Genomic DNA, 288358 nt, shown 5'->3' with positions numbered 1-288358 from the left:
TTTGCCAGTTGGGATCCCAGGTGCAGACATGGCACCCCTTGGCACACCATGCTGTGGCAGGCGTCCCACATACGAAAGAGGAAGATGAGCATGTTTGTTAGCTCAGGGCCAGTCTTCCTCGGTGAAAAGAGGAGGATTGGCAGCAGTTAGCTCAGGGCTAATCTTCCTCAGGGGGGAAAAAAAAAGCCTATGTCTTTTGACAGGTCAATTCCAACTCCAGAAATTTATTATAAGTAAATAAGAACATGCACAAGGACTTAGGGCTAGCAATCTCCCTCTCCAATATTGCCTTATGAGATGGGACTCACCATGATTTGCCTCTTTTTTGACTTTGATAACTCTTGTCTTCCAATATTCTTTTCTCTTTGCTTTACTTACTTTGCCTTACACTCTACCTTTCACATTACAAAACAGATTGGCAACATAAGCCTGTTGTATTATTGCATGTTTTGATGAATTCTAATCTATACCCCAACTCTGATTAGGCTTGACTTATCAGAAAGGCCTTGAGTCCCTTCTACTAGCATGTCTTGGCTAAATGAGAAGCAAATCAGTTTAGGTACAAGAGCTCAATTAAACAAACTAGATGAAAGAAGATCTAAGATATGGCTAGCCAACACAGAGAAACCTAGAAATGACTGCAAAACAAACTAGGAAGTTCCTAGAGTATGATTTATCTATTATTTTCTCTCGAGAAAGAGAGAGATCCACATGCATGTGCTCATACAGATCCACAGGTCCTTATCCAGAAATCCTTAAGAGAAGACAGATTTTAGCATTTAAATTTTCTTTCAAATCCAAAAAGGTAATTCGAAAAAATCATATATTATTTAGCCTCCATGAGGAGTCTGAAAAAGCATTTCATAATAAAACATATCAATATATCTGCAGCAAAACTTACAAATATTTACATTGTATGAGATAAAATTACAAATAGCCTCAGGTTAAGTTCAGAAAACTTATAAAAACACTTGGTTTTCAGAGCTTTTTTTATTATTAGTAACGGTGATAGTCTATTTCCTTCTTGAATAAAACAACACACATACCTTGGAAGAGGGCATTTGCCACTTAACCTTTCATCCTCTATGTAGCGGTGCAGGACGTCTTGAGACCTCTTCAACAGCACAGAGAGTGCCATTCGTGAGATGTACCCTTCTTGAGGGGTGGTGACTTTATTACTGAAGGAAAACTGGAGTAATGTTTCAAAACACATTTTAGAAAATTCCTCTCTCAAACGAATATCAATCTCTGCTTCTGTAAAATTAACAATTTTTGATGGTTAATAAAAGGTTAAATTAATACACCTTAATGATAACAACTCTTAGCAAACTAGAAAAAGAAGGAGATTCTTCAACTGATGAAGGGCATCTATGAAAAACGTATAGCTAATAGCATATACATTGAAAGTTATGTTCCATACTCATACTTGGCTAGCAGTGTGCCTAGGTATGAAACTCCTTATTAAAAATCCTTTCCACTTATAACTCTCAAACCACTGCTTCAGTATCTTTTAGCATCCAATCTTGCTACTGAGAATTCCAAAGTCATTTGTTACAACTCTTTCGTGTTGAACTTTTTTTCTTTCTGAAATCTTTTAGAATCTTCTCTTTATCCCTAGTATTTTGATATTTCATGATTGCACGTCTTATTGTGGGTCTTTTTTCTTTCACCACTCTGGGTACTAAGTAACCATTTTAATCTGGAGATTTATTTCTTCAGTTTGTTTTTTTTGCAAATTCCTCTCGTAGCTTTTCTCTATTCTCTTTCTAGAAGACCTACTGTCAGATGTCAGACCTCTTATTTTTTCTTTCTTCTCATACTGTCTACTTTTTTGTCTTTGCTCTACCTTCTGAGTTATTTACTTAATGTTTCCGTCCAACCCTTCACTGTACTTGGTATTTCAGCCACCACATTTTTAGTTTCTATGAGCTCTTTCTTGTCCTGATTGTTCCTTTTAACAGCAGTTTTTCTTATTTCATGGATATAAAATCTTTCTGCTCTTTAAGCATCCTAACTATAATTGTGCTTTTTAAAAAAACATTTCCCATGGCTCTGCATTTTATCTTTTTCCTTCCAGTTTCTTTCACCCCCTCTTCGCTTTGGTCTTTCTCTTTCGTGTTGGAGGATTTCCTCAAATGTCTGTGAGCCCTGGCTGTCAGATCATACTTAAAGGCAGGAGACCAAAAATATCTGGAACCTCTGTGTTTATAGGTTGGTCTTGTTTAACAAAGAAGGCTTTGTATGTATATGTGTAAAGAAAACTCCAAGTTAAAGCTGGGAAGTTTGTGCTCCTATAACAAAGTCACTTCTTTATCTTAGTACATTTAATATTATGAACAGCAGGAGATATTATCAGAAAACTGCTAGAAAAAGTCTACATAGTAACTCAGTAGTCCTTATTTAGCTTAGGATATTTATATCTAATTATAAATACTATGCTTATGTGTATTTTGTAAAAATTTACCTTTAATTTTTTATATACTCTTAATAATAAAAAGTTGACTACATTTAGATACTGTAAGTGGACTTTAAAATTTTTTTCTGTGAGGTTCTCATGTTTGTTAAATCTGTACTTTACCAGATCAGTTTTTAAAAACTGTCTGGGCTTGGAAAAGGAACCAGTTTGTAAAGTAAGCAGCATGAGAGACCTCTAGTGGTCAAACCATGCAGATAAATGCTCTTTCAAGGGCTCAGCACAGCTTAGCAGAAGTCAATCACGGCTCTGGCAAAGTCGAGGGATGAAGGATATGCATGACACAAATTTACAATTTTTTTAATCATCTCACAGAAAAATCACATTATGATGCCGTAATTACATTTAATACTTGAGCACGGTTTTAGAAAAAGAGAAATAATAGCAACAAGCAACTTACGTATCATCTCCCAATAAGGTAGCATGATATACCAAAAGAAGCACGTAGTTCTTTTTAAGGATGAATTTTGACCTCCAGCCTTACGATTGTGGGCAATTTTTTCAACCTTTCGAAACCTATTCCCCCTTCTGTAATAGGATGGAACCTATCCTCACAGAAATGTTGTGAGGAATGAGATTAATATTCTAGCATAATACCCCGCACATGGTAGGTATTCACTAAATGTTAATACCCTTAACAAATGTTAAAGCATCTTGTTTTATTTTAGTGGAATAACTCTGCAAATTTATAGTCCTGAGAGGCTGGTATTAATATCTTCATTTTACAGATGACAAAACTGAGACTCAGAAGTTAACCAGCTACTAAGTGGCAGAACTCATACCCATGACCTCCCAATAACCCACGGCTTCACAAAACTGCTCCCTTGTGTCAGCCTGCAGTGACTTAGGCGGATTCCATAAGTGCCTTGCAATTTAATTCACAACGCATAACTCACCGACTTTACCAGTTTCCTCTTGTAAAGCTTAATGTTCTATATCACATTCTTAAAAATTACCTTACCATTCTCCCATTCACATTTACCACAATCACAGGAGTAAACATTCCCACAGCCAGCTTCTTCAAAAGCACTTCAATACTTACTAATATTTTTTTTAAAAATCACTGAAATAACCTACCTGTAAATGACGACGACTGAGAATGTATCGAGCCCTTATTAAGCATAGTCATTATCTGACCAACAAATTCCTTAGGAATAAAATTGGCATAAGGTAGTATCTCAGTGCTGATTAGCTGAACGACCTAAAACAAAAGAGGCAAAGTCAGATGCATTTGTTTTCTTGAAAGAGACTGACTCAAATGATAATTTCTAGATTAAAATGAAATTTTACTTGAAAAGAAAATCAGTGGAATCTTCTTTAATGGGAGGATGTAAACATTCTAATGTCAATATACAGGATGACTCGTCTGTCTCCCTCATCTCTTAGCAAACAGCTTTAGTACAAAACAGTCAACACTACAGTCCAGAGTCCAAACTGTTCACTACACAATAATTTTAATAAACGCTGATCTTCAACATGATAAATGCAAATAGTGCTCTAGAGAAAAAGTCAGCATATGAAATGTATCCATGTTAAGAATAAAATATCCAAAACAGAAGAAGAATAATTAAATCACCTTTTAAAACCATAAAAATGAGTTATAAGAGAAGGCAAAGTTATACTCATTTTTGTTAAATAGCTTACTTCTGTGTTATTTTGCCTTTTGAAGAAAAAGAAAAGTTTGAAGTGTACAAGAGTTTTAATACAGTAATAGGACAAAAGGCAATATTTTCTATCCGTATGATGATGCCTACGCTTTTTATGTACACTTTAAAGTAACTGATTTGATTTGATTTACTTAAAAGTTTCTCTATCCCACTTACAGGAAAAAAATAAAAGCCAACCCTCCCAACAAAAAAATCCACAACCAAAACCTACTTCTTTAAACTCCATTTATAATCAACAAAATATATTCTTTAAAAAACACGCATTATTTGCTTCAAGAATTCTAGAAGCCATATCTATAGCTGGCTAAAAACAGAAAAATCTAAGCAACTTATTAATTTGAACTACAAACATCTGATGTGTCAAACTGTAGAGTAAGCCCTTGAATACACGCTTTCACTGACTGACGCACTGATTTTACTGAATCAACTGCTTTTCTAAGTTATTAAATGGACACAACTAAGTATCTCGACAACATGCACACAGCACAAAGATAAAAAAGACAAGGCAGTCATTTTTAAATGTCAGTGATTTAAAAATTAACCTTTAACCTTTGCAAGAGTTTAACTCTTTCAGGTTCAAGCTTAACTTACTACTTTATTCTTCTAGCAATTTTATAGTTTCAACATTTCTATTATTCGGTTTCCACCTATGTCACAGGAAAATGCTTTAAATAGCTTCCTCACCTCAACATCAATACTTTCATTTCTTTGAAATTCTTGAATAGAGAGGTTATCCGGAGGTATGCTAAAAAAAGAATAAAATAAATAAATAGACTTGATTTTTAAAGGTAAAATATTCCCTGGAAATACAAACAAAAAAAAACAGTATTGGGAGTTTTAGTGATTTTTTAAAAAATTCTTTTTTTTAAAAAAAAAAAGAAAGATTCATGAAAAGATTCACACCTGAGCTAACAACTATTGCCAATCTGTTTTTTTTTTTTCCCTGCTTTATCTCCCCAAATCCCTCCAGTACATAGTTGTATATCTTAGTTGCAGATCCTTCTAGTTGTGGCATGTGGGACGCCGCCTCAACATGGCCCGATGAGTGGTGCCATGCCCGCGCCCAGGATCGGAACCGGCAAAACCCTGGGCCGCCGCAGCAGAGCACGCAAACTTAACCACTCAGCCACAGGGCCGACCCCTAAAAGTTTTTTTTTTTTTTTTTGAGGAAGATTAGCCCTGAGCTAACTGCTGCCAATCCTCCTCTTTTTGCTGAGGAAGGCTGGCCCTGAGCTAACATCCATGCCCATCTTCCTCTACTTCATATGTGGGATGCCTACCACAGCATGGCTTTTGCCAAGGGGTGCCATGTCTGCACCCAGGATCAGAACCGGCAAACCCTGGGCCGCCAGAAGTGGAACGTGTGCACTTAACCGCTGCACCACCTGGCCGGCCCCCAATGAATCTTTCAATGAAAGAAAAGTCTTCAAACTGATAGTATTCTTTGTAATTTTTGTCAGTTTTCTCTGTATGGTACATTAAAAATTTGTTTATTGAGATATAATTCATACACCATAAAATTCACCCTTTTAAAGTGTATAATTCAATGCTTTTTCGTATCTTCACAAAGTTGTGCAATGATTCTACCTCTAATTCTAGAATATTTTTATCATCCATTAGCAGTCACTCCTGATTCTCTCCTCCTCCCACCTCTGACAACCATTACTCTATTTCCTGTCTATACAGATTTGCCTGTTCTGGATATATCACATAAATGAGATCATATTATATATGGCCTTTTGTGGTTGGTTTCTCTCAGTGAACATAATGTTTTCAAGATTCATCTATGTTGTAGCATGCACCAGTATTTCATTCCTTTTTATGACTGAATATTCCACTGTATGGATAGGTCTTAATCATTCATCAGCTGATGAATATTTGGATTGTTTTCATTTTTTGGCTACTATGATAAAACTGCTATGAACATTAGTGAACAAGTTTTTGTATGAACATGTTTCATTTCAATTCTTTTGGGTAGTACTTAGCAATTTTTAACTTAAGGTCCACAGAACATTAATTGTATGAGTTTCCACTACTGCATGTGTCTTTTAGAGGACCAGTACCATGCTTTGGCACTCAAAGGTTGACTGAATGAATACCTAACAGATCTCAAGTGTACCAGATGACAGTCCTTGTGTTTTTCATTTTTGTGTTTTCCTTTATGCATTTAAACTATTTACTTATGGTAGTCCTCAATGACATCCAAAGCCTTTTGTCTCTTCTAGTTGATTTTGGTTTTATTTGTATTTTCTTTGTTATTGTACTGCCGTGCCAAATCAGCTTGCACCAAAAACAGTTGGGAAACATCACAGAGAAAGTATGGTGATTCATAAAGTCCTAGAGTATGTATTAATTAGGTTAAAAAACTTATAAATGTTCCAATATAAAAGACACTCAAATATTAGGATTACCTAGAAACCTAAGTCTTGCTATTCCAAACAACATTCTGAAATACTCTTCTTACTGTTCAAATACTACGATAGACTTCAGTTATAGAACATAGTATATATGCGGCATAAAACAAAATTTAAAATCTAACAGTTTGTGATTTCCAAAGTAATCAATTACTTGGAAAACAAAAACAAAGACAAAGTCTTGAGATGAAACTGTGAAAATGTGCATGATTTTTAATTTCTATTAGTGAGCACTGCATTTTTAGCAACAACTAACTAACGAAAGCTTTCAATTTGAGCCATAAAGTATTTCTGGACTATGAAATAAAAACTGAACTGGCTTTATCCATATAAGCTGTTCAGTTAAAAACACTGATTAAAACATTAAGTCAAAGTATACAAAATAATTGTGGACTTCTACAACTAATCTAATCAACTAATTTCATCTTCCAATTAAAGAAAATTATGCCTACTGAGGGGGAAGTGATCAGTTACGGTCAACAGAAAGTAGGTGGCAGAGTCAAGAGCAGGCCACAGGTCTCCTGACACTCAGTATAAGGTCTGTTTCTACTACTCCATGTAGTATAAGGCTTAACTCTGCAACTAAAATAACCACAACTTAGAACACTGATTCTGTGTTACTCGATAAGAGAATTTAGTACGTTTATTTTTTTAAGCCATTAAAAACAACTCCAGACATATGGGAGAAGAGCCAAGATGGCGCCGTGAGTAGTCCTCTTTGTCTCTCGCCCTTCGAGTCTACAATTGTTTGGACACTTATCGCTTGACAAAGGATATCCAGACAGCATCTCAGGACGTCTGAGACACCCACGCGACTATACATTGGAAGGCGGATGGACTTTCCTCCGGGAGGATGTGGAAATAGGTGAAAACTCTCCGACCCCGACGGGCAGCCTAGTACCCGCAAGCGGCTTTCTTCCAACGGACGCCCCCAGAGGATCCACACACATCTAGGGCAGGAGCGAGAACACAACAGAGGAGCGACGGTGGAAACAGGTGACCAGAACCCTACCTAAACCCCCTGCAATTACTCCTAAATGCAGAGGGAAACTTTGGAGTTGCACACCTGAGCCCGCGGGGAGAGTCTCTCCCCGCCATTGGCGGGGAGACCCAGCCTGGTGCTCGGGGCGCCCGGAGGGTCCCAGAGAGAGACACGGAGGACACGGAGATCTCCCAGCTGCCGTTGCCCGCCCCGTGGGACTAGGGATTGCCGGAGATCTCGGAGAGGACCGGGGCTGGGGGAATTTTCAAAGGACGGTTCTGCGACCCGGAGGGGAAGCGCCGGAGCTCCGCCCGGGCAGCAGACAAAACTCTCTGTCTGCCGTTAGCAGAGGGGCCACGCTGAGCATTCACGGCTCCGGCAGAGGCCCGGAGAGAATCCCAGAGGGTGGGGCGACCCCCAGCTGCCGTTGCCCGCCCCGTGGGGCTAGGGATTGCCGGAGATCTCGGAGAGGACCGGGGCGGGGGGAACTTTCAAAGGCCGGTCCGGCGACCCGGAGGGGAAGCGCCGGACCTCCGCCAGGCAGCAGACAAAACTCTCTGTCTGCCATTAGCAGAGGGGCCACGCCCAGCATTCAGGGCTCCCGGCAGAGGCCCGGAGAGAATCCCTGAGGGCGGGGCGACCCCCAGCTGCCGTTGCCCGCCCCGTGGGGCTAGGGATTGCCGGAGATCTCGGAGAGGACCGGGGCGGGGGGAACTTTCTAAGGCCGGTCCGGCGACCCGGAGGGGAAGCGCAGGACCTCCGCCAGGCAGCAGACAAAACTCTCTGTCTGCCATTAGCAGAGGGGCCACGCCCAGCATTCAGGGCTCCCGGCAGAGGCCCGGAGAGAAGCCCTGAGGGCGGGGCGACCCCCAGCTGCCGTTGCCCGCCCCGTGGGACTAGGGATTGCCGGAGATCTCGGAGAGGACCGGGGCGGGGGGAACTTTCAAAGGCCGGTTTTGCGACCCAGAGGGGAAGCGCCGGAGCTCCGCCAGGCAGCAGACAAAACTCTCTGTCTGCCGTTAGCAGAGGGGCCACGCTGAACATTCACGGCTCCAGGAGAGGCCCGGAGAGAATCCCAGAGGGCGGAGTGACCCCCAGCTGCCGTTGCCCGCCCCGTGGGGCTAGGGATTGCCAGAGATCTCGGAGAGGACCGGGGCGGGGGGAATTTTCAAAGGCTGGTTCTGCGACCCGGAGGGGAAGCGCCGGAGCTCCGCCCGGGCAGCAGACAAAACTCTCTGTCTGCCGTTAGCAGAGGGGCCACGCTGAGCATTCACGGCTCCGGGAGAGGCCCGGAGAGAATCCCAGAGGGCGGGGCGACCCCCAGCTGCCGTTGCCCACCCCGTGAGGCTAGGGATTGCCGGAGATCTCAGAGAGGACTGGGGCTGGAGAGAGTTCCAGAGACCCAGCTTAGTAGCCTAGGGGGAAACCCTACAGGCTCACAGCAGCCTTACGGAAAGCCTCTGCACAGCACCAGTAGAAGGCACCCAGCCGCCAGCCACAAGGCTGGAAGATCCCAGGGCAAAAGCAGCATAGCTAGGTGTACCAACCACAGACTGTAGAAGATGCCAATAGCTCTCCTGCGACCCATAGAGGACAAGTGAGATTTGGTGGGTGCCAACAGCAACGGAGCGACAAATATAAGTGATCCCACCCCTGGCCGCTGGAAAAGCCCATAACACCGTTGCAGACCCCAAGGAGAGAGCACATCTAGGTGGGCTGCAACAGTAGGCACCTGCAGCCTGAAGCCCCCCTGTGACGGCCCACACGGCAGAGGAGGGAATCCAAAGGGCCACTGTGGCTACGAAGAGGGGCCCAGGCCCAGGTAGCAACTACGGACAGGGTTCCTGGTTGGTGAAATATAAACAGCTGCTCCTCCCACCGCAGCAGCTGAAACAAGTGAAAGGAGCAACTAAACTCTATCTCCATGCGGAGGCACAAATCAACAACATCAAGCAATATGAAAAAATACATTAAATCTCCAGAACAGAAAGAAAGCAACAAATACACAGAAAACAATCCCAAAGAAAATGAGATATATAACCTAAATGACGATGACTTCAAAACAGCCATCATTAAGATTCTCAATGAGTTAAGAGAGAATTCTGACCGACAACTCAACGAGTTCAGGAGCTTTGTCACAAAAGAGTTTGATACGATAAAGAAGAACCAAACAGAAATATTGGAAATGAAGAACACAATAGAGGAGATTAAGAAAAATCTAGATGCTCTGAACAGTAGGGCCGATAATATGGAGGAAAGAATTAGCAATTTGGAAGATGGCAATATAGAATTGTTGCAGGCAGAGGAGGAGAGAGAAGCAAGACTTAAAAGAAATGAAGAAACTCTCCGAGAATTATCAGACACAATTAGGAGATGCAACGTAAGGATTATAGGTATACCAGAGGGAGAAGAGAAGGAGAAAGGGGCAGAAAACCTATTCAAAGAAATAATGGCTGAGAACTTCCCAAATCTGGTGAGGGAGATGGATCTTCAGGTGACAGAAGCCAATAGATCTCCAAACTTTATCAACGCAAGAAGACCAACTCCACGGCATATAGTAGTGAAGCTAGCAAAAGTCAACGACAAGGAGAAAATATTAAGGACAGCCAGGCAAAAGAAACTAACCTACAAAGGAACCCCCATCAGGCTATCAGCAGATTTCTCAGCAGAAACTTTACAGGCTAGAAGAGAGAGGAATGATATATTCAAAAATTTGAAGGACAAAAATCTACAGCCGAGAATTCTCTACCCAGCGAAAATATCCTTCAAATACGATGGAGAAATAAAAACCTTCCCAGATAAACAAAAATTAAGGGAGTTCATTGCCACAAAACCTCCTCTTCAGGAAATCCTCAGGAAAACCCTCATTCCTGAAAAATCCAAAAAAGGAAAGGGGCTACAAAACCAAGAGCAGAGGAGATAAGTAGAAGGACAACAACAGAGAGTAGCAGCTCTACATCAGAACAGATTAAACCATGGGACGAGAAACAAAGGAAACTGAAGAAAACCGGAAAACAAGACACAAAATGGGAGTGGTAGGCCCCCACGTCTCAATAATCACTCTAAATGTAAATGGATTGAACTCCCCAATCAAAAGACACAGAGTGGCAGGATGGATCAAAGAACAAGATCCAACAATATGCTGCCTCCAGGAAACACACCTCAGCCCCAAAGACAAACACAGACTCAGAGTGAAGGGATGGAGAACAATACTCCAAGCTAATAATGAACAAAAGAAAGCAGGTGTCACTATACTAATATCAGACAAGGTAGATTTCAAAGCAAAACAGATAAAGAAAGATAAAGAGGGACAGTATATAATGATAAAAGGGACTCTCCACCAAGAAGACATAACACTTATAAATATATACGCACCCAACACAGGAGCACCAAAATTTGTAAAGCAACTCTTAACAGAACTAAAAGAAGACATCAACAACAATACAATAATAGTAGGGGACCTCAACACACCATTAGCACCAATGGACAGAACATCCAGACAGAAAATCAACAAGGAAATAATAGAATTAAATGAAAAATTAGACCAGATGGACTTAATAGATATATATAGAACACTTCATCCAAAAACAGCAGGTTACACATTCTTCTCAAGTGCACATGGAACATTCTCAAGGACTGACCATATTTTGGGAACCAAAGCAAACATCAATAAATACAAGAGAGTTGAAATAATATCAAGCATCTTTTCTGATCATAACGCTATTAAACTAGAAATCAACTACAAGAAAAAAGCAGAGAAAGGTGCAAAAATGTGGAGACTAAACAACACGCTTCTCAACAAACAATGGATCATTGAAGAAATTAAAGAAGAAATCAAATATTATCTGGAGACAAATGAAAATGAGAACACGACATACCAAATCATTTGGGATGCAGCAAAAGCAGTCCTAAGAGGGAAATTCATCGCAATACAGGCTCACCTCACTAAACAAGAAAAAGCTCACGTAAGCAACCTCAAACGACACCTAACGGAACTAGAAAAAGAAGAACAAACAAAGCCCAGAGTCAGTAGAAGGAGGGAAATAATAAAAATAAGAGCAGAAATAAACGATATTGAAACAAAAAAGACAATAGAAAGGATCAATGAAACAAAGAGTTGGTTCTTCGAAAGAATTAACAAAATTGACAAACCCCTAGCCAGACTCACCAAGAAAAGAAGAGAGAAAGCGCAAATTAATAAAATCAGGAATGACAGAGGAGAAATCACAACAGATACCAATGAAATACAAGAGATCATAAGAGAATACTATGAAAAACTATATGCCAACAAATTGAACAACTTGGAAGAAATGGACAAATTCCTAGACTCCTACAATCTCCCCAAACTGAATCAGGAAGAAATGGAGAATCTGAATAGACCAATCACAAGTAAGGAAATAGAAACGGTAATCAAAAACCTCCCCAAAAACAAGAGTCCAGGACCAGACGGCTTCTCTGGAGAATTCTACCAAACATTTAAAGAAGACTTAATACCTATTCTCCTCAAACTGTTCCAGAAAATTGAGAAAGATGGAGAACTCCCTAACACATTCTATGAAGCCAACATCACTCTGATCCCCAAACCTGACAAGGACAACACAAAGAAGGAGAACTACAGGCCGATATCACTGATGAACATAGATGCAAAAATCCTCAACAAAATTTTGGCAAACCGATTACAGCAATACATCAAAAAGATTATACACCATGATCAAGTGGGATTTATACCAGGGACACAGGGATGGTTCAACATCCGCAAGTCAATCAACGTGATACACTACATCAACAAAATGAAAAACAAAAACCACATGATCATCTCAATAGACGCAGAGAAAGCATTCGACAAGATCCAACACCCATTTATGATAAAAACCCTCAGTAAAATGGGTATAGAAGGAAAGTACCTCAACATAATAAAGGCCATATATGATAGACCCACAGCCAACATCATACTCAATGGACAAAAGCTGAAAGCCATCCCTCTGAGGACAGGAACAAGACAAGGGTGCCCACTTTCACCACTCCTATTCAACATAGTACTGGAGGTGCTGGCCAGAGCAATTCGGCAGGAAAAAAAAATAAAAGGAATCCAAATAGGTAACGAAGAAGTAAAACTCGCGTTGTTTGCATACATAGAATCTTATACATAGAAAACCCCAAAGAATCCACAGAAAAACTATTAGAAATAATCAACAACTACAGCAAAGTAGCAGGGTATAAAATTAACGTGCATAAATCAGTAGCATTTCTATACACTAACAATAAACTAACAGAAAAAGAACTCAAGAACTCTATCCCATTCACAATCGCAACGAAAAGAATAAAATACCTTGGGATAAACTTAACCAAGGAAGTGAAGGATCTATACAATGAAAACTACAAGACTTTCTTGAAAGAAATAGGCGATGACATAAAGAGATGGAAAAACATTCCTTGCACATGGATTGGAAGAATAAACATAGTTAAAATGTCCATACTACCTAAAGCAATATACAGATTCAATGCTATCCCAATCAGAATCCCAAGAACATTCTTCACAGAAATTGAACAAACAATCCTAAAATTCATATGGGGGAACAAAAGACCACGAATTGCTAAAGCAATCCTGAGCAAGAAAAACAAAGCCGGCGGAATCACAATCCCCGATTTCAAAACATACTACAAAGCTACAGTGATCAAAACAGCATGGTACTGGTACAAAAACAGGTCCACAGATCAATGGAACAGAATTGAAAGCCCAGAGATAAAACCACACATCTATGGACAGCTAATCTTCGACAAAGGAGCAGAGGGCCTACAATGGAGAAAAGAAAGTCTCTTCAACAAATGGTGCTGGGAAAACTGGACAGCCACATGCAAAAGACTGAAAATCGACCATTCTTTTTCACCACACACCAAAATAAACTCAAAATGGATCAAAGACCTAAAGATTAGGCCTGAGACAATAAGTCTTTTGGAAGAGAATATAGGCAGTACACTCTTTGACATCAGTTTCAAAAGAATCTTTTCGGACACTGTAACTCCTCAGTTGAGGGAAACAATAGAAAGAATAAACAAATGGGACTTCATCAGACTAAAGAGCTTCTTCAAGGCAAGGGAAAACAGAATTGAAACAAAAAAACAGCTCACTAATTGGGAAAAAATATTTACAAGCCACTTATCCGACAAAGGGTTAATCTCCATAATATACAAAGAACTCACACTGCTTAACAACAAAAAAACAAACAACCCGATCAAAAAATGGGCAGTGGACATGAACAGACATTTCTCAAAAGAAGATATGAATATAGCCAATAGACACATGAAAAGATGTTCATCATCGCTAATCATCAGGGAAATGCAAATCAAAACTACACTAAGATATCACCTTACCCCCGTTAGATTGGCAAAAACATCCAAAACCAAGAACGACAAATGTTGGAGAGGTTGTGGAGAAAGAGGAACCCTCATACACTGTTGGTGGGAATGCAAACTGGTACAGCCACTATGGAAAACAGTATGGAGATTTCTCAAAAAGTTAAAAATAGAAATACCCTATGACCCAGCCATCCCATTACTGGGTATCTATCCTAAGAACCTGATATCAGATATCTCAAGAGTCCGTTGCACCCCTATGTTCATCGCAGCATTATTTACAATAGCCAAGACGTGGAACCAGCCTACATGCCCAGAAACTGATGATTGGATAAAGAAGATGTGGTATATATACACAATGGAATACTACTCAGCCATAAAAAAAGACGAAATTGGCCCATTCACAACAATGTGGATGGACCTCGAGGGCATTATGTTAAGCGAAATAAGTCAGTCAGAGAAAGACGAACTCTATATGACTCCACTCATAGGTGGAAATTAGTATATTGAGAAGGAGATCTGATCGGTGGTTGCCAGGGAAAAGGGGGGGTGGGGGGAGGGTACGGAGGGGGAAGTGGTGTACCCACAACATGACTAACAAAAATGTACAACTGAAATTTCACAAGCTTGTAATCCATCATAACATTAATAAAAAAAAAAAAATAAAAAAAAAATAAAAAAAAAATAAAAAAAAAAAGATAAAAACAACTCCAAATTTAGAGGTAAATATCCTGGTTCCAGTTACTTAGAGTTTTGGTTTTTAAATGTTTAGTTTAAAATATGGCTGTTTCATGGGAAGCGATATGGATAATGTTAGTTTCTCTTCAGGGAAAGAAATAACAATAATTAAGATAATAGTGGTAGTAAGTATTTAAAAAGCACTTGTGTTCCAGGCTCTATTCTAAGCATTCATTTATTTTAAGTGATTTAATCCTCACAATAACCCTATGAATTAGATAGCATCATTATTCCTATTAAACAGATGAGGAAAATGAGTCACTGAAAGGTAAAATAACTTGTCCGAAACAGCAGTTACAAAGTAGCACAGTTGGGATTTGAATCCAGGTATCTAGCTCTGGAGTCAGTGCCCTCAGCCACGATGCCAGCTGCCACTTCAACGACATGATTTTTCAACACACTCAGTGTACTCAAACCTTTAGTGTAAGTAGGGCTTGAGTCAGGCAAAAGAGTATAAAGAAATTATACCACAAATGCATTACTATAAAATTCCATAAAATATATCTATCATTAGGCCCTTGGTCCCACTGTCTATTTTCCTCTACAAGAAAAAGTACTTCAGAAAACTGAATTTAATAAAATAAGAACAAAGTTTGGAAAATGAAGAATCTTCAACAAGAAACTCAAGAATAAGTAAGATGGTAGAAAGACTCAGCCATAGGAAAAGAAATTCTTAGTGAAGTTTCACTCATTGCAATAAAACTGATCTATAAGCTTATTTAATTTATTAATAGAGCAATATGCAGATACAGATAATTGGGAAAGAAAAAGAAAAGTTTAAACTTCTAAATATATGTGCTTCATACAAATTAACATAGTGATTGGGGTGATAAAGTCCACAAAGGAACTCAAATTTTCAAGGTCATTTTAAAGATGAAAACAATTTGTTCAAATATGCTTTGTGAGGGCCTATAATTTTCCTACAAATACAAACAGTATGCTTGCATTGGTATCAATAAAATTTCTAGAGGAAAGAAATACATAAGAAAGCAAAACAAAATCTGACCATTTCTGAAAACAGAAATTAGGATCATTTGTCATTACCTTTGATTCTGAAATATCAGATAAGCTTTCATAGAGAAAAAAGTAAGTTAAATCTGTACTCTACAATTTTTCTTTACAGAATAACTAAACCACATTAGAAAGGCAGACAGAATCTCTTCAGTTAAATCATTCTGCTGCGGACTCATCTGATCATTATCAATGTGCCAGTGTAGGTTTTTTTTTGTCAAGCATATCAAATTCATAATTTAAATGGTTTCAAACTAATACTTGTAAATGGTTACATAGCACTGCATGGAATGTTTATAATTCTGTAGTTTTAAAAAATGATTAATGGAGATAAAAATAGAAAAACTGTTGTCACAGACTTTCACTACTATAGCACAAAGAAAAATTAGATTATAGGAAGACTGAAGACTGCTCAGTGCTGCCCAATGGAACTGTTTGTGATGAAGGAAATGTTCAATACTCTACACGCCAATATGGCAGCCACTAGCCACACATGGCAATGAGAATTCAAATGTGGCTAGTGAGACTGATGAACTGAATTTTTAAATTTACTTTATTAATTAAAAATTTAAATTAATTGTAGCTAGTGACTACTGTATTAGATAGTACAGCTCTAGATGGACCACAGCAGAATCCTCATTCCAAAAGTTCAGTCTCTGTTCCAACTATCCTACTCTCATTCAGTGAGGAACCAAAACAGCATCCTTAATATAAGCCCTCAGTCAGAGAGCATACAATGAAAATTCCACTCTTCTTTGCCAAACTTAAACATCTTAAAGAGCTGATCATTATCACCACTCATCTTATTTATTCTGGTAAAACACTGATTTTCTGAAATTGTTTTTCTCCTGTAATATCAAATGAGCACCAGATTTTTAAAAAATGGATCTTCTTAGCTTCAAGTTAAAACCATGCTCTCTTAATTATGGTGCATTCATATGGTCTTATACATAGATTCCTGTCTTACAACCAAAAACACTGTAGAGCAAAAATTTCCATTGCTCACAGATAATGTACCCCATGCATAAATGTCTAATCCAGTTGTGCTTTGTATACAATCTAGCAATCTTAATCATCAAATACTTTGTTAATGAACAATGAGAAATATTGTTTTTAGAGCAATTACAGGTATAATGTGCACTTCTTGAAAGATTGTCTTAATTATAAAAATGAATGAGCTGACCTTTTAGTAAAGAGAAAGTCTTCAAAAGTACTGGCGAGTTCTGGCCACATACTGTCAAATTTTCCAGAAGAAGCATGCTGCCGGGCAACAGGTAGCCCAATAGAAAGAACTTTGAGAAGAGAAGATACTGCTAGTTTCCATGTGCTTTCAGACGGGCAGGAATACTTCAAACTAAGAGGAACTCTAAGGGTCTGTGAAAATAAAGACAGTTCAAGATAAGTACTAATTAAAACATACACACACACAACTTTCATTACTTAAAAAAAACTCCAGCAGACAGAAAAAAATAATAGCATAGGTATTTTCATTTAAAGAAAGATGTTAAGAAAGGCCAATTCTTAGACATGGTCCTCAAATCCTACTGCCTAGAAAGATATACTTTTAAATCCTGTCTCCGTTTTATAAACAATGACCTTGAATAAGTAATAACCTTTTTGAACCTCAGTTTCTCAGCATAAAAATAAGAATGTTATCTAAAAAGTTAAGAGGAAGGGTAGGAAACTTGTAATTTTGCAGCTACTCTCAACTTAATGTTGTGGAACTAGACCATTCTGCCGTTAAGTTCTCCTAGTAGAAAATAATTTGACTGATGGGGTTCTCCCATCCTAGAGAGATCAATACTGCTTATATTTTTTCACTAATGGTTAGGTGAACGTAGCCTAAAGCATCATTGCTTTGAAGTCTTATGTTTCATCTCTAAAGTTCTTTGAATTTTACATTCTACTCCAACATTTTAATGTAGTTTTCTTCCTTTCCAATTATTTCAGAAAAACTGATTTTTCCCAAGAAGATAGTTTATTTTATCTTTAAGCCTTGAGGATATAGGAATACAGCATCTGACCTATGTATAGTAAGATGTTGAGACTGACTTTTTAACTGGCCAACTTTTGAGACAGGTTGCTGTTAACCATTAAAGAACTAATTTTGCTGGTTCAGAATGGATTCTGGTTATAGTTCCATCCAGACTAGACTGACCAAACTCCCACAGTGTGCTATCCCAGAGTACCATCAATAAACAGTCTTGGTATACTACCAGATAATTTGCATTAGAGTGAAAAGTCTGCTTTTAGATAAAAATTCTAGTCTGAAAAAGATAAAGAGTAAAAGAGAGAAATTTTCATATTTCAAGGTTATGGAGTGAATATAAAACCTAATTTCATCATCCTCCACACAAATTATTACTGAGTACTCACATAGTGGGCATATGAACCATTACGTGTTGGCATGAAATGGGCCTCCACCAACAGATAATTAGCCAACCTAGAATCTATTTATCCCTTCTCTCTCCCCACATTCAGCTGGAAATTAGGATAAGAGAAGGTCAGCTGATTAAGCCAATCGATCTACTCCATTTCCTTGGTCATAATCACTGGTTCAAGACTGGGCATGGGAGTAAAGCTGGTCCACTTAAGGTTAATTTTAGGAACTTAAGAAGAATAATGTGACAGAAGTGCAAGAGCGTGCACACATTTGTGCGCGCACACACACACCCCTCCTACTGGACATATAATCTCTTTATTGGCCTACAACTATGAGGAGATACATAGGTGGGTTGCAGTCAACCAGTGGAAAGCAGAACAGAGAAAAAAAACTTGGTTTTTGGTGATACTGCTGAATCACTAGGATCAACCAATCCTAAAGCATTCCCTCTGTGCTGAATTTTCCAACTAAGCATGGCAATAAATCCCCTTTATGGTTAAAGCTAGTCAGAGACTGAATGGATGTCACATGCAAACAGGAATACTAAATTATACAAACAAAGGGCTGCTGTGAGTTAACATTTTATAACTCAAGCTCAGATAAAAGGAAAGTATGGATTTACTACTACAATTAATATTTTACTGAAATGAAGGGTATGTTAAGCACAACAGATCTATTTCATTTATGCATTTTATTTTTTAAAATATTTAAGCAACTTATACAGGGATTGGCATATAGTGCACACTCTAACGTAAGTGTGAACTGGGAAATTCAGTTCCTGCTGTCACACAGCTCACAATTTTTGAGGATGGAAGGGCCCTGTCCAATTAACCACAATCCAGTGTAGTAAGTGGCATCAACAAAGTGTTTGGGAGTACAGAAAAGAGATTCTTTAATTCCTTTAACAATACAAACTGATTTGTGTCACTCCTCAATGTTCAACCCTTCAGGGTTAAAGAAAGACGTCTAATTCCTTATGACGGCTTCTAAGACCCACAGCTACTTTTTCAGACTTATTCCAGGACCTGTCACCTCCCTAAATGGAATTCCTCAACATTTCTTGAAAATACACCATGATCTTTTACAATGCTCAATTTATCTACCATACTTCCCTCTTGCTTTTTACCTAGAAAACTCTATGACTCCTTCTTCAAGTGTTACTTCTGCTAATCCTTGCCAAAATCTCCTGGTGGTTTAGGTGTTTCCTTGTCTGTGGGGAAACTAACTTTTTATTCAGCACTACTTGGCAAGTATCATTAAATGCTGTATCTCAATTGATTCCCTAAATAGTTAAGATGTGTAAGTGGTACTGGTCTTATCCTTCTTTTACAGAGCAGCGAGTAACACTACTCCAACACTACAGCAGTACACTACTCTAAGCCAGGTCTATCTGAATACAAACTGCCTCCACTCTGTGGTCTTCACTTAGCACTAACATGTTGTATTATTTGTTTGCCTTTCCACATTTCCTTTATTGAATTGTTAAATGTAAGAATTATCTTATTCATTTTTAATCTCTACTCTTTAGTTAGTACCTGGCTTAAAAGACGTGTTTAAAAATATTCTCACTAAACGAGGAGACAGAGGACAGCTGTGATGGGATGAGTGGTGAAGGGTAGAAAGAGGTAGGACAAAAGTCAAGGGAAGAAAGAGTTTTAAGAAGGCAAGGGCTGTGCCACGCTATAGGGGAGATAAAGAATTAGAAAAGGGCTCAGGATTTGAAGATTTGGTCTTCTGTAACTTTGAGTAAGTAGTTTCCGTAACACAAAATGGAAGCAAGCCAGCACGCAGTAGGTTAAGAGTGAGTGGTGACTAAACACAGGCTGTTTAAAGGGGTCTGGAATTAAAAGAAAGCTGAAAGAGGGTGGTAATTTGAGTAGGAAGTAAACTGAGAGAAAGTTCTTGTATAAAAGGCTTAATCATCTTTCCAGGATAAAGTATAAGAGGCTGAAAGGAAAATGAAAGAATCGTCAACAAAGAAAGGTGGGAAAAGGAAAGGACGAACACAAAGAGAGGGATGAGCCTCGGAACAACCGCCCTCCTCCCTGAGGGAAGACGGTTCACATTGGCCCGTATGTGTTCGATAACTAAAAGGCACATCCACATGCAGGGGGAAAAGTAAGGTTTAGGTGTGTCCTTCAAAATAGAGGAAAAAACAAGAAACAAGCTTTGGAGGAATGGGACACAGTCAACAAGAGATGAATTTTAAAAATGGTTGTGCATGCACTAAGGAACTGGCTTTAAAAAAAAGACAGTATGCATGATCAGTTAAATCAATGAGCTGCATTGTGAATTTCTCCCTGAATGCTCATCAACCTCAAAGTATGAGAAGCACTGTCCTAAGAAACAGGATCCTCATTGTCTTATGTGGCAAAATTTAAGAATTGTAAAAAATCTAATACGTATTTACTTTAAAATATTTTTTATTAAAAATACCTTCGCATACTTTAGAAAAACAGCTTCCTAAATACTATCCATGAATGTTGGAGAAAAGTCACTATAAATAATAATATAAATTATATTTTCCATTTTATCCCGATACAGTCACGCACCACTAACAATGTTTTGGTCAACGACAGACCACATACACGATGGTGGTCCCATAGGATTAGCACCATATGGCCTAGGTGTGCCGTAGGCTATACCGTCCAGGTTTGTGTAAGTGCACTCTATGATGTCCGCACAATGATGAAATCACCTAACGATGCATTTCTCAGAATTTATCCCCGTCATTAAGCAATGTATGACTGTATATGATAGTATCAAGAGTAATTTCAATAACACTATCATCATCAAACAAAAATATAGAAATTCAAAAAAAAAGATACCTTAATAATATTCTGGAGAACTTTCTCATTCACCACTGCTTTGTGACAGGCTGTCTTCTGGTATAAATCCACAACTACTTCTAAAGACCTTTCAGCAAACGGTACATAATTCAAGGCTACCCATTCCGCCTAGAAAGTAATATTTTCACATGGAGTTAAAAATAAATGAGATTAAATGAAATCATATTGTTTTCAAAGAGAAAGGTTCTTTGTCTTAAAGTTCAGTCCTTGGTTTTAGATCAGATTATATTACATGCAAAGTTTTCATAGAGATATGTACTCATGAAAGAATAATTTTCAGCCAGGCAAAAATTAAAACTATCGGAAAAAGCACAGAGAGCATTCTATCAAGAACTGGGAAAGATGTACTTTATTTGTTGCCAGTAGGTTAGGACAATTTTAGGAAATTTAACTCACCGGTGCAAATAGTTGGATCTATTGTGATTCCATTGTGTTGCAAGACAAATAGAATGAGAAAAGTTAATACACATTAAAACTACTTTTCGGACCACGTAAAATTATCATTTTTATGTTGAGTGAACAAAATCAGCGTGTGCATGCATTCAGAAATTTACTTTTCCCCAAGCCAGAATCAAGCTAAAATTCGCCAACTTTGGTTAGAAAAATCTTTTATGTAAAATCCAACTAAATTTCACACCAGTAGTAGACAACTTCTTATTTAGCATACACAGATTTCTTCATTTTGCACTGTAGGTAACTATTTTGGATCAGATTAGGCTTAGGGATTTCAGAGGCCGTTTTGGAGTGGGATGGGGCAGCCAAGAAGGGAACTTTGAAGAAAGACGTATTACAGAAAGGTCAAACTTTCTGGAGAACCACTTGAGAAAGGAAAGTCATAAACAAGGAAAAAAGGAATACAGAAAAGGTTTTCCAAATAGTGTTTCTTTTCAGCTTAAACATGTTAACATGTTTCATGTTAACAGACACATGAGAGTTTATTTGTGAATGAAAAATTTCTGAGATCATCAGAGTCCATCTTAAGTGGAACTATTTATAAGCCATGAAATCTTACTAAGTAGATATAATTTACAGTAAATTACCTGATTATATTTTGCATTTGCGATGTGCTTTGTTTCCAGCTGTCCATATTGTGGAGGTTTGCAGGAAAATTCTACAAATGCCAGTAGCTGGTCAAATATAGCTGGATACATTATCTGCATATTTTCTGGTCCTATACAGATGGCCTATAAAAGCAAAATATGAACAGTAGAATGCATAATCTGAAATCCATTATTTACTACGTATGCATTTGTTTAACCAAGGAATCTTAAAGACTGGCCTATTTTATGTAAGTATTACACAATCTTTTATAAGTCCTAAAGGGCATTTAAGTGCTTTTTTTTTTTTTTTTAGTGAAGAAGATTGGCCCTGAGATAGCCTCTGTGCCAATCTTCCTCTATTTTGTGTGTGGGATGCCTTCACAGCATGGCTTGATGAGCGGTATACAGGTCCACGCCTGGGATCTGAACCCACAAACCCTAGGCTGCCAAAGCAGAACGTGCAAACTTAACCACTATGCCACCAGGCCGGCCTCATTTAAGCTATTTTAAACTATTACTGAATAAAGTGTACACTAAATGTGTTAAAAAGTGTTTCTTAATAAAAAGTGTGATTTATCACTTAACAGACTGGAAAAAGGGCAAGCAGTGAAAGAGAGGTCCCAGGCTGTCCTGAGGTCCCACAATGTGATCATTTGTTCAGTAATGCAGACATCAGACATTCAGACTGCTTCACTGACCAAGATGATTCAGAGTTCTACTTAAGCAATGGTATCAGTTCATTGAAGTGACAGCTGACTTCTGAGCCATGCCAGGTTTACTTGAACAAAAAATCATGCACATTACAGTTGGGAAAATAAGTCATGTATGAAAATTTGTTTCTAAAAGAAATGTATATATTAATTTTTAACAGGGTAACGGATATTTGATGTCTAATGTATCTGAGTATATGGACTTGATTGAAAACAAAAAGTTAAAATTTTTAATAGAAATTAAACTTATTGCTATAAATAATTTGATAAAACAAAATAAAGTGTATACATATCCTGATATTGCAGATTGTAATTACTTCAAATATGTTGAAAGTACTTAAAATCTTAAAAACTTAAAATCTTATGTTTTTATTTTTTTCCAGCCACAAAGGTGTTTTCTCTTCTCACCCCTTCATATTTTCCTGTTCCAGTGTTTCTTTTTCTCTGTGGGAAAATATTTAATATTTATGGAGTGTCAAAAATATACTTGTGCTTTACAAAACAAAAAGCATGAGCACTCTACACTCAAGGAAGCCTCAAAATACTAAATCACAAGTCAAAGCATTTCAAATTCTTAAGGAATGTCTTTAAAAAGATGTGCAAAATTTATATTTTTATGCCATCCATGGTTTTTCTAACCTGCCAGATAAATAGATTAGCTTTGTTTTCCCTCAGAGAAGATGTAGCCATTTAGCTATAAGTGAAGTTTTAGATATAAGTATATATTAAGTATCTTGAGATATAAAGTAGATAAATAAGCAAAGTGTTGCACATACCTAAGTCAGATCACCCTCTAATTACAATGCAAAGAAGGAGAATAAAGATACCTAACACCATCTTTCAGTATTTGGTTATTTTTCTCAGAAATAGTAAATGGGGAACTTGAATGGCATTTAGCCTCAAAAAATTCTCTCCTGACTACTTCTATTAGTTTTACTTTCTTCTTTATCAACCTCTTGCTGAGTCTTAACTCTTAGAAGTAAACAAGCAGTAATTACTGTGCAAACGAGATAATTATCTTAAGTGGATTCTTCTATTTTCAATGACTGAAAAAGAAGAAAAAGTCTGTGGGGATATCTTAGAAAACTAAGTATCATACTTTCTCTGGAAATATCTTAGCACTGAATAATGACTTTGACTACACATTTTGATTTTCAGTGGTCCTTAATAATAATAAAAAAAAAACTAATAGTTTTATAGTTGACTTATAAAGTAATTCTGGGATCTTAAAATGCATAATATGGAATTGCTTTTTTTTTTTTTTTACAACAAACTCCATCTAAGAAAAAGTTATTACTGACTTTTCCTCAGTATTCTGAAGCGTGCATATCAGAATAACCTATAGTATGAACCTGGTAACAGATCTTAGTCTAAAAGCTGAGAATCAACAAGCAATCTGGACAGTATTTCTTATTAGTCCCTGAAAACTGTGTATGTGAAAACAAGAAACTGAACATCTAACCTCTGACATGGTTCAAGGTTTCTCTGATTAAGTCATTTAACAATAATTCATGTAGTGCCTACCATGTACCGAGGCCTTTGCCAGAGAACTTGATGATGGAGACAGTAACAGCTAACATTTACTGAATGGTTAACTGTGCCGGGCACAATGCCTTATAAATAGTACCCCAGTTAATGGGAAAAAATTGCAGATTTATTATTTTCATTTTATAGATGAGAAAGCTAAAGTACAGAGAATCAGAAACTTGCCCTAACAAGTAGAAGACAGAGCTTCATGGCACAACTCCAAGGGTACCATTCACACAAAATGCGATGCTGTCTCCTGGAGTACCACTCCAGCACCCTTGCTGATGGAGGCAGAGACAGGATCCGGCCATCTGACTTTAGGAGGTTTATCAATAAATAAGACAGATGCAATCTCCTGATCTCAGAACTCAGGGAAAGCAGATAATCAGTCTCAGGTCCCCCATGCATGCCAAAATATCTTGCCCCCGTACCCAAAAATCAATTAACATAAGTAACTAAGTCAATTTGGTTGGGAACTAGTGATTTGAAAACCAAGAGAAGACTGTAACCCTGGAGCCCTGAACAACATAAACAACATAATGGTGAAAACAGAAATTTCATGGAAATCTCAGAAATTCAAAGGAAAATCAGAGTTTTCCCTTCAGGAAGGAAAATATCTTTCAATCAAGAAAGTGTTTTGTAGGATAGCTTATAAGTTTACAGATAAAGTCTGAAAGACAGTAAATTTTGCTTGTGAAAAAACTCTCTGACACCTGTGGGGGAAAATATAAAAACGCTCTTCCTGATGATAAAATATGTTAATCTTTCTCTGCTAATTCTCTGAAATATTAAAGACACCATATGTTTGAATCATATTCAAGTGTTATAAAATATCATTTAGATAATCACATAAGTAATAAACAATAGCTACAGTGAAAATCTGTTATGCAAAATGATATCAATTTTGTATAAATGAACAACAGTAAAGCTTCCTGAGTTCCAGACTGAAGGTATATGTTGCTTTCAAAGCCATTAAAAGTTCACAATAAATTCCTAGTAATTGGGATGAATGATTCTATTTGCTTTCTTAATTGCTAAAGCAGAGTTTTTTAAAAATAAAATTACATACTTTTTTCCCTTGAAAAGAATTTTTGGTTTTTGTTGTTTCTTTGTTTATTATCCTCTACATATATAAAAACTTGAATTAACCAGCTGAATGAGCGTTCTAGATTAATGGCACCCCACAAGGCCTGTGCCTTTCTTTTCCGATAGAATAACTTTTCCACTCCCCTCTAGGGCAGTCTGTAAAGGAACTTACATGTCTGGTCAAACAAGGGGGAAAAATTATTGACAGGCTACCTTTTTTCCTCACTGAAAATAAAAACAGTTATTTTGATTTCAGTTGTGGAAAAGTGATACCCCTACAATAAATTTTTTTAAAGGCCAGATTCTCTTACATTTTAAGTTTCTACACAATTTGCTTCCCTGCACAAGGCAACGAGGGTTAAAGAGATCAAGCACGACTGCACAGCTAGACCTCGCCCACAGGCGATCAGACCATTAGGGGTGGTGGAAACCGTCATTTTTCCTAGGAAAGTTTTCATCATTCCAGTTGGATATAAGCAATCAGTTAATAAGAAAACATGATTTGCAGCACACAAGTGGCTACTGATAACACGTGTACGGGATCTAGCTCCAGTCCACTTTTATTAGAACGGCATTGCTACCATGCTGGAACCACTGGCTCTTCAGTTGGCATTTTTTGTTTAGCAATTTGGTTGTTGTAAATTGTGCTAACAATTACCTTGACAGTTTAAAGAAAAGAATTCTTTGATATGATCTGCTCTCGCTTGCTAATTGGGATTTGCTCAACAATTTTTAGATGTTTGTTTTAATTTTTTTGTAGTAACAAAATACATAGGTAAAAATATATCTTTTTAAAATTTATATGAGAAAAATTTTATGAATTTATTCTTTTTTTTAATATAGGCATCCAACAATTCCAGTGCTAAATTTAAGTACAGATAATCAAAATGCAATCCCATTGCATATTGATTTTCTAATTACAGAAGTACTTTACCTAAGTTGTCATTCCCAAAAGTATATCCTCTTATGAAGAGTTGCATGAACAAACCAAAAATACTGGCAAATAGAAACAAGAGGACGTGGGCAGTTTCTTAAAGATTCTCAAAACAAACCAGAATTACCTTTTCAAATATATCAGAAAAACCCAAGTTTTTAAAAGAACTGGATCTTTACAATCCTGAATTTATCCCAAAGTATGCATACATAAGAATCTTGATGATCCAGAATTTATCCCAAAAAATATACAGCAAAATAAAAAAAATTCCAGAGACCCGTACACATTACTGCTTAGACAGCCACTAAAATTCGATTACCTTTTGGAGAACATCTAAAGCTGTAAGTACAGCTTCCTGTAAACTTGTCAAAACTGCTTCAGTATAAGATGGTAGAATGAAAGGGGATGCATCTGAACTTATTGGGACTGAAACAGCACTGTGCAATATGACTCCCAACTTTTGTAAGTCATCCATGTTGAAACCAGTTTTTATGTGTTGGTAGAGAGCCGGAAATATCTGAATTAAAGCTGTAAGAAAAGGCTGGCTGGGAATGAAAGTTAGCTTATCAAAAGTAATAGGAGGCTTAGTGCTTTCAGATCCGATTCTATACCAGGTATTCCATGCAGCCCACCAGAGATTCAAATCTTCAAGCTCATCGGTAACTATGGGTGGCTCAGAGCTACTGTATCTTCCAAGTCTTTCTCCAATGGAGTCTGTTCTTACGAAGGGCCTGCTCAGGCTAGGGCCTGATATGGACCCTATAAGGACAGGCACAGGTACATTAACCGCAGGTGGTGTCTCAGGCTTATCTGAGTCTCTGACAGGGGACACAATCTGTAGAATTTCCTGGAAGCTTTTCAGCGCAGCCAGAGATACTTCATTGTTTTTGCTGAGTGCTGCTGACTGTATATGGTCAAGAAGAACATCCCATGCTCTTGAAAAATCTCCTGTATTAGGAAGAAGAAAAAAAAATCTATAACCATAAAAGTAATCAAATTTTCGCTTACTATTAGATAGTTTAAAGTCTATTTGCTTTATTTTTCTGCTTAAATTCCTACAGAACTAGAACAAATATGTTTAGGCACTACCAATGTGAATTAAAATCATTAAAACCCAAAAGTCCAGTAAAAATTTTTTTTTCAAGTATAGGAACAAAGGGCACCAAGAAGAGGATAGGATGATGAGTATATCAAACAATGTTTTGGTCTTAAAAACAAAACTCTGTAAATACAGGTATACATGTTTATACAACTTCCTAGTACTTCTGCCTAAGAAGAACAGAATAAAAACTAATGAGGGTGAAAACAAACTTTTCAGTAACATCTTTAGTCTATCCATCTACCTTTATTTATTTATTTTTTTTAAGGAAGATTAGCCCTGAGCTAACTACTGCCAATCCTCCTCCTTTTGCTGAGGAAGACTGGCCCTGAGCTAACATCCACGGCCATCTTCCTCTATTTTATACGTAGAACACCTACCACAGCATGGCTTGCCAAGTGGTGCCATGTCTGCACCCGGGATCCAAACTGGCGAACCCCGGGCCGCGGAGAAGCGGAACGTGTGCACTTAACCGCTGCACTACCGGGCCAGCACCTCCACCTACCTTTATTTAATGATGAAGTAAGATATTCTCATTCTTAAGCATATTGGAAATGTTATAACAGTATGACAGATGTTTTTTATAGTTCTAAATGTTTAAAATAAAGTATATGTAATACTCCATAAAATTTTAAGTTTATACTTTGGTTTTCATATTTAAATAATTTTATAGTTGCAGAATTTGCTTAAACACTTTTAGTGAGTTACCAGAAGAAAATGCACCACAAAGAATAGACTGTCCCTTTACATGAGTCTAAATTTATTTCTGCCACATTAAATTGAGTCTGCTGATCCACCGTCAGCAGAGCATGAGCTGAATGGTAGCTGATGATTCCACTGATCAATTCAATCTCTTGTTCTACTCCTGTGACCAGCTAACTATGTTCATAATGAAGCTCTCCGTAGCCAGGTGTAGTTTGTCTCTACAAAGCCCAGCAAATATCATCTTGTTCCTAAAGCAATCCGTCCCAAAGTCTTTGTTAACAGCATGGATTATTCCCCATATACTGGGATTGAAACAGTGCAAAAATCAGAGGAATTGGTATTTTCCAAATCAGGATAACATAAGTAGCCTATGAAATATGTAAATGTTTGAGCTTTAAAGACTTTCTCTCCACAAAGGCCACAAATGATTAGTTTTTGTTAAAGGTATAAACTCCCGGGCCTGAGGAAGCATTCGGTTAACAGGAAAGCTGGAAGCAGGTGTGGTATGAAACAGCAAGCTCTTCTCTGTCTATATGGGACCAACTGTAGAACACCTGCCCAGTTCATGCCTCTTCCAATCTACACTGCTCTTCATTAAAAATTTAGGTATAATTTACATACAACAAAAAACACAGATTTTTCCGTAAACTATTCAAAGAGTTTTGACAAATTACATTTAAAAACTATCAAAACAGCAAAACAAATACTTCTGCTTGTTGCCATCCCAGTTCAAAGGTCAGTGAAACATTACATTTGCCAAGCAGAATGGTGACCTAACCTGAGATTCAGAATATTCCACATCATTGGAAAAAGCCCCTGCCATTCCGCCATTAGCATGGTCTATGTCTAGAAGAAGTCCTCTTTCTAAAAGACTAGGTATAATTATCTATTGTACATGGTTATGTTAAAGTAAGAACCTTATTCTAAAATAATAATAAAAATCATTTCCTAGTGTTCAAATTATAAAGTTACCAAAATTACATGAACTGCCTTATGTTTCACTTACAAAAATCTAAATGTATGTCTATTAGTTCTTAATTTTTAAAATAAAGTTACTATCATGGAGGTATTTAAAAATGCTTATTTTATCAAAACTCAGCAAACATACAGTTAAGATTGGTGCATTTCATTCTATGTAAATTTTACATGAAAATAAAAAACTAAGATTTAAAAATATACATATATAAATATACAGAGAACTCTAAAGTGCACACGAAGGACTCATACAAAAATGTCTGTGGAGGGGCCAGCCCCGTGGTTAAGTTCACACGCTCCACTTCTGCAGCCCAGGGTTTCATAGGTTCCGAACATGGGCGGGGACATGGCACTGCTCATTAGGCCATGCTGAGGCGGCTTCCCACACGCCACAACTAGAAGGACCCACAACTAAAATATACAACTATGTACTGGGGGCATTTGGGGAGAAAAAGCAGAAAAAAAATGCCTATGGAAAGAGTAAAGATGCTTACACTTTAACATAAAGAGAAAAAGAAAAGCTAAATATAAAATACATTTCAAAAATAACATGTACAGCATGCTCATAGTTACGTACGAAAGTATTTCTGTTCACTTTTCTCTACCTCCCCTATCACCACCACCAGAACTGAAGGTATTACAACCTACACCAGGGTTTCTTAGTCTCAGTACCGTTGACTTTCGGGTTGGGTAATTCTTTGTTGTGGGGGTTATCGTATGCGTTGTAAGATGTGTAGCAGCATTCTTTGCTTCTAGCACATGTCCCTCCCTAGTTGTGACAACCCAAAATGTCTCTGGACATTACCTAATGTCCTGTGGGGAGGCAAAATTGGCCCTGGTTGAGAAGCACAGGTCTGCACCAACAACTTCCTAACTCATCTAGTATCCTGCCACCCTTCCTTGCTGCCAGGCCATTCCACACATCCCACCCAAAGTGATCTTTCTGAACTGCTTATCTGATCATGTCACATCAGGGATTAAACCCTTTTGGTGGTTTCCATTGCTCTTAGGATGAAGTCCTAACTTTTCAACGTGACCTCCAAAGTTCTGCGTGGCCTAGCCTCTCTACCTCTACAGCCTCATCTGGAAGCACACTCTTCTTTGTTTTCTTCATTCCAGACCTTCAAACATGCAAGGGTCCTCACTTTCCCCTTCTCCTCAATCTTCTCCCATCTCTTTCACTCATTCTCTTTGCCTATAAGGCTCTTCCCATTTCACCTTACCCTTGCCTGATGAACTATGACTTACCCTTCAGATCTCAGGTAGAATATCACTTTCTCAGGGAAGCCAATCTGGACCCCACTGACCCGGTCAAATATCTCTTATAAGCTCACAATGCACCACTTCTTTGTAGCATTTATCATTGTAGCAATTTTGCATTTATTTATGTAATTATAGTTTCTCCCTCACGCTCATGGTAGCAAGGACAGTGTGTTTTTTGCTCATCATTGTATCCCCTAGAGACTAGTTCACAGTAGGTACACATTACATATTTTTTCAATGAAACAAATAAAAACATGTATACTTCTGCACACACCACACATAAATACAGACTGGCAGTTAAGATGGATTATTCTTAGGAAATAGCATTGTATATGAATTTTAAAAGACTCTTCTGTATTTTCCAAATTTCCTTTAACATGAATTACTTGTATAATCAAAAAAAAAACACATATATATATACCTAAAGGTTGGAGTAAATATCTTCTAGTATTGAAGATTCTTGCTACTCCAGCCAATGTTAAAACCCATGTCTCAGCCCATTGCTTCTCTGCTGTGTCCCTTGAATGATGAATGAGAATATTGCCACCTCCAGACTCAATCTTTTCTTTGTCTGCAGTGGTGGAAGACTCTCGAACTCGATCCAGTAGATGAAAGAGAACCTGAATATTTATTAAAAAGCATATAAAAATTATTGATAACACAGCTTAAGTAATAGCCTAAGAAATAAGGAATTGTTATAAAAAAAATTATACCTAACAGTCTGATCAATCCCATACATCAGAGGAAATTGACCAATAGAGGTATCTTTATATGCTTAAGTTTATCCTTAAGGTCATGGAATATGAATAATTAAAATAAATTGAATAGAATATCATCTAAGACTTGTTGAGTTGAGGTGTCAATGGAGCATCTATGGGGTAATGTACAGAAGGGAGTGAAGACAGAGAGAGGGGTCCAGGAAAAAATATTATTATGGGAGACATCTGGATAGAGGTTACAACTGAAGCTTCAGCACTAGATGAGGGTGCTTGAAAAAAATCAAGCAGAAAGCGGTTGGGACTTGAGGAATGTTTACATTTAAAGGGTACATTCAGAGGAAGGAATAGAAGCAAAGAAAATAAAATAAAAATTGAATAGAAAAGCAGGTGCATGCTGTGAAACAGAAGCCAAGGGAAAAGAAATTTCAAGAAGAAAATAATCAACAGTATTAAATGCTACAAAAAAAAAATAGTAGAATAAGGATTGAGCATAGTGCAAAAGACTTGGCAATCAAAAGACTACCTGTAGCCTATGAACAATTTCTGTGGTTCTCAAAATAGAGCCAGCAGCATCAGCATCACCCAGGAGCTTCATAAACATGCAAATTCTCAGGCCCCAAGGGGGGTATCAGAAACTCCGGGGGTACAGCGGTGGTGGCTCAGCAATCTGTGCTTTAACAAGTATTCTAGGTGATTCTGTTACAAACCAATGGTTAAGAGACTCTGAAGTAAAATAATCTGGAAATCAACTTACAAGGGATAAGAAAATGCAGGGCAGGTGAGAAAGAAAAAAATCACAAGAATTAGGCAGCAAGCTTAACAATGAAGCTGTTTGAAAGGAAAACAGGAAGCAGAGAAAAATATCAGTTTGTTTTCTGAAACAGGAAGGGACACTCAAGCATGTTTCTGATGAGGAACAGTTAGGGGATGGAGTTGAAACAGAAGACACAGGGCACCAAGCCTTCTAATTATTTTTATTAAGGAACATATATTATCAATTTTTTAAAAAGACATTTTGGGGTCTTTTTTATTAAATTGAAAACATTGTTAAATACAATTAAAGTTCACTATGCTGTCTATTGTCAAACTTACTGATTTCAAAAATTCACAAAAGCAGTGAAAGAATTATAAATAGAATTTTTTTCAAATGGAAAAGATGGAACAAAAAAAGAGAGCCTTTTAGCAAAGAGGGGACCCTCAATAATAAGCTGCTGATTTTGTAAGAAAGTTTAAAAAAGATGACAAGAAAGAAAAATTGAAAAATGAAATTGTGTATTTAATGAAGAAACATGTAAAATTTACAATTGGAGGTTACTTCTGTTTGGTCAGAGTCTGCAAGTAAATTTCATTATTGTTGATATTCTTTTATTTATAAAATTCTCATTTGAGTATATTATATTTGAATTACATGTAGTGGTTGAGCAACTCCTGGTTTTACAACTTGGGAAAACGGGAAAAAAGAGAAAGGCTAAGGCAGAAATCAGAGACAGATTAAAAAATGAGGCTTTTAATATTTAATTTGTTCTGTGTGAGGAGCAATTTAAAATACGACAAAGCTAACATTTTCTGTTTTGTCAAATGCAGAAATGCAAGGAAATTCTTTAAAAACTAACAGGAACGATTTTAATTTAAAAAGTATATAAGCGTGTCTCAATTAAAAGCCGATACCCCAGGCTATTTCACAGTACCTTCCAAATAACAGTGTGCCACGTTGAATGCTGTAATAACGTTCCATGTGCACCAATTGTTGAAAACAGAGTCTGCCCCGCACTCTTCCTCACGGCAGGACGGGGGTCCACACACAGTTCACCCAGTTTTGCATAAAGACAGAGCCACAAGCAATCGAACGGTGGTGCAGGGTGGAAGGGCCGATTTAAAACCACTCCTTTCTCTTCCGCCTGCTTTTGCTGTGCTGCCTCTTCCTTATTTAATTCTTTTTCAATAATTTCTCCTCTTTGAAAAAAATAATCTGAAATATTCCACTAAAAAGCAAAGTAGAAAAATATCACCGTATTAACAGATTTTATTTCAAACACGTAAATAAATATGCAACACATGGTTGTTTTACCTTTCAGAATAAAACTTTTTTTAAAAAGTACTTCAAAAATCCCTAGTAGAATGGCTATGAAAACATCTCTTCCTCTGTTAAGTGTCTCTATCTGATTTCAGGAGAACTGGGGGGAACAATCTTGTGCTAAAATTAATATTTCAAAAAATTTTTATTATGAAAAATTTCAAGAACATACAGAAAAACGGAGAATCCATCATGAGATACACAGAACCTAGATATAACAATTGTTGACATTTTGTCATATTTACTTTCTGCCTATTTTATAACCGCTACTAGATAAAGGCTTTAAAAAACATAACCATGATACTATTATCACCCCAACAAAATTCTTAACAATTCCTTAATATCACTTAATATTTTGTCATTTATACGAGAGCAATTACTATCTCCAAACATATCTTCTGACTTCACTCTCAACCACAGTAATATATGTGAATTAAGGAGTATTATGTCAATGGTAAAAATGTAGAGAATCCAATACCTGTGAACATAGACATAAAATAAAGGGGGTGATATCCAGCAGTAATTCAATCAACAGTGAATTAACCAACGACTCTTTGGGAGCAATTCTATTCACAATATGCTTACGTTTTTCCCATGATCAAATTTTTATGTAAAATATTAAGTTATCTAGCTTGTGAGGGAAATTTAAGTCTGACTTTAAAAACTTCTAATATACATTTAAAATAGTCTAAATAATTGCCTTTAAATAAATTTATATTGGGTACAGCTCTCCATACGTTCACTTCATGTAATATTAGCAATACTCTAACTTAAATTTTATTACTTCTATATTCAAGATGAGTAAAATGAGCTTGAGGTCAATAATTTAACAATTAACAAGAGGCAGACAGAATTAAAATACATGTATACCTGTTTCCACAGTCTAGGGTCTTCTACTATCATATGCCATCTACTAATAGCTAATAATAACTCCTATTAGCAGTATTGACAAACTACAGGACTGTGAAATGGTAAAGCCTTTTACTGAAGCTTTATTTACATGAAAATGTTGCTACTAAAATAATATTGAAAACCAATTAACCTTCAAACTAGAGTCAACTGACTACTTCTGTGTACTATTACCTTTTTACTAAATCCTCTCATAACAAACCTTGTAAAAGCCAAATTTCAGCTCAATATATCAAAATTATTCCAAATAATCTGCTATTAATGAATTATTTTTTAAATGATGTCATTTAACCCTTCATGCAAGATGTAAGTTTAATACTTAAAAGACATTTAAACAACTCCTAAAGAGCCAAAAGCATATTTGCTTGGCATTCATGCTCAGCTGCATAACAGTGACTCCTAAATATTCTCATAAGAAAGGAGGCAATGACACTTACTAATAAACCTATGGAAGTTAAACTAATATTAAGTTCTTGGTTATGAAGTCCAAAGCTGCCGGCAACATCTACAACTATCTGCAGGCAAGTGCAAGGCATTGTTGGTAGAAAATCTGTCACAACCAACTGAAGACACTGGAATGCAGTTCGTATCAAGGATTCTCTGAAAAAACAAAAAGAAAAGAAATTCACACTTAACGCATTTAAAAGATGTGTAAGTAAAAAATACATACCTTACAATAATTTGAACCAAGCAAAATTTTACTTTAAAATTAGAACAAGAAAATCTTTCCTAACATAGATCCAATACTTCAACATTTACGTAAATGTAAAAAAAGATATGCTCACTTAAAAAATTAGCAAATAAAAATAAAGAACCTCTCAAGCATAAGAAATAAAAAACAGTAACTTTTAAAAGAGGAAAAGAAAATATTTATTAATGCCATATTATTTATATTTTCCACCAAGTAACCTAACAAAACTTAGACATTGAACGAGAACGGGAAATTGGCCACAGCTACTTTCTCACCACTGTACCCCAATAACTAGGATTGTGCCTAGCACATGTGAATACACACAATTTACTCAGTGAATGAAAATGAGTTTCTCATTCTTTCATATTTATATCTTATTTAAAATTCTACATCTAGTCTGTAAAAGAAAAGAATTGAATTTCAGATGAAGAGAATAAGAAGTATTTGCCTTTGGAGAGAAATTCTGGTGGTGAAAAATAATAATGAAAATGAATTATAATAGCTAACCCTTATTGAGTGTTTACTATGCCACATACTTTTAAGTGTTTTACAGATATTAATTAATTTCATCCTTATAACAATGCCCTATTTTATACATTGCATTGTAGGTTGGGAGAAGAAACCTCAACTTGATTTAAGCCATAGCTGATCTCCCTCTATTTTAATCATCTCAATATTTTGTAGTATTTAAGTAAATTTATTACTGCAAATATTTAAGAAAAATTAATTTTCCATAATAGTCACAAGAATCTCAATCATGTAAAATTCCTAGTCATCAAAAGAAGACAGTATGAGTCCTGCTACAGAATTACAGTATAACCAAATGTCTGCTAAATATATTGCAATGTCTTACCTTGAAATTTAAAAGTCCATACATTTCCCCCAAATTTACACTTCCATCTGTATTCCCTATTTAGTTCATAATACCCCCATCCACTAAGCTGCCTAAGTCAGAAATCTGGGAGTCATTCCTGATTCTATTTGCTATTTCTCCCTTTGCCCCAAGAGTCAATCTGTTAAGTAGCTCAAATCATCTCCTCCTCTCTATTTCTAGAAAGTACTGCAGACTCTCTCATTTCCCATCTGCCCATGCTGCTGCCACAGTGATACATATCAAATGCATATCAGATTACATCATTCCTCTGCTCAAAATCCTAAAATGCCTCCCAAATATATTGAGGATAAATTCAACTAGTTTGTAAAAGCACATAAGGGCCTTCATAATTTTGGCTCTGATCCACTCCAGACCCACTCCACTCTCACCGGAGTCCTATTCTTTTGCAGCAGAACAAACTACTCTCTTACTAGGACCCTACTATAGGGCTTGTTCCTTTTCCATAGGATTCTACTTTCAGAGCAGGAGCTATTTATCTGCGTAATCAGAATAACTAGTAAGCATAGTATTTGGAAGACACTAGGCACAGAATAAATGTTTAATAAATGAACAAACGAATGACAAAAGTCTCTTAAAAGCAATTTCTTGGACTTCTTAATATATGCAGAGAAGTCAAGTCCTAGATGTTAATTCACACCATACCAAATATTTAACAAAACAAAACCCAATCTTTAGATGTGTTACAAAATTCGTTAGACTGGTGCATTTATTTTATTCTAAGAACCTTGTATTCTTGTATAAATGTCAAATAAACAGCAATTTTTCCATCCTTCCAAAACAAGGGTGAGCCCTAATAATTCACTATGACCACTCGGAAGTAGGGTTAAGAAAAACTATTCTAGATCTTAGACTTAAGCAGGAAGGGCATGCACAAAAAATCACCACTACCGCAAGATTTGAGGATGAATTCTCTTTTTATGTTTTATCACCTTTTGGATATTCATTTGAAACACTTACCCTTGATCATTTCTGATTGCTCCCATGACTCCAAGCACTAATGGCCATCCAGGCCCAAGACTGTCTCCCTGACTCTGCAGAATCTGCAACACACATTCTAATTGCTTGAGTCGGATATCTGGATGATTAATACTGGACATCTCCTTTAACGGGTTCAATAAAAGCAACTGCAGCCTCTGAAAGGGGGCGAGAAACTAATTAGGAAAAGAGGCCCCAAAAGACAGGAAGGCTTTGCTGCTGCGTTTTAAGTTTAAATTCATCCCTACTCAGACTGTAATGGTACACAGAAACTTTTCTATTAAACACTAAATATGATTTCTCTAACAGTAATCAGAATAGATTTCTTTTGTCCTCTGTCTTTTTTAAAATAAGAGAAAATAAAAATTAATCTTTAACATGTTAGATTTCAAGATAAACGGAGAGTGACTTTATGTTAAAAGATATTACAGACCCATACAGAAATGAATCTCACTAAAGGAAATACATGCATATATATCTAGCTATATTTGCAGAGACGGAAACAACTCCCAATTTCTAAAATTACCTTTCACATATATTTAATGTATATAACATGTATTTAAATTTAAAATTCTCAATACTCCAAAAAAGTGAATAAGTATGATAGACGTTAACAAAGATGATATAAAACCATGAGATCAACATGTTGGAGAGTAAAAAAGCACTTTGTTCTATTCCTTTCAGCATCTGAAAGCACTTGCTTCATTTTCAACTTTCTTCTCTCTAAGGATTCATTTATTTGGTTCAGTGATTGAACAAACATTTATTAAGCTTACACACTGTGCAAGGTATTAAGCTGGAACACTGAGGATATAGACAAGAGTTTTCTTTTAAAAAACTTAACTTGTAATTGGAAAAAAATATGAAATCACAAAAAATTTAAGCTCTATAAAGAAATAGATCTTTTCTGTTCATCATTCTATTCCATTCTTTTTTTTTATTCTATTCTCTTTTCTCTTTTGAGAAAACGAGTTTTTTTACCTGGTTTTGTGAAAGTGGAGGATCATGGTTAAATGTTAATCCTGCTTTAATAAGTGAAGTTAAAGCTTCTGCTCCCCATTCTCTCATTCGAGAGTTTGGATGTTGGCAGACCTGCAGGTACACACATACGATGAACAAAAATTAAATATCTGATTTGTATACTTAACCTATGTATCATACATTAATTTCAGAAAATAAAAATTAAAACACTACAGTTTCTGTTCTTTCACATTTTGAAAATTTTATCAAATGTTCATCAACAAGCATTGAAGAAAAATATTATATCCAAAATGTAAGTAAGCTTACCTTCTGAATAAATGGCAAGAGGAAGCAATAGAGAGACAGAAGATAAAAGATGAAACTAAATAAGTCACAGACAAGAAAGCACTTCATAAAAGTAAATGATGTCACCAGAGTAAACAAAAGAAGCAAGCTGATATTAAGGTTCCTAATTAGGTCCACCCTCATAACCAAATACTGTGCTAAAATTTTTAAAACTTATTTTTTTGTCATTTGATGAGAATGTCCATAATAAAGAAATCTGCATACATCCTTTAATTAAATCATAAAAGTAATTCCAATAAAATGGAAAAATAAGAAAAACACAAGCACTTTTTTTCCTTATTAAGAATAATACCTTTCTCATGCTACTAAAATAATACAAAATGATCATGGTAACCTAAACTGCACAAAAACACGTATACTGACGGAAGCAGCTGTTATTAAGCAGCAGCTAATTATTAAGAATCATTCCATGGGCCAGCCCAGTGGTGCAGCAGTTAAGTGCACATGTTCCGCTTCTCAGCAGCCCCGGGTTTGCCGGTTCGGATCCTGGGTGTGGACATGGCACCGCTTGGCACGCCATGCTGGGATAGGTGTCCCACATATAAGGTAGAGGAAGATGAGCACAGATGTTAGCTCAGGGCCAGTCTTCCTCAGCAAAAAGAGGAGGATTGGCAGTAGTTAGCTCAGGGCTAATCTTCCTCAAAAAAAAAAAAAAAAAAAGAATCATTCCAACTTGAATACAAGAGAATTCAAATCCAGATACAATTCCCTGGCACTGTCTCTAATTAATGCTAGCAAAGAGGTTTTTCTCTTTGCAGAAGAGCTACCTCAACCACAGGAAAGGCATCAAGGAGCAGTGTTGACTAACTCTCAGCCCCACCTGCCTTTAAGTTTCAGAAGCAGCTGAAACTGAGGTGCTCAGGAGACTGTGAAATAAAAGAAAGGGGTCCCAAGCTAAAGGCTGAAGGAGACTTTACCCATTTTCAGCCATAAAAAGCAACCTATTCTTCTTCACCAAAGCGATTACTGTAAAACTTTAGTCCCTGATAGAATATACAGATATAAGCACAATGAAAAAAAAAAGTTAATGCTGATTTTTCATATAGTTATCCTGAGTCATTAGTTCACTGTGTATGTCTTTATTCTTAACAAAAATGTAAATACAATAATTAAGAAAAAGAGGTTACCTCAAGTAGATGGCCAGTTAGAGGTCTCCATAGAATTTCTATTCGGTGCATGTTAACTAGACCAGTTTCTAACAATTTGGCAACAGCAAAAAGAGATGGTTCCTAGAGAGAAAACATACTGCATTTTGACACTATAAGGAGAATTTGATACTTCAATGTAAATAAGACTGAGAATACTCTGAAGAGCATGACTATAATTTGTATGTGATTAGTTAGTATAAAGTCAGGAACAAATATAAAAAACTTTAGTTATCATGAGATAAGCTTTTCTGCCCACCCTCAAGTATCCAGAATAGCTCCTAACTGGAAAATTTGGTTAGGAAGAGAACGTTTTAGCAGGAAAAGAGTAAAACCTCAAAAATTATAACAGAAACAGAATGGCTAGTCTTCGGACCAGAAGGAAGAATTCTGGTATGGACTGAAGCGTGTTCCCCCAAAATTCGTACATTGAATCCCTAACTCCCAATGTGATGGTATCTAGAGATCTGGCCTAGAATGGGGTAACTAATGTTTAATGAAGTCATAACTGTGGTGCCCTGATATGGTAGGATTAGTGTCCTTATAAGAGGAGACACCAGAGAACTTGCCAGCACTCACTCACTCACTCACTCATTCATTCATTCATTTTGTCTGTCTCTCTCTCCCTCTGTCTCCCTCTCCCCTTGCCATGTGAGGACATGGAAAAAAGGCAGCCATCTTTTAAGCCAGGAACAGAGTCCTCACCAGAATCAACCATGCTGGCAGCCTGATCTTGGACTTTCAGTTTCCCCAACTGTTAGAAAATTAATTTCTATAGTTTTTTTTTTTTTTAAAGATTTTATTTTTCCTTTTTCTTGCCAAAGACCCCCGGGACATAGTTGTGTATTTTTAGTTGTGGGTCCTTTCAGCTGTGGCATGCGGGATGCCGCCTCAACATGGCTTGATGAGCGGTGCCATGTCCACACCCAGGATCCGAACCGGCGAAACCCTGGGCCGCTGAAGTGGAGCACGCGAACTTAACCGCTTGGCGGTGGGGCCGGCCCCTAATTTCTGTAGTTTAAGCCACCCAGTCTATGGTATTTGGTTGTGGTAGCCTGAGCTGACTAATATACATTCTTATTAGTGAAGTTTTCAAATGTCCAGGTTTTATGCGTGAATGTCAAGAAGTGTGAAAAAAACAGAAAGGAGATAGAGACCAGGAAAAAGAAGTATGAAGCCAAGAGTATGGCCGAGAGCAGGGCTGTCAGTTTAGACACTAACTGAAAAGTTGCAGAGAGAGAAGACAAACCCCTCTCCTCAGTTGCTGGCATTTCTACAACAGAAAGTGAGTCAGTGTACCTCATATACAGTTATATTATTGAGCACTTGTGTAGGCACCCTAAAAATCTTAGGGTAGAAAAATTAATCATTCTAGAGACAATACGATAGAGTGGTTAAGACTGATGCCTGTGAAGTTTTAAGTGCCTGGGATCTCATCTCAACTCTACCACGTAACAGCTATGTAACCTTGAGTAAGTTACTCAAATTTTTTTAAATTTGTAAAATGGAGATAATAATGAACAAAAATGACCTCATGTTAGAAAGTGCCCGGCACCTAAGTCCCCATAAACGTTGCCTAGTATTACTTCCTCGCCTTCTTCCTCCTTCTTATTCTAACAAGGATGTACAGAGGAATCATGTAGCATTTAAAAGAATGTATACGTGTCCAGGCCTCATACCCAAAGATTCTTATTCAGGAAGCCTAGAATGTGGCCCTGACATCTGTATTTCGTAAAAACTCCATAGCCAACTTTGATGCAACAAAAGTTAGATCCACAAGTGAAGTGGTTAAGAGTGGAGCTCTGGAATGAGACATTTGTTGTTAGTGTCATCGAGTGGATTCTGACTCCTAGTGACTCTGTGGACAGCAGAGTGGAACCTTACCCAGTGTTTTTGCGCCACCTTTTCACCTTCTGGTGCTCTATCACACAATGCTCCATTGCTACTCATAGGGTATATACATGGCCAATTTTTTCTGAAGTAGGTGGCCAGGTCCCTCTTGCTAGTCTGTCCCAGCCTGGAAGCTCTGCTGAAACCTGTCCACCATGGGTGACCCTGCCGGTGTTTGAAATCCCGGTGGTACAGCTTTCAGGGTCACAGCGACACCCAACCACCACAGTATGACAACCGATGGACAGACAGGTGGTGTGGTTCCCTGACTGGGAACTGAACCCGGGTCACAGCTGCCAGAGCGCCACACCTTAACCACTAGACCGCCAGGGCTGGCTGGAATGAGACACATGGGTTCAAATCCAAGGTCTACGAAATACTTAGTAGGTGACCCTAGGCAGGTTACTTAAGTTATTTTCATATTTTATCTGTAAAAAGGGGATGCTATTACTGAACCTTACAGAGTTGTTTTAAATAATTAAATAAAATAATACAAATTAGTGCCTGGCACATGGTAAACAACGAACAACAGCTGTTTTATTATTTTTGTCATTGTTATACTGAACTTGGTAATATGGCCACACAAGTATCATCATCATCACTGCCAACAAGAAAGCATTTTCAAGCTTTACCGTCAGCTACTTCCTCAACACACAGCACAAATTTGTACACTAAAAGCCAAAAACGAGATGACTGGTCACTTTAAAGCCACACCTAAAGAACACTGATGTACACATCTTTAATCCCTAGAATATTTAACTCACTCAGAACAGCTGACATTGATAAACTTTCTTTAATGTAGAAAAATATAAAAGTTTCTACTTATTTTAACATCTCTATATTTATAACAATTTTATAGAAAGTACAACTGAATAACAAACTGTTTTATGCTTCCATCTTAAGATATTATTTAATAAAATGTATACTTGAATACTTTTATAAACTTTCATTTCCATTCCATATTTACAACTTCACTTTACAAAATTAAATCCTAAAATGGAAGGTGTGAACCCATTCTCAGGGAAGTCAACTCCATTCCAATGTATCCATTTTCTCAACATCTGTTTCCTCCAAGCCTCCTTGAAGTAGTGCATCCGCTCCTATCACTCTCTTGAAATTATATTCTTCAAAGTTAACAATAAACCAATGATAACCAAATCTCTTATTCTCTCTCTCTTTTTTTTGTGTGTGAGGAAGATTGGCCCTGAGCGAACATCTGTACAAGTCTTCCTCTCTTTTGTATGTGCGATGCCACCACAGCGTGGCTTGATGAGCGGTATGTAGATCTATGCCTGGAATCTGAACTGGCAGACCCCAGGCCACCAAAGTGGACTGGATGAATTTAACCACTATGCCACAGTGCCAGTCCCCCTATTTTTTTCTTAATCCTCATTGATCTTGACTTTTCACAACATTTTTCTCTTTTGCTATCCATGAGTCTGTCCTTTCCTTTCCTATCACAATCTTACCATTCCTTCAATGTCCAACTCCAATCACACCAATTCACCTTGATTAATCTTTATTGATTTTAGTAGAAATATGTACTCAAATCATCTTATGTAACAAGGCACTAAGGATTCAGAGAATAAGTCTCATATCACTTAATATCTATACTATTTATTTAGACTCTTATACCACCTTAACTGCCACTTAACCATGAGCCAAGCGTTTACGTGCTCTTTGAAAGTAGAAATCTTATATTTCATAGCAGTGTCATGTACATAGTAAAAATCCTGTGCTTGTTGAGTGAATACATAAATTCTCAAGACATTACCATATAAACTTGCTTAAATTTCATTTAGGTAATCTATTAAAAATATTATAGTTTTGTGTTAAGAATTAATCTTTAAAATGCAGGATTATTGAAGATATCAAGAAACTGATTACTGCACTCTATTTTCTATTATCCTTGTCTTGATTTAGAGTAAACTATAATATATATTTTAAAACACCTGCATGTCCATGTAATTCTGTAGCAATATGCTACACTATACAAACTCTGCCCTAATAGGATCTTTTTGGTTAATTTTTAAATAAGTCACACGAGTCAAGATGAAAGCCACAGTAGACAGAATTATAATTAAGGTCTAGGCAGACAACATAATTTTGGATCCTACGGTTAGACGTTAAACAAGTTACTAAGCAGCATTCTCTGCTTTTTAATTATGTTCTGCATGTCTTCGCTTATTTGCAAATGGTCAAACTATATTTATTCATTTTAAAACATAGAAAACATTTTTTTAAAAATAATTTCCACAATCGAAATAAACCCAAATATTCCTGTGTTTTCCAAGTATAACAGAAAATGATATTTTGAGTATAGAAAGAAATGTTCTTGAATTTCAATATTCAAAAGAACTGTCCTAGTCAATCAGTCAATGAACAAAGCAAAAATTTAATGTTCAAGGTAGGGAAAACCATTACCTTCATACAGAAATGATTAGCTCCTTATTTTCTATCTCAGTGAAGGCCAGAGAAACTGAGACATATATTCCTTGATTTAAATCTTGTATCGCCCCAATCATAAATTGCAATTTTAAGTACTGTCATGACATTTTATGGAACTCATTTGTAAATGTGGTATTGCATTTTTCTTTATAACAATATTTTTTAAAAATATTCGGTATAAGAGAAATGGACACAATTTAAAATCATAATATATATTGGTACGTATCACAAGCCAAATCATGTCCTCTTCACTCCCCCTTCAACAAATAACAAGCATAAATGGTAAAAACTCAACAGAGTAGGGTTAGCCTATAAGCTGAGTATTAGTCCCACTGGCAAAACACTAAGACCATAATGAGCGGACACCTTCTTTAACCAAATGATGCATGATATTTACAACAGAGAGGGAGGATATCACACCTTATTATTTCCATAGGCCATATCCATTGCTTCTAGGGATAAGGAGCAAAGCGCATTTATTAAATGATGCAATGATACGTCATCAAGATACCTAAAATAAAAATGAAGGAATAAGACATTCTGATCTAAAATATACAGCCAATAATAATGTTTCCATCAATTTAAAAAACTGACTCTTACTGTGAGCTTTCAAACAGTCTTGAAAGTATATTGGAAATCACTGGTAAATCTGTCATCACTGCTGTTGTTAGAACCTAAGGGACGAATAAAATTACATGTAACATATGAACACTTTGAGAAGCACGAATTCACTAAGAATTACTAGAACTCACTGTACTGGGTCCTTCTACAGCTCTCCCAGGTTTCAAGGCACCACCACTACTAGGCTTTAATCCCAGAATCCACACAAGATGCTGTTTAAAAAAAATCAAAACAAAGAAACTTATAAAACGATAAAAATTCTAATAACTAAAATTAGAAATCAGTACTAACTTCTGACAACTAAAACCAAAATCAGTAATAGTTTTCTAATAACTAAATTTAAATCATTAATTAACATTCATATAAAATCCTTATTATACCAAGCATAGGCAGAACTTAGGCCATGAGGAGAAACATTCCATCACTTCATACAATATAAGCCATGTCTTTTTTCCTTCCCAACTTCTCCTCTTCCATACTTACTGTCTATTCCTTAGGTCTGCCCCAAGACCAATAGGCATCGCTTAGTTTAATTGTTAGCACTTAGATATAAAAACAACACTGACCTCTGACCCAGAGACTACAGCATACCTGTAGAGTTGCCAAGACAAGTTGCCATGATGTTCCAAGAACAGCTCCATGGCAGTGTGCCAAGTTAAGTAAAGTCCTCATACACTGGATATTTTTTGAAGTTAGCTATATTAAAAAAGAATATATTTGCAAGAACTGTTACGCATTCTTGAAAATTAAAAGCTTGTAAAGCAACATCACTGTATTCAAATACTTTTTTAAATAAGAGCCAAAAATATTAAGAAAATAGGTTTGGATGGTTTTGTACAGAACAAATTCATTTGCTTAAAAGTTGTGTTATCTTAGTCGGTTATGATAATGTGAACTGCATATATAGTTTCTTCTAGAGGTATGATCCAGGAAAAAGAAAGTAAATAAATGTAATGATAAATTTTGGCAAACACACTAAAAAAGGTACAAACGTTTCCTTAACAGTTAATTGGTAACCCAGAAAAGAACAAGTACTTTACCATTACTGTCCCTTGAGGCTGGACTGCTAGCGGCTGACCAACTGCCACAACTTGCTGGTGAGATTCACTTGATGGGCTTATCATCATAACACTTTGGCCCTGAATGGAATATGCTAGGATACAAAAGACAATCCAAATAATTAAAATATACTTTTCATCTTGCATTCAAAGTAATGTTATATTTTAAACAATAATCTGATTAAATGAAGCTCAACTATGACACTTATTTAGTTATCTATTACCTATATGCAAACATTTAAAAATCTCATGAGGTGCAAAAACCAAGACAATACATAAATATTAAGTAATTTTCTATCTACCTTTTAAAAATAATAAAGCTTCAGTAGATTTCTTCATAAGCAAAACAGAATTAGGACACTCAGCATTTTTTTTTTTGTGAGGAAGATTCACTCTGAGCTAACAGCCATTGCCAATCTTCCTCTTTTTTCTTTTGCTTGAGGAAGATTTGCTCTGAGCTAACATCTGTACCAATCCTCCTCTATTTTGTATGTGGGATGCCTCCACAGCGTGGCTGATGAGTAAAGTAGGTCCACACCCAGGATCCAAACCCACAAACCTGGGCCACCAATGCAGAGCACATGGAACTTTAACCACTCAGCCACAGGGCCAGCCTCAGGACACTCAGCATTTTAAATATGTATTCCCAGTAAACTTTTCCAGTTAAACTCAAAGACCTATATTCATATTTTCAGTCTGAAAACTGAATAACACATTGAAATATCTTAATGTTACATATAACAAATGTGAATGTTTTCAAAGTATTCAATGAGGGGAAAATATGTGAACGTCAACTTATTCTAAGTAGTTGCAAACATCACTGTTCTACTAGCTCCGTTAAAAATATTAACCACCACCATTTCAACAGTACGTTATAGTTGACAAAAGACTTCTTGATTTATCTTCTTTTATCCTCACAACTGTTGAGTAAAATTGGTATTATTTTCCTCCCATCCCCACTGTTTTAAAGAGATAGAAGAAACTGAGGATCAGGGGCATTAACTTCTCACAGAGGTCAGAGTCAGCGAGTGGAAAAGCAGAGGCTTAACTCAGAACTTCTACAATCTCTTCTCTACACCATGTGCCCCTACCAGATGAAGAGAACTGAAGTAAGCTCAAGCCTTACATTTGCTGGAAAGAGTGGCCGCAGTGGTGGCATTCAATACAGTGAGAGCGTAATGGGGAGGCAGGGAACCTTTGCATATCGCAGTTATGAAGGCATCTCTTGAAGTTACAAGGCCCAGTCGTCCACAGAGAGCAGCCATAGTCAGCTCAGCTTTTAATATATTCTCAGTGGCAGCTTCATCTGTACTGAAAAGATTAAGTATTTTATTTAATATAACTAATTTTTAATTACACTGCAAACATGATGTGGAAATACATATTCAGTGAAGTTTTAAGAACATCTATACAAAAATATTGTTAAAATCAATACATTTAAGAAGGAATTTTAACTAATTAATATCTGAAAATCTGAACTGGGTATAAGCAATGTACACTATATATATTCATTATTGAAGAAAATGGTTAAGAACTCAAAGATTTAACTTAAAATGCCAAAGAATTTTAAAATCAGTAAATTCTGTGATTCTGAGGAAAAATATCAAAGAAATTGAATAATATATTCACCATCATTGAAAAAGTAGTCGGGCTTCAAATGAAAAAGGCATTCTGTAATTTCAGGATTACATTTTCCATTAAAATACTGCGACAATTCTTGTGGAGAGAGGGGCAAGGATGGGATGGGGGAGGCGGATGGCAGAAAAAGAATAATGTTCTACACATATTAAAAACTATTATTAGAAAATAATTCTTAGGACAACTTTGTGTAAACTATTTTCATGTTTGGTTTTTTATAACTGCCACATGCAACATAAAACATACAAAGACTGAATACCTGGCATCGAGGAGGAGTGAGAGAGCAGCAAGCAGCCCACACCAGCAGGCATTCACCATTTCTTCCCAAACAGCTCTACTAACTTAAAGGACAAAACCATACGAAACTTAAGTTAACCATCTTTTTTTTTTTTTATATATACTATTACTTCCTATTCCCTTCCCCTTTACTGGTCCAAACTTTCGGTCTGTGTGACCAGCTGGCTCAGCCAGGAGACTGGTTACATACATTGGGAATCGAGCAAATAAGTAAATACATGGAGTAAAATGAGATAGGTTTCTCACTGTTGGAGAAGTGAATTACAAATACAGAAAGTTAAAAATAAATCTTGTGATATTAAACCAGAATTGGAGAAACTGGCATGACCTCCTGGTATTTAACATAGATAGGGAGATGTGTGCTTGTGCGTGTGTATATTTCCTATTTAAGGAGCAAGAAGCACACATAGTGCCCATGTGCTAGTTTCTAAATTCTGTTCTCCACTAAAAGGAACTCTGGCTCCTTGGAAAAATAACTGACTCCTCGCTGGGCAAGAAAAATCCAGGAAGAGCTTGGAACATTTTGCTGTATCAGATAATAGAGAAGTGTTCAGAAAATGTCAAAAGGACATAGGGATATGTTCAAAAAGATATAGGAGCCAGCTAGAAAGGGGTCCCACCAGCCATGTCACGGAAAATCTGAGTGTCAAATCGAATAATGATAATCATAGACTGTAGCCCTTTGAAAACACAGGAATCCATGAATCCAGATTAATATAAATGAATAAATGAAAAAAATAAATAAATGGAGAGAAGGGAAAGCTCTCTTCCATAGTAGAGGTCTCAAAGTATTTCTCCACAAAAAAGTTAACAATTAACTTTGCACTGAAGAAACCAGGCAGACATCATATTACTCAAATGATAAAAGTTAATATTACCACTAATGAGATATACTGATATTGTACGCCTCCTGATGTGTTGATACTCTAGGCATAGCACAGCATCATCTCTGTGGTAGCATTGACAAAAATGAATACATTGAATCTAATTATGAGGAAACAAGACAAACCCAAAGTGACTGGCCCGTACTCTTAAAAAATGTCAAGGTCTTACAAACAAGGAAAACTAAGGAACTGTTCCAGATTGAAGGAGAGTACAGAGATATGAACTAAATACAACATGTGATCCTGGACCATGAAGGACATCACTGTGGCAACTGGCCAAATTTCCACAGGGTCTGGGATTAGATGCTAAATTTCTGATGGCACTTGTGCTGTGGTTATACAGAAAACTGTCCTTATTTTTAGAAAATACACACTGAAGTATTAAGGGGGAATGGGGCATCATGCCTGCAACTTATTATCAAATAGTTCTGAAAAATACATATGACATGTATATGGAGAGAATGCTAAGGCAAATACGATAAAGTGTTAACAACTGGGAAATCAGGTGAAGGATACATGGGAACTCTTATTTTTGCAACTTCTCTGAAAATTTCAAATTATTTCAAAATAAAAATTGAAAATACAGACTCATAATAATTTACCTATTTCCGTATCCAGCTGGTCTGATGTTGACTGCAGTTCTTGCTGTTCTGATGACTGTGTTGGTGAAGAAGCTGCTTCAGTGGTAGTCTGACATTCTGTTTCAACCTCCCCTAACTCTCCTTCAATCATACTGGTGATTCCACGTACGAGGTCTAGCAAACAATGGAATGCCACAGACATGGCATAACCCTCTGGTATAGTCGGGGGCTCAACTTTGTCCAACATCTCTAGGCTGAAATTATGAAGAATTCAGAACATTAATGAAAGTCATAATGATGAAAATATCTATTTTCATAATTTGTAAACCATAGAAATTAAGATTAAAAGAATAGCAAAAGTAAATGGACATTACTGAGTTTGTTTCATTTGGAGGAGAGATCCTTTGATGGTATTCTAAGAAACTCATTAGAAAAATTAACGCCAGACCACTCTCATAACAAATTATTTTAATAATTTACTTTCTCCCTCTCCCCTCAATTGTGCCAATATTTTAATTAATTGTTGATATTAGAAAAATACAGACTTACATACAAAATAGAATAAGACTTAGATTATAAAACTTTTCAGACTCTGACTTGGGTGCTTTTAAAATAAGGTGCTACCAAATCGATCCTATAAAGAGGAAGATGCTTTCACATTGAAGAAAAGTATTACTGTGAGATATCCAGCTCACCCGTCATCTCAGATACAATCTACCATGAGGGTAAGACTAATACTTAGAGCATCAGTGTGTCAAGTTCAAATTTTAGAGCAGTTTCTATCCTGTAGTTAGAACAAAGCTTTTAGAAGGAAAGACAACAAATCTTTTGTCTTAAATCACAGCAGACGGGGAATTATGGTTTTAAATCCCTTAAAATTGAAATCTGTCATGATAATTCAGTGGTGACAGAACAATGCTATAAGGAAAGAATGGTGCTAGAACTGGATATTCATGTGAAAGAGTGATGTTGGACCCTATCTCACACCATATACAAAATTTAACTCAAAATGATCAATGACCTAAATATAAGAACTAAAATTACAAAATTTTTAGAAGAACACATAGGTAAAATTCTTCATGACCTCAGATTAGGCAACAGTTTATTAGATATGATGCCAAAAGTACAAGTAACAGAAGAAAAAATAGACAAAGGGGATTCATCAAAATTAAAAATTATTGTGCTACAAAGGAGACCATGAAGAAAATGAAAAGACAATCCACAGAATGGGACAACGTTTCTGCAAATCATATATAACAGAGTAGATGCATAATATTTAAGAACGCCTTCAACTAACTAATATAAAGACAACCCAATTAAAAAAGAGCAAAGAATCTGAATAGACATTTCTCCCACAATGATATATAAACGGATAATAAGCACATGAATGAGATGCTAAAAGTCATCAGTCATTAGAGAAATGCAAATTGAAACATAGTAAGATACCACATCACACGCACTAGGATAGCTATGATCAAAAGATGGACAATAGGGGACGGTCATGTGGCTGAGTGGTTAAGTTCGTGCACTCTGCTTTGGAAGCCTAGGGTTTCGCTGGTTCAGATCCTGGGCATGGACCTAGCACTGCTCATCAAGTCATGCTGAGGCGGCGTCCCACGTAGCACAACCAGAAGGACCTCCAACTAGGATATACAACTGTGGCCAGCCCGGTGGCACAGCGGTTAAGTTCACACAGTCCGCTTCTCGGTGGCCCGGGGTTTGCCAGTTCAGATCCCGGGTGCGGACATGGCACTGCTTGGCACGCCATGCAGTGGTATGCATCCCCCATATAACGTAGAGGAAGATGGGCATGGATGTTAGCTCAGGGCCAGGCTTCCTCAGCAAAAAAGAGGAGGACTGGCAGTAGTTAGCTCAGGGTTAATCTTCCTCAAAAAAAAAATTAAAAATCAAAAAATTTAAAAAAATAGAATACACAACTATGTACTGGGGGTTCTTTGGGGAGAAGGAAAAAAAAAAGGTGGACAATAACAAGTATTGCTGAGGACGTGGAGAAATTTGAACCTTCCTACATTGTTGGTGGGAATGTAAAATGGTAAGGTAGCTTAGGAATCAGTTTGACAGTTCTTCAGAAAGTTAAACATTGAGTAACTATATGACCCAGCAATTCCACTCCTAGGTACATATCCAAGAGAAATGAAAACATCTGTCTACACAGAAACTTATAGACAAATGCTCATAGCAGCACTATTTGTAATAGCCAAAAAGTAGAAACAACCCAAATGCCCAACAATTGATGAAGAGATAAACAAAATGTGGTATACCCATAAATTGGAATATTATTCAGCCACAAAAAGAAATGTAGTGCTGACACATGCTACAACATGGATGAACCTTCAAAACATTATGCTGTGTGAAAGAAGCCTGACACAAAAGAATATTTATTGTATGATTCCATTTATGTGAAATATCCTGAATAGGCAAATCAACAGAGACAGAAAGTGGATTAGTGGTTGCTAGGGGGTGGGGAAAGGGAGATTAGGCAATGACTGCTGATAGGTATGGGGTTTCTTTCTGGGGTGATGAAAAAGTTCTGGAATAAGATGGTGGTTATGGTAGCATAACTTTTGAATATAATAAAACCATGAATTGTACAGTGTAAAAAGGTGAATTTTATAGTATGCGAACTATATCTCAAAAACAAAATTGAAATCACTATACAATAGGAAAAGTTAATAAAAATAATTCGTCTCAAATTCTAAAAGTCCCTGAATCATTTTTAAGCCTAGAAAAGGAAGGTAATTTATAAAGAAATGTAAAACTCAGAATAAACAATAAAAACACCTATATATAACTATCATTTATGGAGCAATTACTCTCAGCCTGGAACTCTAAGGGTTTTTTAATGTGTATGATCTCATTTAACTCCTCACAAAACCCCTAAGAGATAGAGATGATGAAACTGAGGACTAAGGTGACACAGTTATTGAATTAGCAGTTTCTAATCCAAGTCTGACTCTAAACCCTATCAATTTAACCTCTAATATCTGCCAACTCTGAACATTTTAAAATTTAGGTATTCAATCAAAATATATTTATATTATTGATCAAGAAATCTAAGCTCAAGTGGGGAGGTAAAGAATGTTTATAGGTCTAAACTTTGCCAGGCCAATTAGCCTTACAGAGCCACATACTAAACCAATCAGTGCTAAGCATCTTGTTAGATAAAACCCTGTTCTCAAAGAAGAAACGGTCTATTGGATAATGCATCTAAAACGGATTTTAAAAATCCTAAACATCAGGGGCTGGCCCCATGGCCGAGTGGTTAAGTTCGTGTGCTCCGCTGCAGGCAGCCCAGCGTTTCCTTGGTTCGAATCCTGGGCACGGACATGGCACTGCTCATCAAACCATGCTGAGGCAGCATCCCACATGCCACAACTAGAAGGACCCACAATGAAGAATATACAACTATGTACCAGGGGGCTTTGGGGAGAAAAAGAAAAAAAATAAAATCTTCAAAAAAAAAAATCCTAAACATCAGAAACTCTAATTCTAAAATTCGACGGTACAGCCTTTTAAGCACTAGAATAGTTAAGAGAAAAAGGTAATTTATACTTATTTTTATTTTATACCTAAAACAAAGCTCAGTTTCTTATTTCACTGTTTCAGTGCTATTTTATTAGAATTACTACATAAATTCCACTTTTAGATAAAATGTATCCCATTTATTTAAATATTTTAAATTTAAGGTCACGTTGCAAAACCGTCACTAGGTCAACTTTGAAGGGAGCCATAGTGTAATAAATCTGAAAGAATATAATGTCTCCAATACTTATGTCAAAACTACTTCCGTCTATACATCACTTAAGTTTTCAAATTATTACATACTTAAGAAGTCAATAAAAGAACAGGATATACAATCAAGATTTATATGTATGCCTTCAAAGAAAATAGCGAAAATCATTTTATACTGACCCTTACAATGAACAGATGAATGAGGATGCAATTCAACGGGGAAGCTCCAACGTGAACACACTAACTCATGGACAAAAGAACACCCAGTATTTTCTGGCGATTTCTGGTTTCAGAAGCGAGTAATCTCAGTATGGACAGTGCTAAAAAAACATCTATCTATATGTTCCCTTAGAGATTTAGTCCTAACCTTGTCTTAAAGATAAGAAAATTAAGATCAAGTGAAATAAGGTGCTGTACTCAAAATCACAGTATTTAGTAGTAGGAGTTAAAATCTAAGTCTTTTAATTGATAAGGATTAAATTATCAATAAATAATTTGTTTTTAGACTTTTACTTTATTAGCAAAGGAGCAATTCTTACAGCTCGGCCAAGTATTTACTCTCTTATCATTTGTTTTAATTTTTCTTCCTCAAGCACACATCTTCACTCTCTCCCTTCAATTATGTCTTTGCTCAATCTTATTTCCTCAGAGATCCTTTCTGATCCATCTTCACTTTTGTCACTGTCTATCCCCTTAACTTAACTTTTCTTCAAAGAATCAATCACTACCCAAGGTGATATTATATGTTAGTGTTTTTATTTACTGACTACCTCACTCACTCAAACGTAAGCTCCAGAGCAAAGCAATTTTCTTCTGTGTTGGGGTCTTTTAAATGACTAAGAATAGCAATGAATTTTAGTTAAATCTTTCAGTCCTCTTTGACTCTATATTTACAATTTTAGGCAAAATAAAGCTGCACAGCAAAATATCATTATGATGACAAAATGCAGACTGACATACCACGTAAATTTATGATTTAAACTAAACTAGTCAGCAATCCAGAGACTTATTGTCTTGAGTCTTGATTTACTGTCACCAGAATGGTGTTTTAATTATACACACCAATTACTCAAAATATATTAGTTAAACGCCTTGCAGTAACTGTTACAACGTTAAACCTATGTAGTATTGACTGCGTTATCTCTGTAAGCACTACACTTCAGCAAGACAAGAAAAATCGACAATACACTGCTGAATGTGTATTTGTTAAGTTGAAACGGCTAGGCAATTAAAAAATAACACATAACACGTGGAATCCATTAAACAGTTTTAATTAATTAAAGTTTCATATTAAACCCCAATAATGTGCTTAGCTAAACACCTAAAACAACTTTTCTCACCTATAGAACCCTGAAAGGTAAATATATCACCACTCCCATTTTACAGGTAAGGAAACCAAGATTGAAAAAAGGCTAACCTGAGGGTAACTCAGTACTAGTAGCCCTAAGTCCAAGGGGTCTGAAGTCAAGCCTACATTTAAATCAAAAAGTCACATGGAACAGGTGAATAGGTCCTTAGGGAAAGAAACCACACTTTGTTTTACAATGCTGTTAACAGAATACAAATACTACAAAAGAAAATAAACAAAATCCAGTCCTAGATAAAATTCTCAAAATGTGACGGAAGAAAATTAGTTCTAAAATGTTAGAAATATTAGGTCTAAAATTTAAAATCTAATGCACTAAGAAACACTTTAGGATAAAATATCACCCCTAACAATACCATTCCTTACCAAATAATGCTACTAGTACTTACTACGTGGCTTTAGCACTGCCTTGTACTGTTATAGTCAGAATAGGTATCCAAGTTCCTCTATATTCAAACGCTGGTAGCAAAGTAACACCTCCGCCAATCCCCAACATTCCTGTGCTAGCCGGTGCTGAGATGGGGCCGCCCACGTTATTGTTTCCTATTAGATAAGGGGAAGAAAGCAAAGACATTAATTTACTATTTAATTCCAAATCAATAATATTCAAACACCTAGTCAATTAAAAAAAATTGTGCTATAGGAATGGATACTGCACAAATAAAATTTTATCAATCCTATTTTGGCTATTAGAGTCTTCCTATTTCCTCAAAACATCATTTCCTTTTACAAATAAAAGGTACTAATAAGTTAAATTACTGACAAACTTTGTAATATATCTTCCATTAGCCCATTTTTTACCAGAGGTGGGAATAAAGAATAAAAAGACCACCAACCAGACAGTAAAAAGTGGAAGAGAAAGAAAATAAAGGGAAACAAGACATACATTGATTTCCAAACAAACTTAAATCAGGTTCACCCGTTTTCTTAAAAGAGAGACTAGCAGAGCTCCTAAGGTGGTAACCAGACTCTTTAAAGAGAGGCACCAAATGAAGATTCTCCTAAAACGAAGATGAGCATCCAAACTTTTGTTCTTACGTGATTAGAGGAACTGAAAGTATATCAGAGAAGAAAACATATTCTGGAAAGAAATAAACACAGCTGCCTCAGTGAGATCAAATTATTCTTTAAGTGTAAGTCTTTACTATCAACAATTCAAATTTTTCTAGTCACAGGATTTCTATAAAATATCCTCTCAGAATAGTGAATATTGTAAGTCATGGCAGAATACAAAAACCAAAATCTGAGTAAGCCTTTACCAGCTTGGTTTGCAGCAGCAGTATTTCCTGTAGGAGGGACAAGAAACAACGACTGGATAAAAGATCCCAGCGCATTCACAATATCACGGAAAACCTTGGTGGAATGCTGTTTCATGTCATAGGACTGACAAAATGACCTGTAAAATAATCGTAAATGTTTCTGGGAAAAATATTTGAAGATACGAAAAGTTTTAAGCATTTTTTATAGCACATAATGTTGATAAATCAGTCTCGACACTATACTTCAAACCTCTTCATCGCACCTAAGGGATTTTCCCAATTCAGGAGAAAGGTTCAGACAGAGGTCAACGTTCTAAAATAAAGCTATCTTGGCCATATTAACTCAGTAAATTCAGACTGATGGCAATCACTAACCACACTTTTTGCCCATCTCCCAGTTGTTTTCCACACCCCCACCCCTCCATACATACAATATACAATTTTCTTTGTTTAGAAATCCACTAATATTGGGGAATAAATACTTAAACTCTTCCTGTTGGCACAAACACTAACCTAACCATTTAAAAAAATATTGCTGAGGTTTTACCTTAATAATTGAGGCTGCACACAAAGTCTGTGTATTGATTCCACAGCAACAGCTCGTAGCCACTGAGGTTTATCTGCATCCAGAAATTTCACCAGAAGTGATAGAAAGATCTCACATTCGGTTACCTAAAACACATAAGATTTTTTATAATACTTCTTTAAATCTAAGATAAGAACTATAAATTGCATTCTTGTTCTTAATGTAGTGCTATGGACAAATAAAATTTCAATTTAATTTCTTCCTGCTTTTTCTCCCCACATCTCCCCAGTACATAGTTGTCTATTTTAGTTGTGGGTCCTTGTAGTTGTGGCATGTGGGATACCACCTCAGCATAGCTTAATGAGTAGTGCCATGTCCACGCCCAGGATCCGAACCAGCGAAACCCTGGGCCGCTGAAGTGGAGCATGCAAACTTAACCACTCGGCCACGGGGCTGACCCCAAAATCTCTTAATTTTAAATAAACTAAAATTCTTAATAGTGAGTAGAGAAAAAGGAGAAGGGAAAATTAGTTATATATGGGAAAGCTAACAATAAAAATCATCAGTGTCTCTCTAAATACATCCCTGAAAACTCATACCAGCGATCTGGTAACGGGATCGATCTTTTAGCCTTATTCTTTAGAAAGCACTATGAACCAGCCTCGCTCCTGGAAGGCAGCATGTACCATGCAACCTGCTGATCAGGATGTGTGCTCTCTCCCTTCAGTAACACCACAACAGTTTTTCCATGTTCTTCTGCTGCTTAAGAAAGAAGCATTAAGCCAAAGGATGTTTAGCATTCGTTTTCTAGTAGGAAAACATGGAGGAACCTGTAGCAGCTGACAGGTATAAAGTCCTTACAACAAGGCCTAGTACATAGTTTTGCTTTAGTATTAGTTATTACTATTGTTATTAATATAAACCATCTCCTCTGCAAGATCTTTGTAAATAAGTAATAATGTTTAAAGCACATTCTCAACATTATTCATTAAATGTCTGATGACTTGAGTGAATGAACAAACAGAAAGTAACCAGTTTATTCAAAGGTCAAGGGATTGTTTCTGTTACATATTAGTCGAGGACAGAGCAGGTAAGAATTGAGCTGACACTGTAATTACTAGGCAAAACTGAGTCTTCCTTTCTACACCAGGTGCAGCAGGTTATCAGCTATTTTAGCTGGGGTTGCCCCAAAATGAGTGAACACAACATGGGGTAAGGAATTTCAGGAATCTAGTAACCTTCAGGATTTTAGCCCAAAGTCTTAGCAGTTGGTATTTTCTAACACCATTCAGTATCTTTAACTGGATGCTTAAAAGTAGGACATAATCATGACAATAAAGTAGGAGGATAAGTAAACATTACCCTTAGACTGCCCATGACTGAGGAAGTCATAAGAGAGGTTTGTCACTGTCCTAAATACAATATAGTTGAAAAGCACTAGATCAGAAATCATTGGCTCAGCTTCTTTATCCATCAACTTTGTGGACGACAACAAGCTAGGTAACCCTTCTTAGAAAGGATAAAAGTACCTACACCTTCTGCAGAAATCAAATGAGAAAAATATAAGATAAAAAATGTCCCTTAAATATGATAAAGTGCCATGCAAATACAGAGAGCATTACTATTTTTACTAAACAAAGTGATCCCTTTTTAGATAAAAAACTGAAAAAGAAAGAATCGTGCTAGTGTCACTAGGCAACAGTTGTATTTACTGAAGAGTGTCCGCATTGTAGGTCTTTTAAACTGTGCCCTAGCTGCTTCAGAGTCAAAGTGGAACATAAACGTGACGGTAGAACTGAAGGCTCATCAGGCAGGTTTTGAGGTGAGAAAATAAAGCTCTCAGAAACATCAAGTACATCACAGCCAAAGGAATATAAATGGTACAGAAACTTGCCTTGAACAGCGTATCATTGTCTCTTCTATGATAGAGTGACTAGAGTAAAATCAATCACTTAATTTGTACCACAGCCACTAAAATCTTGTGATTTAGGTAAAAGAGAACACCTCTCTCCTGAGGTCTGGAACTTTGCTCTCCCTTCCTCCCTCCTTGCCAAGTGTGAAAGTCTGATCAGAGAACTAGTGTTGAGGACGCTGAATTCTCAGGGCATCAATGTTCTTAAGGGCATCGGTAGAGGGTGCCTACTGTGAATCTGTTAAGCCTCTCCCCAAGAGGCTGCACTCATAGGGAAACAGGTATTAAGATTAGTATCTACTGCCTAAGTCCAATTTTTGTGGCATAAAGATACTTCATGAACTCCATTATACTAGCATGAAGGGAGATGAAAGTTTCTATATTCCTATAGTCCTACAATATTACAATATTTAAATGCAGGAGTCTATTTCTCAGGGGCTGGTTAGAGTTAACCACCTTATAGCTAAAGGATTTGTTAAGTGATAGGATCCTTTGCTAGAGAAATGTCTGTGAAGAAGTAAAAAATTGGGTAGGACAAGTCAGTTTAACCCCATTCATTCCTTTCTAAAAGCAGTAAGTCAAGGGCAGAAGATATGCTAGCCACTTATAACAAAGTTTCATAAACTCCTTAAAGATTATCTTCCTAAAAAAGTTATCTGGGCACGGAGCCTAAGCAATTCAGAGGGCAGAGAAGCACCTCGTTCAGATGGTAGAAAGGGGAAAGAACATATTATACTAGCCATATTATATCTCTACCTGAATGACTGGAGTATTCTAATTTCCGCTAGTCACTCTAGTGGAACTAAGAACTAAGCTATGAAGATCGGTTATCTTCACCTCTGAGCTACTTGATAGAACAAGATAAGCTGTGTGAATACTGGGGGGAAATACTGAGTCTAAAGTGCAGAGATTTCCAAAGTGTGGTCCCTGGAACCCTAGGGGTCCCTGAGACCATTTCAGGGGGTCTGCGAGGTCACAATTATTTTCATAATAAAACTAAGATATTACTTGCCATTTGCAATTTATTGACATTTGTACTGATGGTGTAAAAGCAATGGTGGGTTAAACAGCCAGTGCTTTAGCAGAATCAAGGCAGTAACACCAAACTATACTAGTGTCACTGTATTCTTCACTGCAACACACAATTTTAAGAAGTCTATTTCACTTAAGAACCACAATGAACAAGGGGCTGGCCCCGTGGCGGGGTGGTTAAGTTTGTGCGCTCCGCTTCGGAGGCCCAGGGTTTCACGAGTTCAGATGGTACGGTGCTGCTCATCAAGCTACACTGAGGTGGTGTCCCACACGCCACAACTAGAAGGACCCACAACTAAAAATATACAACTATGTACTGGGGGCGCTTTGGGGAGAAAAAGGAAAAATAAAACCTTTAAAAAAAAAAGAACCACAATGAACAAAAATAAAATGAACATACACAAAAAAACAAAATACAAATTATTGATCTTATAAAATCTGATCCATAAGTGCATGTCTTAATTTTCTGTGTGGCAGATGGGAAGTACACATAAAGCACTTTGCTCTGTATCAAAGTACAATGGCTGTCTGGAGGACAAGCACAGTTACAAACTGACCTAGACACATTTCTCCCTACAGAACATTTTAACTGAAAGAGTAAATGGCAAGCTATGACTATTTTAGACTTGTGTATACTGCAGACATTTTCTCTAAAATGAACAAAGTAAGCCCGGCGAAACAACTGACAGTATTTGTTGCTGATGATAAGATTCGAGCCTTCAATCAAAAAATGGAATTTTGGGAAAACTTGTACCTGACGCTGTGACCTTGACAGCTTCTTAGGAACAGAAGACTTTTCTGATAAATGGGTGGTAATATTAACATATAGGATTTTTGGTACTGTATGAAGTGTTAAGATTTGGAATATGTCCACAACTAAAACACATGATTTACAAAATCATGAATGAGTAAAAGATACAATAGAAACACAAGATGAATCTTAATGCAACCTAGTACGAAAAAATCATTAATATGGTTTCAGATTCTACACCTTTAAGAAAGTGTCACCAGTCCAGTTTGTTGTTATATCAAAGAAGAATATCCACCATCATCTGAAAAGGCCATTAGATAATTCTGCCTCTTCCAACTACCTATCTTTGTGAGGCCACATTTTCATATTCTTCAACCCAAACAACATATCACAACAGAATGAAAACAGAAGATACGAGAATCCAGCTACCTTCTATTAAACCAGTCATTAAAGAGATTTGCAAAAAATGTAAAACAATGCCTTTTTTTCCTTTGGAAAATATAGATTTTTTCCATAAAAATAAGTTTTTCTCACCCTACAGCTGCCACACCTCTCACTTTTGCCCTTGGAGACTGTAGAATGTCGGAATTTTCCCCAAACTAAGAAGTCCTAATGTAACAAATATAACACGGAAGAATTAATATCTTCTATACATCTGAAGAATACATCTTCGCAAACACAGTCCTACAGCTGCTTTATTTGGAAGTGAAGCTTTATCACTTGGTCATTACCCGCAACTGACGAGTGAAGTACACAAATAGGCCTTTTTCTTCTTTCTGGCAGTAACAGTCAATCTTTTCTGTAGCTGGCTGTGCTGTTATCTCGCCCCTCCACTCCCCCAAATCAAGGAGAATTAGGTCAAAATATGGAGAATGGTATAAGAGCGGTACAAGAAACTTGGTACCTGCAGCTTTGGAGAGGGAAAGGAATGAGACCTAAGACACACTGAAGTAGGGCCAACCTCGTGGCTGAGTGGTTAAGTTCGTGCACTCTGCTTCGGTGGCTCGGGGTTTGCCAGTTCAGATCCTGGGCAAAGACCTACACATCACTCATCAAGCAATGCTGTGGCAGCATCCCACATAGAAGAACTAGAAGGACCTACAACTAGGTACTGGGGCTTTGGGAAGAAAAAAAAAAGAGGAAGATTGGCAACAGATGTTAGCTCAAAGCCAATCTTCCTCAAAAAAAAAAAAAGAAAAAGAAAGAAAAAGAAAAGAAAGTGAAAGTGAAGTAGTAAAATGCAGGGGGTAAGAGCGTAGTTTTAGGGGTCTAAAAGAATTAGTTAACACCCCAGCTCTGCAGCTTATAAACCGTATGGTCTCCAGCAAATTACATAAATATCCTGAGCCTCATTTTCTCAGCTGTAAAAGAGAAATACAAATGCCTGCTTTACAATAGGGTTGTAGTAAAGTCTAAATGAATTCATAGATGTAAAGCACTTTGTACGGTGTCCAGAATACATGCACTCAGTAACAGCAATTTTACCCAAAACTGAAATTACTGAGGAATAAGGTATCTGTATCTCTGAAAAAGTCACGGAATAAAGTGCTAGATACTGGAAGTGGTGGATGGAAACTGAGTCTGTCTGCTCGGGCTGCCATAACAAAATGCCATAGACTGGGTGGCTTAAATAACAAATTTATTCCTCACAATTCTGGAGGCTGGAAGCCCAAGATCAGGGCACCAACACGGCTGGGTTCTAGTGAGAGCTCTTTTCCTGCCTTACAGACAGCTGCCTTATCACCGTGTTCTCACAGGGCAGAGAGACTAAGCTCTCCATGTCTCTTCTTTCAAGGTCACTAATTCCATCATGAGGGCCCTAGTCTCATGACCTCATCTAAACCTAATTACCTCCCAGAGGTCCCATCTCCAAATACCATCGTCTTGGGGGTTGACGCTTCAACGTATGAATTTTGAGGAGACACAATTCAGCATCAAGTTTTACAAAAATAAAAGTTAAGCTGGTAATTCTTGGTTTGGGGTCACAAACAAAATGTGAATTCTGCCTTTATGACGATGAAGATGCAAGCATGCTGCATTATTGTGAAGAGAAGAAAGACTTGGTTCTCCATGACTAACTAGTGGATGTGAAAAGAAAAAGGAGGAATGCCTTCTCTTCGTATAGCCTTATCTTAATTTAATGTAGATAAACCAGCATTTTAGAGAGAAAACAGGCAGAAGCCCTCCTAAAACAACTCTGAAAATATTTAGGGAATAAGTAGGCAACTGGTATATTTTGGCCAAGTCACAGGAAATAAACTTTTCCAGCTCTTGTTTATCTAGTTATCTTGTTTTTGGTGAGGAAGTTGGCCCTGAGTGAACAACTGTTGCCAATCTTCCTCTTTCTGCTTGAGGAAGACTGGCCCTGTGCTAACATCTGTGCCAATCTTCATCTATTTTGTATGTGGGAGACCGCCACAGCATGGCTTGATGAGCAGCGTGTACATCTGCACCCAGGATCTGAATCTGGGAACCCCAGGCTGCCAACGCAGAGCGCATGAACTTAACCACTATGCCACTGGGCCAGCCCTCCTTCACTTTTGAAGGAAAGTTTTGCTGATATGGTATTCCTGGTTGGCAGGGTTTTTTTCCTTTCAGTGCTTTCAATACATCATCCCATTCCCTTCTGGTCTGCAAGGTTTCTGCTGAAAAATCTGCTGACAATCTTATCAGAGTTCCCTTACACCTGACAAGTTGCTTTTCTTTTGCAGCTTTAAGATTCTCTCTCTGTGACTTTTGACATCTTGATTATAATGTGTCTTGAAGTAGGTCTCTTCGGATTAATCCTAGTTGCTATTCTTTGAGCTTCATGAATTTGCATGCCCATTTCCTTCTTCAAATTTGGGACATTTGTAGCTGCCACTTCTTCAAACAGGCTCTCTGCCCTTTTCTCTCCTTCTCTGAGATTCTGAAAGTGCACTGTGAAATAGTAAGAAACATACATATTTTGGTCTCTGCCTCCAGTGCCCAATACAGAGCTCCTAAAACCCTTGTAAGCAGGGATTCTAGAAGCAAGTTTTGTTCTAATTTTCTTTTTATTTTGAGGAAGATTAGCCCTGAGCTAACTACTGCCAGTCCTCCTCTTTTTGCTGAGGAAGCTTGGCCCTGAGCTAACATGCGTGCCCATCTTCCTCTACTTTATATGTAGGACGCCTACCCCAGCATGGCATGCCAGGCAGTGCCATGTCCGCACCCAGGATCCAAACCGGCGAACCCCAGGCAGCTGAGAAGCGGAATGTGCGAACTTAACCGCTGCGCCACTGGGCCAGCCCCGCAAGTTTTGTTCTAATATTTGATCTTTGACCCTGGTTCCCGACACAGATCTCTTAAAAACTCTGTAATTTCCTGAGTGATAAGAGCATCTGACACAGAGCTCCTAATGGAAGTTCCTGGATGACAGGAGCATCTTTTGTTTTAAAGAGGCAGTTGCAGTGAGCTCCAGGATAGGGGCTGGTTCCCAGAAAGACCAGGCCGTGATTAGAAGCTTGGTACTTTCAGCCCCTCCCCTGTTCCTTGGAGAAGGGACAGAGGCTGGAAACTGAGTTAATAACCTATCATGCCTACATGATGAAACCTCCATAGGAATCCCAAAGGTACAGAATTCATAGAGCTTGCAGGTTGGTGAGCACATCTACATGCCAGGAGAGTGGCACACCCCACCTTGGGAATAGCAGCTCCTGATCTTCGGACCATTCCAGACCTTGTCCCATGTATCTCTTCATCTGCTTGTTCATTGGTATCCTTTAAAATATACTTGTAATAATCAGCAATACTAGTACACTGTCTTCCTTAGTTCTGTGAACCACTCTAGCCAATTATCATACCCAAGGAGGGAGTCCTGGGAACCTCCAATTTATAGCCAAGTTAGACAGAAGTTGTGAGTAACCTGGGACCCACTACTTGTGATTGGCATCTGAAATGGGGAGCAGTCTTGAGGGACTGTGCCCTTAACCCATGGGGTCTGCACTAACTCTGGTTAGTGTCAGAACTGAATTGAAATGTAGGACATTCAGCAGTCAGAGAATTTGGTCAGTGTGGGGAAAAACTGCTGGCAGAAGTATTGTGAGTTTGAAAGTAAAACTGTGCATTTTTCATAGACACGCATATAGTGCTCTGCTTGATGATATCCCTTAAGTCCCTTAGGGTCTCTTTATTCTCTTATTTTTGCTCCTCTGACTTGATAATTTCAAAGGACTTGTCTTCAAGTTCACTGATTCTTTTTTCTGCTTGATCCAGTTTGTTCTTGATCCCCTCCAGTGAAGTTTTCATTTCAGTTATTGTACTCTTCAGCTCCAGAATTTGTTTGGCTCTTTTTTATACTTTCTATCTCTTTGTTGACAGCCTCATTTTATTCATAAACCATTTTCCTGATTTTGTTTAGTTGTCTGTGTTCTCTTATAGCTCACTGAACATCTTTAGGATGGTTATTTTTAATTCTTTGTCAGGTAACTCATTGATCTCTATTTCTTTAGGGTCAGTTTCTGGAGATTTATTTTGTTCCATTGACTTGGTCATGTTTCCCTGTTTCATTTCTTCATATGCCTTGTTACTTTTTGTTGAAATCTGGGCATTTGAAAAAACAGCCAACTCTTTCGGTCTTCATGGACTGGTTTTGTACAGGGAAAGATCTTTACCAATCCGCCTAGCTACAGATTTTGGGGACCTCTCAAACCTTTCCTGTCAATGTTTCTTCTCTGGGCTTGTGTGTGTGATTTCCCCGCTGAAGAGCTCTGCCTGTTTCTGTTCAGAAGCTCCCCCTAGTATCTGTCTGTGGTACTGCAATCTCTCTGGTGATGTAGCAAGGCCTTTGTTCTCAGCAGGCCCCCAGGCATCCAAGTATGCAGCGGCCTTTCCTGTCAGTGCCCCAAGAGTTACGCAAGACAGAAACCAGTCTCTTGGGCAGTACCCTGAAAAGTCAGAATGGTGGATGTATCTTTCACTCCTCCTTCCCACATGAAGAAAAGCCACAAGTTGGGCATCTTCTCCCAATCACACATGCTATGCCGTGCAGGGAGTGGGATGAGGTAAGGCAGGTAAGTGCAACGGGCTTTCCTATCCACTCTAATGAACCTCTTCCTGGCCGTGCACTTGTCTGGGTGCAGTAACCTCTTGACTAGTTTCTGAATTCTCACAAAGGCAATTTGGTCTGTATATTGTTATTAAGTCAGTGTCTTCACGGGGGATGGAAGGCCTGGAACTTCCTATTCCACCATCTTCTTGATGTAACTCTTGTTTACATTTTTTTAAAGTTTCTTTGAGGATTGGAACAGACTATAAATAAATACAATACAGAAAATGTTAACAGCTGACTTGTAAAAGCTTTCCATCTTTGGAGAAATTAAGCTACTTTTCATTTATTTTCAGCAAATGCCAACTGACCTTTCAAAACTCCTAAAAGTTAATCAATGTAAAGACTCACATAATTTTCCCCATTTTAACTGTATATAATAAGACAACAAAGTCTTGGTTTAACAATTAAATATAATTATTGGAAATTATATCAAATACCTCATATGTTGCAGGAAACACTGATTACAATTTTAAAATAAGTTAATCCTTACAGAGAAAGACGGAGCTATGAACTAAAGTTAGTTCACAAACTTATGTACCTTAATGTTTATTTACATATTATTAATTATGGTAGTACAAAAAAATCCAAGCCAACAATTATGGGCATACCAAAAGACTCAAACCTTTGGCACCAAACTCTGATAGCTTACAGTATCCCTAAATAGCAACACATCCTGAAATAATTTGATGTCCTATGGGTATTTCTAAGGAATATATTAAATACATCAATGTGTATTACAGATATATCTTGTACGGCTGGAAATAATTATAACCAAAGTGCTTAGAAAGATTATTTCTGAATTTATTTTGCAAAAATGGATTTGAATATGAAAAGAAAATCTGTGACAAGTGTATCATAAACCTAGAAAAAAACTTTATTTTAAAAAGCTCTCCATAGAATTTAGTATAAACTATCTACACTATTAGTTTGTGAGGCTGTTGGCTATCTCTAATATTTATCAAACTGACTGCTCACAGCAGGTGATCAATAACCAATTATTTTTGTTAATTAAATTAAGGATGTAAATGCTAAACAATTATACAATGCTGAATTTGACAACACAAAATTAAAAAGAAACATAATATACCATTTTCTCTCAAAAATATTATTAGAATGTTTAAGAGTAAACCATTACATTGATAGAATTATGATTGGGAAAATCACAACATATTCTGCATCTATTAATTTATGCAAAATAGATATAATATTGAACTGGAAGTCAACATAATTGATTTCTAATCCTAGAGTTTACCAAATCTTTAACTTCTTTGCTTTAATCTGTAAAATACATGAGATAGTATAAATAAAGGCAGAATAAATTGAAGATACTGTAATTTTAATTATCCCTCAAATGAGTTAATTAGCTAAAAAGCTAAACTCCCAAGCCACAGATCTTATGCTGCCTTCAGGGAACAGGCCATGACTCTCCTGGACACACATTAAAAATACTCTTTAAACAAAGAGAGACTCACGAAAGGATAGAATGAACCTTTAGAGTACCTGGGAGAATACCTATAGGTAATCAAAAACGAAAGTCTGCTGAACAGAAGTGAAAAAGCTAAATACACTGTACTAGATCATCTTCTAAAATCAGCACTGCATGCAATTACACACACAACATGTATGAAAAGTAGCACTTACCAAAAGACTGTAAAATTGCTTAATCAGAACCGATACTACTCTCAGCAAACGCATGCAGATAGGAAAATACGGTTTTTCTACAGGTGCTGGAGAAGATGAAGCACTGGAACCTTGTCTGAACTTTATATTTGGAGAAAAGAGCTTTATCACCAGAGGACATACCCTTTCTTTGAGGAGGAAACTAAACTCCTGGTGCTATTTACGAAGACAAAAAAAAACAAGAATTAACTTAGTTTGTACTTAATGCTTATAAAACACAGTCTCACTAGTAAATAAAACTTAATAATCAGTATGGATAATTCAGCTTTATTATAAGTTTATACAGTTTATTATTTTACAGTTCACACAATCCTGAAATTAGTATTGTTCTTTGAGAGAGTAAGATCAAAATGATAATCAATATTTCAAGAAGTTTTAAAAAGAACCTAAATTAAAAAGGAACATTTAACAATATTAGAATTAAGTGATGCTTATTACTAGGAATTTTAATTTTAGTAGGACACTAGCAATTAAAAACACAAAGAAGAGAAGAAAGAAAATAGATAAATTTAAACAGATAAAGCAATTAAAATAGGCAGCTTAGGAGAGAAAACTTGATTTATAAAATATGATAATTATATAATTCACTAATTTTATTTTGCAAAGATAAAAATCCCATTCATACATAGAAGATTTAAAAATTAACACTATTTTGTTCTACTTAGATTGCTTGAACAAAACACAGTGAGCTGATAAAAAGCACAATGATTAAGCATCATTATTTTAAAGTCTGAGGAACCTCACAAGGAACTTTCAACTGTTACTTACAGTCATGGTATATTATGCAGAAAACCTTCCTTAACCTTTTAATTCTCCCTATATTAGCCAAAGTAGTCTCATTTTACTGACAGTATAAGGCCCAGACTACATTTATTATCTAACCTCAAATATATCATCCAAATTTCACTGAGGCTGAGAACAAAGAAAGAATCATAAAATCATAAAATTTTATCATAAAATCATAAAAACCACCTAATCTAATCCTTTAATCTTACAGAAACGGAAAAATAATACACAGAGCAGTTTACATCTCAGAATCACAAAAATTTTTAAATGTATCTTTTAAAAAATCAGATTCATTAGAGAAAAAAAAGAAAATGCAGAAAAGTGAAAAGCTAAAAAAAAAAATCCTTGCCTAATCTCACCTCCTGGAGATAAGCTGGTGTCGCTGTTAACTCTGAACGTATATCTTTCCAGACTTTTATATGCATTCTAATGCACTTTTTAATTCTTTCCCTCAATAATGGGATCTTAAAAGTTAAGTGATTTGAAATTCTACTCTCATAATGACAGATTCTTTGACTGCCAACATGAAAAGCACATTTAAGTTCATTTTTATACTTTACTAAATAATTTTATGCATTGGTTAACTTATTAATATTACAGCAACTCTTAAAAATTTATCTGTTCACTTTTCCCCCCTTACAACTCAATTGACTACAATTAGGTTTCCTCCACAATCACCACCAAACACCCAAACTCCCCTGAAACGCCTCTCGTTCCACTCAGCATCATCTCTGGGGATGAAGCAAACACTGCCTTTCAGGTGTCATCTTACCAGTCTCTGAAGTACTTGGCTCATCCTGAAGCTTTCTTTGCTTTCGTCTTTTATTATGTCACACTCTCTCTCATTCATTCCTGTCTTTCTGGCCTCAGGTTCTTAGTCTCTTTTGTATGCTCAACCTTTCATGCTCACCTGTTTAATGCTGAGGTTCCTCAGAGCTCCAGAGTACCAGGCCCTGCTTCCTACGCTATGCTAGCCCCATAGGTAATCTCATTCACTCCCATATCTTCAATTAGCAACTATATGCCAGTGACGTTTAAATTTATAACTTCAGCTTAAAACCTTACTTCTGAGCTCAAGATGCATAAATTCAACTAACATTTTGCATGTACTCAGATACCTCAAAATGAGTATGTTCAAAACTGAATAATCTATCCTTCATAATAAAAATTCTGCCCATAGAGTATTCTATTTGAGCAAGTAGTTCACTACTCAAAGCTCAAAGTCATCTTTGATTAATAATGTATAATAAGTCATATAACTTGCTGATTTTATTTTGAAGAAGGCAAAAAGAATGCCTTTTCCCTCACTTACTGCAACATTTCTTTAATTTATTCAGCAGTTACTCACTGACCGCTTAATATGTACCAGACACTGTGCTAGAGAAAGAGATTCAGGGTCAGGCACAATTTTGTGCCTGCCCTATATCATAGAGTTTATTTTCTAGATGAGAAAACAGAACCTTTCTCACAGTCACTGCTCTAGAGTAGTCTTTTACTATTCTATCTATTCTCTCAATTACCTACGCTTCCTCCTTCAGGTAGAAGCTTCATACCCTTGATTCATCACCAACTCTCCACCAGGTTTGGAACCTATGTTATTCATTTCCATAGCCATTTTTTATATTTTTCCTTCCCAGCACTCATCACATCTTATTATTCAGTTAATATTTCTCTTCCCATTAGACGTCTAAGTGCCATAAGGGCAGGAATTTTATCAGTCTAATTTAACTTCTGTATCCTTGGCACTGAACACAAAGATCAGCACACTGTTAAGTGATGGGTAAATTGTGCTTGACTGAGTGAATAATGAGTAAAAGAAAACAAATATTTATCTCCCAAAGAAATGTTGTAAGAGTGAATTCTAAGATCTTACACAGAATAATTATTTTTTTCCCTCTGTATTACAGCAGGAAAAATAAAGTAGAGTAGAAATTTTGTGGGTTCAATAAATCTGGAAAACATTTTTCAAATCTTTTCCTACAAAATCAGAAAATGCAATCCAAACTATAGAAATTTCTAATTCAAAATGATTTACCAGTTCATTCATTCATTACTTATCGAACCCCTGCCACATGGCAGGCACTACATGCAGCAGGCACCTGCACAAGTGAACAAAGTTCCCGCCTCATAGAGCTTACTTTTCTGTGTGTCAGGAGATAATAAGCACTAGAAAGACAAAGAGGGGCAGGAGAGGTAAGGGTGCTGGCGTGAAGAAGCTGCCCTTTTAAACAAAGTGGTTGGGGAAGGTTGTCTGATAAGGTGATCATGGAGCAAAGACCTCAAAGGAGTAAGAGAGAGAGCTATACGGGAGAAAAGCATTCTAGGCCTAGGAGACAGTAAGCACAAAGGCCAGAAGCAGGGGTCATTTAAAGAACAGCAAAGAAGGACAGCATGACTAAAGACTGAGAGCAAGGGGAAGAGTGAAAAGAGACAAGATAAGGGAGTACTGGGGACCAGATCATGAAATGTACCAAAGATCATAACGAGGACTTCATCTTTGACTCTGGACAAAGAGGACATCTAGTGAAGCACTTTTACAAAAGACTGAAAAGGTCTGACTTGTTTTAAAAGGCCACTCTGAATGTGGTGTGACAAGCAACTGTAAGAGGATATGGCAGGTATAGATGCAAGGAGACCAGTAGGAAGGGAATGCAGTAACTCAGGGAACAGGTGATGGTGCCCTGGATTAGGATCACTGTGGTTCAAGTGGTACGAAGTGAACAGATCCTGGATATATTCTGAAGGTGATGGTTGGGGTATGGGTGTGAATGAAAAGGAGTAGATAAGGAGAGAAAATAATTTGAAATCTGGATCAACATGGGTTCACATCCCAACTGTGCCATTTACAAACCATGAAACCTTGGACAAATTGCCTAACACTCTGAAAGTCTTAGCTTCCTCCTGTGTACGGTAGGAATCAGTGGTACTTCTCAGGCATTTGTGAAGACTAAAGAGAATGTGAAATGCAAGGAATTTGGCACAATCATAGCACGTAGTAGGCAGTCAAAAAGTGGTAGCTACTATGACTATCATTTTATACAAGACCATTAGACAAGTTATATTTAAATACTTCTTATCCTATTAAAGTACAAGGAAGGGAATCATCAAGAAAGGTTAATATTGTTTATTATCACCAAAAGCATTTAACAGTTGCCTAATGAACACCAAAACTTATGAAGCATATAAAAATAATTTCAGTCTCAACTCCTAGGCTCAAGGATCTTGCTCTAACGTGGCACTTGATTCACACATTTTGTAGGCAAGAGGAAGGATAGAAAAGACGACTTAGGGAGGCAGCTTGGTAGGTGAAGGAGCTAGATTAGGTTAGTAGTTAACAGATCTAAATTCTAGTTCAAGATCTGCTAATAACTAAAGAACCTATGTAAATCACTGAATCAATTTTGGACTTTTGCTGCTTATAGCAAAATGAAAACCTTAAATTCTTTCTTACTTTTTTCCCTATTAACTTTCTGTTTTGAAAAATTTTGTATTACATGTTAAATTTATTAGGCATTTACTACTTCTTTTTTCCAATTAAATTATCCAAAAGCACACAGCTACATATAAACAAGTAAAAATTATTAACTATTTCTTTAAGCTTTTAAATATTACAAAAAGCTCACACACCGTATTTCCCTCATGCACCCACAGACTGGAAAATGCCTGCAGCAAGTCTCTAGGGATTCCCTTTAATGTTCAACTTGCAGAACGCTGGGATACTACAAAAATGCAAGATAATGTTTAACTGTTATATGCCTAAAGTCTCAGGCTGTAATTCTTTGTATCTTTTCATATGGAAAAAAATGTGTGTTGCTTTCTTAAAAAATAGCTGTGAAAAAAATAAAGATTAATTTTGTTGCAAAATACTACAAATGGCTTACTTGTAAAAAGACTTGTGGAAAATCATTCAGGACTGACTCAAGTAACTCGAGGCCAAATGTTCGAGTCATTTCTGTCATACCCACTAGCCAGTAAGGAGCATCAGCATTAACCAACTGACAAAGGTCCTGGGAAAATATAAGTCAAACAATAAATAAAAAATAAGTAAACTATTCACATGTTGGAATGAAATGTGCTTTTCAAAACTCAAAGTTCATAAAATTTTTTAAAATACTCTTTTCTTATATGGCTGTTTTCAATCCTCAGAAACTAAGCATTGATAATTCAAATTTTGACAAATTGTATGTTTGATTATTTAAGTAAACTACTAAAGACTCATACAACTATTGACAATACATAGAGTGCACAGATAAATGATTAATCTAACATTCTTTTAATGAGAAACCATCTAAAATAAACCTTTAATCAAAATTAATAAAAGTTTTTAGTGCAGATGAATCTTATTTTACTTAAAAGATTTATTTGGGGCCAGCCACATGACATAGTGGTTAAATTCGGGGTGCTCTGCTTTGGTGGCCCTGGTTCACAGGTTCAAATCCCAGGTATGGACCTGTACCACTGGTTGGCCATGCTGTGGCGGCACCTCACATATAAAATAGAGGAAGACTGGCACAGATGTTAGCTCAGGGCTAATCTTCCTCAAGCCAAAAAAAAAGAGGAAGACCGACAAGAGATGTTAGCTCAGGGTGAATCTTCCTCAGCAAAAAGAAAAAGATTTATTCATGACAAGTAATACAAAAATCAGATATTTGTATATCAGATTATATTAAGTAAACCAGAGGTTTAGTGTTTAAATTTTCTTTGTTAAAGGAATTTATTTTGTATAACTACTCATCCCTATTATACCTATTTTCTACTTCTGAGTTTAATTAACTTTATTTCCTTAAAGTGAAACATAACATTTTATCATGTTAATTAGTTATAGATCCTAACATTTTAAAACTTTTTCAAAATACTACTTTTCACACATTTTAAACAACTGACACAATAAAAAAATTAAGTCAGACATAAAATGCCAAAATCAAAAATTTACACAAAACTATATTCCATAATAAACATTATTTTTCTCAAATGAAATACCTGGAAAAGCATATATGCATCTTTAGCACAAGGTCTGAGAGTGCTGACAGATCTTCTGTTACTGTTTGCTTGGACCAGTACTGGTTGTTCTACAATATCTGCAATCAAAATAAGGTGGGTTTTAGGAGTTCGTACTGACCATTAATAAAGCATATATACTATTTAAAAGGCATGTTTAAAATAAATACTCGTTTATAGAATTAAAAACTTTATTTGAAAGTTCAGAACTACGCCTCCAAAACAAAGAATATAATGGGAATCTTTTTTTATACAAAATGCCATAAAAATCACTCTTTACTATTGTATATTCATTTTAACAAGCTTAGTATCTTTGCCCATACATTTGATTTTTCCAGCCTCCCATTGTCCAGCCCCTTTATTTCATGGGTTTGAAACTCACATGATCTTTGAATGCGCCTTTAAATACCAAATATGTGAGTTTATCATATGGTTAATTCCTATATCATCTCACCATCTTCAACAGAATTAACTGCTTGATCTACCACAACTACTATGTCAATGATAGGTATTGACTAGCTAAGAGTTAGCTAGAATGGTGCTTCTCAACTCAGCATTTCTCTGAATACATATCATTCTCAACAAAGATATCAACAAAGATATTCTCTGTAAATTATGACAGGCTGCTTTGAATAAATGTTGACAAAGACTACTTGAAAAGAAAGAGATTCCAAGTATTTTCCACCTTACTAGAAAGTATTTAATCAAATATTAGTCTTTAGAGACACACAGCTAAAATTACCAATCCAGGAATTACGTTGAGGTTATGAATATATAAGACAGTCCAACCAGATAACTGCCCTGTTTTATACTATTAAGTTTAATTCCTTAATATTTCAGACTGCTAGAATTCCACCTGCATTTCCACTAGGAAAAATATAGAAAAATCAATAAACCAAAGTCAGTGAAAATATTCTAATAAACCAACAGATTAAGAATCCCTGAAACTGAACATGAAAAATATGACCAATGGTTAATTTCAGGAAAAGTGAAGTAATTATTAGAGCGGCAACATTACCATTACTTACTAGTATTGCCATTTTTTACCAATATTACCAAGAGAACATCAAATAAAATGAAAGATGGTACCATATTAAGAGTTTAGGAAAAGAAAAACTACCTAAGGGGAAAAGTAGTTTAATCTTTTCTTTCTTGACTACATAAGACAGGCTGTTTGTAATGGTAACATGTTATAATCTTTTCAACTAATCATGGGGCAAAATTTACTTGTCATTCAATAAGCATAAATAAAAAAAAGTAATTTCTATAGTTAAAAGTTAGCAAATTATAAAACTTATATACAATATCTGCTCTCTGAAAGGACATGTTTCTAAGTTTTGGGGAAATTTTTTAAATCATAAAGAAAAAGATGTTTAAAAATTACAATAAACGTATTTGATGAAAATATGAATCTTAAATTATATAAATATTCTTGATTAACACATATTAATAGGCACAGAAAACAACTCACATGAGGGAAGCCCACCCTTGGGAATCTGCCCTAAAAGAAGTAATTCAAATGGAAAAAGTACATGTAGGAAGACACTCAAAACAGTACTAAAATATTGAACACAGCGGAAGTGTCCAATAGACTAGTTCATTAGATATAGAATAGCCACACAATATAATGCAACCATTAACATTTAAATTATGAAAATGAAATAATAACATGAAAAATTCATATAATGTTATGTTTGGCTAAAAATGCATATAATACAATTTGGTTTAAAATGTGAAATTATCATCTTCAATATGAAATTGTACATATATTAGAAATAAACATGGAAAATAAAGAGTTGACTTCTTAGGGTAATAAAATTGGGGAGATTTATTTTTTTGAATTGCCATTATCAATATGATAACGTTAAATATATTTTTTAACGCTGTCTAGTTTTTAGGTAGCCTAAGTTCACAGAGCAAAGGCTGAAATCAGTAAAAGAGAAATCACGGATGTAAGAACTACCTAGTGTCAGAAGGAGACAACTTTTATCACTTTACCTCTGTGTCGTTCATCTTCAGCAACCATCCTCTCAAAAACAACAGTAACAACTTGTCGCACTGTAGCAGCAGCTGTATTGTTTGTAATATTATCTTTTGTGAAGTGTAGTCGAAAACAAAGAACAATTGCCTAAAAAAACAATTTTCATTTGCTATGAAATAAGGCTTAAGAACATGGCTATTATCTTTATTTTATCTGATGTAACCTAAAATTAAATAATTTATGTTTGGCTCTTTCAATCACAGATACTAAGAGCCCCACTCTTTTATACAATAAAACTACAAAAAGCCTTGGATTCTGAAATAATTCAAACTTAGTAAATACAGAGCCACATAAGATTAGCTAAGGTAGGGGCCAGCTCTGCGGCCGAGTGGTTAAGTTCGCAGGCTCCACCTCGGAGGCCCAGGGTTTCGCGGGTTCCGATCCTGGGCAAGGACCTGGCACCGCTCATCAAGCCATGCTGAGGGGGCATCCGACATGACACAACTAGAGGGACCTGCAACTAAAATATACAGCTATGTACTGGGGGGCTTTGGGGGCAAGGGAACATTAAAAAAGTAAATAAAATCTTTAAAAAAAAACATTAGCTAAGGTAATGTGAAATACATCTTTCATAATAAGATTCTTTTAACATGTATATAATAATGTGTTTGTGCTTTTATTTCCCCAGAATGACTTGCTTTGCAAATAATAAGTACTCAAAGTTTGTTGTATCACTAATCATCAAGAGAAGGACTATATAAACCTGCTCAGCATATAAATAAATATTTTCTAAATCAACTTTAGTAAGGCGTAATTTATACACGTACAATAAACCGTATCCCTTTGAAGTATGTAATTTGATGAGTTCTGACAGTAATATTCACCCATAAATCCACTGCCACATCAAGATACAAGACATTCCATCACACTAAGTTTCCTTGTGCTCTTTTGCAGTCTATTTTTCCCTCCTCCCTTGCCCCCCAGCAACCACCCATATGCTTTTTTCATTACAGATTAGCTGGCATCTTCTACAAATAGAATCATTCAGTATGTACTCTTTTGTGTCTGGTTTCTTTCACTTGTAATATTTGTGAAATTCATCCATGTTGTTCTTTGTATCAGTAGTTTGTACTTTTTTATTTCTGAGTGGTATTCATGGTATGGGTACACCACATTTTGCTTATCCATTTACCTGCTGATAGACGCTGGGTTGTTTCCAGTTTTGGGATGTTCACAGCAGCAGTTCGGAGCTGCTACGAACATTCATACACAAGTCTCTGTGAGGACATGCATTTTCATTTACCTTGGGTAAATAAATACCTACAAGTGAAATGGTTGGATCATATGGTAGGTCGAGGTTAAACCTCTGAAGAAACTGCTAGTTTTCCAAATTGGCTTTACAATTTCACGCTCGGGCCAGCAGTATGTATGATTTCAGAACTATTCTATGTCCTCAACAACCATTGAAATGGTGAGTCTTTTTTAATTTTAGCTATTCTAATGGACATGTATTGATACCTCTTCATAGTTTTAATTTGCTCTTCCCTGATGACTAATGATGCTAAGCCACTTTGTCTGCAATTCATTAGCCATTTGAATATCTTATTTCGTGACGTGTCTGTTGAAATCATTTGTCCATTTTTTATTGAGTTGTCTTTCGAATGAATTCTAAGAGTTTTTTAATAAATTCTAGATAAAAGTCCTTTGTCAGATATTTGTGAATATTTTCCGCATTCTGTGGCTTCTTACATGGTTCATGGATTTTGTGCCTAAACTAAGAAATCTCCACCTACCCCAAAGTCACAAAGATTTTCTCCTATGTATTCTTCTATAAGTTTTACAGTTTTAAAAGAAGCCATTCTTGGAGAAAAACATAATGGTAGTTTAAATTCTATGCCTTATCATATTTAAAAAGTTTTAAAGGAAACAATTAAGCCTTTGATACCACTATTACTCTTTAAATTTCAACATAAAGGAGAGGAACTTGTTATGTAAAAGCTTTCATACAACTCAATTTTGTATTATCTTTATTCTTCATTTTTCATCTCAAAATATTACATTGCCACATTAACCAACATACTAAAATAACTCCTACATTTATTTATGAAACTATAATCACTTTTTATTGTTTTGGTAGGTCAAACGATAACCATTTATAAAGTTTTAAATATATACATCAGAACAGTAACTTGATTGCTAGAAACCAAGAGGAACTCCATACAACAAAAAATATAAATATAAAAATACATAAACTATTTTATAAACCAGGTGTGAGCCTAAAAAATAAGCTATTCGCAATTAAGTAAAATCTCATTATGACCTAAGAACATCAAATGAATTTACTGGAAAAGACAGACAGATACACCTTCTAGCGATAGTACACAGCTTTATGTGATAGTATGCTTTTCTACTTTATAACTCATCCATCCTTAAAGGCATGCAAATTATAATACAACTATTACTGCAAATTCAATAAATTCCTTAAACAATAAGCCATTAATTAAAGACTGTTCTTTATATTACTCTTTGTACTTTCTGTTCTTTAGAAACATTTCATAATTTTAAAAACTTTTTTAAAGAGTGAAATGAATAATAAAACAATTGTTATATGCTCAAAGAGGGCGGGAATGAGGAAGAAATGAGAAATAGCTATCAGGTATGCAGACTTACCTAGCATAAATACCAAAAGGACACTGTTCCAGCTACCTGAGGGGCAGGTTTAAACTATCTGGCTTACATATCAGATACACATGAAATTATTTTTAAAAGGGAGGAAGGGAGAGCTATTACAGGCAATATCCAAGGCAATTGTGGAGAACACTGATTAACTCAAAACACATTTATTTCTCTCACATTCCTCTTCCTCTACTCCTATTCTGCTACTTTTCCTTTTCCAATTCCTTTTCATAACTAAGCCTGTCAAGCTACACCCAAGCGGCTTCGCTTCATCACTCTAATCTGACTTTGACTTTAATGTGGGGAAAATAAAGCACCAAGGGCTTTTAACGTGCAAGGTCCGTTATCACAATAGCTACAGGGAAGTTACTTTCGGTTCAAACAGCAGCAAGCTTTTCTCCTTCAGCCAGTTTTTTCAAATACTGTCTCCAAGCACTTATGAACTTTGACAAACAGGTTTCCTACCTTAGAGAGTGCCTCATCATGAACTACTGTACTGGTTGTTAAAAGAACAAGAACCGTTTGAAGCAACTTAAGTTCTTCTAGACTATTTTCCATTAGCTGCCAAAGCATGTTAATTATATTTCCAGCTGCAGTCTGTAAAATAATTAAATTATTGTCAACAAATAAAACAGGTGTTTAGGTACCTACATAAGAAATGGTGCACAAATATTCTCTCACCTGGAGACAATTTCTTGATCACAAACCCATGTTTCTATATAAATCCAAACACATGTTTCTCAACCAATCTGAGACTTTCAACTAATTAATTTTCATCTCAAAAAAATAAATTTCTTTAAAAAATACTATTTGAATATATGTAAATAGCAGCATGCAGTTCTGCAATACCTAGTCAAAATCTAAGCTCACTTCTACGATAATATGGGCATATTCCATTTGGAAATTTATGAATATGGACATATGCAAATTAACTATGAGTCTGCTACTGTTTCTTATATATTATTCCAACTACAATGTTATAGAAAAAACAAAATGCAACTCAGATTAATAACACATTGACAAACTCAATTAAATCTGACATTGCTTAGAATGTTATACTAAAGGCAAAAGAATTTACCCCTTCTATTAAAGTACCTTATGGAGTACAAACTTAAGGTAACAGCATTACATTTGAAAGCAGGATGCAGATATAGTGACGAAATGTTTTTCCTTGTTTTACCATCATAAGGTTGATATCAACCATACACTTAGGTTAATGAACAACAAATTATCACTTCAGACACTCCAGGAAACAGTCATGATTTTCCCTCCTACCTTTTAAAAAAAATTATGAATTATATTCTTTTCAATGATACTGAAAATTTGCTTGGTTCTTAAAATTATCTATGTTACTGAACTGTGACTTCTTAGATTACAAATGACTTGACAAAATACATTTCACTTTTACTCATTATTTATGAGTGTTTAATATTAAGACAATTTGTTAATCTTTTAAAATTAAGCTATGTCCTTCAAGCACATTGCTATTCATAAAACTGTTTACGTTAAATATTAGGTATGCTTCATTCTCCCCTTCTGAAAAGTCCTGATTTGATTCTTAGGTGTACGGTTCAGATAAAATCTTCACATTACCTCAGATACGACTTCATGTGACATGAGTCTCTGAATGGCGGCCAAACACAGCTGAGTGATCTTCGGTTCCTTGGTGCCACAACCCATGAGAAAAGGCTGAACAACCTCTGAGCTGTTCTCTTTCAATGCTTTATTTAGAACACATAGAAAATAATTATTAAATCTAATCCATAAATACAAATACTTTTTTTATATAATAACCAGTAATGACAATCTTAATAAAAACCACTTTACGTAAACACCAAAGTAAAAATAAAGTACTAAGAGTTAAAATACTTTGGATAGACACTACAGCCTCTGTATCTAAACCACACCCCTTAACTACAGCTTTCCCATGCCTTTCTCCTGACACTCTGTCCTTTGGTTCTCCTCCATGTTCTGCTAGAAACTCCTTACGGACAACTTCTCAGAAGTTCTTTCCTGCCTCAGATAAGCACTCTATTTCTTCAATAGTGCAGAAGAAAAACATGAATAAGAATTCATACTCTAGAGCAGAAAAAGTAATTAAAAATAGTATACCTGTCATCCCCATGACACTTCCGAATGATATTCAGAAACTCCCTAGAATTTTATCATATGCCTTGAATTTACATAGCCCTAATTTCTTCTTCATCAAATAAACTCATTAAAAACAATACTACTCCTCTTATTACTGAAGCATTACTTTAAATTAATTGAATGCATGTGGTATAATTCCAAATCTTAATTTAACTCCTTCTTACCAAGCCAATTCTTTCAGAAGTTTTGAAGTGGCAACAAAAAATGTAAAAGGTTAGAAAATGCACAAACCTAATTATACATAATTAAATTTACAAAACACAATTAAATCAATACACACTGAATCGTTACACAAAGATGAATAAGACAGGTTTGTCATGCTCTGGAAATGTGAAAAAGTAACATGGAATTTTGAGTCAAGAGAACATTAAATTTATGTGTTTGGAATATGTTTTTTACTTCCATTAATTTTTTTTGAGGTTAAGCCTTGTAATAAAGACACACAAACCTGAGTTTTAACATGGTTTTCAAAAGAAATTATGAGAAAGTCATCCAGAACCACCATTAAAAGTGTAAAACCAGTGTTAACATCAGTTTTGTCATTTAAATCCCCACCTTTCTTCTCCCAAAGCTCCCTCATGGTATGGTAAATGAAGACTACAGTCTCCTATGGCATGCTCTGCAGACGCCCTCCGCCCACCCGCATACTTTCCAGACAGCGCAGCTAAGACACAAGAAAGCTGCCTGGCAAAGAACAGCATTTCCAAAACGGCTCCCTTGCCTTATTTCCTTGCTTTCTTGTGCATAAAGGTTTTGATTCAAACCCAGAGACATAAATTTCTGATAACAATGTCTCAAAACATTGATATAAATGATTAAAAGATAACAATAAAGCTCAAAAAATACTACTCTGAAGCAATAAATATCCTACCATATCTACTCCTGCCAAATTGCTGAATTGTGAGGCTACCTCTAATAGTGCTGAACATTCCTAATTAGTAAACGTTGTTCAGGTATATAAAAGTTTTCAACCGTAACAAGTTGCATTTATAACTTTTATGACATTAACATATGTTTCTCATTTGTATATCATGTAGATAATAATCTACATAATCATATAGAGTTTACAGGGCAGGATGTGGCCCAGGTGACACAGTAAGACGGTGGTAAAGCCAGAATTTGAAAACGTCTTCTAACTCCTGGTTCACTGTTCTTCCCAGAACATTATGCTGCCACTCTTCAAGGTTAAACAGCACTTGATGCAAACGGAAGTTAGAAGAGTTAAAAGCATCTAAGAGGAACCGATGACCTGGCGTTTAAAGCTGGCTGCCTGAAATCATCCGATAAACGAAGGAAAAGGATTCTGTCTTCATAGAAGGAAAAATAACGTACTTTCATAGAATCTCTGATGACAATGATTTTAAACACACCCCTAACATCACACAGACACAAAATCAGTGCCAATTAAACTATGATACAACGCTTTCTAATCACTTAAAAAAGGTTTCCTCACAATTTCATCCTCTAGGCCATTCAGAGCACTGGGGAGGCCTGAGTCCTCCAAAGAGTACTTCACCATGGCCTCCGAGATCACCTTCTAAGCCAATGACACCCAGGATGCACGTTCTGACGCTGGTGCTTTTCGACCTTACCATAAGATGTTAACAGAAAGTTTCTGTACAATAACCAGCGTGATATTTTAAATAGCAATTAAACTTATGTGATATCAACAATGCACGTAACTCAACTGATGTGATAATAATATGGGCTACTATGTACAAATTCACACACTCACCAAAAAAGACAGCTACAACACTCCCCGGCCCACAGTGATTCTAAGATGCTATCAATTGTAAGATGCACATCAATTTGGGAAACAATCAAATGTGAAAAAACAGTGTCTCTTAGAATGAATAAAATAATGTGAGTTATAATGAAATGTTGTATACATGTCAGTCACAGTTATTCAGATCTATCAAGCTGAGATAAACATAAGGTAGTAATAAAAACAATTTTTTAAAACTTTATTTTAATGCAACTCCAAAGAATCAAACATCTCTCTCATCTCCTTCCCACTTTTTTTCCTCCCAGTTTATATGAGAATATAACGGTCAAAAGGAAGTTTCTATGTTATCCAGAATATAAGATCAACAAAAAAAATAAATAAAACCTACTGATCTACTGTCTTTTGAAGCATAGCGTGAAAAACAAAAAATATATCCACTGTATCTAGATCACAACGCAGTAAGATAAAGATGATAAGAAAAAAGAAGTTACTGATTTTTTCCTTCTTTATAAGTGATGGTGGTCCTGGGAAGCAGAAATTAATCTCACTCTTCTAACTGAGATAGCTGCTCTCTCTTCATATACAATAATTTTAATGCCATGCTAGTAAAGTGTAGCTTTACATAAAAATCTTCCTATGGGTTTAGATTTTAGAAATCATATCAAGGAAAAACTGTACAGCAATATAAAGACATCTTGCTTTAACCATTTTTTTTGGTCATTCCAGGAAAAAAAGAGGAAAAGGTCTACTCCATTTAATCAAAAACTCTCTAGTTCAATTTCCATTAAAATACAAAGATGACTTTTAGGAGTAAGAAAAAAAGTTTATTTTCTACCTAAGTTCCTTAATAAGCATAACTCCTTTAAAAGAACAACACTGTGTTTGATGAATATATTTTATTTCCAAATGTGATAACTGTGAGATCAAATGATGCACTTTCACACACCTGGAAGAGGTCCCGCAGGTCCCCATATCCTAGGGGTTTCCTTGCTTTGAGCAGTTTCACTGCATAATTGCAGTTTTTATCCTGGAAAAAAAGAATTAAACTAGGATACCCCACCAGGAATCATATTAATAGGGGTGAGCAAAAGTTTTATTATAAATTGTAATGGTCATTAAATAACAAATTATAATTCTTGTGAAAGAAATAAAATATGATGTATACACAATTGCTATCCTCAAAACCCTTAAAATCTAGTTATGGGAAAGAAGGATACTCCTAACACAGTAAGAAAATTTTAATGGTTCAAAAGATCTGAAAATATTTTAAATGATTCAAGAATGGGAGGACAAATAAAAATATGGCAGTTCCATATTAAAAGTACATTTTAGGAAAATGAAGGATTATTCAACAAATGACGGCTGTACAATTGGTTAGTAATTTGGCAAAAGAAAAAAAAATCTAGGTCCTCACATCACCCCATATATTATTAAGAAAAAAATCAAACCACAGAAAAACTACTAGAAAATAAAAATGACTATCAAATATGTGGAAGAAGAAGGGCTTCCTAACTGGAGAGCAACAAAAGAAATTAGAAAAATTACATTATGTAAAAATGAAAAGCGTCTAGATAAAAAATTAAAAGGTAAATGACTGGCAGAAAATATGATATAAACATGATGAGAAATTAATTTTTCTATAATAAATAGCTCAAACAATTTGATAAGGAAACACAAAAACAAAAAAATGTAAAATAAAAAAGGAAATAATTTAATACATTCAGAGAAAAATGTTCAACACTAAAAAGAAATGTCAATTAAAATGAGAAGTCATTTGCCTGTTCAATTACTAAAAAGGTGTTTTTAAATAATAATCTGGCAAGGATGTTATAAAAATACACTCACATATTATTGGCAAAGGCATAAACTTTTACCTTTTCAGAAAGCAGTATAGTCACAAATTTCATGAACAAGTTCTTAGCCTTTGATTTAATAACTTCATTTCTAGAAATTTATCTTAAAAAAATAATTCTAAATACTGAAACATGTTTAACATAAAGGAATGGTTAAATAAACTCAGTCACTTGCTGAAATATTACAGAGCAACTGAAAAATTAGAAAAGATGGCATCAAAGAAAAATATTTATGATACAATAAAAGGCAGGATACAAGTCAAATTAAAATTTTAGAAATTAAAAACAAAAATCCAAGGGAAAAAGAATAAGAACATACTATATAGTAGAGAAACTATACGATCTCTCCAGCCCACTCGGTCAACTTGTGAACATCGCCTCGTATCTCCTAGCCTGGATTACAGCAAGTGCCTCCCAACAGACCTCTGCCTTACCGACAGTACACTGAAACAGATCTTCCGCACCGCTGCCAGAGTAATTTACATGAAAGTATTAGTATGAATGTGTCACTCACTTCCTTGATTCAAACTCTTCCCAACAAGTTGCTCAGAACGTTATACAAAGGCAATAGTTGGATAGTGTGTCCAAATAGACCAAGCTGTTTTATACCACATGTAATTAAGTAATCTCCTTTACTTTCCTGCTTCTACACCTTATTTGCCTGGCTAACTCCTTTCTGAGCTTCAAGTCTCAGCTTCAGATTTGCAGGCTGGGTGTGGTGCCTTCTCCATGTTCCCATAACAAGCCTGTCTATACTACCACCCTGGCACTTACCATACAGTAGTGGAATTCTCTGTTTAGGGTCTGTCTCCTTCATTACTCTGTTATCTGGCTGACGTGAACTAAATATGACAACACTCATGTACTCAAATAATCATAACATGTTAAATTAAAGAGAGGCAGAGAAACATACTGGAGGGAACACTAAGAGACTTACTTGCATATGGGAGCGACTCACTTATTAGCCTGCAGTTAATGAAGGCTGACTATTTCCCATGCAACATGCTAACTACTAGCAATATAAGGAAGAATAAGATATTGATCCTGACTTCAGGGAGTATGTCATCTGCAAGGGAAAATTTCTAGCAAAGGACTTCAAAAAGCAAACGGAAGAGCAGGTAAGCTAAACAGAATGAATGGCACAAACATACTTTTCAAGTATATTTCTTGTATTTCCGTACAGATTGCAGGTGAACACAGATTGTAGGTGAATTATATTACCCATCTTTGTATCTCCCCTAGTGATGCTTACATAATTATTTCCTTATTAAGACTACGTTGTATGATATATTCTATAGATGTTTGTAAAATATCAGAAGTATATGTATTCATAAGATAGAATACACTAAATGAAACCCGAGATTTTAATGTCCGAGAAAAATTCCAAAGTATATTTACTCGTTGCTACTTAGAGACCTTTTAATAATAAGACCACGTAGATATTAAAAAGATAAAGGAAAGTATGTGAGAAAAGGACACAAATCATACATAACAATTATCCATGTAAAAATTCTGTATGTATACTGACAGTAGCTGAAAGCAGCCATAGGTAGGTATAACTGTTATGGTTTTGAGAAGGGGTTAAAAATACAATTTTAAAAGATATCACAACTTCATTGATTTTCTTGTTTCAAATATTTATTCAAAAAACAGATTCTCTGTTTATGTAATTTTTGGATAACACAAGCCTTCTTAATCAATTTCAAGTATATTATAAGCTGGGATAATAAAAACAATGTGTCATATATGGTAGTCAAGTGTAAGATTACGGCATTTGGCCTGTAAATGAAAAACTTTATGTTGCTATCTCTCATTTGCAGAGTTTTATCTTTAAAGAAAAAGGAAATTTTGAGATAATGATCTGTATATTTGAATCATTGCTGACATTACCTGGCATAGCATTCCCACTTCTGTCAGCATTCATGACAGCAGTGAAAACAAAGAAAAATAAATATTAAAGGAGGATGCTTAAAAGAAGGGGAGATGTAAAGCAAGGATTTACTCTGCAATGTAAATAAACTTCCCTTAGAAAATAAATCTAAGAAAATGAAAGTTGGCTATAAATCTATGCTGTGTCATTAACCAGACTAGTTGATCCTGATTAAGGGTTCTGATTTTTTATAGCAACCTTTTACAATTTTCTGAACATTCAGAAATACCTGAGAATTCAATATCCCATTTCATTTGAGACTCCTCAATTATTTAATATCTTTAAGATCCATTAGAGTACAAAAGCGGTAAGCTACAGTCTCTAGCACTATGGAGAAGTAACCACTTCCCAGAAAATTTTTTAAAAAGTTAAAACTTTTCTCAGTATTAACTGTACTCTGAATTAATTGTTTAGAAACTACATATTGACTAATTTAAACTCTTTCCTTGTTCTCAAGAGTCCCTGATTTTCCAGATCACAGTGGCCTAAAATCTATAAATTTTTAGGTATAGCTGCTATAAATACTTAGTAAAAAATACTAGGCAAAAGTTTAAACTCTAATATAACTCCTCAAGTACATGGCTCTGGATACTGTAGATAGTAACTCATGTCCTATTAATTGTTATGTGCATAAAGATTTGCTCTAGTTTGATCTGAATAAAGCTAACTGAATTAAAATGAAATTAAAAGACCAACTATATATTAAGTTCACACTGACTGAGACAAAATTTTTCTTACTCATCCTTGAGAGTAACTAATTAGACACTTTACTTGGTATAGAACTCTATAACAGACAGTGATCCTCTGAAGAAATGAGTCTTTTAAAAAAATCTTCCATTGATGACAGGCCCAATGAAAACTTCTATTACTGGAGAATAATTAAGGACTTACCATGATATCAGCAAGGATAGTAGCAGAAGTAAATATTTGTAATGATATTCTAATACAATTGCCCTATGATGTCTCCAACTTAAAAATATCCAGGTCATAATTTATCTTTAAACATTAATCTCCTCATGGTAACTAATCCACCCAACATGCATCTCCCAAAACCCACTTGCCCCCACCTCAACCCAACTATACATAGCTTTGCCTTTACCTACCACTTTTACAATACCCCTCCTGCTCATCCACACAGAGCACTATTCAGTGCTGTGAATAATGGTATAAACTATTTGCGGTTTTGACGGAATGTTCCAAGCCAGAGAAGCTGTGAGAAACAGAAGCACCTTAGGAGAGCTAACCCCAAGGGCAAATTTCCAGCAAAGCTGGCAAGCCTACGGGATACCCTCTCTCCACTCCCATGAGGAAGCTGCCCCCAAAGTCTTCATTTCATGTTGTAACACTCTTTGAAGTTCCACCAATTAGGGATTTATTGCTATCCACTTCTAAAAATGTAGAGATTTATGAGAGTTAAAGAGATTCTTTACTATTTGGACCTTGTATAAATGAAGCTAACAGGACTGCTTTTCTCCTATAACTAGCTGAGAGCCACTGCACTACTGGCACCGGAAATGCAGATTGAAGGACCAGAGAAGTAAGCACTGGGTAGGTACAAACACTTGGGAGGGAGCAGGCAGTGTGGAAACCTTGCAGTACCATGGCAGCACACCGCAGCAGGAAGAACAGGGGCTCTGAATAGCTCTCAATTTGAATCTGGTTCCACCACCTATCATGTGAGCTGAGGCAAGTGACTTAATCTCTGTGCATCTCAGTTTGCTCTACTATAAAATAATATTTCCCCATAAGGTTGTCCTATGTAAGATAGAGTGGCACAACTGCCTCACACGTAACAGATTATCAAAAAATGCAAGTTTCCGTGTTTTCCACATTCATTATTGAGTCAAGAACAGAAAGGCACCAAAGAAAAGGAAGAAGCAGACTGAGTATCAAAAGGGTGCCAAAGAGAAACTCTTAAAAACTCCTCCTTTAAAACCAGGTTTAATCAAGAGAACGTAAGAAAACAATTTTTTCTTTTCTCCACCCCACTCTCATTCCTTCTTCATGACCATACTGTCTTAGTCCCAGGACTAAAAACTCATATAGTACTACTAAATGTATAATCCTATATTATGACTTGCTCATATTATATTAAAGATAAAATAGATCTTGGAAGGTAGACTGAGAACCAAGCTTCCATTCAATTCAATACAACAAATATTAATTGAATGCCTTTTACGGGAAAGATGTATCTTAGGTGATTGACAAGAGGCGGAAAAGAATGCAAAGAGAAGCAAGAAAAATTCTTGTCTTTCAAGAGTTAGTAGTTTTAAGTTTTCTGATTTCAGAGAATTTTATAGCATTCATCTCTGGGAAACTCAATTAGTTCGTAAGTTAGGGACTTGCACATGTTCTTTATCACTATAACATGTTAGGGCATAAGGAAGAGATGATACAGAAAACTGATTTTTTTTTTAACGATTCTACTTTTACTATTAGTCAAATTTTCATTAATTGTTGAATTTTTAATACAAAAAATTACCTGCCAAAATTTCGGTGTTTCGTGCAGCTATTGTTTTAACTTTTATTATTCCTGATTCAGCAGCCTGCAAGAATAAAAATAATTAGAACATAAAACTTACTATCAACATGAATTATCTAGGGGAAAAAAATCATATATGATAGATAAAATCTTGAGCAAAGTGAGTCACTATTATCCTTTTTATTTTCAAAACTTCAGATACTAACGCCTAGTAGTGACATATACTTTAAATGTAACAAAATGTGATTAATTTGATTATTTATATGCAATCTCTGTAATACAGCATGTTGCCTTAAGGTGCATCTGGACTACGCTAATCTCTCATGACTTTAAATATTTAGAAAACAAAAAATAAAAACAAAGCCTAACAAAAAAATTAGGTGTCTCTTCCTCATTTCACACGTCCCTCCCCACCATAAAAAAATTGTAAAACACTGAAAAATCAAGTAAAGTCATATATAGTATATATTGGAAGTCATATAGCATTTTACACAATGCCACAGAATTGTGCTGTCCAATTTGGTAGCCATAGGGTACATGTGGCTGTTTAGCACTTAATATGTTGTTAGTCCAAATTGAGCTGTGATCTAAGTATAAAATACACACTAGATTTTGAAGATTTAGTATGAAAAAAGGAATGTAAACTATCCCTTAAATATTTATATTGATCAAATGTTGAAATGATAATATTTTGAACATATTGGGTTAAATAATACATATTATTAAAATTAAATGCTTCTATTTCTTTTTACTTTTTTAATGCAATTTACAATTACACATATGGATTGCATCTGAGGCCCACGTTATATTTCTATTGGACAGTGTTGACATATAATATTGATATATAACTTCCATCATAGAAACTCAGAACATTTTTACTATCAAGAAACATGGCTATTTTATACTGGTCTCTACACCTCCAAAAATAATACATAAGTACTCATAAGTTATATGTCCAAGTTTTCCTATTAATTTGCTTGCTACTTGTTCATTTATTTTACCTCTTACCGCTTGCTAAAGGACAACTGGTAGCAGTCTCTAAAGGTTTAAACATAATTGTGGAAGAACATCAGTGGCCTATGGGTTCTTAGTTTGAGGACCAGTGGATTAATGCATAAAATAAATAACACGTTGTAGGCTATACTACATGTACTCAACTTTTGTCATTCTGTCAGCTTCCAAGCATGTGAAGCCCTTGCCTGTGTTTGGAGAATTCCCCACTTCATGAGTTTTGACGCAAGATAGAGCCTATCTTCCACTATTAAAAACTGAAAATGCCAGATACTTGCTTTCCCATATGCCCTGGCAGCCTACACTTAACCAATGAGACACACCTACCAGGGATTTTGAATATGTAGGCTAGTGGCATAGAAAAGCAGAGACAACAGAGAATTCTTTCTGACGACAGCAATAGCAGAGGCAACATCTAGTTTCCAAGGGCGTGACAGCAGCAGAACCAGTGGTGGCATGGGGTGGCCAGCACAACCAGTAGCACAATCTGAGGCAGCTCACTGTTCAGCAGACACAGCAGTAATGGCCTCACTGGCAGGAGTTTGGCTGTGGTGTAGCTGTCTGGCCTCCCTTTGTTCCTATACTTTTTCTAAGGCTGGCTCCATCCAGCCTTCTACCAATTCTGTGACCCACTCAGTATTCTATGAGTAAACTTCATTTCTGCTTCAATCAGCCACAGTCAGCTTTCACTGCTCACAACTAAGAAGCCTAATGGATACACTAGGACTTACTTCTACAACTTTAAGAAATGGAAATGTCTGTCCCAAATTAAGTGAACATGGCTACTAGCAAGAAAATACAGTCAAAATAAATTACTTCAAGGAAAGATGACAGATTGTCTGATTTTTGGGGGCAGTGCATATTAGAAATACCAGAGGCTTAAAAAAAAAAATCTTGGTGCCTAGGTTGCAACCCATTCCAGTTAAATCAGAATGATAGGGGCCATTCTCTTGGTTCTGTCCTGTTCCACTGGTAAGCAGGCTGCTTCCAATCTTGGCAACAAAAACAGCTGCAGCCATTCTACACCTCACAATTTTATATGATAGTATCTAGAAGGAGAGAAAGCTAGCTCTTGAGGAAGAAAGAGGAAACTTTCCTTTTCCAGGAGCATTCACTGGCATTATGTGACTTGGGGAGAAACGAAGGTGGGGGTGAGGAGAGTTCCAACTAGATTAAACCAATCAAGGTACCCTGGAGCAAGGAATGAGATTAATGCATCCAAATCCAACGGGTTGAAAACTAAGGAAGAGTGCAGCCTACCACTAAAGGAAGCAAGACGGAAAGGATGCTAGGAAGGGAATTAACAAACATCCACTACTAGAAGTGTGTAAAAATTTACCAAAAAAAAAATATATATAGGGGCCGGCCCCGTGGCCGAGTGGTTGAGTTCGCACACTCCGCTGCAGGCGGCCCAGTGTTTCGTTGGTTCGAATCCTGGGTGCGGACATGGCACCGCTCATCAGGCCACGCTGAGGCGGCATCCCACATGCCACAACTAGAAGGATCCACAACTAAGAATATACAACTATGTACTGGGGGGCTTTGGGGAGAAAAAGGAAAAAATAAAATCTTTAAAAAAAAAAAAAAATATATATATATATATATATATATATTAAATGCTGCTTCCCTTCACCAAAGTGCCTATGGTCTGCTTTTTTAAAAACATATATTTTTTACAACATCTATGAAAGTAGAGCCTCAAAATTAGAACAAAGTTACCAAAGGTCCAAATTAATTAGTCACAGGACATAGCATGAAACAAGAGCTAAAGAAGAAATGTGAAATTCAAGTTAATGGCAACTTACAGAGAATAATGTACTCATGAGACACCAGGAAGGTATGAAGCTGCCTAATGACTTATGACTTCAGATGTCAGGTAAAGTCAAAAGACCTAAAGTCAAGCCCACACTTGAGAACACTGACTAGATCTAGAACACTCCCTAGAGGACAATATGCTCATAAAACAATTACCACCTGGCAACCAATAAGATCTTCTCCTGTAATAGGCAATAAATCCACACTCCCAAAGCTTTGGAAAACATAAACTTACACGGCACCCTATTCAAAACCTCTGGACTAAAAAAAGAAACCAAAAAACCTCTGGCTTCTAGGAAACAAAAAATTTTTCTCTAACATAACCTATCAAACGAAAGACTGAAATGCAGACTACACGTAGCTAACTAAAAATATATATGTGGTATGCCTATGTATACGGTATCCTTTTTCTTTTTAAAAATTTAGTCTCCAACAAGAATCTATTAGCACCTCCTAGATACACAAATGCTTTGTACTATGGTGGACAGAAGGATAAACAAGACGCAAAACTGACCCTTAAGGAGCTGTTTAGAAAAGAAAAAAATACTAAAATAACTGTAACAGAAGGTAAAATATAAGAGCTATAAGAAAATAACTTCTAAAATAAGCCTAAAAGAAAGGTAATAAAGCAGAGGAACATTAACTTGAAAATCCTGGGCAGAAGCTGCAACTGTTTTTGCTTTAGCAACTAGCTAGTATACGGCACACAGTAAATATTCAAAAATTATTTCATGAACAAATGAATGAGGGAAGAAATTATCTGTAAAGTTGGTTAATCCATGCAACAAATGGATGAGCAACATTTAAAGTGGGATTGAAGGAAAGGTAGGATTTTAATTTAAAAGAAAGATGGGAGGAGGTGATTCCAGGCAGCAAAACAAACCTCAGAAAGCACAGCATAGAAGAAGGAAGCAGCAGGGTATATTTGGAGAATACTCAGCAGCAATAGTTTGGCTGAAGCATAAAGATAAAACGAAAAGTTGAGGGTGATCAAAGTGGAAAGGAAGGTTGGGAAGATCAAGAGGGTCTTAACGCTATGCTAAGGAGTTCCATAAAAACAGAGAAGCCACTGAGGGTTTCTGAGCTGGTTAAGTATACTAGTCTGATGGTAACATACAGAATGGTTTGTCTCTCATGCCATTAATGCCTATCAAAGGCCAGGCATAAGACTGAAACCTGCAACTAGAATAACAGCTGAGAAAATAGAAAAAAGGAGAGTTGTGTTAGAAATTACAGAGCTGGAAGGAACAGCTGACAATGAATAAAGAGAACTGAGGGTGAGAAGAGAGCCAAATATGACCAAGGTAAGCAACAGTGATAAACAGCCCTAACAGAACAAGTGAAGTGGTGGGAAAGGACAAGTTTTGAGGAAAATAAGTTCAATTACAAGAAGTTCTATCTGAAATGTGTGAAAGATATTCTGGTAGATGTGTTCGACAGCTGGAAATAGCTCAAGTTAGTGAAGCAGAGTTAGGAGCCAGCATTATGGTAAAGCCAGAAGCAATGGGAGAGGATGACAATGCTAAGGGGATGAGCATGGAGAAAGAAGAGGCTGAAGACAAAACTTGAGATGCATTTATATGTAAAGAAAAGGAGAAAGAATACTGAGATGGAGAGGAGAAATACAAAAGTAGACTGCCACAAAAGTCAAAATGAGAGAATTCCAAGATGGAAAGAATGACGAATAATAACAAATAATGAAGCAAGGCGGATGAATGAGAACAATGATAAAAATAAGTTAAGGATGTTTTAAAGGCATCTGCAGCATGCTATAACGGAAAGAAGAGGGGTTAGAAATGGATGTACATGGATTCACATCCCACTTCTTCCACTTTCCAGCTTTACTACCTTATGCAAGTGACCGAACCTCTCTAAACCATAGTTTCCTCATGTGTAAAACTGGAATGGCATGTTGCAATAGTCAATGAATGCAAAGTTCCTAGCCTAGTGGAGAGAGAATATTTTACTCAACCTTGAGTTAACTTCAGGAAGATAAAGGCAGTTTCTCATTCATTTCTGCATCTCCTGGCATGCTTTACACTTAGGAAACTAATAAATTTCTATTAAATTATAAGAGTAATAGCAAAACCCAATGTTTTGTACATGGCTGAAAATAAGCTACACTTACATAAAAGAAAAAAAGAAGAATTACACTTTTGAAGTATGTCTTCTTTTTTGGTTTATAAGCCAGGAACAATGTCTTTTATTGCTTCTATATCACACAAAACACAGTGCTAAGAAGATAATACATTCTTTTTGACTGAAATATGTTTTCATTCATCTTTGCCCTCTATCCATTGTCTACATGAAAATAAAAATACAATGGTCAGGGGCCAGCCTGGTACCGTAGAGTTTGGGTTCACGGACTCTGCTCTGGTGGCCCAGGATTCACAGGTTCAGATCCTGGGTATGGACCTACACACTGCTCATCAAGCCATGCTGTAGCAGTGTGCCACATACAAAATAGAGGAAGACTGGCACAGATGTTAGTTTAGGGACAATCTTCCTCACACACACAAAAATACAATGGTCAAAACTTAGTAAAAAATAAACTGTTAGGTTTTCTACTTTAACAAATTTCAATGGTCGTGGTACTAACTTTCATAAATATATAAAGTATGCTACAGATTAATCAAAAGCTTTTTAAAGGACTCTCACTATAAAATGCTCTTACGACACTGCAATAAGCTAGTAAAATTTTCTGAGAAGTCAGTGAAAAAGTTATTGCTTATACTACTCTTGAAGTTAACATCTAAAATATTTATCAGAAGAAAACGAATTTAATGAGAACTTAGAAAGCTAATGTACCTTTTCTGGAATAAAATCAACAGCAGCATAAAAAGAAAAAGCAGACTCAAAAACAAAGGCCAAAGTTATATAAATTTGCATTATGTAGGAAAGTAAGTCTTGACCAAAATGACTTATAACTCCTTACCACTCTTGTCATACTGTTCTGACCTGTGTTGGCAAGTTTTTTTGAATAAATTATTAAAACATTTCAGTATATAAAACATGGATTTATTTTATTATGCTTACGAAGGAAAAAACACAACTGGTTGTATCATGAGCAAATTTCTCCAACCAATGACAATGGGAAAAAACTATAGTATATTATAAAATACTGAACAAAAATAGCTCCCAATTAAGCACGTAAACATTATCCAGCCCTGACTCTTCATCGTCATAATGTCCTGAAAAGGAGCTTCTCCCTACCAGAAGAGCCAAATGACTTGGGCCTCAGTTCGCAAATAGCTGGTTAAAGGGAGAATCCTGCTGACGCTAAGTATAAGGCGTCCCTTTCACCAAGTCCCCCTCAGCCAGCTCATGCCTAAAAACACTGGACACTGAGGAACTCTACCACAGGAAACTTTGCTTTTTTAGGCAAAAACTCCTGCCAACCAACTTCTATCGGGCCTGAATGGGCAAGAGGAAACACAGTACACAGCCTTGGAAGACTATCGTACTTTGTTACGCACACCCTTACTGACTCCACTTTATTAAGAGACAGAGAGAGAGACCCATCCAAAACCCTAATTCTGACTACCACAGCTCACATGACTTTCATTCCCTCTCCTCTTCTACCACCCACTCCCTGGACTTCATCATCCTCCAGAGCAGCACTACTTGGCAATCTGAAATCCAATATCCCCACTATTATCCCAATCCCTGTCCATCTAGCTCTCCCACTCCCCAACTCCATTTGCTCTTTGATTAAACTGGTGCCCCTAGCCCCTTAGCCCCTCCATCTTCTTCTAACAGATCAAAGCTCTGTTGGATTTCCTTCTTTGGGAATCCAACCTACATCTCATGATCCATCATCATTTCAATCACTTTTCCTGCCAAGACTCTTAAGTGTTCCAAGTCAATATCTCCTCCACTTCTCCAAAGTGATCCAGTGCTCCCCTCAAACTTCCTACCCATCACTTCTTTCATCACTAACTACTCCTAGCAACAAGCTGGTTTCCTATCTCGCCAAGAAAACAGAGGCCACAGGCCAAACTGTCCACAACTTCCTATCTCTCCTGTCTCTCCCATATCCTTAATCTTAGCCTGCCCAGCTGCCTCTTTCCCTTTAATGCTGTTACTTCCCAAAGTTCTTTCTTTAGCCCTGATATGCTTACTCTATTCACTCTTTCTAACCCATCTTATCTAGTCCTGTGGCTTCTACTATCATGTACTAACTGATACTCCTAAATCTGAAATTCTAGACCTCTCTCTTAAGTACCAAACCATCATTTTCAAACACCTACTTACTGGTCAGTTCCATTTGGATGTCACACATAAATCTTAAACTTAATATATTCATGACTACTCTTTTTGGCACTAAAACATTTGCTTCTCCTATGATCCTTCTCTTAGTGATCCACCCAGTTTTCCAAGCCAAAAACCTGGGAGGCATGATAGATTTCTTTCTCTATATTATACAAAAGGTCACTATACCCTCGTAATTTTACCTGCTTAATGTCTTTTTAATCCATACTCTTTCAGCCATGTCTCCCACAATGCAAGCAACTTTCTGTCTACCTCTACTGCTACTGTAATGCAGGCAATCATCATTTTTAAAAATTTGCTCGCTTCGCCTCAATCTCAGTCCCTTCTAATTCTTCCCACCAATACTGTTACAGTAATACTACTAAATATAAACTGATCCTATGACTCTCTCTCTTCAAAAGCTTTAATGGCTCCCAATCACTTAAACATGAAATTTATTTTACATGGAATACAAACACGTGCTATTTCCTCTGCCTAGAATGACCTCACCTCCCACTTCTTCTGTTGGCTACCTTCTACTCATGCTACTACGACTCAGCTCAAGCATTAAACTCTCTCTGGCCACACTTCCAAGCTCAGTCAGATTCCCCTCATCTGTTTCCAGAGTAGGGCCTGCAAACAGGAAATAACCAAAAAGTGTTTATTCATTAAATACATAAAGTTTCAGACGTTACTGCCTCCAAAACCAGTGAATATCAATAATATAGAAGTGATTTTACAAAGCTTTAAAGTAATTTTTAGGACAAAGAAAAAATTTTTCACACAAATATTCCAGAACAAATTAGTCAGTACACTTGTGCTAAAAAAAGTTACACTGAGGGGCCAGCCTGGTGGCAGAGCAGTTAAGTTTGAGCACTCTGCTTCACCAGCCCAGGGTTCACCAGTTCAGACCATCAAGCCACTGCTGATCAGGCCAAGCTGTGGCGGCATCCCACATGGAAGAACCAGAAGGACCTACAACTAAGATACACAACTGTGTACTGGCGCTTTGGGGAGAAAGAAGAAAAAAGAGCAAGATCGGCAAGAGATGTTAGCTCAGGGACAATGTTTCCTCAAAAAAGCATACCTTTAAAAAAAAAAAGTTACACTGAAGCATGAATGTTTACATTTAAGGACTAAGAAAGAAAACAGGAAAAAAAAGAAGGAAGGCATTGCTGTTATTATTTAATTATTACCTTTATTATAAAATGACAGTGTAATTATAGCCACTATAAAAAACAACTTAACATGCGAAGCATAGATTTATAAATGAAAACAAGATGGGGAAAACTATGTAAAAAATCCAAAAAAGTAGATATCAGTAAATAAGGCACTATCCTTTATGAATACTCTTTTCTTCTGTTTTTCTAACGATTTGAAATCTTAAAAAAATCCAGCTTATCATTAATTTAAAAAAAATTACAGCCAAGCATACGGCCAAAAAAGTAGAAACCACTAAAAACTTAAAATAAAGACTAAATATAGAAGGTCTCCTTCATTCCACCTTGTTTAAAAAGTGCTGAGGCAGGAGACATTCCCTCCGAAGCATATATGCGATTAGCACTGCACTGTGTTAAGTTCCTGAGTAGTCTTATAGGAAAAATACTCCAAACGAGTATTTTTCAGGTAATAGCTGTGAAGATACTGGGAGAGTGTTAACTAGTACACCGATATATAGATGAAAAAGTTTCTTATGCTTAGAAAGGTTTTGCCTTAGGGTCTACCAAGCACAGCCCACCTCCTCCCCGCCCCCCCTCCCCCAAATAAATAAAACTGAAAACTTACCAGTTCTTCAAAGAACAAAAGCCAAAATTTGGCACTGCTATTAAATTGCCACGGAAAATTTAATTCAACCAAAATATTTCTTGAAAGTCAAGGCTCTCTCCTAAAAGATCATCACTATTAGGCTAATTACTTTATTATTGTTTTAAACTTGTGGCACAGTCAAGGTCATTTTTCAGTTCCTAAAGCAGGGCCCAAAGTATATGAAAAGTGCCATTGGGTAAGGAATCAAAGGTCTTACATTCAACAAATTCTTGTAAAGCGTGCACTATACAGGAAACTATGTACCAGAGACAATCAAATCCAGAATTAGTTTTGCCATTACCTCAAAGACTGGCTGCAATTACTAAACACCTCTTTAGCCAATGTTTAAGGAAAAAAAGCTCATGAGCTTTATTGAAAGTTCCTAGATCAGAAATGGACTGAGTTCTAGAGCCTCGTTTAAGTCACCTGTTTGGAACTCTGAATGCATTTTCCAACAGAAATAATGTAATAAATGGCAATTAAATTTCCAAGCTAGCCCACAAAGGCCTGTAATATAGAGGAATCATAGTTTTTATATGAATTATAAGAACTGGGAACTGTGAGTTCTATAAATTATTGTTAAAATTACAAAATAGGGGGCCAGCATAGTGGTTAAGTTCCTATGCTCAGCCTCAGTGACCCGGGATTTGTATGTTCAAATCCAGGGCGCAGATATACACACTGCTCATCAAGCCATGCTGTGGCACGTCCCACATACAAAATAGGGCAAGACTGGCACAGATGTTAGCTCAGGGACTATCTTCCTCACCAAAAATAAAAAAATAAAATAAAATAAAAATTACAAAATAGGATTTGACATTTTCTAAATGAGAGCATTTCTCTTACAACTAGAACAGACTAATTCATTAAAATTCTTTAAAACAGCTTAATTTCTTAAAATTACTTGTTTTAACTTTCAACAGGAGATGATATAGAGAAAATAATGAAAATCTATATCAAAACATACTAGTGAATATCTGACATAAAACATATAACAGTCATCTTTCAAAAAAAGACATATCTGGTTTCCATCTCTGGGTAATACTTGCTTACTTTATTAAAGAAATACTAGATGGAGTTTGTGGAAGACCGAGACCAAAGCACTTACAGAAAAGTTAGGGTTCCTTGGAAGCCTACAATCCAAACTTTATTGGGTAAGTTTAATTACAGAATCTTCATAATAATAAAGGCAAAACATTTAGGTAAGTATGAAAACATTTCAGAATTCCTTGGTGACCTTTTAGGGCAAATAGTAAAAAACTCCAGGTATACCAAACTACATTAAATAAGAATAGAAATAAAATAATTGCTTTTACAAAAATGCCACTGGAATATCTTATTTCAGAAATGAGAAAAGAAACTGAGTAGCGTTTTTAAAAAGTTTAAGACAACTAAAATGGCATCTTAAGAGAAAAAGCCAATAGGGATTAAACGTTAAAAAATTTCAATTCAGAAAATACTTGGAGAATTTTAATTTGTAGCTACCATTAAGCCTCTTTAATAATACCCTTTTTGAGCTGACGACTTTCCCACCATAATCTAATAAATCCACCCTTTAACCCTATTTTACATCTGAAAGAAAATTGAAGCTCAAAGAGGTTAGGTAACACGTATTGCTAGCACTTAAATCCAAGTGTACTCCATTCGACTCCGAGCCCAGGTCTCCCATTACAGGACTGCTCTTGACAAGGCTGAACATGGTACTGTGGGTCTTCAACGTCTGTCGTAAACTGGTGTCTCGGGGTAATTTATTAATCCTTCTTGGGATCGATACGGAGCTAAGCTGCATGACACACGGCAAGAAGCACAGCTGCTTCTGACTCAGTGATACACACTACAAACGCGAGGAGCGGAGAGGCTCCACAACGGTGGACATGAGCTTTCAGAAGCAACAAACCTAAGTCTGACCACTCTGGCTTGGCTAAGCCAGAAGAGCCGAGGGTTACAACACATCCAGGTGAAATCGCCGAATCGGCTCCCTCCGCGAACTTCATCCCTAATCGGAGGAGAGGGGAGCAGAGGAAATCAAAGCGCCTGAGGCCTCCCCAAAGGAAAGTGTAAAGGGCGCTTGCGGGACAGCCCGCCGGCTCGCGAATCGGGACAGGGGAGGGCGGAGGGAAAGGACCGGGGCGAAGGCCCGCGCGGACCGGCCCGGGCGGCCCCCGCGCCCTCGCCCGACGCCGCCGCGGCTCACCTCCTTGACGGGCGGGAACTTTTTCCTGCATTCCAGGGACAGGGCCCGCAGGTCGCTCTGCATGTTCTCCAGCAGCTTCTTCACCGCCTCGGGGCTGTTGGTGCCGGACATGATCCCCCGAACTGCGAGCCGACTTCCGAGCGGCGCAAACGGACTCCGGCACTGTCAGCGCCTCGGGGCCACTGGCTGCCTCCCGGCGGCCCCGGCCCTTCGGCAGCCCGCCCCTAGGGCTCCGCGGGGGCTCGGCCGGGCCTGGGCGGCGAACCCGGAGCGAGCCCGAGCGCCCCCCGCAGCCTCCTCGCAACTCCCCGGCTCCTCTCCGCGGCGCCCCCCGCAGCCGCCCCGCCCCGCTAGGCTCCGCCGGCGCTGGCCGAGGAGCCCACCAGTCGGGCAGGTCCCTCCCGCTGCCGCGGGGCCCGGCTGCCCCGGCCGTCACCGGCCAACCTGGCAGAACGCTTCAGCGCCGGCCCCCCGGGCAGCCCTGACTCGCCGACGCCATTAGCCGAATCGCCCACAATTCCGAGCGCGGCCGGGACACGTCAACCGCACTTCCGGGACCGCGGACACCGCCCCCGCAGCAGCCAACCAGGTGACGAGCCGCCGGCGGGGCGCGGCCGGGGGCGGGGTCACGCTGGGGGCGGGCCCAGTTCCGGGCGGGGCGCTTCCCCGGCTGCACTGCCGGCGGCCGCGTAGGGTTGGGGTGCTGGCGGATAGCCTCGTCCGGATTCGGTTTTTTCGGTGACAAGGGTCTGAACGGAGCCCCGGGTCCTCCTTGGCGTATCTCCTCGCGTATGTTTGTGTTAAATTGTATTTCGGTGTAAACACTTCGCTTCCTTTTGGATTTATCGTTTGTCTTGTCCCTCTTCGTTCCTGCCCCGTCGCGTCTCTGGGCCGGTAGCCCCAAATCAACGCCTACTTCCTGTTCATTTACTCCCCAGGACCTAAATTGCTGTTCCTCCAGAGAGTTGTACAAAGCGCCCTGGTGCACTTCCTGCGGAGTAGTCACTTATTTTCTTAATCTGTGAAATGAGCGATAAAACGTTCCAAACCCTCCGCTGGCTTTCCCCTTCACCCCGAATAAAAGCCGGACTCCCTCGGTTCCCCACCCGGCGCCGCGCGACCCGGCCCCCTCCCCGAGCCGCCGGCCCTGCTCCCCGCCAAAAGGAAAGCTTCAGAAGCGCTGGGGTTTGTTTTGTTTCCTGCTGTATCTCCAGCGCCTGCGACAGTGCTTAGCACACAGTAGATGATCAATAAATATTTGTGGGATGAAGGAATACCCTACCTAAAACAGAGTTGTGATGCTTAAACAAGGAACTGATGGGAAAGCCAAATACAGGTGACGAAAGATAAACAGAAAAATCATCTGGGCTTCTCCGAAGATCCAGGTCAGTATACTTTTATACAAGACTTTTCGCAGCTACTGAGGAGGGAGCAGAGAAAGGTGGAGGGAAAGGCTGAACGAGGGTAGAGGTAGGACATGAAGAAATAAACACCTTCAGACAGCTGAGCCGATAACACCTTTTCCGGATGGAAGACGGTGAACTGTGGGATTGTCAGTGGGCGGCAGTGTTTGACTGTAAAATAAGAAGGCCTTGAACCGCAAGTACTTTGTAAACTAAATATATATATTTTTTCATTTCAAGAAGCAGCAAAGCAAGGATGGTTGGAGGTGGCAGATGAGTAGGGAGCTCCGGAAACAGTAGTGTAGATCATCTGTGCCTATTTCACAACTTCTGGGAAATTTGACAGCTCCTACGGTATAAGCTTTATCTATTAAAAGCTGTGAATTTGGCAAAAAAAAAAAAGCTTAGGTGCAATATGTGGCAGACCTTATTCTTGGGGTCTCAGGGAGCATTTAAAAATGGTCCTCTAATAAATGGCCCAGTTATCTAGGATCAAACTCCCACCCAGTGCCTTTCCTATGTAGACGATTTTGCTTTTGAAATTTAATTTTTTTGCTATTAGTAACTTTGGCATGATTGATTCAAAATCATCAGAGTCTTTTACATCTCTGTTATGTATAGTTGAAGGAATGCGATTGGAATTCATTAATTGAAAACAATACTTATAACAATTTGAAAAACTAAAATTTTCTTAAGGTGTAACAATTACCTATATTTAGTATTCTGTAAATTTCTTTTAAAAAACAAAAATTAATAGTTTTCTGTCTACATATGCCCCGTGAGATTGTACTGCCCCAGAAACAATGCGTGACTTTATGCCAAAACTAAGCAAGTTAGCAGATGTAAAAATAATTTTTGATTCTACAGGTTAAGAAATCAGCTAAACTCAGGAGTTAGCATTCCGAAAAACAGAATCATTTCTCTTTTAATAGCAAAAACAAATTATTCAAATATATATTATCGTTCTCAAGTACCTCAAGAAGTACTTTCAAAAATTGTAGCACACCTCTAAGTGTTGATGTAATGTAAAATGGTCTTCTGTGGCTACAAAATCTGTCTTCACTGAAAATTACATTAACAAAGGCCTGATTAATTTAACCTTTTATTACCATAAGTAATGCTTTCACAGCGTTATCAAGTAGTGGTTAAACCTCACGTTCTGCAGTCAAAAAACCCTAAGTTGGAATCTCAGCCCTGTTAGTTACTCCCTGGGTGACTCTAGCAAATTACTTAACTTAATCTTCAGTTTCCACATCTTTAAAAGAAGAAAATACAAGTGCCTTCCTCATGCGGTGGTTCTAATGTCTAATTGAGATATTGCAGGAAAAGCACAATGCCTGGCACACAGTAAGGACTGAGTACATGTTTTAATTAGGGAGTAGAAAATGGTAGCTCTTTTGTGATCATTACACATGCTAAGTCTTTTATTAACTTATAAAAAGACTTAATTATCAGCAAGTTTTAACCTTCTAGTTGAAAATTAGGAAACTCGTGCCTTTTTCTGATCCTTTGTTATGAATCTTTTAGAAAACTTATCTATTTAAAAATGAGCATGTATTCATGTGTAACAAGAAAGCTTGTGTCATATTCTGAAATATCTGTCTCAATTTAGTGATGAAATACAAATATTACTCAATCTACTTTTCTATGTTCAATCCCTCAGATTTCACCATCATTCTTTATTGTCCTCTTGGACTTTTCTCTCCCACCTATTCCTTGTCTGTTAGTGTTTCCCAGAATCCTATGCTCTCTATTCTTCTTAATTTATTCTCCCCAAGTGATCTTATGCACACCGATGGTTTCACTTACTCCCGATCTATTGATAGATTGATATCACCCTGTATAACCTCCATATTGACAAATACCAATAGAATGTCTAGATTAACAGAAATACCACAACAGAGACACCACTTGGGTTTACTTATCTAAGGGATGCAGAAAGGAATGTAGTTGCAATATCAGCTAAGAATGAAAGCGCAAGCTTTTAAACCTTCCAAATTCTCAGACCTTCTGGAATACATAACATCAAACCTTCTGGAAATTTCACATCCCCTCCCAGTCCTAGGCTTATACACATAAAGCTAGACTAGTCCTGTAAGTAGCCTTCTCTAGAAACCACCTCACCTAAGCAATGTAGCCCATTAGTCTCCGAGTTCTACAAGGCACAACGTGATAGCTAAGGTACAGTATAGCAAATATTCAGACATGAACAGATTCTTTATTATCAGCCTCCCTGGGCTAACAATCTAGTCCAAGTACATTTCCTGAATTTAGTGCTATGGAAACAAAACTAGAAACTGTTACCTGGATATCTCTGAAAGTCATGATATCAAGCCCTTATACACAAGCTTATAAATCCAGAGCTCTTGTGTGAGATCCCGACATGAATATTCCACTGCCTGCTGGACATCTTTACCGAGAAGTCTCATTGGCACCTAACACTCCTCCCCAAAAAGAAGTTGGTCCTCTTCGTACATTATCTTTCTCCATGAAAGGCTCAACCATCCATCTGCTTGTCCAGACCGGGAAACTGAGAATCAAACTTGGCTCTTCCTGCTCCACATCCACTGCGTCTCAGCTGAGTCAAATTCTGTTCATTCATCCCCTTTCCTAACCTTCCACTTCACCGGCTTTTCTCCGTTCTCACTAGCTTGGTTCAGGCCATCATCATCACTCACTGGTTTAAAACAACAATTTCCAAAGTATAATCCTTACCTCCAGTCCATTTTCTATTTATTTCCTGGTCCTAGAGTCTTCTTTCTAAAATGAAAATATGAAGCCCTTTTACGATTTTCTGTTGTTTTAAGATTAAAGTCTAAACTCCTTTACATGGTGTGCTAGTTCGATCCTTTTAGATACCTCAAGCAGCAGAGGTTCAAAGAAAGAATACATGTGAAAATAAGAGAGAAAGGAATTCCAGGCACAAAGCCAGGCCCTATGGGAATAGGAAAGGTGTGGCTTCACAGAGCCTGCAGTGTAGTTTGGGAACTAGAAAGCGCTTTGGCCTCCATAACTGCTTGATTAATCTCAGCAGCAGATGTGTTCCGCTTCCTTCTCCCTCCTCTAATGCTTAAGTGTTACCGAGACACATCCACTCTATGTCTGCTAGTATTTCTCCTGCTTCTGCCAGCCAGTTGCCTCAGTCCCAATGCTCTGTCATTGAGGTTCGGCTTCCTCGTGTCTCCTGCTACCTCAAGGCTCTGCTGCTCTTCTTTCTCAGTCTATTTAGCTTCTGTCTCACTACCCTACCAACTATATACTTTCCTTTTATGCATCACATTCAAATTTCTGAAGAAAAAGAGCCTAAGTAGTTCAGCAAATCGAATACTATAGATGGTGTGTTCCGATTGTGCTATGCTTTTTGCTGGGCCACTTCCTAGGTCACTGAAGGGAATACAGATCAACTGTCCTTGGAGCAGGGGGACACCCCTGGCCCAAACAGCTGTGGTCAAGGGTGATTGGTTTTATGGGGTCAGGGTAAGGTGTTCCCATGGTACAGAACATAGGCATGTATGCTGAAGAAAACCTATCAGAGGTCTGTTAGTTGAATGAATTAATAAGAAATTTTATTTGCAAATGTATTTATAAATGCTTTTTTACCCACTTTTTATCAGTAATTATGTTTTAAGTAGTCTCACTCTATTATTTTTTCCTGTGTCATCATTAATTCTCTCACTCTGAATTACTTTTCCTGAAATTAATTCATTTTTACAATTTTCTTTTTTGACTTTTCTTTTAAAAGAATTTTACTTTTTACTTGTTTACTTTAAAAAGAATTTTACCAGAAATGGTTAGTTTTTAATGCCTCTTGGTACATGCTGTCTATGTATTTCTTAAAACATATTCTCAAAGAATCCCTTAAGCTTTAATTTTCAGAATTAAAAATTATAACTTACTGACTGGTCTAAATTACATACTGGCTGAAGAATACAGATGATTTCTTTACAGAATAAAGAAATGATTACAAAAGGCAAATTATGAGTAGAGAACCTATAATTTACTATTTCCAACACTGCGTTTCTAGATGTAAGGATAAGTTGCTTGTATCTTTCTTAAGGTTACTCTCCAAAATTATTTTTTAGGGGCCAGCATGGTGGCACAGCAGTTAAGTTCGCACATTCTGCGTTGGCAGCCTGGGGTTCGCCGGTTCGGATCCCGGGTGCGGACATGGTACCGCTCATCAAGCCATGCTGTGGTAGGCATCCCACGTAGAAAGTAGAGAAAGATGGGCACGGATGTTAGCTCAGGGCCAGTCTTCCTCTGCAAAAGGAGCAGGATTGGCAGCAGTTAGCTCAGGGCTAATCTTCCTCAAAAAAACAAAAAAAAATTATTTTTAAACTCATTATTTTCTGTCTTTGTTATAACTGCTTTCAGAGCACAAAAATGGTTCTTATGTGTGGCACATCAAAGTTTGGTTGGTGTTTTGTAGAATGGCAGTAACACTGAAGTGACTATAAAGGAACAGTTTTTTAACAAAACAGCCATCTTTACTACAAGACATCTCTTAGCTGGTCCTTCCCTAACTCCTTGTATCCTGGAGTGCAAATGGTGCAGAAATAGTTCTGCTCTGAAAAGACAGAAGCAACAGTCACCCCTGATCGATGGCCTCCACTCCCATAGCTCCCAGAATGTTTTCACCAGCGAAAGTAGGAGGGGACAGTATACAGGTTTGCCAGGGTCTTTCTGTGTTACTGAGGTAGAGATTGAAATACTCCACTGCAGCATTTTCATAGTCCAGAGGATTATGGACTCTTTCAGCCTGTGGTTGTGATGAATTCTGTGAAGATATTTAATATTAACAACAAATTATTCTAGAGGTGTTTTTTTCTAATAGTTCCATTATTTTGTACCACCTTAAGACCTTGTGCTTTATTCTTGCTTTCCACCTTTTCCTGAGACCAAGACCACGCTGGTCATCCTTTGCTCCTTTAAATCACCTGTCTCATTGCCTTGTCTCCCACTGGAAACCACGTTGATGGGGGCTTCAGGCCAGACTTGCCATTCGTAGTCTTCATTCCGAACTGCCCTCCTGGACTTCCTTCTCACACCTGACTCTGTCCTTCGACTCCAGCCTTACTGGCTGAATTGAGCTGGGTTCCCTGGGAGCAGGCCTTCAGGAGAGATTTGTATGCTGTGATTTATTATGGCCGTGTTCCCAGAAGAAACCAGTAAGAGTGGAGAAGGCAAGGAAGTAGAAGAGGCCGATCAGGCAAAAGCCCCAGGGAGGGCAGGGGAATTTGGGGAACCCCTTCGGCCAGGGAGTCCCTCACACACATCTCTCCCAGTTCCTCTGGCTCTTGTGTATGTGGGGCAAAGAAGCTACGGAAGCCCAGGGGACAGTCTTTTGGAGGCAAAAGCGTGCTGAAAAAAAGGGGACAGAGAAGACCGGACAGGCTACACAGAAATGATAAAAGGGATGGGGATCTGGACAGAATGCTGCCTACACTGGTGTTCCTGGGCCCCCTCGGTCGTTACCCCTCCTAGACCAGCTCCTCCCTGAGACCCTCTGCCTCCGCCTCCGCCTCTCACCAGGCGCCCTCTAGCCCAGTGGTTCTCCATTGGAGCTGATTTTTCCCACTCCTTGCCCTGGGACATTTGGCAATGTCTGGAGACATTTTTGATTGTCACAACTTGGGGTGGGGATACTAATGGCATCTCGTGGGTAGAGGCCAGGGCTGATGCTAAACATCTTACAGCATGCAGGGCACCCCTTCTCCCCAACAAAAAATTATCCAATCCAAAATGTTGGTAGCACTGAGGTAGAGAAACCCTGCATCTAGCATTAGTTCCGGCAGTTTGATCACTGTTTTGTTCTCTTTGAAACCCTGACTTGTAACCTGGTACCTCAGTTCTTTAGGAATATTCTTATGAATACCCAGGCGCCTCCTCAGACTGAGAGTTAGTGCCTGAGCCCAGCGCCATGTCCTGCCCACCTGCCTGGAACTCAGAATATTGCCTCCCTGTATGGAGGAGCTTTGTCTGCCCACGTGGCTGAACAACATGTTCCTCTGGCTGGATCTTCTTAAAGTCAGTTATCAACCCTGAATATTAATATTATCTGTTGTTTGTTAATCTGTTCTTCGATATCAAATGCTGCCTTCCTGTCTAGACTTCTTCCTGTGGCCTCTGGTTCTTCCCACTCCTCAACCTACTGCTCTTTCACCAAATGGGCACATATTGTTTCGTCCTCCCATTTTCCCTGGTTAGCCCTACCTCTTGCAATTACCATGTCTATGTCCAGCTGCTTGACTAGACACCTCAAAATGTACTTTAGAATTATAAGACCTGTCCCATAAAGCCAGGTATAGACGTAGGAAATCGTATTTGTTTAGCTCGATATTCCCTAACTGGAAAAATCAGGAGACGAGTGCACCACACAAAGCAGGCTGTAGACCAAGGTGGTCCTCTGAGTCCTCCTCTAAGTCTGAAGAGGGGCGATAGTTACCATTTATGGAGCAACTGTGTGGGAAGCTCTACACGACACGCATTTACTATCTCATTTAATTAACCTTGGCAAAAAATCCTGTGAGTTAAGAATTACTGCTTCTGAGGGCTGGCCCCGTGGCCGAGTGGTTAAGTTCACGAGCTCCGCTGCAGGCGGCCCAGTGTTTCGTTGGTTCGAATCCTGGGCGCGGACATGGCACTGCTCATCAAACCATGCTGAGGCAGCGTCCCACATGCCACAAGTAGCAGGACCCACAACGAAGAATATACAACTATGTACCGGGGAGCTTTGGGGAGAAAAAGGAAAAAAATTAAAATCTTTAAAAAAAAAAAAAAGAATTACTGCTTCTGTTTTACAGATGAGGAAACTCAGGCTCGTAGAGATTTAATTCACTTTCTAGAGGTCCTCTAGCTAGTAAGCAGTGAGTCAGGATTCCAACACAGGTTTTTGACTGTAAAACTTGTGCTCCTATGTCGCATTTCAGAAGTGACATGTGATCCCGTGAAAAATCTGATACAGTTTGAGGCCTGTCTCCTCCTTTGATGTATTTCCTGAACACCTTATTGATTGGAACCTTCCTTTCAGATTGATTATCTGTGTAGGAAGAAAGAGCTTTAGGGTTGTCCCAGCGCTAGTACATCTCCCTTTGGGCAATCACACACTGCATTTAATTGTGAGGTTATTTCTCTGTCTCCTTGCCATACCACAAGTTCTTCAGTGGAAAGGCCCGAGTGTTATTCATAGCTTATACATGGTTCATAGTTATACATGGGCAAATGTATATAGGTTTCAATAAGCATTTGTTTTACTTATATGGATCCTTGTCCTCAATCATAGAGGAACAAAGGTACTGAGAAAGTTATCAAGACAAGAATTCAGGGCCGGCCCGGTGGCGCAGCGGTTAAGTGCACATTTTGCTTCGGCAGCCCGGGGTTTGCCAGTTTGGATCCCGGGTGCGGACATGGCACCGCTTGGCAAGGCATGCTGTGGCAGCTGTGCCACATATAAAGTAGAGGAAGATTGGCACGGATGTTAGCTCAGGGCCAGGCTTCCTCAGCAAAAAGAGGAGGATTGGCAGCAGTTAGCTCAGGGCTAATCTTCCTTAAAAAAAAAAAAAAAGAATTCAAACAAAGGAAAACAAAATAAGGGACTAGGGGGTACACACTGAGCAAATCTTGTGGAAGTGAGGGCCACCATGTACCGGCCACCCTACATCTTTTTCCAAATAGCTGCTTCCTTCCTTCAAGGAATATTTGTTGAGTGAATGAGTGAGTGAGTGAGTGAGGAAATGAATGCTGCTACTGGGATGAGATTTCTTTCTTCACATTTTAAGACCTCAACTGTAAAAATACCTGGCCATTGTGAAAACAACCACGTGTGGCATATGATGTGTGTCAGAAGTAAATGTCTCAAAACTTTGAAATAAAACGAGTAACAACCAAGAATTCTTGTTGAGATCAATGAAGACAGTGTAGATTCTTGACCAAGACTTGGGTACTTTGTGTGCAGTAATAGACGAGTTCCGTGACTACAGTGATATCCCTGACATTTGATAAATCTTTTCTTTTATAAATTATTATATTACAAGATTAGTGACTTTACATTTTTAAAATTAGTGTTATGAAAATAAAAGTTACACCAGTAGCAGGAATACCAAAACAAACCAAAACACCCACCTTCCCACCATCTTATTAAATTGTTGGTCTTCATTTTTCTGTTTCCTTGTAGTTCCTGTCTATGTTCATACCTAATTTTTACCCATCATTAGCATCCATTTGAGTCTTTTTGACACAGTGTGCTGCTGCAGCATCATTATTAACGTGATTTGATTCTTCCAGGCTTCAAGTATGTGTCCCTAACTCTACTTTACCAACCATCCTCTTGGCAGAAGGTACCTGCAGCGTCACACCTTTGCTCACAGTGCCCCATCTTGCCTCTGCTTCTTCTCCCTCATTTTCCCCCTTTTCTGTTCCACCCTATTTCACAATGGCCTCTGTCCTTACATCTTGGCTTTCATGTCCATGACTGGCCTTAATCCTAACATCACTAGTCCCTCTGACACTGGCCCCACATTCTCTCTCCCCTTTTTCCCATTGGTGGCCTTTCCTCTGCCTCAAAGGTATCCCTCGCCTGTAGCTCTATTCATTTTCTACTTAGTATCTCCTCCACCAGTTGTCTTATCCTTGCCGCCAGAGTCCTCTCTGTCATTAGACCCCGACTCTCCCCATCTCTCCCTTTTCTTGTGCTCAGATTTGGGCTCCTCTCTCTCACCAGCACATTTGTTGGCTCTGGGCCTGGCCACCCCTCCCTTTCTTTGCTTTATCCTTACCTCTGGGCACCTCTCTTACAGCAGGGTGCTTTTTGCCCTGGATTCTATGTTTGTAATGGACTTTCAGTTACCCCCGCATGTTGCCTTTTCCCCTCTCCCGTGAAAGCACACTCAGATTTTTGTCCCCCTTCCCTTACTAGACCTTACTTGGTCTCTGGACTACATGTCCTCACCTGGCGACATGCTCTCTCAGGACATGAACATCTACCAGTCATGGCCCAACCCTTGAATCCCAGTGATTCATTGGTCTTTCATCCCCCACCACCAATCCTCTCTGCATCACCACCAGCAGCCTCTACTTGCACTGTAGCTCAATCTGAATCAATTCTCCATGTCCCATGGACGTCAACCCCAGGCAGTCCTTCCTGACTGGCCTCTTCTCTCCCAACCAGCTCAGACATCAAGGGCTCAAGCCTGCTCCTTTCAGCCTCACCAAGGAAGGGGAACATCCCCTCTGAGCTCAGATTTCATGTCTGGAAGAAGTCGGTAGAGACGGCTTTAGATATTACTACCATGGTCAAAGAATCCTGGGGAAAGACCCCCATCTTCCTCAACCACAATCAGGAGACATCCCAAGAGTTTGTGAGCTGGAAAACTCAAAAAAAAGTAAAAGAAGTTCTGAGTATGTGTAAGGTTCAGGGAACTGAGGAATGCCCCTTACCACAGAGATTCTGGGCTTACCGAGATCCAGGACAGCCATGTCTCCACAAACATCGGAGCTTCTTTAGGAAAAAAAAAAGATGTAAGCAATGAATTTAGGGATTTCAGCGGTCAAAGAGACCAGGGAAATTGTCAGGTCCTTGCTTCTCAACAACTATCAGGAGACTTTGTAAGAACTAGCGACCTTAGAAATTACTGTATGGTAGATAGGAATGTAGTCTGGCGGTCAAGATTTGGCCCAGGTTCATTTCCCAGTCGGAGAACCTCATCACCTGTCTGGTGGTTGTCACACTGTGGTACTGAGTGTTGCTGTGATGCTGAAACCTCTGCCACCAGGATTGCAGATACCAGCAGGGTCACCATAGTGGACAGTTTTCAGCAGAGCTTCCAGACTAGACAGAAGGACTTGGCCACTCACTTCCAAAAAAATTGGCCATGAAAGCCCTGTGAATAGCAGTGGAGCATTGTCTGAGGTAGTGCTGGAAGGAGAGAGGATGAAGCAAAACGACTGGGCAGGGTTCTCATCTACTGTCCGCAGGGTGCCTAGGAGTCAGAATTGACTTGATGGCACTAACAACGAGATAGTCATCTATATGGTCTAGGGGCTTCAACAGGCAAGGAATGCCCCATACCACATGTTGATTGCCCAAGATCCAGATCCAGGCTAGCCATGCTGTAAAGAGCAGCTTCCTGGTAAGCTTGGACAGAGAGCCCAAGAACCAGCCAGGCCTGTTTGATTGCATTGCCCCTAGCCTCAGGCAGCCTGACTTCTGGGTCTGTGAGTGGCATCCAGAGCGGGTCACAAAGATGTATCTCCTACAGAATTTTCTATTATCTTCATAAATTTACTTTACACATTTAGTCTTGAATATATTTAGGATCCACATCCAACTATCATGTTAGGAAGGAATATGACTGACTTTTCTTCAAATGGTTATCTATTTTCCCCAAAACCATCCATCAAAAAGTTGGTCTTCTCCCTGTTTCCATGGGGTAATAAGCCTCAAATATATATGGGTCTATCTCTAAACTCTCCATTCTGTTCCAGTGTGTATTTATCTGTTCCTGTACTCTGGTTTGTCTCCCTGGTTTTGTACTATGTCTTAATACCTACTCCTCCCCATGTGGCACTTCTTTTACAACTGAAAAAGTTAGGCAACTATGGACTGTTGTTCTTTCAAATAACTTCTGACTGTTGTAAGAACTACCAAAAAAAAAAAAAATACAGCTGGAATTTTATTGAGATTGCATAGAATTTATGGATTAATTTGGGGAGAATAGATATGTTTATAATAATGTTATCTCCTTAAACTTACAAAATATCTTTCCATTTATTCAAATATTTCTGTCTCTTAATAGAGTTTAGAATATTTTTTCATAGATAATCTGTATATTATTTGATAAATTAAGTTTTTTAGATACTCATATTTTTGTTTAAATTATATATTCTAGTTGATTATTACTCATATAGAGAAATGTCATTGATTTGTATCAATTTGTCTTGTATCTGGTACTCATTCTGAATACTCTGATTCATGCTAATAGTTTGCTTGTTGATTCTAAGTTTCCTAGACATATGATCATGTCATCTGGAAATAGTGAGAGCTTCATCTCCTTTTTCCAATTCTTACATTTCATTTCTTTTTCTTTTCTTATACAGCTTACTAGGTACTGCAGAACCAGGGAAAATAGTACCAATGAATGTGAGCAACCTTGTGTTTTCCTGATCTTAAAGAGAATACATCTAAATTTTTTCCATTAAGTAAAAAGTTTGCTGTAAGTTTTTGGTAATAAACCTTTATCAAGAAAAGGGAGTTTCCTTCTATTTCATGTTTGGTAAAGGTTTTATAAAAATCTTAGCATACATGGTAATCATTACAAAGTCTTCTGAGTTGATCATATGATAATCTGCTTTAGAATATTAGGGAGGAATTATATTGCTAGACCTCTCTGATATGGATTATGCTTACATTGTTAGAATAAACTTGATGATAATGATTTTTTCAAGTAAACTATTGGACTTTCCTAGTATAGGCATTTCCTTTTAATGTCATTAATCCATTTTTGAAAATGAGATGTTGGGAGTGAAGTCACTGGCCAATAAAAGTTCGAATGCATTTCACATCAACCCAAAACCCCAAATAAGTTTTCTAAAACATAAGAAAATTCATAAAAAGCCTGTAAGTAACAAACAGTACTGTAAAAATATAAAATGCTTAACACATCACTTCCTGATCACCATAAAATTAAGTGGAAGGTGATAGGTGGACATTGGCAAAGCTCAGCTGAGGTGTTGTCTTGGCCCTTCTGTTTTTCCTTCTGTTTCTAGCCTGGAAAGCAGATATAATAACTGAACTTTCAAGCAGCCACTTGGTGATTTTAAGGGTGGAAGCTTCATTCTAAGAATGGTGGAGAAGAAAGCCTGGCTCCTCTGTGGCTTTGTGGAGCAGCTTTATTAGCCTTTGACTGCCTGTTTCCCTGGACTTCCATTAGGTGGGAAATGAGCCCTTATATGTCGCTATGGATGTGCCTCTGTTTCGAGCAGCAACTGAACATAATTCCTAGCTGGTCCAGGTATCTTGTTATTCAGGCCCGCGAGCTCTTATTCCTGGAGGTATCAGGTACCTGGTCCCATCTTGTGTACTGCAGGAGGGCCCCAGCCCTGCCCTGGTTTTTATTCTTCCTGGTGAGTTCCAGCTGAGGGGTAGGGAAGGGAGGAAATGGGGATGAGCCTCCGGGGCAGAAGGTCCCTGGCTATTGACCACTCCCTTTTCTTGCCACTTCTTTGGGCAACTCTTCAGAAACTCTCTGCATCTTTAAAAGAAGCAGCACCAGAGGAAGACAGTTTCCTTACAGTGTAACACAGTCATCCCCCCTTACCCATGGGGATATGGTCCAAGACCCTGCAGTGGATGCCTGAAACCAGGATAGTCCCGAACCCAGAAATACTATGTTGTTTCCGATACATACATACCTATGATAAAGTTTAATTTATAAATTAGGCACAGTAGGAGATGAACAATAGCTAATAATAAAATAGTATAATTATAACAATATGCTGTAATAAAAGTATGTGAACGTGGTCTCTCTCTCTCTCTCTCAAAATCTCTTATTGTGCTGTACTCACCTGTCTTCTTCTTGTGCTGATGTGAGATGATACAGCGCCTACATGATGAGATGAAGCGAGGGGATGATGTGGCCTTGTGACCTAGTGTTAGGTGACTATTGACCTTCTAATCATACATCAGAAGGCGGAGCATCTGCTTCTGGACTGTGTGACCACGGCTAACTGAAACCGCGGAAAGCAAAACCAGAAACCGTGAATAAGGGGGGGATACTGCACACAGGTTCTGAGGATTAGAAAGGGAGAGCATGAGTTTGCAGCCCAATGTTGTAAAGGATGCCGGCATGGCCGCTCTCCCTCAGCTCACCCTCTGCACCATCAGCACTACCACTGACAGTTGCTATATTGAAAATTTGGCTGGAGCATCTTTGGAAAATAGCTCGTTTCATGTAGTGTCACAGAAAGCAGCACAATCTCTCTGGTAGGTAAAGATTCAAGGACTTATTTCACATCCTAAATCCTATTTGTATATCCGAGCAACTATTTTGCCATCTTTCTTTGAGGTCGTTACTCAAATGTGACTTTCTCACTAAAGCTTTCCCTGAGCATCCAGTTTTTTCCAGCTCCCCCATATCTCTTCCCGGCTTTATTTTTCCTTCAAAGCGTCTAACATATGGTATACATTTTATTTATTCTGTTCATCATCTGTCTCCTCCACCTGCATAGGGGTCCATTAGCACGGGGTGGGGGAGTGTTGATTTTTCTTCACTGCTGTAGCCCCTGTGCCTGGCAGATAACAAATGCTCAATAATTATTTATTGAATAAATGAATCCCGAAGTGTTACACAGGCATTTCCCTCTATCAAGGGTGGCTGCGATCCTTTAAATCAAAATCTAAATGCTGTTATTCAGAAGCACCTCCCAGTGCCCCAAGCCACCCCTGAACTCCCCAGGCTCATGAGTCCCCTGGGTGTAGGATCTGTTCCTTAGTTTGAGTGACGTATCAATCAGAGGTGGATGGCTTTTTTAAGGGGGTATTTGAGGAGTGCTTGGTAAAGGGGCTGTTTACAAAGGTTTGGGCAGGCTTCAAAGAATCCTTAAGGGAAGGTGAAACACCCTGGGCTAAAGTCCTCCGGAGCTGTTATCCCCCATCCTCTCTCCCCACCCACCTGAAGAGAAAAGGAGAAGGCCAGGTACTGGCACCTGGTGAGAGAAGTTGTAATGGTGGCCTGTGTAGACAGAGAAAACCCAGGTGAGCCTGCGGGCAGGGAGCTGGAGGAATAATGCCTTCCCTCACTCTCTTCCCTCCTTCTGTCCTCCTGCCAGTGCCTCCCATTTGGCCAAACCCAAGAGGAAGCCCGAAGGTATGGAAGCCATCCATGCAGTTCAATTTCCTAGAGTACCGAGAAGGGAGGAAAACAGTGGAGAGTGGATTTGAAAGAGAAAAAAGAAAATATTCAGCACAAGTGGTAATCATTCATGGTCAGTTGTATAATCTGTAACTTTTCTTTCTGTAAAATTCTTTCCTGCCACTGCCCAAGCCCCAAACAGATTCTAGAAGGCCAATTGCATGTGACCCTGATTATTTTTATCGGTAGTGTCTACTACCCATTAGCTTCTCTACCTGGATCTGCTACACCTCAGCGCACTCAGCACCTCTGTCTATGACCTATGGGATCCACCTGTTCTCAGCAGTGACCGTAGGTAGCATGCCCCCTTTGATTAAGATCATATTTTAACCACTGTCCACCCGTTTACTGAACACATGAGTACCTCATGTACTTTCTCCCTTCAGCCCCTATGTCAGAGGACACTGATGGCCAATGGCAGAGTTAGTAGTGTTCTGTATTCTTTGCTTAGTTAGCATGGTGAGGTCTCTGATACCATCTTCTAATTGAAGCAAAGCGTTGTCTTTCTAATGTTGACCTAGACTGCTACATACACTTGGGAAATTTTACGGCAATTAGGCATTCCCCAGGATTAAGTAATCAGTGTATCTCCCTCGCCACCTGTCCCTGCGGATTGTCATCGTATCAGATTGTTCCAGTTGCTACATAGGGTGATCTCTCCATCATAAGTGGTGTCTAGGTTTATGGTCACAATCTAGGAACATCCATATCAAGTAAGTCTCACCCTGCCCTAGATCATTAAAATACAGTCCCTCTGCTCAGGTGACAGATTGAAACCCCTGCCAAGGCATCAGAGTAAGATAGGCAGTTCTCCCCAGCTTTCCATCCCTGTCTCTTGTGGTCATTCCTCCCAAATCAAAGTATGGTAAAACTTGGTTCAGAAATTTGCCACGGTAAATAAGGCCATATTGGTATCCTGACACCTCCCAACTACCTGACCACCCGAGCAGGTAACCAACTTTCCTAGAATTTCATAGGTGTGTGTGTTAGGTAGAAAGGTGATCCCCAAAGATGTCCACATCCTAAACTGTGAAACTTATGAACATGCCACCTTACATAGCAGAAGGGACTTTACAGATGTGATTGGGCTGAGGACCGTCAGATGGGAAGAGTGGCCTGGATTACCCAGGTGGGCCCAGTGTCGTCACAGGGTCCTTATAAGAGAGATGCAGGAGGGTCGGAGTCACAGAAGGAGATGTGACAACAGAAGCATAAGTATGTGAGAGAGAAAACTTTGAAGATGTTGTGCTGCTGGACTTAAAGAAGGAGAAAGAGATCGTGAGCCGAGGAATGCAGATAAGCTTCAGAAGCTGGAAAGACAAGGCAGCAGATTCTCCTCTGGAGCCTCCAGGAGGAACACAGTTCTGCTAGGACCTTGATTTTCTAACTTTTATCTCCAGAACTTTAAGATAATAAATTTGGCTTGTTTTAAGCCACTAAATTTGTGGTAATTGTGTTACAGCAGCCATACGAAATTAATACTGGTGGCAGCCCACTTTGGGGCGATAAGTGATGGAATGACAGTGGTTCCAGGACAGCACAATGAATAACAGGTGAGGACAGGTCTTGTGGTCTCTCTTTCTTTTAACTGAACGTTGTATTTGGAATAATTTTAGATTTACAGAAAAACTATAAAGATAGTACAGGGAATTCCAGTATAGCCCCCACCCCAAGCAGTGGTTCCAGGGGCCAGGGATGGGAGGAGGGGATTGTCTAAAATGGGCATGTGGGAAGTTTTTGAGGTGAAATGTTACATATTATGATTGTAGTGATGGTTATAGAACTGTATACCTTTGTTAAAAGTAACTGAACATTTAAAAATTGGTTAATTTTTTTTTTCAAGGAAGACTGGCCCCGAGCTAACATCTGTGCCCATCTTCTTCCATTTTACGTGTGGGACGCCTGCCACAGCATGGCCTGATAAGCAGTACATAGGTCTGCACCCAGGATCCGAACCAGTGAACGCCGGGCCACCAAAGTGGAACATACGAATTCTGCTGCGCTACTGGGCTGGCCTCTAATTTTTTTCTTCTTTAATTTTTCCTTTTTCTCCCCAAAGCCCCCCGGTACATAGTTGTGTATTTTTTGTTGTGGGTCCTTCTAGTTGTGGAATGTGGGACGCCGCCTCAGCATGGCCTGACAAGTGGTGCCATGTCCGCCATGCCCAGGATCTGAACCAGTGAAACCCTGGGCCGCTGAAGAGGAGCATGCCAACTTAACCACTCGGCCATGGGGCCAGCCCTAAAAATTGGTTAATTTTTATATGTAAATTATAATTCAATGAAATTGATTTAAAAATAGAGTGGCCAAAAATCCCAAGATTTTATGTTTGTATTTATTTAATTAATTCCTGCTAAGTATATTATTTTTATAATTATGGTATTTTATTTTTATGCTCACCTCCTTAATTAAAAGGAGACTGTATAGTGAAAAATAATTTGTGGGAAAAGTAGAGGATACAGTTGAGAAATCTCTCAGAAAGTAGAACAAAAAATACAACATCCTACAAAAAAGACACGTATTACAACATGGTGAAACTTGAGGACATTATGCTCTGTGAAATAAGTCACTTACAAAAAGACAAACACTGTGTGATTCCACTATATGACGTACCTAAAGTAGTCCAATTTATAGAAACAGAAGGTCAGATAGTGGTTGCCGGGGGCTGGAGGGTGGCGGAAATGCAGAGTTGTCTTTTAATGGATGCAGAGGTTCAGTTTTGCAAGATGAAAAAGTTCTGGAGATCTGTTGCACAGCAATGTGAATATATTTAACACTATTAAAGTACACACTTAAAAATGGTTAAGACAGGGGCCAGCCCAGTGGCATAGTAGTTAAGTTTGCACGCTCTGCTTCAGTGGCCCAGGATTTGCAGGATTGGATCCCGGATGCAGACCTAGCACCGTTCGTCAAGCCATGCTGTGGTGGCATCCTACATAAAATAGAGCAAGATTGCCACAGATGTTACCTCAGCGACAATCTTCCTCAAGCAAAAAGAGGAAGATTGGCAACAGATGTTAGCTCAGGGACAATCTTCCTCACACACACACACAAAAAGGTTAAGATGGTCTGTTTTATCTTATGTACTTTTTATCACAGTTAAAAATAATTTTTTGGAGGGTGGCCAGCCCAGTGGCATAGTGGTTGGGTTTGTGCACTCCACTTCAGTGGCCTGGAGTTTTCAGGTTCGGATCTCAGGCATGGACCTACACCCTGCTCATCAAGCCATGCTGTGGTGCTGTCCCACATACAAAATAGAGGAAGACTGGCACGGATGTTAGCTCAGGGCCAATCTTCCTCACCACCAAAAAATAAGTAAATAAAAAAAAATAATAATAATATTTTTTAAATGAAGAAAACAGGAATATCCTTTACCCTAACAATTCCATTTGTAGAACTTTAAGAAGCTCAAGGTTGCCCAGCTGGTGAGGCTGATGTCTTGAGTATGTTTTTCCCTCCATCCCTGTCTCCCGTTGAGATTATCTGCTGAAGGTAAAGGTAGAAAATTTTGTTGTTTGGAAGTGTAAGGAGAGGCCAAATCTTTGTGGGAGAGCAAAATCAATAGTAATCTGTAGAAACTTATTCCAATGTGCCAGTTTTAACATGGCAATACCAATAGTCATTTTTACTGTGTACCAATTCTACAGCTTAAGATTTAAAAGATCCCACACATCAAATTAGAAGCACTTTAATGTAGGTCTTGGAAAGATGAGAATGACTGGATTGATTTATGCAGTGGACACTCCTGCCGCCTGCTGAGTAGAACTGACTGCAAGCAGACTATCTCCGGTTAACTGCACTCACTTAATGATACTTGAAATCTGTCAACTTTTCTAGTAGAAGAAGCCAGTTCTTCCTGTGCTTTGGGAAATTTCTCAGTTATTTCCTTTAAGAGGCATACACACAGAGAGACACGGAAAGAGGGATAGAGACAGACATAAACGGAGAGAGACGGAAAAAGAAACCTAGAGACAGAATAGACACAGAATACCTTGCATTGCTTTCCCCTCCCCTCTCTCCACTGCATTGCATTGTCATAGCTGCTCAAGGGCTGATTTGTTTCATTATACTGTAAGAAGACAGGGACAATGCTTTTCTGCTTCAAAATATAGTCACCAGCTTAAAATAGTGCCTGGTACTTAGAAGGTGCTGAGTAAATATTTGTTGAGTGAATGAGGCAGCCAGAGTTGGAGAGGGATTGAGAGAGAGGAAGAAGAGAGACAAGATCTATTCTTTCAAGGACTCTTCCCACCTCTGTGTTGGAGAGAGATTTCAGGAACACTAATATCACACTTGTATGTTCCAGGCATAGGAAATAGGAACCCAATTAAATTGGCACAGATAGTCATTGACCTAAGCATTTTACAAATATTCTTATATAGTCCTTATAATAATCCTACCAAATAAACACTATTTTATCCATTTTACGGATGAGGAGACCCAGCGGAAAGAGGTTAAGTTAAATTTCCCAGGACTAAATAGCTACTGAGTCGGCGGGCTAGGATTTGAACCCAGGAAGTTTGGCTCCACAGTTCACACTCCTAACCTGCACCATGGTGCCTCTTCAAAGGATGTGAAGAAGAGGAGAGAGCAGAGATAGAGGAGAAAAATAGCTTCAGGAGTGTTGTACCAATCTTTCCATGTGAGTCACCTGCCTGCTGGAACATGGTTAATTCGGAGATGATGTCACTCTAGCTAGAGAACCAACTTCATCAATCCAGTGCTTCTCACACTCTGTCCCTAGGGGAACTGATAGCAAAGGTGGGTAAAGCATACATGGAGTGGTTTAGAGGACCCAAGACAGTCTCAGGGGAGAAATTGCTTAGTAGTTTTCTATTATAGCTTGAAAATTCATTAAATCTTCTCACTTTCAACAACCTACAGATCATCCAGGTAGAAAATTCAATAAGGAAACATTGGACTTAAACTACATGTTAGGTCAGATGAACCTAACAGACACTTACAGAACATTCCATCCAATAGCAGCAGAACACATTCTTCTCAAGCGCACATGGAATAGTCTTCAGGATAGACTGTATGTTAGGCCACTAAGCAAGTCTTAATAAATTTAAGGAGCCTGAAATCATATCAAGTATCTTTTCTGATTACAATGGTATAAAACTAGAAATTAATTATAAGTAGAAAACTGGAAAATTCACAAATATATGGAGACTAAACAACAAGTTCCTGAACAACCAATTGATCAAGGAAGAGATCAAAGGGGAAATAAAAAAATATCTTAAGACAAATGAAAATGTAAACACAATATACTAAAACTTATGGGATGCAGCAAAAGCAGTTCTAAGAGGGATAAATGCCTTCATTAAGAAAATGAAAGACCTCAAATAAACAACCCAAGTTTACACTTGAAGGAGCTAAAAAAAAGAACAACTAAGCCCAAAGTTAGTAGAAGGATAGAAATAAAGATCAAAGTGGAAATAAATAAAATAGAGACCAAAAAAGATAACATAAAAGATCAATAGAACTAAGAGCTGGTTCTTTGAAAAGATAAACAAAATTGAAAAACCTTTAGCTAGACTCACCAAGAAAAAAGAGAAAGGACTCAAATAAAATCAAAACAAAAGAGGAGACATTACAACTGATACCACAGAACTACTAGAGATCATAAAAAGCTACTATGAACAGTTATACACCAACAAATTAGGAAAGCTTGAAGAAATAAATAAATTCCTAGAAACGTACAACCTACCAAGACTGAATCATGAATAAATAGAAAATCTGAACAGACCAATTACTAGTAAGGAGATTGAATTAGTGTATAACACAATTACAGAATTCAGTCCTTATCAGTAATAACTTTAAATGTAAATGGATTAAACTCTCCAATTACAATGACAGGGATTGGCAGGATGGATAAAAACACAATCTAACTATATGGTGTCTGCAGGAGACTCACTTGCCATGCAAAGACACAAACAGATTGAAAGTGAAAGGAATGAAAAAGATACTCCATGCAAACAGTAACCAAAAGAGAACAGGGGCGGCTATACTAATATCAGACAAAATAGACTTTAATTAAAAAAGGCTACAAGAGACAAGGAAGAACATTATATATTAGTAAAGGTTCAAAACAGCAAAGAGATATAACAATTATAAATATTTACACACCTAATAACAGATCATCAAAATATATGAAGCAGGGCCGGCCCGGTGGCCCAGAGGTTAAGTTCGCATGTTCCGCTTCTCAGTGGCCCAGGGTTTGCCGGTTCAGATCCCAGGTGTGGACATGGCAACACTTGGCAAGCCATGTTGTGGTAGGCATCCCACATATAAAGTAGAGGAAGATGGGCACGGATGTTAGCTCAGGGCCAGTCTTCCTCAGCAAAAAGACGAGGATTGGCAGCAAATGTTAGCTCAGGGCTAATCTTCCTCAAAAAAAAAATATATGTGAAGCATAGTGTTCTGTAACAGATCTCTAAAACTTTTTCAAATTGCAAAACTAAAATTCTATATCCATCAAGCAACAACTCATTGATATTTGAACTAACTTTGCATTTCTAGGATAAACCCCACTTGGTCATGATGTACTATTGTTTTCATAAATTCCTGGATTCCTATGCTAACTTTTTTATGTGTGTATGAGGATTTCTGTACCTATGTTTATTGAATTTGATAGGTTTTAGTATCAAGTTTCTGTGGGCTTCATGAAAAATATTGGAGAATGTTCCCTTTATTTTCTGGAAGAGTTTGTGAAAGATTAGAATTATTTCTTCCTTAAGTGTATGATAGATAGAATTCAGTAGTGAAACTTGAAGCGTTTTTTTTTTTTTTGTCAGAGGTGTTTTGTTTCTTTTTATCTAGGTATAACTTACAGTAAAATTAACACTGTTTTGGTGTACAGTACTATGAGTTCTGTGAACCTATGAATTAAATAAGTTTTCATTTCTCTCAGGTAAGTACCTAGAAGTGGGATTGTGAGGTTGTGTGGTTAGGGTATGTTTACCTTCATGAGAACCTGCCAGGGTGTTTTCCGAAGTGCCTATACCATTTTGCATTCCCACTAGTAACGTATGAGAGTTCCAGTTGCTCTGCATCCTCATAAAACTTGGTATTGTCAGTATTTTTTTTTAATTTTAGCCATTCCAGCAGTCTATACTGATATCACATTGTGGTTTTAATTTGCCTTTCTTTAATGACTTATGATGTTGAGCATCTTTTCATCGATTTATATGCCATCCATATGTCTTCTTTGGTGAAATGCCTGTTTAAATCTCTTGCTCATTTTTTTAAATTGGGTTGTTTGTTATCTTATTGTTGAGTTTTGAGAGTTATTTTTATGTTTTGAGTACAAGTCCTTTACCAGATATATCAGTTGCAAAGATTTCCTCTCAGTCTGTGGCTTGCTTTTTCATTCTTTAACAGCGTCTTTTGCAGAACAGAAGTTTTTCAATTTTTATAAAGTCTAATATCAATTTTTTTCATGTTGGTATCATGCTTTTAGTCTCATAACTATGATATCTTGGCCTAACCCATAGTCACCAAGATTTTTCTCCTGTTTTTTTTTTTCCATAGAAATTTATAGTTTTAGATTTTCACCTTTTGATCTGATTCATTTTGAGTTAATTTTTGCATGAGGTATGGGTTGGGTTTCACTATTTTGCATAGGGATGTTCACTTGTTCCAGCACGATTTGTTGAAATGACTATCTACTCTCCATTGAACTGCCCTTGCACGTATGTAAAAAATCACTTGGTCCTATGTGTGTGGGTCTGTTTCTGGGCTCTTTTCTCTTCCACTGATCTATGTGCCCATCTTTTCACCAATGCTACATTGATTACTGTAGTTTTACAGTAAGTTTTACAATCAGGTTGTGTGAATTCTCCAACTTTGTTCTTTTTCAAAATTTCTTAGGCTATTTCTTTTTATTGTCTACATAAATTTTGTAATCATCTTGTCAATTTCTACAAAAAGTTTGGCTTGGATTTTGAGTGAGATTGTGTAAATGATGTAGATCTCTGGATAACTGACAGCTTAACAATATTGAGTCTTCCAATCGGTAAACATGATATATTCCTTTATTTCATTGGGTCATAGATCGTCAGCATTTTCTGGTTTTCATCATGTAGATTTGGCACATTTTTGTGTGTGATTCATACCTGAATACCTCCTGTCTTTTGGTACTTTTACAAATGATATTTTAAAAAATAATTCCAATTGTTCACTGCTTATATAGAGAAACACACTGATGTTTTATACTGACCTTGAATCTTGCTAAATTAACTAATTACTTCTAGTACTGCTTTTTCAGATTCTTTGGGATTTCATATGTAGACAATTATGCTCTCTCTGAATATAGACAATATTATTTCTTCTCTTCCAATATATGTGCCCTTTTTTTTTTCTTTTTCATGACTTTATTACACTGGCTAGAACCTCCAGGATGTAGGCATGTTGAAAGAACACATCCTTGCTGACAAGGAGAACCCTGTGCACTAGTTACCAAAGCCAGGAGAGGACCCCAACAGCGTGGAGGGTAGCAAAGATCATCACTATGCCAATCACCGGGAATAAAAGTCCAAACATTTCCACCCACCACATCTTGGTATTGGAGTTGCCCAGGAAAACACAACACAGCCAAGCACTGGACGGAAGAACAGTTTTATTTACACAGAGAAAGATCAACTCCAATAGCGTCCGTCCATGAGTCCCTCATGGCCAGTGGGTCCCACGAGGCAGCCAACACAGAGCAGTTAGCCTGCACACACTATTCTTGTGCTATAGCAGAAAGACCCTTCCTCCACCTCCATGGGGTCTGAAATACTGAAGGGTGGGGGCGTGCCTGAGGGCCACTGACACACACGCTTAAGCAGAACAAAGGAGTACACATTGAGTCTGAAACAGGGGAAGATACTCCCACCAAGATGGTAAGCCCAGCACTGGCTGTATGGGCTCCTAATCTCTGGGTGAGGAGGTGTTCCAGGCCCAAGACCTGTTCTCCCGTGACAAGATGGGGGTCAAAAGACAGTGCACATTAGACTGCCTTTCCCAACTTTGCCTCATTGCTGATCTTATAGGGAAAGCATTCAGTCTTTGGTCATTAAGTATGATAATGGCTGTAGGTTTTTTGTAGATGTCCTCTGTAAAATTAAGGAAGTTCCCTTCTATTACTGGTTTGTTGAGAGTTTTAAACTCATGAATGTGTACTGAACTTTGTCAGATTCCTTTTCTGCATTTACTGAGATGGCAATATAATTTTTCTTTTTCAAGTGTGTTAATATGGTGAATTACATTGATTGGTTTTGTTTTGGTTTTTTTTGCTTTTAAAGATTGGCACCTGAGCTAACATCTGTTGCCAATCTTCTTTCTTTTTTCTTCTCCCCATGGCCCCCCTAGTACATGGTAATATATTCTAGTTGTAGGTCCTTCTGGTTGTGCTATGTGGGACACCGCCACAGCACGGCTTGATGAGCTGTGCCATGTCTGCACCCAGGATCCGAGCTGGCGAAACCCTGGGCTGCCAAAGCAGAGCGTGTGAACTTAACCACTTAGCCATGGGGCCGGTCCCTACATTGACTGTTTCTGAATGTTGGACCAGTCTTGTATTCCCAGAAGAAATCCCACTTGGTCATGATATATGATAATACATCTTTATCTATTGTTAGATTCAATTTGCTAATATTTTGTTGAGGATATTTGTGTCAATGTACATAAGAGATATTTCTGTGGTTTTCTTGTATTGTTACATAGTTTTCTATTTTTGATATCAAGGTAATGCTGGCCCTGTGAATTAGAATATTTTCTATTCTATTTTCTGAAAAAGTTTGTGTATAATTAGTATTATTTCTTCCTTAAGTGTTTGGTATAACTCACCAGTGGAGCTGTTTGGACCTGAGGTTTTCTTTGTTGGAAGACTTTTAGCTACAAATTCAATTCTTCTAGTAAAGGACTGTTCAAGTTATCCACTTCATCTTGAGTGAGCTCTTTTAGTTTTTCTCTTTCAAGAGATTTGTTCTTTTCATCTGAGTTTTCAAATTTATGCTATAAAGTTGTTTGTAATATGGTTGGCCCTCTGTGTCCTGCAGGTTCCTCATCCCTGGATTCAGCCAACCTCAGATCGAGTTCCATGTTTATGATTTGTGGTTGGTTAAATCTGCAGATGTGGAACCTGCAATGCAGGGGGCTGACTAAGGCCCTTGAGCATCTGTGGATTTTGGTATCCGTGGGGGTCCTGGAACCAATCACCCTTGGATACGGAGGGACAACTGTATTCCTTTATCCTTTTAATTTCTGCATATTCTGTAGTGATGTCACCACTCATTCCTGATATTAGTGATTTTTGTCTTCTATTTGTCTTTATTACTATGGTTGGAGGTTTATCAATTATTGTTCTTCTCAAAGAATCAGCTTTTGCTTTTATTTTCTCAATTGTTTTTCTGTTTTTTATTTTACTGATCTCTGCTCTTAGCACTATGTCCTTCCTTCTGCCTGCTTTGGATTTAATTTGCTCTTTTTTATGGTCTCTTAAAGTAGAAACTTGGATGACTTGATACTGGTCTTTTTTTTTTTTTTCCTGAGGAAGATTCACCCTGAGCTGACATCTGTGTCAGTCTCCTTCTATTTTATATGTGGGTCGCTGCCACTGCGTGGCTAATGAGTGGTGTAGGTCTGCACCTAGGATCTGAACCTGCGGACCTCGGCCACCAAAGCAGAGTGCGCAAAACTTAACCACTAAGCCACAGGGCCAGCTCTGAGACTGCTCTTCTTTTATAAGCACTTACTTATAAATTTCCCCTTTCCACTTATAAATTTCCCCTAAGCGCTTGTGTGAGCTTTATCACACACATTTTGGTAGGTTGTGCTTTTTCATTTCCATTCAATTCAAAATATTTTCTAATTTTTTTTCTTTTCTTTTTTTTGTGAGGAAGATTGGCCCTGAGCTAACATCTGTGTCAATCTTCCTCTATTTTATGTGGGATGCTGTCACAGTGTGGCTTAACAAGTGATGCTAGGTCCATGCCCGGGATCCGAACCTGTGAACCCCAGGCTGCCGAAGTAGAGTGTGCATACCCAACCACTATGCCACTGGGCTGGCCCTTCTAATTTCCCTTGTGACTGCCTCTTAGACCATTAGGTTATTTAGAAATGTGCTATAAAATTTCTAAATATTTAGGAATTTTTCTAGATTTTTAAATTCTATTATGTTCAAAAAACATACTGGGTATGATTTATAATTTTAAAAAGTGTCTTAAGGGGCCGACCTGGTGGCGCAGTGGTTAAGTTCACACATTCTGCTTCTCGGTGGCCCAGGGTTCACCGCTTTGGATCCCAGGTGCAGACATGGCACCATTTGGCAAAAGCCATGCTGTGGTAGGCACCCCACATATAAAGTAGAGGAAGATGGGCATGGATGTTAGCTCAGGGCCAGTCTTCCTCAGCAAAAAGAGGAGGATTGGCAGTAGTTAGCTCAGGGCTAATCTTCCTCAAAAAAGAAAAGTCTCAAGCTCGTTTTATGGCTCACAATGTGCTCTATCTTGGTGAATGTTCCATGTGCACTTGAAAGAATGTGTATTTGGCTGTGTTAGGTGGAGTGTTCTATAAATATCAGGTCAAGTCGGTTGATACTGTTATTCACATCTATATCCTTATTGATTTTCTGTCCACTTGTTCTATCAGTTACTGAGAGGGGGTGCTGATGTCACCCATTATGATAGTAGATTTGTACACCTTGCTGTTCATATAGTTACTCCAGTTTTCTTTCGGTTAGTGTTTGCACAGTGTATCTTTTCGTTTACATTTCACCGATGCATATGTGCGTCTATGTACATTTCACCTCTCTATTTGTATAACTAGTTTTTTCCTTTTTATTGCTGGGTAGAATTCCATAGTGTGGATATATCAGTTTGTTTAACCACTCACCTATTGAGAGATATTTGGTTGTTTCCAATTTTGGGCTATTATAAATAAAGCTATGAACAATCATGTTCAGGTTTTTATGAAGACAGAAGTTTTCATTTCTCTAGAATAAATGTCAAGAGTAATTGCTGGGTTGTTTGATAAATGTATGTATACATTTTAAAAAAAATGCCAGGGGCCGGTCCAGTGGCGCAGTGGGTAAGTGCACACCTTCCACTTTGGCAGCCCAGGGTTTGCCGGTTCGGATCCTGGGTGTGGACATGGCACCGCTGGTCAAGCCATGCTGTGCTAGGCGTCCCACGTGTAAAGTAGAGGAAGATGGGCATGGATGTTAGCTCAGGGCCAGTCTTCCTCAAAAAAAGAAAGAAAGAGAAAGAAAATACCAAATTATTTACTAGAGTGGCTGTTGTATTCTATATTCCTTCCAGCAATGTATGAGATCCAGTTTTTCCATATCCTCACCAGGGTTTGGAATTGCACTATGTTTTATTCTCCTGTGTTATATTCTTTTAGTTTTATAGTTTTATGCTTTGCATTTAAATCTATGATTCACTTTGAGTTAATTTCTGTATAAGGTGTGAGTTTTAGGTCGAGGCTTATTCTTTTGCTTATGGATATCCAGTTGCTCCGGCACATTGTTGGAAAGCACTATCGCACATTGGATAGCACTTCAGCACACATTGTTGAAAAGACTGTCCCCTCTCCATTGAATTGCTTTTGCAACTTTGTCAAATACCAGTTGGCTTATACTCGTGTGAAACTATTTTGGGGCTGTCTCTTCTGTTCCATTGATCTGTGTGTTTATCCCTCTGCCAGTACTACAGTCTTGAATGCCACAGCTATGTCTTGAAATCTGTTGGTTGTCTTTCTCTGTATGAATTGGTCACACTTTCCTTGTTCTTTCTATGACAAGTAATTTTGGATTCTGTCCGAAAAAATTCCACTGTGATACTGTGTAGATGGTGGGTTCTCTTAAAATCTTACGGAGGATGTTAAATTTTTTTCTTAACCTATCAACCCAGCTTAGGCTTAGACCAAAAGTTGTGTCTTGCTTTCTGTGGGCAGTGCTTCCAATGTCAGTTGTCTTTTCAAAGCCTTTTCAAAGCTGTTTTCTTTTTTGACTTTCCCACACATCCCTCACTCAGGATGTCCATGTCAGGGCCATGGTTTAAATCTTAGCTCAGGTCATAAAGCCTTTGCTATATTGTTTCGGGTCTGTCTTGCACATGTGTTTCTCAGGGCTTAGTATCAGGCTTGAGCATGATCTAAATGTGAAAGGTTGTGTTTTAAATTTGCCCTGTCCATGCACAACTCAGGGGTGAGCCTAAGTGTTACAGTGAATTGGGTAATCCCCTTCCTCAAGTCTCTCCTTTCCAGAATTCGTGTTACACTTCCTGGCCTGCAAGTTGCCCTCTTCTTGGTTCCTTTGGACAGGAAAGCAAGATTCTGTTGGAAGTTGGCCATCTACGTGACCACACATTTCTCCAGCTGAGTCTGCCCTTGGGGGCTTAGCTGAGACAAAAGAAACTCAGGGAATTCACCCCTGTATGGATTGCTTTTCCAACTTCCTTCCACAATCCATCTGTTTTTGTTTTCTTCTCAGAACCCTTAGGTAGTTGCTTTATGAATATTCTCAAGAGGTTTTAGTTGTAATTCACAAGAGATAAGCTGTAGGAGCGTAAGTGCCTTGGTAGAACCAAAACCTTCCTTTCATCTCTGTGGGAAGGTTTTTAGCTACAAATTCAATTTATTTGAGAAATAGCTTTTCAGAGTTTCTATTTTAGAGTTTCAATTATGATATTGTATTTTTGTTGTGTTCTTGGAAGAAATTGTCCATTTCATCTAAGTTATTAAATTTATTGTCAAAGTTGTTCAAAATATTCATTATCCTTTTAATCTTTATAATATCTATAATGTTCTTGCTTTCATTCCCGATATTGCTAATTTGTTCCACCAGAGTTATGGGCTGACTGACATTCCCCCCAAATTCATGTACTGAAGCTCTAACCCCCAGTACCTCAAAACTGACTGTGTTTGGAGAAAGGGCTTTTAAAGAGGCAATTAAGTGAAAATGAGAGCATTAGGGTGGGCCCTAATCCAAATGACTGGTGTCCTTTTAAGGAGATTGGAACACAGAGAGAGATGCCAGGGGTGCAGGAGTGACGACCACGCAAAGAGGCAGCAAGAAGTGGGCATCTGCAGCCAAGGGGAGGCCTCAGAGGAAACCAAGCCTGCCAGCGCCTTAGTCTCGGACTTCAAGCCTTCAGAACTGTGCGAAAATAAATGTCTGTTGTTTAAGCCCCTCAGTCTGTGGGATTTTGTTATGGAAGCCCTAGTGATGAATATTAGACTTTTCAAAAACCTACTTTTGCTTTGTTGATTTTCTCTATTTTCAGTTTCATTGATTTCTCCTCTTAATTACTTTATTTTACTTCCTTTGCATTTAATTTACTCTTCATTTACTAGCCTAAGGTAATGCTTAAATAATTTAAACTTTCTTTTCTGAAATAAGTATTTCAAGTCATAATTCTAAAATAAGCATTTTAATTCATAAACTTCCCTTTAACATCTGTTTTAGCTTTATCCTGCAGATGCTCATGTAGCTTTCTTCTTTGACACTTGTTAATTGTCTATGGCCATATGTTTTATTCCCACATATGATACAAACCCCACAGTACACTGTCATTCATTTTACTTTGAACAACCATTTGATTTTTCTTTAAGAAAGGAAAATTGTTTTCATATTGATCCACATAATCTAGTCACCATTTCCAGAGCTTTCGTTCCTTCCTGGAGACCTGACTCTGCATCTGGAAATTCTTCCAGCATTTCCCTCAGCATTCCTGCAGGATGGGTTACTGGTGGACAAATTCTGTTTTTTGTTCATCTCAAAATGTTTAATTTGCCTTCAGTTTTGAAAGATGTTTTCCTGTGTATTGATCCTAAATTTGACAATCCTCCCTTTAGCACCTAAAGATATCATTCCATTTTCTCCGGGCCTGTATTGTTTCTAAAGAAATGTAAGCTATCAGATCTTTACTTAGTAATGTGACTTTTTCCCTCCTCGGGCTGCTTTTGAGAATTTACATTTATCTCGGGTTCTCAGCAGTTTGACTGTTACGGTGTGCATGCGGTTTTCTTTTTCTTCTTCCTGCTTCAGGTATGCTGGCTCTTGGACCAGTTGGTATTTTTGATGAAATTTGGAAAACCTTCAGCCATATTTCTTCAATTATTTTTTTCTACTTCATTCTCTCTTTCTTCTCCCATTTGGTTCAGTCTCATAGGTCTTTGAGTCCCTGTTAATTAAGAAAAAAACCCTCTGTGTTTTATTTTATTTTTTGACTTAGTTTTAAGCTCTTCTGTTCTGCATTAATCTCATCCAATTTATTTTTCATTTATTCTTTAGTTTTAATATTTCCATTTGGTTCTTATAGTTTTCATATATTTCCTGAAATTCTCTATTTCTTACTCATTCTATCTTTTCCTGTAGATTCTTTAATGTATTTATTATAGTTATTTTAAAGTCCTTATTTACCAGTTTTAACATCTGCTTATCTCTGTATCTGTTTCCAGTGACCATGGGTTACATTTTTCTGTTTCTTTATATTTCTAGTAATTGTGAATGATACATGGTATTTTCTATTTTACAACATATGGAGGCAACACAGCAATGTCAATGCTCATCAAGGCAACTGAAATGAACATTTTCATGTATATCCTTGGAATGTATTTCTCATTTCTCTTTTTATGATAAACCAAATTTTCATGGCATGATTTCGATCTTGACCTTTTCCAAGAACTTGGTTTTTCTGTATTTGAAATTACCTTAAGAAAACAACAGTGGTGGCCAGCTGATGGTGTAATGGTTAAGTTTGCATGCTCCCCTTCGGTCGCCCAGTGTTCATGGGTTCAGATCCCAGGTGCAGACTTATATACCATTCACTCATCAAGCCACACTGTGGCAGCATCCCACATACAAAATAGAGGAAGATTGGCCCAGATGTTAGCTCAGTGACAATCTTCCTCAAGCAAAAAGAGGAAGATTGGTAACATGTTAGCTGAGGGCCAATCCTCCTCACCAAAAAAAAAAAAAAAAAAAAGAGAGAGAGAGAGAAAGAAAGAAAGAAAAGGAAACAACAGTAACAACAACATGACAGCTGTGGAAATACAGCCACAAATGGTTTACTACAGAAGCATGTCCCTGATCCCTGAAGTTAACAGTCTAGTTACAGGCAGTGTAGTCTATTAGTTTTCCTCAGGGTTATGGGCAACTTTAGAAGAGGGAGGCTCCAGAGAGTCTAAGAAAAGATGCCTTACAGAGACAGGGAAAATAAAACAGTAACCTTAAATTTTAGGGGTAAACCCCAACAACACATTTTAACAAACCAAGCCAAAACTGCAGAATATAAGCAAGCATCAGATCTGGACAGATACACCATGCCCTTGGAGACCCAATGTAGTTGTGGAAACAGACAGGAGCGACAGAAAGATGACCAGGTCAAAATTCAAGTTTCCAGAGGTACCAGCCAAGTCTAAGGGTACAGACAAATAGGTATAAAAACTTCAAGTAAACAGAAGGGCTGCAGAATCTGGAGTGTGTGGGTCCACTGACAGGAGAGAGAACATGGCTATCATCTTTGTTCTCTCTGCCTGGTGATAGGCTGTCTCACTTTGAGGGCAAAAGGGCTGGTAGGATTACACTAAACTCTGAAGTTAAATTCTGTGTTTGCTAATAATTGTGGTATGAAAGCAGCTTTCAGAGTCCCAACAATTTTACTTGCACCAAAGAAAACACATGGTCTTAGCACATTATTGTGAGCCTGATACATATTAAAATAACACAAAAACTCCTCTATCACTTATTTCTACAATATACATCAATTAGATGGATGGTCATGTACTTCAAAAGGCACATTTTAAACAAGTTAAGCAATTTAATCTTCCTTTTGGGTCTAATTATTGAGGATTTAAAAATCTTGTTAATGGATTATGTGTACAAGTAATTCTGGTTGAGCTATTTTATTTCTATAATTGGTGCCATTAAACAGCTCATTTTTCACATGCCTTTTTATGGAAGTGGGAAAATCCACGATGTTCCATGTCTACCTAGTTGTTAAAAGGGAATTTGTGGTGATCTGTCCACGAAAATATTTTCTTTATAGGTTAACTCACCCATGAAATAAAAAAAACCACAGACAAGCTCTCCTTTCCAACCAAACTTGACTATCTTCTCCTTTCTCAACATGTGGCTCCTTTGGTTTTCAAAATTAATTTACCCTGTTGGGAAACTAAGTCTTGTCCTTGGCCATCAACACAACTCTTTTGTCTCAAAAATGAGATCTTTTTAAAATGGGAATTCAAGTCTGAAAACTATGGAAATTTCACTCTCCAAGCTAGCAATCTGTACACTTATCTTTGTATATTCCAACCAAATGGTCAATATTTTTACTCTTTCAATGTGCTTGGGGGGTGTAGGGACACCTATTTAGGGACAGGAGTAACAACTCATCTAGGCTGATTGATGCCATCTACCTGCTTCAAATTGAGCACTGTCACGGGGATGGGGTCTCAAGGCAGTGTCTGTGTGAACACACTACCACCCCGCAGGTTGTCTGGAGCAATCACTAGGTAAGCGCTCATTAGCAGTGAATAACTGCCTTCTCAGAGGATGCAGGAAGACACGCTTGGCCGCTACATTTTCAGTCAATGCCAGGGCAAGAAGAATCTAGGTGTTACTTTTGGTAGTTGTTAATTCTCCTGGAAAACTCTGGACTCTTTTCAAGTAAAATGGACAATCTTAAGGGAAAGTAGGCTTCAGAATGTTGTATATGTGATACTGGGCAAAAGGAGGCAATCATCCTAGTCACAGAATGGTTACTTTGCCATGGAAACCAGATAAAATATGGGTTGGAAGATAGAATTCTTTACACAAAGAATGTCTTTAGAAAATATAAATGAAATGTTGCCAGCTCTTACATTTACTTTTGAATATTCCAAATTTCATAAGTGATACTGAGTTTAGAATGCTACTGTATTTTAAATTTATATTTACTTTTAATGCACATTCATAAGGCAAAGTTACTTTTAAAGCTTTTAAAATACATACTCAGTAATAGGGATAAAACAAAATCACAATAAATACAGTGATGCTTCTGATACTGAGCAAACGTCTTCATTTAATACTTATCACATTTAGGAACACACACTATGCCCTACACCACCTTAACATCCATGAACAAAATTCTTCCATCAGATAATTCAGTCTAATGGGGGAAGAGAGATGCGTAAATTATAGCCCAAGGTGGCAAATGATGTGTCAGGAAGATCAAACAAGTGTATGTTAGGATAGGTCTTGAAGGTGTGTAGGCGTTTGCCAGGTAGGAGATAAGGTAGGCCATGCAAGCAGAATCATATGTGGGAAAGCCCGGAGTTGTCAAATTGTCTCTGAGGGAAGTTGAGGAGGTGGATAAGGGCCAGTGCTCAACCTTTTCCCTAGCGAACCAGTGAATAACGTTGAATAGTGATAACTGCTCTCATTTGTAAAGAGAGAACAATCATTCGCACACTTGGGTACTTCATTTTTGATTTTTTTTAGGAAGATTAGCCCTGAGCTAACATCGGCTGCCAATCCTGCTCTTTTTGCTGAGGAAGACTGGCCCTGAGCTAACATCTGTGCCCATCTTCCTCTACTTTATACGTGGGACGCCTGCCACAGCATGGCTTGCCAGGGGGTGCCATGTCCACACCCGGGATCCGAACCGGCCAACCCCGGCCCACCGAAGCGGAACTGCACACTTAACCACTGCGCCACCGGGCCGGCCCAAGGGTACTTCTTCATTAGTAATAATCCCTGTTGCATCCCTCATAACGATCCAGACACAATTTAAACCTTGCAACCATACTCAGTGCCAGGAGGGGATGGCTCAGATGGATGGGGAGTTTGCTTTCTTCACAAATAACTATTGATAGCCCTCCACAAGTAAACCACACATTCTGAGAAAAATCATGTGCATGCTCAGCAAACATGCAGTTTTAAGAGTCTCACACTTCCTTCTGATCACTCTTTGCCCCAAGCCCGCCTAGATGGAAATTCTGGAGCTGCTCTCCTTTGTGGATTAGGGAAGCGAGAGTCAGAGAGGTGACAGGACTTGCAGAAAAGTGGGAGGCCCATAGCTCAGGTGATTGGACTGCTGAGCCTGTGCTCCAAACCACCCTTTCATCCAAGGAGCATCAGAGGACGACTTTGCGCACACAGAGGAAGAGAATGGCACTTTTTTTTTTTTAATGGAGATCGCTCTGGCAGCAGAATAGAGAATGGACTGGAGTAGGAGGGGACTGGTGGCCGGGAAGACATAATCCCGGTTAGGGGACCTGATTGTACATTTGTATTTTCAAAAAAGGGATGCTACATCATAGGCTGCTTTGACAGGCAGATATTTAATATTGGTTAAATTAAAATACCTATAACTGTTACTAAATGTATCCATATACAATAAAAGCCATAACCTCTGGAGTTTGGATTATCATCTTTAACTCAAATGATTTTAGATAATGATTAATGAAATTAGGGGAAAAAGGACAACATAATCTATGTCTTCTGAAGGCAGAGAAAGGTTCTAGATGTAAATGCTGTGAAGTTACGCTCATAAATAGCTTTAAAAATCATATTTGTTACTATGTAACCGGATTCTAGAATCCATGAAATTTTTTTTTTTTAAGGAAGATTAGCCCTGAGCCAACATCTGCCACCAATCCTCCTCTTTTTGCTGAGGAAGACCAGCCCCGAGCTAACATCCGGGCCCATCTTCTTCTATTTTATATGTGGGACGCCTACCACAGCATGGCTTGTCAAGCGGTGCCATGTCTGCACCCGGGATCCGAACTGGCGAACCCCAAGCCGCCAAAGCGGAAGGTGCGCACTTAACCTCTGCGCCACCGAGCCAGCCCCCCATGATGAAATTTTAATTTTCAAGCTTACCATTACACTAAGACTTCTGCTTCAAGTCTTTTATAGGAGCAAGGAGAAAATTTTAAAACAAAAAAACAATAATTTGACCTATCCTCATGGTTCTTCTGTTAAAAATCTAAACATATCCTTTAACAATAACTCTAAAAGCTGAATTTGGGCCTCTCACTGAGAAAGTCTTTTATCAGCATCGGTTGAACACTCTAGTTGTCCATAATAGAAAATACTACCTTACTTTGCAAAGCCTCGAAGTTTACGCCTCCACATCCATTGTCACTTAATCCTCGCAAGAAACTGGTAGCATTTTACGGTTGAGAAAACAAATTCAGAAGCTAGTGAATTTTTAGAGCTAGCTGTGGTGAAATGGTTCTACATACAGAATGTTTCCTACCACATGTCACTCTCTCTCAACGAACATACTATCCAAGTATCTATGATTATTGATCTTTACTGTTTGAATCTGCAGTGTGACCTCAACTAATACAAGGCTATGTGGTTCAAAATTGCACGTACTTTTGAGTTTTATAAATTGAAGAGTTTTATTTTACTAAAGTCACTCAATATTTAAGAGTCCTACAGGAATTCCTTCTCAAAAAAAATTGTACTATAAATAACTTCATATTTACACATTATTTTTTGGTTTTCTCAAATGAAGGCAATTCGAAAATAATTCCTATCTGTCTGTAGGTTGCTTTGTCTTAGGTAATTTTCTGGACTCCGATAATTTGCCACAGGAATTAGGGAGTCAGGGGCTTAACAATGACCCGGAAGTCTTGAGCTTCTTGTGGGAAATGGGTTAAAAGGTCATGATGAGATTAATTCTGATGGATTCAGAGAACTTTAAAATTGCCCACTTGATATAATGGAAAGATAGTCTCCCTATAAAGGAAATGAAATACTTTCACTATTTACAGGAAGGACTCAGGTCAAAGCAAGCAGGCCAGATGAAAGGGTGAAGGCACAATGCAGGGCCAGAGATAAGCAGAACACTTTAATACACGAGTCTAAGTTACTTCAAACGTAGCATATCTAAGAATCAATGAACGGAGGAATAAGGAGTTATGATGTCTGTTAACCTACAGTGTTCCTTTATTAAGTTTGAAAGAAAAGCAAATACTGTAAAAAAAAAAAAAAAGTTTTAATGAGAGACCTCTGTTTGAGATGTTACAAAGTTTAAGAATCCTGAAATATTTTAGCTAAGAATTAAAAAGCAGGGTGATATTTAAGGTTTAAAACCACCATTTGGGAAATGTTAAGAATTTGTCATTACTGAGAAAAATGTAAGAATACACCTTACAGGAAAAGACTGTTGGGTGTCTCCATATTTATTGTTTTACTCTTATGTACGTAGACTTCACTCCAGCTAGCGAGGGATGTGAAGGTCCCAGCAAATGAAACTTCTTTTCGCTTCACCAAACTATATAGAAAAAGCTACAAGTTCCTGATATGAGGGAAAATTTTGAGCAAAATGAGCACCAACTTCAACCATGATTTTCTACAGTAGAACAAAGTTAATTACCAAAACAATTTAAACATTTATAATATTTCATCTTGTGCATACTGAAAATGTGCAGTCTTATTTTTACAGCATTTCCCATTTAAAAGAACAATTTCCAAAGAGATAGCTGTATTTTTAGCTGCTCTGTATAATCACATGCAATAGACATTTCTAGGAAAAAAGTAACATCAAAACCCATTTTACTGATTTTCTCTCTATCCTTTGAGATTCTAGTCCAAAATATTAGGTCAACTCTTGATTTTCCTTGAATGGTTTATCCACTTTCTGCATTCCTGTAATAACTCAGTCTTTTCCTTTCACTACCCTGGCAATTTCCAGGCTCCCAACGGCAGAGCTGGGACACAATTAGACCATGGTATGATGTGGGGTCAGTATGTTTCCCAAAACATATATTTGCCAAAAATAATTTTTGTACTGTCTGTTTTATATTATCAATTTAAAAATTCTTTACCCCATCATTAGTACAAATAAGGCTTGATCAATTCTTGAAGTTTTACCATGTACATTTTATCTTTCCATTTCTGATGTTTAAAAATATATTCTATGTAGCTTATAAAAAACTTGAATATACTTAACCCATTTTTAAGAGAAAGTTTTGTTATCTGAGCTGTTTGGAAATTCTTTTGCTTAATATAGAGCACATATGAATTAAACACATGAAAAGCATACATATTGAATTGAAATGTCCCCCAACCTAGAATAATGCTTATAAGAAAAATTATATGTATTTCTCATGAGAAAACTCTGATAATGAAACAATACAGTATAACTCTGCAACTTAATATGTAAGTCAGCAAGGATACAAATACACCCTCCTTTTCCCTGTCTCCATCCTCTGGCACTTAAAAGAATTATTTGGGAGTTAACATAATTATACTTTCAAGAGAAGCTGTTTCAAAGAAAAACAAAAATTTATTGTAGAGTAAAAAATATGAACAAAGATTTCCACTCTTCTTCTTTGGCTCCAATAATGAAATTTGCTTTCCTTTCCTTCTTACTCCTTTGAGATTTTAGGGGACTTTTGGTTCCCTCCCCTAGGATACAAGAGTTCTCCACAGTCTACCTTAAAAACTCCTCTGGGGAGAAAGTGCTCATCCAGACTACACAGCAAAGATCAGAAGCATACCAAGTAGGGAGGGTGGGAGGCAGGCAGCAAGTTCTTTACAGCATTTCTGTAAAGAAGTGCATATCTTGAAAAGTCTAAGAGTTTGGCTGCTTTTTATGATCACCATGCACAGCGGCAGTGGTAGTGATGGTACTTTTCTCCTCTTGGGGAGAAGGCTCCCGCGGGCCTGCTCCCCTGCCCCCCACCTTTGGTAAGGCACTGAAGGAGACTCCCCTCATTTTCTCTTGGAGTCTCCTGGCTTATTTCTTGTAACATGTGCTCACCTTAATGAAATCACGTATGAAAAAGGACTGTCCTTACACTGTATCAATGGCTGTGGTACTTACTGATTTTCTTCACGCCCAAATCAACGTTTTGTGTGGTTTTATATCTAGTTGCCAGGAAAGCAAAGATAAATATAGGACTACTAAAAGAACACATTATAAAAGAAAGCAAGATATTTAGATAAAGCAGCAGGCTGCAGCTTTTTCACGAGATTAATTAAAATTAAATTATAGAGGAAGAAAAAAAGTCCTGAAAATCAGTGCTGCATTTGGGGAAATGTAGAGAGTACACTTGAGTTGGATAAACAAAGTAAGGAAAAAAATGCCACGTTACATTTAAAATTTAATTAACATTGTAATAAATGTACATCAGTTGAATGAAGTTAATTTTAAAAGGGAAAGGTTACGTCAATATTCCAGCAGGTATCTTTCTTAGTCAAGACTCAAACACTGAGCTGAAGATACCTTTGGAAGAAAAGTTATCAGACTTCAAGATGGCGGCTTTCTCTTTAGACTGAAGAAATCAGTAATGAGTCTATCACAGAATTTATAAAGCACCTTCCCATAAAGTACATGATCTCATTTGAGCTCTCAACAATGCTGTGAGGCAGACCCTGTTAACAGTGGAAGGTAGTACATAGATCTGAGGACCGAATATTGACCCCACCACACAGTCACTGTGTGAACTTGGGAATATTACTTAAGTGCTTTGTACCTTGGTTTCTCCATATGAAAAGTGAGGATGATGACTGTCCCTATGTCATAGCTATTGTGGGAGTGAATGAGATAATAAATACTTTAATACAGTACCTGGTCCATGGTAAGTGCTCAATAAATGCTGCTATATGTTTACTAGTTACAGGTGAAGAAACAGACTAGGAGGGATTAAGTCCAAAGTCACAGGATTACTAAGTAGCAAAACTACAAGCAGAATTCTAGACTGGATGTATTCCTACCACCTGTACTACCTGTAAATATCTACTTTTAATTAGAGTACAGATCTGACTTTTGCACTATTTTTACAGTCTTTTCTGTGCAGCTGAAAATGTCATCTGAGTTTGACAAATTCAATGGCATTATTAACATGATTTCCTATTTAAAAACACCAGTCTTTTAGTGGAAATGTAAGTTAATCACAGGCATTAAAAAGGAATGGTCTCTATGGACAATTAGGGTGGACACTACAACCTAGGGCTACAAAAGTTCATTTTGGTTTTTCTTTAAACCTCAGCACAATGGAATTCTATAGTCTGTTAGTTGGTAGACAGCAGAAATATACCCAGCTCTGTGAGGGCAGGGATGTCTGTTTACTGCTGCATCTCAAGACTAGCACAGTCATTAGCAGGTGCACAAACGTTTGTTTAATGAATGAATATTTAAATGAAAAATACCAACTTTAAAATATGTCCTTAACAGTAGGATTCACTTTGCTCTGATACACTTTCCTTTCTATTTTTAAATATATGATAACTAAAAAGTCTAGCATACAGTAACCTACCCATAAAATAGGGAATTTTTATCAAAAGATTCAGAGTAAGAAATAAAAGACTAAATAAGGCCTTGAATAGCTTTATTGAAATCTGTATAAATAAACATGCACATTTCAAATGTAAACTCAAGTGAACTCAAGTGCAGACAAAATTTTAACCTCTGTCATGCAGGAGGTTAGTTTACATTTAAAAAAAAAAAAAAAGGAAAAGAAAAGAAAAAAGAAAAAACCCAAAGCAGCTTTTAAAATACCAGGATGAGAAACCAGCTTTAATATCAAGGTATAAAGCAAAGCCATGATCAACATACCTCATTTATCCTGGTCAAATGCATTTTTTTCTTTTTACTTTTAAATGCTAACATAAATAAATAATTTACCAAAATGTGCACTCACAGAGTGAACTTTTATTTACAATACACAATTTATAATCTATTGTATTTGATTAGTTCAAGTGAAGAACATTATACTTTTTGCTTTAATAACAGTGGGACACAAAGCAATTTCTCAGGTAGTCGATACGGGAAATGTGCCCCAGCGTTTAGATTTCCTATTAAAGGCAGTATTGTATGCCAATTGACAATACATTCTTTCAACTAGATCAAAGGGAAAAAGCAGCAAATAAAAAATGTTTCAAATGTTCACACATATTTTTGGCATCCTGGATCCTTGAATGTGGTGAACTAAAATCAAATTCAAGGTTTGTATGCTTTATATACTGTACAGGTTCTGACTCTGGAACATGCAAATGCCAATTCTCTTATCATAAGTTACCTTCTGAGAAAAGCTGTAAGGCTATGGTGAATTCCATCAGGAACACACAAAGAAAGTTAAGAGACCTACCTTTAAAGCCAATTGTCCATTAATGATTTAAAGACCAATCTATGAAAAAAATTTCTCATCTAAGCTTGATGTAATTATTACTATGGATGCAGAATACTATTAAATGTCCTTATATTACAATAATTGGGAGCGCTAAAAGTTGCCAAATTACCAAAAAATGGGGTAGAGAAAAACAGACAGCAAAAATTTTAATTTTGGACCAACACCAGATTAAAGATATGCATTTTAAAGCAAGTCACAAAGAATTTGAATGGCTAAGAAATAGATCCCAATAGCAGAAAAAATACTTACATTTAACTGAAAAATGGCTTTAGATGGAGTGTGAAATCTAGAACCTGTTTCCACAGTAGCAGTAAAATGAACATTATAATCTGGATTTCTAATGATACTATAAAAGGAAACAACTTTTTCAAGATTGTTTCTTGTATCATGATTTGGTTTTTTAATAGGCCCACATTGATTACCAGGGATAGATTTGAAAATTTGGTTTTCCAAGAATGCTACTGCAGTATGTGTCATGTTCATACTGCAGCTAAATATCATAGTAGTATACGTGGCAGCCTAATGCACATGAACTAGATTATCCAAAAACTAAGTTCAGCCATAGTTTTCTTGCAGTATTATTAGAGCAAAATAAATGACCAACATCCACAAATTTAACATTTGTCATCAATTAACTCACATCCAAAAAATTAAAGAAAACATAATTCATCAAAACAGCAGCAAACTTAAAAGGGATTTATTTGTGATTTCCTATATATATTTAGCTTGTAAATACAAGACTGTAAATGTATTAAGAGACAATTTCTGTTAAAGTTTTCATTGTGTTTCACTTCAAGTACTGCACAAGTTAAAATCTGATAAAGGATTTACATTCGCTTATCTGAAACTCCCCATCTCAGATTTCTGTTTAATGTGGTGGGTAACTTCATCATTTCAATAGATACCACCAGCAGGAAAGTCTCTCTTTTATGGCTTCTAGGACTTTCATTAGTTAGTGTGCATACAGTTTTCGTTTTCTATATCATTGTCATTATCATTGCTATCTTCATCACTTTCTAATGGGATGCCTGTGGCAGCTGAAGCACCTTTAGTTTCTCGGTCAAGAGGAAAAAAGCCAGTTCCACTGAAAGTGTCTTGTCTCTGGTAGAAGAGTACATACGCTGCTTTGGACTGTTAAAACAAACAAAGGACGTTAAAATGGTCATGATTTTCAAAGATCACATTAAATTTACTACCAAGTTTGAGCTGGCAACCAATTTTGGTGATGGCATAAATCAAACAGAAAAACCATACATGGTCAAATGGAAGTTACCAAAATTGATTAAATATAAGATGACTTCTACACATACAAGAAGAATGGTCACTGGAATTAACATGTTTATTCTCTTCTAAGTTAGTTGGACAGATAAATAAATGCAACTCTATCACAGATTAACCTAGTTACTCCAACATGAAATAGAATTCTATGCCTTCTTCCCTCCTGTCTCTAAGGAAAAGGTACGCTTTCTCCTTTCTAATAATAATTGCTTCATTCCGTTTGCTCTGGAGCCCAACTTTCCCTACTATCTTAAGGATATCGTTCCATCAGTCATCACTGTGTATCTTGAATACACAGTGTCCTTATCTACTGGACTCTTTGGCATAAAAAATACTTAAGTGTTTTCTCATCATGAATCCCTCTCCATTCTCCCTCTCCTCTAGCTGCCACATACCTCTCTTCCTCTTCCTCACAGCCAGGCTGCTAGACACAGTCTAACAGTCCTGATTCGCTCCGAGGCACACTCCTTGATTCAGTGTGATATAACTGCTGCCCCAAACATTTTATGAAATAGCTTTCACTAGGGTCAATAACCTCCTATAAACAAATTAAATGGATGTCTTTTTGGTTCTTTTAGTCAGTCTCTCTAGCATTGAATGCTTTACTACTCCTCTTTCCTGCCTCAAACCATTTTTGGCTTTTGTGACACCACTTTCCCTTAGATCTTCTATCTCTAGGATTTCTTCTGACTTTTCTGTAGGTCATTAAATCCTGATCTTTAAAAAAAAATCATTCTCTGTCCTCAGCCCACCACTGTTTCTCAATCTGTATCTGCTTACCAGGTGAGTCCTTTAAACATAGGGCTTCCATTGCCACCTAAGACTACAACTTAAATTTGAACTTAGGCCAGTTCTCACCCCTGAACTCTAGGTCCTATTAGTCCACCTATCTATGGAAATTTCCACAGAGCTATCATACAGCTACCTCAAACTTCAACGGCAAATTTTCTTCCAATCTTGGTGAATGGCGAAGTGAGAGTCATCTTCAACTTCTCCCTCTCTGCATCTCTATATCCTTACTTACATCTCATCCTAATCAAGCTCTACTAATTCTATCCAGTAAATATCTCATAAATCCATTTTCCCCTTGTCTAAACACTTACTACCACTACTTTAAATTTAGAAGCTCTTATTGCTTAAATTACATGACAGCCTCCTTTCTGCTGGAGGCTGAAAAATGCTTTCTGCTTTTCTCAGTGCCTTCCAATCTGTCCTCTACAGAGTTCTCAGAGAGATGTTAAGATGTAATTCAATAAAATATTCTTCTATTGCTTAACAATCATCCAATGCTTCTCACAGCCTTTAAGAAAAGGTCTAAACAACGAAGAATGTCATCTTTCTTGATCTGAGTGCCAAATTTAACTCCAGCCTAATTTCTGCCCCAAATTCCTAACAAGTCTTTCCTTTCAGTAATACCAAGTTATTTGCTGTTGCCCTAAATGCCATGTTCTGTCATGCCTCCTTGCTTTTGTGGGTACTGTTCTCTTTGCTTAGTGCTTCTTTTGTCTAATTTATTCCCATGTGAACTTGCTGACTCAGGTCATACACCACTTTCTCCACGCAAACTTTCCTGCCCTGGTCCTGTGTTCTTAACCCCAAATCAGTTGAGACAGCTGTTGCCTTCCTATGTTGCCAAGATATTTAATAGCACTGATCATATATAATCATTACTTTACTTCTCTGGCATGTATAGATTGTAAGCCTGTTGAAATCAGAGAGAGCGGTCTTTTAGTCTTGTTTAGAATAGAGTCCTGTGTATAGAAGGTACTCAAATACTTGCTGACTAAACGAAGAATCATCATTAAGATGCAAAGTAACATCAAATTCATATACTGTATATAAATAATATATCGTGTATTTGAAGGCAAGATTAGGGCAGTGTTGTCAAACAGGCTTTGAAGGAGGACGTAGGCAATTTCAGGATGTTCTGGCTGAGAGATTAAAGGGGAGAGCAAAAGTGAAAAGGGAGGGATATGACTTGAAATTAGAAGTTTAAATATAAACTAGAAACGTAGTTAACTTAGGCATATGCACATTTTAAAAAATATTAAGTGTTCAAGTCTCTGTTATATGTTATAGCTTTAGGGAGATAAGCAACAGTACATAATTTACATATGTACGCATGCACATCTATCTATACATAGATAAAAATATAAAATATCTGTAGAGAAACAGTTCAACATTATTTCACATTTGTTCATTCAAGACAGATTAAAACTATACCAATAATTGGGCTCATAAGTTTATTACGTTGAACAATGTAAGTTGGAGACTTTCATTCATTTCTTTCCTTTTTTTCTCTTTTAAGGATTGGCCCCTGAGCTAACAACTGTTGCCAATCTTTTTTTTTTTTCTTTCTGCTTTTTCTCCCCAAATACCCCCAGTACATAGCTGTATATTTCAGGTGTGGGTCCTTCTAGTTGTGGCATGTGGGATGCCACCTCAGCATGGCCTAATGAGCGGTACCACGTCCGCGCCCAGGATCCGAACTGGTGAAACCCTGGGCCACCAAAGTGGAGCACGCAAACTTAACCACTTGGCCACGGGGCCGGCCCCGAAGGCTTTTAAATTTAAAGCATTATAAAATAAAAAAAAACCTAGTCTCTGCCCTTAAGGAATATATAATTTAAAGTGGGAAATAAAGTAAAGCAGTCAGTGCTTCCTTTATCAACAGAGAACCTCTATGGAGGAAATATCACATGAGCAAATATTGTATGTCTCATTCTTTGTAATACAGTGATTAACACGTAAAATTTACAGAAAGGCAAGATTTATAGAAAAACAAACATACTAGTCTTTCTTAATCAATCAGTGTCTGATAATAAAAATCTGCTCTGATGGGAGGCAAAACAAACACCAATATTTTGGCTCCAGCTGTGGCTGAAAAACTGATGCAAGTGTGAAGAGATGTAATTTCCTCATTTTCCTACTATTCAGAAAATATCATAGCAAGAAATGCATGGGGTTAATTTTTAAAATAATCTATAATTTGTTTTATCTAATTATATCATTTTGAGTTTAAATGTTTAACTGTTATAAAGGATAAGACTTTAATTTAAAAATCATAGGTTATGGTAAGGCCTTTAAAGGACTTTTTTCCTATTTTAGCATTCTGACTTTAAGTAGTCAATGTCTAGAAATGTCGCAGCCTATTTTCCAGAGAAAAATTTTATTTTCATGAGAAAACTCCAGTTTTCTGGTTGAAAACTACTAGAAAAAATTTCAAATTGCAATTCATGCTTCTGTTAGTAGGCAAATTTAGAAGACAAATTTCCACTGAGGGGACAATTTTACACTTTTTAAAATTCGAGCAAGTCTCTCTTAGTTACCAGAATAATTGCTGGAATGTAGACTGCGGTGCTCTCAGCTACCGGAACAATTGCTAGAATGTAGACCGCAGTGCTCTTTGAAAGAGCGGATCCCTTGATTTTCAGGAAATCAGTGGCATACTTACCACAATCTGGTCTTCAGATGCAGTTGAGACACTACTGTCATCAAAGTAGTACCATTTTCCATCATCTTTATTTTTTGCAAAAGCAGTATCTAATGAAAAAAACATAATCACTTCTGTGACTGAACTGATTTCCGGGGGCAACCCTCAAAACTTTAAAATCATTTATATAAGGAATAACTATTAAAATTACATGATAATCATCTATATAAGGCCTATATCTATTAGATATTCAACTGATTCCACTGATTAAAGGTTTTTAGAATAATTTCCTACAATCTAGATGCCTAAGATACTTTTCATGTAAGTTGAAATTTGTGACTTTTCCCTCTCAGGGACAAGCAGAACAAACTTGTTATTTTTTAATTCACAGAACAGCAATACTAATGACAGTAAACGGTAATGAACATTTATGTGCTGCTTGTTGTGTGCCAGGTACCGTGCTATGCACTTTACATGGATTATCTCATAAAGAAGGTATTATCACCATTATTCTTCCAATTTTAGAGAAAGGGAAAGTGGGGCACCCAGAGAAGGTTAATTTGTCCAACTGTACAGCTGTTAGGTAGGATTTAAACCCAAGTCTGTCTCAGATTCCAAAGTTTGAAATTTCAACCTTAATTTAAATTTTCTACGACAAATATTTTCCCAACAATATTATCTCATTAATTTGTAGTGGTTTTTACACCAGAATCTTTTTCAGTCTTTAACAAAAGTACAGAGCAAGAGAAAGGTAACAAGGATAATTAATCTGCACAATTCTTTTTCTTTTTTTTTTTTTAGGAAGATTAGCCCTGAGCTAACTACTGCCAATCCTCCTCTTTTTGCTGAGGAAGATTGGCCCTGAGCTAACATCCGTGCCCATCTTCCTCCACTTTATATGTGGGACACCTACCACAGCATTGCTTTTGCCAAGTGGTGCCATGTCTGCACCCAGGATCCAAACTGGCAAACCTGGGGCCACTGAGAAGCGGAACGTGCACACTTAACCACTGCGCCACTGGGTCAGCCCTGCACAATTCTTAAAGATTTGCTTTATCTTCAAGTTAAAAAAACCCGCCTCCTTTCCCATCTCATGCTTTGTAAAACTACCCAATAACTGAGGAAACAAAGTTGCACAATGTCCCCCAAACAATTATCTGCTGTCGCAGCTTCTAAAAAGTGACACTTTATAGGCTACACCTTCTAAATAGTTCTACCCCTCACAAAACAAAATGTCTCCTGGCTGGAGGCCTCTTGTGGGTTGTAAATTTGTCAATCTGAACTCAAGACCACTGCACTCACAAATTCAAAGAAACATTGTTAGACTGAATAAGAAGACAAGACCTACAGTAACATGGTTTATCAGAGACAAATCCAACAAAAAGAACACAGAGTTTGCAAATCAAATGATGATATCAAAAGAAAGCTAGACTAACGGTGTTTGTAATTCTGAGAAAAAGATGGGAGGGGAAAAAAGGCTGTCAAATCCTGATAAAAGGAACAATAGAGTAAGAAGAGCTATTTATTACAAACATAAATGAAACTAATAATGCAAAACAACTAATAAAAATGTTAGAGGAAACATAAATCAACACTTTAGTAGGAGTCCTGACAAATCTCACTGAAACAGAATGAACATCAAAACCAGAGACAGTAATGATCTGACTGCAATTGATAAGCTTAAACTATTAGAAAACACCGAACTCTATGTGTGAATGGAGAAAACATGTTTTTCAAGCACACAAACGTTTAAGAAACAGACTAGGTATTAAGCTACGAGGAAACCTTAATAAACTCGTAAAGATTAATGTAATATAGACAATGTCCCCAACTGTTATGTAATAAAATCAAAGTTAAGAACAAAAGGAGAGCTTTACAAAAATCATATATTTGGAAACACATATGACTAAATAACCTTGGGCTAATTAGAAAATCAAACGAAATTAAAAATATATATAGAATTGAAAGGCAATGAAAATACATTTCAAAATTTACGAGACAGAGATGAAGCAGTATTTAGAGGTAAATTTATAACTTTAATTATAGCTGTCAATAGAGAAAAAAGAGAAATGGAAAGCAAAAAGCTGACAAGCATTCAATCCAAGAAGTTGGAAAAAGAGCAACAGAGCAAACCCAAAGTAATAATAAGAAAAATACACTAAAGGCAAGAGAAGAAATAAAAAATATACCAAAGGGAAGAGAAGAAATCAATGCGATAGAATACATATATGTAATTACAAAAAGAAAAATTTAATAAAATGGAAAACTAATTCCTCAAACAAATTACTAATATAGACCTCTTGGAAGACCAGTTAAAAAGAAAAAAGAGAAAATAAAGAAAAAGACCAAAATACAGCAGAGGAGTATTATAAACAACTATTCTCAAATAAATTAGAAAATACAGATACATTTTTAGAAAAATAGAAAATGCCAGCACACATTTTGGAAAAAGAAAACTGAATAGACTTTAACAAGCACAACATAAATAGAAAAATGTATGGCTGTAAAGTCCAGATAGTTTTACAGGTAAATTCTACTAGACTTTCAGGAAAAGTTAATTCCTATAGTACACCAGGTACCTCAGGAAACACAGAAAGAGTAAGCCTGTTTTATTAGGCTAGACTGTAATTTTGATTCTAAAGTAAAAACAATATAAAAAAATTACAAGACCATTTCACTATGAATTAAATTGTAACATCTTAAAATTAGTTAACTGGGTACATAAAAAAATACTTCAAGATAAGTAGGATTTATCCCAGGAATGCAAAGACGCTTCAACAGAAAAATCTATCAACTAGAGATTGTAGACTGGTAGAACTGTCCTTAGGAGCTATCTGGCGTGCTTAAATACTCCATTACCCAGCAATCTCACTTCTGGGCATGTAGCTCAAAGAAATTCTCACAGACGGGACAGTAAACAGTAATGTCTATCAGTCATGTGGTGGTAGAAAGTTAAAGACAATTTGGACGTCCACAATGAAGTGAGCAGAGAGGGAAAATATGGCAGATGTAATCATGAGCGGCTAGGATCAAGAGACCAAAAGAGCACAAAGTAACATGCATATGTTTTTAGCATCAAGAGAAAAAAGATCTATGGCAGAGTATCAACAATGTAAATTAACAGTGATGCATGATTTATAAGAGCACATACATCAATGAACACCCTAGAAAGGGAATGGGAGGGAGAATGGTGCAGGACAAGAGCCCTGAACGGAATAGTGGTGATCCTGTGCTTTGAACTGAGGAGTATTAACTCAATCCTCTACTCCCGATGTAAAAATGTTCAAAAGCGGATTCATTCATTAATCAACATTTATTGAACAACTACTATTTGTAAGACACATCTCACATTTCCCCTTTAAGAAGTAATAAATATCTTAAGGAAAATGGAGTTACCAAACATCATGATTTTAGTAAAAAGGTAAACTGTCAACTTACAGTGTCCTCCTCCCATCCCTCCATAGTGGTTGGAAACAGCAATCAAATTATAGCGGCAAGGACCTGCATTTGGATTAATCAGGAATTCTGACATGTCCAAGTCACTGTTTAAAAAAAGAGATCAAGTTAGTTTTATCTTTTCTCTAAATGCAATGAATTCTATTCCCTTCTGTCAAGTGTTGTTTGACTTTCATTTATATATACACATCTCTCACTAAAGAAATTACTAAGAGTCAAATAACTTTATAAAACAAATCATATATATATCCCTGAGATTTGAATGTTTTGGCAAAAATTTTCTTACGGGTTGAGAATTTAAAAATTCTCCACTGATTGTTGTTAGTCATCACCATTTACCATCTGGGTCCTTTTTATTTTTATTTTTTGTAATTTTTAAAGTCATTTTTAGGAATGATTTATTTAAGGAAGAATAAAGGGATAGTGAAAAACAACTTTCTTAGAAATTTTATAATAATTTAAATATACCTCAACTCCAACATTTATTGTATTTTTTCCTGGTTTTGATGATGAATATACCCCAAATGGGCACGCTCTCTGAAATGCAACAGAATGTTTATAATCTGTCATGCATAAAACTGGAACATGACCATCGTATTGCTTATCATTATTTTTGGTTATTCTTTTTGTACTTGCATCATTAAAAAACAACGATTGTAAATTTCAAATACATCTCTAATAGGTTCTAGCTTATCACTACTTCTGGTTCTTCTTATATTTACATTGTCAAAATGCTATATTCTTGAAAACTTTGATGGCTCATAATTTTGTTCAAGAGAAAATTACCATTTTTTCCCATAATTGCAAAACATTTTCAATTTATAAATACCAATTAGAATAAGCAATCCAAAGAATGTTTTCATTATTACCTCATCTATTTCCTTCTAACCACCTTGGAATACATACCTGCCTTCAGCATTTGTCTACTTACTAACTGTATGAAGCAGACTGATGCACAAATATCATAAAATATGAAAGAAAACTATCAATGTTCTTTTAGCAAAATGGGAGAGTACCAAGTTCTTGTAAAATATTGTGTGAAGTCCTTCCTGGACTACATGAATGAGAATAGAATATCCCTTTCTGCCTTCTGAATTGTCAATTATGTTTAGTGAAAGCTTAAAAAAAAAAAAGAAAGGACTACAAAGATGCTGCCTCCAGACTTCTTTATACCTTGTTACAAATATGATGTTATACCCTGGACAATGCAGTAAGAAAACTGAAGGATGACACGATAGGTATGATTTATTATACTACTGCACCATTCTTCCAAGCAATTCCATTATTCCATTTTCATACTACTTTAATATTTTTTTAAAAGCATACTCAGGAATAACTGATAATTAATGGTGAAATAATTTCTAGGAAAAACAAAGTCACTAAGATCCCATAAAGTATCTTAGATTTATAAATAGGGTCAATGAACCCATAAGATATACGTAACACAGAATGAGTTTTATTTTATTTTATAATTTTTCTTATTTTTATTTTTTTTAAGATTTTCTTTTTCCTTTTTCTCCCCAAAGCCCCCTGGTACACAGCTGTATATTTTCAGTTGTGGGTCCTTCTAGCTGTGGCATGTGGGACGCCGCCTCAGCATGGCTTGATGAGTGGTGCCATGTCCGCGCCCAGGATTTGAACTGGCGAAACCCTGGGTCACCCCAGAGGAGTGCGCGAAGTTAACCACTTGGCCATGGGCCGGCCCCTATTTCATTTTTTTTAAAAGTACATTTTCTCTTTGTTCTTTGAAAAATCTCTAAGAAAAACAAAAACTGTTACTGATCCTTACAAATTGTTGGAACTACTCAAAAATATACTCAAAAACTGACACTGGGTCCAATGCTACCTGATGTTTAAAAAAAGTTAAGAGTTGCCCAATGTTTATGAAGTACAATCAAAACTTACTTGATAGGAAAGTCAACTAAAGTATCCAACTTGTCTCTCATGTATCTACTGTAAGAAAATCGCTTGAGATGTACCACAAGCACTGGAGGCAGGGACCACAAATCCAACTTCTTTGTGGCTTGCTGATGTTCTTTACAATTTGGACAATACCTAAACATAAAGAGAAATATTTAAAACTTGACAGAGGTAACGAAAATAATGGATAAAAAAAGTTTGGAGAGTTCCACATTTATTCAGTTAGCAATTAATATATGTATGCCTAATATGTACCAAACTGAAAGGAACTCCTATTATTATTTTTACCTTCAATACATTTTCCAAATAGATACAACTATTATAAATTAATATGTAAATAAATAATCAAAGAAATGATGAGGGCTAGATTATTTACATTTTAGTAGGCTAAAAAGACATATATGTATCACAAAACTGTGCTGAGATACAGGTATTAGAAAATCTCAAAAGTCCTGGGCTTTAATGGAATTAATAACACCACAAAACACATCATTACCATTTTCCTAAAAAAGCCTCTCTCAAAATGGCTACACAGCTAAAAATTGTTGGGAAAAAGTAACTAAAATTAATTATTCATAGTAAAATGGCTATTATGGAAAATAGAGTAATGAGATCAAAGCTTAACATAATATACTTTTAAAGACAATCTCATCCCTCTTAATAGACTATTATCATATAAAGAAATCCTTATTATTTAAAATGTCAAAGGGAATTTAGTTATCACTTTTTCAACTTGATGTAGCACATACCTAAGTATAAATCCTTGAAAAAATAATTAGAAACAATTATTTAACTTTGTCTCTTACCAGGGATCTTCAGCACCTAGCTTTTCTTTTGTTGTAAAAAGCTCAATGCAATCTTTTAATTTCACAAAGGGTTTTTTAGGAGGTTTATATTCCACACTTTCATGTTTTTCAAAATCCTAAAGAGAAGTATTTCTTGAGTTAAGAGAACAAATGAAACAAAACTTATTTTAGTGATACCATCTTACTATGAACAGTAATGAAAAACTCCTAAACTTTCTCAAAAGAATCATAAAGCTATTTCAGCTGAGATTTACACCACACTTGGAAAAACTCCTGTATATACACCTATATGGACGACTCAAAAGGATAAACAAAAAGCATGTTCCAAACCAGCAAGCCTTTTCTCTACTAGTACATAACCAATTTTCTTCTGGCAAAATAAACACATTCGGTAAAAGAAGGAGCGTGAGACGACAGTGTGATCAACATGGGAAGGACAAAGGAGGAATGAGTGAGGACTCACCTCAGCGGCATTTTCATCAAAGTATCTTTTTTTCAAATCTGGATCCCAATCCAAAGCAAGAAAAGATCTTTCTAAGGTGGAAAACATATTTTTTCTTTAAAATTTAATATGGCTTAATGTTAAAATTAATGTGTTTTAATATTAAGATATATACCAGAATAAACAAATAGCAGTCTCTTCTGCTTGCACTGGTGATCGTGGCAAATTGCTGTTTCTAAGCCATTAAAATATTTTAGGAGTTAAACAAAAAAGATATGAAACTTAAGCATAAGTCTAACCTCCATTTAAAAACACTGATGTGTTTTAGTATATTTAGAAATTAAGGCTTTTAAGATTTTTAGATAGATAAATGTTATTTTTCATGAGTATTGAATTTCATGGTTTTCATCTAAAAAAAAAAATAACATGCTTTGCTCAAATTCAGTGTTCAAGCCATTTTTCAGACACTTACCATCTAGCCTAAGCTGCCTATCATCAAATCTTATATGCCTGGTATCGTCTTTGATGTAGTTGATATCAGTATTGCCTAAGTTGTTGAACTGGAATGTAAACAATCGTTTCTTGTGTCCCGTGAGTTGACCTTTGCAAGTGTCCTCAGTACATAATCCATTTTCAGAGTCATTATCTCCTCCAACTGAATCTTCAGACTGACTGTTTTCATTCTCGGAGGGAAGTTCTTGATCCTGACTGGATTCATCATCTGGTTCGTCTGTTTCCATTTCACCTAATTTTAGATATTAGAAGTCTTTAAATAAACCCAATGCTACATTTAAAAATTATTAATACTAACATTACTTTTCTCTGGCTTGTAGACTGTTTTTAGTTCCTTAGTCTCCTCCTCTAACTTTTCTCTGAAGTAACAATCCAAGTGAGAAGTTTCTGTAATTTAACAGGGAAGCCTTACTTGGCGAGCCTTCTTCGTGTATGCCATTCGGGCCATTCCCATTAATATTTTGGTCCTTACAGCAGTGTAGGGATCCTTCAGTTTCTTCGGTTTCAGTAGATATTTTGACATATCGGCTTAAATAAAATCAGAAATCAAACAAGTTCAGTTCTACAAAGGTAAAAACTTAAGAAAAAGTTTCTCACTCTTTCAAGAAACAAAACTTTTTAATGCAATAACAGTGGTCATTCAGTAGACTCAAGGATAAATTCAAACTCAAGGGGCCGGCCCAGTGGCATAGTGGTTAAGTTTGCATGCTCTGCTTCCGTGGCCCGGGGTTTGTGGGTTCGGATCCTGGGTATGGACCTACACACGGCTCGTCAAGTCATGATGTGGCAGCACCCCACACACGAAACAGAGGAAGACTGGTATGGATGTTCGCTCAGGGACAATCTTCCTCACCAAACAAAAAATACATAAATAAATCAAACTCAAGATATAGTACCAGAAGTGCAATTGAATAATCATTTGTGTTTTGGTTGTCTTTATAGAAAGAAGTCAAATTGTTACTTACAGGGTTTTAACATCTTTCTTTTATACGTTACAAGTTCATGGCAAATAATTTCTCGGCTTAAAAAAATATTAGAAGAAGATGCTCATTTAGATGACCTATATATTATTGCTAAGATTACTTATAATTGTATAATGTGATCTTTATAGTTATGGGACTATAATGATTAAAATAGGTATGGAAAAAAGACTGTTAAATATGTCAGCTAGAAAGGATAAAAGAAGGAGATCAAATGGCATTCTTGATTATCTTATAATTCACATCAAGGTTTTTGGAAGACAAAATGAGTTGCCTTACAGTACTGTCAACGATGAACGTTTATCCTTATAAATAAAACTATTTAGTAGTATGAGTTCTTGAACAAACAGCGTGTATAAAGAAATGAAGTGCAGCTGGCCCTGTGGTGCAGTGGTTGAGTTTGGCATGCTCTGCTTGGGCGGCCTGGGTTTGTGGGTTCAGGTCCTGGGTGGGGACCTATACCACTTATCAGCCATGGTGTGGCAGTGACCAAGATATAAAGTGAAGGAAGGCTGGCCAGTTGTTAGCTCAGGGCTAATCTTCCTCAAGCGAAAAAAAGAAGAAGATTGGCAGCAGATGTTAGCTTAGGGCTAATCTTCCTCAGCAAAAAAAGGTAAAAAAAAGAAAAAAAGAAAAAAAAAGAATTGAAGCATCTGACATTTGTTATGATATGAGTGCATACATGATAAATTCCTATTTTCTCCCAACTGTAAACTTCTGGTGTAAAACAGCTAAAAGAATTCATTCTTCCTGGGTTTGAAATTACTGTTTTACATCATCAAGAAACTGGATTACACTATAATTTTTAATATTTTTACCTGTCTAAACAAAGTTGCCACAATACAGACTCACCTTATTATATTCTCATAGTACCTTGCATGTTTACTTTTATGAGGTATTTTTCAAATTTTGTTAATGCAGAATTGTCTGGCACTTACCACATTCTCAAAAGCAGGAGATTATAGAGTTTATCTTCAGTATTGTTCCGTGGTACAGCCATAAGAAAAGGCTGACCGAAAAGTGAAGAACCAGTATGGTGGGTGTAACTTGAGTGTCTAAATTTTTCTCTTAGGCAAACAGGAATAACCACATGCTCTGTATCTTCTGTCCTATTGATGTTAATTTCAAACCTACGAGGACAAAGCTGACCATAAACTCCAAAAATTTTTATTTCTTTTGAATTTTTTGTCAAGTGATATTCTATACAATGAAATTTATACTTACACATAAATATCATCCCGTTCCATAATACTAGTAAGGTTTTCATCCATAGCGAATATTCTGTGAAATCTATGATTGTATATATCAGTAACTATCATCTAAAAGAAAATAAATTTCTATTAAGCTGGTTTTACAACACTGAGAAACTAAACTCCAACTTATATACTTCAAACCCAGAAACATCTTACCTTATCTGCAGGTACTCCTGACAAGGCAGATAATGCAGTACAAAGATCAAGTATGTTTCCAATTTTGGGGACAACCACTTTGTACTAAAAAACAAAATTGTAATGAATTTATTATGTTGGAAAACATATTCAGTAGCTGAGACCGACCTCACGTTGCTTCCTCACATTCACTTGGCATTTGGCTCACAGTATCTGCCTCCAATCTGGTCATCGTCCCTGGTGACAATATCCATGTGGATGGTTTATCTTAGCCTTAGCTCCCTGGCTGCTCAATTCAAAGACCTGCACTTGCACTCCACTGTAGTTCACGTGGACCTTGTCATAACCTGCTGAACCTTTGACACCCTAAACTCTGAACAGGTTACTCTCTAACCACTGCTTACTTTTCCTGGAAACTCACTCCTTCCTATTCTTGGCTTGCATTGAGATCTCTAGTCTTTTTAACTCTCCGTTTTCTCCCAGTTTACTGCCTCCTGAGTGTCTTCATGCCCTTCCATCCAGACCCCACACGATACATCACTTCAACTACTCCACTGTAAAATCTTTAACCACGTTGTTATTCAGTTTTGTTCTTGTTATACTTTCTTAGAGCTGTTCAGATAGGCTGGAGAAAACTGCCTAACTTTAGAGACTGGTACCCTACAAATTCACTGTGCCCAACCTCAAGTGATCCTTCAACACCAGCCGGAAGTTATTTGTTTACTCTCTCAATAACTATTTAAAATCTCCATTCCTTAGGTTTCCTATTCACCACTTCTACCTTCACTATCAGTGGAGTACCTATTTCACCTAGAATACAGAGGCTACTAGATGGGAAAAATCTCTAACTTCCTGTCTCCCCTTCAAACTTGAGTCTAAAAGATCCTTTTTTCTTTCAACACATGGAAAGAGAATCAGGTGTCACTTTTCCCATTCAAGGCTAACCCTAGCATCTATGCTCTGATCCCATCCTCTTCTGCTTCCTCTAGAACCTAAACCCAGCAATTATCCTCTATTTCATTTTATCTTGACTCTTACGTGAGTACTGGAATATATATATATATGTATATATACACACACACACACACACACACAAGTCTCTCAAAAAACAAAACAGTCCCTCATTGCTTTCCTTCTAATAATTCTCCTCTAATTATCTTTCTCCTCTGCTTATAAAAAACAAGGTTAAAAGTAATGTCTATACTGACCATCCTAACTTCCGCACCTCCCATTCACTTATCTATCGACTCCTGGCTTTCGTCTGCACCTCTTTATTTAGCCTGTTGCCAAGGCTGTTAACACTATCAATCAAATCTTTACCAGTCCTTATTTTATTAAGCTCTCCGTAGCATGACTGCTCAACACTCTCCTCTAAAGCATTCCTTTCCCTACAACAATACTTCTTATTCTTTTCTACTGCCCAGGTCACACCTTCTTTTGAGGCTCTTTGCTAGTGTCCTTTAGAGTTTTATCCTTAACACTCTTCTCAATTCTCTATGTTCCCTTTAGACTAGGTGACAATATATCCTGGTCTGCTTTGGCAAGTCCTGGATTAGCCTGCTATCCTGATGTAATTATTAATAATGGTCCCTTTTATTTTTAAGAGTTCTGTTTTAGATGGTGAATTACAGGGTCACCTTAGCCTTCCATGATCTCATCCTTCTCAGACTTTCACTACCATTTTCAGAGAACTCACCACCCAACTTCTATCTCAAGCACAGACCTTTCTCTTCTAGTCTAGACACATAAACTCAATGTCCATTGGTATCTCTACCTAAGTTTTCCTCATGCATCTCAACATGTCCAATACTAAACACAGACTTAGGTCATGTTAGGCCAACATATCCAATACTAAAACACGTTTCTTCTTAAACCTTTCTTCCTATATACCTCATTAATACAAAGAGCATCACTATCTGCTCAGTTTTCCAATCCAATAAACTTGGCATCGTCTTTGAATACTCTTAAATATTTTCACCTCCTATATTCAACTGGTTCTTCTATCTAACTTCATCCTGACACTAATCTTAAGAGTTTGAGCCCTTGTCATTTGTCATCTGATCACTGCAAAAACCTCTTACCTGGTCTTAGTACATCCGATCTAAGCCTTTCCAATCCAATCTTTGCACTAGCCAGTCTTCTTTCTCAAATACAAATCTGGCCACAAATCTCTCTATTTATTAAGCTTCAATGGCTTCCCTAATCTTCAGGCTTAAGTGCAAATTCCTCTCATGGTATCAAAGTTTTCTGTGGTCTAGCTTCTAGTTTCCATATCATCCACTTGTAGTTTCCAGAAGTGGGCCATGTCCTCTTTTGCCTTCAACTCTTTGTACATGCCACTCTACTGGTCTATAATCCTTTAATTCCAGCTTTCACGTGCTTAAAACCTAATCATCCTTCAGGATTCAACACAGGCACCAGTGCCAGTTTGGGTAGGTTACTCCTTCTGTATGCTACTACAAGTACCCTGTCATAGCACTTTCCACACTGCAAACAAGCTTGTTGCGAACAAGGACCAGGATTACCTTTGTATTTCCAGCACCTTGCACAGTATGAGAGTCCAATACACAATACACGTCCAATACAATTACTAATAAATTTCTTTGACCTACATCAACTTCAATGATGGGAAAACTCATCAAGTAGGCTAACTCAGCTAACTCCCCTTCCTTTCCAGCTGGTTAAAGTATAGTGTTAATAAGGCTAACATTTTATATTTGAGTTGCTACTGCCTCCAGTTGGACAAGAAATCCCAATTCCTCTGGGATTGGGCTCTGACCTCCACAATTTTACAGCTTTGGTCAACAAAACTGACAAAATCCACATAGCTGAAAAGATAATTTAAAACCCAAATTGTGGTAGAACATTCAACATATGCCTTATGGGTTAATGTGTAACTTGAATGTAACCTGCCTCTGTATAATAGAGATTTCTTTATACTATCAGCATGAGAGAGTACTGTCTTCAGCACGGGGGAGTACTGTCTTGAACAAACATGCTGTTGGAGTATCTACATTTATTTTTTTCTTGTAATACATTTTTACTCATTGTTTTATACTCTTCTGTTATTCTATATTATACTCATTGGCATATATTTGCAAAGTTACAAACTTAGAGAGGTTAAGGGTGTAGTTTAGCATCACTATAGTCTCGCTCCATTGAAAAGAATGTTAACAATCCTATACTTATAAATATCTGAATAAATGAGCATCTAAAGGACGTGATTTTAGAAATGTGAACATATATTCCCCTGGCCAAAAATAAAAGCAGGTCTTTATTGGCCCTGCTCATGGATAAGGGCAAGTACAATGTCTTTCTTGCTCTCTATAGTACTCTTGACACTAATAGATGAAATACTGATGTGAGGGCATCAGGTTCGATCAGTTCATGAAGGAAACATAAAGGAGCAGGAAAATAGGTAAAATGTGCATAACTGAATCCAGTACATGACTATTCTCTACTATTCTAAAATACATATATAAATATATATACTTTTAATACCACCTTCTTTAAAAAATTATTTTGAGGTCATAATAGTTTATAACATTGTGAAATTTCAGGTTACATTATTATTTGTCAGTCACCATATACATTTGCCCCTGTGCCCCTTATGCCCACCTCCCAAACCCCCTTCTCCTCTGGTAACCACTAATCTGTTCTCTTTTTCTATACGTTAGTTTATCTTCCACACAAGTGAAATCATTTGATGTTTGTCTTTCTCTGTCTGGCTTATTTTGCTTAACACAATACCCTCAAGGTCCACCCATGCTGTTGCCAAGTGGCAAGTTTTTGTCTTTTTATGGCTGACTGTTATTCCACTGTATATGTATGTGTGTGTGTGTGTATATCTTCTTTATCCAGTCATCAGTTGATGGGCATTTGGGTTGCTTCCATGTCTTGGCTATTGTGAATAATGCTGCAATGAACAAAGGGGTGCATAAGTCTCTTTGAATTGCTGACTTCAAGTTCTTTGGATAAATATCCAGTAGTGGGATAGTTGGGTCATATGGTGTTTCTATTTTTAATTTTTTGAGAAATCTCCATACTGTTTTCCATAGTGGCTACACCAGTTTGCATTTCCACCAGTAGTCTATGAGGGTTCCCTTTTCTCCACATCCTCTCCAATGTTTATTTTTTGTCTTGGTAATTACAGCCATTCTGACGAGTATCAGGAGATATCTCATTGTACCTTTTTTTTTTTTAAAGATTTCATTTTTCCTTTTTCTCCCCAAAGCGCTCCCAGTATACAGTTGTATATTTTTAGTTGTGAGTCCTTCTAGTTGTTGCATGTGGGATGCTGCCTCAGCATGGCTGGATGAGCAATGTCATGTCCGTGCCCAGGATCTGAACCAGCAAAACCCTGGGCCACCAAAGCGGAGCATGCGAACTTAACCACTCAGCCACAGGGCTGGCCTCTCGTTGTAGTTTTGAGTTGTGTTTCTCTAATGATTAGTAATGCTGAATATCTTTTCATGTGCCTGTTGACCATTTGTACCTCTTTGGAAAAATGTCTCTTCATATACTCTTGCCCCCCTACCATTTTTTTTTTTTTGCTGAGGAAGATTAGCCCTGAGCTAACATCTGTGCCACTCTTCCTCTACTTTATATGTGGGTCACTGCCACAGCATGTCTGATGAGTGGTGTGGGTCCGTGCCTGGGATGCAAACCCACAAACCTGGGCTGCTGAAGCAGGGCGTGAACTTAACCACTGTGCCATGAGGTCTGCCCCTCCTCTGCTCACTTTTTGACTGGGTTGTTTTTTTTGTTGAGTTCTATGAGTTCTTTATATATTTTGGAGATTAATCCCTTGTCAGAAATATGATTCGCAAATATTTTCTCCCAGCTGGCGAGTTGTCTTTTTGTTTTGGTCCTGGTTTCCTTTGCCTTGCATAAGGTCTTCAGTATGATGAAGTCCCATTTGTTTATTTTTCTTTTGTTTCCCTTGGCTGAGTAGACATGGTATTTGAAAAGATGCTGCTGAGACTGATGTCAAAGAGTGTAATGCCTATATTTTCTTCCAGGAGTTTTATGGTTTCACACCTTACTTTCAAGTCTTTAATCCATTTTGAGTTAGTTTTTGTATATAATGAAAGATAACAGTCACTTTCATTCTTTTGAATGTGGCTGTCCAGTTTTCCCAACACCATTTACTGAAGAGAATTGTATGTTCTTGGCTTCTTTGTCCAAGATTAGCTGTCCATAGATGTATGGTTTTATTCTGGGCTTTCAATTCTGTTCCAGTGATCTGTGTGTCCATTTTTTTTTTTTTTTTTTTTAGATTTTTATTTTTTCCTTTTTCTCCCCAAAGCCCCCCAGTACACAGTTGTGTATTCTTCGTTGTGGGTTCTTCTAGTTGTGGCATGTGGGACGCTGCCTCAGCGTGGTCTGATGAGCAGTGCCATGTCCGCGCCCAGGATTCGAACTAACGAAACACTGGGCCGCCTGCAGCGGAGCGCGCGAACTTAACCACTCGGCCACGAGGCCAGCCCCACTGTGTGTCCATTTTTGTAGCAGTACTATGCTGTTTTGTTTACTATAGCTTTGTAGTATATTTTGAAGTCAGGGATTGTGATGTCCCCAGCTTCATTCTTTTTTCTCACGATTCCTTTAGCTATTTGGGGTTTTTTGTTGCATCATATGAATTTTAGGATTCTTTCTTCTATTTCCATGAAGAATGTCATTGGGATTCTGATTGGGATTGCACTGAATCTGTAGATTGCTTCAGGTAATAAGGACATTTTAACTATGTTTATTCTTCCAATTCACATGCATGGAAGATCTTTCCATTTCTTTACGTTATCATCAATTTCTTTCAGTGTCTTATAGTTTTCACTGTATAGGTCTTTCACCTCCTTGGTTAAATTTATTCCTAGATATTTTATTCTGTTTGTTGCAATTGTAAATGGGATTGTGTTCTTGAGTTAGTTTGTTATTAGAGTATAGAAATGCAACTGATTTTTGTAAGTTGATTTTATACCCTGAAACTTTGCTATAGTTGTTGATTATTTCTAATAGTTTTATGATGGATTCTTTAGGGTTTTCTATGTGTAGAATCATGTCGTCTGCAAACAGCAAGAGTTTCACTTCTTCCTAATTTGGACACCTTTTATTTCTTTTTCTTGCCTAATTGCTCTGGCCAAAACCTCCAGTACTCTGTTGAATAGAAGTGGCTAGAGTAGGCACCCTTGTCTTGTCCTTGTTCTCAGAGGGATGGCTTTCAGTTTTTCACCATTAAGTATGATGTTGGTTGTGGGTTTGTCATATATAGCCTTTATTATGTTGAGGTACTCTTCTTCTATACCCATTTTATTGAGAGTTTTTTTTATCACAAATGGATGTTGGATCTTGTCAAAAGCTTTCTCTGCTTCTACTGAGATGATCATGTGATTTTTATTTATCATTTTTTTAACATAGTCTATCATATTGATTTATTTGTGGATGCTGAACCATCCCTGCAGAAAGGGCTATATTTTTATAAATACTTCATATATTGTGCCCTTGTTGACAGTAAACCCAAATACTTCCACTATAGGAAGAAAGTTTGTACTAGAAACCAACCATACTGACTTTCAGGCTCCAGAACTGTGAGAAAATAAATCTCCACTGTTTAAGCTCCTCAGTCTATGGTATTTTGTTACAGCAGCCCAAGCAGACCAATACAACTATTATGCTCTAACAAACTGCACTATCAGGCTAGAACCCTAAGCCAAGGATCTTTAGTGAATGATCTTCTAAAGCGAGAACCATGTCTACCTTAGTTTACCAAACAGAGCTTTACACTCAATAGGTGCTCAATACACATTTCAATAAACAAAATTTTTGAACACTTCTGCATTAGCACCTACAAGTCATGAGGATTGGGAATCCATAGATTTACAAAGTCCCTATCTGCAAAGAACTCATGGTTTAGGGGAGAAAAGATAAAGTAAACCAAATGTCATGATAAAATGTGACAGGTACAATAATAGAATTTAGGGGAAAAGAAGGTAGAAGAGGAAGGAATCTCTTTTATTAGGACGTGTCAAGTGTCAGAAAAGGATTAATTGATTAATAAAGGGAAGAAAATATAATGCGTTCCTCTGCAAAATGTAAAGTAATCCAACTGTAATGCTAGGCAATGGAATCAGGCAGACAAGTGATATTAAGGCCTACCACAGGGCTCTGGGAATAGATAAGCAATATTTGATACTCCAAACTGTTAAAGATTAGAACATTACTGAAGCAAGTAGTTTTAGTCTAACTAAATTTTCATTTCTCTTCCGAGTTTTTAAGATGTCTAAAAACTACAGGTATTTAAATATACCATTATCTCATTGTATCATGAACCAAAATGTATAGTAAGTATTAGTTTTACTTCCAAAAGCCACTAGGAAAAAATTACAATTAACATTAAAGATAGTTCAAGTTAGGAAAATAATACCATGTTATTAATATTTGTGAGCTAATATTCATCCCAACATTGTAAAATCAAACAACGTCTCATTTTTCTTTGATGGGAAAAAGCCTTTGAGGATTTTGCTTTTAGATGACAAGCAGTAATACTGTGCACATCCCTCACCCTCCCTTTCAAGATTCTAAAAAGTAGTACTAATTCCCAAAGCATTTAGCTTATAAAATCTCTTACACAAATAAACACTATTATTGAATTGTGCTTCAGACAAGACTCAACACTAATTTTTAATAAAAATAACAAACGCAAAGAAAATAATCATTACTTACCTGCATAGGTTTGGTAAGTGGATCCATTCTAACTAAATAAACTTCCAAGGTACGTTCTTTTTTCATGGGCAATGGAAGTGTCAAGTAACAAAAAGGATCAAACGTCACTGAAATCTTAGCACATTCAGGACAAACTAAAGTTGATTTGAAAAGGCCATGAAATATATCTACTATGATAGAATCATTTCTTTTTAAATGGTTTTCCCAGGCTTCTTCAGCAACTACCTATAATGAAAGCAGACACATTTTATACAGAGATACCACATTATTATTAACAATGGTGACAATATTTTGTTAAATTTACCTTATCGGGCCTTCCATCAGCATCTTTTAATTGTATATATGGTTTTTTCCTAATTCTATTCAAATCTTCATGTAGTCCATCTAACAGGAAAGCTAATAGCTCCTGGCAGTCCTGCTGCTGGTATCCAGAGAACTGAGGTGCAAAACGTCCTACCTGTGTCTGTAAATTGTAAAAAAAAAAAAAAAGATTGATTTTAAAAAAATTTGTAGTCGATTCTCATTATTCACAGATTCCATGTTTGTGAATTCACCTACTTGCTAAAATTTATTTGTAACCCTGAAATCAACTTATGGCACTTTTGTAGTAATCCAGATATGATAATTACTAACTAAAAATATTTTTAAAATGATAACTAATCTGTAATATAGAAACAAATGTTAACCTGAGAAAAGAACAAGGAGAAAATATGGTAAAGTTTTGTAGGAAGGATTGGGAAACACTAAAGAGCATTATGATACAATAACATTTCTGAGTCACTAGAAAAAAATCACAGTTCTCATCTAGTTTCTGTCTATAAAAAGAGGATGAATCTCATAGAGATAATAGGAATATTCATGTTCATATATAATTTCCTAGTCTTTGCAGTACTAAGTATTTTTTTGTTGAGACAAAAGAAATGTGAAAGAAAAAAGTTAGACATCAAGAACCTATTTATACATAATTTTAAGAGAGTATCTGGCAAAATAAAACTAACTGGAATCATGGGTATGGGCCAAGAAATGGTTTCTCTCCAGGCCAGCCCGTGGCATTGTGGTTAATTCTGCACACTCTGCTTCAGTGGCCTGGGGTTCGCAGGTTTGGATCTTGAGTGCAGACCTAGCACCACTCGTCAAACCATGCTGTGGTGGCATCCCACATGAAAAATAAGAGGAAGATTGGCATAAATGTTAGGTCAGCAACAATCTTCCTCACCAAACAGAAAGAAAAAAAAAAGAAATGGTTTGTCTGAACTAGTTTGTCCAAAGTTTAGAAAACTGAAGAAGAAAAATACAGGAGTTGTTTGACTTGTTTTTTAGCTTTTAAGAACTAGTGTATGTTAATAAAATGTTACTTAGTAGATGTCCTATATATGAATGTCACTTGTTTGTACAAAAAAATTGCTGAAAACTGTATATTCTTTTTAAAAGTTTAAAATTTCTCATAAATCTAATCTATATAATTAGGCAAACTTTTTTAACAATATAAAACTAAATTTCAGCTCAATTCTTATTTAAATGACACTCTAAATTCTAAGAAGTAGCCACTTCACAAATAAGAACAAACTTAAAAGTTTTAAGAATTAAATTGAAAGTGTATTTAATATTTAGTGCTTGTTTTGCAGATAAGTTTCATTTTAATAATTTTTCAAACTTATAGTGACTCTCAAAATAAACTGAGCTCTTAAGAGTTTAATGACATGTCCAAATTTTGTCTTTACATTTCCATAAACTATTTTTGTAGGTTTCTCAGAGATGTGCTGTATTCTAAAACAACCTGCAAATGCTCAGTGCTGTCTCCCTATGGTCATTTGGTACCATACCCGTGTTTCTCAAGCTTCATTTCATTATTTCCCTCCCCATCCCCCAGAACCTTTAAAGACATTTTTAAACTAATGAAGTGTCCCATCTTCCATCCCGAAAATTTAATACCACAGATGTACTGTGCATCTATTTATGTGCTGTGTCCCTTTTGAAGGCCACAAACCATTGTTAACGGCTATGGTTTCACCCCTTCCCCAGAGAACCAACTTTTGCCCTCTTGCAGGTGACATAGCCTTCGTTGAAGATGTATTTACTATACTAACCTTAAAGGCTCTTGGTGTGACGTAGCTAAATTTTCCAGACCACATTTGCTTGATCAATTCAGCATAAGATTTAGCTATTTCACCTCTCATTCCTAAGGGATTGTCAAAATTCAGTTCTTCTTGATACTTATCATTTAGGAAATACTCAGTAAGTGGAGGTGTGTTGCTCAAACACTGCAAAGAATAAAACATATTTTCAAGTAAAAGTAACCATACAAGTTAAATATGTTAAAATGAAGAGAGAAACAAACTGACTTGCCATAATACATAGAGAAAAATTTAAATGATGGCCTCTTGCACCAATAAGTAACTGGTCAAATACACACTCAAATGATGTACTCAACTATTCATTTCCCAAATTTCAAATCAATTACTTACAATAAATGAAAATGCTAATATTTTTTGCTGTAAAATCTGAATTAATTTTAACCACAGCAAACTACCTGTTAACTGGGAGAGAAGCTCAGAGTTTTCTTTCCTTCTTTTACTTGATTGGTAGAAATTATGGACTGTCTACTCATCCCAGGCACCTGCAAATTAGCCTGAGTAGGTAAAAACTGAGACAGAGTGCAAGCAAGAAATTAACTTCAAAGAAGTATTTACTGCTTCCATTGTCAGTTCCTTATCATGAAAGAGCAGCCTTTTAAATTTTCTGTTGGGTCAACCATTTTTAGAAGGTACAGTACAGAGTAGTTGAGCCTGAGAAAACAAACTTTTGTTATGTGAACTCTGGCTAAATATGTTTTTACTTCTTTCAGCTCTTGTATGATATCATAACAATCCAATTTCCTTTATGGCAAGATTAAAACTATGAATAAGTTAATTCTCCAATTCTTTTCCATTTTGAATTAAATAATTTAGGATTTACAATAAAATAGATGGCAGAAGTACAGTTTTTCCACAATATTTATCTCAAGATGGAATAATTTTAAGTTGATAATACCAACTACTTCGATTTCATTAGGAACCCAATGTTGCTTTATCAATTAGACGTCTAGAGTCACTATGGGAACATGTAATGACTGACAGAGACTTATGGTCATGCAGGTAACTTTTTTGCTGCAGGAAGGTATCTGTCTGGAGTCAAGAGACACAGTGCTTTAAGTCAAGCTAGCTGCTTGAATGTCAAGTGGTAGAAAACCAGTCTTACAAGAGCTCAGATTTATAACAACGGTAATCAAAGTTTTTCAAATCTTGCTCACCACTCATTTGGATTAAGTTAAATATTCTTGGTAGCTACGAAAGGTTCAGCCTGTTGGGTTCGTGCCAATAACTTGGATGCTGTAAACTATAACCATATACCATGTACTAAAACTCCAAAATTAAGTATATTCAAGTTTTTGAAATATATTATGGTGTTCTATTTTGTGGTTTCAACTATAAATCAATTTATATTTACTCAAGTAATCATAATACCTATTTTGGAATTAATTCTCAGGCAATGAAAAAATATTGTTAAAAATGTTTGGGGTGGGCTACATAGTCTACAGAGTCACTTACATGCCATTTTCAGCAGTAAAACGTTTTATGTGAGCAAGAGGAGACAGGAAGGCTACAGCGCAGGAGACGACTAGGGAAGGGGGACTTTTCTACCTTTCTTCTTAACTCCTCTTCTATCTCAACCCTATAATCTTACATGCTTTCTGAGTTTCATGTTCTCTTTTCCTTTTGTATTACATGTCCTTTTGACTATAAATCCAGCATTGGAGGTAGGGCCAGGCAACCCCAAATACACACAACATGGCTACGCAAGGCATAGATGCCATCACTTAGTAGTATCATCTGATTTAATACAAACAAGATCAACATTCAACAGTCAGTGAGGCAAAGAGAAAGTCAGACGGCATTTCCAACATTTATCAATTAGTTTTCAAATCCTTATATTTGATCAGCTCAGAGTTATACTAAGGATATAATATTCCACTATCTGTAACACAATTATACAAAAAACCTAATTTATGGCTTTATCAAATACCTCAAAGAACCAAGTTGTGCAAACATGCATAATGTTTGAACTTTGTTTTTACTTAATTATTCATACGTATCCTTATCTTACAAAGAGCTTCCAAATATAATTGAAAATATTTTAGCTTTCCAATAGGATCCAGAGTGATCTTCATAAATTTTGTATCTAATCATGTCACTTCCTTGCTATAAATCCTTTCACAGCAATTTCCAATTAAAACTCCAAATCTTTAGAAGGGTCTGTCTTTTGCCCACCTTTGTAGTCTCATTCTTTGCCAATACCTTTTTTTAAATCCCTTCCAGCCTTATCTGATTACTTTGGGTTCCCTGACCTCCAGGCATTCTCTCACTCTCTAATTGCAACATTACTCCATCTACGTGAAACATACCATTATTGCCTTACTAACGTCTACTAAACCATCAAGATTCAGGTATCCCATCTGGAAAGCTTTCCTAGATTCCCTTAAAGTGTTTCCCCTGTTCGTTTCCATATTGCTTGGTGCTCACTTTTATTACAGTACTTATTTTATAATATAATGTTAACTCTAGTTTTTAGTTTATCTGTCTTGTCAAATGGACTGAGACCTCCACCTTCCTCCTCCAGCAGGAACCGAGGCATCCTTTACATTTACATCTCCAGCACTGAGCACCACGTCACTTGGCACTTGCATGTGCACAACATATGTATGCTTAATAAAAATATTTTTGCCTATATTTACTAATGTATTTATCCTCTTGGTTTTTGTATTCTTTACTTCAATGTTTCCACAGAATACTCAAAAATTTTTTTGAATGAAATATTACTAAGGCAAAAATATATTTCCTTGTAATGAATCATCTCAAAAGTTCCTTCGAGCACTTCCACCTGAATACTAAACCAAAAGGACAGAACCTATGAAAAGTCCCTCCCCCTTTTGTCTGACCTTCATTCAATCCACTATCTGCTTTATAGTGGGTCTCTGTCTAGATTTTAAAGTCCTTGACACAGAGACCAGAGCTTATTTTCAGTGACACATGCCAGTTTGAAGCTGGCACACTGCCTGTCAAGATATCATAACCAACATATTTTGAAATAAACCTTATATTTAAACTATCAAGTCCTAAATGGCCCCCACAAACATCCTATTTGTTGAATATAACGTTTTAAGAAACTCACAAACTATATTTTTCTAAAAATTTGTACAAACATATAAATACAGAAATTCAATAGCCAGTTTAATTGTTCTACTAATGCACAGATCATAATGATTTAAAAACTAAACTGTCAGACTTTTCTTCCTCATTTTGAAAATACCATACTTTTCTCCCTCATCTTGAAAATAATATTATTATTCTACGAGTCACTACATTTTTGAAATACTATAAAGACCAATTAAAATATTAAAAGTTCATGTATAACTGTTGGAATAAATTTCAAGGCATAATTGGAATAGAGTCAAACAACTGAAACATTTCCATGCCCCAGCTGATATCAGTATTCAATAACTACATCCTGGCAGAAGAAATAAGCCAGTTTCTTAAAGTTGGCCATAACAGAGTTTGATTGGTAATTTAGGAAACTCATTATTCAATCTCTTAACATGAGGCTATCTTAGAAACATGAACATCTTTGACAATTACACAAAAATTGGATACTTGGACTGTTTGCCATTAAATACAAAGTTTTAAAGAATAAAGATAATTTTCATTTGTTCTGTAATAAAAATCATAAACAGAATTGTGGAGCACCTCTCTCAAAGATTCTTCTACTTAAAAAAAAAGTCACTTTCTTATCTGATTGAGACTGTCCCAAAACAATTCCTTATTTAAGACATAAGAAATATATATTAAAATATATTAAATATGTAATATATTAAAAGTCCTACATATGTAGATAAAGGAAATTTTCTTTTTAACTTGTAAGATACTTTACTGAGTGATATAATATTGACTAGAAATAATACAACATGTGTTGTGCCCACGTGGATGTCTCTCTTAACTCTGAATGCCTTTTGAACTGTTAAATAAAACAAAACTCATCCTCCTTAACACACATGGTTTTTCTTAGTGGAAACTGAGAATATATATGAATGTATCATAAAAACAAAAAGGATTATATAAATAGCATTAGTATGTTATTTTTGTGGCTATTTATGAGTTTTACAACATTTTACCAGTCACATGCCATGTTGAGCTTCACCTCTGCGAATTCATTTGATTTTAATTGCCTGATATTGACAATTACTAACTCTTACAACTCATCACTGCAAAAATGAAGTCCAAATATGAAGTAATGTGACCGATCATAAAACATATATCTTAAGCCACAGTTTTTTTATATCATAATTGTGCCTAGAGTTCGTCCTAAAACTGGGGAGAATTTTGTCAACTACATATTAAAAATAAAGCAATAATCAGAATGAGGAAAAAGATCCTGTACCAGTAGTTTCAATTCTTAATGCAAAAGATGAGAAGAACTTACATTAATCAACAGGCAAATGTACTTGGTAACTAGGCGAAATATTTCCATATTGAAATAGTTTTTTATGATTTCTAGGCAAGTTAATAGTGTGCAAAACTAACAAGAACATTTGAAAATGTAAGGATTAAAAAAACTAAATTTCATATTTAGTATATGGTAGACTTTTGGCATTCATTAATTTAGCCTTCTTGATATAATGACCCGTTGGCTGATTGGAAGGTTCAGGGCCTAAGCTATTGTGAAAAATTGCTGACTCATAAGGGATGATGAGAATGTCTGGTGTATGTGCAAGCCAATCAATTTTTTTTTTGAGGAAGATTAGGCCTGAGCTAACTGCTACCAATCCTCCTCTTTTTGCTGAGGAAGACTGGCCCTGAGCTAACATCTGTGCCCATCTTCCTCTACTTTCTATGTGGGACGCCTACCACAGCATGGCTTGCCAAGTGGTGCCATGTCCGTACCCAGGATCTGAACCGGTGAACCCTGGGCTGCCGAAGTGGAAGGTGCGCCCTTAACCGCTGCACCACCGGGCTGGCCCCTAAGCCAATCATTTTGTGAATGGATGTGACTGCTAAATATCTGTTCCTCAAAGTGGCTTTGTGGTTCTCCATTTGTGCCTACATACGGATTTAAAGTGGAAACTGCAAGTAATAAGAGTATTCTTGAATGTGAATTCGAATTAGGAGTCTTAAGAAATATTCTTCAGTGTAATGTATTAAGACTGAGCCTTAGCATGTACTCCTCTTAGAATATTCTTCCCCTGTAAGAAATTTCTACTTATTCTTTAACACGCACCTCAGCATTTCTTACAAATGTTATATTTTCCTCAGCATCTCAAGGAAGAACTAATATTCCTTCCTCTGGGCTAACACTATACCCTTAACTCACAAAATGCACCACTTATCTTGAGAGCAGAGTCCATGTCTTATCACCTTTGTACCTCAGGATCTAGCACAATGCCTGACACATACCTCAATAAAGGTAGGTTGAATGAATTAAAACTTGCATGGTAGAAAGACTGGAAGCTGTCCTTAGAGAGATTGAGAGCAGTGACAAAACACTTGACCAAAGAGATCTGAATTGCATCTTGTTGTATAACTTAACCTATCTAAAAGTTCTACAACTTCAAAAATAAAAGTCCAAATAATGCGTAAAGAGGCTTCCCTAATGAAGAAAGATTAATGTGAATGCCTCAACAACTATCAGGATAAATGCATATAAATAAAAGATATGTGAAGGAAAAATATTTGGAAATAAATTTTTATGAAGACTCTTTTCCTCAAATCTTCAACCTGGAACCAGACATAAAAATTCTAAAGAGAATTCTTCTAAATAATCAAATGTCTCATGCAGTGGACATTCTGCTATTTGGTTCAACGTGTGTAGATCTTTAACCACTGCCACCATGAAGGACTATTTTTAAGAAGAATGCATATACCATTCAACTACTTTATAAAGTATTCATTCTCTATGAAAAATTCTCTAGTTATAAATTTCCATCCTCAACCCAATATCCTAAGATTTGTATATTATGTGAAGTATGATTTTCTTTTGTTATTTAAATACTTGGAAAGACTACAAGGCTTTGCACATAACGTGTCCTTAGAAACACATACAAATCCTACTGCTGTTACATTACTTTCAAAAGGTTCTTCTATTAAATTTGTTCTGATCAGTAAGACTGATGTTTCTAGAATTCTCTGAAAAAATGTAAGTGACTCACATAAGAGTCCCAATTTTGTATTTCACTATAAACTTCCACATGGTTTTTTAAAATTGATGAGGTGAAATGAAGTTCTACTAAATAAGCAAATCTCAAGTCTGTAATCAACATATTTTAGGAAATGAATAATTAATAGCCATCCCAATAACTTGTAATGAATCTGGAATTTCCCCAGTACCTGGAAAATAGTCAAAGTAATCCCCTTCAAAAAGAGAAAGTTGTCTTTTGTAATGCTGAATATGAACCACTCCCTTTCTGTTCAGGTGCTCCAGAAGCCCAATTTTCAAGTGATCATGTATGCTCACTATTTTAGTAAACCGGTAACTAGAACAGGAAAGAAAACAAACTTAATTTTTGATTACCTAAAGCCTCTGAGTTGCGCAACTCATTCTGTAACTGATCAAAATGTAACGCCACTCACAACCCTTTAAAAAAGTAGCTACACCTTCGAACTGACCAATATGAAAGATAAAACCCAATCTAAAATGAGGAAATTATTTTATTTTCTTATGATTTAAACAATAAAACCTGAAGTAATCCATACTTAAAATAACCTTAGGAAACCCTCAAGTATTTTTCCCTGGATTTTAAGAGTAGATGGATAAAGAATTTTCAGATTTGCCATGTTACTGTTATTGTTTTCCAATTTGTCATGACAACAGTACAAACATTCTGCAAAGGTACTATGTAATTCCGAAGCATTCTATTAATCTTAGCACACTGGCTCTAGTTCTGGGATGAAAGAGCGGGCGAGACAGGAAACTATGATGTAGACTTTCACAATGAAGAGCTACCAACGTAAGCCTGCCCCTTCAGCAAGTAGATTTAAAAAATGAGACGTTTTAAGACACTTGATGTTTTATTTTTTGTTACTTTTTTTTCTAGGGAAGGCAGATCTCATTACATTTGAGAGATCAATTTGGAAGCTTCTTCACATATTTTGGGAAAGCAAATACAACTATAGTTTTATTTTGCTTACATTGCCATTCTCCAAACTTTGTTTAAAGAACACATTTAGGTAAGTAAAATATAAGTGGATATAACTTTCCTTTTACTTATTTAGTTTTAAAAAAGTTTTAACTATGGTTTCCTTCCCTCTTCCAACTAGTCAGTGAAGACAACCAGCATACACTCTATTTAAAATATTGGGATTTTAATGAAGTAGTTTTAAAGGCAGTGTTTTTGAATTGGACAAAGATGTTCCACCATTTTAATGTATATCAATCTGGTCACTATGCTTAAGACATGAATAAAATTAAACTTCATTTAAAGTCCCTGTCCTCACACTTTCCTTCAAATTCCATGGAATCTCTTCTTCACACACTACTTGACTTCAATGAAGAATTATTATGAAAGCTCTGGGAAGTATGAGAAATAATGGGAAACATTTTGTTGGCTAGCAAAAAAATTCTAATGCTTCCTTTTTTCCTCATCTATAGGAAAATGGAGGCAGAATTCTAAGTTTGTCAAAAACACTACCCCGTTACTTGCAGTAAATCTGGTAACTAGAGATGTCAATGTTAAAGAAGCCGTGATTATGTAAAGACTATTGATTTTCACATTAAAAACTAAAAGCAGAAATTGGATAGAAGAGCCACTTGCAATATAGATTAATTTGAAAGCTTTCGCGATGATTACATCAACAACAATGCATTAAGTTTCAGGTAGGGGTATTTAAATAAGGTTTTAAAACCACTAGCCTATAACAGCAATTGTCTAATTGTTTTTTTCTTCCCTAACAGGCTATTTAATAAGTGATTTTATGTTTATATATTCACTTTATGGGAAGCATGTGAAAACCAATGGATCTAACAACTTTAATAAATGTTACTGTAAGTTATATTTATTTTAAAGAACTAAAAAGCTTATGAATTCAATATCTTCTCTCTTACCTCATTAATAACTCAAAACTGGCTCACAAATAAATGAATACCAATATTGTAGGCAAGCAAAATAGTCAAAGGATTTAAGAAAGAACAATGGTTCCTTATAATTTTATGTGTGTTCAGACCCTTGAACATAATATTCAGTAAAGAAAGATTTTTGAATAAAGAAGTATAAGAGTTGCTTGATTTGTTGATCTTTTAGTTCTCCTGCAAAGGCATACAGGAAAGGGCAGCAGAATTTTTCTTTAAATTTTAACTGATTTACTACATTCTTTTTTTTTTTTTTGGAGGACGATTAGCTCTGAGCTAACCTCTGCTGCCAATCCTCCTCTTTTTGCTGAGGAAGACTGGCCCTGAGCTAACATCCGTGCCCAACTTCTTGTATTTTATATGTGGGACGCCTACCACAGCATGGCTTGCCAAGAAGTGCCATGTCCACATTCGGGATCCGAACCGGTGAACCCCAGGCCGCTGAAGCAGTACATGCACACTTAACCGCTGTGCCACAGGGCTGGCCTTCATTTATTACATTCTTTAAGAGAAATCGCCAAGCATATACTGCTCTGTATCATCTCATTACACTAGGCCCATAACTGAATAAATATGTAAGCTGAGTTGAAACAAAAATTTAAAGACCATGTGCTAGCATGAACTATGAAGGTTAATCATAATCAAAAAGAACTTTAAATTTATCTAAATAACCACTCAACAAATATTTAAGAACAGATCCCTATTTCAAGAGTCCCTAGAAGTATAGAAATGTTCTAAAAGGATCTTTTCATATCATTCACATGATTGATTTCATATCATTCACGTGAATGATTTTTTCATATCATTCCTTGAATGACTTCTCATTCAAGGACCTATCTGCATGGTAGTGGTGGTATGCTCTGCCAAGCTGTGATTACCATGGCAGCCCAGCCCACGTGCTATCAAATTGGTTACACTGGTGGAACATAAGCTGCTGTATTTCTTAGACTTTATACATGTACACTGGTAGGTCTTTGAGTCTTCAGTTGCAAGAAATAAATATATATATATAACGTGCTATAATTCTTTTTAAAATTATTGTTCTTTTGGAGTTCAGACAGCTCCAGAAATATTAATTTGGTACAGGTTAAGTTCTAAAAATTTCTGGCAAATTTTTCTAATGAAGTGTTTCTCAAACCATGTGGAGGGAAGACTCAATGTTTAAAAAAATTTCCAAATTGGCACAGACTGATACTTTTGTAAAATATAATAAAATGAACCACTAGAAAAATGAAATAAAAATCAACTTGCAAAAAACAAAGCCCTACTTTTTATAATTAGATTTACTATAAAATTACACTGTCCAACTGCTATAAGTTTTGGATCACTTCTACTTAATTTCTATACTTATTTTATTGTTGACCAGCAGTCTCATCCATAGACACACTGTGAGAAACACTTCTAATGTACTTACAATGAATTCTGGCACTATACCAAACATTGGGGATATCAAAGAAAACCAATGATAGCCTTTACTTTCATGATTCTCACTATGTAATAGGTATTTGTCCAGAAGAAAGAGACAGAGGAGGGGTGTGTGGGAAAGGTAACTAGGGAAGAGGTAGCAGTGTACACAAAGAGGTTCCAAACTTAAGGAATTCCAAGAACCTTTAGTTTTGGCTACAGAGGTAGGTGGGGTCCAGTTTGGATTTTGTTCCTTGCGTGATGGGAAACAGGTTTTAAGCAAGGAGGTAATATAATCATATTTGTATTTTAAACCAATAACTCTGGAAGCAGTGTACTAAATGGACTGGAAGAGAATAAATGATGGAACAAAGAGACGAATTAGAGATATATTTCAAGAGTTCACATAAAAGATGCTCAAATATTGAAACAATGACAGGAGAGGAGAAAGATGTAAGTGATGTTTAAGAGGTAGGACAATGAACAGGACTTGGGTAAGTCTCAGGTTTTTGATTTGGGTTACTGGGTGTATGGCTGCATCTATAAAGGAGTATAAGAAGTAAAAGAATCAGGTTTCTGGGGAAACACGTTTAGTCTTAATAGACATGTTGAGTTGGAGTTATCTGTAATATTGTCTAGGCAGGAATGTCCATCTAATATTTATATATTGGAGGGAAACTCAGGAGACAGAATTATGGTTGAGACAGATTTGGAATCTGTCAATTGTAAGTGGATGTCAACTTCTCAAAGGTAAAGGGGCTACAAAGAACCTAGCAAACAGGAGATCAAGAGTGACCTTATGAAAAGTAATTTCTATGGGGTGGTATGATGGTCACGGTGATGACATAACATATTGATTCTCACATATTGCTTACTATGCGTCAAGCACTTTACCTTCATTTAACAGATAAAGAAACTAAGAAGTTTCTTATCCAAGATCATACGGGTTATAAGTGGCAGAACTAGGATTTGAATCCAAGCAGTCAGGTTCCAAAATCCATGCTTTTAACTACTGTGCTATGCTGCAGAGATGAGGACTACTGAACAAGAGATGAGAAAGCACAGAACATCCTTTTCAAGGTTAACGGTCTTCCTCACTCCATCTCCCCTCCACCCTGTTTAATAAACAGACTTAACCATGTATATATACTGAAAGAAACACAGCAAAGAGGTGAGGTTAAAGGCATACAACAAAGAGAAGACGATTCATGGAACGAGGCCCAGGGAAGGTGATAGTGGTCCCAGGAAAACGGTGGTATCAGTATGATGACAGAGACACTTTGGCATGGTATTGAATGAGTGTATAAGAGGAATCTCAAAGTATGCTGTATCTTACTATTAAGAATTTCCTTATAAACAATTAGTAACATTTTTGTGAAAAATTGGTTTTTAATTTCTTTTAGAAACAGTTACTGAAAGCTTTCTCCTAGCAAAGTCTGTAACGCTTAGAAAAGCCCTGGGCCATTACTGAAGAATTGTTCATAATTATATACCAAATCATTAAAAAAAATATACATTCATTCATACATATATATATATATAATGAATATAGTACGTATACTAGTATGTGTCAATGATTCAGTTTATATTCAAAGCAAAATCTCTCTAAATGAAGGCCAGAGACAGATTTTAATCATACATGAGACATGATTATAAAGCAGAGAGTGATTTTCCAGTAAATCCTTCAAATTCAAATGAACATCATCTTTGATGTAATTATTTTAGGAAGCTGTATGTTCCATTGATATTGTCATTGCTCAAAATATTTTAGGTACTGCTCTTTTTAGAGCTGGCTCACATATGAAAAAGCATCAATATCTAGCATATAGGAGGTGTCACTATGTGTTTACTGAGCATATGAACAATGTATTTTTTGCAAAGGTAAAACAGTTTTCTGATGTAGGGATTTCTGTAGTAGAAAAATGTGGGAACAAGCATGAGCTATAATGTTATAGTTGTATAGTAATTCATTGCTATTTTTATGACCAGGTGAACATAATCTAAGTCACAATGAATAATATACCCTACCAAATGAAATCAAGACCCAACTCAAACGTCACGTCCTTGGTGAAGCCTCATTTATTTCCCAATGGCTCTCTTCTCTTTGCTTCCATACCATTTGGCAGATCATGCTTTCTATCATATCACATATTATATATTATTTATTTATGTCTATCTTACTCACTACACCATGAACTTCTAGAGGACAGGCACTGTCTTTTTCAACTCTGTATCACCAACGTCTAGAACAATGCTTGGCACATAATAGAGACTCAGTGGATGTTTGTTGGATTAGCTTAGTAAATTAGTGCAATAAAAACAAAAAAACTAGTTTAGCTGCTCTTAATTCCATTGTCCCTTTCTCTTTCCAACCCTAGATGAACCCAATTATTTATTGTATAAACCCAGTCAACTATTTTATGCACATGTAGCTGAACATTGCTAGAGAAAATCTCAAGTGAATAAATTTATACCACTCTAACTTGATGATCTCCAACCTCAAATCTTAATACTGCAAAGCAATCTTACTCTTTCATTTGTAGCTAATGATCTGGTCTCGTATTTTGAGGATAATGGAAGTCATCACAAAATCTAGAAAAGACCTGCATCCATAATCCTTTTCTTTTTTCCTGTTGCAAGAGTAGTGTCTTTCCTCCACACAAATGTTGTATTGTAGGTCTTGATCCTGGGATCTCTTTTACCTACATGCCCTCATACAGATGCAATCATTTTCCTGATCTTAAATACCATCTACCAACAGCCATATTTCTATTTCCAACCTAGGCCTCTGGTCTGTGTTCCATACTTGAATATCCATTTGCCTATGGCGTGTCTACTTGGATGTTTCATGGGCGTGACAGATCATAATCTTCTCTCCACCTAAATCTACTCCTCCTACTTTGTCCCTCTTCCCATCACTCCAACTTAATTAAATGGTTATCATTATGATGTACAAGCCAGAAACCAGAGAAACACTTGTGATTTCCTTCACTTTTCATTAATTTGAGTGCCTTCAACATGCCAGACACTGTTCTAGTTAATGAGGCAACTGCAGGGACTCAAAGCCCTTGTGCTCATGGAGGGTGTGTGAGTATGTCCTGGAAGTAGGAGGCGGCAGACAGACAAAGAAAAAACCCAGATACACATGCAGTACCTCAGGTGATCATGACTGACGTATTAAATGTGGGGAAGGTGGTAACCATCGTACATAGTGGGTATAGGATATAGTGGGTAAGGATCTGACCGAAAACAGAGACTTGAAGGAAGCAGGAGAGCAAGGATATAAATATTTGGAGGAAGAACATTCCAAGTATAGGAAATTGCAAGTTCAGAGACCCTGAGGCAGGAACATTCTTGGCATGTGCGAGGGGGCTGGTGAGGAGGGAGCAAAGTGGACATGAAAGAGTGGCAGGAAATAAGATAGCAAGGGGCCAGATCATATAGGGCCTTACATTCTCTTTTAAGGACTTTAGCTTCTGTTGAGTGAAATGAAAAGGTATTTAGTATTATAGACTAAGAGTAATAGGAAATGCTTAGATTTAAAAAGGATCACTCTGGCTTTTCTTTTGAGGACAGACCATAGAGGTTAAGGGTATAAAAGCAGAGAAATCAGCTAGGAGATAGCTGGCAATAAATCAGATGAGGAGATGCTGGTAGCCTGGAACCTTCAATGCCTTTGTAATACATTAAAATCCAAATTCCCCCTACATGATCTGGCTTTTGTCTACTTCTTCAAACTCATTTTATACCACTCCCCTTCAAATATTATTCTACAGGTTACTCACCTTTTGGTTCCTCAAAGTTGCCCATCTTAGGGGCTTTTTGCACACATTGTTGCTCCATCTAACTTCAACTCTCATCTGCCTAACTAATACCTATTCTTTGGTCATAGCTCAAATGTTACTTCTGGAGAGTATGACACCCAATATAAGTCAGGTACTCTCCAAGCTCTTGTTATTTACTCATAGCATTCCATTTTTTCTCTTCATGACGCTTATCATAACTGATGATTTACTTAATGTTTATCTCCCCTACTAGACTATGCTCCATGGAAACAGATAATGTTTTGTTCACCATGGTATAATTAGCGCCTATCAGAGTGAAAAGTGCTTAGTAGTCCCTCAATAAATATTTGCTGAGTAAACTAAAGGTTGACCTCATAAGTATATCTTAATTGAAAAAAAAAATTACCCAGCTTGATCACCTACAATATTCTGAAGATAATGTTCTGAATAACTTCAGTTTTTTGAATATATCCATCAGTGATATTCAGAAGAATGAAAGAAATTCCAAAAGGAGTTCTTCAACTTTCTGAACACACTTACCATCAAATGAGTAAGTGTGTGCATAACCTCCTAGGGAAACTGTTTTGAGCAGTAATACTACTTTATGGGATCATCTTGTATTATGGGGCCATATATTTGGCCTAGACAAAAAAACATTTTTAATTGTTGTACAGCAATGTGAATATACTTAATGCCACTGAACTATACACTTAAAAATGGTAAATTTTGTTACGTATATTTGACAACAATAAAACACTTTTAAAGCATTTTTTACAAGGTGATTAGTAAAATTTTGAAAGATACATTATCTCAGAATGTCCTGAATAACAACCCAGTTTTAACCAATTTATTAATGTGTCTTAGGGGATAACAAGTCACTTAAACTTCTCTTGCCTCAATTCCCTCATCAGTGAAATGAGGCTGCTTATATATATATATATATATGCCCAATATATAAGCCCTATCTCAGAGATCTCTGCCAAGAGGAAATGAAGTGACAAGGATATGAAAAACAACCTGCACTATGCAAAGACGGGTACTGTTATTACCGGAGGCTACAGGTTTGTTACTCGGCCACTAACATTTTTTTTTTTTTTTTTAAGATTTTATTTTTTCCTTTTTCTCCCCAAAGCCCCCCGGTACATAGTTGTGTATTCTTCGTTGTGGGTTCTTCTAGTTGTCGGCCACTAACATTTTAATATGAGTTTATGAGAATTAGTGATTTATTTTAAATATTATTATTAATTGAGCAATGGTTTTCAGTTACCCACTCACTGACCCTCTTCCTGCCCAATACAGCACAGTTTATAAATCACTATAAAGAGGTGATTGATAACACTTAGCAATTGGTTCCCACATATATATATTACTAACAGCATATTAAACTAAGCATCCATTATTGGCAAAGTGACAACACTAACGAAGTCGATCATAGGCAAAAAGCAGCATCACAAACTAAAATATAAAGAAGATGATCTCAAGATACGTGACATTAAAAGAAAAAGACATCCAATAGATGAGGGCCTTTACGTAATAAATACAGCATAGCCTCAAATGACCAGAATTTAAATGTATACATTAAAACAAACAGGCAAAAGACAACAAAACAGGCTGCTCAAAGGGATTTAGTACGGCTTTCCTCTCTTTAAGGTTTTATCAGTCCAATATCCTATACTTTCTAGTGATACTATTCAATAATTCCAAATTTATAATTTAGAATATAAGCCTGACACACTTGAGAATCTTCCAATCATAAAGTGTTGAATGATATTAGTATATATTTAATAAAGGAGGAAAGCATATCTTAGAAAAAATTTTGACATCAAGAAAATGAACTGTTTGATTTTTAGGTAAGAGAAGTAAATTTGGAACCACTTTTTCTTTCCCTTTGTTTTTTTTGGAGGAGGGTAAATTTGTAGTTACCATTATAAATTACAGACTGACATTTCTTATGTTTTCCTTTCAATTACAAATAAAAATCCTTTGAACAATTATGAATATCAACATGAGATACTTCAGTCTGATTATATTAATAATTGCTGTTATAAGATGTGATCACTGGGGGCCGGCCTGGTGGCACAGTGGTTAAGTGCGCACATTCCACTCTGGCGGCCTGGGGTTCGCCAGTTCGGATCCCAGGTGCAGACATGGCACTGCTTGGCAAGTCATGCTGTGGCAGGCGTCCCACATACAAAGTACAGGAAGATGGGCACGGATTTTAGCTCAGGGCCAGTCTTCCTCAGCAAAAAGAGGAGGATTGGCAGCAGATGCTGGCTCAAGCCTAATCTTCCTCAAAAAAAAAAAAAAAAAAGATGTGATCACTGTAAGTAATCCTACCTAGTGACTATATTCAGTTGGTGTTGATCTTATATAGGCATAGTAATGTAAAACAATTCTGTATTAGAATCAGATGTACTTATTTACAATTCTTTGAAATAATCCCTCTAGTTCTCCATAATCTATACACATGTTATTTGCTATTATAGAATATCAGGGTTAGACAAAACACTTAAAAGTCTAAATTAATTCAGAAATGGAAGTATTAATCCTAGAGAAATTTGTATATTAATTTGGAAGAATGTGAAGAGCAGACAAATACAATTGTTCCCCTCATATGTGAGTTAAGAAAGGTGTGTTTTCATGACAAGAAATCACTATTAGCTAAGTTACATAAGTGCAAAGCATTATTTTAGGGATACCATTTCTCCCCCAGCTATGAAAACCAAATTCTTACACAGCTATGCTAAATACATACTCTTTCCCAAAATGACCTGCCTGAGAATTCAGTTCTCCTCTCCCACCCCTTACTCTTTCTAAAACGAAGTGATACTTCTCCTTCAAGTTCAAACAAAGGAAAAGTAAAAACACTGGGGTGCGTTGTGAAAGTGAATGGCTCTAATATAAGTAAGGTGGTTTCCATTTCTTTACCTTTATCAAAACGGAAAGAAGACCTGATTGAGCTGTCAGTTGATAGATGATTAAACATATTTTTGATGATAGTTTACCATGTAATTTTTGGTACATAATGCAGAAGGAACTCAAATAATTGAGTTTAATTTCCCGGATTAGATAAATATCTGCCCTAGGAAGATTCTGAATTTTTGCATTTTTAGTCAGCCACATTCTCAGTTTATCAGAAGACGTTATTTCTTCAAGATGCTAAACCATTTTTTATAATTCTTACGTCTCAGGGGTTAGGTGTTTCTTTTTTAGTGTGTGAGGATTGGCCCTGAGCTAACATCTGTTGCCAATCTTCCTCTTTTTGCTTGAGGAAGACTTTCGTTGAGCTAACATCTGTGCCAATCTTCCTCCATTTCAGGTGGGACGCTGCCACAGTGAAGCCTGATGAGCAGTGCTAGGTTCACGCCTGGGATCCAAACCTGTGAACCCTGGGCTGCTAAAGTGGAGCGTGTGAACTTCACCACCACACCACCGGGCTGGCCCCAGCTATTTCTTTTTTTGAGGGAAACTATATTCATCTGTTTAACTCTAAGTTTGGTTAATTCAAATAACATTAGAAAGCTTCATGTTAAACTGGGCTTCCAACAACTTGTGTTTCAGTAAATGCAAAAAGAATATCTCAAGGTGAGAGTAGAAGATTATATTTAAACATATTCAAAGCTATGAAGTCTAGAACATAGAAACAATAGCTTCAGTAATGACTTAACTGTTTTACAATATGAGAATCTAGTTTTTCTTAAAAGAATGTTATTTCTGTGTAGTAGTACTCATTCTCTTTAATTAAGTCTAAAAAAACCCATTAAACTTTCTATTTCACATTCTTCTGAATTTACTGAATAAATGTTTTCCTAACCCAACAGATCATAGAAAAAAGTTGACTTTAAAAATGCCTGGAATCCCAACTGATTTTATATTGTATGACATGAATAATGAACAGGTCCTTGATTGCTATTATTTTTTTCAATGACTTCTTAGAGTCTATTTAAGGAGCCCTATTACTTTCAAGTAAAGAGTTTGAAAACAACCATCTTACGCCATGCTGCTTTCCAGTGGAAAAGACCATATCACTCCCCTGCTTCAAATCCATCTGAAGAGCTGCTTCTTCCAGGAAGCCAATCATGAGCCTCCTACGCCTTGACAATGAAAAAGACAAGGGTTGGAGTGCTCCTGAATCTACTCAACTAATGCTAATTAAAATTACCTCCAATAATGCAAATTTTAAAAACTAGACATTCTTTCAATGGAATAAAGCATTTAGGACACTAGAAAACTATTTTGTTAACTTATTTGTATCACTGGGACATGGTGGTATATGCCTGTAATCATAACTACTCAGGAAGCTGAGGCCAAGGATAACCTGAACTCAAGAATTTTGAGTTCCCTGCAGACTTAATATTCATAAACAGTTCTATGTTATTATATCCCTTGGCTATCAGTTTGCCTAGGAAGCACCGAACTAAAAACAGTTCGGAAATGAAGCAGATGATAAATACCATTATTGCCTATACTAAGTGAAAAAGAATGGAAAGTACATTCAATTCTTTCTTCATTTACTAGGTCCAGTCAAAGTGGAATAAGACTTGTAGGAAAGAAGAACACATATAGGGGCTATGGAAGGTAGAACTTTTCCAAAGTCACTTCACTCAAATTCCTTGAATTTAAAAACAAGACAAAATAATATCAACCTAATATAAACCTATTTATTTATGATGTCCTGGTCACTATCCTAAGAGCTTTATATTCACCTACTCACTTAATCCCCACGAAACTCCTAAAATATGGGTACTATTATCTTCCTCATCTGATAAGGAAATGAGCCGCACAGCTAATAAGTAGCATATTTTCAATCCAGGCAGTGTAATGCCATAGTCTGTGCTCCTAACCTATATTATTAATTATTAACATGTTCCTTCTTTTTTCTAGCCAAAATATGGTTTTTAAACTGTTCCTTAGAGTTCTGGGATCCCTTGAGAATGCTTCGGGGACCACTAAGGAAAGTAAAAGAAAGCAGACAGGACTCTGGGCACTTCACCCAACCAAAGCAACTTCACTGCATCTGTTTAAATATTGAAGATACAATTAAACTTATCATACTAATAATTTTTTTTAAATTTTCATGGTAAAAAGCAAAAAGTTTGAAAAGCATGACATCTAGACTATAATCATCATAAGGTCAGAATCCATGTCTAAAATGTATCTCACATGTTTGACACTCACTAAATGGGAACTTAATAAATGAAACTATATGGCAGTACTATACTCATCAGAAAAATTTAATACTCAATCATGCCATTACAGCAGAGAAAATCTTGAATAACATAGTTAAAATGAATAATAACAACAATAATATTAAACCACACTTGGATTAGTGCTGTTTAGTTTTTAATCATGAGCAATCAAAAGATTTCATCATCTCAAGGCTACTGATGGGTTAAGCACAACCCATTCTCACAGTTAAAAACAGGTATGCTTTTCACATTCCTTTTTTTTAGATATGTCAATAATTATACTGCCCGATGTACTAAAATGCCCACTCATATTTTTTAGGAAACTGAATATTCTATAAATTGATACATTGAATTAATATAAGAAATTACATTAAAATTATCAGTAGAAATGTTACTTTATAACATTTTCTGAAGTTCATCGTCTTTAATTTCACAGAAGTTACAAGGCAACTTGAAAAAAAGCATAAGTGAGGAAACAGTACCTAAAAAAATTATTAAAAACAATCCTTCTATTAGTTATCTTTTACCCTATTCGTCTGTGGACCTAAGAACTTACACATGTGTTCATCAAACAGAAGAATAAAGGCTACCGACACCATTTGTATTCCCTCTTATAATGAATTTTCATCTTGAGAGCTAACATCTAAATCAGTTAAAAATCATAGACACTTTAAGATAATAAAACTGAAGTACTAGCTTTTCTAATTCTAGATTTGGATTAAAAGTCAAAAGTAGCAAAAATAAAAACTCATTTTTTCTCTTCCTCATCTTGACTGGAGGGTTTTATTTTAGAGAAAGTATAGTTTCCAACCAAAATACAGACATGAAATAATATCCACTGCTTAAAAATACTTTGCTGAAATTTTCATTAAAAAATTTTCTTACTTTATAATTATTACCAGAAAATAAACAAAGTATCATCCTAACAAACTTTACCCTTATGTCTATATCTCTGTGGAAATGGAGCATGTGAAGGTGAAATATACTAGAAGAGAGGGTCAGCATTAGATCTACCAATTTATTGTAATAAAGTTGTTTTGAACGGGAGCAAAGACTAATAAAATGAAGTTTCTGATACCTTAAACATATACAAGAAAGTTCAACAAATGCCAAATCTAGCTCAACATAGCTGATTAGACTATTTAATTCTAATACTCATTTCTGAGAAACTGCAGTTAATCTCATGCAGACAAAATACTAAATAGCCTATATCAAAGGCACAGAAAACCAGAATGTAATATTGCCTCCAAAGGAATTTAGTCTGAATTCAAGCCAGAGCCTCCCATGAATGATCAGCATCAACACTAATGCTTGTTCTCTTCTGACAGACTCAAATTTTTAATGCTGATGCTGTTAAAATATTTTCTTTTCTTTTTTTTTCTTTGAGGAAGATTAGCCCTGAGCTAACTGCTGCCAATCCTCCTCTTTTTGCTGAGGAAGACTGGCCCTGAGCTAACATCTGTGCTCATCTTCCTCTACTTTATAAGTGGGACACCTACCACAGCATGACTTGCCAAGCGGTGCCATGTCCGCACCTGGGATCCGATCCAAACTGGCAAACCCTTGGCCACCAAAGCAGAACGTGTGAACTTAACCACTGTGCCACCAGGCTGGCACTCTAAAATATTTTCTTAATCCTTATAAAAAAGCACCAAGATTGATTTTCTATACTAGAATATTAAAAAAAAAAACCTCTCAAGTTCTAACAAGTCTCTAGAACCAAAGTAATTTTGGCAATGCAAGGATAAGGAGTTATATAAGGATTAATGACTTGGTGATTTGAGCACAGGGTTTTCTGGTAGTCATGTAACCACTGTTCCTATAAAACATTTTCCAGAGATGGTACTAAAGATGATTTTCAGTGATCAGGTAGGAGAGTTCAACAGATATTCAAACAAAATTACAATTTGTCTGCCTGTCCCTATCTCTGACAGCTCAGCACCCATGCATTTCACTGTTATCTAAATAACTGTCAGGATAATAATGTTTCAGCTTGCTCTTCTGAGATGAATTCCCTTTCTTCTCTTCCAGAAAAATAAAGATAAAAAATTTAAGAATTTATTATTGTTGATTTAACTAGTGCTAGGATCCTGGAAAAAAATTTTGAACAACACAATTCACATTAAAGTATAAACAATATAACTCATCAAAGAGGGTTTAAAGAAAGAGTTTATTAACCACACAGTATCTGCTTGAGCATCCAGGCTATTTCCTGACTGGCTCAACTCCAAACAAAGAATCAGAAATCAACCAATTATGCCCCCTGTGCATTTCTAAAAGATTGCCAATGCCTGGTCTAGAGAGTAATGACAGTTAAATTCTAATTTTCTAAGAATGCTATAAAAACAGTAGTTAATTTAGGAGATAACCAGATTACTGACAATGTACAAAAGGATTTACTTAGAATTTTGAATGAATAAGAGTCTTCTACTTTGCTCATATAGTCAAAAAGACCTGTAATAATGTCCTTATCAATCCACATTCTATATTTAATCTATATTTTTGGAGGTTGCCTCCCGAGTATAGGAAATTCAGTATTAAACTGCAAATAGAGAACAGAAAATTGCAGATTTAAAAATAAAAATTCAGGGGCCGGCCCTGTGGCTGAGTGGTTAAGTTCGCATGCTCCGCTGTGGCAGCCCAGGGTTTTGCCGGTTCAGATCCTGGGTGTGGACATGGCACCGCTCATCAGGCCATACTGAGGCGGTGTCCCAGGTGCCACAACTAGAAGGACCCACGACTAAAATATACAACTATGTACTGGGGGGATTTGGGGAAAAAAAGCAGAAAGGCAAAAAAAAAAGAAGAAGACTGGCAACAGTTGTTAGCTCAGGTGCCAATCTTTAAAAAATAAATAAATAAAAACAAAAACAAAAAATTCAGAATTTGCAAAAAAAAGGACAACAAAAATTAAAATTCAAATATCAAAAATAGTCTACCATTATTTTGGGCTTTTTGAAAAACAGAATTTTATTTGTAAAAGGAGAATAAAATAACCAGCTCTAATTTTATACATAGTGACAGTGATAGGTAAAATTTATACAGATCTTGTTACTTTAAAATCAACCAAAGACATAAACATTTAACAAGTTAAGTTAGAAGAGGGTTTAGACAGAGCAGGAAGAAAAGGGAAGTTCCATGGAGAAACAAAGGGAAAAAAGGGGCAATGATTTCTTATATCCCCAAATTAAAAGATCTGTAAGGGAAAGCGATTTGCTAAAATATGAATAAAAAGGAAGGTTCCTAAAATTTTTTAAAATCTTAATTTCACATTAAGGTAAAAAAAAAAAAGATTTAAAAACAATGTTATCTAGAGTTAGAGGTCTGGTGACCATAAAATACTTATTCTCTAGTATTCCCACCAATGTCCAAAAAAAAGCAAGACACTTCTACTGAATATGAAAAGCGGAGATCTCACTGGGTTTTTTTTCTTCTCAGAGAGCCCAGGTTTTCTGTTTGGAATTATATTTTTTCATGAAGTAATATTTAATCTTCTATATGGTAATCAATCACATGCCACCTAATTGAGGAATATGATAATGGTATTCCACTACCAGCACTAGAATGAATGAATCAAATGTGTATGCTTAAATCTTCCATGAAAATGGAAAATCTCAAAACACATCTAACACTCATGTTCTGACATATAAAACTCAACTCTACTTTTCTTGTATTACTTATTTCCATGAAACATACGAGTTTCACTTTGTTTAGAAAGACCTACCTGAATAGCTGAGTTCATGAAACACGTATTTCCCAAGTTACTTAGGCCACAGAGGCCTGGCTGTTCATTGTTTCTTCCAGGTTCTGAATAATCATAGTTCTTATAAGCAGTATATGATGGGAGACAATAATTTGAGTTTTTCACACTGGAAGAAAACAAAAAATATTTTTTCATAATGCAGCCAATTATTACAATATAGTATAATGAACAGAGTACTTTAAACCTACTTGAGATGGATGATCGGTCATTAAATTTTTTATAAAGCACTTAACTCAGGTACTTTTTAAGACATGAACCTAAATCAAAATGACCCCCTTAATTAAGATACTCCTCATCCAATCAACAAAATCACCGCATCATATACCACACCAACCAGCACAAACCACTATTATAGCTTTCTACCCTTGATTAACTGGAGCAGCTTCACAGCTTGCTCCATTCTTCATTGCTCCATCAAATTTAAAACATTCAGATTTTAAACACCACCCGCAGCAATAAATCATGTCATTTATGTCCCTTTTACATCGTGCTGCTGTAACAGCGTGAGAACAGTAGAAAAAGTGAGAGTTCCGCTCTAGTTACAGGTGAGAGCAGAGATTGCCAAGGCCTCTGTGACATCACTGTTCTGATGCACTGAAGATTCTATTTATAGTTTCTATGTTAGACCATCAAAATCTAGTATTCAAATGTGGAAAAAAGCCTGGGGTGATCAGGGATGCAAAAAGGAAATGATTCTAAGCAAGTACATTTCAGTATTATTTGGCTTTTCTTCTAGTTTCTTAGAATAATGCAGTTTATTTAACTAGATGAATATAACCTCAGGATAATTTATACTACAGGTATAATAAATACTAATCTTAAAAAAACTATGTAATCTTCAACCTTAGAGAATCAGGGTAATTTTGGAAAGAACCAAGAAAAGTCAACCAATAAGTTAATTAATCCCTTTTTTACATGTAATAAAAAATAATTTTGTGAAAAAGGATGGATTCTCCCTTAATTTTTAATAGGTTATCTTATAAAATATTTATGATAGATACTTTGGATATAATTTAAAAGTATACTTTCAATCACCTTTTTTTTAATTCATTAGAACAAACCTGAATGAGAATTCAGGTCATTTGCTAGAAGCAAATGATAATGTAAATTTAAGAACACAGTGTTACAAATAAACAAGATGAATCAGTAACTGACAATCTCAGCTGGCTACGATTTATTCCTGGTATTATTTTTTAAAAATAGTTTTTACTTATAATTTCAAATACTTTCTATTGCAGTTTCTATACTCTCACTTTATTACTCCAACAGTTTAAGTGAACTACTGCCTGCTCTAACAGCGCCTTTAGTAAACAGATACCCCGCAACAAGCTAAACAGGTAAAACACACAAAAGCACACCAACCAAAAATTACACACACAATGCTAGCCCACCAATAATTTTGCATTTTTAAGAAAACACCCCCCTCCAACACAAACAACAAGATCAAATTCCAGACTCAAACGACAATCCACTCTGAGATTAAACAAAAATAGCAGGGCCCACAGAAATGCAACCTTCATCAATTCAAATTCAGAATTGCTAGACTTGTAGCTATTTACTTGTTTTAAACTTAAAAAAATAAATGCATAGAACAAAAAATAGAGTTAAAGCATCTTTTGGTTTTTGCAGATCACTAGCCTTATGATTCATATTTTACTTTATATACCCAGTAACCAATAAAGTGCAAGGCACCTATTAGCAATTCAACATATAGTCACTTGATGATTGATGATTGGCTTCTTGAATCTAACTTCGAGGATATGTAACAAAAAGCTGACTCCCGTTTTTCTTTTATTCCTATGTATAGGAAGTGCTAAAAATCAAGGTCTGCTATATATTACAAAAACCTAAGGCCTACATTTTCTACACATTAAAGAAAAAACATAGTCTGGCTATAAAATTATAATAAAATTTAAACAGAGTACAGTGGGAAGTATCCTAAATGCGTGCTCATGCCTACACACACACGTACGTGAAAAGACTAAAGCACATTTACATGCTTTTTACTTAAGTATATATTCAGACATCTGCCTCTCTCCACACATAACACAAATGGATGCCGGAAACTCCATTCTTTGTGGCAACAGGATGAAATGCGCTGGGATAGGGATTCCTATTTACTGAGAAATGAACAAAACACTTACTTGCAAAAGCAGTTTTTTGGTTTTGTCTTTTAAAATCTGAATCTTTAGTTAAAGAATATCTACATTTATTTTAAGTGATGGGGTAAGATTGCCAAAGACTGAGATAGTCTAGATCCTCACTGATAATAATGAAAACTGATGAATTTAAAATATTTTAATATTATCTTGATTAATCACTTATAATCCACATTTTATGTGCTTTCTAAATTAAATACTAAAGTCTGTCATGGAAAATACCAAAACCAACAGTTCTTGAAACACTTTGACAAAGTACACGGAAACCTAGGCCCTCAGGAGAGCCTCTTACCTTTCATGACTATTTCTGCTATTTTTTTCCTAAAGATTGTAAATTAGTCTTCATTCTATAAGGCTATGCTACTTTGAAAAATAAAAAAATCTGCCAGTAATCTTGATGGGAATTTTAATGCCATACTAGATAATTCTGTTTTATAAATATATCATCTTAAATGAAGATACATTAGAAAATGTACCATTATTTTTTGTAAAATTGAGCACTTACCTTTCTATAATAATTTCAGACTGACTTTTCAATTCGCACTTATATTTGACATTATAAACACTATAAATCTATAACTTAATCCTCATAACCAAAATTATGCTCACTTTGCAGTTAATGAAATGATGCTTTCAGCAAGTAACTTGTCAAGAGCCAGACAGCTACCTAGCTCTGGCAGTCTCCAAAATCCAGTTCTTTTGCATGGCTTAATCTCTTACAGTGAGTCATTTCCATTTCAAAGAAAATAACTTTAAATGAATTAACAGAAAAATAGACATGTGCTCTGATGTTGAATGCCAAGAGTTGAGAAAATAAATACATTATAAAAAGATTTTTTTCAAGGCAGTATTATATCAAAGCAAATGCAGTAAGACGAAAAAATGCAGGGACTAGAAAGAGAATTTGGCACTTATTAAAAATGTACTTAAATTATAATTGAGGCAAAGACAAACACTGTATGGACTAACATGTGAAAAACACTATACAAGGTAAAAAAACAATATTCCAGCAAATGATTCTTCATAGTATTAGTGTTTAACAAAAACTATTAAACTTAAATGAAATAATTCCTTTATAACTACGTAATATCCTTATTTCTGGAAATGATAAGTTTATATCCTAGCAATGTATCAGTTTGATTCAAGTCTTAAATTCATAAAAAAATTTCATATAAACTTGTGTCATAACTATTGATTTTAATATATCTCCACATATATGAAGTTTTAAAAATTTATTTAATCTAAAAAGGTTATTATCAATTTTACATACTTTTAATCAAAGAAACTACGCAATTTCTATCTGAAGTCTTAAGGTGCTACTTATTTCCACAAGTTGAATGGAAAGTCAAGAAACAAATTTTTTTTTTAAAGATTGGCACCAGAGCTAACAAGTGTTGCCAACCTTCTTTTCTTTTTCCTGCTTTTTCTCTCCAAGTCCCCCCAGTACATAGTTGTATACTATTAGTTCGGGGGCCTTCCAGTTGTGACATGTGGGACGCCGCCTCAGCGTGGCCCAACAAGCGGTGCCATGTCCACACCCAGGATCTGAACCAGCAAAACCCTGGGCCACCAAAAGTGGAGTGCACGAACCCAAGCACTTGGCTAGGGGGCCGGCCCCAAGAAATAAATTTTATGTGAAATAATTGTTTAGATAATTATGATGATAATATTAATTCAAATTTTTTAAAGTAAAAAAAGCTTTCCATTTTATAAGTGTTTAAATTTTGTTCCTTACTAAGAAGGTAAGCTTTACTCTTAAGCATGGTGGTATCTCAGTAGCTATTTGCTATTAAAATTTCCTAATATGAAAGAACTATTTTAGTACCTAAAATAGACAAATATAAATAGCTAAAAATACAATCTAGTCAGAGAAGTAGAATCATCAGTTAATCAGGTGCTAAACTTAAGAAAACACTCTAATTCCTCTCAGCATTTTCTGTAGTGGGAAGTTTTGAGACCATTTTTACTATGAGAGGGAAATAAGACAAAAACAAAAACACAAGATCACATATACTAATATGGTGACTCCAGTCAAAATAAAGTCTATCTTCAGTACAGTTTATATACAATGTTAAAAATCTCTCCAAAGAATAACTATAAATACATGTTATACCTGGAACTGAATTCTGTTATACTAAATGTGGGAGCCGCCTGCAACTGGGAGAAGCACACAAGTAATAGTTTACTGCCTATGAAAAAATTACTTTTGATGAATTTAATTAAAAGATATATAAAATACAAACCAGATTATAGGGGGATATTTCCTTTCACCCTTTTGCCTGTGGATATACATTTTTAAACAGATGAGAACATACTACACTGCAATTTTGGCTATTCGTAGTGTCCTCAATACTTCACTGTTACAGTACAATGTAATGTTATTACACTATGCTACACATATCTTTTTATGAACTACTGAAATAAGGAAATGAATGTTTTAAATCTTCTTGATACATACGGCAGCCTCTTCTAGAAAAGCTGGACTAACACTCCAACCACTCAAATAGAATCTTTTCAAGAATAGATATCATCACTTATTTCTGCCCAATGAGATTGAGGTGGGGGAGGTGGATGGAGTTTTTTATGGTTTTAACTTAAGTACATGAATTTGAGCATTTAAAATGTTTATATATTTTAATTCTTTTATTTTCATTGCTTGGCTGCATCATTTGCCCGGTTTTCTAACTGTCTTGGAAAATTTCTCACTGATTTTTTATGAACCTGATACATTAAGAATATTTACTTTTTGTCATTTGTAGCATGTATTTTTTCCATTTATTTGTCTTTTAATTCTTATATGCTTGACAATTAAAAAGCTAATTTAATTTAAAGTTTTAAAGAGAAACTCTCAATAGTGATCCAATTTTCCCAACAATTTCCTGGACAATGTCCCTATTCTCCATTAGTCTAGAATGCTTTCTGATCACATTAAATTCTTTCACACACAAAGGTCTGTTTCTGGGGTGTCTTTTCTGCTCCACTGATCTGTGGGTGTATTCTTGGGTCAGTACTATGGTGCCTGAATTCTTATATCTTTACAACAAGGCTGTGATATTTATTAGGATTAATTCTTTCTCATTATTTTCTACTTCCAAAATTATTTTGGGTATTCTTATATATATTTATAATCCACATATATGTTAGCATCATTTTGTTAAGTCCCACCCCCTCAAAAATATGGATTTTACGGGAAAATTAATTAAATCTATAAATTCAATTAATGGTGTTATTTTAAAGATTACTTCACAAATACCTTTAGTCCTTTTGAATTTACTCTTTGGGATAATCAGATGCCATTTATGAACTGGACAAGTACTGCAAATATTTAACTACATAATTACTGTCAACCTAATATACAAACCACCATGTATGTATCTAAGAAATAAAAAGAGGATAAATCATCTGTGGATTAAAGCTCTTTCCATAGTTTGACTGGATTAATTATAAATAATAAAGGTTTTCTTTTTTATCCTTTTCTGTAAAACAAAAACCATGCCAATTTTCAAGGTAGTACATAATGTCAGATGTTATGGTGAAGTCCATGTGATTTTCAACCTTTTTTCTTACAGCAATATAGCAATCACTTTCACATAACTTTTATAAATTCCAAGATTTTGAATATTATTAACGATGGTGCAAGGAATGTTTCTCTAAACTTTTTAAAGAAAAAGTGATTGCCTTTCTGATAAACATAAAAGTTTGTGTATGCTTTCTGGTTGAGAATCACTGACGTATACTTTTACAAAAATACTATACACTGTAGGTGATTACATATCCAGTTCTAAAATGACATCTGAAATTTATACTCTTCCTAAAACACTGAGTTCACAGATTTCTATATATATTTCAATAATTAGTGTTTAGAACGTAAAATTCTGAAAGTGCTTTATTTCTGTTTTAGTAAATTATTGTAGTATGTATTAAATCAAGAAGTTTATAACTGTGCTTTTCTTCTTGTGAAGTTACTCCTAGAAGAAGTGACCAGTAATTTAAAAGAAAATCAATTTTAATGCATTAAGACTTTTATCCTAAATTTTAGATACAAGAGATTTTTTGCAACCACAATAGGGCGATCAATTAAACAAAGAGTTTTTAAGATTCAGTGCTTACTTTCTGTTGTTGATGTTGTTATAATTATTTGATAGAGATGAAGGAGAGATCTTTGGTAAAGTTGAAAAATTGGATGCACCTGGGGACCTTTAAAAATATGAAAATGTTAAATTAGATAAAAAATGCTGAATTTTGAAATTAATTATGAAATAAAGAAAAGAACTAACAGATGACAATGTATGTAGTAAATGAATGCTGGAAAACAGTTTTATGAGCAAAATCACTATATATCCTTCAGTTTTCAATTTCCAATGTATTCTTTCACACAAAAAAATGATACAAAAGGGAACTATTTTCAAAAGAAATTTATCAAATTAAATATACAACTTGATATTTATTATTCCTATAAATCTACTAACCCGATACACCTATTTCTGAGTTCAGGTAACCATTATTAATATTTAACAATAAGTTCCTTAAATCAATGGAATTAAAATACTAATTTTTTAAGGAAGCATGTAAAAGAAATCCACTTTGTGTCTAGTAGGTACCATGGCATTTGAACTATACACAGCACTGACACAGATCGGAGGATCTGCCAATTCTTTAAAATGTATAACAGGGACAGAACAGCATAAGAGAATTTCAAACTTAATCCCAAGAAGTAATTTTTTTGGCCAAAGTTCTCTCCGCAAAAACTGAAAAGACATAAACCTGACTACATGTTATACACCTCACTAATTCAGAATCTTTTTGGAGAAATATCAATTACTAATGGGCTTTTAATCAACTAATATGCTTTAAAAGCATGATTTATAATCAATAAGGCCATTAGACGGGAATGATTACTTTAATGTACTTACAGGTCTCTGAAAGATTTAATTTCCCTTGTAATATTGTAAACAATTTTTATTTACTAGGCAACATCTAGCCAATGGGCTGTAAAAAGCTAATTTTCAGTCCAGTATCTCAGTCATCACAAATTCTAAATTAGTGAGGCCCAAAGTGGTTAGTTTTTTTCCCCCCTGAGGAAGACTGACCCTGAGCTAACATCTGTTGCCAATCTTCCTCTTTTTGCTTGAGGAAGAGCGTCCCTGAGCTAACATCTGTGCCAGTCCTCCTCCATTTTGTGTGTGGGATGCTGCCACAGCATGGCTTGATGAGCTGTGTGTAGGTGTGCACCCAGGATCAAGACCTGCCAACACTGGGCCGCTGAAGCGGATTGTGTGACCTTAACCACTACACCACTGGGCCAGCCCTGCAAAGTCCTTAGTTTTTTTAAATTATTTTATTTCCTCTATTCAAGTGCTAACGAACAATGAAATGGTCAATGAGCAGGAAAGTATAATCTACAAAATCTGCTTTTAGGAAATTGGATTTTGCTAAATCCACATATTTGCAATGCATTATGCAGAATAAATGGTGAGTCATAAAATTTCTTACATCTAAAAAATTTTATTTAACTTTTGAAGTTTTATACCTTACAAACCCTTGGTAAATTCTTTTCTTCATCTTAAAGGAGGTTCTCTTTGTTGATGCAGGCTGTATACAGGCAGTTTACATTAAGTGAGACGTCTATTTAAGTGCTTTCTGACAGAAGATCCTTACAAGATTTTATTTTACTGTACTAATAATAAGCTCAAAATACAAAGTACAACCAATCAAGTTTTAATATAAAACACTGCAGAGAACACACTTAGATAATTTTAATACCCTAACATTTTAAGAGGTTATTTGAAAATATTAGTAGAAATGCAGAAGTATCTTGGCATTTTTGCCTTCATGTTAACAATGCTAAATTAGGAAAAAAATTTAAATTTATTAGAGATTGAGTTATAATGAATTAAGGAGGTTAACTTTTTAAAATGTGATCCATTTGACTACAATTTAATTCGGTTCACTATGATTTTTCAGGAACGTAGATAAAAAGTGAAACGTTCCCCTGAATTTTACTTATAGTAAAAACTATGGAAATAAAGATTCATTACTACATCCAATAAGGTGGCTAAGGCACATACATATACATACACATATATATTTTTGTTTGTTTTTTCCTCTTTCTGCCCATCTGTGGCCTTCTTACTATTCATTAGCAACTCTACCCAAGGACAGTATTAGAAGTTTCCATAAAATTCATAGAAACACTCAAATATTCATTAAATGATTACTATATGCCTCCCCCTTGGTAAGTACTAGAAAAACGAAGACAGACACTTCCTCACCTCAAATAGCCCACAGTCTAATGGGGGAAAATGACACATTAGCAAAATAACTATAAACAGTGTAAGTCCCATAACAAATTCAAAAACTATAACAAATATAAAATTTTGTGGGTAGTAACAAGAGATGATTATAAATGATGTGCACAGCTGTGGGAAGTGGAAGTGAGAGTGTTCCAGGTGGAAAGCATAGCACATGCAAATATATGGGACAATAGAAGCCATGATGTATTTAGGGAATTACCAATAAATTCAGCTCGGCTGCAAGAGTAGGAAGTACGTGTAGACAGGAACAGAAGTTAGTAAGGTAGGAAGGGTAATAACGGACTTTTTATGTTCTATGGAGGAATTTGGATTTTATCCAATTGTGCTGGGGAGTGTAGAAAGATTTTAATAGGGCATCAACATAATCAGGTTTGGATTCTAGGAAGGTACCTCCTGAGTAAAAGAGACTGACGACGGGGGTATAATTTAGGAGACTATACAAATAACAGAGGCGAGAACTAATAAAGACTGGGGCTAAGACAGTGGAGTGGGCAAGGGCAACATGTCTTGCATGTTTAGGAAGTGGTTCTCAAAGTACAGTCCATGGCCCCTTAGAGGGCTCCAAGGTCCTTTCAAAGCACCTATGAGGTCAAAACTATTTTCATGGTAACACCAATTGTTATTTAAATGTTATATGACCTCTTTCCCTGGGTGAATATTTGTGCTGATAGTGCAAAAAAAAATGGTGGGTAAAACTGCAGATCCCTTAGCATGAATTAAAGCAGCACCAAACTACATACTGAGACATAGTACCCTTCACCGCCTCCATGGAGGAAAACGCAGGTTCACTTAGGAATATTCACATTGAAAAAACTCAAAGTACTGATTTTACTAAATCTTGACCCTTAATTACACTTCTTTTTAATATTGTGTGACAAATTGGGAACTGTGCATAAAGCACATTTGCTACATACTGAAGTAACATGATTGTCATGAGGAAAAAGACTTGTGAAATTATTTGAGTTTCAAGTGGAACCAGCCACTCTTTTCATGACACCACTCTTTCCACTCTTTTACATAAAAGGCTATCTGGCAGACATTTTCTCAAAAAATGAAGGAAGGGAGCCTGTTACTTCAAGGAAAACAACTGAAAATATTTGTTGCCAATGATAAAATTCAAGTGTTCAAGCAAAAAATAGAGTTTTGGGAAATTTGACTTTGCCACTGTAAGCTCGATAGCTTCCTATTACATATACTTTTTCATAAGATTGGTGATATTTCAACAAATGTGATTAAAAAAATATACTGTATAATGAAATATGTCAACATCTGGAATATCTGCATAACTCAGTGAACCAATATTTTCCAACTGCATCAAGTTACACATGATAGATTTTAATTTAACTATAAAAAGTTCATTGATATGGTTTCAGATTCCACATTGCAATTGACCTTTCATCATTAAACCACCACTCGTTGAGTTCTGATGTGCTATACTAATATCTGAAAATACTCCTTCCTCCCTGTTCCAACTACATATTTGTGTGAGGCTGAGTATTCTTCAGGTACTTCAACCTAAACAAGGTATCACAATAAACTGAATGCACAAACACACAGGAGAATTTAGCTGTCTTTTATTTAGTCAGATATTAGAGAAATTTGCAAAAATGTAAAACAATTCTATTCTTATCAGTAAACTTTTTGCTTTTTGGAAAAATTATTTTTCATAAAAATATTATTTATGTCAAAATATAATGGTTTAGTATTGTTATTTATAAATAAATACTAAGAAAATTTTTAAAAAACCTCTAATATAAGTATCAATAGCTATAACCCACATAACAGAAGTTCTTCAGGTCTTTAGTCATTTTTAAGAATGTAAAGGGGTCCTGAGATCAAAAGTTTTGAAAACTTCAGCTTTAGGAGGTAGAATCAGCTAATTAGATAAAAGAAATGATGTTGAAAGAGGAACTCAAGATGGTATCTGAAATAGGGAATACAGGATACGGATATTGTTTAAGTTGAGGGGATGGGAGAGGTAGAGTAAAAAGATTTTGAGTTCAGTCTGACATAGTGAGTCCTCCTGACATTCAGGAAAAATCTGGAATTGAGAAGAATTCTAGGCTAGAAATACAGAATGGCATATTTGTGTAAGTTTGAGATGAGGGACAGGATTAGCATAGAGTACATCCAGTAATTTTGAGAACTTTTTACCGTATGAAAGGAGAGGTCCTCAGAAGGAAATTTGTGGAATATCAATGCATTCAAAGCGTGAGCAGAGCTGTTGCATATAGCCGGTGAAGTTGTTTACCGCACAGTGCCAAGGAGGCCCTTTCACACAGATTGCAATGTGAACAACATCCCCAAGAGCTGTGCAGTATACAACCTGCACAACCAAACATGGCAGCCCTGGAGACGAAGAGAGCCAGCCAGCTAGAGGATTGGTCAAAAAGGTGAAAATAATCCTTGAAAAACTGTGTAACCACGGGTTCAAATTAAGAGTAATTCTTTCGGAGACAGTTATCAAAAAAAAAAGTATTAAAGAGAGGTCAAACAAACTAGGTAAAAAAAAAGTTAAATAAGGACTTTGTTAACTCCTGTATGGTGGTAAGAAATAGTATTGACTTTAAAGAAATTGGCTGTCAAAAAAAGAAAAACTAAAGAAAGGTATTTGGAGGAAGATTATGTCTTTTTTTTGGTTTTGCTTTTAAAGATTGGAGAGATTTGCTTACATTTATAGGCAGGGGGGAAGACGATACTAGAACAGAAATAACAGAATGAAGTAGTATCTACTATGTGTGCAGTATGCCAGGCATTCTTCTATGCAGGAGAGAGGAGATAATGAAAGAAAAGGCAAGGTCTAGAAAGCACTGCAATAAATACCGTTGATAGAGAGATTGTCCTCAAATAGCATGGAGATCAGAGAGAGAAGGATGGATGCGGTCCACAGGTAAATTTGAAGCATGATAACACTTTTTAAATGCTGTTACAGACATTACTGATGAAGGTTAACAGATCATTTATGTATTCTGATTCCAACTTTTGACCTAGATTACACACAGTACAATCTAGCTAACATTTGTGGAATTATTTTAGGAGTTGACTAGTCACTATGTGGAGCCCTTTAGCTCTTTTTATTTGATGTAATTTGCAAAACACACTGTTCATTAGCAACTCTGTTCTAGTCGTTTTCTAAAGCGAAGAGAGAAAAAAAAGCTTAGAATATTATACAAAGATTAGGTACTAAGCCACTCACCTAGTGTTAATCTAATTTTGGCTAGTTTGGGCTAATATAAGGCAGTGATTCATCTCTTAAAAAAATACAGAAGGCGAAACATCAATTTAGCTGAAATGATTTCATGAAGAGAGAAAATTAAACTTTATCCCTGACAAGTGAATGCAGTATTTGGATTCTTCTATTCCCAATATTTCAACTGAAAGCATGCAATTCAAGGCCAGTTGAACTTCCCACTTCTACAGAAAAATACAGCTTACTCTTGGTAAAATAACCGAACATTTAACATACATGGAAATCCAATACTATATTGAGCAACCAAAATGTAGAGAAGTTAAATCTGAATGCTGACATAAGCAAAACAAAGATTTTTATACTGTCAACCAGCAAAAACAGAAACCAGTTTAAGAGGCAAAGCATTTATCTGGGATCAAAGAATTGCAATTTGGGGAGCAGATTCAGGTAGAAACCCCAGTAATGTCCCGATTACTGGAAAGGGGCTTGGGATTTTAACAGAAAAAAGAGAACAAAGCGAGTTGTATTAAAGAAGACTTCATTGGTGTTAGATGGGGTAAGGCTAGGTTTGTACTTCATTGATTGGTTGAGATTCAGTCATCAGCAAAGCCCAATTTCATCAATTCTTACAAACAGGATATTCTTGTCCTTACTCACTTCTTGGAATCTTGGCAATCTGGTCTAGTTTGGAAGATAAATAAAACACGACATGCAAGGCAATTCCTCTGAAATGGCTGCTCTGGCTCTATTTTAATACAGCTCCACTTGTGATCTTTCATAATAGTTATTTTGAAACCTGACATAAAACAACTCAACTTGGTAAAATCTAACATTATAAAACAAAAATTATCTTGATTTATAAAAACCTTAAACTCTTCCCATTTCTAGCAATCACCCAAGATAAATTCTTAGAGAAAAAGAAAAATTTACATCTCTTGAAAAATTAAATACCTTTACTGTTGTGAGATACAGATGAGTTCAGTTCAACAAGCATTTGCTGTGTGCCTCCTCTACGGCAGGCAGGGTGTTAGTTTAGGTACTTATAGATAAACAAAAGAGAATTTAAGGGAATTTATATATAAATTGCTTCTCATAACTTTACTTCTGTTCCTTATTTTGACTGTCATAGGTGGTATTTATAAAAGAAATCCCACTTAAAAAAATGAAATTATACTTTTTTCAGCCATTATGAATCTCAGCACCAAAAGTGCAACCTATTTTTATTTTCAACTTATTACAGACATTTCCAAACATACACAAGTCCTCATGTAGTTAACATCAGTCCTCAGTTTCAAAAATTATTAACATTCTGCCACTTTTGTTTTATTTATAATCCCCTCAGCCTCCTTTCCCCCTGTTTTTGCTGGACTATTTTAAAGCAAAACCCAGACATTTATAATTTCACCTGTAAATACTACAATATGCATCCCCAACAGGTAAGAGATCTTTTTCGATACCACTGTCAGTCTCAATCTAATACTTAGTTAACTGTTTATTTTTTTCTCAATTGTCACAAAAGTATCTGTTCTCCCTCGGTTGGTTAGTTTGAATCAGGACCCAAAAAAGTCTATACATTTGCAGACCAACTTTACCAACTTCAAAAGCCCTTATTGCTGCTACCAGTGAACTTCACCCTTGGCTTCAGCTTACTGTGACTATGCTTATTTTTCCATTTGTCCTGATTTCTGCATCTCTTCATATAGTTAACCTTGACTTATATGTGTTACTATAAATTGCTCAAATCCTTTTTGGAACAAATCAGGGGAGAAAGGAAGAAATAAAATAATCAGTAATTATTCGCAAGTACCTGTGAATATCAAGTGTCTATATGAGAACTATACACTTAAATTACATTCATCTATGCATGAAATATACTGTCTAAATTTTCTAACTTCAATTAAACTTGGATATGGCTTTTCAATATTGATTCTAACACCAGTTAATGCACTTGACCAGTGACCATGCTCTGTGTGGTAAAACTTGGAGACATGGTTCTACATCATACATTATCTTTCCAAAACAGAAAGTAGGCACGCTTGTTTAGATGAAGAAAAGATTTATTTAATTGATGTGCATTTTCACTATTTCAAAGGAAAATCTGCATACACAATCAAGATCTTAATGAATAATAAACTGAGAAACCTCAACATACAGACTTATGGGAAGTGTGTTTATGTGCAAGCACAGGCAATTCCACAAAGGATTTGGAGTATGGACAACTAAAGTAAAATAACCAGAAAAAAGTAGTTCATTGGTAAACAACAGTACACAGGAATTTCATTCTAACATTATTATGATGCCTTTGTCTTCAGACGAGAAATACCTAGGAAAGGATGTACGTATTTAAACAACAAAAAGCTTTCTATAAAGTAGTTTCTCTCCTTCTGCAGGAATCCTGCCTTTCCAATTCAATACCACCTTAGTTCTCTTTCTTCTTCAGTACGTGTCATGATGAGTGATCTACACCAACTGTTCCATTTTCTGACTAGAGTATTCACCTCTCTTTCCTATAATCTATTTCTCATTCCCATCATGCTGTCTCCACCTGTCAAATAGATTGAATCTCTTCTGTTTCCCCCTAATCTCTGAATCATTTAGCACTGCTGGCCCTTCCCTTTCTTCTAGAAGCTCCTTTAGACAAAATGGGATCCAAGTTTTCTTGAACCTTCAGGATTATTCTTTCTAGTTGATCTTTTTGCTTTATATCATTACTTAGGGATACCCTTTAAGGTTTAGTATATAGCGCTTTACACTTTTGATTAGATAAACCATATATGTGTACAGTTCTCACTTCTAGGAATATGACTCCATATCTGCAGTTCTCATACTCTCCAAGCTTTGGTTCCCTATCTTTCATTGCATCCTAAGCAATTTTCTTTGGCTGTTCCATTACCTTAAATGTCAGAGTCACATAAAGTCATTCTATATCTTTTTCTTAATCAGGACAATAAGAACAACAAGATAAAATGAGATAGTGTGAAAGAAAATTTATGAAGCTTCAAAATGTCTTTAAAAATGACAACAATCGCAGATTTTGAAGTATTACCCTAGATTTATGGCTCATATGTTGCATGTCAAATTGAAGACATGTTATTAATTTAAAATATGTGAATATGAATGAATCAGAAGGAATGAAAAGATGGTTCTTGAGCCATCCTCTCAATAACTACAAACCAAAATCACTCAATCTCCCACTTCCAATTAAAATTGGTAATGAATTTGTATACTTATGAAAGTATGAAAGTTTCATAGAAACTTTAAGAGCCAATTCTCTGTGAACTATGATAACCATAGCTCCTTTAGTAGCAGAACAAAACCATCATAACCAAATCTACTGTTTCAAATAAGCAGACTGTCAGGCTCACAAATACTTAAGTCTCCGAACAATTTATTGTTAAAATGAAAACAATACTTTATGTGATAAGAGATTCCTATAGGTATTTTAATAATTTTCAGTCAAATAGGTTTGTCTACTATTTCTGAATCCATTTATACACTTAAATTTGCAATTATACATGCAAACCGGGCTTAATTACGCTCTAAAATACTCTAAAGAAGTATACACTAAGTTTTTCTACCCTCATTTAAAAGGTACAATATTGAAACAGACGATGTAAAAAAAACAGAAAGAAAACCATATTCTGCAGAGTCACATAGATGTTTATTATTTATCCTGACCAAAAAGCAGTGCGCAATGGTTTTATTTATAAAGCGCTCCCCCTCTCCAAGCAGAGCACTCATGGACAGAGCGCTGTGAAATACTGACACGGCGCTAGATTAAGTTCATACTTAGGGGGTCAGTCGCCAATGTGGGATTCTGTGAATCAGAACAACACAGATGGCAGAGGGACAGCATATGACTAAGAACTACTACCTTGGTTTTCCATTTGATTTTTTTTAGCCTCTCATGCCTTATCTGGTTGATTTTGGATTGTTCCCATGAAAACTGCCTCTTTACAATCATCAATAACCCTTAATTTTTTTCACCTGATACTTAATCACAGGTCTTTTTGGCAATATGTTTGAGCATTTAAGGAAAACGTCTGAATTAAATCAATTCCCATGCTACACTCACAAAAGGAATTTTTACTTATTTCAGAAAAAGAGCAAAATTTGGATCTTTTCATTAGCGTAACATTAATAATCTCAAAGGCATACTTTGAAATAACTATACCTAAATGAGGCCACACAGAAAAAACTAATAGTACAAATTAGTCAAAGTAAAGTTGCACCTCAGTTAGAAGCTATGGCTAAGGAATAAGGTGTAAACATTTAACAAATATTCTGGAAAGTTAAGGGATAATCCATTGATTAGGTTTCTCCTCTCTTTAGGAAGCTCCAGGTTTCTACAATTTTTCTACTTTAAAGTAATTTTTTAGAAATGCAAGATTTAACTAGTCATACATCTCCAACTGAATAATTAGACCATCCACCCAATGCCAACATCTTTGGAGAATAAATGGTCAGATTTAACAGAATAAAAAAACTTGGGTTAAAACTTTTCTAAGGGATCATTAGAAAAGACCATGTTTTTGAGAGGTTCTAAGAAATCAGATACCTAAAAACTACATTAGGAATGCAAGTTCTGAAAAAACTAATAAGCACTTCAGTACTTTTAAAGTATAACATGAATATAAAGATGAAATTTCAAATTATACGTTGATATCTAGCAGAAAAATCCAGATAGAAAACTGAGCATTTCGCAGGCAGGTTCTTAGATCGCTAATACAGATTTGGGGTTGTTTTAGGGTATATACATTTTTTTTTTTTTTTTTAAAGATTGGCACCTGGGCTAACAACTGTTGCCAATCTTTTTTTTTTTTTCCTGCTTTATCTCCCCAAACCCCCCCTGTACACAGTTGTATATCTTAGTTGCAGGTCCTTCTAGTTGTGGGATGTAGGGTATATACATTTTTATAACTACAGACTACGTTTTAAACAAAATTCTATTTTACCCTCAACATTTTTTAATATTTAGTATTTCTTCTCAATCAAGTAGCCCCCAAATTTATGCTTCAGCTGAGGGTATATGGTCTCAATTCTGATGAAAATGGGCCTAGTGCAATTCTAGGACTTCCAGAGCACTCAAGTTCCTGTTTTCAGTGGTATAGAAAAGTCAGTTAGATACTAATATGCTTTCTCTTAGTGAACATATGCCTACTGTAGTGGTATTCTTACATTTTCTTGCTCATAAGCAGCACCTAAAATGCAGATTCCTGGGCCCACTGTAAAGATTTATATTCTGCTGGTCTGGGTTAAGGAACCTGGAAGCTGTTGCCTATGGTGGTTCACATAGTACATATTAAGAAACATTATCTACATAATTTCTACATAATCATCTAAGTGATCCTTAGAACAACAGCATTAGAATCACCTGTGAACGTATTAGAAATGCAAATTCACCAGTCCCACACAGATCTACCCGATCAGATTCTTGGTATGGGGCCTAGGAAACTGTGTTTTAAAAAATCTCAACAAGTAGAGTCTTCCTTGTATCACCATATTACAGGACAGAATTTTAATGATTTTTCCTTGGCCTTTGATGCTCTAGGTAGGAAGTAGTTATGTGCTAAGTGGTGTGAGCACTGGGACAGACCCCAGATTAGTGATGTTTATTAGAACTAGCATCTTCATACCATGTTGAGGACCATCGGTTCTCATGACAGGATGACAATTTTGAGTGTATAAAACAGGCTGTTCTATATCTTAATATCCTGAAGTTTCTTTCTTGAGGGCCGAAAATTACATGCCCTATGCTGGAGTTGAATCTGTCTAAATTACAGGTGCTTATAATGTGACTTCAATGAATATACAGAATTCCACTATTTTTAAAGCTGGCACACATCCAGAAAAAAGAACCTGCATCCTTACTTCAATTATACACTTATAAATAAAAGCAAGTGATAATTCCTAAAACTTTTTTGTCTTTTCTAATCTGTACTCCTATTTTCCTCCACAATAAGTGCTTTCTCCGTGTTCTTAAATATTGTATTTTTATATAATATGTTCTGTTCTGTTTTAAATTTACATAAATGGTACTGAATTAAAATCTCATTTTGTTCTGATTTCTTCTCTCAGTCGCAGGTTTTCAAGCTTCTCCAGCTGCTGCACTGCTATTCCACGGTACACCATCATTCATTCTTCTCATTCACTCTATCAGATAGATATTTAGCTAGGCTGCCTCCCAATCCCCACAGCCACAAACAATACAGCTACAAAGACTGTAACCTTAGGGACCCTCGTAAAGTAAAAAGTCCACTGAGTGCCAGGTCGGAGGGATTATACATTCCTGATTAAATTAAAGTGACTGATTTACAGAACTGCAGTACTAGCTATGCTCCCACCATCAGTACGTAAGACTTCTCCTACCACCCTCCAAACACTTTGTATTAGCAACCTTTAAAACTGTTGTCATTCTGATAGCTGTCAGGTTGTATCTCCTGCTGGAATTGTTTGGATTACCAGTGAGTTTGTGTATCTCCTCCCCTACCTGTCAGCACTTGGGCTTCTCCTCCTTTCAACTGTCCATTCATATCTTTTGTTTATTTTTAAAAAGCTTTTTTGCTTTGTTTCTGTTAACTTAAAGCAATCCTTTATACACTGTAGGTGTTATTCTCTTGTAGGTTTTAGATTTCCAAAACTGACATTTGACTTGTAACTTCATACACGGTTCCTTTATGAGAAATACTTAATTTTGATGTAATCAAATCCATTAATTTTCACATTATGTTCTGTGGTCCAAAACTACTTATTAGCTTTAAAGTTTTACATTTCTTATGTGGGTCTTCACTCCTTCTGGAGTCTTTGTGTATAAAGTGTAAGGCAGTGACCCTGCTTTCTTTTTCTCCAAATAGCTAGTTCTCCTAACAAAATCTAAGCAACTATCTGCTTTAAGCAACCCGTTTCTCATTATCTAGAGGTGCCACTTATCAAGTTCTCATCTACACATGAATTTTTCTGAGCTCACTAATTTATCACAGTCTGTCTTTCTTTTGCTAACATCATACCGTTTTTATTACAATAGTTTTGTCGTAACTCTCTCTAGTAGGTCTAGTGCTTCCTTCCTTTTCTTTGTCAAAACTGACTTAGCTAATCCTGGACCTTTATTGGTATGTCAATTTTAGAATGAGTTTATGAAGTTTCTCCAAAAAAAAAAGTCAGGATAGAACTCTGAATAGGAGGCACTGACATGATAGATTCAGAGAAGTAGGCATTACTAGGCTAAGCCATATAGTACCTGATAATCTTCTGTCTTTTAATAAAGTCGGGATTTTTTCCCACGAGGTTTTATGCATTCCTAATCAGTTTAATTTTTGTTATGCTATTTTCTGAGTGGGTTACTAATGGTATTTGGCAGTGGTCAGGAATCTATGGTTCACAAGCCAAATCCAGTTTGCCACATGTTTTCGTAAATAATATTCTATTGGAAAACGGCCACGCCCATTTCTTGACATCCTATCTACGGCTGCTTTCAAGCCATATCAGCAGAATTATAGTTGAGTCAGTGACCATATGGCCCACAAAGCTGAAAATATTTATTATCTGGTTCTTTATAAAAAAGACTGCTGACCTCTGGGTAGCAAAAACACCTATTAGTTTTTATAAATTAATCTTACATTAGAGCATCGTGCTGAATTTTCTCAGTTCTAGTAGTCTGCTGATTGTTTTTGGACTTTATGTAGATGATTGTACCATACGCAAACAGTGGATTTTCTTTTTTTCCCCAAGCTTATTTTGGTTTGTGTTTATAATTTCTCAATTAAATACAATGTTTGCTACAGATTTTGGGTACAATGATTTTATCAAGTTAGAAGAATGCCCTTCTAGTTTTCTCAGAGTCTTTTCATACACAGATGCTAATTTCCAGAAAAAAATTTTTTTTCCCTCCCCAAACCACCCCGGTACATAGCTGTATATTCTAGTTGTGAGTGCCTCTGGTTGTGCTATGTGGGATGCCACCTCAACGTGGCCTCACGAGTGGTGCCATGTCTGCACCCAGGATTCGAGTCGGCAAAACCCTGGGCCGCTGAAGCAGAGCGCGTGAACTTAACCACTCGGCCACGGAGCCGGCCCCCAGAAAAAAATTTTTAAATTCTAATAAACTATCATTTGGCAATTTATGGTATTCTGTTATATGGTATTTTGCACTTTTTATAGTGAATGAATACTTTTCATGTTTTAATATCTGAGTTTCCTATTAAACTGGCTGATTCAGTGAAAACTGAGACTCTCGGTCCTACTTCTATGCATCTCTAGTATAGAACCTTCATTCAGCAGTATTTTTTGTATTTGTATAGGGTGTTAGGTACTATTAGAAGAAATTGAGTTTTCTCTTACAGAGCAAGTACTACAGTTAAGTAAATAAAAATGGTATTGCGCTAGCAGGTAAGGAAGAAGATAGAAGAAAATATAAAATTAATTTTATCTTTTAGGTGAAAATTGGTAATTTTAAGTAGAAAAGACTTCTCAATCTTTGGAACTCGTACTTTTATATTAACACAAGAAATTTTGTAATTTCAAATATTACTTAAAGCAATAACAAGTATATAACAACGGTAGTTCTAATCTAAAGACTAAATGTGAATACTCACAAAGAAAACATTCCTAACTTCTAAAACTCCATCAAGAAACCTACATGATTTGACCACATGATTTTAGTATCTTCTTTTTTTTTCATGAGGAAGATAAGGCCTGAGCTAATATCTGTGCCAATCTTCCTCTACATTATATGTGGGAAGCTGCCACAGCAAGGCTTGATGAATGATGTGTAGGTCTGTCCCCAGGATCTGAAGCTGTGAACCCCAGGCCACTGAAGCAGAGCATGTTAACTTAACCACTATGCCACAAGGCCAGCCCCTTTAATATCTTCTTCTATTAAGTTCTACTCTTGTATTACATCTAATAAGTGGAGTAAGAATAAAACGTAATGAATATAACTTAGGTGTTTTCTCATGAAAAATTTAAATGAGAAAACTTCACACAAGATGAAAAGGATAGAGAGTCACTCATTAAAGATACATTTTAGGTGTGAAGAAAACTAAGTACTAGGTTGTTGTTCTCTTTTGTTATGTTAGCAATCACTAAATTATTAATTTATTTAAGAATCATTATTTTAAGAATTTCAAAATACAGGTTCACAATTCCTTATTAGAAAATGTGAAATTCAAGAAGCTCTGAAAACTTAAAAATTTTTTCACAACCCACTTGAGGGCAACCTAACCTAAACTGATATGAGGCTATTTATAGTCCTTATTAATCTACTTAGTATTTGCTGAATATTAATGTTTTTGATTATAAGAGTCCCCTAGACTTTACAGAAATATTAAAATAATAGGTGGCACATATGCAATATTACTTCTCAAAGTTTTGAAAAAATTCAAATACTGAAATACAACTAGCCCTAAGAGTTTTTGACAATGGAGTGTGGATCTGATAATTCTGAAACTGTTAAAAATATTTTCTCCCATTCCGTATGTTGCCTTTTCACTCAGTTGATTGTTTCCTTTCCTATGCAGAAACTTTTTAATTTGATGTAGTCCCATTTGTCTATTATTGCTTTTGTTGCTTGTGCTTTTGGTGTCATATTCAAGAAATCACTGCCTAGACCAATGTCTTGAAGTTTTTCCCCTAAGATTTCTTTTAGGAGTGTTATAGATTCAGGTCTTATTTTCAAATCTTTAAATGACATATCTGATAAGGGTTAATATCCAAACTATAATAATTCATTAGCAAAAAACTCAAACAACAAAATTAAAAAATGAGCCTAGACTTGAATAGATATTTCTCCAAAGGCGGCAAACAAATGGTCAACAAGTGTACAAAAAGATGCTCAACGGGAGCAATCACTGGGGAATGCAAATCAAAACCACAACGAGATATCACCACACACCTGTTAGGATGGCTATTATCAACCGAAAGAACAAAAGGTAACAAGCGCAAGCAAGGATGTGGAGAAACCAGAACTCTTGCACACTGTTGGTGGAAACGTAAAATGGTACAGATGCTGTGGAAAACAGTACGGTTCCCCCAAAAAACTAAAAACAGAACTACCATATGATCCCCAAATCTCACTTCTGGGTATACATCCAAAGGAAAGGAAATCAGTTCTCTCGAACAGATTATCTGCACTCCCATGTTCACCGAGATACAATTCACCATACCCAAGCTATGAAAACAACCTAAATGTCCACCAATGGATGAATGGATAAAGAAAATGTAGTGTATACCTACAATAGAATATTATTCAGCCTTAAAAAAGGAAGGCAATCCTGCCATATGCAATAACATGGATGAACTTGAGGGATGTTATGCTAGGTAAAATAAACCAGTCACAGGAGGACAAATACTACATGATTCCACTTATATGAGGTATCTAAACTAGTCAAACTCATAGAAATAGACTAGAATGGCAGTTGCCAGGGTCTGGGAGAAGGGAGAAATGGAGAGTTACTGATGAAGAAGAATAAAGTTTTAGGTAGAAAGGTGAATAAAGTCTAGAGATCTGTTGTACAATAACGTGCTGATAGTTAACAATACTGTATAGCACACTTAAAAATTTGTTAAGAGATGGATCTCCAGTTAAGTGTTCTTACGACATTAAAAAAAAGTTAAAAAGATTTCTAACTCTTTAATGCCTCATTTATCATCAAAAGCAATTCTTATACTCCTCTCTACTTAGGCTTTTATATTATAAAACATTTATTTAAATAAATAAAAATATTACTTTCATATCAGATTCATTTTCATAAAGAGCATTCAACAGATACTTTTTAAAAAATCACAAAAAAGCTTAAAAATATGCAACAAAATGTTTAATAGTTATTTGACCATATTAGACAATGTAATGTAACATTTATAACATATTTACACTGTACCTTATTCTAAAAGAGACTGAATGGGAAGCCTTTTTAATTATAGCACATTAAACTGCAAATTTAGATAACTTCTATACTGAGAATAAAATATTAAAACATAAAGAAGCTATGCATATTTACAACACAAAATTAAGTTATTTCATCATCTGAAATCTAAGGCTTCAAAATCAAGCAAAAGCCATAAAAAGTGGGAACACTTACTTAGGAGCAGAAGGACCTCTTGGCCACGTTCCGTCTTCATTTTTCTGTTCTATCACTAACACCTGCAAATACGACATAATAAGTGTTTTTCTTTAACTCAAGTTAAAATAGCTTTAGATTAGCTGAATACACTAAGAAACTAAAGTAACTCTGTGATTAAAGGACACAGTAGATAACGTGAAGGGATATTTGTATTTTGATTTCAAAGCTGGGCAAGGGAGACAGACAGACCTCAAACATAAGAAGTAAGCAATAATACAAGGAAAGAAGATAAATTATGAAGAAAATCATTGGTTCTATGACTTAAAGTATAAGAAAGTTTAAATCAAGTAGATAGAATATAAATTCCTTAAGTTTAGGGAGTACATTTTCTATTTCTTTTCTATTTGTAGCTTGTAATACAGACCTGTGAAAAGAACAGATGCTCAATAAATGGTTACAGTTGTTAAAACACACTGATGTATGATCATGGAACAGCAACACAGATAATTCCAAACTACAGATTATAATTATTTGGGCTTTGTTTTTATTTACATTATCTGTATGTAAATTATGGAATGTTTTAGTATATAAAATGATAACAGTCACATTTGGGAGACTCAGACTGAAGTTCCCTATAGCAGGATGGTTAAGGCAGACAGAAATCACCTCTAGGAAGTGAAAAGTACAGGCTAAGACAGAGCTATACTTCATTCTAAAACATCCCAGAACTCTTATTCATTTCTTTTACTAAAAGAAGCCTTTCTTTTAGTGTTTGCTATGGGTGAGTCTGTGTAGAGAAGAGAAACTAAGAAAAAATAATTAAATTAGCAAAAAGACAATATGTGATAATCTCAACAAGAAGTTAGTATCTAAATTTCAATGGAAAAACTATTATATAGAAAATATGCCTTAAAGTAAAATGAAGGCATTACAAATTTGAATACATTTTACATATTCAGTTTCATTAACTTTTTCTTCAAGTTGCAATTTTGTAACCTACGCTACATAATGTTGATAATATACTTCTGTGGACTGTATGTTTCAGGCCTTTTATAAGTTGGCATTTGGATCCTAACCATGCAAAAAGTAAGCCTATTTCAGAATACATATAACAAACAATAAAACATTGGTTAAAAGAATTCATGGAACCATGTTGTAAAAAGAGAATGCTAGTTAAAATATTAAAGTTGTCTTTAAAAATTAATATTTGTTACATTCAGAAGACACATATGAAGTATGTATAGCATACAAAGGATAAGTGCACTGTGCACCCACTACCCCGATCCCTCCCTGACCATATTTCTCTCCCTTCCATGGACAATTAACCATTAGCCTCAATTTTCCCATATCATTCTGATATAGTCATATATTTTTACAGATTTAAAATTGGATTTACCGAGTGATTTGTAACTCTTGAAACAAGTTTTCCTTTACTGCAACTTGTAACTAGACAGACATCTACATACAAACTACACACACACACACACATAAACTCGAGTTATTTGGAGGACTTAAATCAGTCATAAAACAAAAGACCTTAGCTGTAGAAAATTTCAAAGTTAGGCATTTAATATCAATATTTATGGTTTGTTTTTTATAAGAAGGTCCTAAAACTGACGTTAAGAACGAAGTAAATACTTAAAATTAACCATAATATTTTAATTCCTAATAGTGTTTGTACTTAAAACTCCATGTTTTGACAATCACAGATATTGATGTTGAAGGCCATCAGAAATATTAAAATTCTCTCCTTTATTCAAATGTGTCATTTTCTGAATAAAATTTTGTTCATGTCTAAAACTTTAACTCAAGATGAAAATATTTTTAGAAAGGTTTCAAACTTTAAATAAATTAAGCACTCACACACAAAAGGGAGATAGATAAAGACTACCCATTTTAGGAGGCAAACTCTTCAGTAATGTATGTTTCACTTTTTAATGAGGATACTTTCAATTTCAGTAAAAAATTTGAAAAAAGTCCAAGACAGTGTTTAGCTTATTTACCATCAGTTAGAAGATAACTATTACAAAATCTGGAAAATTTAATGCATGTTCTTTGAAACATTCCTATTTCAAAAGATCAATGTCCTTAAGGATATTTAATCTTCTTCCTATTAAAGTAATTTATACTGTCATCTGCAACCTGATAAATGCATTCCTATCAAGAACATTAAATTATTTAAATTCTCTAAGCCTTAGTTTTCTAATGTACATAATGGACAGAATAACAGCCATTACATAGGATCAATCACTGAAAAGATTTAAAGAAACACTTGTGTATATTTCAAATTCTACTCCTGGAGCTACTTGAAGGCCCGATGGATGGTAATCAAGGAGAGAGGCGTATGTCTACTGGAAGACAGAAAGAGGGAGTTGGCTGGCTAGGAAGGGGAGTGTTGACTAACAAGTAGAGTTCCAAGTTCCTCACTCCAGCTTCAATCAGGTAGCTCTCCTTTTAATTGTAATACCTATTAGATTCTGTAAGATTTCACTTAAGAATATAATGGCTAAAATAAGTCTGAAAATCACTGTCTTTATAGACTAGCATAATACTTAACATATAGTAGAGGTTTACTAAAAAATTAATTTCCCTCTGTTCCTCTGAATTTTTTAACAACTTGTATTATATTATGGATGTCAACAGTAATTTTAAATTACTATATAAACAAAAACTTTCATACACTGGAGCACCAGGCTCTGTTTTAGATACTAAAAACAAAAATAAATAGAACACAAAGTCCAACCAAAACGAGGACCTCACAGTCTAGCTGGGGAACTCAATATATAAATAACTAAAGTACATAATGAATGATACAAAAAACATATATGTAAATCATTATAGAAGTTAAGGGAGTAATTTTCTCCCCGAAGTAGAAAAATCTTATACCTCAAATAGATACTGAGAAAAATAAACTAGGAAAGGCTGAAGAGATGATGTGACATTTGAGTTGGAATTTGAAGGATGAATATCTGCTCTGGGTAGACTACATGACAGGATGGGATCGTTAATTTAAATATTTTGATGTTTAAAAGGACTTTCTGCAGGAGGAAAGCAGGGACTGGGAAGAAGCTACAACAGGCAGATGGAACACAACACAGTATGCCTAGGACACTATAAGCAGTGTGGGTTGGTATTGTTAAGAGTGTAAATCACAAGGCAAGGATAACCTAAAGAAGCTGGAAGACTAGGCAAAAGGTCAAACCAAGCCTTGCAGGCTGTGTTAAGGTGCCTGGACTCTATTCTACAATTGCTAAGGAACCAGGAAAGGGTTAGGAAAAGGAAATAATAAGGTTTACATTTTAGAAAGAGTATTGAGAGAAATACGGAGGATCGAGAGTGGACGTGCAAAAGACTGAAGGCAGAGGGATCTGTTAAGAGACTACTGAAAGATAAGGGCTGGGAATGGAATAGAGAGATTAAGTCAAGAAATACTTAAAAGGTAGAATCAGTAGGACTTCCTGATTGTGTGTAAACGTCTTCATTTCTCAACATATTCATATTTTTGGATTATATCATAAAGAAAGACTAGACTGGGGGTGGACACCTTCTAGCAGGGGTGGGTAAACTACAGTTCACTTAGCTCACTGACTGCTTTTGTAAATAAAGTTTGTTGGAACAGAGCCATATACACTTATTTAGGTATTGTCTATAACTACTTTTGTGCTACTATAATGGCAGAGTTGTAGTTGTGACAGACACCATATGGACCGCTGAGCCAAAAATATTTAATATTTGATTCTTTACAGAAAGTTCACTGACCCACCTTATTTTATTAGCTGTTTTTTGATGGAAAATAATTTCTTTTTAAAAAGTAGGTTATTCTCAAGATCAAGGAGGGAAGCAGAAGTTATAGCTAGTGACCAGCAGGGCTAGGGAAGAGATGAGTTAGAAAGAGGAAGCCAGCCAGAGACAGCAGAAGCCATTATAAATTATCAGGATATCCATAAAGTTTGTGACTTCAAAAAGTTTCATGTACAGTATGCTTAAAATAAACAGTACTGCTAAACAATACCTGTCCTTGGTATAAGCCAGCATCCTGAATGGTGCTGTCTGGTTTATTCAGTGGTTCAAACGTGTTACTCATGTATTTGTTCCACAATCTGGTCTCCTTTTCATCTGGAATATTGAAGATTTTTCTTATTTCCTTTTCAATTGTATCTAGATTTAAGAAGGAAAGATACGTGAATATAATAAATATTTTAAAATATACCACATAGAGCTTAGTGCTCACCAGCATAAAAATCCTAAATTTAAAATACTGATATAATGGCAAGAATAGATGAACACATATGTAGGACATACATAAAAAACAATTAAGAAGGTTTTTAAGACCAGGGGTGCTTTTCAGGAAGAAAATGGTAATTATAAGTCTGACAGATGATTACTTGGGGAAATTAAGACCTCGAAACGTAAAAGAGTTCAATCATATTGTGTTATACAGGATGAACTTTAACCTTTTACACATTATAAAATCAATGTATTTTCTGATGGTATGTGAGAGTAAAAAATTAAAATATAATTCAGAGATGCTACAGATGAACATGTTTTTAATTATAACATAACCAACTTAAGAATTTTATATTAAATTGAATATAATTTACAGTTTGAATAGCTAACTAAAATTAAATAGAATATATAGACACAAAGAAAAGTTTTTTCTTTGAATGGATGCCTGTATTGGTCAAAATTTCGTTTTCAGGGTAAAATCATATATTTTCCTTATTTCTAAATCAATTATCTGAGTGGAAGAAGCCTTTAATTGGAGCAGCTTAATCTGCTATAAAATAAGACACAGAAGTATCTACATATTTGAGAGTAAGTTTCAGTACCATATAGTTAAATGAATCTATTTATTTCTTTAAGGCATTAAATAAGTAGTAAATGTTATAGTGTATTTCAAAACTTAAGCAAATTAGTCAGAATATTTAAATAATTTCATTAAATATAGTGACAGCACTGCTTTCTATTTTGGCAGGGTTAAACTTTTTTCCTTTTTGGTCTTTATATTGAAGTGTAAATGTATACCAAAAAATGCACAAGTCATCAACATATCATGATGAATTTCCAAAGTGGACACATCCACGTAACCAGCACCTAGATCAAGAAAGAGAACATAACCTAGGAAGGAGGATAGAAGCAGCAGCTGAGGAAGGGAGATCATTTTTCTATAAAATGAACACTGTTTTCCTGATTACAGAAATAATTCTTCCTCACTGAAAAATTCAGAAAATACAAATATAAATAAAATGTCTAACTAGAGATAACTACTGTTAACATTTTGATATTTCTTCTTCCAGACATTTTTTTTCTATTAATACATATTTATATACATAATATAATATATACAAACACATATGAGAATTTCCTCTTCATTGAGTGTTACAATATACTCATATATAGGGGAAGAACATTACAGGCAGAAGAAAGAATGCAAACGCCCTGAGGTGGCAATGTATTTGATGTGTTCTAGAACAGCATGGTGCACCAATGTGGCTGAAGTGGAATGAGCAAGGTGGAAATGAGACCATAAAGGTACTCATGCAGGATCATACAGAATCTTGTAAGTTATGAGAGTATTCTATTTTATCTGAGTAAGAAGGGAAGCCACTGAAGAGTTCTGAGCAGAGAAATGGAATGATCTCAGACATTTTAAATGTACACTTTTGCTGCTAGTGAACAACAAATTGCAGGATCTCAAGGGTGGGAGACTAGGCTACTGCAGAAATCCAAACCAAGGTAGTAGCAGTGGAAGCAATGTTAAGTGGTCAGACTGAGAACAGATTCTAAAGGAACTGCCTAGAAGATATGCTGCTAGATTTATATGCAGGGTGAGAAATAAAAGAGAATTGGAATGATACCAAGGTTTTTGGCCTGAGTAATTCGAAGAATGCACGTGGTGATTACTCAGATGGGGAAGAATGACAAGGTAGCAGGTTTTGGGAAGAAGGGAGAGAGTTTAGTTTCACTTATGTCATATCTTGAGATTCTTATCAGACACAAATGAAGAAATGGAATGGCTGAAAATGGAATTGAGTTTTGGGTAAGAGATATAAATTTAAAAGCTACCGACATGCCCAAAGTATTTAAAGCCAGGGGACTAGAGGAAATCACCGAGGAAAAGAGAGGAGATCCGAGGACTAAGCACAGAGACACTGTGACATTTTGAGATCGTGACTATGAAAAGGATCTGAAGACTCTGAGAAGATGTGGCCAGTGAGAACTTGTGTCCTGGAAGCCATATGAAGAGAAAGTATTTCCAGATGGAAAAGTGACTAAGTACGTTAATTTTTGCTGGCAGATTAAGAAAATGGAAGACTTTGCAATTACCATTGGGTTTATCAACATAGAGGCTATCAGAAACAATCATATAAACAGTGCCAAGGGAGTGGTAGACTTGAGTGTCCGATGTAGTGGGCTCAACAGAGAACGGGAACAGAGAAAGTGGTAGCCAGAAAGCAGGATATTTAAATTCAGGGTTGTCGAGCGCAATTATAGATAATGACAGTCTACGGTATAACTACGGTAATTGGTGGCTGAGGCTGGGTGCAATCAAGATCACCGGACCTGAGAATATCAAGATATTGAGAGCGTGGGTACATTTATCCACATATTAATCTGTCTCTATTAGGCAGTTAATGAAAAGCATACGGAAGTAGAAAAATATTAATACAGATATCAGAAATGAAATTGTGGTGATGAACATTTCCAGTAGGAACATTTAATAAGAAAGTTAAGTACTTCCATTAATACATTTTATAAAGCATTTTTCAAAAAGTTTTATAACGAAAATTATTTTTTCAGTGGTATCCTTAAAGAAAAATAAAACCAAATTTGATCTTTCTTATTGCAACACGTTCCATACCCAAATGTATCAATTTATGGAGAAAAACATTCAAAGGCAACATATTCTGGCTCTGAATGTGGTAAATTATTTATTTCTTGCCTATGGCTACTATCATTTTTATTATAAATCAATACAGGTAGTACTAGCTAAAAGTGGAACATTTTATTAATTTGGTAAAAATAGAAAACAGGTACTTATATTTCTTAATTCTATTTATATAATTTATATAGATATATTTCATGTACAATTATTTTGATCATTCTTAATCAAGATTTTTAAAAAGACCACAAGTAAAAAATATACATCCCATATTTCATTTATTACCCAAATTCTTTATTATTTCAAAATTCATTTCCTTTAGAAAAACAAAATCAGCCCAATTAACCCTTGCACAGATGTGTAAGGGAGTAATTAAGAGATGAGACTCTGGTATAAGGGCCTTGGTTACACAGTTAAAATACTGGCTCTATCACTTGGTACTAGCGTGAATCTAAGTAGGTTACTTAACGTTTCTAAGCCTCAGTTTCATCACCTGAGATGAGGAAATAAAAAACTACCATTTATAATTTTTATTACAAACTGTGTCTTATCAAAAAGTACTATAATTTTGTTATTAAATTTGTAATCATTTATTTAAAAAATATTTTATTTAATATATTCTTGATCTTAAATAAAAATATGGCTTTTAAATAGAATGAAAAAAATTTACATATATTTTAATATACATTTATATGTGTACATATGTAAGTATATAAAGATATGCAGATATATATAGAGGACGTTAGGTAAACTTACTGAGACTATAATTCCCTAACTCATTATTAAAAAAAAAAATCAGTGTGTCATGATAATGCTAAGCCTGTTGCCTTATGTAAGTAGCTACCTACCTGTATTTAGATTCCTAAGAATAAACTGAGAGAATAAAAGGAAATAACCTATTATCATTTTCCATGCTAAAAAGGGGAAACATTATTATTATTATTACGGACATATACATTACATTACCTGACAAAGTTTTATTTAAGCAAGTTTTTATTTCAAGTTCTATTTCAATTTATATTTGTTTTACAAACATTGTATACATTTTTAAAACGCTAAATTAAAACAAAACTATTTGTTTTTTTTTTTAATTTTTTTTAATTTTTTTTTTTTTAAAGATTTTATTTTTTTCCTTTTTCTCCCCAAAGCCCCCCAGTACATAGTTGTACATTCTTTGTTGTGGGTCTTTCTAGTTGTGGCATGTGGAACGCTGCCTCAGCGTGGTTTAATGAGCAGTGCCATGTCCGCACCCAGGATTCGAACCAACGAAACACTGGGCCGCCTGCAGCGGAGCGCGCGAACTTAACCACTTGGCCACGGGGCCAGCCCCAACTATTTGATTTTTTTAAAAAGTAAAATGGCACAAATATTAAACTCATCTAATAATGAAAGTAGATCTAGAAATGATAAATAATTCAACTCTAAGCCAAGTTATGTTGCATCATGCTCGGAAATATTGCACCAAGCTTGGAAATATGTAATGTTTAAGCATAAACCCTTAAAATGGTTAGCACCCCAGTAGTATATAACAAATAGAATTATAACTAAATTCCTAACAGCAATGGTTTAACAAAGAGACAGGATCTTGCATTACCTATTGTGTCAGCTTTGCTAAATCTTCGTGTTACAACATTGTTCATGTTTCCATTTTCACAGAGCTTCAATTCTGTGAGATATACTTCTACTTTGCAGTGCTTTACAAACATACCCTGTTCAACCACCTAAAAAACAAAACAAGTGTCAGTTGTAGCTCAATAATTTCACTGTCTCTAATAGCAATACATTTCCCTAAAGAGGCTTTAGAAAAAAACTGTAGATCTCCAATGACAAACAGTAACTATTAAATCCTGTCAATATAAAATAAAAGATATGGGATAGTGGGAAAAGCAAGAAACATTTCTGGAAATTTTAATATTTAACAGAATATGAATAATCATATTAAACACTAACAGACAATTTGGAAAGGCATTCTACAGATCTATGAAGACACTGTGGCATACTATAAATAACGAATACACTCAGTATTTCTAAGAAAGTTTACCCAAAATGTAAATACAGCTCTGATTAAAGATACAAACATACTTCTAGCTTTTAGTACTTGATCTCAAGCAGAAAACCTTTAAAAGTTCTAAGTTTTATACAATTTCAGTTAGCAATAGCTATAACATCACTCTGTATGTTAAAATAAATCTTTTAAAATGATAACTCCAAATTACTGCTGCCAAAATATTCAGCTATGCCCTGTAACTAATATGCTAGTTTTCCATCCTAAGATGACTTTGTTTGACCTTTACATGTGCACTTAATAGTTCTATGCAACAAATGAAAATAAAAAAGCTGCTAAACATGCAAGCAATAAAGCAGAAGAGGAGAAAGTATGTATATATTAAGGTCACCTTTTAATAAGTGTATTTCCTTTTGATCTTCTAAAGGTTAACTGTAGGATTTCAGTCATGAATACTGTTTCCGAAAATAGTAATTGGCCTGAAATATGATACATTAGACAAATATGGCAAAAGGGAGGATCCAAAGGACTGCTGTACTCGCAAGCTTAGCATCAATTCAGTAAGGGCCTTACAAATTTGTCTTTCATTCACAGGGAAACTGTTTTAGCTCAAAAAATTCAAATATAGTTTATCTAGTATTTAATGTCCAATTTAACACTAATTTTTATGATACTTTGTCATATATATTCCTCTAATTATACTTGCTACATTCACATTTCTAAAACAGCTAACAGCCTGTACCTCTCCTTTTGTTCATTAATTTATTTCACAAACTACTATATAAACTAACTCAACTAATGAAATGTGTTTTAAAAGTCTTATGCTTATTTATTGTGAGGTTAAGAATGTAGCAAAAATACTGTATCATTTAATTTTATAAGATTACATGTAGCTATATTTAAGTAGAAAAACTAGGAATCAAATATTTCTTCAATCAGAAATTTCTGCTCTAGGATTCAATATCTGAGTAAGAATCCTAAAATAATATTATATTAAGGTAGCTACTAATCACTTGTAGGTTGCTAAAACTGAGGTACCTACAGACCTCATGTCTACGGAAAAAAAATGGAATGAAGAACAGTAGGTAACAGGATAAAGAAATAGGATAAAGTAACAAAAAATAAGAAAATCCCTCATTATGATTTATAATGAGGTATATAGTTTCTAAACATAATTTTGTAAAAGGTGAGAATTAATTTTTGTAACAGTAATAGATATTTCCTGGAAAGAACCAGGTGATTTAACTGTCAGAAAGTCACTGTAAACAATGAAAACAAAACTTCAAGATTATTTCAAAATCCACACTTTTACTGGGATTCAGAATTCTTCTCTTCCTTTTGTTGTTCTCTCCAACAATACCTTATCTTGCTAAAACCCTCCTCACACTACTCAGGAAACTACTATTATATTTATAGGATAATCTGCTACTTCGAAAATTAGTGTAATAAAAAGCTGTTCTCTTAAAGAAAACAAGAGTTTGTTCTCCAACTAATTTTATTTGAAAAGACCATACTATATGACTAAAGCTCGACTACAAAAGCACCATAGCAGAGAAAAATAATTAGGATATTCATGTATTAGTATTATGGTCATTTGTAGATTATTTATATAACACCTCCTTTCTATGTGTGGCCATGGGAAAGGGAGCAGCAGTGGAGGCAGAGCCCCGTGATCCCAGGCCCCCAGCCATGGCTTAAAGCCTGGTAGTGGCAGCAGTAGCACACACAGAACTCTGACAACCCAAGTGCAGTGGGAGACAGAAACACCAGGGGGGAAAAAAGGAAGTATAGAGTAACCAGAAAACAAAAGATAAAATGGCAGTATTAAGTTATCATATATCAGTAATCACCCTAAATGTAAATGGATTGAAATCATCAAGCAAAAGACACAGAGTGGCTGGATGGATTGAAAAACAAGACTCAACAATATGCTGCCTCCAGGAGCCCATCTCAGCTCTAAAGACAAACATGGGCTCAAAGTGAAGGGACAGAAGATGATACTCCAAGCAAATGGCAACCAAAAGGAAGTGGGTGTAGCCATACTTATATCAGACAAAACAGACTTCAAGCCAAAAATGGTAACAAAAGACAAAGATTGACATATAATGATAAAGGGGACAATCCATCAAGCAGATACATTTGTTAATATATACACACCTAATGTAAAAGCATCAAAATATATAAAGCAACTATTAACAGACCTAAAGGGATAAATTGACAGCAACACAATAATGGTAGGGCACTTGAATATCTCTTACATCAATGGATAGATCATCCAGACAGAAAGATGAGAAGGAAACATCAGCCTTAAATGAAACATCAGATCTGACAGACTTAATAGATATATACAGAAGAATTCCATCCAAGAGAAGAATACACATTCTTCTCAAGTGCAAATGGAACATTCTCAAGGATAGAACATATGTTGGGAAGCAAAACAAGTGTCAGTAAATTTAAGGAGACTGAAATCATATCAAGCATCTTTTTCCTGACCACAATGGTATGCAACTAGAAATCAACTACAAGAAAGCTGGAAAAGTCACCAAGTCTCCACATATGTTACTCCACATATGTTAATATGCTACTGAACAACTAATGGATCAAAGGAGCAATCAAAAAATACCAGGAGACAAATGAAAATGAAAACACAATACACTAAAATCTATAGGATGCAGCAAAAGCAGTACTAAGAGCAAAGTTTATAGAAATACAGGCCTACCTCAAGAAACAAGAAAAAAACGCAAACAATTTAACATTACACCTAAAAAAAGAACAAACGAAGACCAAACTCAGTAGAAGGAAGGAAATAATAAAAATCAGAGCGGAAATAAATGAAATAGAGACTAAAAAGACAATAGAAAAAAATCAACAAAATTAACAACTGGTTTTTGAAAAGATAAACAAATCAACAAGCCTTTGGCTAGACTAAGAAAAAAGAAGGCTCAAATAAATAAAATCAGAAATGGAAGAGGAGAAATTACAATGGATACCACAGAAACACAAAGGACTATAAGAGAATACTATGAAAAGCTATATGCCAATAAATTGGATAATTTAGAAGAAATGGATAAATCTTAGCCTCATCCAACCTCTCGAAACTGAATCAAGAAGAAACAGAGAATCTGAATAGACTGATCACTAGTAAGGAGATTGAAACTGTAGTCAAAACCCTCCACAAAACAAAAGTCCAGGACCAGATGGCTTTTCTGGTGAATTCTACCAAACATTGAAAGACTTAATACTTATCCTTCTCACACTCTTCCAAAAAATTGAAGAGGATGGGATGCTTCCTAACTCAATTTAGGAGGTCAACATTACCTTGATACCAAAACCAAAGAGAACACAAAAAAAGAAACTTACAGGACAATACCATCGACAACCATAGATGCAAAAAATCCTGAACAAAACATTAGCAAATCAAATACGACAATGCATTAAAAGGATAATACACCACAATCAAGTGGGATGTACTCCAGGGATGCAAGGAAGGGTCAACATCTGCAAATCAATTAACATGATACACCACATTAATACAATGAATAAAAATCATACAATCATCTCAATAGATGCAGAGAAAGTATTTGACAACAGTCAGCATCCATTTATGATAAAAATGCTCAATAAAACGGGTATGGAAGGAAAGTACCTCAACATAATAAAGGCCATATATGGCAAACCTACAGCTAACATCATACTCAGTGGTGAAAAACTGAAAGCTATCCCTCTAAGAATGAGAACAAGGCAAGGATGCCCACTCACCACACTTATTCAACACAGCATTTGAAGCCCTAGCCAGAGCAATTAGGTAAGAAAAAGAAATAAAAGGGATCCAAATTGGAAAGGAAAAAGTAAAACTGTCAGTATTTGTGAATGACATGATTTTATGGATGGAAAATCTCAATCCACCAAAAAGCTATTAGAAATAAATAAATACAGTAAAGTTGAAGGGTACAAAATCACTATACAAAAATCAGTTGTGTTTCTATATACTAACAATGAACTAGCAGAAAGAGAAATCAAGAAAGCAATCCCATTTAGAATCGCAACAAAAAGAATAAAATACCTAGGAATACATTTAACCAAGGAGGTGAAAGACTGAAAACTATCAGGTATCGTTGAAAGAAACTGAAGATGACATAAAGAAATGGAAAGATATTCTGCACTCACGGACTGCATTGGAAGAATAAACATAGTTAAAATGTCCATATTACCAAAAACAATGTACAGATTCCACACAATCCCAATCAGAATCTTAAAGGTATTTTTCATGGAAACAGAACACAGAATCCTAAAATTTATATGGGACAACAAGAAACCTCGAATAGCCAAAGCAACCCTGAGAAAAAAGAACACAGCTGGAAGTACCACACTCTATTTTGATAGTAATCAAAACAGCAGGGTACTGGAACAAAAACAGACACACAGATCTGAAGTCAACATCAGAAACAGAAGTGTGAGCCCAGAAATAGGCTCACACATTTATGGACAACTAATTTTTGACAAAGGAGCCAAGAACATACAATGGAGAAAGGAAAGTCTCTTTAATAAATGCTTTTGGAAAAACTAGATAGCCATATGCAAAAGAATGAAAGTAGACCACTATCTTACACCATATACAAAAATTAACTCAAAATGGATTAAAAGACTTGAAACCATAAAACTCTTAGAAGAAACCATAGACAGTATGCTCTTTGACACTGGTCTTAGCAACATCCTTTTGGATATATCTCCTGAGGAAAGGGAAACAAAAGAAAAAATAAACAAATGGACTACATCCAAATTAAAAGGCTTCTGCACAGCAAAGGAAATCATCAACAAAACGAAAAGACAACCTACTGACTGGGAGAAGATATTTGCAAATCATATATCTGAAAAGGGGTTAATATCCAAAGTTTATAAAGAACTTATACAACTCAGCAATGAAAACACAAACAACCCAACTAAAAGATGAGTAGAGAATCTGCACAGGCATTTCTCCAAAGCAGATAAACAGATGGCCATCGGGCACATGAAAAGATGTTCAACATCACTAATTTTCAGGGAAATGCAAAGCAAACCCACAATGAGGTAACACTTCATGCCCATCAGAATGGCTATTATTAAAAAAAAAAAAAAAGAAAAGTGTTGGAAGAGGAAGTGGAGAATACAGAACCATTGTACACTGCTGGTGGGAGTGTAAACTGGTGCAGCCACTATGATAAACAGTATGGAGATTCCTCAAAACACTAAAAATAGAACTACGATATGACTGAGTTACTCTGCTTCTGGATATTTATCCAAAGAATACAAAATACTAATTCACTAAGATATATGCACTCTTATGTTGACTGCAGCATTATTTACAATAGCCAAGACATGGAAACAATCTAAGTGCCCATCAAGAGATGAATGGATAAAGATGATGTGGTATATATACACAACAAAATACTACGCGGGCATTAAAAAAAGATGAAATCTTGCCATTTGTGACAACACAGAGGGACCCTGAAAGGTATTATGCTAAGCAAAGTAAGTCAGACAAAGAAAGACAAATACCATATTATTTCACTCATATGTGGAAGATAAAAACAATAAACACATAGATAGAGAGAACAGATTGGCAGCTACCAGAGGGGGGAGACAGGTGGAGGGGAGGACAAAAGGGGTAAAGGGGGACATCTGTACAGTGACAGATGAAAACTAGACTTTTGATAATGAACACAACGTAGCGTATACAGAAGTTAAAATATGATGTACACCTGAAACATATAATGTTATAAACCAATGTTATCTCAATAAAAACATAAATAATAGTTATGCTTCAGAATTAGAAGTGACAAAGTGTTTTTTCTAAGTGAATTATAATGTTATATTATTATAAATAAGGAGTAAGCACAAGATGAAATCTGGCTCCTTGTCCAAAATTTAGGACTTATGGCTATATCAAAATATTTCCATTAATTCAGGGTCACAACAAAGGTAAAGTCTCCTTACTAAGTTAGTGAGAGAAGTGTAAGTTTATGTCGAATTAAGTATAATTTTTATTTGCTCATTTTGCTGTGAATATTAGCACTTTATATAAAGTCATGAAATATAATCAATAAACCTAATGTAGCCTAATCTTCATAACGACGTATGAGTTTCACAATAACGACGTATGAAAGTTTCACAGAAACTTTACTTCATTCTAAGTGCCTACTTTTCTCCTTTGGAAACAGAAAGCAATTTCTATAGAAATCTAGTACTCGAAAACAATTTGGTAACACTGGGCCGAAGCGATACATTTACTGTTTCTGAGGAGTTAGCTACATTCCGTTTTGCAGCACTTACTGAGAACCTTTGCTTAGTGCTATGAATACACAGGTGAATTAGACCTTGTCCCTGGACTCAGGGGAGAAGACGTAGTGGTAAAGAAACAAGTAGAGAAGTATAGCACAACTATGAAGTTATAGGTGTTAATGAATAACAACAAATCCTACATGCAATATTCCACTCACAAATATTTCAGGACAGATTTCTTGGAAAAGAAGGACACAAACATAACCATAATACCATTATCACACCCCCCAAAATTAAAACATCCCTTAATATCAAATATCTAGTTAATATTCAAATTGTCTGTGCTGCCTCACTTTTAATATACTGTTTGAATCAGGATCAAAATAAAATTCATCCATTACAATTGACCGGTAAGTCTCTTAGCGTCTTTTTTTTTTTTTATTAATGTTATGATAGATTACAACCTTGTGAGATTTCAGTTGTACATTTTTGTTAGTCATGTTGTGGGTACACCACTTCCCCCTTTGTGCCCTCCCCCAACCCCTCCTTTTCCCTGGTAACCACCGATCAGATCTCCTTGTCAATATATTAACTTCTACCTATGAGTGGAGTCATATAGAGTTCGTCTTTCTCTGACTGGCTTATTTCGCTTAACATAATACCCTCGAGGTCTATCCACGTTGCTGCGAATGGGCCAATTTTGTCTTTTTTTATGGCTGAGTAGTATTCCATTGTGTATATATACCGTATCTTCTTTATCCAATCATCAGTTTCTGGGCATTTGGGTTGGTGCCAAGTCTTGGCTATTGTAAATAATGCTGCGATGAACATAGGGGTGCAAGGGACTCTTGGGATTTCTGATTTCAGGTTCTTAGGATAGATACCCAGTAATGGGATGGCTGGGTCATAGAGTATTTCTATTTTTAACTTTTTGAGAAATCTCCATACTGTTTTCCATAGTGGCTGTACCAGTTTGCATTCCCACCAACAGTGTATGAGGGTTCCTTTTTCTCCACAACCTCTCCAACATTTGTCGCTCTTGGTTTTGGATGTTTTTGCCAATCTAACGGGTGTAAGGTGATATCTTAGTGTAGTTTTGATTTGCATTTTCCTGATGATTAGCGATGATGAACATCTTTTCATGTGTCTATTGGCCATATTCATATCTTCTCTTAGCGTCTTTTAACTGACCAGTTCACCATTCATCTTTTTATTCTTGCAATTTTTAGTAAGACTACTTCATAGATGGCAAGATACATTCTAAACAAAATGCAAATAATATCTAGCTGCTCCTCATTCTGTGATGTTGGTAGGCATTAATTAACCAGTGCTTATATCAGGAGTGGGCAAACTATGACCCACAGACTAAATCTGACTCACCATCTATTTTTGTAAATAACATTTTACTGGAACAGTTATGCCCACTCATTTATGTATTGTCTATGGCTGGTTTTGCACCCAAAACAGCAGAGATGAGTAGTTTTCCACAGAGAACATTTTAGCCTACAAAGCTAAAAATATTTACTATCTGGCCCTTTAAAGAAAAACTTTGGTGACCCCCTGGCCACTAATTCATTAGGTCTTCTTTAATTTTGCTGAGTAATGTTTTGTAATTTTCAGTGCAGAAAAGCACAGTTTTTAAGTTTATTCCTAAGTACTCCGACCTATTGTAAATGTCATTTTAAAACTCAACTTTATTTGTTGCTGATATATAACTGGTTTTTCTATATTAACCTTATATCCAGCTATCTTGCTAAACACAATTATTAATTTTGTTTATTAATACAATTTTTGGAATTTTCAACATATACAGTCATGTCTTTCAGAGCATGACAATTTTCTTTTTCAATCTTTGTTCTTTTAGTTCTTTTCCCTACATTACTGTACTGGTTAAGACTTCTAATACAGCTATCTTTGTCTTATCCCTGATCTGAGAGGGAGAGCTTTGAATATTTTTTCAGTATGTTTGCAGTAAGTTTCTATTCCTAGTTTTCTATTTCTAAGAGGTTTTTTAAATTTGTTTTTTTAATCATACATGGATATTGAGTTATAATAAGTGATTTTCAAAGTTAAATCAAAATTGCATTTGAAGAAAATCTAGCTTGGCCATATTTATTGTCCTTTTTACATATTGCTGGATTTGGTTTGCTAATACTCTGTTTAGCAATTAAGCATCTCTATTCATGAGTGAGACTAGCCTGTAACTCCTTTTTCTTGTAATGTCCTTCAGGTTTTGTGTCATGTCCATGCTACTCTCATAAAATAAGTTGGAAAGTATTCCTCCTCCTAGTCTCTGGAAGAGTTTGTAGTATAGGATTGGTATACTTCTTCCTTAAATAGTTGGTAGAATATAGTGGTGAAGCCTTCTGGACCAGTAGTTTTTTTGTGGGAAGGTTTTCAATTAATGATTCAATGTCTTTAATCATACAGGGCAATTGAGATTTTCTATTTCTTATTATTTCGACATCAAGTTGTATTTTTCTATAAATTTATCCATTTCATCCATTTTTTGAACATAAAGTTGTTCAAAAAATAATCTTTTAAAAAAGTCTTTAGGTTCTGCTATGATCCCCTTTCTCGTTCCTAATAGAGGTTATTTGTGCCTCTTGTCTTCTTATTCTTCATCGGTCTAATTTCACTGTTCTTTACAATGAGTCAATTTTGTTTATTTAGTACAGATTTCTTTTATTTTATTAATGTCTACATTATTCTTTCTTGATTAGGCTTAATTTCCTTTTCTCCTCTTAGGTTCTTGAGACAACAGATTTTCGGACTTTCTTCTTTTTCAATATATGCATGTAAGCTGTAAAGCTCCTATGAATGGCCTTAATCATTCCTCTATGCTGTACTGTTATTATCATTCAGTTTAAACAGGTCTAATTTTACTTTTATATCATCTTTGACCCAAGGATTATTTAGAAGTATATTGTTCCAGTTCCAGGTAGCTGGCAGATAATCTACCTATCTTTTCATTACTAACTTCTAAGTTCCACTGAGGACAGACAATACACTGAATAATTTCCATTTTACATTGGAATTTGCTTGATGACCCAGATAGTCAATTCTTCCACCTAAAAGGAATCTGTATTCTGCACAGACTAAGTGCAATGCCTGTCAATTAGGCCATGGTGGTTAATCACGTTGTTCAAATTGGCTTCCAAGCTCGCTCATGTGGTTGTTAGTGGGCCTCAGCTCCTCTCCAGCTGTTGGCAGAGACTTTAGTTACTCATCATATGAATCTCTCCATAGGCTGCCTGCATGGCATATCGCTTAACTCAGGGCGACTGATGAGAGAGACAGAGAGAGAGAGAAAGAGAGACAGAGAGCGCGGGCGCACCAGAGAGCACTCCCAAGTTAAAGGTACTAGTATTTTTTATAAACTAATCTCAGAAGTGACATACTATCACTTCTGCAGTATTTTACTGGTCCCACAGACCAACTCCAGTACAATGTGGGCTATTACACAAGGATGTGAGTACTAGGAGGTGGTGATCACTGGGAAGCATCTTTGAGGCTGGCTACCACAGTCCACCTTTAGGTCCAATATGTGAAGTCACAGTCCTTCCCCCGCAACATGCAAAACACACTCATTCTCTGCAAAGGCCCCACTATCTCATCCCAATATAGCATCAACTCAAAGTTGAGAAACTTGTCGTGTATCTCTGATCCAGGTCCAGGAGACGATCCCCGAGTCTAGTTCCTTAGGCATCTCAAGTGTAGTTCCTCTTGATCCACAGGTGTATGAACTAAGAGATGTTTTCTGCTCCACATATACCCAAAATAAAATGGTGGGGCATGCACGAAGTAATCTTTTAGATATTCCCATTAAAAGAGGGGAAAAAAGGAGGTACAAAAGAGTCAGTGGTCTATAGAAATTCTGAAATCCACCTGGGAAAACAGTGGAAGTTCCTTGATTAGGGCAGGCTTCTGCCCTTACTTGAAAATGACTCTTCATAACACTTGGTTCTGCTTTCTGACTCATCCCTTTTTCATGAAAGTTAGCACATGTCTGCAATTCAGTAAATTCTTAGTCTGATTCCTGCTTGTAGAAGTCTGGGAGGTCAAAGGCCTCTTTCATTTTATACCGTCTCTGCAGTCCAAAATGGCAGTGGTTCTTGAAAATACTGTAGGTTTCCAGCGGATCTCACTGGAATTCATTCCGTTAGACAAAAGTCACACCCACAGATGTCCTCTAGATAAGTCCATTCTAACTTGGGTTTATGCTGAGAAGGCTGAGGGACAACACCCTTAGGCTTCTTAGCAGCTCTATTGTTCTTAAAGCCACACATGGAAAGAAGGTGTGTAGTATACCTTTAAGTTCTTTCTCAGGGCCTTTTGCCTGAACAGTATTGTGAGGCACCACCTTTGTCTTTTCTCAAATCTTAACAAAGAATTTTACAGTCACACCCTTGGCTTCAACTTTAGAGGAAGCTTTCCTGAGAGTGCCTTGAGTCTGTTCTTGTTCAGAAATATTCCTTAGTTTTAGCATTGTTTGTCATGTGGAGAGGCTAGGAATCTTCACCAACTAGCAAATCTTGGCTCCTTTTTATTTAACAATCCTTTCTTTAGCTTTTCTCGCTGTTCTCACATCTGACTATAAGCAGCACGAGAAAAAAACAGGCAGTACTTTGAACATTTTGGCAGATCGTTCAGTTTGTCAGACATATTTTTTACCTTTCAGTTTACTGCAGTTGACAAGTTGCTAAACTTTCTGCCACCTTATCACAAAGATCACTTCCTTCTGGGTTTCAATAAGATCTTCCTCACTTTCCTTTAAGTCCTTACTGGCAGCCTCTTCAAAGTCTAAAATTCTACTACTGATTTATTCAAGGTGCGTTAGGCATTCATTAATACTCCTAAAAGTTCTTATAGCTTCTAACCACTGCCCAGATCCAAAGCCATCATCACATTTCAAGTTTTTGTTATGTCAGCATACTACTTCCAGATACCAAAATCAGTATTAGCTATCTACTGCAGCATAATAAATTACCCCTAAACTCAGCAGCTTAGCAAAGCAAACATTATCTCACACAGTTTCTTAGGGTCAAGAATCTGGAGCAGTTTAGATGGGCTGTTCTGGCTTGGGGGTCTCTTGAGAGGTTGCTGCCAGGCTGTGGGCTGAGACTTCAACTATCTGGAAACTCAAATGAGGCTAGAGGATTCACTTCCAAGTTCACCCACATGGTTGTTAGCAGGCCTCTGTTCCTCTTTAGTGGCCAGCCAGCTCAGTTCCTTAACCATGTGAGCCCCTCCACAGGCTGCCTGAGTGTGAAGTTGAATTCCTCAGACTGAGAAATGAGAGCAAGAGGGCATGAGCACCCAAGATGTAAGCCAAAGTGTCTTTCATAATCTAATCTTTTTTTTTTAAATGAGGAATAACTGACATATTATATCAGTTTCAGGTACACAACATAATGGTTTAGTATTTGTATATATTGTGAAAACATCACCCCAATAAGCCTGGTTAACATCCGTCACCCTATATAGTTACAAAACTATTTTTGTTCTTGTGATGAGAACTTTTAAGATCAATTCTCCTAGCAACTTTCAAATACAGTATTATCAACTATAGTCACTATGCTGTAACTACATGACTTATTCTGTAAGTGTAAGGTTTTATCTTTTGACCACACAGACCTTGATACAATCCCGAGACCTTGATTCACTGTGGAAGGGGACTACTCAAGAATGCGGATATGAGGAGCTGGAGATCTTTGGGGGTCATCTTGGAAGCTACCATCTTAACTGATATGCTAATATTGTTATATACTTTATATATATTTTCACCCCTATACGAAATTATTACTATTTTAAACAGCCACCTTAAAATTTATTCACAACACTTAATTTTGTCAGTCTACATTTTTTCCTACCTCTAAGCTTCCACATGGAGTAGTTTTCCTTCCATTCTGAAGACTATTTTGTATTTCCTTTAGTGCAGGTCTGCTGGGAACAAATTCTATCAACTTGTTTATCTGAAAATGGCTTTTTTCACCATTATCTGTGAAGGATCTTTTCCTTGGTCATAGAATTCTAGTTGGCAGTTATCTTCTTTCAGCATGTTCAAGAGAGTCCATTATTTTTTGGCTTTCATTTCTCTTGAGAAATCATTTCTCTGTCTTATCCTTACTTTAAAGGTAATATACCTTTTTTCTGGCTACTATTAGGGTATCCTTTTGCCTTTGCTTTTCAACAGTTTTATTAGGTATGGTTTTGTTTATATTTCTTCAGCTTGGGATTCACAGCATTTCTTGAATCTGTAGCATGTTATCTTTCATTAGTTTTGGAAAATTCTCAGCTATTACCTCCAGCATGACTTCTATCCCAATCTGTCCTTCCTTTCCTTCTAAGAGTCCACTTATATGTATGCTAAACTTATTCACTGTACTCCGTGTGTCCTTTTGCTTTTTTCTGTATTTTCCATTCATTAGTTTAAGTTTTAGTTTGTGCATTTTCTACTGATGTTATCATTCAGTTCACAAATTCTCTCTTTGGTTCTGTTTAGTCTAGTATTTTATGCAAAAATTAAGTCTAATTTTTTCATTTTATTGTTCAGTTTTACTATTTGGTTCTTAATAGTCTTTTCCTTCTTTTCAACTCTGTCTTGCCTTTTTTGAACACAGTATTTTAAAGTTTCTGTTTGATAACTCCATTATCTGGAGTTCTCATGGGTTTGTTTCTATTGCCTACAGTTTCTCTTGGATTTTTGTTCCATTGTATTTCCTGCTCATTTGTCTGTTTTTCTGTTTTTTATTGAATGCCTGACACTGTCAGTGAAACATTTTAGAGATATTTGAGGCCCAGAAGGATGGTTAACTTTGTTTCTGCCCCACAACTAGAGGTATTTACCAATCCTAGATTCCTTGATGCAATCAGAGATTAGTAAAATTTAAAGTTGGGACCCAGACTCTAAAAGACCAGTTTATTCTTTAAGTGAGTTCCACTGGCATCTAAGTCCTGTGGGGCATAGTAAAAATGGAAATTCCAGGCTTACTGATTTAATTTTGGAGGAAGACACATTTTAATAAAGACTCTAGGTAATTTTATGCACACTAAAGTTTGAAAATTATTTTACAGGTTGAGTAAATATCAACTACTTTATTAAAAAATGTAGCAGACTTCTTAAACTTTTCTTTCTACCTGTGTGAAGTTTTCATGATTTTTTCCTTTTTTTACTTTAATTTCCTTAACAGACACAGATTTCAAGAAATGTCAACCAGATCTCTTTCAAAAAGTAATGCCAATAAAATTGCTGGTTGATCTGTTTACCATATTAAAGACTTGTACTATATAACGTGCTACATTTTTTTTAAAAAGTATATCTATCATGAAGGTTAAAGTAATACAGTTTAACACATTTGAAGATATTCCAGACACAGATTTTCCTTTATCCCACGAGTGAAGTTCTTCTAGACAGATTTACAGCTAAATAGTCTATCCTTTAAATGATCAAAACATTCAATTCTCCAGCAACTACAGATAAAACAATAGGCCATTTTATATACATAAGGCTAGCATTCTTTTTTTTTTAAAGACTGGCACCTGAGCTCATATCTGTTGCCAATCTTTGTCTTCTTTTTTTTCTTCTTCTTCTCCCTAAAGGCCCCCAACACATAGTTGTATATTCTAGTTGTGAATGCCTCTGGTTGTGCTATGTGGGACACCGCCTCATCATGGCCTGACCAACAGTGCCATGTCTGCACCCAGGATCCGAACCAGCGAAACCCTGGGCTGCCTAACACGAACATAACCATTGGGCCATGGGGTTGGCCCCAAGGCTAGCATTCTTAAAAGAGGAATCCTAAATTTGAAATGACTACAAGAAAAGAATGAGTGAACTTAAGGAACTAAGATAAATAAAAGGCACATTCACATTCTACTTAGAAAACAAGATTCAATTCTATACCTAAACCATAGATATAAAAACACAAATTGTCAATATAGCAACTTTGTAGCATCAGTTCCAAATAAATCCAAATACGGTTTGGTCTAAGAGAGGTTTATACCCTTGTGTTGCATAATTCGATTTTCTAATTGTTTCTCTGTGGGAAAAAACCCCAGATAAATCATTATGCTCAGAGATTCTGGTTCCCCCTCTCATTCCTTCTCCCTATGCCCCTCCTCAACAGCATACACTATCAAATACTTGTGTAAGGTTGGCAGATTTATTTTAAGCATTTGGTATTCTTCTATTATGGCAACACCCTCACTTTCATAAATGACTTTATAGTTCAAAAAAGTAAAGAAAATGAGTCATTTTTAATGTTTCTAGATTGTAATTGTAAAAATTTAACAAAAGGGATAAGAAAAATACCTGCATTTTCAGGTTTAAGAAAGAATTTTATGCTGCAAAATATTTCTCCTGCTTTTAGTTTCTTCATTATTTTCTAATTGTTTTATCAAAAAAAGCAATGTAGCAGAGTGGTTAAGAAAACAGAGTCAGGCTGTCTAAGTTTATAAACTGTTGTGACTGTCTAAAAGAGCCTGAACCTCTCTACTTTTGTCCTCACTTCCTCATCAATAATATGGACATAATAATACTTACCTCGGAGAGCTTTCTGTGAGGATTAAATTAGTTAATAATGTATAATGTGCTTATAACAGTATTATCTGTGTGTTAGCTGTTATTATTATTATACAGTATGGAGTAATATTTCGATGGTCATTTTCTCCAAGATAATTGACAAGTCTTCACAAATCACTGAATTAATAATAAAATGTGAACTCTTCAAAAAAATATTTTTATTCAGTTATTCTTAATATGTACCTTTCGTGCTATTGGTTCCTGACCTTCCATCAATGTGTACCAGCTGACGAGTTTATTCCAGCCTTCAGTTGGCAATAGTATGTAATCCAATTCATCAATAAGATGCTCCTTAAGTGACTGGGCATCACCATCTGCAAAAGGAAAAATAAACTCAACACATAAAAAGAAACAACAGTACAAATCTCTAAATGCTATGGTTGTATGCATTACAAATTACTTAAACTCATCAAGACTAATTTAAGTATTTAAGCAATGAGTTTTGAAAAAAGCTCTGAAGAGGTTCACATCTAAATCTATGTATTCCAAAACAAACTGCTGCTTTAGAAAGTTTCAATGTGTACCATCAGTGTTTAAAACCAACAGTGTTTTTATCAAGTTAATTTTTCTTTTATTAGGCTCTTAAAAAAATACTAAGGTGTAATGTTAACCAAGGGACCTGAAAGAAGAGTGGTTCCCAAATATTCTGAATATCAGAGATCTCTTACATGGTAATAGTGGTCATTCCAGAATTAGCTGATGAAGGAAATTCAGAAGCAAATCAATAACCTTTTATAATGACTCCAAAGCATGTGGGCTGGGAACCATGAAAGAAAGCACAAAAAGGCATCTTGTGAACTCCAGAAGGCCTATGATCTAGACTCCATACAAGATCTAGGGTGGAGGTAGTTGTTTAGATGTGGTTCTAATTCCATGATCCATTTTCAAAATTCTGGTTAAACTAAAACTTTAGTGCAGGGCAGGCCAGAGATCCAGAAGCAATACCTTGAGTTATACCTACATCACAGTCCCAATCTGAGACTCATTTATTATTATCTGGTCTTTTCCTTGAATTTCCAAAGTGCAGAAACATAAACAGAAATAGTTTATTGAGTTATATACAACTTAAAGGAGATTTTCTCAATCTGAGATAGTCTAAACTAACAAATATGGAAAGCAAAATTGTTCTTGGTAGCATTTCAGTGAGAACATAATATTCTTAATTAGACACAACAATATAAATCAAAAGCAGGAAAAGTACTAAAGGGATTAAGAGAAAGTTATTTATTCTATTTAGGATCAATCTATGATCACAAAATCACTCTAAAGTTTGAGGAAACTATGCTTCATATAGAGTAGAAATATGAAAACTGAATTTTATAATACAAACTTCAACAGCAGATGCAAACTAAGTATCAATTTTTAAGCTCAGTTTTTAAAAAAATCTTAGTTGTTACTTTTAAATTCTTGATGAATACTGATAATTTCCAGAACTAACTGAAGCTGAAAGAAACTTACATATCCTAAGCCACTATATGCATCATGTACTATGAGACATATTACAGCAAATAATTGTGTTACCTCAGTCAATTCTCAAAACAATCCTCTAAGACAGGTATCTCCACATTAGATTAGAAAATATATTCAGGAAAATTGAGTAACTTGCCCAAGGTCATACATACAGAAAATTGCAGGTACTGTGAAAGGTGTTATTATAGAAAACCCTGTTATCTCAGTAGATTTTCAAAACAATATTACGAAGTAGATATCTCCATTTTAATTAGTAAATAGATTCAGGTATTGATTAACTTGCCCAAGGTCACACATACGGAAAATTGCAGAGACTAGATTTAAACACAAATCTGTTTATTCTAACATCCATTTTCTTTCTACTCTAACACACTGCCTTGCAGAGAACTTAGGAAAAAAACAGAAGTTAAAAAACTAACACTTCTATGTTGTTTTCTGAAATAATTCAAGAGTTTGGGTAAATGATTTTATTATGTACCAGACTCCAAATAGTAATTTTTATCTAGTGGACAAGATAAAACGATCAATTCATTTTTTTTTTTTAAAGATTTTATTTTTTTTCCTTTTTCTCCCCAAAGCCCCCAGGTACATAGTTGTATTTTCTTCGTTGTCGGTCCACCTAGTTGTGGCATATGGGACGCTGCCTCAGCGTGGCTTGATGAGCAGTGCCATGTCCACGCCCAGGATTCGAACCAACGAAACACTGGGCCGCCTGCAGCGGAGCGCGCGAACTTAACCACTCGGCCACGGGGCCAGCCCCCGATCAATTCATTTTTTAAGGGAGGAGAACATCCCTAAATGCACAACAGTTGCTATTTCTTACTTCTGTTTATTGATAAATAATTGATGTACAACAAACTGCATACATTTAAACTGTACAACTTGATAAGTTCTGACATACGAATACAAGTCTGAAACCATCACCACTACCAAAATGATGAACATTCCATCATCCCCAAAAGTTTCTTTGTAGTCCTTTGTAATCTCTCCTTCCTGTCCATCCAGGTCCACCATCCTGTCCCCATTTATCTGTATTTTGCAATTATAGACTAATATGCAGTTTTTTAGAATTTTATATGAAAATTGTCTTTCTCTTACTATAAACAAATTTGCATCTTCTAGAATCTTATATAAAAATAGTATGTACTGTTTTTGCTCCACTTCACTTATGCCACAAAATTATCTTGAGAGCCACCCATTTTTTTACATATCAATAGTTCATTCCTTTTAGGTGCTGAGCAGGATTTCATTATATGGGTATACTATAATTTGTTTATCCATTCAGCTGTTGATGGGCACTTTGGGTTGTTTCCAATTTTCTCTATTACAAATAACACTGCTACGAACAGAACATTCATGTACAAGTTTTCATATGGATATATACTTTCCTTTCTCTTGTGTAAATACCTAGGAGTGACATGGCTAGTTCCTACGGTAAATGTATGCTTAGCTTTTTAAGAAATTGCCAGACCCTTTCATTCCCAGAAACAGTATACGGAACTTTCACTTGCTGCAACTCCTAGTCAACATGTGGTATGGGTCAGTGTTGCAAATCGGAATCATTTTAATACATAGTGCTGCCTCACTGTGGTTTTAATTTTCATTTCTCTAATGACTAATCATGTTGAGTATATTTCAAGCGCTTTTTGAAAACTCCACCTTCTTTGGTGAACTATATTTTCAAATGTTTTGCCCACTTTTTCCACCTGTGTATGTTTGTTTAGTATAGAGTTTCAAGAATTCTTTATTCTGCATACAAGTGTTTTATCAGCCAGGTGATTTGTTTTTCTCCCAAACTGGTTTGTCTTTTCATTCTCTTAACAAGGTCATTTGAAGAGGCTTTTATTACTGATGAAATACAATTCATCAATTTTTTTCTTTTATCAATTGTGCTTTTTGTATCATATTTAAGAAATCTTTGCCTAAAACAATGTCACAAAAATTTTCTCCTTTCTTTTCCTATAAGTTTTATAGTTTTGGTTTTTACATTTAGGTCTATGATCTGCTTTGAGTTAATTTTGTTTATGGTGCCAGATATGGATCAAAGTTCAGGGGTTTTTTTGCAAATAGATATCTAACGCTCAAGTAGAATATGTTTAAAAGACACTGAATTCCTCTTACACCTTTGCCTAAATCAATTGACCATATATGTGTGAATCTACTTTCGGATTCTCTAATCTGTTCCATTGATTCTTACCTCACACATCATACACAAATATTCACTTAAAATTGATCAAAGACACAAATGTGACAGCTAAAACTATAAAATGCTAATAAGAAAACACAGGTGCAAATGTTTTACGTCCTTGGTTTAGTAGGCAGTGCTTTCTGACACCAAGATCAGAAGCAACCAAGGGAAACAAAGAGATAAAAATTGAAAACTTTCGTGCTTCAAAAGCACCATCAAGAAAGTAAAAGACAATCCACAAAACAGAAGACAATTATTGGAACTCATGTATCTGAGAAGGGGTTAGTATCCAGAATTAACAACTCTTAAAACATAACAATAAAAAGACAGAGAATTCAATTAAAAAATGGGCACAGGATCTGAATAGATATTTCTTCAAAAAAGATATATAAACAGCATACATAAGATACTTAACATCATTAACCACTAGGGAAATACAAATCAAAATCATAACGAGATACCACTTCAAACCCATTAGGGTGGCTATAATAAAAAGACAGAAAGTAAGTGTTGGCAAGGATGTAGAGAAATTGGAACCCTTATATATTGGTATAACAAGTTTGGAAAACAGTCTAACAGTTGCTCAAATAGTTAAACATAGAGTTATTATATGACCTAGTAATTCTATGTCTAGGTATACACCCGTGAGAAATGAAAATATACATCTACACAAAAATTTGTAGATGAAGTTCATAGCAGCATTATTCATAATAGCCAGAAAGTGAAAATAGCCCAAATGTCCATCAACGGATGACTGGATGAATTAAATGTGGAAAATTATTCATCCATAAAAACGAATGAAGTATTGATTCATGCTACATGGATGACACTTGAAAACTCTGTGCCAAGTGAAAGAAATCAATCATTAAAGGGCACATATTGTATGAGTTCATTTAGATGAAATGTCCACAACAGGCAAATCCATAGAGACAGAAAGTGGGTTCTGGTTGCCTAGCACTGGGGGTCTTGGGGGGAATGGGGAGTGACTGCTAATTGGTACAAAGTTTCTTGCTGGAGTGAGGAAAAGGTTGTGGAATTGGATGGTGGTGATGGTTATGAAACTTTGGGAATATACTAAAATCCAATGAATTGTACAATTTAAAAGAATCAATTTTATGGTATGTAAATTCCATCTCAATTTTTTTTTTAAAGATTTTACTTTTTCTTTTTCTCCCAAAGCCCCCCAGTACATAGCTGTGTATTTTCAGTTGTGGGTCCTTCTAGTTGTGGCATGTGGGATGCCGTCCCAGCATGGCCCAACGAGCGGTGCCATGACTGCACCCAGGATTCGAACCAGCAAAACCCCGGGCTGCCGAAGCAGAGCGTGCGAACCCAAACAATTGGCCACGGGGCCGGCCCCTCATCTCAATTCTTTAAAAGCCTACTAGAACTGTGATTTGGAATTGTGTTGAATCTATAAATTGAAAGGGGGAATTCAACAATATTGCGTCTTCTGATCCAGTAACAACATTTCTCTCTTTAGGTTTTTTTTTTCTTTAAAAATAAAATGAGCTTTAATGAACATATGTATACTTTGCTATATTTATTTAGAATGAAAATTAGGAGGTTAGCTTATCACAGGATAATTTTTTGTGAGTTCATAATAGTTTACATCAATGTGAGATTTCATTTGTACATCATTTCTTGATTGTTATCACAAAAGTGCTCCCCTTAACCCTCTGTGCCCACCCCCTACTCCCTTTCCCCTCGTAACCAATGAACTGTTTTCTTTGTCCATGTGTTTGTTTATATTCCACATATGACTGAAATCATCTGATGTTTATCTTTCTCAGTCTGGCTTATTTCACTTAGCATAATTTCTTCCAAGTCCTTCCATGTTGCTGCAAATGGGATGAATTTGCCTTTTTTATGGCTGACTATAATTCCAATGTGTGTGTTCCACATCTTCTTTATCCAATCATCAGCCAATGAGCACTTGGATAGTTTCCACGTCTTGCCTATTGTGAATAATGCTGCAACAAACATAGGAGTGCATATGTTACTTTGGCTTGTTGATTTCAAATTGTTTGGGCAGATACCCGGCAGTGGGCTGGTTGGGTCGTATGGTAGTTCTATTTTTCGTTTTTTTAGGAATCTCCATACTGTTTTCCATAGTGGCTGCACCAGTTTGCATTCCCACCAGCAGTGTATGAGGGTTCCCTTTTCTCCACACCCTCTCCAACATTTGTTATTTTAAGTCCTAGTGATTATAGCCGTTTTAAAAGGTGTAAGGTGGTATCTTAGTGTAGTTTTGATTTGCATTTCCCTGATGATTAGTGATGTCGAACATCTTTTCATGTGTTTATTGGCCATCTGTATATCTTCTTTGGAAAAATGTTTGTTCATATCCTCTGTCCATTTTTTGATTTTTTTTTTTTTATTGTTCAGTTGTGTGAGTTCCTTATATATTGTGGAGTTTAACCCCTTGTCAGACACACAATTTGCAAATATTTTCTCCCAATTGGTGGGTCTCTTTGTTTTGATTCTAGTTTCCTTTGCCTTGCAGAAGCTCTTTAGTCCAATGAACTCACACTTGTTTACTTTTTCTTTTGTTTCCCTTGTCTGAGAAGACACGGTATTTGAAAAGATCCTTTTTAGTTCGATGTCAAAGAGTGTACTACCTATATTATCCTTCAGGAGTTTTATAGTTTCACGACTTTCTTCAATTCTTTGATCCATTTTGAGTTTATTTTTGTGTATGGCATGAGATAATGGTCTACCTTCATTCTTTCACATGTGGCTGTCCAGTTTTCCCAACACCATTTATTGAAGAGACTATCTTAACTCCATTGTACGTTCTTGGCACCTTTGTCAAAGATTAGCTGTCTGTAGATGTGTGGTTTTATTTCTGGGTTTTCAGTTCTGTTCCATCAAACTGTGTGCCTGCTTTTGTACCAGTACCATGCTGTTTTGAACACTATGGCTTTGTAGTACATTTTGAAGTCAGGGATTGTGATACCTCCAGCTTTGTTCTTTTTCCATCAGGACTGCCTTAGGAATTTGGGGTCTTTGGTTGCCCCATATGAATTTTAGGATTCTTTGCTCTATTTCCGTGAAGAATGTCATTGGGATTCTGATTGGGATTGCATTGAATCTGTAGATTGCTTTGGGTAGTAGGGACATTTTAACTATGTTTATTCTTCCAAGCCATGAGCAAGGAATCTCTTTCCATCTCTTTATGTCATTATCAATTTCTCTCAGTAATGTGTTATAAGTCTCAGTAATGTCACTAGGTCTTATTGTATAAGTCCTTCACCTCCTCAGTTAAATTTTTTCCTAAGTATTTTATTCTTTTAGTTGCAATTGCAAATGGAATTGTATTCTTGAGTTCTCCTTCTGTAAGTTCGTTATTGGAGTATAGAAAAGCAACTTATTTTTCTAAGTTGATTCTGTAACCTGCAACTTTACTGTAGTTGTTAATTATTTCTATTAGTTTTCCGATGGAATCTTTGGGGTTTTCTATATATAAGATCAAGTCGTCTGCAAACAACCAGAGTTTCACTTCTTTGCTCCCTATTTGCATTCCTTTTATTCCTTTCTCTTGTCTAATTCCTCTGGCCAAAACCTCCAGTACTATGTTGAATAAGAGTGGTGATAGTGGGCATCCTTGTCTTGTTCCTGTTCTCAGGGGGATGGCATTCAGTTTTTGCTCATTGAGTATGATGATGGCTTTGGGTTTGTCATATATGGCCTTTATTACATTGAGGTAATTTCCTTCTATCCCCAATTTGTTAAGAGTTTTCATCATAAATGACTGTTGGATCTTGTCAAATGCTTTCTCTGCATCAATTTAGATGATCATGTGGTTTTTATTGCTTACTTTGTTGATGTGGGGTATCACGGTGATTGATTTGTGATGTTGAACCATCCCTGTGTCCTTGGTAAAATCCCACTTGATCGTGAGGTATGATCCTTTTGATGTATTGCTGAATTTGGGTTGCCAAAATTTTGTTGAGGATTTTCGCATCTATGTTCATCAGTGATACTGGCCTGTAGTTTTCCTTTTTTGTCTTGTCCTTCTCAGGCTTTGGTATCAGAGTGATGTTGGCCTTGTAGAATGTGTTAGGAAGTGTTTCATCTTCCCTAATTTTTCGGAATAGCTTGAGAAGGATGGGTATGAAATCCTCTCTGAAAGTCTGGTAGAATTCCCCAGGGAAGCCATCTGGTCCTGAGCTTTTATTCTTTGGGAGGCTTTTGATTACTGTTTCAGTCTCTTTCCTTATGATTGGTCTATTAAGACTGTCTCTTTTGGGGCCGGCCCCGTGGCCGAATGGTTAAGTTTGCACGCTCCGCTGCAGGCAGCCCAGTGTTTCATCAGTTCGAATCCTAGGCGCGGACATGGCACCACTCATTGAGCTACGCTGAAGCGGCGACCCACATGCCACAACTAGAAGGACCCACACCTAAGAATATACAACTATGTACTGGAGAGCTTTGGGGAGAAAAGGAAAAAATAAAATCCTAAAAAAAAAAAGAAAAAAAGATTGTCTCTTTCTTCTTGATTCAGCTTTGGTAGGTTGTAAGAGTCCAAGAATTTATCCATTTACTCTAGATTATCCATTTTGTTGGCATATAGTTTTTTGTAGTATTCTCTTATAATCCATTGTATTTCTGTGGTGTCTGTTGTTATTTCCCCTCCTTCATTTCTAATTTTGTTTATCTGAGCTTTCCCTTTTTTTCTTTGTAATTCTGACTAGGAGTTTGTCAATTTTATTTACTTTCTCAAAGAACCAGCTCTTTGTTTCACTGATCCTTCCTACTGCCTTTTTCGTTTCAATAGCATTTACTCCTGCTCTGATTTTATTATTTCTCTCCTTCTGCTGACTTTTGGTTTTGTTTGTTCTTCTTTTTCTAATTCAGTTAGGAGTAATTTGAGATTGCTTATTTGGGATTTTTTTGTTTGTTAAGGTGCACCTATATTGCAATGAGTTTCCCTCTTAATACGGCTTTTGTTGCATCCCATATGAGTTCATATGGTATGTTATGCTTTCATTTGTCTCCAGATACTTTTTGATTTCTCCTTTAATTTCTTCAATGATCCACTGCTTGTTCAATACCATGATGCTCAGTCTCCACATCTTTGTCCCCTTCTCAGCTTTTTTCCTATAATTAACTTCTAGCTTTATAGCATTATGATTGGAAAAGATGCTTATTATTTCAATTTTCTTAAATTTACTGGGGCTTGCCTTATTTCCCAACATATCGTCTATTCTTGAGACTGTTCCGTGAGCACCTGAGAAGAATGTGTATTCTGCTGTTCTTGGATGGAGTGTTGTATATATGTCTATTAAGTCAAACAGGTTTAGCTTTTCATTTAGTTACACTGTTTCCTTGTTGATATTCTGTCTAGATGATCTATCCATTGATGTGAGTAGAGTACTGAGGTCCCCTACTATTATTGTTTTATTACTAATATCTTCTTTCAGGTTTGCTAATAGTTGCTTTATGAACTTTGGTGCTCCTGTGTTGGGTGCATAGATATTTATAAGTGTTATTTCTTCTTGATAGAGTGTCCCTTTGCTCACTATATATTGCCGCTCTTTGTCACTCTTTACCTGTCTTATCTTGAAGTCTACTTTGCCTGATATAAGTATTACAATACCTGCTTTCTTTTGTTTGCCATTAGCTTGGAGTATCGTCTTCCACCCCTTCACTCTGAGCTTGTGTTTGTCACTGGAGCTGAGATGTGTTTCCTGGAGGCAGCATATTGTTGGGTCTTGTTCTTTAATCCATCTTGCCACTCTGTGTCTTTTTATTGGAGAATTCAATCTATTTATGTTTAGGGTGATTATTGATGTATGAAGGCTTAATGCTGTTATTTAATCACTCGTTTTCTGGTTTTCCTGCATTTCCTTTGTTTCTCATCCTGTGTGTTTTGGTCTACTCATTGAATTATCTAGTTTTTTACAATGTGTTTCTTTGTTTTCTCCTTTATTCTTTGTGTCTCTGTTCTGCTTTTCTGTTTAGTGGTTACCCGGAGGATTGTATTCAGAATGCTGTGTATAAGATAGTCCATTTTCTGATGGCCTCTTATTTCCTTATTCTAAATTGATTCCGTCCTTTTCCTCCTCCCAAGTTGTTTTTCTCATATCTTACTCCATCTTGTGTTGTGAGTCTGTGGTTAAAATAACAGGATTATCTTTCTTTTTGGTGTTTTTCTTCCCTTTAACTTAATGCTATACTAGAGTATTTGCTATCCTATTCTGATTCTGTCTACCTATTTATCTCCTTATTCTGTGTTTAGTGACTCCTTTCTCCCTTTTCTTTTTTTTCAAGTATGAGGGCCTTATTGAGGATTTCTTGTGTGTGTGCGTGTGAGTGTGGGGGTGTCTCGTGGCTACGAAGTCCCTTAGCTTTTGTTTGTCTCGGAAAGTGTTTATTTCTCCCTCATATCTGAAGGATATTTTTGCTGGATAGAGTATTCTTGGCTGAAGATTTCCGTCTTTTAAAGATCTGAATATGTTGTTTCATTCTCTCCTAGCTTGTAAGGTTTCTGCAGAGAAATCCACTGAAAGCCTGATAGGGGTTCCTTTGTAGGTTATTTTCTTCTGCCTTGCTGCCCTTAGTATTCTTTCTTTGTCATTCATTTTTCCCAGTTTTACTACTATATGCTTTGCAGTATGTCTTTTTACACTGACAAGTCTAGGAGATCTAGAAGCCTCTTCCACACAGATTTCCTTCTCTTTCCCTAGGTTTGGGAAGTTCTCTGCTATTATTTCTTTGAACACACTTTCTGCTCCATTCTCCTTCTTGAATACCTATAATTCTTATGTTGCATTTCCTAATTGAGTTGGATAATTCTCAGAGACTTTCTTCATTTCTTTTTAGCCTTAGTTCTCTCTCCTCCTCTGTCTGGAGCATTTCAACATGTCTATCCCTGATTATGCTGATATGTTCCTCTATGATGTCCACTCGAGCATTTAGAAAATCCATATTTTCTCTCTTCCATTGTGTCTTTCATCTCTAATATTTCTGATTGATTCTTCTTTACAGTTTCAATCTCTTTTGTGAAGTAGCTCCTGAAGTTGGTGAACTGTTTCTCTACATTCTCTTTTACCTCGTTGTTTTTCGATGCTAGCTATTTTGAATTCATTGTCATTTAGATCACATATTTCTGTGTCCGTAGGACTGAATTCTGAGTGCTTGTCATTTTCTCTCTGATCTGGAGATTTGATATAGTGTCTGATATTGTTAGAGGAGGTGGGTCAGGTCTTTCGCATTCTGATATTTGGTTGCAGTTACAGCTTATCGCAACTGGGTGGGGGTCGAGAGCTGCATATTCTGGGCCCTCCTCCTTCAGTTGAGATTCCAGGCAGTGGAGCACCGGAGCAGGTGGGGGAGGGGCACTTTCTCCTGTGTGCTCTGCAGGCTTTCTCGCTCTCACTGTCTGGTTGCCTAGGGTCTTGGTTTGATGAGGTCACCCCCACAAAAGCTTTTGCCCCATTAGAGGGCTTCCCTCTAGCCTGCAAGGACCCTGGGGAGTCCTTGTTCCCACAAACGAGCATCCCTCTCTCACTCCTTCCCTCACGTATCCTTCCACAGTTGCAGATCGCAGACTTTAGGGGAAGGAGCGAACTTCTCTCTTACCCTGTTCCAGCTCCTCTGAGGGGGGATCCAGCCTCTCCACCATCTGTGGTGTGGCTGTGTGTCTCTCTGATGCTTTTGTGTTGTGTTAGGATGTCCTCTGTTGGAATATGGATGCCCCTTTTCATCGTACGTTGGAGGGGAGAGAGTCCCAGGTAAGTTCACCCCACCATGATGCTGACATCAGTCTCTCTTTAGATTTTAATTTTTCTCAGCAACTTGTAGTTTTCAGTGCACGTCTTGAACATCTTTTGTCAGGTTTACCCGTAAGTATATTTTTTGATGCTATTATAGAATGTATTTTTAAAGTTTCAATTCGTGTTAGTCCATTGTTAGCATATAAAAATACAGTTGGTTTTTGAATAATGATCTTGTATCCTAACCTCATTTGTTAATTCTAGGTTTTTTCATAGATTCCATCCAATCTTCTAACACAGTTATCTATGAATAAAGGCAGATTTATTACTTCCTTCTGTACAACCTCCATGTCTTTTGTCTCTTCTTCTTGCCTTAGACAGTATTACCTCCAGTACAATGTTGGCTTACAGAGCTGGGAGTAGATATCATTGCCTTTCTCCTGATTTTTGAGGGAAGGCATTCAGTCTTTCACCACTGAGTATGTCACCTCTAGGTTTTTCATAGATGTTGACTGTGAGGTTGAGGAAGTTTTCTTCTATTTTACTCTTTTATCTTACATGATATGCAATTTTAAAAAATATTTATTTCTGTATGATACGTATACCCTTTTTATTGTTGGACTCAATTTATTAAAATTTTGTTCAGAATTTATACATCTATGTTCATGAGGTATAATAGTCTAGAGTTTTCTTTTCTTGATTCAGATTTTGGTACCAAGGTAATGATGGTTTCATAGTATAAGCTGAAGTATTCTCTTCCACTTTTCTCAAAGATTTTTTCTGGAATTGGTATTATTTCTCCGTTAAAATGTTTAGTAGAATTCACTAGTGGCACCATGTGGGTCTGATGTTTTCCTTGTGGGAAAGTTTTAAACTACAAATTCTATTTCTTTCATTGCTATAGGGCTATTCAGGTCATCTATTCTTTTGAAATGAGCTTTGGTAGTTTTCATCCTTCAAGGAATTTGTCTTTTTATCTGTTTTGTTGAGTTTAATGGCATAAAATTCATAATATTCCTTTATTGTTCTCTTATTAAAGATTCTGTAACAATGTTATCTCTCTTGTTCCTGATATTGGTAATCCTGTCTTTTCTCTTTTTCTGTGATCTAACTTGATATTCATCAATTTTATTTTCACAAAGAACCACTTTTTGGTTTCATTGATTTTCTCTGTTTTTTCTTCCTTTAATTTCTGTTCTGAACTTATTATTTCCTCTCTTCTGCTTCATTTACATTTAATTTGTTCTTATTTTTAGTTTCCTACACTGGAAACCAAGGTCACTGATTCCAGACCTTTTTTTCTTTTTGAGGAAGATTCGCCCTGAGCTAACTTCTGCTGCCAATCTTCCTCTTTTTGCTGAGGAAGACTGGCCCTGAGCTAACATCTGTGCCCTTCTTCCTCTACTTTATATGTAGGATGCCTGCCACAGCATGGCTTGCCAAGCAGTGCCAAGTCTGCATCCGGGATCCAAACGGGCAAACCCCAGGCAGCTGAAGCAGAATGTGCACACTTAACCGCTGCGTCACTGGGCCAACCCCGAGACCTTTCTTTTCTTTAAAGGTGTTCAGGGCTATAAATTCACCCCCATATACTATTTAGCTGCCTTCCACAAATTTTGATGTGTTGTATTTTCACTTTTATTTAGTTAAAAATGCTTTCTAATTTCCCTTTTGAGTTCTTTGATCCATGGGTTATGCAGAAGTGTGTTACTGAGTTTCCAAATATTTGAAGATGTTCCAGGTATCTGTTAACTTCTAATTTATTCCACTATAGTAAGAGAACATATTTTGTATGATTTAAATTCTTTTTACCTTTATTGAGATAGGTTTCACAGCCCATAATATGCTATCTAAATGCTTCATGTGCACACTGGAAAACGATTTTCATTCTTCTGTTGTTCAGTGGAATGTTCCATAAATGTCAATTAGGTAAGGTTAATTGATAGTGTTCAATTCTTCCATATCATTACTTATTTTCTGTCTACATGTTTTTTATCATTTATAGAGAGAAGAGTATTGAAATATTCATTATACAATTGTGGATATTCTTCTATTTCTCCTTGTAGTTCTATCAGTTTGTGCTTTGCATATTTTGAAGTTTTGAAGTCATTGGGTGGGTATATATTTAGGATCATTATGTCCTTTTAATGAATTGTTCCAGCACATTTATGATTATGAAGTGAACTTTTATCCCCAGTAGTGTTCTTTGTTCTGTCTTAACGTCTGATATTAACACAGCCACTCCAGGTGTCTTTTGATTTAGTGTTAGCATGTGTATTAGTTTTCTATTACTGCATAACAAATTACCATAGCAGCTTAAAACAACATCCATTTATTATCTCACAATTCTGTGGGCCAGAAGTTCAAGTGGGCTCCTCAACAGAGTTCTCTACTTAGGGTCTCACAAGCCAGAAATAAGATGTCAGACAGGCTGGTCTCCTATTTGAAGGCTCTGGGGAAGAATCCCTTCTAAGCCCATTCAGGTTGTTGGCAGAATTCAGAATTCATGGTTGCTGGTATGAAGTCCCTGTTCCTTGCTGGCTGTGGGGCCAAGGCCTCTCCCTGTTCCTAGAGGATGCTTGTCTTCTTTCTCATGTGGTCCCTTCCATTTTCAAACCAGCAATGATGTGTCGAGTCATTCTCATGCTTTGAATATGACTTCTTCAACCATGAGCCAGAGAAAACTCTCTGCTTTTAAAGGGCACATGTGATTAGATTAAGCTCACTGGGATAACCTCCCTTTTGTGATATATAATCATGGGAATGATATCTCATCCTATTCACAGGTTCCAGCCACACTCAAAGCTGAGACGATTACACAAGAGTGAGGGTCACTGGAGGACAGTCTTAGAATTCTGCTTACCACAACATGGCATTATATGTTTTTCAATCTCTTACTTTTAATCTATTTCTATCTTTATATTTAAAATACTTAAAATCTATATTAATATTTAAAGTAGACAGTATAGAGTTGGGTTGCATCTTATTTTTTTATCCACTCTTACAGTCTTTATCTCTAATTGGGGTATTTATATTTAATGTGATTATTCACAGAACTGGAGTTAAATCTACCAGCTTGCTATTTGTTTTCTATTTGTTTCACTTGTTCTTTTTTCCTTTTTTCCACTTAAAAAAATTTTTTTAAACACTGATATTTCTCATTATGCATCATATTTTTCTGCTTCTTTGCATGTCAGGTAATATTTGGTTGGATCCAAAATATTACAAATTTTATCTTGTTGGATGCTGGGTATTTTGTATTCTTATAAATACTCCTGCATTTTGTTCTGAGATGCAGCTAAGTTATTTGGAAATAGTTTGATGCTTTCAAGTTAGAACTGACAAGAGGATTAATTTTGCCTTATTACAGAGGCAAAACCATTCTCAGTAGTCCACCTTGTGAATTATAAGGGTTTCCACTCTGGCTGCTGTAAACACATTATTCTTGGTCTTATATGAGCCTCAATGATGGTTCCCTCTAATTCTTTTGGGTGATTCTTTCCCTGGATGCATGTGTTGATTAAAAGCCAGTTGAAGACTTGAGAGACACCCTCTACAGATCTCCACGTCTCAGTCTCTGCCTCTCTGTGCTGCTCATTCCTGTCTGGTACTCTGCCCTGAAAACTCTGGCAGCCTTGGTCTCCATGGACACCAAACTCTTTCTTCAACTAAGGAAGATGGCTAGGCTTTCCATGGGTTTCCCCTTCTGTGCTGTGTCTTGGAAACTCTCAATGCAGTAAGCTGAAACAATCACAAGTCTCCTACCTCTCAGGGATCACTGTTCTTTGTTGCCTGACGTCCAATGTTTTGAGAACCGCTCTTTCATATATTTTGTCAGGGTTTTAGTTCATTCAGGTGGAAGGATAAATCCAGTCCCTGTTATTCCACGTGGCCAGAAATGGAAGTTCTGGTACTTATGTTTTATTCTCTCTAAATGTGATGAGAGGTACAGAAGAGCTGGCAAGTAGTGAGGGTTGTAGAAGATTAATGAAAAAGTCTAAGAATGAAAACATCTACCAGGGCTCCCCATCTTAAAGAAAAAGTCATGTTTCCACTAGGAAAAGCAATATACAATACAGCATTTCCCCCAAATAATAAGCTAGTGCTATCTAATTTACATTCTTCATTTAAACGTTTAAACAATACTAAACCCTTATTATATCATAAATTAAAAACAAAATTTGTCATGACACAGAACAGTAAGTATGACACAATAATCTGAGTTCATTAGGTCAAATCTATAACAAAGAAATTTTTAATTTATCAATTTACCTATATTAACATTTTCCATATTACACGTATTGATTATAACATATTGAAATGAACACATTTACAACTTGACTGAAAGAAGGAACTAATACCTTTGAGAAGTCCAGAGTTATCAATGGGTCCAGGATATACATTTTGATCTCCCATCTGGTATTTGTCCCAACTATCAAAGCCAACATATTTCTTCCACTGTTTGAACCAGCGACTATCAACTAAATACCTAAAAAAGATAAGAAGATTAGTAAAGGGAAATACCTGGAACTACAGGAACAGCAGAAAAGCTCTCCATTTTTGATATTTCCTTTCATATTAAAAGTACATGCCTAACTTCAAAGGATTATTGAGAATAACTGTAATGTCACAGTATTTTGAAGAAAAACATTTCATTTTTGTAAAGTATTTCTATTGTTCTATAAATATCTGCCATTGGAGGACAAGTACTGACATACACATTAAAAAAAATTCTGGGGCTGGCCTGGTGGCGCAGCGGTTAAGTGTGCATGTTCCACTTCAGCAGCCTGGGGTTCACTGGTTCAGATTCTGGGTGTGGACATGGCACCACTTGGCACGCCATGCTGTGGAAGGCGTCCCACATATAAAGTAGAGGAAGATGCACATGGATGTTAGCTCAGGCCCAGTCTTCCTCAGTGAAAAGAGGAGGACTGGCAGCAGTTAGCGCAGCGCTAATCTTTCTCCGAAAAAAAAAAAAATCCTTAGCATTTTTTAAAAAATGGAAGTAACAGCTATTCAATAAAATATTTGTCAGTTGAACAAAAATTCAAATGGTAATCACAAGAATCAATCAAGACAAATTTTAAAATGCAAGATGGTAAAACATAAAGAAATAAGAAAAATTATTTTTTTGCAAAAATCTTACAAACATAGTATGTTAATTTTATATAATTTACTGTATCTTTTCAGGGGTAAGAAAAGTAACTATTAAAGGTTTGTAAGATTGATTATAAGTTAAATAATCATAATCAAAGTCTCCAAAAAACTTTAAAAATAATTAGCTTCTTTACCAACAAAAGTTAATAACACTAACACTGTCTTCAACTCCTTCCCATACAGTAGTAAAATCCGCTAGGGCATGCAGGATTGATTTGAAAAAGGTGATACACCAAGCACTATAAGCATTTCTGAAACTATATTCATCTTATTTTCAAATACCTAGAATTAGTTTCTCATCAGACCTGTAACAAGTTCCCCAGCTTGTTGCTGTTGCAAATTGTGTTAGCTATCTTTGGCCATTTGCTCTTCCATATAAATTTTAGAGTCAGTTTATCAAGTTTCACAAAAAAATCCAATTAAGACTTTGATTGGAAATATGTTGAACTCATAGATTAACAAAACTACTGTAACTGAAAGTGTCATTTATAAAACTTACTTTAAAAACTATTTGTGGAATACCAGCAAAATTCTATTTATATTTATCTAAAAAGTATTTCTGAAAAATGGGATTTTATCTCCCAAGGTATTTAATAAATCCTTTACAGTTATAGTGGAGGTTTGTACTGGGCAGTATTCATCTGCTGCCATAACATTTCTAGTTCAATTCTCTTTCCTAGATCTTGAGTGACTACTTTCTGTACAACGATACTAGTATGAGAGGAGAAGCTCCCATCTGATGAATACTTAACTGCTTTCAACACTACCTTCAATAGAAAAAGCACATCTTATTTCTAATTCAGGCCACCTATACCTTACTTGAAGAATTCTGTGGTAATGAAACATGAGTGAGGAGGTAGAAAAAATAGGAACATCTATTAAGAAATAATATGTAGCCGTCTTAGGTATACCCACGAAAGACAACAATATTAGATGAAGTGGAGAAATAAATGAAAACATTCTATTTCAAGACATTTACATAAATTTGTTGCACTGTAAAAATTCTACTCTTAATCTATGAATCTGCCAAAAACCCAAGATTCCTCAATCTGAACTGATAAAAGTCTAGAAAAGAATCAAGAGCTCACAAAGATTACAAATAAGTGAACAAAGCCCTGAATTTATACATTCTCAACAGCACTCTTAATTCATGGTATGCTATTAAAAGTCCACATGAGCACAATTTGGGCTTCTGAGATTCTTTTTTGAATAGTTATAACTATGATTTTAGCATGAAGTCTAAAATCCTTAACACTGCCTAACAGGTCTAGCATGATCTGCTCCTACCTACCTCTCTAGTCTCAGCTAGTACCATTTTTCTTTGTGCTGAGATCTAGCTACAAGAGCCTTCTTTCAGTTCCTAGACACACCATTTTCTCATGGATCCTTCTGTTTAGAATATTTTCCTATTGCTCTCAACACCTAGTTAACTCCTACGATCTTTCAGATAGCCTCAATGTCACTTTCTCAAGGAATCCTTCCATAAGCCTCTCCTTGTTTCCTCTCAGACACTTTGGAAAAGGAAAAACAAGATGGCAATCTCAGTCTCCTAGATATCAAGACTCTTTATTAAGTTGTAAACATTACTTTTAGTAATAACAAAATAACAACATTTGAACTTTACCCTTGGGCCAGGCCTGTACTTCTAAGTACTTTAATATTGGCTCATTTTCTCCTTTTAACTACCCAACAAGGTAGGCACTATTATAATTTCACAGACACACAGAAATTAACTTGCCCAAAGTTACAAAATTAGTGCCAGACCTGAGATTAAGAAAATGACACGGGCATCGAGAGAAAGAAAAAGACCAATGAAAATGGCACACAGAAACAAGAACCAGACTCATGTATACGCGGAACTACAATATATGCTAAAAGCATCATTACAAACTAGTGAGGAAAGATCTGAGAATGTATATGGAAAATATTAATTAGAGTTCTACCTTACATATGCAGTCAGGTCTACTCTAATGTTTGCTTCGAAAACTTGAATGTGTTAAACATGATTTATCTATTAGGAAAGAGTAACACAAATTTCAGTGTACGCTCAAGCACTACTTCATTCACAAGCCAGGCCAGGACTAGGATGAGGTAAGTGAGATGCCTAGGGACTCTAACAGGGAGTACCTCTTAAATTTTAAGCCCTAGGAGCCTTGCTTGCTTCACCCTAGTCCAAACTCTGAAACCAACACTGGTTGAATATAGAAAACTACGCAGCTATACTGAGCTGCATAAATATGCACAAAACACACACACTTCAAACATCTACCTAAATTCACCACCTGTGTTATGAGCCACTTTCTCCACATCTGATGCTATACCTTCTTGGCAGATTTCAAATAACCTTCTTCCACCTCTTCACAATAACTCACAAGCCACAACCCTTCTGAATCTCACCTCCACAAGCAAACTTCAGCTTTTTCAAAATAAAAATGCCGTGTTTATTGTGGCATTTATGTATTTTTTAACAACTTAATATATGTAAAACTGTGCTATTTTTATTAAATACCTTTTTAAAAAAATGTGTCACTGACAATTTTTTTGAGTGTTGTGCCCCAATTCCATTTTCCCCATATGCCCTATGGTTTTTATCACATGATTTTGCATATAGCACAGTGATTTTGGGGAACACATGCTGTGTTACAGCAGAACTAACTGTACAAAAATAAATTATAGTTGGATTAAAAACATAAATGTGAAAGCAAACGCATTACTTTTTAAAAAAATACGGAAAAAATCCTTGTTACCTTAGAATATAGGAAGACTTGAGACAAAAAGCAAAGAGATTTTAAAGATAAAGGCTGATAAACTTGAAAGTTAAAATGACAAGCTTCTGTTCAACAGACACCACCAAGTAAAGAGATAAGATACAGACTGGGGAAGATACCCCTGCTGCATATAGCCAACAAAGGACGAGAATACATGAACTCCCTTAAGTTGATTAAAAAAAAAAAAAAAGACAGGCTAGCCCCCTGGCAGAGTGGTTAAATTTGTGCACTCTGCTTTGGTGGCCCAGGGTTTCGCTGGTTCGGATCCTGGGCATGGACCGAGCACCACTCATCAAGCCATGCTGAGACAGCATCCCACGTGCCACAACTAGAAGGACTCACAACTAAAATATACAACTATGGGGGCAGCCCAGTGGCACAGCTGTTAAGTTCGCACGTTCCGCTTCTCAGCAGCCTGGGGTTCGCGGGTTCGGATCCTGGGTGTGGAGATGGCACCGCTTGGCACTCCACGCTGTGGGTAGGTGTCCCACATATAAAGTAGAGGAAGATGGGCAAGATGTTAGCTCAGGGCCATACTTCCTCAGCAAAAAGAAGAGGACTGGCAGTAGTTAGCTCAGGGCCAATCTTCCTCAAAATAAACAAACAAATAAAATAAAGTAAAATAAAATATACAACTATGTACTGGGGGACTTTGGGGAGAAGGAAAAATAAAATAAAATCTTTAAAAAGACAACGAAAGAAAGAAAAATGCAAAAAAGGGCAATTCACAGAACAGGAAATCAGAATGGCCTCTATACATATTAGAAGATGCTCAATCTTATTAGTAATAGGAAAAATACAAATTAACACCACACCATATTATTCTCATGAAACTGGTAAACACACAAGCACATGCACACGTCAATACTACTAAGTGTGGAGAAGATGTGTAGTAACAGGAACTCATATCCTGCCAATGGGGGTGTAAACTAGAACCCTCACTTTGGAGAGTTATTTGGCAACATCTATTAAAGACGAAGATGTGCACAACATTACAATCATGTATTGCCATGGCTAAGTTTAACCTTACAGAAACTTTCACACATATTTACAAGAATACAACTATAAAAAATATACCGTAGCATCATTTGTAAGAATGAAAAATTGGAAAAAATCGAAAATCCATTATTCATACCAAGAAATATTACACAAAAATTGAAATGAAAAATACAACTAACATGTATTAACATGGATAAATCTCAAAACTACAACAGTGAACAACAACAAAAAAGATGTAAAGGATACATGGAATATAACACAAATATATTAAGATAACATAAATATGCACGCAATGCAACTATAGAAAATTTTAAAACATGATACAAATAATGCAGATTATTTAAAGACCCATACATATATATTAAAAATATAAATGAAGAGAATAAAAAAGAATTTCAGGATGATGGCACCCTCTGGCAAGGGAGGGAAGGGAATGGGATTAGGGAAATCTATACAGGGAGATTCAACTGTACCTGTAATGTTTTATTTTTTTAAACTAAGAGAGGGGTACACAGGTGTTTTGTTATAGTTTTCTTTGTACTCTTCTGTCTCCCTGAGATATTACATCAAATATAGTTAATATGTTTTCTATTTAATACAGAATAATAGTTTTTATGTTGATACATCTTCTATACCTGCACAAAAATGAAGCAGTCAGATATATAGACTGAATAATGGTTGAGGCCAACAAAACAGATAGAGTTAAGTGACAATCAACAAATAAAATTTCAAGCATAAAAATAGGATGAAAAATATGTATGGCAAATGTATAAAATGCACAGTTCTAATATTTTTGAAACAGATTCATAATTTTATATTATCTCATATTTTATATTATCTCTTCCAAACAGATGAATTTGCATTGTTTTAATAAAAAATTAACATAAGCTTTGAAGAATTTCCTTTGGAAAAGCACGATTTGTTTCTAAGTTTATCAAATTATGATTCTGATATATAATAATACATTCATTTTCAAGAAATTATTTCCTTTTGGTCACTAGAGCAACCAGTAAGCAAGCCAGAAAAGTAAAAATGATTGGGTGACATCTTATAAGAAAAGCAAAGCACATGGAGTACAGAAAGTACAGATTTTTACCCTTGATATCTGGGAAGATAATATAAACAAATTAATCAAAAAATCCTAAAATTGACATATATACTGACTTCAACCTCATCAAGCTCTAATATCAAATACTACATTAAGCTTGGGACTTGCAACCATTTAAAATTCATCTAAATACTAATGTCCAATATCTACATAGCCCAAAGTACAGAGTAGTAATTAACTGCTTTGCGACAGACTAATTTAAGTTTCTTGCACGAAGAAGTCTATACTTTACAGATGACACTAAAGGCGAAAGATTTCTGACTAATACTGAGCCATCTGGCTGTGTTCCCATATAAAAAGCTATGAAGTTAACGTATTAAAAATATGATCAAGATCACGTTATTTATGATTGAAGCCTTTGGCTGTGGCTTAATCACTATCATTTCCCTCTCTATCAGTGGATTACAAGGGATTTTATTAGAGTGTCTTACACACGGGCATTACCTACTATTCTCACTCACTAGTACAGAATACGAAAACTTTTATCATCATGTTAATATTATCTGGGTTCAAAAATTACTAAAGGAAATCTCACGGACATTAAAGATCTCCAGTCTTCAATCTCTCAAGTACTTCACATATGACCGTCAATCCTCCAGAATGTCTCCAGTACAGCCTTCTCTATTTCCAGTAATTTATTTCAAACTTCTGCCAGTCTCACTGTCTCTAACCCATTAGGTTGAATAGACAACCTTGCAGCCTACTTTTCAAGGAAGTCAGAAGCCTCAATTTTCTTTCCAACTCTCTTGCCCCACGCCTTAATCTTACCTGATTCCCTTATACACCAGTGGAAGGTATAACGCTCCTTAAATCCAAGGCTAATAATTTTTCTTCCTATGGCTTTGGATCTAATTTCCAAATTCTTCTAATTTTGTCTCCTTAAAGACTTACGTCATTAACAGCCCTTATCCCCTTGTTTCTCCTTCTATCTTTTCTTCTGTTTTTTTTTTTTCCTCAGCACATAAGGGCCAGTTCTTTTCCTTTCTCCCCTCTAAGTCACCGCCCAATTCACAGACTCATTTCCTCCTCTACCTATTCCCATTTTTCTGACTTGTCCTTGGAGCCAAGCTTCTCCTTCCTCAATCCTCACTTACTCTTCAACCTAGCACAATAGATCTTCCTACCTCAAAGGACCCTCAAAAAGGTTCTCACAAAGTCACCAATGATGACCCTAACAAATCCAAACGTTCCATAATTTTATGTACCTTATCAATCCTTTTTAAAGTTAAACTCTGTGATTCTGCTTTTCTGGAGGGGAAGGATATTCTTCTTTTTTTTTTTTTTTTACAACCTTCTCCTTCTCTACTTAAACGTTAGTATTTCACAGAGCTGTTCCCTAATTTCTTCTTCTTTCACTGTTCACACTCTCCCATGATACTATAATTCATACCAATGGTTACAAAATCTGCATCCCAGGGCCAGTGCTCAAGTTCTTGAATCATATTTCTAATTCCTATTCGTCCATGCCAACTTATATTTTTCATAGACATTTCAACCTCAAGTTGTCAATCATCTTCACACTTTTGTATGTACTCCTTCTCTAGTATTCCTTTAATAAATGATATCATAATTTAATTTTCCAAGCCAGAAACCAGATTATCCTATATTCTCCTCTAACACCATAACATCTAGTAACTAAGTCTGCCTGTCTCCTCTTCATTCTTAACAAAGTACTCTATAGTTCTCTAAGTCCCATTTTCAGTAGCAAAGATTAATGTAATAGTCGCCCAACTTGCTTCTTTGCTTTAAGTTTGCTCACTTCCAATTTGTCCTCCGTTGTGCTGCCACAGAAATTTTTAAAACACAAATACGTTCATGTCAATCCTGTTTAAATTAAAATTCTAATATGACATAGAGTATAAATGCTTTATATTTATGTAAAGTTTTTTGTATCAAGTGTTTTCACATTAATTAGCTTATCATTAGAGTAACATTTTTTCTCTTTCTTTTTTTACTTAGTTGACAGGGAAACTAAAACTCAGAGAGGTTATGTGACTTAGCAAGGAGTCATGTAACACTACTGAGTATGCAGGGCCTGTTCTCAGTATGCATTCTACTTTTCAGACTCTAAAGTTCAATGTTCTTTCTACTATATTAAACTTTACCTTAAATCCCATTTATTTAACAAAGACCTAAAGATATAACAGATGCTCAGTAAAACCATACACCATATTCCCCTCTTTATGAAACAGTTCTCTTTATAAAGTGAGGCAGCAAAAGGGTATCACAATGTTATTACAAAGCTATAAAAAAGAAGTGAAATACTTATGTTTTCACATTAATTAAGACTATACAAAAACGTAAACACTATCTTTCTTTTAAGAGGTTTTCTAGAGTTGTGGTAAACACTAAATTGTAGATGAACTTTTTTCACACCCACCCTCAATTTATTTTCATGATTATTTTTGCTTATAAATTTTATCTCCTGAAATTAGACTTGAGCAGACATGAATTCTAAATTTACTACAAAAAAAGTACTGATGAAAATTCTCTTTCTGACATTACTTGCTGTGAGGTCTTTGAGAAGTTACTCAGCACTAAAACCCTTAGATTGCTCATCTTAGAAATGGAGGGAGATCTCGTCAAGATGGCAGCGTAGACAGACTGAACTCATCTCCTCCCATGAACACAACCAGGTTACAACTATTTTTGGAAAAATTTTCCTGGATAGAAAACTGGATAAAAAGAACCCCCACAACAAGGGACAGTCCTGACTAAGGCTGAACAGGCAGAAATTCCTTCTGGAGAGAAAAAAAGCCACCTTCAGGAGCAGCGGAGTTTCTCAGCCACCAGGCGGGAGTCACCCTAAGGTACACAGCCCTGCCTGGAGATGTGAGGTCCGGAACAGGGGCCTGATACTGCTGTAAGCATCCTTCAGGCTCAGCACAAATGAGATGGGGGTCTTACTATCTGGCTTTGCTGGCTATTAACTGCAGCAGGGAACACCCCCAGAAAAGCTATCAGATGAAAGCCAAAAGGACCCCGGTCTTAGAAGGCCCATGCACAAACTCACCTGTCTCAGCAACCCAAAATCACCAGAAAAAAGGTTGACAGTCCCTTGGTGAAAACAGATTCACCTGGTAGGCTCTGGGTGCACCTCAGAGAGAGGAGAGACCTCTCTGGAGACTGAGACATTGGTGGTAGCCATTGTTGTCACCTAGTCCAGGCATGCTAACACAGACTCCCACAGACGCCACTGAAGTTCTTCCCCTGGCCTGTTAGCCCAGGAGTCTGCCACACCCACTAGAGTGCAAATTTAATCTAGCTCAGCCAGGGAAGGCAGCCCACCATAGAGACGGGCCCCGAGCAACAGCAAGCCCTCAGGCTACTTGTTGGCCTGCATTGACTGGGTGCCTTGACCTTCTACAGGCAGGTGAGTGTGTCCGCCTCTGTGGGGCAGGGCCTATGTGAGGACCAGGTGAACTGTGGGGGGCATTGGCGGAGAGGTGGGGGCATCTGCAGGGTATGCTCCAAGGGGTTGGGAAGTGTGTGTGGACCAGGACTCTGTTGATGCTGTGGGTGGTCCTGTGGAAAGTGAGGCTTATCAGCAGAAGAACTGTGCTTCACAAATAGTCATAGAAGAGATCAGCACCTCCCTTCCAAGGCCTGAAACAATTGAGTGCTCCTGTGCCTAGGGCCAGCCCCACTCAGCCACACTCCTAAGAGAACTGACAACAGCTTTATAGACCTGAGGCCTAAAGTAACTGTAAGCCCCCGAGCCTAGCAATGAGCTACACTGGGTACCTACCCAATTAACAGGAAAATTGCAACAGGAGTGTGCTGTTAGACCTTGTAGCCAATGGTGCTGAGGCTCCCCAAACCAGATTTACAAACAGCTGGCAAGGGAAGGAAAGACTAGACTCCCTGGGTACTTGCATTAAGAGCAACCCTGCCACAACAAAAGGACACAAGTAGCCCACAAAGGGATCACTCCTGGATCATTTGGACTGGTGACGAGAGTGAAGCACACTGCTGGGCCTCAAAAGGCATCTCTTACATAAGGTCACTTCTCCAAGATCAGGAGACATAGCTGTCTTGCGTAATACACAGATATAAGCAAAGAGAAAGAGGCATAATGAGGAGGCAAAGGAATACATTCCAAACAAGGAAACAGGACAAAACCCCAGAAAAAGGACTAAATGAAACAGAAATAAGCAACCTACCCAACAAAGAGTTCAAACGGAAACTCAATGATGCTCACAGATATTGGGAGAAGACTGGATGAACACAGTGAGCTCATAAACAAAGAACTGAAAATATAAAAAAGAACCAATCAGAAAAGAAGAATACAATACTGGAAATGAAAAATTCACTAGAGGGACTCAACAGCAGAACAGATGATGCAGAAGAACAGATCTGCGAGCTAGATGAAAGACTACAGGAAATCACCCAAGCTGAACAGAAAAAAAGGAAAAAGAATCAGACAGAATGAGAACAGTCTAAGGGAACTCTAGGACAATATCAAGCATGCTTTCATATTATAGGTGTCCCAGAAGGAGAAGAGAGACAAAGGGGCAGAAAATCTATTTGAAGAAAGGATACCTGAAAATTTTCTTAACCTAAGGAAGGAAACAGACATCCAAGTACAGGAAGCACAGACAGCTCCAAACAAGATAAGACCACAAAGGCCCACATGAAGACATATTATAATTAAAATGTCCAAAATTAAAGATACAGAGGGAATCCTAAAAGCAGCAAGAAAAAGGCAACAAGTGACATAACAAAGGAAAGCCCATAAGGCTATCAGTGGACTTCTCAGCCAAAACCCTACAGGCGAGAAGAGAACGGCATGACATGAAAAAACCTACAGCCAAGAATATTATATCCATCAAAGTTGTCATTCAGAATGGAAGGAGAGACCAAGAGCTTCCCAGATAAGCAAAAATTAAAGCAGTTTATCACCAAGAAACCGGTTCTACAAGAAATGCTAAAGTGACTTATTTAAGTGGGAAAGCGATGACCACAAATAAGGATAAAAAAATTATCCAACCACCGGGCAATAAAACCACCAGTAAAAGTACAAACATAGTAAAGGTAGCAGATCAACCACTTGTGAAGATAATATGATGGACTTAGTGAATATATATAGAACATTCCATCGAAAACCCAGAAAATACACAATCTTTTCAAACGCACATGGAACATTCTCCAGGACTGATCACATATTAGGCCACAAAACAAGTCTCAATAAACTTAAGAAGATCAAATTTTCTGACCACAAAGGTATGAAACTAGAAATCAACTACAGAAAGAAAACCAGAAAAGGCACAAAAATGTGATTAAACAAAATGCTACTGAACAATGATTGTCAATGAAGCAATCAATGGAGAAATAAAAAAATTCCTGGAGATAAATGAAAATGAAAATATGACATGTCAAAATCTATGGGATACAGCAAAAGCGGTTCTAAGAGGGAAGTTTATGGCAATTCAGGCCTACCTCCACAAAGAAGAAAAATCCCAAATAAACAATCTAACAGCACATCTAAGGGCACTGGAAAAAGAACAAACAAAGCCAAAAATCAGCAGAAGGAAGGAAATGATAAAATGAGAACAGAAATAAATGAAATGGAGACTAAAAAAAAGTAGAAAAAATTAATGAAACAAAGAGCTGGATCTTTGAAAAGATAAACAAAATTGACAAACTCTTAGTGAGACTCACCAAGCAAAAAAGAGAAGTCTCAAATAAATAAAATCAGAAATGAAAGAGGAGAAATTGCAATGGACACCCGAGAAATAGAAAATAAGAGAATACTATGAAAAGCTATACGCCAACAAATCGGATAATCTAGCAGAAACGGATAAATTCTTAGAAACATACAACGTTCCAAAACTGAACCAGGAAGAGGTAGAGAATTTGAATAGACCAATCACCAGCAAGGAGATTGAAACAGCAATCAAAAACCTCCCAAAAAATAAAAGTCCAGGACCAGATGGCTTCTCTAGTGAATTCTACCAAACATTCAAAGAAGACTTAATACCTATCCTTCTCAAACTCTTCCAAAAATTGAAGAGGAGGGGAGGCTTCCTAACTCATTCTAAGAACCCAACATTATCCTGAGACCAAAACCAGATAAGGACAACACAAAAAAACAAAATTACAGGCCAATATCACTGATGAACATCGATGCAAAAATCCTCAACAAAATACTAGTAAATCAAATACAACAATACATTAAAAAGATCATACATCATGATCAAGTGGGTTTCATTCCAGGGATGCAGGGATAGTTCAACATCCTCAAAACTATCAATGTGATACACTACATTAACAAAATGAAGAATAAAAATCACATGATCATCTCAATAGATGCAGAGAAAGAATTTGACAAGAGACAGCGTCCACTTATGATAAAAACTCTAAATAAAATGGGTACAGAGAGAAAACATCTCAACATAATAAAGCCCATGTATAACAAACCCACAGCAAATATCATTCTCAATGGAGAAAGATTGAAATCTATCCTTCTAAGAACAGGAATCAGACAAAGATGCCCACTTTTACTTTTATTTAACATAGTATTGGAAGTCCTAGCCAGAGCAATCAGGCAAGAAAAAGAAATAAAAGGGATCCATATTGGAAAAGAAGAAGTGAAATGGTTACTCTTTGCAGATGACATGATTTTACATATAGAAAACCCTAAAGAATCCACTAAAAACCTCTTAGAAATAACAAATGAATACAATCAAGTAACAGAATACAAAATCCACGTACAAAAATTGGTTGTGTTCCTATACACTAACAACAAAGCAGCAGACACAGACATTAAGAATACAATCCCATTTACAATTACAAGAAAAAGAATAAAATACCTAGGAATAAACTTAATCAAAGAGGTGAAAGATCTGTACACCAAATAGTATAAAACATTGAAAGAAATCGAAGAAGACACAAAGAAATGGAAAGATATTCCATGCTCTTAGATGGGAAGAATTAACATAGTTAAAATGCCCATACTTCCTAAAGCGATCTATAGATTCAATGCAATCCCTATCAAAGTTCCAACAGCATTTTCCACAGAAATGGAACAAAGAATCCTAAAATTTATATGGAAAAACAAAATACCCCAAATAGCCAAAGGATTCCTGAGAAAAAAGAACAAAGCTAGAGATAGCACACTCCCTGATTTCAAAATATACTACAAAGGCATAGTAACCAAAACAGCATGGTACTGGCACAAAAACAGACACACAGATCAATGGAACAGAATCGAGAGCCCAGAAAGAAACCTACACATTTATGGACAGCTAATATTCAACAAGGGAGCCAAGAGCATACAACAGAGACAGGAGAGTCTCTTCAATAAATGGTATTAGGAAAACTGGACAGCCACGTGCAAAATAATGAAAGTAGACCACTACCTTACACCATGCACAAAAATCAACTCAAAATGGACTAAAGACTTGAATGTAAGACCCGAAACCATGAAACTTCAAGAAGAAAACATAGGCAGTATGCTCTTTGACATCAGTCTGAGCAGCATATTTTCAAGTACCATGTCTGATCAGGCAAGGGAAACAAAAGAAAAAACAAACAAATGGGACTACATCAAACTAAAAAGCTTCTGCACAGCAAAGGAAACCATCAACAAAACGAAAAGACAACCTAACAATTGGGAGAAGGTATTTGCAAAACATATATCAGATAAGGGATTAATATCCAAAATATACAAAGAACTCATACAGCTCAACAAAAAAACCAACAACCCAATTTAAAAATGGGCAAAAGATCTGAACAGAGATTTCTCCAAAGAAGATATACAGATGGCCAACAGGCATATGAAAAGATGCTCAACATCATTAGCTACCAGGGAATTGCAAATCAAAACTACAATGAGGTATCACCTCACTCCGGTCAGAATGGTGATAATTAACGAGACAGGAAACAAGTGTTGGAGAGAAGAGAACCCTCGTACACTGCTGGTGGGAGTGCAAAGTGGTGCAGCCACTATGCAAAGCAGTATTGAGTATCCTCAGAAAATTAAGCATAGATCTACCATATGATCCAGCTATTCCACTGCTGGGTATTTATCCAAAGAACTTGAGAACACAAAGGCATAAACAGACATGCACCCCTATGTTCACTGCAGCATTATTCACAACAGCCAAGACGTGGAAGCAACCTAGGTGCCCATCAAGGGACAAATGGATAAAGAAGACATGGCATATATACATAATGGAATACTGCTCAGCCAGAAGAATGATGAAATCTGGTCATTTGTGACAACATGGATGGACCTTGAGGGTATTATGCTAAGTGAAATAAGTCAGAGGGAGAAAGTCAAATACCATATGGTCTCACTCATAAGCAGAAAATAAAAACGACAAACACATAGCAACAGTGATTGGATGGGTGGCTACCAGAGGGGGAGGGCAAAAGGGGGTGATTAGGCTCTCATATGTGGTGATGGACTATAATTAGTTTTTGGGTGGTGAACATGATGTAATCTAGATAGAATTTGAAATATATTACGATGAACATCTGAAAGCTATATAATGTTATAATCCAATGTTACTGCAATTAAAAAAAAAAGAAACGGAAATTCATTTATCAAAAAATACTTATTGGAGGTGCTGGCCCCGTGGCCAAGTGGCTAAGTTCACGTGCTCTGCTTCGGCAGCCCAGGGTTTCACTGGTTTGGATCATGGGCACGGACTTAGCACCCCTTATCAAGCCATGCTGAGGCAGTGTCCCACATGCCACAACTAGAAGGACCCACAACTAAAATATACATCTATGTACTGGGGGCTTTGGGGAGATGGAAAACTAAAACATAGAAAAAAAAATCTTAAAAAAAAAATTATTGGAGGGTCCAGCCCTGTGGCCTAGTGGTTAAGTTCAGTGCACTCCACTTCAGCAGCACGTGTTCGTGGGTTTTGATCCTGGGCACAGACCTACACCACTCGTCGGCTACACTGTGGCAGCAACCCACATATAAAGTAGAAGAAGACTGGTACAGATGTTAGCTCAGGACTAATCTTCCTCAGCAAAAATAAAATATACATATATATATTTATTGGAGACCTACTACGTACATGATATTCCATATGACAAGGTGGTTAGCAGAACAGCCAAGGTCTCTACATTCATATAATTCAGAGTCCAGTAGAGGAGAGAGACAGTAGGTAATTAAGATACATAGTAAAATATCGTGGCAAGTGTTGTGAAGGAAAAGTACAGGAAGCTATGAAAGCATAAAAAGGGGTCCCTATTTAGACAAAAGGAAAACCTCTTTGAAAAAGTAACATTTTAGCATATATGAATAGGAGTAATTTCAGGAAGAGTAAGGAAAAAAAGCTAAGACTGAGGGAACAGCATGTGCCAGGGCCAGAATAACTCTCTGGGAGTTTGGTATATTGGAGGAACTGATGAAATGAGGTTGGAGTTTATGACAAGGGGAGGAGAAATGCTAGAAAAGACTGGAGAGGTAGACCAGGGCCAGACTATATAATGCCTTTACAGTAACAAGGATTTTAAGCTAAAGGTAACGGAAAGCCACTCCAAGATTTTTAGCAGGAAAGAGATATGATCTGATTTACATTTATGAAGACCACTGGGAATATCTCACAGGATTGTTGGGAGGATCAAATACAAATGAAATGTTTAATAAATCAAAAACTTACAGAAAGTTATGGTATGAATACTTTGAAAAGGTCTAAATTGTTTGGTGCTAAATATTCTGAAGGTGTCAAGAAAGACAATTTGTATTGTGGTCTGCACAGAATAATTTTCAATGGCTCCAAAGAAGCTGGGTCAATTTTAGGACCCAAAATAAATCTGAGTGAATTTTAAGACAGTCTTCAAATGCAGAAAAGCTACTAGGGGAATTGAAAAGGGCAGATTTTTAAAAAAAAAATTTTGTGGTGGTAGTGTGGGAAAGATAGGAGAATTTCAGAAGTTGTTTAGAGAAGGAAATTTAAGAAGGATATACAGGGATCAATAAATGATTCAGAGATAGCCCTAGATATACAGAAGTTTAAAAGCAGTACAGGGAAATGGGGAAATCCCAATAGCTGTATTTAGGAAACCACAGAGCTGGTGAATGCACAGTGTTTGTTTTTGTTTTTTTGATTAGTACATGTTTATGCTGACTGACAACTTTCACATAAGCAACTTCTGCTTAACTGCCTAATACTGACATAAGTATAATGTAGTTCGTATTTTTAAAATCCTACCTTTTTCTCTGCAAAGTAGGCATAAGATAGTCATTCTTTTACAACTAAGAAAATACATAAAAATTTCAGCCTAATCCAACGTAGCACACAATCTCAGAACAATTCGTATAACACAATCTCAGAACAATACATATAACTACCTTGTGCAGAATTAATGGCATAAATAATTCTGAATGTTAATTTACTCTGACTAATCCTCTCATTTAATGAAATACTGTTTAAATTATATTTGAGTAGTGATGACACAAAACCATTTTTAATACTGAAGGAGACAGTGATAGTATCTAGTTATCTTTAATCATTATAAGCCAGATATTTCACTGATTTTTTTTAAGTACCACAAACTAAAACTCAGAATTTCATTGATTCAGTAAAACTTCACCAGAGAAAGCTATGAAGTTCTTTCAAATAAATCAATGGCTTGGTTAATCATCCTGTTATATCTTAATTTTTAGATTTCAAGCATTTCCAACCTATTTTCTGTTCTGTACATTAAATTCATCAGTTAGCAAGAACTAATTTTTATGACTTCTTTTTACACCTAAACTAAGAGACAAATAAAGATTCAGGAAAGAGGCCAAGTGAGATTGTGAAAATGAAAAGAAAACTCACAGGATGGGAGAAAATTTTGCAAATCATCTATCTGATACAAATTTGTATCTAGAATATATAAAGAACTCTTAAAACTCAATAATATAAAGACAATCAAATTAAAAACATTCAACGGGTTCACCAAATCCAGATATTTCACCAAAGAAGATTTACAAATGGCCAATAAGCATATATGAAAAGACATCTACCATTATTAGTTATTAAGGAAATGCAAATCAAAACCACGAGATACCACTTCATATTCACTAAGATGGCTATAATCAAAAAGAGAGACAATAACAAGTGCTGACGATAATGCAGAGAAATTGGAACCTTCACACACTGCTGGTGGCGATGTAAAATGGCACAGGTGCTTTGGAAAAGAGTGTATCAGTTCCTCAAAAAATTAAACATAGAGGCCCAACAATTGCATTCCTAGGTATATACCCAAGAGAAAGAAAACCTTATGTCCACACAAAGACTTGGAAACAAATCTTCACAGCAGGATTATTCATAACAGCCAAAAAGTGCAAACAACTCAAATGTTCATTAACTGAGGAAGGGATAAATTCAATGTGGCATATCTATACAATGGAGTATTATTCAGCAATAAAAAGAAATAAGTATTGATACATACCACAACATGGATGAACCTAAAAGACATTATGTCAAGTGAATGAAGCCAGACATAAAAATCACACACATTATATGATTCAATTTATATGAGCTATCCAGAACAGGCAAATCTACAGAACAGAAAGTAGATTTGTAGCTTCCTGGAGAAGAGGGGGATTAGGGGCCAAATAGGGCAGGGGGAGACTGCTATGGAGTTTCTTTTAGGGATGATGAAAATATTCCAAAATTGATTGTGGTGATGCTTGCACAACTCTGAATACATCCAAATCCACTGAATTGTAGACATTAAGTAGGCAAACTCCACAGAATGTGAATCATATAACAGTAAAACTGTTCTTTCTTTTTTTTTTTTTAAGCGGAAGGGCCATAGATTTGGATGGGATTATTAGGGATGACACTACAGAGATTGGTTTCAAGCTACGTTTTGAAATAAGTGAAAGTCAGGAATGAGTAAAATGTATTTGAAATAATATGGACAATATGTGTAAAATTCTATAAGGCAGGAATAAGTAAATAATTTTCAGGAAATGGGAACCACCATCTATCAAAGCAGAGCTATATTAGTTAGAGATGAGGTTGCTAAGACTAGAATGCTAAACCAGAGACCCAGAAAATTCTACAGCTTCCTCATACAGATAAGAGATGAACATGGTGTTTTACTAAGATGGAAAAGTGTGACTTCTTGATTTTAATACTTCCAAATATTCATCCCTCAAAATGCTGCTTCCATAATATGGATATGGCTCTATCATTCATAGGCAGGCAGTACAGTTTAAAATGCAGGCTTTAGAGTTGACTGGCTACATTAGACTCTGATCTACCACTGACTGAGTACATGACCAGGTACCCTTAACTCTGTTCCTTAGTTTCTGTACCTGTAAAAAGCTCTTAACATAGTAGGTGAGTGGTACTTTTGCAATCATAACCACAGTCTACTTAGCCTCACCTCTCCTGAGAATCAAACATTTCTTCAGCCTGAAATCCATTCACAATTATGAATATAAATTTTCACCTATATCAAAGACAAATCTCTTGATTAAACTATTAAACTTCGTCAACCTGTTAAAACATATTGCTAAATAATATAAAGCAACCCAAATTATCAGGTCTCTTTTACCATGATCATTTCACCATTATCATTCTTAATCTTTTTGTTTTTTACTAAAGAAACTCGATGCTCTTTTCACTCAAGAAATTAATTTTGTCTCTAATGCTCCAGGTTTTGATTTAACTGGCTCTCTAAAACTTAGGATAGCCTGGCCTCAGAGATAGTCCCCAACAGTAAGGAATTATCACACTAATATCCAGATGTTCTCAAAGGTGAGAGGAGAGAAGGGACAGTCAGCATTCTTAGCTCTCCTCTTCATGGAGAAGCAAAAGTAGTCATTACCCTCCTTTGTGTTCTCAAAGTGTTCAAGGCATAACACTAAACGTGTTCTAAGCATAACCAAATACAGATTAATCCTACAGAGATTTTCTGCCTTATATTACAATCTGAGCTTCTTCCCTTCTTTTTGAGGAGCCATTCTTGATCGTTCCCTCAGATATGTCATTTTAATCTTTATCCAAAATTGATGTTACTTACTATCAGTCTTATTCTAGGCTTCTTTAGCAGTGACTTCTGTGTAAACTGCATGATAAACTAAAAGGAACCACATTCCCTTGTTCAAAGAATAGATGGAGAAAGAATCTGGAGAAATGACTTCAGGGAATAAATATAAGATACAGCGTGTGAATTACAGTGGTTACTGAGGAAATGAAAATAAAAGGCACAAACTGAAATGACATTACTCAGGGAAGAAGAAAAAAAAAATTGTTGAAAAATTCTATACAGGGACTAAGAAGGAATAGTTTAATGGTTTAGTGAAATACTGCCTGAATTACATTTCGGTAGTGACAGCATAAAAACATTTTTAATACTAAGGAGATATTCATAGCATCTAGTATTTTAAATCACTATAAACCAGATATTTAGACCACCTCTGAAATTAGCAAACATTTGAAACATGAGGTAAATAAGAGCACTTACTTTAAAAGCTGCACAAGCATAAAGCATTTAGAATAACGGCTGGCACAGAGTAAGCATTCAGTACGTGTTTACTAGTGGTAGTATTATGCCTGCAAACCACATGCAAACCAATTGATTTCTCTAAGTTCAGATTCCTTATCTATAAGAAAGGAACATAAATACAAACTTTGATCCTTATTTTGAGCATCTATTAATCAGATAATGCATATAAATATCTTCATTTGTCGTTCTCAACCTTCCCCTTATCTCCCTGTCAATATACTTGATGGGATTCAATTCACTTTTATCAATAATTGCGGCTTATTAATGAAGTGATTCTCAAAGTGAGGAAAAGAAACATCACTCTAAACACATAATAAAATGGATATATCTGATGACTCAGATGGCAACACTGATTGTTCTTTTAGCACTGATGCTATTTGGACTGCTGGTGTTCAGGAAGATGTTAAAGAGGTATCATTATGGTTATGGCCCTTCCACTGTCTTAATTCAAATAGCCTTTGATTTTGAAAATGTAAAATAGTTATTTCTTAAAAAAATCAGTTGGTAAACTTGGAACATAAAATACCAAACATTCATATTTGCATTTTCTGGGCTGAGGTGTTCCTATGGATTCACAGCCCCCCCAAAAAGCCTTATGCCTTTGTGGCTTACTGTAAACCAATGCTTTTAAAATGAGGGTAAGGTACTAAACCAAAATATCCTACAAGCTCTTAATACCTGCTTGATGTGTTATTTCTGTAAAACCATATGAGAAGGAGCCATATGCCCTCTAATAAAAGCTTATGATTACTGAAAAACAATTAAAATCCAAAATCAACAATAAATGATCCCAGTTTCCTTTGTTTAAATGTACTTTTGCATCAAAATAACATTTATTCTACATATTCAGTTAATCACCTCTTAATCTTTAAACACATTTTCATTTCCAGAAGCAAGATGTTAAGATTTTCTACATATTCTATCACATCTAAATTGAACAGTCATAAGAGACAAGTGTGGGATAAAATGGTAGAATTCTGCCACTAAATAAAATAGACTCCATTTAAAGAGGAAAATAGGTCCACTTTCTTCTTTTTAAAGTGGAACTATATTTTAAAATGCATCTTTAAAATAAGAGACAGTGCAGTGCAGTGATTTTAGGGCCTGAATTAAAGCCCAGACTACTTGAGTTCAAATCCAGATACATCACTGTGGGAACATTTCTCCGAGCCTAGGATTCCTATTCTGTCAAATGTGAATTATAATACATTCACATTCTAGTGCCCCAGAATAGCGGTGTTGAGTAAATAAGTTAACATATGTAAGTACTTAAAATAGTACCCAGCACATAGTGTTTTTAAACGTAATATGACAGGTCATGGTCTGACAAAGTAACTTTTTCTTATTATACTTATGTGCAAGCAAGATCAATAACTGTCACAAAACTATTTTGTAAAAAGACCATTTATTTAATACCTTGTATGCGTTAATGGGAAAATGGGATGATGTAGGAAAAAATTAAGCCTGAATGTCACTAAATAGACAAATGAAATCACTGACTAAAGCTCTGGATCTTCTTGGCCAAATACGGTACATTAATCTTGGATTTACTAACAACTTAGAAGTTATTTAAAAACTTATACAGAGGCTTAAATAAAGAAAAACTGCTTTTCTAGATTTTAAGCAACTAAAATATGAAAAATATGCTTTAATGTCACTATTTCTGTCCTTATTTTCACCAATTTACCAACATTAAAAAACAGTTTTGCTTTCTGGTTTCATTTCCTGCAAATGATGTAACATATATCCTATTTTAGTGGTTAACACTTTGGCACAAGTAAAATTAATCTTAACAGTCATAGTAATGTAAAAATTTCTTTAGCAAACATATACTAAACAATTTGGAGTTCACATTGATTAACAGTGTCCCTTTACATTATTAACTGATTTGTGATTATAAGGTTATCTTCTGTTAGCATGAATCAAAGTTGCACAAACATAAGAGGCCATGTAAAATAAAGCCTCAAAGATTTCTAAATAAAACAGTAGGAATGGAAGGAAGCTTTAAAACTGAAATCAATGTCTAAAAACCTCATTGATCTTACGGACTATTCCTTATCACACAGATTTTAAATGACTCTAAATACAAATAAAAGTTACTCTCCAAAGCTGCCTTAACCCTACTAAAGTTATTAGGGTTTATATAAAAATGACACACAAAATTTAGGTTGTAAAGTTAGCTATGTGTTACCACTGAATGTACTCGCACATAAAAATTAGTGAAAATGACTGCTAGATGAATAACGTTTAATAAAAATATGGAAATAAAGCAGTAATTTAAAGGATTTGTAGTTATCTGTTTATTCACTCACAAGAGGTCTATTTTAAAAGAAATCTCCAAAGAGAGTATTCCACAACCCACAACTTGTCTTTGTAATTCATTTAACTATCATCCCCTTAAATAGGTTCCTCTATCCCTAATATACTCACATATAATGCACTTTAAATGAATTTTCCTTTTGTTTCATCAAGAGAAACCACCATGTTACCTGAAGATTAAGTTATCGTTCATTCATCCTAAACTAAACAATTCCATTTCCTTTATTCTTTTCTACAGTTCCTAAATACTAACCATGTTGTTCATGGTTTTCTGAATCTCTCCCTGGAGTTGAAATACAGATCAAGAAACAGCATCCTGAGAGTACTGCTCTACTCCTTCTAACGGAGACCAGCGTTACTTTCACACCTCACCTTTAAGAGGTATAACTCTCTTGCATCAATTTTGATTTTTCTGTCACTATAAAGTCTAGTACCAAGCATATCATAAAGTTTGTTCCTCCTCATCTTAGACTTTTGTAACTTGAATCTCTAGAAAGTCAGTTTGCAGATAAAAATCATTCACTATTTACAAATAAACAGAAACTCTAGTATTCACACTGAATCAAATTTTTACCTTGCCTAGATGTTAGAATTAGTTACCAGAGCACTATGATATAGTCCTTATTTGCAAAGTACTCACAACCTAATTAATGAAATTTATTCATTTTAAGGCATTTGACTATAATGTTAAACATCAGTATTAAAGTTCTAAGAATAAACTTAAGGTTAACCTAACCAGTTTTTTAAATAGTCCAATCAGTCTTCCAAGATGGTTATACATATATATACATACACACACACACCAAGACAACGTTCCATTTGCATATGGCCCATTTCAGCTATAAAATAACAGACAGGATTTGCCCAAATACCCAGAAATGACTAATCCAAAGATTTCTTTAAAAGATATTAAAAAGATAAATAACTTTTTAATGAGTTTTAATGAGCTCCAAAAAACATAAACCCAACAACTAAATTATTAAATACCTTTACCAGTTCTGTACTGATGAAGACATTATCAAATTTGTACTTACCAAATTATTTTCCTTAAAACTCTGAATCAAACTTCTACTCTAGACTATTTCCATTTTTGACTGGTTTCACCTAATTGCAAGTAAAGTGGCTCACCTATAAACCAAACTGGTATCTGCAACTCCCCAGTACCATCTTGTTCCTGCTTTTTCCCCACTTTAAACAGCAGGGGAAACAAATGCAAGGGTAAGAATACACACATTCTGCTGTTTCTAAATATCTGAGTCTCAGTTTCCTTTTCTTTAAAATGAAAGCACTGAAATGACTCAAATTTATGCACTTCCTGTATATACTCTTTAAAATAGATCTTTAAAATGATCTGCAGTAACTCTGTCAAAAAGCAAAAATTCTTTCATTTGAAAAATAATAAACTTTAAAAAGTTTAATGCTCACAATACACAAACAGTTCCTATCATCCTGCAATGTCAACAACAATTATTACTCAGTACACCAAAAACATAACAATAAAGAGAAGGAATATCCAGATTTTAAGTTATAGATTTCTATTTTACAGAAATTCACAATTTATCTTTTCATGGGGTTGTAATAGGCTAGACGAATTAGGAATTTGTAAGTGTTCTTTAACAAACAATAGGAAGCAAAGGTTGATTTCCTCTTTAACAACCCACAGGCCAACATAAACAAAAGTGTCGTAAACCTAAGTGTCGTAGGAAATGTCCAATTTCCCCACAGTAGTAAACAACTTAGGAACACTCCAATATGAACAGTAACGATTATTAAATCATATTTTTTGCTGTAATGCAACAAGTAAATGTTTACACCCTTAGAGGATTTTTACCATACAAACATAGTACACAGCCTAACAAAGAAGGAATAAAGTACCAAGACTTCGATCAAAGTGCTTAAATTCAAGGCCCAAGTCTGCCAGCTACTAGCTTACTTGAAAATTATCTTAATACCACAGCATTTTTCTGGAAGTAAATGGCGGTGATAAGAAGTAACCAAAATCTAACGTTATCTCATAAATAGAAAATCTTTTAGAATATTTCATTGAATCAAGATAAAAGCCCTATAATGAAATTATTACTGTCCATTTCATAGATGAAGACACTAAGGTGCAATGATTTAACTTTCCTCAGTCATACTGCAAGTTAAGCGCTGGAACGGTGACCTAACTCAGGGCTCAATCTTATGCTCCTTCCCCAAGCCATACTGGAATACAGGAAAACACACTCTTTAAATTATATACCCCTGCTATGGTGACGATGGGAAATGAAAACGATCTTTATTATACAGTAAAGAGGCACATTATCTTTCCTAATAGGCAGAGCACCTACTCTTTAGGTTACATATTCACACAGTGAAGTTAGTCTGGATACCACTTGATATGGCCGACAGGTATTAAAATCTCCACATACCTCCTTATTTTAAGTATATCCTTTGGTATTTTATAAGTTTGAATATTAGCAAGTGACTTAAGCCTCAAGTGGACTTATCTACTCTCTGCAGGCCTACGTTATCCTTCCAAAAGGAGGCAAGGACTGCACTTCTAGGAAAAACGCTGCCGGTTTCCCTCAAGCCTCCACTAGAGCACAAGACCACGTGGTATCGCTCAGAAGCCCAAGGTTCCCTACTCCTCTCCCTCCTTCTGACAAGAAACTGGAAACTAAGGTTTCCTTCTCTTAAGTGGCGCCCTGACACATGCCACCTGTGTAGTACGAACAGCAAACACCCTGCAGCCTGCCTCCCGGAAGAACACAAGAATCAGCATAATAGGGAAGTTGGATACCGACGATGCCGGGAAAGGAAATGACTGGAGGAGTCGAGGCGGTGAGACCGTGCCCAGCCGCGGCCCCGGGACCTGTCAAACAGTGAGGGGCTCGCGCCGAGCGGCTGGGACCCATCGTTCGGGAAGGCCTGGGGTGGGAGCGGCACTCCGGGAGGAAGGAGGACGGGGAGACCTGCACGAGCCGCCGCCGCCGCTCCCGCCACTCTCTCAGCATGACCCGACAAGCCACCAACCCTGGTCTTCACCTCGGGTCCAATCTTTGCCCCCACATTTCGGGAGTGGCCCAAATCCTGCTGCCCAGGGCGGCCGCCGCCGGACCTGCCCGCACCTGTCACCAGCGAAAGACACCAGCCCGCACTTCCCGCCCAGCTCCCCACCAGCCTCGGGCAACCGCGACCACCTCAGCCCCTTTCCCTCACCAGGTGTCCCCTTTCCGGAGCGAGGTTTTGAGCAGAGTCGCGATGTCAGACCTCTGGATGTCCAGATCCGCCGCTCCGCCTTCCGCCATCTTCTTCCACTAGCGGCAGCGGAGGCGGCGGCGACGGCGGCGGCACGCCCCAGAGCATTGTGGGAATGGCGTCCCGCGGCCCCGCCCAGCCGGCAGGTCGAAACCAAAAGAGCCGGAAGGTGGGGGGTGCGCCTCGGCACAAGAGTTGGCCCCGGGGCGAGCCGAGCGCACGGCTGTGGTCTGCTGCCCCCCATCGGCCCCCGCCCGTCCAGCAGCTCGCCCCGGCCTCCTCGGCCCGGCGCGCCGGCGTTAAGGCTGCGCGCTGGGGCCTCGGTCAGCTGCCGCCTGAGCGGGGCCACCGCCCCGTCCCTCCTCCACTGCTGCCTTCCCCTCCCTCTTTCCCACAGCCGCCCGAACGCCCTTATTTGCGCATTCACTCACGCTCCCGGTGGGTGGGGCGGGGGGCGTGGGGACGCTAGGATATGGCAGGACATTTCTACAGCTCCGTGACTCTGGGCTTTTCGTTGCGAGCTCGCTCAGTATTGGCCCAAACAAAGAACATCCGAATGCGAGCGCCCGGCCGCAGGGCCCTTCCCGGACTCCCTCCAGCGCTCCTAGTCCTGCTGTAGGTGGGGACCTTGCCTCGGTCTTTGTGCCGCCTCCCCAGGCACACCCAGACAGCCGAGCCGCAGTGAAAACCTGTTCCACTTCCTCGGCGAACAGGGTGTAAAATAGGGATCGACGAACGCCAGGTACCAAAGGAGAAGAAGACGCGCGAGAAACCCTTTCTCCTCGATGTCGTAAAGGAACATTTTCTTAGTCCCATCTTCCCATGGTGTGTACATCTGAAGCTAGATGATAATACCAGCTGTTTGAAGCCGCTTATGTTACAAATGGGGAAATCGAGTCTCTCAAAAATCAAATGCCAAGGTCATAACAGTAAGTGGAGAGGCAAGTTTATAACCCAGTTCCGAAGCCCACGTGCCATCTGTTCACGACAACACGCTCACTACGTGTCCTAGTGAGAACCTGAACTAAAATGTAGACTGGCCTGCAGTGGATCCATTTTTTTTTTAACCTCTGTACACCTGGTGGCTAGCCCAGTGCTGCCTAACACGTAAGAACCACGTAAATATTTAATAAATGAGTTTTGGCAACGTGAAGATGTCCAGAGATTTGACTAAGATAACATAAATGCTGTGAAAAGTCTAAAAGATGGCTAAGAATTCCTGCACGATGTCTCTTTTTTCCCCATTTTTAATGTCTGCCTAGCTCATTTGGTGAGAATGCAGTAAAGAGGGGTGTAATTATGCTCCTAAGAGGTGTTGAACCCCTCCAAGTTAAAGGAGTGTGTATTGGCTTTGTGATTTGTATACATCAGCATTATGGTTGCTTGTTTTCTTCAAAATAATACTATTCTGTATTATCATGTCATCCTTGATTTGAGAGTCTGAAAACAGTTTCCAGTTACTGCTATTTCTTAGAGTATTTGACTTTTCTTCCGACAGGTGAGAAAATTAGAGTTTCTTTAACCATGAGTACCATCAAAAGGTCACATTTCCCCCCTTTCCTACCCAACCTCTGAAAGAAAATGATTTTCTAAAGAGAGGCAGCATGATATGGGAAGAATATTGGAGTCATATGAACGTGAGTTCAAACTTCACTTCAACCTGTAGCTGCAAAGTGCTTAATTTTTAGTTTAATCATAAAGTTGGGGACAGTAATACCTACCTGAAAGGATTTTGATGAAAATTAAACAAAAAAACATGTGTTTATTGCCTGGGACATAATAGCCAATCAATAAACACTAACATTGTTTGCTGTTGACAGAATGATTTGTATCGTTATGTAAATTATATCTCAACAAAGCTGTGGAAAAACACTGTGGGCTTTGAAGGCAAAACTGTGCTTTCTATCATTTTATATGCATAACTTTATCAAGAAGCGATGCCTCATGCACATTCTGCTGTCCAGTTTCCTTTCAAAGAAATGCATGTTTGAAATGTTGAAGCCTGTGTCCACGCAAGAAATTTCAAAAGCCTCTTCTTCATTTGCACCATGTTCAAGGCAATGAGTTAACTGCATATACGTGTATAAGTTCAATGCTGTTTTGAATTATACATCAGATTTATGAGGTCATTTTGTTGACCTAACTCGTTGCATTCAGAGTCAGGAAAGAAATAGTAGTTACAGTATTTTATTTAACAAGCACTAAAAGAGTGCCAAGCCTAGTTCTAAACGTTTTAAAGCACTATCTTCGATCCTCATAGCAACTCTGTGAAATAGATGTCGTAATTTCCGTTCTGTAGATGAGGAATTGAGGCAAAACCCAAATTTGAAACAAAGACATCTAGCTCCAGAATCTAGCAGATTTGGGTAAGTTTCTGTTTTTCTACCAACCTTTATGATCTTGATTCTAGCAATCAACTTTCTAGTGACCTCAGTTTACTAATTTTTGGAAATTCTGCTTGTTTTACTTATGCTTCTTCTACTCTCAGTAATGAAGAGAAATAAGATATTGTTCATAAATATTAAGGTCCACATCCCTACTGAATAACTAAGTAGGTAATTGATGAAAAATGTTACTTTTCTTTGAATCACACAGATAATTGAATCGAAACCAGGGGTTACATCTGCTTGTTTGGAATGAGTGTCTTTGTAACCATGAGCCTATTTAGAGCCAGTGGAAGTGGACCCCATCTCTTATCAACAGTGATTAAGGACTGTCTTTCAGAAAATCTGCAAAGTCATGGAGCCAGAGTATGCACAGAAGAGGAAATGTTGACCTGAAATGACTGCAGAACCAAAGATCCTCCTCTTCACAGAACCAAAGGATGGGGACACGACTTGAACTTAAAAGTCAGACTCTTATCAGAAGCGAGGGGTCCCTCATTCAGGAAGATCTGGTGTTAAAATTCTTTCCCCAGCCTATCATTAACGTGTAGAACCTCATCATAAAAGTTTAGAACCTCATCATAAAAGTTTAGAACCCTGTCATAAATGTTTAGAACTTTACCATAAATGTTTGAAGCTCACCAATCAAAACCTGTGCCACCAGCATTTCTGAGTGCCAACCTGTTCTTCCTAACCTCTTAATTGTGCCCCAAATCCTGACTCAGGGAGACAGATCCGAGGGCACGTGCCCCCTGTCTCCTTGCAGATCAATCTCACAGAATAAAGCTGATTTCTCCCCTAAAAGCTGATGCCATAATGCACATTTGTTAATGCACATTGGGCAAGAGAACCTCAGCTTTGTGCGGTAACATCTTCATTGATGCTTCATTGATTGCTTAGTTAAAATTATAAGGAGGTACTATTTGCTTGGTGATTGTCATTACCTGCTCAGACTTTCTGTACCTTTCTTGTTTGTTAAAAACTTAACCTAGGGCTTTAAGAAAGGAGAAGGAGTATGCTGGATACTTTACAAATTAGGCTGGATATGAAGCAAGTGCACCTTATATAAAGGCAGAGTAGGTTCTGAAACTGGAGATACTCTGGGAAGGACTCCTTGATCTTCCAAATAATTCCCTTCTCTGCTCACTGATGTTTAAATGATCTTTTTCAGAGAGGTTCTTGTACTCCACAACTGAAACATAGGACTTCAAATATAAACACCCCAGGAGAGAGTAAGGCTTAAGACTAAGGTGTCAAATGAGAGAGTTTTCAACCTGGGATGGAACACAGAAAGAAGGAAAAACACTGTTTTTTTTTTTTAATAGAGTTGAATGGAAGAAAATACAAAGGAGAATTCCAAGACAAGCTTTGCCTTCTTCACAGTTTTGTGTGGTGCTGGCTGCATGAGCCCAAGGAAAAATCTGCCAGAATCAGCAAATTCCCTGAAAGAACAATGATTGATGACTTAGCTGTCTTTATTTCTCAACTCTTCCTATCTTTGGGCTTCAGGAACCACTATTTCACTTTTTCCTTCTTCCTTGTCCTTTCTCTAGTTATTCCCTCTGATAACTCCCTCACCCCACTCCCCCATTCTTAGTCACCTCTCTAAGCCTTTCATTTTTTTCTCTTTCATAATTTTATAACTCCCTCCTCCCTTTACTAGCTCTCTGAACAGCTAAAGGCAGGGGAAAGGCGGGGGAGTAGTGCAAACACCAAAACAGCTTGTAGTAAAGTGCTTAATTCCTTAATGAGACTTTGAAACGTGAGATATGAATAAAAATTGTAAGTGTCACAATGCTGTTTTTAAAACTAAAAAAAAAAAAAATACAGAGGCTCCTTATTTCAGACAAATGTTAGGTCCTGATAAAGAGGAAGACAAAGTAGTGAAATGAATACAGTGTCTTGTACAAAGGGCCAGTATCCTTGGATTTTGACTCTGGCTTAGTGCCACTAACTAGCTGGGTAACCTTGGCCAAGTTATTTAATCTCTGTGGGCATTAGTTTTCTCATTATAAAATCCGGTGATTAGACTCTTCCTGGGCTGAAACTCAAAGGCTTGCAAGAGACAGATAGAGCTACTTAAATGGGTGAAGCAAATCTGTTGTAAGATAGCAAGGAATTGTGGGGACTCTGAGGTACTGTCTGCCCCACCTAAAGTAATTTAGATTAAAAAATGTAGGGCCCGGCCCGGTGGCATAGTGGTTAAGTTCACATGCTCTGGTATGGCAGCCTGGAGTTCACAGGTTCAGATCCCTGGCACAGACCTAGCACCACTCCTCAAATCTTGCTATGGTGGCATCCCACATAAAATAGAGGAAGACTGGCACAGATGTTAGCTCTGCAACAATCTTCCTCAAGCAAAAAGAGGAAGATTAGCAACAGATGTTAGCTGAAGGCCACTCTTCCTCACATAAAAAAAAAAAATTGAACAAGCTAAATTACATCTCCACCCTAAAGGATCTGGAAAGTTTCTTTTTTTTTTTTTTTGAGGAATAGTAACCCTGAGGTAACTACTGCCAATCCTCTTTTTTTCTGAGGAAGGCTGGCCCTGAGCTAACATCCATGCCCATTTTCCTCTTGGAAAGTTTCATTTTAACATGGGCATGAAGTGTGCAAGTTGATTAATCTGAGTTACTACTTTATATTTTCTTTTTTTGGAAGCACACACAAAATGCTGTGAAAGCTGACACTACCCTGAAGGTTGATGGTAGTCTACTCTATAGTAGATACTTACCAAATGATAATAGAATTAAGCTGAATTGAATCAATAAACAAATCCAATAGTCTTATAGGTCTAGAATTATAGCAAAAAAAACCCCCCAAAAACAAAGCAAAACCCTCAATAGACACAGTATATTCTGTGAATCCTAGATATTTAGAAATGAAGTGTACTTGCATGGTGGGAAACTCTCCCAAGAAAGAGTTATATTATCCCATTCAACCAAAGGTGATATAGATTAAATCAAGGTTGATAGTAGGGGAAAATCTGCCTGTTTTATACTTTATTTGTTATTTATATTTATAGGCAGGTTTCAAGGTTGAATATGTTATTTATATCTATTGACAGATTTCAAGGTTGATAAAGAATAATTTCGTAACAAAAATAGAGGTGTTAAGCAGCCTCTGGGTCCTTTTCCAAGCTTCATAATAATGGATGGACTTTAGAAACCTAAATCATTTCAAACATGCTGACCTTTTGTTTTAAAGGACGAGTTAAATTACACAAAATTTTGATCTTAATGTTGTTTACTTGGTCATTTTTACTCTATATCAGTTTCATGTAAGAGTTTAAAAATGTTGTCTTTTATGCCCGTGGACCTCAGAAATGTACACATCCAAAGTGAAGGCGAGACTTGTGTGATGACCCAGGGATCCAGAGATTAACTTTGTTTTCTCCCAAGAGAGGACTGAATTATCCAGATTTTCTACCTGGACAATCCTCCTTTTCATTTTGGCTTAGATAGCAGAAAGATTTAAATTGCTTACAAAGAGTTTTAGAACAATAAAATAGCAGGTCTTAAAGAATACATCTGTGTTCCAAGAGTAATGTAAACATTGGATGAAGCATTTTTCACGACGTTGTCTTCCAGGTGTCTCTAAGCAATAGGGCACTACCGACCACACGGAAGGTTTAGGTCAAGTTAGAAGACACCAACAATGAAGGTAAAACACTACTACTGATTTTATAAAAATATTTACCATTGCTTTTTGTTGCTAGTCAGTATGCTTTTGTATAGGCTCTTTTGAACAATGTAACATGCATTTCTAAATTTACTAGTGACCTGAGGCCACTATGTAAATACATTGGGCATGATTTCTATCACATGTAGGATCCATCAGAGGTGCAGGAAATAATAATACACCTATACATATAACTTAATTTACTTAATGTTTATGGAAATTTAATAAGATATAGTGTAAAGATTATACATTTTAAAATAAGAAAGACCTATATTTGAATGCTACACTCTGTTACTTGCTAGTTCTGTGATAGCAGAAACTTTAGTTTCCTCATCTGTAAAATGGAAGTAATAGACTTATTTCATAGGATTCAGTCAAAAGAGAATTAAATAATGAGTGTGAACCTCATAATAGAGCTCAATATATAGTAGCAATTATCATTTACAAAATGCTTGTGCCTCTTAGACTGTGGCAGCTACTAAATTTGAATGTTTAAACAAATTCATTAACATCACAAAGCTGCTACATGTTAAAATTAGTAATAGCCCAGGTCAAAGAAGCCCAATCACTAAAGGGGCTAAGAACGATAATGTTAGAAGTCCAGCTTTACTCACAGTATTTTCTGTGAAGGTATTCTTTTTTTTGTTTGTTTTTTTCAAGATTTTATTTTTTTTCCTTTTTCTCCCCAAAGCCCCCCCCCCCCCCCCAACTTATATACATAGTTGTATATTCTTCGTTGTGGGTCCTTCTAGTTGTGGCATGTGGGATGCCGCCTCAGCGTGGTCTGATGAGCAGTGCCATGTCCGCGCCCAGGATCCGAACCAACGAAACACTGGGCTGCCTGCAGCAGAGCGCGCGAACTTAACCACTGGGCCATGGGGCCAGCCCCTCTGTGAAGGTATTCTTAAGGCTAAAAGAATGTACTTGGAAGCTGATAGTACAATATGATTAAAAAGTATTTTCATATACTTATGAATGTTCTCTAATTACAAACATGGATAAATAACAGATTAAAGACTTGTGTTACAATAATCTTACCTGTGAACTGACAACTTAGAAGCCAAAATAGTGGCTCCTCAAAGATGTCCATGTCCATATCCATGCCCTAATCCCAGAACCTTACATGGCAAAAGGCACTTTGCAGATTTGATTGAAGTTAAGGACCTTGAGATGGAGAGATTGTCTTGCATTACCCACTTGGGCCCAAATGAATCACATGAATCCTTAAAAATAGAGAAACTTTCCCGGCTTTGTCAGAGGTAGATAGGAGAGAGGAGGAATGGCTTTGAAAATATCATAAAGGGGCCACGAGCCAAGGAATGTAGATGGCTTCTAGAAGCTGGCAGTCAAGGAAATGAATTTTCCTCTAAAGCCTCCAGAAAGGTACACAGCCTTGCGAATGCCTTGATTTAGGCCCTGTGAGATCTGTATTGGAATTCTAAGCTATAGAAATACAAGCTAATAAATTCGTGTCATCTCAGTTCACTAAATTTATGGTAATTTGTTGTAGTAGCAATAGAAAACTAATACAGACAGGTCATAGAACAGTCTACCCTAAGGAAATTAAGACAAAGCAAAATATTCTTAGAGCTCCGATTGACTGATGTATCCATCTACTGTAACACTACACAGATATGTTACGTCATGGATAACGATGAGAAGAAATTGAGTTCAATATGATATATTCTCTGGACTCCTAGTTGACAAAAGGATGGAAACTATTTTTAGCACTGAGCTCTAAAACTGACACAATACAGAAAGTAATAACCATACCAAAGTCTTCAGTGATTATGAGATTATTTTAACTTTTTAGGCAATGTCACCAAATTCTTAACATCAAATTATGACGACTATCCATCAAGAACGAGGACCTGGAGCTTAAAAATTGTGCTGACTACATTTCAACTGGGCCAGATAGAAGCCAAGGATAGATGGCAGTAGATACTGCAACAGCTTCCAGACAAGTTGTAGTAGAATAATCATTGGCGTGCTTTGCACAAGAAATGCTATCAAGACTCTCTAACAGACACTCTGAATCAGTGCAGGGAAGCAAGAGCAGCAGCTAAGCCAACCTCATGTATTATGGTCAGAGGAAAGTGAGTCAAAGTGACTTATGAGGAGTGGAGCCGAAAGTACATATAGAGCTGGATGATACATATAACTGCCTGCCAAAATAGATCTCACATCAATGCCCATGGCCAAAGCTTGTTTCCTTCCTTCTTCCCTCCTTCTCTCCTTCCTTCCTTCTCTCTCTCCCTTTCTTCCCTCTTATCTCCCAAGGCATTTGGTACAACTTTATGTGGACGGTGGTTTCTTGATAAGTACTTATTGAATGAAATGCCTTGCAGGCAGGTAAAAACTAACACCCAACTCTACTGGCTACTTCAAGTGGTTAATGGAAAATGGAAGTAGGTCAAGGTAAGGAGGAAAAAACCCTGCTTTTACTGGAGCAAGGGCTGAGCGGATTTAATTAATGCCCTTTAGACTCTATGACGCTCTAACTGCTTTTGACTGGTTCATGTAAATGGTGCTGTACAGCAAGTTTCTTTCAGCCCCTTCAGAGAAAAATGAATTTTGAACTTTTTTTCTCTTGAAGTGGAAGTAAAAGAAACTAGAAAATAAAGAGTTCAGAAGTGTCAGACTTCCAAAATAAATAAAGTTTCCTCCAAATTCTTCTAATGTTAACAAGGTTTGCATTTGCAAGCTTTCTATTTTCTTATTGCATAAATTAATTCAGGAAACAAAAAATTTATAAAGATGTGAATATTCTTTTCAAGTCTGAAAGAAGTTTAAAACTATGTTATGGAGAGTAAACAAGCTTTTCAAAATATAGAAAATTTCACTAGGAAGGAAATATTCACTGATGTTGCTTTTATTACATATTTCCTATCATGATCTGGGAGAAAATTTATGATAAAATCAAACGAGGATTATTTCCTTAACAAAAAAGAAATAGTATTCTCTGATTAAAAATAGACTTGGGCACCTCAAATTAAATTCTAGGACTCCTCTCTCTCAAAAAAAGAACTCTCGATTTAGGGAGCAATGCATTTAAGAAGAAAATGCGGTTCTTCATCTGAACTTCAGAAAGGGATGATGAAACTTGTTTGGAATTTACTCTTTCTTTTCACCACCTGGAGGTCTATTCCTTATCCAATGAACTATTAAGGGCTGGAGGGTTAAAAAAGACAATCATCGCAGCCTAAGGTAATGTTTCTAAAAGTGGGGTCTGTAGACCAGCTGTCTCAGAAACACTGGAGTGTATTTTACTATATGGATTGTTCAGCCCAACTCCAGGTGTGCTGAATCAGAGTCTCTAGGGGAATGAGGTTTAGCATTCTGCATTTTAACAGGCTCACAGGTGACTCTTGTGCCCAAAGTTTGGGACCATTAGTCTAAGGAGATAGATTGACTTCTTCAATTAATTTTGCCCAGATTCGACTATGATCTTGTGATAAGAGCAAAATTACACTGTAGCTGTAAGACTGGATTGTCAGCTTCTTTTTTTTTTCACGAGGAATATTGACCCTGAGCTAACATCTGTGCCCATCTTCCTCTATTTTGTGTGTGGGATGCTGCCACAGCATAGCTTGATGAGCAGTGTATAGGTCTGCACCCTGGATCTGAAGCTGAAAACCCCGGACAACCATAGCAGAGCATGTAAACTTAACCACTGTGCCATCAGGCTGGCCCCAGGATTGTCAGTTCTTGAGAGAACAATTTCTATCCCCTTCCCTCTGGGATTATTTAATCTCAGTAAATTAAATGGACAAACTCTAGTATAACTCTCACATGCTGTAACTGTCATCACTCCTTCTAGGATTTTTTTTCTTTTTAAAAATTATCATAATTTCTTCAATAAAGATGCTGGCTTGTATCAGTGGGTTGATTTCACATTCAATAATTTATTCTATTTGATGTCTCTATATTAATTATTTATAATTCATGAGCTTCATTTTTTAAGTAGATAAATCATATTTCAGTTAAAACAATAAATTGCTAAGAGTTGTGTATCCAACTGGTGATAAATATTTTTACAAACAATGTAAATGTAATTTATATTTCTACTAAAAGAGGTGTACTGCCTATATAAAAAGACCTAATTTAATATTTAAGCCATATATGGTTAAATATAGATATAATACAAAAGTATACTGTAGCATATAGATATTTATAACTACAGATAATGTTTAAGCAGAGGGAATGAAATCTTATAAAATAGCATACCACACATATTTCTCTATGGCAATTTAAATGTGTAATAATTTGTGAACTCTGTATCAAAACATTGTTAGCTTTATACTTTTAAAGATGAGTTACTTTTAAAGTCTTTGTTACTGCATTTAAGGAGCTCTACATTAGAAAATCATATTGTTAAAAGTTGATTTCATCTTGTAAGCACTGAAAAGAGGAAAAGGTTTTTTTGTGGACTGCTGTCACCCTCAAACTTTAGAGTACATAAGAATCGTGTAGGGGACATGTAAAAATGGCACATTCTTGGCTACCTACAAGATCGGAAAATCAGGAGGTCAGAACTAGGAATCCGCAGTGTTAGAAGCCACCTAGATGATTTTATGCAGTTAAGTAGCCCTTTAAGAAATTTTAATAGAGAGAGAGCAAGATAAGTTAAAATGGAAAGGTCAGTAATTATTCATTTTATTTCTAAACATTCCTCAATTTGTGCTGTGGTAGTAGATACCCACCCCTATCCTACCTCACTCTACCTCAAAAAGAGTTTAAATCATCTTTTCTTTCTGGATCCATGTGTCTTCTGTGAGTACAACATGCCTAGGAGCAGCTTAGGGATCCATGGGACTGGGAAAAAGTACTGTAGCTTCCTATGTCTTGACTTGTAAAACTAACTCCTTTGGATGCTCATATTTTGAAAGTTAAGAAAGAATATAACCTGAGAATCAAAGGATCCTTGAATAAATAAACTGTCTATTATGTAACACACAGAGACCATGGCAATATGAAGATAGCCTTTACAATAACTAAGGATGATTAAATAAAATTAAATTTAAAAGCAAAACATCTAGAAAAATGCTATTTAGTGATGCATTTCCCTTAATTGGGGACAGATAGAATTGAAGGGTTTTGGTTAGCTGTAACTAAGATCTCCTACTTGGAAATTACTGCTGAATTATTCGGGGGATCTTTTTTACTAGTGATATTTAAAATTGTAGTTGAATGTTTTCCTATTTAAAGTCAGGGATTTGGATTTTTTTTTGCCCTGTCTAGCTCAGCCTTAAGAGTCTATAATAAATATTGAGAAGAAAAGGTTTCATTCACTTTCAGTACCTCAAATCATAAAATACAAACTTTTGAAAAGACAAAGAAAATTAAACATCAACTATTAGAGAATGAGAAGTAAATATTACTTAAACAGTATGTAAAGTGGTTGATATACATGAAGGGAACACCCTAAATAAGGGCTGGACTCTTGAAATGACAAATGGGGAAGAAACAGAATGTATGAAAAGATAAGTTTGTAGAGTTGAAATCAAACAATCTTAGAACTCAGTGGACCTATAGAAATCATCTCATTTAATCTTTACCTTTTTGATGAGTGATTTAACACTGAGAGAGGTTGTGACTCAGGTCATAAAGCTAGTAAAGGACGGAGTCAAGACTAGCATCCAAACTACCTCTTATGTCATCGCTCTTGTTGCAATATCACACTAATTCAATAAGTCACTCTATTAATGATGTTGGGCATTCTTGATGTAGCATGATTTGGTACTAGATTAGAAACTATACTAACAATGCCAAAAGTCATAGTACTCCCTATGGCAGAGACTGGGTTCTGTCCCCAAATGTATATTCTCCTTTTCTTCCATAGCAATAGAAGTTTCAGTTGAACACGTGGTGACACAACCAAACACTATGGGGTGTTTTGTCTTTTCTTAAATCACTTTGAGATATCATTCACACACCACACATTTGATCTATTTAAAGTGTATAATCCAATGGCCTTTCGTATATTCACAGAGTTGTGCATCCATCATCACAATCAATTTTAGAATATTGTCATTACTCTCCCCCCAAACCCCACATCTCTTAGTTGTCACCCTAACCCACCTCATTCCCCAGCCCCAAGCAGCCATGAATCCATTTTCTGTTTCCACAGATTTGCCTTTTTTGAACTCTTTGTATAAACAGAATCATACAATATGTGGTCCTTTGTGAATGGCCTCTTTGATTTAGCATAACGTTTTCAAGGTTTATCCATGTTGTAGCATGTATCAGTACTTCATTTCTTTTTATTGCTAAATAATTAATAATAATAATTCCATTATATGGATATAACCACATTTAATTTGTCCATTCATGATAGATGGACATTTAAGTTCTCTACATTTTTGAACTACTATAGATAATGTTGCTATGAACATTCGTGTACAAGTGTCTGTGTGGATCTATGTTTTCATTTCTCTTGGATATGTACCTAGGAGTGGGATTGCTGGGTCAAATGGTCACTCTATGTTTAATCAAATGATTAAATCATTTGAAGAACTGTCAGACTGTTTTCCAAAGTGACTGCACCATTTTACATTACCAGTAGCAGTCTATGAGGGTTCTAGAATCTCCACGTCCTCAGCAACCCTTGTTATTATCTGTCTTTTTAATTATAGGCATCCTAGTGTATGAAGTGGTATCTCACTGTGGTTTTGATTTGCATTTCCCTGATGGCTAATGATGTTGAGCAACTTTTCTCTTGCTTATTGGTCATTTGTATATCTTCTTTGGAGAAATGTCTATCCAGATCCTTTGCCCATTTTATAATTGGGTTATTTGTCTTTTTATTATTGAGTTGTAAGTGTTCTTTATATATTTTAGATACTAGACTCTTATTAGATAGAAGATGCCCCCAAATTTTCTCCCATTCTGTGAGTTATCTTTTTACTTTTTTGTTGGTGTCTTTTGAAGTAAAAAGTTTTAATTTTGGTGTCCAGTTTTATCTATTTTTTCTTTTGATTTTTTTTTTTTTGGTGTTCTATCTAAGACACCATTGCTTAATCTGAGGTCCTAAAGACTTAGTACCTATGTTTTCTTTTCTGAGTTTTATAGCTTCGGCTCTTACATTTAGATTTGATCCATTTTGAGTTAATTTTTGTATGTGGTGTGAAGAAAGGGTCCAATTTAATTCTTTTGTATGTGGAAATCCAGTTGTACCCCCACCATTTGTTAAAAATATTATTCTTTTCCCTATTTAATTGTCTTGGCCCCTTTTTTGAAAATGAGTTAACCATATCAGTGAAGACTCTCAATTCTATTCCATTTATCTCTTTGTCTATCCTTATGGCAGTGTCACAGTCCCTTGGTTACTCTAGCTTTGTAATACATTGTGAAATGGAAAGGTGTGAGTCCTTCAACTTTGTTCTCTCTCATGATTGTTTTGGCTATTCTGGGCCCCTTGGAATTCCATGTGAATATTAGAATTAGCGTCTCAATTTTTGTAAAGAAGTCAACTGGGATCTTGATAAAGATTCCTTAGAACTTGTAGATCAATTGTAATCTTAACAATGTTGTCTTTCAATACATGAACATGGGATCACTCTATGGTTTCTTAATTGCCCTTGCAAACACATGTGGTCATGTTCTAGGTTGTGTTCAATAGAATGAGGGCAAAAGTGATGCATGAAACTTCTTATTCATCCTCTTAAAAAAAGAGTCATATTTATCACATCCCCCTTCCCTTTCCTCCTTTCTGCTGGCTGAAAATTGGAGATGATAGTGGGAGCTAGAGTTACCACCTTTTTCCATAAATTTGAAGCCACCTTTTGAGGATGGCAGAGCAACAAGATGCAAGAAGTCTTGAACTCCATCATTAAACCACTATATCAGCCCTGGACTGCCTACATAGACTTTCAGGTGAGAGAGAAATTTCTGTCTTGCTTGAGGTACTGTACTTTTGGGTCACTTTGTTACTATAGCCTAACCTATATCCTATCTAATATATTCCCTTAAAGGAAAACTCCTTGCTACTAGAGGGTCTCATTTCCATGTATATTTATTTTAGCACAAATAATATTTTTTAACAGCACAGTGGTTTATGATTTTAAAAATATTTTCATATATATCATCTTACTTTATTTTAACTTTAACTTTGTAAAGTGGCAAGCAAAGATATTTTTAGACTTTATAGTTGAGTAGAATGGGGTTCGAAGAGGTTAAGCTCTAAGTCACATGCTGTTAAATACAGAGAACTAGAGCCTATGTTTCCTACTACTCCAGTGCACTTTCACTCCACCATACTTATTTGCTTTTCTATAGCAACTATATTATATATAAAAAAGAAAGAACCATTTATTCATTAACTAATTCAATCAACAAATATTTTTGAATACCTATTACTCACTTTGAGTCCGAAGTCAACCACATAGGATACGCTAGTATACACTTCAATTAAAGTACTCAAATACAGCATTTCAAAGTAATATTAAAGTAGACTGCAATTACCCATTTGTTCTTATTCTTTGCTACCTCTGTAGTACTAACTTTACTTATCAATTAGACCACTTTAATAGATCTTTATATTTGTCATTATTCTTATATTATCAGTTATCTCTTGCAGGCAACTAAGCCAACTTTCTCATTCAGTCGTTCTAGAGCAGCTTTGTTTTCTTCAAAACATTCACTTGTTACATACACTGAAGGAATCTGAATCATAGTGCTGGTGCACTATAATGATGCTAATAAAAAATCTGATGAAATAAACATAATTCTTTTACAGGAATTTGGGAATCTGGCAACTTTTGTCAACATGCTTTATCTAATCCCTCCTGAAACTATAGAAGTGGTAGATAAGATATTACAGCAAAAAATTATCTGAGTGAAAAAAAAGAAATTCTCAGTCATCATAAATAAAAACAAAAATAAAATTTAAAGAATAATAAGTGTAAACTGTCACCATACATGACCACGATACATTTATGGGGAAAGGGTACAGATCAGAGTGCAGAACCTGCTGAATGGAGGCTGCTGATCTATTGATATCGAGACCCGTAGGGAGCAGAAAGACACAAATGAAAAATTCCAGTAGAAACATTATCATACTCTAGCTCTCATGGACTACCATAGAAAAAGTATCCTCTACTTTATAACATAAAAATTTACAAGATTCACTAGGAAACGAACTACCATTTAGAAGTCAGTGTATGCAACAAAAAGAGAAAATTAGTGTCCTAAAAACTAAAAGTAATGGAAACATCTAAAAGAGTCTATAAAAATAGGTAAATTTAAAATGATTATAAACATAAAAGAAGGAATAGAAACTATAATGAAAGAACAGTAGAATGTGGAAAAAAGAAAAGGCAAATTGAAAAATGAACCACTTAGACCTTCTATGAATATAAAATATCATTATCAAAATTAAATCTCAATGGATAGGGATCTTCATCAGCTTGGGCTGCTATAACAAAAATACCGTAGAATAAGGGGCTTAAACAGCAGAAATTTATTTCTCACGGTTCTAGAGGCTGGAAGTCTAAGATCAGGGTGCCAGCACGGTCAGGTTCTGGGGAGAGCCCTTTTCTGTTTTGCAGATGATCGCCTTCTGACTGTGTGCTCACACAGTGAAGAGAGATCTCCTGTTTCCTCCTCTTTTTATAAGGGCGTTAATCCCATCATTAGTGCCCCACCTCCATGACCTAATCTAACCCTAATTACTTCCTGAAGATCCTACCTCTAAATACCACCACGTTGGGGATTAGGCCTTCAACATTTGAATTTAGGGGAAGGACACAAACATTTAGTCCATAGCATTCTGCCACTGGTCCCCCCAAATTTATATCCTTCTCACATGCAAAATACATCTACTTCACGTGAACAGCCCTAAAAGTCTTAACTCTTTTCAGCATCAACTCTGAAGTCCAAAGTCTTATCTAAATTGGATATGAGTGAGACTCAGGGTACAATTTGTGCTGAGACAAAATTCCTCTCCAGCTGTGAACCTGTGAAACCAAGCAAGTTCTGTACTTTTGAAATACAATTGTGAGACAGGCATATGATAGACATTTCTATTTCAAAAGGGAGAAATAGGAGAGAAGGAATAGGTGACGGGTCCCAAGTAAGTGGAAAAATCTAGCAAGGCAAATCCCATTAGATTTTAAGGTGTGAGAATAGTCTTCTTTGGTTTGATACTCTGCCCTCCAGATCTGCTGGGGTGGCAGCATCATCCTCATGGCTCAGCGGGAAGAACGCAGTCTATACCACAGCTCTGCCAGTGGGCACCGTGCCCCAAGAGCTCCAGGCAGCCCCACCTCCATGACTTCAATTGAAGGCTGTTTGGCCTGTTGAAAGTGAGGTAATGGTCCTAATGATCTCTGACTCACCTTCAGGGCCCTTCTTGCCCTGTCTTACAGAATAGCATATGTTTGAAGTCTAATAGCTCTGTGGCCCAGTTGGTCCTATAGGATCTAAAAGAAGTCCGACAGCCTTCTTTCATTTTGTCCCATCTCTGTTCCTTTCCATTCAAACTGACAGTGCTCCTGACAGTGTCTGATTGGGTCCCTGATTCACAGCCATATTAATCTCCTAATCAAATGGTCAGTCAGCCACACCCTTAGCGTTCTCTTCTAACACACTTTCTCATTTTTCGTATGGGCAGCTGAGAATTTTCCAAATATTTAAGTTTTGGTTCCTTTTTGCTTAACAATTCTGTCTTCTATTTATTTCTCTCTTCTCACATTTTACTCTCCACAGTCAGGAAGAACCAAGCTACTCTTGCAACACTTTGCTTAGAAATCTCCTCAGCTAAATATCCAACTTCATCACTTTTGAGTTCTGCCTTCCACAAAACACTAGAACATAAATGCAATTCAGCCAAATTCTTTGACACTTTGTAATAAAGATTGTCTTTCCTCCAGTTTCCCATGACCTGTTGGTCATTTCCGTTTGAGACCTCAGCAATGGCCTTTACCATCCAATTTCTATCAACATTCTGTTCCTGATTATTTATGTATTCTGTAAGAAGATAGAGGCTTTTTCTCCATCTCCCCTCTTTTCTTTCTGAGCTCTTACTAGCATCACCTTTAGTGGTTCCTTCATGGCAGTATCAGCTTTTTCCAGCATGCACCTCAAAATTCTTCTGGCCTCTACTCAGTTCCAAAGCTACTTCCACATTTTTAGTTATTCATTACAGCAGCACCCAACTTCTGAGTACCAATTGTTGTATTAGTCGAGATTCTTTAGAGAAGCAGAACCAATAGAATATATTTATATTTGCTTATGCAATTATAGAAACTAAGAAGTCCCATGGTCTGCCTCCTGGAAGCTGGAGATCCGGGAAAGTCAGTGGTGTAAATTCCAGGTCAAGTTTGATGACTTGAGAACCTGCAGGAGGCACAGATGGTGTGAGTCTCAGTCCA

The 288358-nt window shown here is 36.4% G+C and overlaps 2 protein-coding genes and 3 long non-coding RNA genes across 20 annotated transcripts in view; 3 read left to right on the top strand and 2 right to left on the bottom strand.

Moving 5' to 3' along the window:
- Positions 1–97622, bottom strand: part of MON2 (MON2 homolog, regulator of endosome-to-Golgi trafficking) — a 106813-nt gene extending 9191 nt beyond the window's left edge. Inside the window, exons 1-33 of one of the 6 annotated variants that reach the window (XM_044756342.2) lie at positions 97372–97622; positions 86295–86358; positions 77746–77873; positions 76618–76749; positions 73494–73623; positions 71478–71575; positions 70379–70504; positions 65673–65867; positions 55287–55411; positions 54740–54876; positions 53870–54023; positions 48383–48615; positions 46859–46940; positions 46088–46272; positions 44944–45056; positions 44495–44599; positions 44035–44115; positions 43883–43956; positions 43703–43793; positions 38927–39028; positions 37455–37565; positions 36456–36631; positions 34350–34512; positions 32618–32911; positions 30632–30830; positions 26488–27116; positions 21912–22055; positions 21268–21285; positions 20851–20979; positions 16823–17013; positions 4825–4885; positions 3551–3674; positions 1047–1254 (exon numbers count right to left, since the gene is read on the bottom strand). In XM_044756342.2, coding sequence (XP_044612277.2) covers positions 1047–1254; positions 3551–3674; positions 4825–4885; positions 16823–17013; positions 20851–20979; positions 21268–21285; positions 21912–22055; positions 26488–27116; positions 30632–30830; positions 32618–32911; positions 34350–34512; positions 36456–36631; positions 37455–37565; positions 38927–39028; positions 43703–43793; positions 43883–43956; positions 44035–44115; positions 44495–44599; positions 44944–45056; positions 46088–46272; positions 46859–46940; positions 48383–48615; positions 53870–54023; positions 54740–54876; positions 55287–55411; positions 65673–65867; positions 70379–70504; positions 71478–71575; positions 73494–73623; positions 76618–76749; positions 77746–77873; positions 86295–86358; positions 97372–97482 — 4913 coding nt within the window. In that variant the 5' untranslated portion in view covers positions 97483–97622. Of the gene's footprint in view, positions 1–1046; positions 1255–3550; positions 3675–4824; positions 4886–16822; positions 17014–20850; positions 20980–21267; positions 21286–21911; positions 22056–26487; positions 27117–30631; positions 30831–32617; positions 32912–34349; positions 34513–36455; positions 36632–37454; positions 37566–38926; positions 39029–43702; positions 43794–43882; positions 43957–44034; positions 44116–44494; positions 44600–44943; positions 45057–46087; positions 46273–46858; positions 46941–48382; positions 48616–53869; positions 54024–54739; positions 54877–55286; positions 55412–65672; positions 65868–70378; positions 70505–71477; positions 71576–73493; positions 73624–76617; positions 76750–77745; positions 77874–86294; positions 86359–93881; positions 93904–97371 lie in introns of those variants that run through there. The other 5 variants (XM_070494907.1, XR_011497107.1, XM_070494905.1 and 2 more) reach the window with 5 other exon arrangements.
- A 394-nt stretch (positions 97623–98016) lies between these two features.
- LOC123279959 (uncharacterized) lies at positions 98017–114999 on the top strand. 2 transcript variants are annotated; one of them, XR_011497103.1, is made up of 5 exons: positions 98017–98160; positions 98310–98756; positions 112599–112754; positions 114144–114234; positions 114525–114998. It is a non-coding gene; the product is annotated as an uncharacterized lncRNA (long non-coding RNA). The 2 variants fall into 2 exon arrangements; XR_011497102.1 differs by lacking the exon at positions 98310–98756 and having other exon boundaries at positions 114525–114999.
- Positions 115000–137921: 22922 nt separating this feature from the next.
- Positions 137922–271309, bottom strand: USP15 (ubiquitin specific peptidase 15). Of its 9 annotated transcripts, XM_014859330.3 has the most exons (22): positions 270883–271309; positions 246219–246346; positions 230662–230792; positions 215226–215352; positions 210761–210906; positions 206767–206828; positions 190298–190384; positions 183990–184134; positions 161823–161996; positions 160040–160198; positions 159736–159960; positions 152038–152121; positions 151853–151947; positions 151567–151758; positions 150061–150176; positions 149608–149880; positions 149157–149227; positions 148694–148809; positions 147873–148022; positions 145950–146053; positions 142533–142621; positions 137922–138931 (listed from the first exon to the last, which is right to left on the bottom strand). In XM_014859330.3, exons 1-22 carry the CDS (start codon positions 270969–270971, stop codon positions 138749–138751), a joined length of 2946 nt encoding a protein of 981 aa, XP_014714816.1. In that variant the 5' UTR covers positions 270972–271309; the 3' UTR covers positions 137922–138748. The 9 variants fall into 9 exon arrangements, 7 of the variants coding, with proteins under 7 accessions (XP_014714816.1, XP_014714817.1, XP_070351003.1 ...); XM_014859331.3 differs by lacking the exon at positions 190298–190384 and having other exon boundaries at positions 270883–271290; XM_070494902.1 differs by lacking the exons at positions 230662–230792; positions 246219–246346; positions 270883–271309 and adding an exon at positions 216028–216117.
- Positions 168856–178854, top strand: LOC106842668 (uncharacterized). Its single transcript, XR_006518536.2, has 4 exons — positions 168856–168989; positions 169411–169635; positions 169714–169803; positions 178396–178854. It is a non-coding gene; the product is annotated as an uncharacterized lncRNA (long non-coding RNA).
- Positions 271310–271361: 52 nt separating the features above from the next.
- Positions 271362–275110, top strand: LOC106842667 (uncharacterized). 2 transcript variants are annotated; one of them, XR_011497105.1, is made up of 4 exons: positions 271362–272028; positions 272420–272558; positions 273221–273287; positions 273517–275110. It is a non-coding gene; the product is annotated as an uncharacterized lncRNA (long non-coding RNA). The 2 variants fall into 2 exon arrangements; XR_011497104.1 differs by lacking the exon at positions 272420–272558 and having other exon boundaries at positions 271362–272419.
- The last annotated feature ends 13248 nt before the right edge of the window (positions 275111–288358 follow it).

The sequence above is a fragment of the Equus asinus genome, chromosome 22, assembly GCF_041296235.1.
Source record: "Equus asinus isolate D_3611 breed Donkey chromosome 22, EquAss-T2T_v2, whole genome shotgun sequence".
NCBI classification, from domain to species: domain Eukaryota; kingdom Metazoa; phylum Chordata; class Mammalia; order Perissodactyla; family Equidae; genus Equus; species Equus asinus.
Note: the sequence above shows the minus strand (reverse complement) of the source record. Positions and strands in the feature narration are given on the sequence as shown.

Bases quoted from the DNA above. Each gene is read 5' to 3' on its own strand.
- USP15 (XM_014859330.3), bottom strand. From the start codon at position 270,971: ATGGCGGAAGGCGGAGCGGCGGATCTGGACATCCAGAGGTCTGACATC. The intron at 161,997-183,989 runs GTAGGTCTTTCT...TATTCTTTGCAG, and splicing joins TCATGAACTCAGCTATTCAG to TGTTTGAGCAACACACCTCC. The intron at 151,759-151,852 runs GTAAGTATAAAT...TTGTCCTCGTAG, and splicing joins GAACGGGATGATATTTATGT to GTTTGAAATTAACATCAATA.